Raw genomic sequence first — 243793 nt, 5'->3', positions numbered from 1 at the left:
AACTATCCGCATCAATGCCGCACAGAATCTGCGTTGCAGATTCTGCTGCGGATCTGCACAAAATGTGCAGTAAATTGATGCGGACTAGCTGCTGCGGACTGCGGGAAAAGTGCTTCCCTTCTCCCTATCAGTGCAGGATAGAGAGAAGGGACAGCACTTTCCCTAGTGAAAGTAAACGAATTTCATACTTACCGGCCGTTGTCTTGGTGACGCGTCCCTCTTTCGGCATCCAGCCCGACCTCCCTGGATGACGCGGCAGTCCATGTGACCGCTGCAGCCTGTTATTGGCCTGTGATTGGCTGCAGCCGTCACTTAGACTGAAACGTCATCCTGGGAAGTCGGACTGGAGACAGAAGCAGGGAGTTCTCGGTAAGTATGAACTTCTATTTTTTTACAGATAGCTGTATATTGGGATCGGTAGTCACTGTCCAGGGTGCAGAAACAGTTACTGCCGCTCGCTTAACTCTTTCAGCACCCTGGACAGTGACTATTTACAGACGTCTCCTAGCAACGCTCCCGTCATTACGGGAGCCCCATTGACTTCCTCAGTCTGGCTGTAGACCTAGAAATACATAGGTCCAGCCAGAATGAAGAAATGTCATGGCAAAAAAGCAAGACGCATCCGCAGCACACATAACATGTGCATGACAGCTGCGGACTTCATTGCGGAACTTAGAATCTCCATTGAAGTCAATGGAGAAATTCCGCCATGAGTCCGCCACTGCTCCGCAACAGACAGAGCATGCTGCGGACACCAAATTCCGCTCCGCAGCCTATGCTCCGCAGCGGAATGTTACGCATCGTCTAAACGAACACTTCTAAATAGAAGTGGAAGTCAATGCAGAAACGGCTCCGCTGCGGATTAACGCTGCGGAGTGTCCGCAGCGGAATTTAAGTGAAATTCCGCCACGTGTGAACCCAGCCTAAACCTTTTTGGCCTGCAACCAAGTTGGCTGCCACCAAAATATACTTCAAACATGCTGACAATAAATTTTCTCAGCAGTAAATTATCATAGGGAAGCTAATGAGTCAAGTTTATACAAACCCTTTTCTAAAAGAAGCCACCATCTAGGAGACTTCCCGTATGATGTTCTTATGCCCCAATAGGGCATACAGATGTCCTTATATGGCATATGAACAGTTAATTAATCTAGGTATTCAGTTTAATACCCTTTTGATTGTATTCTGTTAACCCATTCACTTTGTCATCAGGGAGAATATGCACATTTGCACCACTTTCATAGTTAAAGACAATGTAGGGATCTGTCCAATACAGTATCATGTGTTAATAGAATGTCTTCTTGGTAAAAGTCAAGGAAGTTCGAGGCTTTATTTAAATATCTTGGAGAACATCCACTGGCCCCCTTTTCATTCCGCAAACCATACATTTTAAATACGCACATGATGGCACAGACCTAACCACAGTCATCTGGACGTCCTGGCTTTGGATTAACAAGACTGCGCAGCTCTACTACTATGTTGCAAAATGTTTCATTTACACAAATCTAATCATCATTTGGATCTTTAACAAGCCTTGGGAGATTTGCAATCAATTTCTTCAACAGAATGACTCCTAAAAGTTAGTGGCAAGTAGACAATTTTTAATTTCGAAACTTAGGACAAACCACAACTAGACACATTTTCTGTATCTAATTCACTCACTCTACTTTAAATGCTATGTACACTTTTGACGTTGTTTTTTTTAACTAAAATTGTGCATCAGTGTGATTGGTGCAACTTCCTAAATACATTTTATTAAAAACTCTTTTTTACTTATTGAGATACAACTGCTTTGTATTCTGTATGCAGAGCAGCTGTATCGTTCGCTAAGACCTGAATCGGGTTCAGCGTCACGCAGGATCGACCTGTTATCGATCACATCTACGTTATGAACTTAGATGTGATCGGTAACAGCTCAATCCTGCATGTCAGAGACACGCAGGACCCGCTGACACTACCAGTCAGTCCCCCAGTCCGGACGGGTACAGGATTTAGCGCAAGATACAGATGTTCTGTATACAGGATACAAAGCAGCTGTATCTCAAAAAGTGAAATTTTTTTTTTAGGAAAATGTATTGGAATGGAAGTTACACAAGTCACACTGATGCACAATTTTATTTAACAAAAACATGTCAACGGTGAACATAGCCTTTAATTTGTATGTGTGCTCTGTTTATCAGAATGACAGGTCATTCCAGTCTCGATGATCAGGCACGTGACATAATAAATCATCAGTTTGTTTCAATGGCTAAACAGTTGGGTTGGGAGCAAAAAATCTGTACTGTAACATGTGGTTATATCTACATCAATGGATTTAATATAGAAGAAGTGAAGGTTACTACTCTGAATATATGGCTTTTTTTTCTTCATATTGCAACAGCTCCAGTATAGTTTGCTCATAATTCCTGAAATATTTGCTCTGTGGCGACAATAACAAATAGACAGTGTGCAAAGCAATAAAAGGCGGTGAGGGAATACAGAACTACACGACTCGGAGAGCGCTCTGTAATCTTTGCGGAGTCTCTGGGTGATTCCGTACGTCTGTTTTAGATGGTAAGTAATCCTACTTACTGCCATGGGTTCACAGAAGAGAATCACATGAAATTGTGAGTGCATATTCTCAAAAGGTTCTAATACTGAACTACATCTATAACTTTGCCAGCAAAGTACACAGATTGCAAAGAAGGACTTAGCAGGGGCTTAAGGGAGATTACTAAAACAAAAGAAGAAGAAGAAGAAGAAGAGATGGAGAATTGGATACATTTCGCTCTATATATATTTCTATCTATTTATATTTCAGCCTTTCTATCCAATTGGAAACATTTGCATATCATGTCATGTGTTATATCATTACTTGGGGTAAATGTTAGTTCTAGGCTTTTTCAGCTACTGCATAACCCAGATCAGATACATGCAGCTTCTAGACATATAGTAACAGCGCCACCTGCTGAAAATTATTGACAACTGCAGGTCAAGAGAAACTAATATTGCACAGGGTGGGCCATTTATATGGATACACCTAAATAAAATGGAATGGTTGGTGATATTAACTTCCTGTTTGTGGCACGTTAGTATATGGGAGGGGGGAAACTTTTCAAGCTGGGTATTGACCATGGCGGCCATTTTGAAGTCGGCCATTTTGTATCCAACTTTAGTTTTTTCAATGGGAAGAGGGTCATGTGACACATCAAACTTATCGAGAATTTCACAAGAAAAACAATGGTGTGCTTGGTTTTAACGTTACTTTATTCTTTCATGAGTTATTTACAAGCTTCTCTTTGTTTACAGCCATTGACATGTCGCAGAGGTTAACACGTGAGGAGCGGATAGAAATTGTTTTGATGTCTGGTGAACGCAGTACCCGGGTCATTGCAGCAGATTTCAATGCAAGACACCCTACGAGACCACTCATCTCCCATGCTACAGTTTGCAAACTGCTTGCCAAGTTTCGTGAAACTGGTTCAGTGTTGGATTTTTCCAAATGTGGATGCATGAAAACTGTCACTAATGAAGAAACATCAGTGGCTGTCCTAGCTTCATTCAGCAAGAGCCCACAGTGTAGCACTCGCCGCATTTCACTGGAGAGTGGCATCAGTCGAACATCCCTTCGGCGGATATTAGCTATTCACAAATGGCACCCTTACAAACTCCAGCTGCTGCAGCATCTCAACGAGGATGACCCAGATCGGCGCACTGAATTTGCAGAATAGGCAAAACAAAAATTGGAACAGGACCCTCAGTTTACACAGAACATTTTGTTCAGTGATGAGGCAAACTTTTATGTGAATGGTGAAGTTAACAAACAAAGCCACCGCTATTGGTCTGACACTAACCAACATTGGATAGATCCCTCCAAGACTGTTGGAACACAAAAATTGATGGTATGGTGTGGTATATGGGGTACAAAGATAGTGGGGCCATTCTTCATCAATGGAAACCTCAAGGCCACGGGATATCTGAAATTGCTACATGATGATGTGTTTCCCTCTTTATGCACTGAAGCTGGCACGTTCCCTGAGTTTTTCCAGCAAGATGGTGAACAGTTTCCTGGAAAGTGGATTGGTCGTCGTGGGCCAGTTGAATGGCCCCCTAGGTCTCCCGATCTGACCCCCTTAGACGTTTATCTTTGGGGTCATCTGAAGGCAATTGTCTATGCTGTGAAGATACGAGATGTGCAGCAACTGAAACTACGGATACTGGAAGCCTGTGCTAGCATTTCTCCTGCGGTGTTGCTATCAGTGTGTGAAGAGTGAGAGAAGAGGGTTGCATTGACAATCCAACACAATGGGCAGCACTTTGAACACATTTTATAAGCTGTCAGAAACTTGTAAATAACTCATGAAAGAATAAAGTAACGTTAAAACCAAGCACACCATTGTTTTTCTTGTGAAATTCTCGATAAGTTTGATGTGTCACATGACCCTCTTCCCATTGAAAAAACTAAAGTTGGATACAAAATGTCCGACTTCAAAATGGCCGCCATGGTCAACACCCAGCTTGAAAAGTTTCCCCCCTCCCATATACTAATGTGCCACAAACAGGAAGTTAATATCACCAACCATTCCCATTTTATTTAGGTGTATCCATATAAATGGCCCACCCTGTAGATTCATTGTGCAGCTTCTATGTTCCAGTTAGCAATTTTTCCAAGAAAAAGAGAGAACATCCTTAATGTTTTCAGTAAAGTAAAAGGTAACACACTCATCCATTCATACTTAAAATTGCACAAAACAATTTATGTTTTCGTGAAGTCAAAATTTCCAGTATTACGCTTAACAAAGCATCAAACATTAGTTTTCTTTAAATAAACTATAAATAGTGTGGATTTATCTTGGTGTCCTGGCAGTCCAGCATTCTTTTGCTTATGTAGGTCTTTCTTGAGCTGGTGTAAACTCTCTCTGGCTTTTTTACAGGCCATGCAGCTCCCTTAACAAGCTATCCTATGGTAGAAGTAAAGGTAGCCCAAGTCTTTAGGTTGTCGTTCAGATGCTGAAACTTTATTGTCATTATAAATCACCCATCTGTAAAACAAAGTCAGAAAATCATTTATTTAATGCATTGGCCAATATATTTAGTGAATACTTATACAAATGAGCATATGCATTTCTGGATGTACATCTGATCTCTTCCATTGGACACCAAAGTAGCGTGTCGGAGCAGCTCGTCCCGGAGATGCCAAATGCTTTGCTTTTTCCCCGAAATGCATAAAAACTATACTACCAAAAGGTAGAAATTTGACTAATTTGATTTTTAAGCTGTTGAGTACAAAATGTTACTTGGAAATCTTTGTAACCAGCAGCTATACATTACTCAGTGAGGTTATCTAACTCTAGTATCAGATGTGAACAGGAATAGCACGACTTAAAGTGTTACTTCTATCTCAGACATTTATGGCAGATCACCAGAACGGTTTGATAGATGCAGGTCCCAGCTCTGGGACTCGCCCCTATAATCGAGAACAAAGTCCCTTAACCCTCGTCCCACCTGGTGGAGAGATGGCCATGCATGCGTGCGATCTCGCCATTATGTTATATCCATTCTCGATATAGGTGCAGGTCCCATCTATCAGACATTTATGACATATCCTGGGAATAATAGCATAGAATGCAGAGTTTATTCCACTTTTATACGCTCATATTTACCTTCCTTCCTTTTTTATATGACATACATAATGCCCAGACATTGTCGATGTTCCTATATGACTGATAAAGGCAAACAGTTCATATCCTAGGGGAAAAAACAAAACATTTGTCACATTAAGCCCGTCCCCACCAAAATAATTCAGTTTGGTTTTACTCCCAGGAGCGGAGTGTATACAGTGAGTGGAGAGGGGTAACTAGGAAACACTTTAAAGAGTCTCTGTCACCACATTATAAGTGGCCTATCTCCTATATAAGGAGATCTGCGCTGTAATGTAGGTGACAGTAATGCTTTTTATTTAGAAAAACTATCTATTTTAAACCACTTTATGAGCGATTTTTAGCTTTATGCTAATGAGTTTCTTAATGCCCAAGTGGGCGTGTTTTACTTTAGACCAAGTGGGCGTTGTACAGAAGAGTGTATGATGCTGACCAATCAGCGTCATACACTTCTCTCCATTCATTTACACAGCACATAGCGATATAGTTATACCGCTGTGTGCAGCCACATACACAAACACTAAGATTACTGCAGTGTCCTGACAATGAATATACATTACCTCCAGCCAGGACATGATGTGTATTCAGAATCCTGACACATCTGTAGCGTCTCTGTGAGATTCCAGCAAGGCAAGCGTAATCTCGCGAGATTACGATGTGACCTGTCATCTCAAACGAGATTACGTTTGCCTTGCTGGAATCTCACAGAAAAGATTCAGAAGTGTCAGGATTCTTAATACACATCACGTCCAGGCTGGTAGTGATGTATATTCATTATCAAGACACTGCAGTAATGTTAGTGTTTGTGTATGTGGCTGCAGTGTAAATGAATGGAGAGAAGTGCATGACGCTGATTGGTCACTGATTGGTCAGCGTCATATACTCCTCTGTACAACACCCACTTGGTCATATAGTAAAAACACGCCCACTTGGGCATTAAGAAACTCATAAAGCTAAAAATCGCTCATAAAGTGGTTTAAAATAGATAGTTTTTCTAAATAAAAAGCATTACTGTCACCTACATTATAGCGCCAATCTCCTTATATAGGAGACAGGGCACTTCTAATGTGCTGACAGAGCCTCTTTAAGATAGAATTGTCGGATTTCCTGGGATGTTGAAGCAATAAGATAAATATCTCTGACTGGCAGGAAAGTCCATGATAAACTATTAGGTGTTTTCCTATTTTGTTGCATTACAACCTTGAAATAAAATGGATTTTTGGGGGTTTGTACCATTTGATTTACACAACATGTCTACAACTTTGAAGGTGCAAAATATTTTTGACTGTGACACAAACATTAATTAAGACAAAAAATAGAGAACTTTAATGTGCATTGGTATTCACCACTGAAAGTCAATACTTTGCGGAGCACCTTTTGCTGCAATTACAAATGGAGGTCTCTTGGGCTAAGTCTCTATTAGTGAAGCACATCTAGACACTGGGATTTTATTTCTCATTCTTCTAGGAAAACTGCTCCAACTCCTTCACGTTAGATGGGTTACATTGTTGTACATCAGTCTTCAAGTCCTGCCACAGATTCTCATTTGGTTGTGGTCTGGGCTTTGACTAGGCCATTCCACACGATTTTACAGGTTTCCCCTTAGACCCCTCCAGTGTGGCTTTAGCAGTATTTTTAGGGCCATTGTCCTGCTGGAAAGTAAACCTCCATCCCAGTCTCAAATCTCTGGCTGTTCCTCAAGAATTGCCCTGTATTCACTGCTACTCATCTTTCCTTCAATCCGGACCAGTTTTCCAGTCCCTCCGATGAAAAGCATCCCCACAATATGATGCTGCCACCACCATGCTTCACTGTGGGAATGGTGACAGGTGTATTTATACTGACATCATGTGACAGATCATGTGACACTTTCATTAAACACAGGGGGACCTTATTCAACTAACTATGTGACTTCTGAAGTTAATTGGTTTGACTAGACCTTATATAGAGGTTCCATGGCAAAGTGGGTGAATACATACAGTATGTGCTCACAACTTTTCCATTTTTAGTTATTTTTTTTGTTATTATATTTGTTAAACAAGGTATTTCTTTTTCATTCCACTGTAACAATTTGGACTATTTTGGCAGGTCCATTACATAAAATCTAATTTTAAATTCCATGGTGCAATGCAACAAAACAAACACCACCAAAAGGGGTTAAATACTTCTACTACGCACTGTTTATATTTTCCTATTATATATATATATACACACATACACACACACACACACATATACACACACATATACATACACACTCACACACACATATATATATATATATATATATATATATATATATATATATATATATATATATACACACACATACATGTATTAGGCAGGAGGAGGGAGTCTGCATTCACAATGTTTTTATCCAGTTTACCGAACTTCATCTATAACTAAACTTTTATTTTTAGGTAAACTTCATATTAATGACTAGAATAGTAAGAATTTAACAGAAACAATTGGTGCTTTCCTTCTTACTTCCATTCCCGTCTTTAACTCGAGGTCCTTCTTCTTCATGGTCGGTTAAGATTCCATTTGTTTGCGGATTGTTTTCGCCATCCGCAGATTGTGAAGTATTCGCAGCTTCATCTTCACATTCAGGGTGAGAGAAAATCCAGTCCAGGGCTCGCTCTAGATTGTTATTCTAGGATGGAGTGGACAAGAGGAAGTCAGAGAGAACAATGTGACTCTCCGTATCTTCAACATAAAATGTAAACTAATATAAACACTTCAAAATGACATTGGAGATTAAGGCCTCATGCACGCGACCGTAAAAACACCCGTTATTGCGGGTCGTAATTTACGACCCACAATAACGGGCCCATAGACTTCTGTTAGCCACGGGTACCTTCCCGTCTTCTCACGGGAAGGTGCCCGTGCCGTTAAAAAAATAGAACATGTTCTATTTTTTCATTTTACGGGCTGTGCTGCTATACTTTATAATGGGAGCACGGCTCGCAAAAGCGGCCGGCTGCCCGTGGCCGGCCGTGCCCGCCCGTGCTCGTAATTACGAGCACGGTTGTGTGCATGAGGCCTAAAGCTGTTGGTGTCAGCGTCACACACAGGTGACCAGGCATAAATCTTCAAAGTAAATAAAAACCATAGAAATATTACATCAATATACTTAACGGATCTGCACAAGATTTTTTTTTTTTTTTACTATGGGTAGAAAGTTGTAGAACTTCATTTATACAGTGATTAAACCCTTACTGACATTTGACATAACGGTAAATAATAGTCGTTGGGGGGGGAAATTATGAAGCGGGTTCACGGGCTGAGCTCGCTCCATACCCAGCAAGTGTCAGCTGTATGTTTAAAAAAATAAATAAAATGTTTTTTAAATAGTTAAAGTTTTTAGTGATGTTTAATATAATGGGAAAATGTTTTTTTTTGTTTTTTTTTTAAACTTTTTAAAGTAATGTAAAATTAAATAAATTTAAATAATCATATTTGGTATGGCCACGTTCCTTAAAGTCAGAACTATTACAAAATAACATTTATCAACTAGGGTGGATGTAAAAAAAAATAATACAAAAATACAATAATATGCCACAATTGCAGTTTTTTTTCTCCTCCTAGTTCCTCCCAAAAAATGGAATAAAAAGTCATCAATAAGTAGTATGTAGCTCGAAAATTGTACCATAAAAAACTACAGCTTGCCCCGCAAAAACGAGCCCTCACATTGCTCCTTCTACAGAAAAATAAAAATGTTATGCCGCTAAGAATATGACTACACAAAACTATTTTTTTTTAACAAATAGGTTCTGCTTTGTAATTGTTGTGAATTTAAAAAAAAACTATTCTGCAGGTCTATATGATTTCTGCGATTTATAAAGTTATCATATCATTTTTACCACAAGGTGAATGCCAGAAAAACTAAACCCATTACATAGTACAACAAATGGTGCTGTTGAAAACTAAAACAAAAGTAGAGAGTTACCACAGCACTGAACCGCTAGAGTGGTGCACGCCTCTTCAGAACCCGGTCCAAGGTCCTCAATATAGGGCAAAAAATGGACAAGGAGGCAGCACTTCCAATAAAACGTAGAAAACCTTTAATCACCCATGCAACGTTTCAATCCCCCAGGACCTTTCTCGAGCATAGTAAAACACATCCAAAATCCAAGTATTTAAGGACTCAGAGTCAATTGGCAATAAGTCAGTGATCAAATAAAAAACAATAAATATATGTATAAGTAATAACAAATAAATTGTAAAATACAGACAAGTATAAGGGTGAAAATTGTGTGTGTACATACAGTTTAATCAGGGACTGGTACAGACAATAAGCAGTCCAAGTGTAAACAATGAATAAATAGTTAATAGATCACCCAGGAGTATATATTAAAAAACAAGAATACCTACTGTCATTTGTGGAGGGCGGAAGGACATACTCCTAATGCGTTTACGGCGTCCCTGCATACCAGCTGCGTGTGTCCCACATGTGTGCGAGAAAGCATGTCTCATTAGTGAGTATGTGCCGAAAGCCCGCGAGATTACACTATGTAATTCTCGCGCATGCGCGGTTGTACCATAACTCATGCGGCGGCCATCTTGAAAGATGGCAAAGGGGTCATATAAGTCTTGGCAAACTACTAGTCCATGATTGGCTATAAAGCCACATCAAGGAAAGGGACTACAAAATCAGTTTAATGCCCTAAGAGCAGAGGAGGGGGGAATCTGGAGGGGACAAAGGGGACTAAAATAGGTCCCATATGTTAACTGCAATACATCCGAAAGTGCAGCATATAAACCAGTGTAAAAAACATCCGGATGCTAGCACAAATGAATATGTAAAAATTCTATTGTAGATCCTATCATAGTGTATGTAAACATTTGTACAAACCCCCAAAACTGTTATACATGGCAAATAACGGTATGAGTCCCTGCATATCCAATAGTAATATACCACTTCAAAGAGAGAATAGACATGAAAAGCTATGAACCAAGCAAGGAAAATATATTCAGCTTGGATAGATGTATGTAGGCACCCGAAACCCAAGGAGATAGTCCAATCCGCAAAATGTATCTGCAAATGACCATAAAGAATAACAATAAAAGATAAAGATTATGTATGTTACAAATATATATCATCTCATTATGCAAATATATGCCAAAAAATGTGTTCAAATTTTACATACAAAGAAAGATGACGTATGTAGATCAAAGAAGGTACCATTAACTGAACGAACAGCAGTATATAGAGTGATATCAACATCTCATGGCCGCACCAACCTTAAAATCAATGTTTAGACCCTGTGGAGATAGGGAGTTTAATTTAAAAATCCACTCAAGCTCCCTACGTTTAAGTCGCAAGATTCGGTCTCCACCCCTCCGATGTATAGGTATGTGGTCAACGATCCAAAATTTTAGATCACCGACCACATGCCCTGCTGAAACAAAGTGTGATGACACCGGTAAATCAAGTCTTTTAGTTCTAATGGTAGATTTATGTTTGTTTAAACGGACTCGACACGCTTGAGTTGTTTCTCCAACATAAATTAATTTGCAGGGACACTGAAGTACATATATGACGTGGGACGATGCACACGTATGATGCTGGAGACTCTACTGCTGATGTCAGAATATGTAGAGACAAAAGCCAATCTACCTGAAGGCACTCGTTAGTGAGGTGTCAGTAACTGTTCTCTAGTAACCATCTCCACCCTATCCCACTGTTTCTGTAGGAGGGCTTGAGGATATCTACAACAAGAGCCTTCAGGTAGATTGGCATTTGTCTCTACATATTCTGACATCAGCAGTAGGGTCTCCAGCATCATACGCCATGAGTGGGGCATTCTTGCGAATCTTTCCGATACAGTTCCTGAATTTGGCCGGCCCCCGATGATGGCCTTTAGACGTCAGAAAAATCTGAGGGACCAACTGGTACATGCTGACATGGCACCTCTTTGTACTAATCGCCAGTTAACCCTGGCTCTTAAAAAATTGGGATGTTTCCCTTGTCTGAATTGCACTAATTGCAACAATATGGTCAAGGGTAGCACATTTTGTCACCCGACTAGTGGAAAGGTCTTTCACCTTAAACATTTTTTGACCTGTGCATCGTCCCACGTCATATATGTACTTCAGTGTCCCTGTAAATTAATTTATGTTGGAGAAACAACTCAAGCGTGTCGAGTCCGTTTAAACAAACATAAATCTACCATTAGAACTAAAAGACTTGATTTACCGGTGTCATCACACTTTGTTTCAGCAGGGCATGTGGTCGGTTATCTAAAATTTTGGATCGTTGACCACATACCTATACATCGGAGGGGTGGAGACCGAATCTTGCGACTTAAACGTAGGGAGCTTAAGTGGATTTTTAAATTAAACTCCCTATCTCCACAGGGTCTAAACATTGATTTTAAGGTTGGTGCGGCCATGAGATGTTCATATCACTCTATATACTGCTGTTCGTTCAGTTAATGGTACCTTCTTTGATCTACATACGTCATCTTTCTTTGTATGTAAAATTTGAACACATTTTTTGGCATATATTTGCATAATGAGATGATATATATTTGTAACACACATAATCTTTATCTTTTATTGTTATTCTTTATGGTCATTTGCAGATACATTTTGCGGATTGGACTATCTCCTTGGGTTTCGGGTGCCTACATACATCTATCCAAGCTGAATATATTTTCCTTGCTTGGTTCATAGCTTTTCATGTCTATTCTCTCTTTGAAGTGGTATATTACTATTGGATATGCAGGGACTCATACCGTTATTTGCCATGTATAACAGTTTTGGGGGTTTGTACAAATGTTTACATACACTATGATAGGATCTACAATAGAATTTTTACATATTCATTTGTGCTAGCATCCGGATGTTTTTTACACTGGTTTATATGCTGCACTTTCGGATATATTGCAGTTAACATATGGGACTTATTTTAGTCCCCTTTGTCCCCGCTAGATTCCCCCCTCCTCTGCTCTTAGGGCATTAAACTGATTTTGTAGTCCCTTTCCTTGATGTGGCTTTATAGCCAATCATGGACTAGTAGTTTGTCAAGACTTATATGATCCCTTTGCCATCTTTCAAGATGGCCGCCGCGTGAGTTATGGTACAACCGCGCATGCGCGAGAATTACATAGCGTAATCTCGCGGGATTTCGGCACATACTCACTAATGAGACATGCTTTCTTACACACATGTGGGACACACGCAGCTGGTATGCAGGGACGCCGTAAACGCATTAGGAGTATGTCCTTCCGCCCGCCACAAATGACAGTAGGTAATCTTGTTTTTTAATATATACACCTGGGTGATCTATTAACTATTTATTCATTGTTTACACTTGGCCTGCTTATTGTCTGTACCAGTCCCTGATTAAACTGTATGTACACACGCAATTTTTACCCTCATACTTGTCTGTATTTTACAATTGATTTATTTGTTATTACTTATAAATATATTTATTGTTTTTTATTTGATCACTGACTTATTGCCAATTGACTCTGTGAGTCCTTAAATACTTGGATTTTGGATGTGTTTTACTATGCTTGAGAAAGGTCCTGAGGGATTGAAACGTTGCATGGGTGATTAAAGGTTTTCTACGTTTCATTGGAAGTGCTGCCTCCTTGTCCATTTTTTGAAAACTAAAACAAGTCCTCATACAGCTATGTCAATGGAAAAATACAAAAAGTTGTAACTTTTGGAAAACAAGGAGGAAAAGTAACTATAATGAAAAACACAAAAAATGGCTGCGGTATCAAAAGGGGTTAAGCTTTATTAACATAAAACTAGAAAACACCTCCAGTGAATATTATTAATGGCGTTTTGTTTACACGGGAGCAATGCCAGGGTGCCTTACTTCTATATAACCAGCGTGGTCTGTATAAGTGGTCGCGACGCACATGTAGCGGATTTATCGCAGATTTGTGGTTGGAAAATCCGCAGTGGAAGACTGTTGCAGGCAAGTGGATCCTCATGCTGCTTAACATTTTACACACGGAGTCAGAGCATGCTGCGGAATTTCAAAACTTCATCTTGCTCATTCTGTTTTGAATGTTCACTGTGGATTTCACCCTTTTCAATGTAGAAGGGGCAAAATCCACCGCAAAATCCCCATGTGCTACGTGCAGATTTTGCTGCAAAAGCACTGCAGAAATTATGTGTAAACGCTGCAAAAAATCAAACTGATGTGGAAAGGCTACGGAAAAAATTCTACTATATTCTCTGGAATGTATAGAAAAAAATTAAACTCCTTTTCAGTTACATTGAGATATTTTTCAAGAAATAGTTTGAATTTGAAGTTATCTAAAAAGGAGCCGAGTCTCTAATATATATTCATGAGGAGACATTGTGAATAATAAACAGGGCTGAAATTCAAAAGGAATTGGTGCAAACAAAATAAAAGTTTATGACAAATGCTCTGTAAAAATCTGCTTTAGATGCCAACTCACGTACTGTCCGCAAAATACTAAGGTGTTGTTCCCGGACCCTGATGTCCCACAAGGCGACAGCAGATATATGAGCACTAATGATACGATGATGGGAGTTGAGAACCGTGACATGGGAACTACAACTCACATAGTACTCAACGTATCTTTTATAAAGACAATTCCATATAAATCGCTGCTTACTTTTCATTGTAAGGAAATGAATCTTCACGCGTTTCACATTCTGTTGCACTATAACTTACGGTTGCCCTCAATGCCTGAAAAGCTTGATTTCTCTGGAAACCCATGGATGTAATCAGAGCTACAATCTCTTCTGGTGGTTGGTTGATCTGTGCAGCGAGTCCATAGGAAGGTTGGGCAGATGCAGCAGCGCATCCAGGGATGTTTAATGGTTCTGCAAAATCTAATGAGGAACAAAGAATGCACTTCAGATGATCTACTGATGTCATAAAACGTTTTTATTTCCCCCCCCCCAAGATTGAACCTGTGTCCCAATCTTGACTTAAAGGAATTGTCTCATCAAGACAACCCCTGTCTTTATGGCCTATTATCATTTGTAATGGCAGGAATGAACATCACCTTCCCACTCTTTCTATATATCAATTCTTTAATCTTAGGGTTTTCGGAAATTCTCAGATAACACTTTAAGTAGAACAGTTTTATCCCCATTTGTTCCATATCAGCCTGTGTTGATATTACTGACCAGGATCTTCCATGTGGGCAATTATCCAGTTGAAAGCTAATTCTGCACCCATGCTGCCAGTGTAGTACACAGCCTTCCGACAAGCCTCGAGTGGAAAACCCATCTCTGCCAGCTGCATGACTGAAGACTCGTCTATGTCGGGAGCTGAAATAACATGCAGGAGAAGCGAGTCAGCATTCCGGTGACTGGAGCCATTGCTTAAGTGGCAACACAGAATGGGGGTACAGTCAATGCCACATAAATAAAGACTCCAGTTGGCAGGGGAAAAAATGGTTGTTACCTACAGAATAATATACTTTAACAAGAACTATTTTTATTACATTGTAGAAGAATGATCGAGGCACTCACCGAAGCTGGCAAAACAGTTTCTTTATTACAAAAAGATCTCGGTCAGGATGTGGAATTGCCTACGGCCGTTTCACGTGTGTACACGCTTTCTCAAGGCCTTGAGAAAGCGTGTACGCACGTGAAACGGCCGTAGGCAATTTCACATCCTGACCGAGATTTTTTTGTAATAAGGAAACTGTTTTGCCAGCTTCGGTGAGTGCCTCGATCATTCTTCTACAATATATTTAGCTGGTTGCGCTACACTTTCGATGAGCAACTCCGTGGCAATTTACCTGCATTTATCCAAATAGAATGAGAGCCATTCTTCTACACTGCCATTCCGATTGTGCGGTTTTGGCAGTGCCAGCCCTTTTCCTTCTTCGAATTTCACTATTTTTATTACATTGTTGTGGCTTTTATCACATTTTAAAATGATGTATTGCTTATACTCAACATTATCCTGAATCGGTCTTTTATTGTTAAATTCCTTTAATCCAGCACATAGTAAGATAATAGACTTTAAAGGAAACCTACAGTAAAGAAATATGTAAAATGCTCTTAAGTGTGCAATAAACATTTCTTCTGTGTTACAAACCCAAAGCTGGAGGATGCTGTACTGATGACATTTCTGGATCTGAATTTTATCAGGTACAGTATTATCAGAGAGGCCTTGGACCCCTCCAATAATACTGTAAAACACCATCAAAGATTTACATAGCCTATAAGCATGTATTATACGCTATTCCCCAGGTTGGCAGAGGTTTAATAGTGATCTACCAATGAGGGAGGATCCATCGAGATGGCGCCACTGAGTGGCATCTCGCTCTGTTGCGGATGCTGCTGTGTGTCACTAAATACTACATTTTGCGACAATCCAACCTTACTACATTACTACCTTAGAGTCGTAGTTTGAATTACTAGCTTCTGGGGTTCTATTGGGCTGTCAGGCAAGAATTCCTACTGTACCTCAGTGTAGAAGTACCTTCCCCCTTTAATACTGATCCAAACGTGTGACTATGTAGGTAATATACTCAGAACAAAGAGCTGCTTGACATAGGAGAGAAGGGCATAGGTCTTTCATACTTGCATGCAAGCTTGTTGGTCAAGTGACCAGAGAAATTTGATCATAACCTCCAAATGTTGTAACGTCCTGCCCACAATTATAGCAAAAGATAAATACACCACTACAGGCCTTTTAAAAGAGGTTGTCCCCATTTTACAATCCCTTTTTGTTTAATTGTAGCCTTGAAAGGAGTCTAATCACATGTTTTCCTGCGTTCAGCGATCACCTGTAATCTGCTGGGGAAGTAGGCTGCAAGTGCTTGATTACTCTGCAGCGCCATCACTGGGGAAATAAAGCATTACATAGTGTCCATTGAAATAAATGGGCTGTCCATGTAATGCACAAACCTGCCAGGACCGAGAGAGAGAGAGAGAGAGAGAGAGAGAGAGAGAGAGAGACTCTTTGTAGCTGCTCTCTGCTCTGGCTATTTGATGGAGGTTCTGTATGAGAGACCTTCCTCTATTGAGGCACCATGCACATTGCCGTACCTGTTTGTATGGTCCGTGATTACGGTACGGACGCGCCACGGAGTATCATCTGCAAGCCGTCTGCAATCACGGACCATGCACATAGAAAATGTGCATTGATCCCTATATCCTATTTTTTTTCAGTCCAGACTCTGGGCAATGCATGGACTGTGGAAACCATGGTCATGTGCATTGGCCCATAGGAAATCATGTATTTTATACGATCCGCAATTGTGGTTCCGCAATTTCGGATAGCATACAGCCGCAAAACTGCAGTCGTGTGCATGACGCCTTACTCAGAATTCCCTAATAGTGTATTTGAAAATATTTTATTTAAAACATATAACCACCGTAATAACAAAAATAAGTATTAGAAACCTGAGGTGCATAAAGTATATTGAAGCTCTTGTATTCAAATCTTCTTCACTATAAAGAATTGGTTTCTCCCAAGTCACATGATTATTTTATGAAACTGAATGTATTGTTACATATAGGATTATTTATTTCTCCAGTGGTCTAGTGTGGATGGTGAGGAACATAGCTAATAGCTACAAGCTACCTTTTGTATAAGTTTCTTTTTCAGTTATTAGTGAATTCTAAAAATTATAATGTTACGAGGCAATTCCAGAAGTATTTTTTTATTATATTATATTGCATAATGTATAATACACACACACATATATATATATATATATATATATATATATATATACATACACGCACACTGCAGTGCTTGTTAATTAGATACAAAGATAAGGTTCAATACATACCGTCCATGAAATGGTTCCTGAAGTGATCTGAAAGTGAATATAGGAGTGAAAACATATTTTCTGCTGACACAATGAAGACAAAACTAAAGATTGGAATTTTAAGCTAGCTATACTTGTCAGATAAAAAAAAAAAAAACCTCTTGTTTTTGCATAGAAGACAATTTCTTCAGAATAAAAATTGTAACATGCAAAAACCATGTATGCAAGTTTTATGGGTTTCAGTCTAAGTGGGTCTACAACTTCCGGTCTCTTATTTCCAGTTGTTTATATAGTGCTAACATATTCCGCAACACTGTCCAGAGATTGGCATTACTCACACCCATCCCTGTACCCCTGTCTTGGAGCCATTGATAGGAATTTTTTTTTAAATTCATCCCTAATGTTCTAAACAATTTGCTGATTACGAGCCCTACAAGTATCAAAAATCTAAGAAATGATAAAATTACAAAAACAGGTGCTTCTGAATTCAAGACACACACTGGACTAGGGATAAGAATTTTAAAAGGGGTTATCTGTTAACAAATGGTTACAGTAATGTAATATATATCGCTAGACCAACTGGATGATTTAGTCACATGTATCTAACAAGTAGCCACCGTGGAATTTTTAAATAAACTTTTCGATTTTAGGCAGGTTCTTGTCTATAGGACAACCTTCCTAATTCACTTAGAGTAGAACTAAAGACTATGTACACCTTTTAAATAATTTGGGTTTCCGTTGTTTTTTTAACAAAAATGTGCATCAGTGTGTTTAGTGCAACCTTCTAAATGCTTTTTAATAAAAGTAGTTTTTACTTTTTGAATACAGCTGCTTTGTATTCTGTATACAGAGCAGCTGTATCTAGCACTGAGATCTGTATTCGTTAGGTCAGCGGCACTGACGTGTTCAGTGTCAGCGGGTCCTGCACGTCTCGGACACACAGGATCAAGTTGTTACCGATCACATCTAAATTCATAACTTAGATGTGATCGATAACAGGTGGATCCTGCGTGTCAGAGACACACAGGACCCGCTGACACTGAACCAGTCAGTCCCGCTGATCTGACGGATTCAGGTCTCAGTGCTAGATGCAGCTGCTCTGTATACAGAATACAAAGCAGCTGTATCTCAAAAAGTAAAAATTATTTTTAATAAAAAGTATTTAGAAAGTTGCACCAAACACACTGATTGAAATCAGTTTTTTTTTAAATAAAAATGTCTAAGGTGTACATAGCCTTTAAGATATGTAGGACCAACCTAAACATGTATTTGTGATAAATTCACATAAGAATCCGGACTTCGGATGAGTCTGAAAATGCTACTAACAGATCTCTGTGGATAAAATGCTTCGGACACAGGTAAGCCAAGTATATTTGCAGTATTGTTATATTGTCTTATATACAAGGGGAGAGTCGTCAGATAGAATTTTTGGCAGTTCAGATGTTTATTGGCAGTTCATGCACCATAAATAAAATGTGGACTAATATTACAAGATGCTAGCGCATTTCCTCATACCTTTGGGGTCATCTGGAATAACGATAGGGGGAGAAATGTTTGGGAGCTCTTCTTCTCTTGGCTGCAGACCTTTTGCTCGGAGATGATTAACATCCAGGATATCAGGCATATCCACGGCTACATCTGAAAAAAAATAATAATAATGAAAAAAAATCACATTCATTTCTAAATATATTTTTTTACTTTGCAAAGGAGCATACAACGAGTAACTTATACAACACATATCATCAGTAAATCACATTACCTACCAAATTTTTTGGGCACCCAGTCAAGTCCAAATGTAAACTTCTTTATCTGGATTACCAGGTATTCTGGGAATGAAGCAAAACGAGATGTCCTGGAAAACATATACACATGTATGAAGGGAGTAAATATATTTGCTATGTACTAGCATATATATATACACACACACAAACACAAACTTTCTACTTTCACGTTTACACCCATTAACTACGCATGAGTATACATACTCACTACATACACACATAGCAAACTCACTTCACACATCCACACACACAAATACTGTAAACATACACATTTACTAAATACATACGTACATGCACTCACTACATAGAAATACATACATAGCGCATTATAGCAGAACGTTTCCTGGTTTATAATCTCTGGACCAACACTACTATTCTACTCCAGATACTAGAATTGGTGTTGCCCATATATACCCCTTTAGCCAAATAATAATTTAACCCCTATCTATTAGATGGTTAGAGAAAATGCTTCATGTAAAAATTGTATAGTTACCATACCCAAATTATTATTTTCCCTAATTAGAGTGTCGTGTATACTTTTTGTCTATCTCTCATTACATAGAGACAGGTCAGATGTTGTAATTGATGGGGTTCATGTGCTCAGACCACCACTTATTGCTAGCATAAAGGGGGACAAATGTTCTAGTCTACGGGGTTCTCTAGGCCTAGAATCCACATAGGACGTCTGGTCTATAAAAAGGTCAGAAGTTGTTCAAATGATAACTGTTGCTCTAAAGCAGGTGTCTCAAACTCGGCCGGGTAAGTGGGCCACATATAGAAAAGATGGGAAGTTGACGGGCCGCTTTACTTTCAAATTTGATACAATACAAATATTATTAATCAATTACTTATTTGAGCTACTATATTACTATAATAATACCGCTAGGTTTAAAATGTGAGATATTTCTCCACGTGCTTATGTCAACAATCCAGTTTTCCAATTTAAGTGTCGCTAAATGCAGTCCGGCGGCTCAGTTAGAAGTTTGGCAGAAACACATGTCAAGATTGGGCAGCCCCTTTTTAGATAGTGCCACAGTGCCCTCTGTAGATGCTGCCACAGTGCCCTCTGTAGATGCTGCCACAGTGCCCTCTGCAGATGCTGCCACAGTGCCCTCCGCAGAGGCTGCCGCAGTGCCCTCCGCAGAGGCTGCCGCAGTGCCCTCCGCAGATGCTGCCCCAGTGCCCTCCGCAGATAATGCCATACACCCCACCAAGTAGATGGCTCCATTGGGGCTCCCTCTAGGAATGGAATTCCCAGCCGGAGCGTTGCCGACGCTTTGGCTTGGTATTCCTCTACTGTTGGAGCCCCTGATGTCACTGTCCATACACAGTGACGTCAGGGGATCCTCCTGGACGGGAATGTGATATCAGGGGCAACCTCAGAGCTGGTGTCCCGGAGCAGAGAACTAGTAACGTTTCTGTGCCGGAACTCTGGGGAAGCCATTGACATCAGTGTCCATATATGTACAGTGATGTCAGGGGCTTGCCCAGAGCTGGAGTCCCGGAGCAGAGTCGCTTCTAGCACTCTGCCTGGGATTCCAGCTCTGCTCCTGACATCACTGTCCATATATGGACATGGATGTCAGGGGCAACCCCATAGCTGGAGTTCCGGGCAGAGCACTAGTAAGCTCTTCCTGGGACTCCAGCTGTGCTCCTGACATCATTGGGACTCCTGCTCTGGGGAAGCCCCTGACATCACTGTCGATGTATGGACAGCGATGTCAGAGGATTCCCCAGAGTCCCAGAGCAGAGCCTATACTAGCGCTTTGCCCGGGACTCCAGCTCTGGGGAAGCCCCAGACATCGCTGTCCATATGTGGACAGCGATGTCAGGGAATTCCAGAGTCCCGGAGCAGAGTCTGTACTAGCGGCTCTGTGTCCCGCGGGCCGCAGAAGACAGCCCCAGGGGCCACATATGGGACGAACATACCATATATATGTTACCTGTGCAGCTGCACAGTGGCCCTGCAGGCAAAGGGGCCCACCTCTACCTTAAAATAATAATAGTAGTTCCTACTGTGTATTAGATCAAATATAAGGGGCTACCTATGCGTTTCACAATTACTGATGCATTTGTACAGTGGTGAGGGATTTTGGAGAGTCATGAGTGATGTGGTTTATGCATAGCACCCAGCAGTCACCAAATTAGCAGTTGGAAATAAAATATCCCACATACAGTTCTTGCACAAGGGCCACTATTGTTGGTGGTGTCTGCCCCTGGATAAGCTACCGTGATATCAGTGTCTGTCAGGTAAATTGCTATGAAACCACAACTGTGTTTCTGTGACGTAAGCTCCTATGAAATCACAAGTGATTTTCAGTCAGGTAAGCTAATGTGACATCACAAGTGGGTTTTAGTCACAACAGTGTTACTATGAGGTGAGCTGATGTGACATGACAAGTGGGTATCAGTCAGATAATCTGCTGTGAAATCACAATTGTTTTAGTCAGGTAAGTGCCTGTTCACATCAGCGTTTGCCTTCTGTTTGGGCTTTCCTTTCATCTGTTCCATCAGGAGAAAGTATAGTTTCTGTTTGCAATACCATTATTTTTTTGGTTTCAGTTTGAGTCTGTTCCACTAGGTTTCAGTTTTTTTCACAGAAACAATAGCCTATTCTGATGCGCTATTGTTTCCGTGAAAAAAAATCAATGGTATCGCAAACGGAAACTATGCTTTTGGTTTGTCTTTCCGTTCATCTGACTGAACGGATAAACGGAAAGCCCAAACAAAAGGCAAACGCTGATGTGAACAGGCCCTAAGCTGCAGTGACATCACAAGGGGCTTTCAGACAGGTAACATGCTGTGACATCATAGCACGTTTTGGTTAGGTAAGCAAGTGTGATATAAGAGTGTTTCAGTCAGGTAAGTTAGCTGTTACATCACAACTCTCTAAGCTGCAGTGACATCATTGGTTGGTTTTAGCAAGGAAAGCGGTTGTGATATCACAACTGTGTTTCTGTCATATAATCTATGGTGACATCACAAGAGGCCCTCTGCTTTTTGTTTCTGCTCCTGTATCATTAGCCATGTGTGACAGAACCAATGCAATGAAAAAATAGATTTCTGCACTCTTTACGCCATTTGCTTTTACACTTAAATTACAGTAGCTTTGAGAGATTACTACAGGATCTCTGACTCCTACCACTCTTGTCCTATATCTTCCAGTCAGAAAGATAGACATTTTTTAAATGAATCTGGAAATTTCTAACCATATCAGCTGTTTATAGGTGTGAAAATAACCCTTTCTTGAACTGAAGGCATCAGTCAGCCCCAAAGATATTACTGTACAGCTACTTTGAGCAGACAGCATCATGGCCAGGGTCTCAGCTGCTTCCTTTTATCCCTGGCAGATACAGTAGGTCTCTTTACCTCTACTTTCGGTCTATTTATGTGTTTTTGAACAAGAGACCACCCCTTCTACAGTTACATACAGCAACCCATCTGGAAGCGGACAGAAACAACAGATGGTCAGACCAGGCCTGGTAAACTGTCACCAAGACTCGAGAATTGACAGATTACCAAACACTTTCATTGGATTGAAACAGAGGAGAATGAAGAGATTCTCCAGGAAGACATATATAAAAATTTGTATGCAACCATACTAAAACTTGTACATTTCTGTTTTCTAGCACCAAGTCCAGTACGTGTCTGAAAGTAGAAGTAAAAGCACCAGACCAGTAGAATGGATTGGGCAATTTAAGTCCTGAATTATTATTGAATACTCCACTTTAACTGTCAAAATCTACATTCAAGTTTGTAATAATCCAGCACCACACTAGTCCCGGGATGCCAGATTATCGTAGCATTACGGTTATTCGAACATAAACTATGCGGTCATGTGATACTCCATATTTTACTCGGATCTGGTGATATTCCAGATTGGACTATAGGGTATAAGGGTAAGGGTTTATACACATGGCTGTATTATGACTTTTGTACAGAGCCGTAACAGAGCTGCAATAGAGGTTGATAGGGCCACTACTGTACTTTTGTATGCCTCCAATGTCATTCGGGGGCACACCATGGTTAATCGGACTCTGTATACATTGTTCCTAGGAAGGCATATCACTGTGCACTGCCGTACAGAGCACAGGGCTCTGCAATGTGCATGAGCCCTAAAAAAAATGGACACCCTGGTGTATATTTATTATTTTTAATATGGCTAATGGATTTGACATTTGGCTTCTTATTTGTGGTTTTAACAACCACTTTGAGAACTAAATAAATTTTTATGTATGTACATGTTTAAAGTATAAAACAGTATATACAAAAATGACACATTGTGGAAGATTTCTCAAAAGTAACGTAAAGGAAGAAAGGAACAATTGCCCATAGCGACCAATCAGGTTACTGCTTCCTTTTTTTTTTTCCAAAGATCCTCTCAGAAATGAGAAATGGAATCTGACTAGTTGCTACGGACAAGCACTCGATTTTCCCATACACTCCCCCAGTATACTTTAAAATTACAATTGAAAAACATTGACCCACTTTACTGAATTGTATCAATAAATACACATTTGTAAATTTAGTCTCAACTAATGATCAGTTTTGATACTCCGAATAATAACAACTTTACTTGTATTTTATTCCAAAAAATCCAATGTACCAGCTTCAAGTGCCATTGAATTGCTATGTGACTTAAAGCAGACAACATTCCTTCACAGCAACCAGGATAATGGAACATTTGGCAGATGACTGGTACTTATGTGGCTTTACAGAGAAGTGGTGGCAGCTTAGATAAGACCTGAATCCTTTATAATTAACCCAGGGACAACAGATAGGTAATTCAGTGACAATCCAGAGAGAAAAGAACAAATTCCCCAGTGATGGCTTCAGATGTCACTCAACCATGAAGACAGCAAATACCCTGAAATATTCCTCCTAGCTCAATGGAAGGTCATGATAATATATAAAAAGAACAGCTGAAATCAATGCAGAGAGCTCCAGATGTACCGCTGCAAATCCCACGCTGAAAAAAAGTGATAGATATGCTGGATGTTTTGTATACACCTTACACAATTTGTACAATTCCAATTCTCATACTTTATATGCCATTGAATTTTAAATAGCTTTTCTTTTTTTCTATTATGGTATAGACTTCTGTAAAGAGTTATAAATGGCACAAAATATGCTTTCCTTAAAGCTGTCATCTCATCACAGGCAACCCCTTTTATCTCGGAGCCGCCGTGGTGATCAGCTAATCACCGCCGGTCCTGGCAAACAGCTGATTTTGCTGGGGGATGATCCAGCTGGGAACGTGTTTACCCTGTAATACATGGACAGTTTGAGTCCACCAGAGTGAGGGCCGTTGCTTATCATCCGCTCCAGCTCATGTTAGGGGGGCTTGAGCGGATAAACCCCCTCTTTCACATCTATATGCCCCAATAGGGATGGTACGACATTTTTAATAATCAGCCTAGTTCTTTGCATTACAAATCTAGGACTCTTCAGTGGGCTGTAGACAACCCCTTAATGCAGGATCTAGATAAGAAAGGGGGGCTAGGGACATATGAGCCCAAAAGAGTCTAAAACACACCCAAAACAAAAAGTATACCAAAACTTTTATCAAAACGGGCTAAAAATATAGATAAAAATGCCCAAAAATTTAGATGAATAACAGTCATGTGCTGGTGTAAGAATTTAAGTGAACTTATAATAGGCATGTGGAATTTGTTCCACCTTGCATAGATAGGTCTTCTAAAAGTACGCATACATATGGCATATGTTTAAAAATATAAATGTATATGTTCTAAACATTTGTGAACATAAGGCACATGTCTGATCAAACCAAAAATGTGCTCTTCCACTTCTTTTTGTGTAAATTTTAGAAAAATGTATGAATAATAAGTAGATCAAACATATGCCATACGTATGTTTGCATCCGTCGCTTCTTATTATTATGAAAACAATGGCCTATATGCCTACGCTATCCCCAACACTGAAAGTGTGTGACATATACCACATAAACGTATGCTGAAAGCAAGGAGAAACTTTTAGGATATATTTAGCCCATAAAGGGTAACTAAACGTTCAACAAACTTCTAACATGTCGTGTAGCGGTGTACGGGCCCATACACTTTCTATTGAGCCCGTACTCCGAAACATTGATTTCCGCAAAAAGCGGAACAGAAATTAAGCGTCTGAGCGCTCACACGAGCACTTCTGCAGCTTCGTTTTAGCGATTAGTGGAAGTCCACCAATCAAAACTTCTGACATGTCACTATGAACGTTTAGTTACTCTTTAATCATGTGATACCCTAGCACTAGGTTTCCCTATTTTTTTTTATTTTTTAAATGACAGCTATTCCTTTTCGGTCAAAGGAGTCTAGAAAAAAAAATTCTGCCTTTTGGCTAATAGGAGCAGTCAGAGAATATCATATTGCTGACTAGTGATACTTAAAAACTATACTTCACAATAGAAGAATACTTACTTAATACCTGCAGACTTGGCTTGAAGAGCACTGCTCCAGAAGTCGTCCACATTCTCAGGCTCCGAGAAGGCCTGAAGACAGGCACTAAATGGGATCCTAGCGCGCACTATTTCTGGGGGTGGTCTTTTTGCCCTTTCTGCCTCTCTTCTCTTTAGGTCATATGCAATCAATTCATCTGGAATATAAATCCATATACATATATTACCATTAGGTATATGACTGGTAAAGATGTGGGGTAAAAATCAGTAGTGACCCACAAATACAACATAGGACAGAATATAAAAATGGTCTCAAAACTAAAACAAAACCTTGAAACATGCACAATAGCATTTATTGTTTCAACCTGAACTGATCACCAACATATTGAAGAGGTAAACCTTCTTTTAAAATGAATACATAGAGACTATAAAAAACAAGACACCACATGATTAATATGTATTAGAGGCTTTGTACACCTTTGAAATAGTTTTTTGTTGTTTTGTTTTTTTTTACAAAATTGTCAGTGTGATTGGTGCAACTTTCTAAGTACTTTTTATTAAAAATAATTTTTACTTTTTGAGATACAGCTGCTTTGTATCTTGTATACAGAGCAGCTGTATCTAGCGCTGAAACCTGTATCTGTCAGGTCAGCTGTTAGGGTATGTTCGCACGGCAGCGTCCATTACGGCTGAAATTACGGAGCGGTTTTCAGGAGAAAACAGCTCCTGAATTTCAGACGTAATGGCATGTTGCAGGCATTTTTCGCAGCGTCCATTACGGATGTAATTGGAGCTGTTTTTCTATGAAGCCAATGGAAAACGGCTCCAATTACGTCCCAAGATATGACAGGCACTTCTTTGACGCAGGCGTATTTTTTACGTGCCGTCTTTTGACAGCGGCACATAAAAAAAATGACCATCGGCACAGAACATCGTAAAGCCCATTCAAATGAATGGGCAGATGTTTGCCGGCGCATTGGAGCCGTATTTTCGGACGTAATTCGAGGTTAAAACGCCCGAATTACGTCCGTAAATAGGGTGTGTGAACCCAGCCTTATCGATCACATCTAAGTTCATAACTTAGATGTGATCAATAACAGGTGGAGCTGACGGATTTAGAAAGTGACCCCCAACACACTAATTGAAATACTTTTTTTTTATTATTCTAAAAATCTCTAAGGTGTACATAGCTTTTAAAGAGGCTCTGTCACCAGATTTTGCAACCCCTATCTGCTATTGCAGCAGATAGGCGCTGCAATGTAGATTACAGTGACGTTTTTATTTTTAAAAAACGAGCATTTTTGGCCAAGTTATGACCATTTTCGTATTTATGCAAATGAGGCTTGCAAAAGTACAACTGGGCGTGTTGAAAAGTAAAAGTACAACTGGGCGTGTATTATGTGTGTACATCGGGGCGTGTTTACTACTTTTACTAGCTGGGCGTTCTGATGAGAAGTATCATCCACTTCTCTTCAGAACGCCCAGCTTCTGGCAGTGCAGATCTGTGACGTCACTCACAGGTCCTGCATCGTGTCGGCACCAGAGGCTTCAGTTGATTCTGCAGCAGCATCAGCATTTGCAGGTAAGTAGCTACATCGACTTACCTGCAAACGTCGATGCTGCTGCAGAATCATCTGTAGCCTCTGGTGCCGGTGTCCTCGCTCGTCTGACACGATGCAGGACCTGTGAGTGACGTCACAGCGTGATCTCTGGAGAACACGGCTGTGTCTGCACTGCCAGAAGCTGGGCGTTGTGAAGAGAAGTGAATGATACTTCTATACACAACGCCCAGCTAGTAAAAGTAGTAAACACGCCCCGATGTACGCACATAATACACGCCCAGTTGTACTTTTACTTTTAAACACGCCCAGTTGTACTTTTGCAAGCCTCATTTGCATAAATACGAAAATGGTCATAACTTGGCCAAAAATGCTCGTTTTTTAAAAATAAAAATGTTACTGTAATCTACATTGCAGCGCCTATCTGCAGCAAAAGCAGATAGGGGTTGCAAAATCTGGTGACAGAGCCTCTTTAAGTATCCATTAAATGTTCATGAGGTACTAGCTCCTAATGAATTCATAATGTACAAAGATATAAATATTTATCTGTGTTCACCTAGTATGGGTGGCATGTAGAATAAATGACATTCATATTCCTGAAAAATTCTGTATTAAAGAGAACTTTTCACCTCGCCATACATGTGCAGCTGAGTGTAGCATGTAATGGGGAGGGCTGCACAAACCCTGGGGCACTTTAAAAAAAAATTCTACCTCAGTTATTTAGATATCGGTGCTGTTATATTTGGCGCCTGATATTTAAATAACCCCCTGAACGCTCAATGGGGCGTGTACTGGCAAGGGGGCGTGTTACTATGGCTTTGACACTGTCCAATTAGAAATGGACAGCGTTACAGCAAGAGCGAGGAGAGAGAGTGTGTGTGCGCTCACTCGCACTCTGCAGCTTTCAAGATTAGTCTTCTGCCGAACTGGCAAGGGGGCGTGTCACTGCTACAGACAGTGTCAGAGCTGTGGAGTGGAGAGCGCGCTTTCATCTCTTCAGCTCTTGCGAGAGATCAGTCTTGTATTGTCTGCCGAACTGGCAAGGGGGCGTGTCTCTGCTACAGACAGTGCAAGCGCTCATAAGCTCTTATGTCTTAAGACTGATCTTGAAAGCTGAAGAGTGAGAGAGCGTGCGCGCACGCACTTTCTCTCCTCGCTCTTGCTATAACACTGTCCATATCTGATTGGACAGTGTCACAGCCATAGTAACACGCCCTCTTGCCAGTACACGCCCCGTTGACAGTTCAGGGGGTTATTTAAATATCGGATGCCAAATATAACGGCACCGATATCTAAATAACGGAGGAAGGTAGAAAATGTTTTAAAGTGCCCCAGGGTTTCTGCAGCCCTCCACATTACATGCTGTACTCAGTTGCACATGTATGGGAAGGTGAAAGGTTCTCTTTAAGTCAAACATTATCTATTACTTGTGCAAAGAGACCACTTTAATATTTTAAAGAAAAACCGTCAGCTTGTCTAACATGTCTGTTTTAGCATTTCCTTTAAAAAACAACGCTAGAGCATTTTTTCTTATAACTTTGCATTGTGCCGCTCTTCTGTTATTCCTCCTGGAAATGCATGAATAAATTGACAAATGACTTACCAATCACCTTGTCAAAGGGGCGTGTTTCTACATATTCTAATATGGTCAGCACTGATTGGACAAAGTGAGACTATGCGAAGACTAAGAGTGAGAATGTGTAGGGACTAGAGGAATGGTAATACCAGTTTGTCAATTTATTTATAAATTTCCGAGAGGAATAATAGAGGAATGGCACAATGAAGAGTTCTAAAGAAAGACACGCCTGAATTGTTATTTTAGTCCTCAATAACATGATTCTTATAATGTTACCTTTATTTGTAGCAGCTTCCATAGCCACAGGCAACTGCATGATATAATCAACTCTCTCGGTGTATCGAACTTTCCTTGACTGGCAACATTGTGTCCGCTCCTCCACCAGAAACCGGAAGACATCACTGGGATTTTCTGAACCTATACTATTTCTCTACAAATCAAAAGAGAATTTCTTCACAATACTACTCAAAACGAGGGAAGCAGCAATGAGAAATAAGGTAATTAAACAAAAGGTCAGCAATGTGAAATGTCATCTTCAATGTAATTTTATTGCTGGTGATGTTTCTCTTTTAGACCTTTAAAGAGACTTTAATTTCAGAAAACCCCCTTAAACTACAATAATCAGTCAATAGCTTAAAAGACGCAGATTCTGAATTTGCAGTGGCGTAGCTAGAGGGGAGGCAGGCAGGACACGTGCCCCGGGCGCAACTAGGTGGTAGGGAAGGGGGGGCACCGCAGAGCAGCTGATCGCTGCTGATAGGCGCCCTGTATGTCAGACGCCTGCAGCAGCGATCAGCATTAGGAAGAGCCAGGAAATCACGCAGCGGCATTCTGACTGGGGTCTGTGACGGCCAGGGAGTGGACCAGTCCAGTCACCTGACCTCACGTAGGTGACATGAGGTCAAATGACTCAGGTAAGGTGACTGGACTGGTCCACACCCGTGCTGCACCCTCCCAGCATGTTGAGGATGCCACTGGGCTCTGCCTCTACTCTGTGCTCTGCTGTCACACACACGGAGTAAATAACAGCCGAGAAGCAGAGGAGGAAGCTCCACCCACAGCCCGTCCTGCAAGAAACCTGTGATCCTGTCAGCAAGGATACATGGTGAGTGTCTATGCGTATATGTGTGTGTAGTGGGTATACAGTATTTGTCTCTGTGAATATACAGTGTGTGTGTGTGTGTGTGTGTGTGTGTGTGTGTGTGTGTGTGTGTGTTTGTATGTATGTGTATATGTTACAGTGTGTGTGTGTGTGTGTGTGTGTATGTGTGTGTGTGTCTCTTACATCTACTACATTATCTGTACTCAGAGACTTATCACTGTTATCTGTGGTGTTACATAGGACTGCAGGTAACATCTACTACATTATCTGTACTCCGTTATTACTGTGTGTTATCTGTGGTGTTACATGGGGCTGCACGTGAACTCTACAACATTATCTGTACTGGGTATATATGTGCCTGTGTGGGTATATATGGGTCTGTTTGTGAATGTGCCTTTTATGTACTTGTATATGTTCCTGTCTGTGTATTTATCTGCCTGTGTGTGTGTATATGTGTCTGTACGTCTATATATTTACCTGTATGTATATATTCCAGAATGTGTGTATGTATATTTGCCTGTATGTCTAAATATCTGTCTTTATGTATGTACAGTACATAAGTTCCAGTATGTGCGTATCTATAAATGTGGTTAATTTTTGATTTGTGTAGGGGGAGCAATAGAGAGTCCCGCACAGGGCGCCATCCAACCTAAGGCCAGCCCTGGCTGTCACCGACCCTAGTCAGAAGGAACTCCACCGCTGCCTGCGCCGAATGACCTCTTCGGCTCCTCCGGTAAGTCACGCCAGGCAGAGGGGAGAGTCGTAGCGGTAGGCTACCGCTCTGTTTACAGTGTGGCGCTAAGTACAGGGGGAGGGGGAAGTGTGGCGCTATTTAAAAGGGGGGGAATGTGGCGCTATTTACAAGGGGGGAGTGTGGCGCTATTTACAAAGGGGCAGCGGGCTGTGTGTGGCACTATCTACAAGGGGGGGCAGTGTGGCGCTATCTACAAGGGGGGAAGCGGGCTGGGTATAGCACTGTCTACAAGGGGGGCTGTGTGGCGCTATTTACAAGGGGGGCTGTCTGTGGTGCTATCTACAAGGGGGGATGTGTGTGGCACTATCTACAAGAGACGGGCTGTGTGTGGCACTATCTATAAGGAGGGATGTGTGTGGCGCTATTTACAAGGGGGGCTGTGTGTGGCGCGATCTACAAGAGAGGGGCTGTGTGTGGCACTATCTACAAGAGAGGGGCTGTGTGTGGCACTATCTACAAGGAGGGATGTGTGTGGCGCTATTTACAAGGGGGGCTGTGTGTTACGCAATCTACAAGGAGGGATGTGTGTGGCACTATCTACAAGAGAGGGGCTGCGTGTGGCACAATCTACAAGAGAGGGGCTGTGTTTGGCGCTATCTACAAGGGGGGCTGTGTGTGGCGCTATCTACAAGGGGGGTTGTGTGGTGCTATCTACGAGGGGGGGTTGTGTGGCGCTATCTACAAGGGGGGTTGTGTGTGGCACTATCTACAAGGGGGGTTGTGTGGCGCTATCTACAAGGGGGGGTTGTGGCGCTTTCTACAACAGGGGGACTGTGGGGCGTTACCTACGAGGGGGGGGTTGTGTGGCGCTATCTACAAGGTGCGCTGTGTGTGGCGCTATCTGCAAGGGGGGTTGTGTGGCGCTATCTACAAGGGGGGTTGTGTGGCGCTATCTACAAGGGGGGTTGTGTGGCGCTATCTACGAGGGGGGGTTGTGTGGCGCTATCTACAAGGGGGGTTGTGTGGCGCTATCTACAAGGGGGGTTGTGTGGCGCTATCTACAAGGGGGGTTGTGTGGCGCTATCTACAAGGGGGGTTGTGTGGCGCTATCTACAAGGGGGGCTGTGTGTGGCACTATCTACAAGGGGGGTTGTGTGGCGCTATCTACAAGGGGGGTTGTGTGGCGCTATCTACGAGGGGGGGTTGTGTGGCGCTATCTACAAGGGGGGTTGTGTGGCGCTATCTACAAGGGGGGTTGTGTGGCGCTATCTACAAGGGGGGTTGTGTGGCGCTATCTACAAGAGGAGTTATGTGGCGCTATCTACAAGGGGGGTTGTGTGGTGCCATCTACAACAGGGGGGCTGTTGGCCGTTAACTACGAGGGGGGGTTGTGTGGCGGTATTTACAGGGGGCTGTGTGTGGCCTCATTAATTTATTTTCTTTTAATTTATTTTTATATGTTAACTACGTTATATAACTATATCGCTTGTAAAATGTAGAAATGTTTTTATGCTCAAGTTACATTAAAAGAATTGTGAAAAAAATATTACACCTCATTGATTGGTAGAGAAAGCAAACATGGCGAGGGGAAAGGAGATGTCGGGAAATAAGTTGGGGGGGCGCCAATCTGAATCTTTGCTCCGGGTGCAGGAGAACCTAGCTACGCCTCTGCGAATCTGTAATTTTCATCTTTCTACTCACTTGCATTCCCTCACTGCTTGAAAACGGGCCGTGCGCTACTTGTTGATGCATTGAGAGGACTCCTTAGCTCGGCGGTATAATGGAGAGGACTCCTAGGACTCGTCATCAGCATGCAGCGCACGGCTTGTTTGCGGGCTTTCAGCGGCGAATGCAAATAAGTAGAAGGATAAAGCTTACAGATACGGAATCAGCGACTTTGCAGCTATTTACGGATTATTGTAGTTTAGGGGGGTTTCTGAGATGACAGAGTGCCTTTAAGGTTGTCATTATGCTGCTTGTTGTTTATGGTTTAAATATACTACAAGCTAAACGGTATCAGAGGTCTCAAATCTGGCTTTGGCTTTTACTCTATAGCCTAAATAGATTTTATATTTCCTTCTCAACTGAAACCACCAAGACAGGCATGACGACATGGTGATGGGTATCAATATTCTACCGAAGAATACATCGCCTGCCCTACTATAATTTACAGAGATGGACAAATCTTCTAATCTCCATGTTAATAACTAGAAAATATGCTATAACCAGAGTGTATGAATGATAGTTATTTAACAGGGGATCCTACCTACAAATCGGCAACTTCGCAATATTACTTTACATACCTCTGCTAGATTAATAAGGTGCAAGAAAAACTCTTGTGCGTCTTGTTGTCTGTTTGAGGAGAATTCGGTATGTCCTCTGCTTACGAAGGCTTTGAACATTCGAGTTGTAATCCCTTTGGGTTGAAGCTTACAAAAGGCAGAGACAGATTATGTATACTCAAACAGTCTTCAAAATGGCAGAAGGCATTGACAAGCAATGGGAATAAAACCAAATAACAACAAGTAAATTAAATAATTATACAGTAATGATTTTCCACAAGATAAAATACATTGTAGATAAATTGGAGATGTTTGATCAGATCAGTATATTTTAATAATTGTAGTACAGAAAGACAGTACTATTGCATTGAATTTATTATGCATTAAGGAGAGGGCATGCAAGGTGAAAACCACTATGTGCCATTGTAATGAGGGAACGGTCCGAGCAACACCCCAATACATCTGCATGGCTGTCTAACAGAAGGTCCTGCTGCCATTCCTCAACACTGGAGCATTAGGCAAGTACATGTTTTCGTTTTTGTTTTTTTATAGTATGATGTGTGAAAGGGTGGGGAACAATATCATTTTCTTGCCAGAGGTTTCCTTGAATGCATTGGTATGGTAGATTAAGGTAAGTGCTTGTGTAGGATATTCTGATATGTAATGAACAGTCTAAATATTCATATCACGTAAAGTTACATAAAAGTTATCTAACATTGAATATCACTGCACATCTACAAATGATCGAATGTTAAGAAACTGAAAATAATTTGCTTTATTGATGAGCAGATCCTGTACTCGGCTTCATTCACATGGACTTCAAACCTAAGAATTTGTCTGAGAACCTACATCCTAAAATATGGTTGTTTTTTTCCATCTAAATCCTACTACTATATAATACCATACATAAAAAAAATTACAATTTCAAGAGCAGCATGGCATGAGTTGTACAGACATGCATCCAGCAGGGGGCAACTGGGAGATGAATATAAACAAGAAATTTGAAGAAACTCGCAGAATTTTGAATGCAGGTCCTCAAGATAAATACAAATATTTTATACTTTTTTTTGTACTAAACAATGAACATAAATCTAATATGGCCACCATTACATATTGCATAATAAGTCACTAATATTTTCTAGATGTCTGAACTGCAAATCTGTTTAGTTCTAGATCAATTTAAATACCCCTATGGAAGATGGGAGATTGGTTGCCACACGGTGTTCCCAGAAACAGCTATTACTCAAAAACAGCTGAACAGAATAATAAAAGACTTCACACAAGACGACACCTCAGGGTGCACATTCATTGTGTCCGCACTAGTAGCTTATGTACAGGACTGCAAATTTTAAAGGCACAAAAAAAATAAAAAGATTGGCACCTTACAAGGGGGAGACGGTTACAAAAATATTTGAGGCACAGAGAGATTATGGCATGTTTATAAACGATAGACAGACAGACAGACAGACAGACATATAGATATATAGATAGATAGAACAAGCTTCTGTCAGCTCTCTACAAATGTCTACAACTTCTTATACTACCCCGCTGAACACTTTGTTATCAATACTCCAACATTAACAGCAGTCTGTATGATGAAAAAGGAGGAAATGCAGAGTGCGGAGTAAGATGGCCTCGCTGAGAATGACATTAGTACAATACCAATGACACAATCTACTTCAGCACCACAGGAGCAACATTGTCCAATATTATCTCCCAATGAGGATTGAAGAATACCCAATGCACAGAAGAGTTAACATTCGTAATAAATGGTCTGGAGATATTGAGCATTAATGAAATCAGATAGAGAAAGGGCTATTTTTGTTTATCTTTTCATTGCCAAGTGGAATTCTTACCCACCCCCATTCCGTGAAAGATCATTCCTGAAGACTCTCTGGACTGACAGCCTCAGCTATAGGCATATCAGCTCTCTTACACTAGAAGAGGCTCATTCCTCTGGCTAGGAACAAGTTTGCCACACAACCCCGTACAGCTTCATCAGCAGGCTGACAAACAGCCATTCTTTATATCACTGGAATTCTTCCTTGGGACAGTTGTCAAGCTGGTCACTTGAATATTTATTTCACCCATTATGTTGAGGCTCACTTAAATATCCATAGTGCAGGGGGTATATTCTTAAATGGTAATTGCACATGAATAGTTATTGTTCAAATCTTCATATTGTATGGGATTGTCACTCAAAAGGTCTTTACGCTGTTACGTGGTATATGAAAATGATCAAGTAATATCACACAAACATCAATAAACATGGGCTTTCAGTCAAATAACCGGTATACGTCTGTCATTCATGATGAAGAGAATCACTCGTGTCCATAACACACCTACCATACAATGATTTTTATTGAAAGTTGTGTTAATGCAATAATTTATCACATGTAAATTGATCAATACGTTTCTTGACAAAAAGGTTACACAATTGCCCATCATTTGGGATTATAGTCTATTGTACCCCATGGACAGGGGCAGCCATCACCCTTAGGCTAAAATGGTCTCAGTTTATCTTAATACGTCTTGTATCCTCATGCCCGCTTTTATAATGTATCTGTTACCATTAGAGACTATGGGTGACAGATGCCACTGTTAGTCATTCGTTTAACACATGCATCAGCCATTGGCTATAATGGCATCCGTTTAACGGATACGATGTGAAAAGCTATGAAAAACCCCTTGACGTTTTTGTGATGGATGCCATACAGTAGCATCCATCAACCATAGGATACCATGTTAAAACTTATTTACGTTTAACTTCTGCATTTTTTTTACTCTACTCCGCAAAATAGAATAGTGTAGTCTACTACACTATTCCATACCTTTTTTCTTTGCGGTACACAGACATATACTAGCTAGGCAGATGTCGTAGGGACACTATTTGGGCTTCCATCTGACAATGGAGCCCTATGGGCACATTCAGCATGTACATTGGGAGCTTTCCTATCGTACACACAAAACAAACAAAGTGAATGGGACTGTGGTGCAATACCTTGACCGGCCGCTACGAATATAACGGCACGTGCAATTACAAACAGGGCGTAGAACCATGTAAACAATGAAGAGGCTGCAGCGCATGTATGAGCGCCGCAGCCCCTTCAATCAGGTGATCTGCGGGGGTGCTGACAGTCGGACCCTCTGATCTAATATTGATGGCTTATTCTGAAAATAGGCCATCAATTTTAATAACCTGGATAACCCCTTTAGAAGATTACTTAATATATACTGTATTTAACATTTACTCTCAGAGGCCTTTCTAAAAATAACAAAAGTCATTTTACACAATGCACAAATAATCTGAGTGTTACTTTCACCTGTCCAGAAATCCCATTCATACCAGTTTTCTACCTTTAGCAAATGTCAAAATAAATACCTTGTGCTCTTCTTTCATCACCTGTTCTATCAGCTCACATTTCACTGGTGGCTTGGAGTACTGTCCAGCGAGTAGACCATGACCGAGTTTAGCCCTACCAATGAAAAAGAAGGAAGATATCTTATGTTTAACAATATACTGCAAAGATAATACAAAGTAATAGCTTGGGATGAGGTTCATAAATATTAGGAAACTGTGGCTTGTATTATGCGGAACCACTAAGGGTATGTTCACACGTAGTCAACCAAAACGTCTGAAAATCCAGAGCTGTTTTCAAGGGAAAACAGACCCTGCTTTTCAGACGTTTTTTACCAACTCGCATTTTTACCAACTCATTTTTTTACCAACTCGTTTTTGGAGCTGTTTTCATTGGAGTCTATGAGAAAACAGCTCCAAAAACGTCTGAAAGAAGTGTCCTGCACTTCTTTTGACGAGGCTGTATTTTTACGAGTCGTCGTTTCACAGCTGTCAAACGACGACGCGTAAATAACAGGTCGTCTGCACAGTACGTCGGCAAACCCATTCAAATGAATGGCCAGATGTTTGCCGACGTATTGCAGCCCTATTTTCAGACGTAAAACGAGGCATAATACGCCTCGTATACGTCTGAAATTTGGCCGTGTGAACATACCCTAAATGTCATCCAATACCTCTAGTAATACAGCTCTGCACACCAACATTACAGAATACCAAAAGACTAAGCAGCTAAAGCAAACAAATGCGCTTTTCTTTCCACTTGTCATCAAATGAATTCAGACTGAGATTCCAATTCAAATGGAATATTAAAAGGCTAAATGCTTACTAAACTTTAGAGTATTAGAGTTTGAAAGTACATTTATCCAATTGTAACCCAAAGTATGAAGTATATAAAAAAATACATGTCTTACAGGAGTCAAAAATAGATGCAACTCATCTTGTGACCAAGGGTGTGGCTTTGATGCACTGGTTTTTTTTTATATTTGGGGGGAAAAAATCCACAATAAAAAAAAAAAAAACATGATAAAACCGCTACATGTAGATTGTGAATGTAGGTTGTTCTATTACAACAACCAGGTTGTTGGGTGATACTGTACTGGTTTGGTTCCAATGTATATAAAGTGAAAAATTTAAGTGCAAATAGTCCTAATGTTTTATAACTACAGCTCTTATGGAGACCTATGTGTATCCATGGTAACAGACCACAAACAAACTCTGTAGTCTGATCTTACAGCCATATTGTCATTCATCTGCAGATTTAGACTACACAGGTTTGCTTCATTTTGCAATTTTAGATACATTGGAACAATGAACAAAATGTATTGTGAAGGGGGAGGCAAAGCAGTTCTATACTTTTTACATATATATATATATCTATTTGTAATCGGAAAGCTGCCATCAGTGTAAACAATGTTATTTTCTCCTCTAGTTTATACTATAAGTATAACATATTATGTATGTGATGTTTAATAAGTGTGACATTATTTTACTTACAAAAATATAAATAAAAGAAACTAAACTACAAAATAAATAAACACATGACCCTATATATATATATCTACTGTAAGCACAATTAACATAACCATTGTTTACACGGATGGCTGTTTCGGAGACTTGGAAAACAAAGCACAAAAAAAAGACATAAGGAAAAAAGGTTCATGTGACTAAATCTCTTGACTAAACAAAGTCACTGATAAAACTTTAGAACCTTTTTAAGAGTTTATAGTTAGAACAGGGTGAGCGAGAACATGATGAACCTATCCGACTACTACGGCACCTCATATTACAGCTTTCCTAGATTGTTATACGTTAAAAAAATTAGAATGACATAGTCAAATATACGTTGAAGTCGGGTTTTTTTTATACTTCTCCTTTACTAGCAAAACAGAAAAGTATAGTAACCCATAGCAACCAACCAAAAAACAGCATTCAATGTAGTAGACGCCAACAAAATGAAAAGTTGGCACACGACTTATTTTGCTGGTGAGCGGTCATTTGTTTTGTGCTTTTCAAGTCTATTTACTAATTTCAGAAACATAAGAATTTGTTAAATGAAGTAACTAAATGCTTTTTTCCCCTATATACTACAGTACTGTGAAAAAGGCAGAGGCCACCTGTTCTTCTTTTTCACCAGTTGTTCATTCTTTAGTGTAAGGAAAAAAATTCAGAAACATTTCAAGGGTAACTAAACTTTCATAAAACTTTTGACATGTCATAGTGACATGACAGAAGTTTTGATCGGTGGGGGTTTGAGCACTGAGACCCCCCGCAATCGCTAAAAAGAAGCAACAGAAGCGCTCAGGTGAGCGCTGAGCTGCTTAGTTATTGATCGGCTTTTGTCAGGAAGCCGAGCAGTTGGCATACGGACTCATAGACTTTCTATTGAGTCTGTACACCATTACATCGGCTTTCCGAGAAAAGCCGATCAGATATCAAGCGGCTCTGCGCTCACTCGAACACGTCTGTCTCTTCATTTTAGCGATTGGTGGGGGGTCTCCGTGCTCAAACCCCACCGAATAAAACTTCTGATATGTCGAATGACATGTCAGAAGTTTTCTGAAAGTTTAGTTACCCTTTAATACAGAATTACACTGAAGCCTCAACAACTAAGTAGAATATGCATTATTTCAGTACTTAATGTTTCCACTTTGAGTTTTTTTAAAAATCTCCAGGGACATTTTTCAAAGTTCAGTCTTTGAAGTTGGGTGCATTTTCTGCTTCTCACAATCCCAGTAATCCCAAACACTTTCAATGATGCTGGGGGCTGATCACCAACTCCAGATGTTGTTATACATCCCCAAGATTGCACTGATCCACCACCATGCTTGACTGATGATGGCTGCAGACATGTAGAGTCTTACATTGCTTTGGTTGCATACATCCTGCTTTCTGTTACTTCCAAAGGACTCAAATGTAGACTCATCAGTCCATAAAACCCTATTCCAGATCTCAGATTTCTGTGTTCTAGTGTAACTTTTCTTCATTTTTGTCCATTCCTTTTTCTTAACAACAGCTTCTTGATATTTAGAGATCATGGGCCTTGAGTTGTCTTCTCATAGTGAAAGGAAGGACAGAAATGAATGATTTTTCAGACCTGAAGCAAGAGTGGTGCTTTATTTTCTATTTTCGCTCAAAGATGACCATTTTAGTTACTGTTTATCTAATGGCGACAGTTTTGTGGTCTACCAGGTCTTGCATGGTTGTTAGTAGTCCTATGATCTATATATCCAATGTTTTCAGATACAGTTCTATACTATTCCACTACAGTATGTGTTGGAGGACAATGAGTAACTAATACATAAAGAGACTCAGTCACCACATTATAAGTGCCCTATCTCCTACATAAGGAGATGGGCGCTGTAATGTAGGTGACAGTAATGCTTTTTATTTAAAAAAACGATCTTTTTTCACAACGTTAGGAGCGATTTTGGTTTATGCTAATGAGCTTTCTTAATGCCCAAGTGGGTGTACTTTTACTTTCGACCAAGTGGGCGTTGTACAGAGGAGTGCATGACGCTGACCAATCGGCATCATGCACTCCTCTCCATTCATTTACACTGCACTAGCGATATAGTTATATCGCTATGTGCAGCCACATACACAAACCCTAACATTACTACAGTGTCCTGATAATGAATACACATGACGATCCAGCCTGGACGTGATGTGTATTCAGAATCCTGACACTTCTAACTCTTTTTTTGTGAGATTCTGGCAAGTGAAACCAAATCGCGCGAGATTACGGAGCTAAACGAGATTTGGTTTCACTTGCCGGCATCTCACAAAAAAAGAGTCAGAAGTGTCAGGATTCTGAGTACACATGACGTCCAGGCTGGATTTCATGTGTATTCATTATCAGGACACTGTAGTAATGTTAGGGCTTGTGTATGAGGCTGCACATAGCGATAGATCTATATCGCTAGTGCAGTGTAAATGAATGGAGAGGAGTGCATGATGCCGATTGGTCAGCGTCATACACTCCTCTGTACAACGCCCACTTGGTCGAAAGTAAAAATACGCCCACTTGGGCATTAAGAAAGCTCATTAGCATAAACTAAAATCGCTCCTAACGTTGTGAAAAAAGATCGTTTTTTTTAATAAAAAGCATTACTGTCACCTACATTACAGCGCCCATCTCCTTATGTAGGAGACAGGGCACTTATAATGTGGTGACAGAGTCTCTTTAAGGCCTGTTTTGACTGAAAATGAAATGATAGAGTAGTCTCAGTCCTTAGACCTGTACACAGTGAAAATTATAATCTGGCAACTTGCCATTGACGATACAACACCCCTTATTTGCAGAAATGATTGATACCAATAAGGTTTTATTAGGCAATCCATGCTGCAGAATGCACTTACATCTGTGTGCTGAAGTCTTGTGTTGGGTCCAGAGGAGCATAGTCAAATATTCGCGTCAGGTTTCCTACATAACTAGAAAAGTAAAACAATGCAACAGTAAGTAAAATCAAACCAAATTCCAGAAATGTATATCTACCTCAATAACATGTAAACTAGAAGGGTATGTGCACACGATAAGTGGCTTTTACGTCTGAAATTACAGACTGTTTTCAGGAGAAAACAGCTGCGTCGTTTCAGACGTAAATGCTCCTCCTCGCATTTTGCGAGGCGTCATTGACGCAAGTAATCTTGAGCTGTTCTTCATTGAATTCAATGAAAAACGGCTCAAATTACGTTTCAAAGAAGTGTCCTGCACTTCTTTGACGAGGCAGTCAAATGACAACGCGTAAATGACAGGTCGTCGGCACAGAATGAATGGGCAGATGTTTGCCGACGTAGTGGCAATGAATAGGGGACACATGCTTCTATTCCAGATCTACAATATTATTATAAATGTGCCCAATGTGTTTCTGGTGGTTTGTGATAATTCTAGATATTTACATGATACAAATGTATCATCAAATTGTATAGATGTAACGGTATGTTATATGTGGTTTTATATAGGGCTGCATGAAATCCTGCTGCATTATCTGAAATCTAGCAATTCATAAACAATGAAGTCTTACCGTATTTTCCGGACTATAAGGCGCACATAAAATGTTGAGAATTTCTCAGAAATAGAAAGTGCGCCTTATAATCCGGTGCGCCTTATATATGAACCCGACAGTAAAGAGAGGGGTTCATACAGGATCCTTTACCTCTATCGTGGGCGGCAGGGGTCGGCGGCGGCATACCACAGCACACACCATGCTCCTCCCCCCCGTGCGCCTATGAATTTATTCTTCACTTGGGTTTTTACAGTATCCATAAATGGATTGAGCATTACGGCCACCGTAATCAGGAGCCACACTGAGTGATACTTACAGCTCTGTAGGATCCTTGCAATATATCTTTGCTTTAGCGTTAACTATACCCACTACCCCAAAAAATGCCTCCTGTTAAGAGACATGCTTATGATGCAGGTTTCAAGCTTAAAGCTATAAGTTATGCAGTAGAGCATGGAAATAGGGCAGCTGCAAGAGAATTCAACATTAATGAATCCATGGTGCGTAAGTGGAGAAAACAAGAAGATGACCTCCGCCAAGTAAAGAAGACCAAACTGAGTTTCCGAGGAAACAAAGCAAGGTGGCCACAGTTGGAGGACAAAATAGAACAGTGGGTTATGGAACAGAGAAACGCATGTAGAAGCGTCTCCACTGTCTCTATTAGACTCAAAGCCACTGCTTTAGCACGTGACATGGAGATCAAGGACTTTCGAGGAGGTCCTTCATGGTGCTTTCGTTTCATGCAAAGGCGTCATCTCTCCATTCGCACCAGAACTACTGTGTGCCAGCAATTACCAAAGGATTATGAAGAGAAGCTGGCCATTTTCCGCACCTACTGCATAACCAAGATAAATGAAAAGAATATCCAGCCAGAACACATTATTAACATGGATGAGGTTCCCCTCACTTTCGATATCCCCGTAAACCGTACTGTTGAGAAAACAGGGACCAGTACGATATCTATACGTACCACAGGAAATGAGAAGTCATCTTTCACTGTAGTTCTCGCTTGTCAGGCTAATGGCCAGAAACTACCACCCATGGTAATTTTCAAGAGGAAGACTTTGCCTAAAGAAAATTTTCCTGCTGGTGTCATCATTAAGGCTAACCCAAAGGGCTGGATGGATGAGGAGAAGATGAGTGAGTGGCTGAGGGAGGTCTACGTCAAGAGACCGGGTGGCTTTTTTCACAAATCCCCATCCCTATTGGTCTGTGACTCGATGCGCGCCCACTTGACCGATACTGTCAAAGCCCAAGTGAAGAAAACTAATTCGGAGCTTGCTGTCATCCCTGGTGGATTAACCAAAGAGCTCCAGCCGCTAGATATCAGCATCAACAGGTCATTTAAAGTTAAATTGCGAGCTGCATGGGAGCATTGGATGACAGAAGGTGACCACACATTCACCAAAACAGGGAGGCAACGCCGTGCGAGTTATGCCACTATGTGCCAGTGGATCGTGGATGCCTGGAAGAATGTATCAGTCTCCAGTGTCATCCGAGCTTTCAGGAAGGCTGGAATCACCACTGAAGAGCCTAGCAGCAGCAACGAAACCGACTCGGATAATGAAGAGGAGGACCCCATGCTTGATGCCGAAATCGCCCAACTGTTCAACTCCGACACTGAAGATGACGGATTTGATGGATTTCTGGTGGAGGAATGAACTGAAAAAGTACGGTAAGGGTATGTGCACACACACTAATTACGTCCGTAATTGACGGACGTATTTCGGCCGCAAGTCCCGGACCGAACACAGTGCAAGGAGCCGGGCTCCTAGCATCATACTTATGTACGACGCTAGGAGTCCCTGCCTTGCTGCAGGACAACTGTCCCGTAGTATAATCATGTTTACAGTACGGGACAGTTGTCCTGCAGCGAGGCAGGGACTCCTAGCGTCGTACATAAGTATGATGCTAGGAGCCCGGCTCCTTGCACTGTTCGGTCCGGGACTTGCGGCCGAAATACGTCCGTCAATTACGGACGTAATTAGTGTTTGTGCACATACCCTTAACGTTTTGATTTGCAATTACAGCTGAACCAGTTGCAAGTTATTGTTAAAAAGTGTAATAAATTTTGACTTGCAGTCTGAGCAATGGTTTATTTAACGGTAATGTGCTGCGCCTTATAATCCAGTGCGCCTTATATATGAAACATGATTGCTTACAAGGCGCTCATAGAAAGTGCGCCTTATAATCCGGTGCGCCTTATAGTCCGGAAAATACGGTAGGCTACATGCACACGTTGCGTGTTTTGCTGAGGAAAAGAAGAACCAAAACCGAAGAAATATGCAGGAAATTTGCAAGTAAAAACCGCACCTAATTGTGCATTTTTTGATGCGTTTTTTTACATTTTGATGCGTTTTTCTATGTGTTTTCATGCTGCAGGTTTTGGTGAGATTTTCCTTAGCACTAGGCAGATACAATTCACAAGCGGAAACGCAAGATAAATTGATATGCTAGGGATTTTAAAATCCGCACCGCAGGTGAATGTACGTGCGGAAAAATACCGCAGAGTGTACATGGGATTTCATGGAATCTCATGGACTATGCTGGTACTTTATTACGCTGCGGTTTTGTCGCACGCAAATACGCGAGGCAAAACCGCATGTAATATGCATCGTGTGCATTGACCCTTAGGGTCAATGCGTTGCGTATTACATGCGTATTTGCCATGCGGATTTTCATGCGGCAAATCTGCAGCGTAATACAGTACCTGCAAAGTAAATGAGATTTCAAGAAATCTCATCTACACAGTGCAGATTTTTTTCTACACGTAAATTGACCTGTGGTGCGTATTTTAAAATCCCTAGCATATCAATTTATGCTGCGTTTCCGCTTGCGAATTCTGAGTAGTTTGAAAGAAAAGCGCACCAAAATACGCAGTGTAAAAACGCACCTATTTCCGCATCAAAATGTAAAAAACGCACCTAAAACACATAAAAATGCACCATTAGGTGCGGTTTTAGCTGCGGATTTACATGCATATACCTGCGATTTGGATGTGGATTTTCCGCATCAAAACACACAACGTGTGCATTCAGCCTTAAAGAGCTAAACAACAAATACAGCTAAATAACAAAGAGCTAAATAACAAATGTGTATTTTATGTTGTGTCATCCAAAAAGGAAATTAACTTTGTAGCTTAAATCCTTATAACGGCTTCATAGTGGTACAGCTATGTAAGGGTACGTTCACACGCAGTAACAAATTACGTCTGAAATTACAGAGCTGTTTTCAGGTGAAAACAGCTCCTGAATTTCAGACGTTTTTGCAAGTACTCGCGTTCTTCGCGGCATCTTTTACGGACGTTATTGGAGCGGTTTTTCAATGCAGTCAATGAAAAACGGCTCCAAAAACGTCCCAAGAAGTGACATGCACTTCTTTGACGTGGGCGTATTTTTACGAGCCGTCTTTTCACAGCAACGTGTAAAACTACAGCTCGTCTGAACAGAACATCGTAAAACCCATTGCAGCAATAGGCAGATGTTTGCAGATGTAAAGGAGCCGTATTTTCAGGCGTAATTAGAGGCGTAAAACGCCCGAATTACGTCTGAAAATAGGCTGTGTGAACATACCCTTACCCTTTGGCCTCATGCACATGGCCGTAGCTGTGTGCAGTCTGTGGTTACGGCACAGACGAGCCACGAAGTGTAATCCGCAGGCCGTCCGCAATCACCGACCATGCACACGCGAAATGTGCATGGATATGAACCCGGACCGCAATTGCGGACCGTATAATGACATGTCCTATTTTTTTGCGGTCCGTGCTCCGGGCAATGCTCGAAACGCGGAAACCATGGTTGTGTGCATTGGCCCATAGGTTAGAATGTGTTTTATACTATCCGCAATTGTACGGCCGCAAATGCACGGTCGTGTGCATGAGGCCTTATCTAAGGCGTATAAGTTAGTCACATACTGAGGTCAACAGTTTATTGAACAGTGAATTACAAATCATGAGATCAGAAACTTTCTCTGATCTTCATTACAGGCATTGATAAAAGTACTTTGAGAAATCCCTTTCAATCTTACGTATATTTAAAGAGTATTTAATCATTTTAATGCAAATGTCCAGTTGTAGGCTTAAACATTATGGGTGAAACGTATTAAGACTGGCGTTTCATACGTCAGTTTTAATCTAAAGATCGCTGGAGTAAGATGCACCTAATTTATTAAGAGACGCATGCCTTTTATTAAACGATGGCATCTCTGGCCATCCGTGCGACAGAAAAGGAAATCTACACCAGCTCGCAGTGGATTTCCACTATAATTTACGCCAGTTTATGTCCTAAATTATAGTACATTTATCAGCCCGTGGAAAGCAACGCCCCTTTCACTAAGCTTTGCCTACTTTTTGGTAAAGTGACAAGTGTGGCGCAAATGCCGCATCTTTGAGAAAATTGTGATTTTTGTGCCTTTTCAAGCACATATATGAAAAGGACCCTGGGTAGTTGGCGGGCACAATATAATAACTAACAACTAATTGCCAACAGGCAAGAAAGCCCCATTTCTCAACTACCATATAACTGAATTGATATAAAATGTAATTCTTTATTAGGCTATATTAAACAAAAAGACAGACCACACATATAAGATTAAAATGGTCAATGCATGACGCTAGCTAAAGATCGTAGGAGATTGCTACAATGTGCAGAGGTATAGAACACCTATTGATCGGACCAGTACGAGGGCTGCAGTGTACAGCAGTCAATTCATGGATTAATCCAACAATGTGCCTAGCAGCCAAGCATGAAATTAAAATGAGAAAAGCCCCCCTGACATGTTTCGCTACTGCTGTAGTATCCTCAGAGGTTATCGGGGCTAATGTGCCTTTTCTACGCCAGAAAACTTGCATAAAATGATTAATAAAACACTCTATATGTAATTCACTACCTGCTATTCATTTACTTCAGTGTTAGTAGCTTGGCTGCTTTTTAATTCTGCTCCATTAGGGCACAGCTATGATCAGCAACTTGCCTGTAGGGAACTGGAGATATTTTGAAATCTACCTCCTGTCCCATCCCAAACTCCGGTTGCTGCCCTGTCCCTCCTCACTGCAGCTCTGCCTGTTCAGATTGTCTTCTGTGTATAAGCAGAAGCCCATAATAAGCTCCCAAAGTGAGTGCAAGGAATACTGAGCAGTCTCCAGGCAGTGCATGTCAATTAATAGAACACAGACAGACAACTTAAGGGGGCCAATGAAAGCAAGTAAATTAAAAAATATTTTTTGGGGAATGAAGCATTATAACTTTTTATTTGCTTGTCTACAGTAATGGAAAGACAACTTCTATGTCAAAGTATTTGACATAATGCAGTCAGAATTAGTGGCAACTGTATCTCATATTCAGTGCCAAGTCTAATCTTATAAAATGATGATGCTAGTTCCAATGATTCCACTACGTATTTATGTCTGTCTCTTGGCATATGTTACCAAAGTCATCTTTCAGGCATTAATTCCTTTAATTTCAGTGACCTTACCACTTATAAGATAAATAGTGGAGGAAAGGTGAACAGTGAGCAGTCTCAGCTTGAAGAGGAGCCGTCACCTCCCTGTTTTAGTAAAAAGCTGTATTCCCTATGAAATAACAATTCTGGAGCATCTATTCTTAGAACTCTGCGTTGTCCTGTTCCTCTGTTATTTTTCCTAGAAATTGAGGAGTGAGTTGACAACTGGGTGTTATCAGTTGGGGGTGTGAACCTACACAGTCTGACACTGTCCAATCAGCACTCACAGTCTGACTGTAAAGGGACACGCCCCTTTGACAAGGGGAATGGTAACACCCAGTTGTCAACTTATTCATACATTTCTAAGAGGAATAATATTTCATGGAGAAAACAAGTGTGTACTAAAGATGTATATTTCGTGGTGTTATATATCCCCCACCTGGATAATGGTTAATTCACTTCTCCGTAGTAATAGAATAATGAAAAAAATAGATCCGGAGTACTAAAATATAACTTTTACTAGTATGAATAAAATAGGTATAAACAGATATATAAACAATAGGAGGAACCCATTTGCCAATACTGCATGCATATACTTAATTGTTTCCCATCGTTTCAAATTGTTGTCAACAATATTTTTGTATTGACAGCAGATAAAGATCAGTCCGCCTTTATAAGGTTTCCCAATTTAGAATGGTTCTTTTGGTCACATATGGAGGAAAGGAATGTTGGGACAGATGTCCTCCTACCCCGTTTCTGTCGGTAAATAGTCCTCCACATCAAAGTGTCCAGAAATAATGTTACGTCCTCTCCTGGATGGTGAAAGAGCGACAGGTGGGTCTCCCTACGCGTTTCTTGCTGACCAGGCAATTCCTCAGGGGAGATAGGTCAGTGAAGCATAGATGTCCGAGATTGGAACTTGCTGCTTGAAATGTGGCTGTCGATTCATATGGAGAGGAATGCTCTATAATTCAGAGCATGTTGAATCAATGGAGCAGTAAATTTCAGTTTCTGCTCAGCTGTCGTTGCACGAGGGAAAAACTCATTAGTTTGAGCAGGTTTGCAGTGGCAAAAGGGAGTCCATTAGTTAAAACACCCTTGCAGTGGCAAGTGATGTAACCTTCCTGGTAGGAGGCAAACACAGAACGCCTATCCCTGGCGTTCTGTGTTTCCCTCGTGCAACGACAGCTGAGCAGAAACTGAAATTTACTGCTCCATTGATTCAACATGCTCTGAATTATAGAGCATTCCTCTCCATATGAATCGACAGCCACATTTCAAGCAGCAAGTTCCAATCTCGGACATCTATGCTTCACTGACCTATCTCCCCTGAGGAATTGCCTGGTCAGCAAGAAACGCGTAGGGAGACCCACCTGTCGCTCTTTCACCATCCAGGAGAGGACGTAACATTATTTCTGGACACTTTGATGTGGAGGACTATTTACCGACAGAAACGGGGTAGGAGGACATCTGTCCCAACATTCCTTTCCTCCATATGTGACCAAAAGAACCATTCTAAATTGGGAAACCTTATAAAGGCGGACTGATCTTTATCTGCTGTCAATACAAAAATATTGTTGACAACAATTTGAAACGATGGGAAACAATTAAGTATATGCATGCAGTATTGGCAAATGGGTTCCTCCTATTGTTTATATATCTGTTTATACCTATTTTATTCATACTAGTAAAAGTTATATTTTAGTACTCCGGATCTATTTTTTTCAGTGTACTAAAGATGGACATGTCAAGAGAGGTGGCAGGTCCACTTTAAAAAGGTGTTGTCCATTTAGGAAAACGCCTTCTTACATTGTACTATCATTTATGCTGTTGCTGTTACCATGTGGGGACTTAGCGTGTAAATGCTTGTTTTCACTATGGTGACAACCAAATATTGCATGACGAGATTCGACGTCTATGGATGGGAAAAGAAGAGACCCCTCTAGTAACTCACCATGCCACCAAAGGGCATATAAGCAGTGGTTGTCTAAAGTACACAACGCTATAAAACCTAGTAGAATCATGACAGCATTTTACCATTGTATTTGATTGTACTAATATTGTGTCGAGTAAAGAAGTTCATAATGAACAAATAGACATAATGGACTGTGGAATGAAACATATAGAGACTTGTAGTTAAATAGCCCACATGTAGGTAATATAAAACAAACAGAAAATAAATATAATTGTTCCAATCATGGCACTAAAAGGCTGAAGTATAAACAATAATGCCCACCTGTCCCGACGGACAAATTATCCATGTGTCCATGGCCAACTTTACTGTAGTACTGCTTTCGAGTTCAGTTTCCCCAAACTATAGTATAAGGGTTTTAAAGGGTTCATCCAGTGTTGCTAGAGTTATCATCTCCTGCAAGAAGGTTAAATCGAACGGCGTAAGAAACTGCCGGCAGACCGGGTAGTACTGTTGCCGAAGCAACCGTATGATGCCTAAAGCATCTTCGTGATTGGAGTTGTGCAGTTACAGTTGCCTTGCCAACAATAACACGTGATCTGTCGACTGGGTCTCCCGCCATCAAATTTAAACTTCTTGCAAGAAACTAGAATGCCAGAAACACTGGAAGTACCCTTTAAGTATAAAACCAATGATATGATTCATAATTAGCCATTGTGACAATGTCATGTGTTGGGGGTAAGGTTCAATGGAGGAATTCTTTATTAATAACTCAGTTGTATAGTACATGTATCTGTAGACAAGTAATAAGAGATACATACGCTCTTTGGAATTCTGGTATGCTGAAGATGACCTGCATCACTGTGCTGAGGTAGGAGCTGTTCCCCTGGTTCCTAATACCAGTGTAGCCAGAGCCAAACATTGGTTTCAACTTTAGCCCAGTTTCTTGGATGACTTCCCATTCACTAACCCTTGGTTTAACATCATTATCCATTACACCATTCTCGGTCTAAAAAGAAGGTAAAGAGAAAGACCTGGTCATATCAAAAACATATAATACCTACACGCAATGTTGCAATAATAAAAATATTGTAACAGAAAGTACTTACATTGATATACACAAGTATGTACAGAACTGAAATAATCTCAGTGGACAATTACTGCCGTGGAAATGGTCTGAAATCTGTGGCAAAGTCCACCTGTCACTTGCAGATTTTTCAGCAAATTTGGCCACTGACTTCATCCAACTTATTGCAAATCCATAAGAAATCAGCAATATTTAGGCCATTATGTGGACTCGTAAAAACACACAATGCCCCAAAATTCATGCCGATTTTTTTCAACAGCAAGTAAATGAGGGTTTTTTATATCTCGTATACTTGCATTGTACTGTACTTCATTGCAGACTTTCAGTTCAGATTCCACCTTTGAAAGTGTCATTCAAGATCAGAGGGGAGAGGTTGGGGAGAAATTACAGAGGCAAACTGGACACTTCATATTCAGCATGTGAAAATTAAAATTCCTCCTAAAAATTCTCAGGGTGAGGATTTCAGCCAAAATGCGTCCATAGGTATGCCTAAACTTGTCTCACCTACACCTATCTAGTAGTGTTAGCGGTGTGGGGAAGTCAAAAGCCCTGACCGACTAATCAGTTAAAAAAGGTTACTTAAAAGTAGTCAAGTAAGGTTCAGAACCAAATTGGAAGATTGGGGTATTTTGATTGGCAATATTACTTTATTGCATGCTGCAAAACTAGTGTACATTTCAATGCTATACACTATAAATGGTTTTCGTTTAAGGCTGGGTTCACATGAGCATGTTACGTCCGTAAAGGACGGAACGTATTTCGGCCGCAAGTCCCGGACCGAACGCACTGCAGGGAGCCGGGCTCCTAGCATCATAGTTAAGTACGGCGCTAGGAGTCCCTGCCTCGCTGCCGGACAACTGTCCCGTACTGAAAACATGATTACAGTACGGGACAGTTGTCCCGCAGCGAGGCAGGGACTCCTAGCGTCGTACATAACTATGATGCTAGGAGCCCAGCTCCCTGCAGTGCGTTCGGTCCGGGACTTCCGGCCTAAATACGTTCCGTCCTTTACGGACGTAACATGGTCGTGTGAATCCAGCCTAATAGTAACTGGAAAAAGAGAAACATCAGACAGATAACTGATGAACAAGTCAAGTTTTTTCAAACATGTCTGCATTAGGCCCTGTTCACACATAGTTTTTTTGCAGGCAGAAAAAATCTGCCTCAGAATTCCTTCAGGAATTTTGAGGCAGATTTTGACCTGCCTGTGCTTTTTTGCCGCGGTTTTCACTTTGTTATTAGCTGCGTGTTACGCTCACAGCCATTGAAGCTAATGCAAGGACCGCTGGCAAAAACCGCAGCGAAAAAAGCTTGGAAAAGAGCGCCGCAGGTTTTTTCCGCCTTCTATTGATTTCAATGGGGGGGGTCAGAGACGGAACCACAGCAAGAAAGGAAATGCCGCTTTTTTAAAGCCCCCCCCATTGAAATCAACGGGGGGTAATTTCGGACGTTTTTTGGCGCCGATTCCTACACGGTTTCCACGTCAACATCAGTGCCACAAAAACTCAGTGTGAACAGGGCCTTATAAGCACATAGGAAGAACTGGAAAAAACAATACAGAGTGACTCAAAAGTCGCAGGAAAAATGGTCACTGTCTAACAGAAAAACGGTCATTGATTAGTTGCTATGGGAAGCAGAGTTCAGCTCTGGGAATAAAAACATAATGAAAGCTGCACCGTGACTGGCTGCTATGGGCAACAAGGACAGTTTTGAGGCTCACTATTATGTATGGAGGCTTTTGAGTTGCTTTAACTACCCAGTATTGGTATGGGTATTAGGCAATTTGAAAAATAAAATAAAAAACTAAAACCGGAAAAGAACATTGCAAAACATGTAATTTTACTGCTCTTTATAGCTCTTCATGCATCTTAATACAAACCCCTTGCATTTGTAGCATATCGATCCCAAAATGTGCAAGATGTTTGGCGAGGTGTGGATCTAAAACTGCTTCTTCCTCATCAAAGGAATACACATCTGTCAAGTGAAAAAAAGAGGAGTATAATTTACAACTTGTCTGTAATTCAGGCTCTGTTTACATCTGCGTTAGCCCTTCCGTTTTTAATTGTTACATCAAATTTAACTGAAACTGATGCAAAAACGGATGCCATGCTGAAACATAATGGAAGTTACACTTTCAGGTTTTTTGACGGATCTGTTAAATGGATCCGTCAAAAAACTGAGACTTTACCTTCCGTTTGTTTAAAATTTGGCAAATGTTATAGTTAGTTTTTTATTGAATTCACTTTTTCTGTATTTTTTTCCTTTTTTGGATGTAAAAAGTGATGCGCATGCACAGTAGTAAAAAACTGATCCGTTAAACGGAATAAATGACGTATACAAACGAAATGTCTTCCGTTTGTATCAATCATCTATTAACTTCAATATATATTTTTTTTAAAACGGAAAGCTCCTATCCATCGTTTTGGACGGGAAAAATAATGCAGCAAACCACACTATTGTTTCCTGCAGAAAGACGGAAACTTGACGGAACGGAGCCGAACTAAAAACAATGGAGGCTAAAAAAAAACACCCCATTGACAGGGTTTTTTTGATGGGAAAAAATAAGTACTTTGACGGGAAAACATTTTTTGGTCCGTCGTTTTTCTGATCGTATGACGGAACAGAATTAACGTAAAACACAGTGCAGATATGAACAGAGCCCAACACACTGCTGGAAAACCAAAAGACTTAAAGGGGTTTTCCCATCAAAGACATTTATTAAATATCCACAGGATACGTCATAAATGTCAGCTAGATGCGGGTCTCACCTCTGGGACCTGTAGAACGTGGCCCCCTAAACCCCGTTCTACTGCTCAGTGTTGTGGCTGAAGCGTGTAATTTCCGACCATGAATTACGGAAACAGCGTAGCTCGCTGAGCTACGCTGTTTCCATAACTCCCATAGTAGTGAATGGCAGTTACAGAAGCAGCGTAGTATGCTGAGCTACGCTGCTTCCGTAACTACCATCTACCATTCCGTTTTATGGGACTTACAGAAACAGCGTAGTTCAGTGAGCTACGCTGTTTCCGTAATTCATGGTCTGGAATCACACGCGTCAGCCAAAGCACAGAGAGGTAGAACGAGGTTTAGGGGGCCCCGTTCTAGAGATAGGTGCGGGTCCCAGAGGTAGGACCCCCACCTAGCTGACATTTATGACATATCCTGTGGATATGTGATAAAAATCTCTGATGGGAAAACCCCTTTAAGTAATTCAGATACCGACCATGTGTACAACGGCTTCTTTAAATGGGCAACCATATAATACATGGCCTTGTTGAGACCTCCAGAGGGGGTGCTACTCTTTGCAGCAGCTCTCTGCTCTGACTCATAGAGGGGAGCACGCGCGGGAGACCCCCTTCAATAACATCTGGTTGAAATCTCATGTCTTTGGCCAGTATCACCTTTGATCAGCCAAAGGGGCTTTTTTTCTTTTTTTAAACTATTTTCATAGGTAACAGCAGAATTGTATTAGAGCTACCACACAAACATTTGCTTACATTATTTTAGGTTTATTCTATTTATACATTGCCACTTACCTGCTCCATCTGGTGTAATAGTTCCAAGTTTCACAGCCAAAGGATAGCCCAACTGCTTGTGGTGCTCCAAGGCATGTCCGTTGCCACCACTACCTGAGCAGAACCATCTGCCACACATTACTGAACCATCTGTCAGGTTTAGCCACAGGTTTTCTCGAAGTTCACATTTAGCACACTTCCAGCCACTGCAGATCAATCCCAAAACATTTGAGTAATAAAGAAGATATGAATCTGAAGGTGTTTTACACTACACTTTTCTTTCCATTTGGATGACAAATGCACCAAATATTTTTAACCATCTTTGAATAAAATAAATCACGCAGATCACGGTCCTCCCCCCATTACTATACACTAAGTATATTAAAAAGAATCTGGACACAACACACATTCTTTCCATTGTTTTCAATCATTATCTGTAGACTTTACCTTGGTGGAATCCTTACACCATTGTCTATCTGCACAAGGTTATTTGCAAACTTTGAAACTTGTAGTTCTTCCTCCCATGACTCTTGATCAAATTTTCTATATGGAGACTTGGAATTGAGAACAGCATCACATGCTATTGTTACCTGCACCAAAAGACAAAATAACAAATGTCCAGTCAATATCCTCATAGTTCAGCAACATGGCTCCACTTTATCTTCCTTTTACTTATTTGCATATTAAGGATTATTATAATATACACATTACCTCTACATATAGAGAAAATGTAAAAAAAATAAATAAGAAGCATTGCATAGTCCACTAGCGCACAAAGAACGAGCTTCTCACCCATACTTTTTATGTTCAGCCATATCATTTGCACCATCTCAATTTACACAACCTGTAGTAGCGTAGACATGGCAGGACAAAATCAATCAAAAATTGTATTTAAAATTTTGCTCCCACTAGATTTCATCAGTTTTTTTAGGATAATTGCGATCTTAAAATCAGCAACCAATTAGATTGTAGATACTAATTAGTATTTTAATAGTGGTCAGGTTAAGCAAATCCGGTCATCAGTAAGTGAAGTAAGCGCATACACGGAAACCTCTTTGTGAAGAGCACCAAGAATTGAATTGAAAAATAATCTTGTGGAGGAGTGGTACTTTTAAAGAAGAGGCCAATATACAAAAGACGTGAGCAAATTTCAAATCTGTTACAGGAAATCTGGTCTTGATAAAAGCGTTAGTCTTCCTGTATTTACAATATCCTTACTGTAAAACTTCTAGACACAGGGGCATCGCTAGCAACAGGCATTCGTAGACTGCGCTATTCCATCGTGAAGAATCCCACAAAAAGAACGTATACCACCATTTATGGACAGTGATGTCAGGGACTTTAAACAACAGAGTCTACGGCCAGAGCATTGGAAGCGATCTGGCCGTGGACTCCATATATGGACAGTGACGTCATGGGCTTCTCCAGTCCCAGAGTCCCTGGCCAGAGTGCTTCGAAAGCTCTGGCCGGAGTCTCAGTAGTTGTCTGGGCTGCTTTTATATTTTGGGCCTGGAGCTCTCAGTTCCAATGAATGGAATCTTTTAAAGAGAACCTGTCAGATTTTGTGGTGCTAGTATTTATTATTTCTATGGACAGATTATTACATAGGGATGTGTCACTAATCAATGCCCGCCGGGCGCTGTTCGTATCTGTGGTTTAATGGATCTGGCACAGTGTTATGGCTTCCATTACACATAGGACCCACAGCGCCGATGTGAACAGAGTCTAAGACATGCTCAATGATATGCGTCATGTGACTGGCTGCAGCCAATGGTTGTGGGGCTGTCATGAGAGAGAGAGAGGATCAAAATTTTGAGTTGTTACACATCAGATATACACACACAAAAAATAAATTAGGGGTATTGATCCATATCTGTGTGTTTTCTTCGAGAACCCTGTCTATCTTCACCTGTAGTGTATTATATAGTCATGTATGTACACAGGCCACACATACAGAGACACCGCAGCCAGTACAAGCATGATGTTGTTAATAAACTTCCAGAAATATATAAAAACATGGACTTTTTCAGTACTTCATAAACGATACTATAAAATGCACATCACTACTGACCAAAGCTGGGAGCTCCTCTATGTTAGGTAATTCAATTTCAAAGTGATCTGGAAATATAACAAGTTTTGCTTCATCTTCCAACTCATAATCATCACTGTTGAAATCTGCATCTATTTCAAGATCTGAAAAAAGAACGTAACAAACAAAAAAACAGAAACATTTAATTGAATACAGATAATTAAGATCAGATGATATTTGTAGATACAACCAGAATTAATAACTGTAATTGTTGATGTTTAACACCTGCAGTTATTTCATGCACTGATCAAAAATGAAATAAAATATTAATGTAAAAGCGAATAATGACATATGTCTCTTTACATTACAGCATATTATGGATGGACAAACAAAATGATCTAGAGGGCAACAGAAGATCAACAATACACAATATAAGAGAGTCTAGGCATTCCTTTACGCTGGCAAGACCGAGTGACTTTGGATTGCCAGCACCCCACTACCAGGAAAGTCTCTCACAGTGGCTATGGTGTCAAATTTTCCATGGCTCTTCACTAAACTTTGTTTTTGTTGTATACTATTCCCTGATGTTAGATAAACGTGGAATGTCTTAACTTTCCATTACAACAATAGCTGGAGTAATAACCAATAGTATGCAAGCAGTACAAGTAACATGCCAGTTATGTCTATTACCAAGTCACAATTACATACTAGCAGTGACCTGTGTAGCCACTTCAAATCTTTATCTAGTATTCACAAAATCCACAATGTTCTCCTGCCAAATATAGGTTATATTGTCATAGCTTGAGCTCTCATACAGATGCCACTAGATAGTAAAATAATCTGGTTCATGCTCCTGACATACAGTAATCTAATCTATCGGTCATGTCCGTGGCTGCGGGCCGTCAGGTTCACTCTCCTCCTGACGGTCGCAGCCATGGGTCTGCAAGCCCTGGCCCCAGTCCCCTCCTCAGGAGACGCCAGCGCTCACTTCCACTCACCTCAGCCGGATCTCGTAGGGTGCCCGCACACGCTCGTGCCCACTCTTAAAGGGGCAGCGAGCGCAACGGACTTTAATGTGTAATCAGCCCATGAGTGCCCTGGCCTATAAGAAGGGCCCAGCCCCTTGCTTTGATGCCTGAGCGTTGTTTGTTGTATCCTAGTTTGTCTAAGCAAATGGTCTCCTAGTGTATTCCAGTTCTCAGTGTTCCATGTTCCTGTATCCTGTGCTATCCTGGTCAAGTGCTGTGCCTGTCCTGCTACTCCACGCCTGACGTCTACCTGCTGCCTAGTCCCAGCTGAGCCTGCCTTGCTACTGTCCGAGCTGCCACAGGTACCCTATACGAAACTATAGACTGTAACCTCGCCCTGTTGGCCAGCTGCCATACTGCCAAGGCGGTATGGCCCAGTGGGTCCACGAACCCTACGTGACAGTACGCTCAGGCCATGGATCCCGCTGGTCGATCCAAGACCAAGATGACATCACAAGAGATGCGGACGGATATGCTGGATCTCCGGTCTCGACAGGACCAACTCCTCCAGGCCTTGAACATTCTCGCACGTCGGCAGGAGGCACAAGCTGCTGTTCCTCCTACTACATCTCCTGGCAGTACTGATCCTCATTTTTCTTTGCCACTTCCTGACCGCTATGATGGAAACGCAGGTACCTGTCATGGATTTTTGAACCAGTGCCAGATCCACTTCAGCCTGTATTCAAGGGCATGTTCGTCTGATGGCACAAGGGTCATGTTCATCATCTCTCTTCTTACTGGCAAGACCCTTACAAGGGCGAACCCTATCTGGGAGAAACAAGGACCAGAGACCAGTGACTTCCAGGGGTTCCTCCGGACAATTCGCACAGTGTTTGAGGAGCCTGGACGAGTCTCTTCTGCGGAGACTTCCTTGCTGAACCTACGCCAAGGAGACATCTCCGTGGGCGAGTACGCCATCCACTTCCGCACCCTGGCGGAAGAACTGTTGTGGAACAATGAGGCCCAGGTGGCTAAAATCTGGCATGGACTGTCTCCTAAAATTAAGGACGAACTTGCCGCTCGAGACCTACCGTCTACCCTGGATGACCTAATCCTTCTGGCTGCCCGGATTGACAGAAGGCTCCGAGAACGGCTCCAATAGATTCGTCGGTAGGGAGGTCTTCCTAGTCCGGTCCCTACCTTGCAGCAACCCCTGCTGTCCTCAGATGCTGATCCTCCTAAGCAGTCTGTGAGGATGTACCAATGTAAGCTATCTACCCAGGAGTGGCAACGCAGACGCACTTCAGGACTCTGTCTTTATTGCGGCCCCAGAGGCCATCTTGTGCATCTGTGTCCCCAAAAGCCCCAAAGCCTAGGGTTGGTAGGAAAGACAACCTCGGGAAAAGAAGGACTCTCGTCTAAATTATCCATACCCATGACCATAGTGTCTGGTGAGAAAACGCATCAGGTCTCTGCGTATCTGGACTCTGGATCCCTGCTAATTTCATTTGTAGAGACCTGGTGGACCTTCTTCAATTACCCACTACCCCTTTGGAGAGACCGTTGATGGTTGCATCAGTATATGGACTACCTCTGTCAGACCCAGTTATAGCTGTGACCAAGCCGCTGAGGCTCCAAGTAGGGGCTCTCCACTCCGAGCTTCTATCGTTCTATGTCCTATCCAAGGCCGTTAACCCCGTGCTGCTGGGCCTGCCTTGGCTCCAACTACATGCCCCAGTCCTGGACTGGAACTCTGGAGAGGTTCTCCAGTGGGGCCCAGAGTGTCACAGCCGATGCCTGGTGCAGATTCGTTTGGCTCAGCCTCCTCTGCCTCGGTCATTGGCAGGATTGCCTGGTCATTATGCTGCATTTTTGGAAGTCCTCAGCAAGAAAGAGGTGGAGACTATGGCCCCACACTGGGCGTATGACTGCATTTAACACCCGTGATGGACACTATGAATATCTATTAATGCCCTTCGGCCTGTGTAATGCTCCCGCTGTCTTCCAGGAGTTCGTTAATGACATTTTCCGTGACCTCCTCTATGTTTGTGTTGTGATCTATCTTGATGACATCTTGATTTTTTTCTCCAAATCCTATGACTCATCAGAGACATGTCCGTCAAGTTTTGCTGCGGTTAAGGGAGAATTGTCTGTACGCCAAGTTGGAAAAGTGCGTGTTTGAAAAGGATGTTCTACCCTTCCTGGGCTACATTGTCTCGAATCAAGGTCTCAAGATGGATCCTGAAAAGGTAAAGTCTGTCCTGGAATAGCCACGCCCTCAAGGCTTGAGGGCCATACAGCGCTTTCTGGGATTTGCCAATTTTTACAGACAGTTTATTCCAATCTTCTCCACACGGACATCTCCTATCTCTGACCTCACTAAGAAGGGCATGAACACCAAGGTGTGGACTCCTGAGGCAGAGTCTGCATTCAATAGCCTGAAGAGTGCCTTCACGTGAGCCTCTATCACCATCATCCAGATGTTTGTCTACAGTTCTCGTTGGAGGTGGACGCATCCTCTGTCGGTGCTGGTGCACTCCTGTTCGAGAGGTTCCAAGGGCAAGTCAAGGGTATGTAGATATTTCTCTAAGCTCTTCTCTTTCACAGAACGCAACTACTCGATTGGGGATCGGGAGTTACAGGCCATCAAATTGGCCCTGGAGGAGTGGAGACATCTACTAGAGGGCACAGCTCATCCCATCCTGATTTTTACGGACCACAAGAACCTCACATATCTTCAGACGGACCAACGGCTGAATCCTCGTCAGGTAGTTGCTGTTTTTTTTACCAGGTTCCAGTTTGAGCTCCATTATCGCCCAGCCGACAAGAATGTGAGGGCTGATGCCTTGTCCAGGTCTTTCGAGACAGAAGACACCATGGAAATTCCACAGAATATTATTGATCCGCCTTGCATTGTCTCTGTCAATCCCCTGCAAGTTGGGGACATTCCTCCAGGGAGGACTTTGTCTGCCTGGCTGACCGAGGGAGAATCCTCCGCTGGGGACACTCCTTTAGACTGGCAGGTCACACGGGAACCCATAAGACCCGGCATCTGATTGACCATCATTTCTGGTGGCCCACGCTGCCCAAGGACATTATGGACTTTGTTTCTTCCTGCTCAGTGTGTGCAGCTAACAAGGTCACTCACTCCAGACCTGCTGGCCTGCTCCAGCCATTGCCTGTGCCCGATGCTCCCTGGCAGCATATAGCTATGGACTTTATCAATGACCTGCCTCTCTCTGCTGGATGCAGTATTGTCTGAGTGGTGGTGGATCGATTTTTGAAGATGGCCCACTTCGTTCCTCTGAACGGTCTTCCTTCTGCTCCTCAACTAGCCAAGCTGTTCATCCAACACATCTTCCGCCTGCACGGCTTGCCGCAGCATATTGTGTCTGATCGGGGGGTTCAGTTCACCTCAAAGTTTTGGAGAGCCCTCTGCGGACTCCTAGGTGTAAAGTTGGACTTTTCCTCGGCCTACCATCCTCAGTCCAATGGTCAGGTCGAGAGGATCAATCAGATCTTGGAAAACTACTTACGCCACTTCATCTCCAAGCAGCATGATGACTGGGTGCAGTTGCTCCCGTGGGCTGAATTCTCTTACAATAATCACACCAGCGAGTCCACACAGAAGACACCGTTCTTTATTATCTATGGCCAACACCCACGAATTCCTCTCCCGGTGCCTGATATGTCCGAGGTACCAGCTGCTGACACGGCTTTCAGGGACTTTCTGCAGATCTGGCAGTAGACTCAATCCTCCATCCTGCTGGCGGTCGACCATATGAAACGGAAGGCGGACACAAGGAGAAGAGTACCTCCTCAGTTTCTTCCTGGCACGAAGGTGTGGTTGTCCTCCAGGAATATTCGACTTAGGGTGCCGTCGTCCAAATTTGCTCCCAGGTTCATCTGACCCTTCGAGATCCTGCAGCAGATCAACCCTGTCGCCTACAAGATTTGGCTGCCTCCTACCCTCAGGATCCCCAACTCCTTCCATGTCTCTCTCCTGAAACCAGTGGTTCTGAACCGCTTTATCAAGACTCCTAGCCCTGTGGTTGCCTCCAGCGGCCCTTCAGACACCTTCAAGGTTAAGGAGATCTTGGACACCAAGATAGTGAGAGGAAACACTTTTTATTTGTGGATTGGAGGGGGTTTGGTCCTGAAGAGAGGTCCTGGGAGCCGGAGGAGAACCTCAATGCTCCTACCCTTCTGAAGAAGTTTCTCTCTCGCTCTGGCCCCAAGAAGAGGGGGTGTAAAAGTGGGGATACTGTCATGTCCGTGGCTGCGGGCCGTCAGGTTCACTCTCCTTCTGACGGCTGCAGCTATGGGTCTGTGAGCGCTGGCCCCAGTCCCCTCCTCAGGAGACGCCAGCGCTCACTTCCACTCACCTTGGCCGGGTCCCGTAAGGTGCGCGCACACGCTCGTACTCGCTCTTAAAGGGGCATCGAGCGCAACGGACTTTAATGTGTAATCAGCCCATGAGTGCCCTGGACTATAAGAAGGGCCCAGCCCCTTGCTTCGATGCCTGAGCGTCGTTTGTCGTATCCTAGTTTGTCTAAGCAAATGGTCTCCTAGTGTTTTCCAGTTCCCAGTGTACCCTGTTCCTGTATCCCGTGCTATCCTGGTCAAGTGCCGTGCTGAGCTGTAGTCGTGCTGTGCAGTATTGCACACCTGTCCTGCTACTCCAGGCCTGACGTCTACCTGCTGCCTAGTCCCAGCCGAGCCTGCCTTGCTACTGTCCGAGCTGCCACAGGTACCCTATACGAACTATAGACTGTGACCTGCAGCCTGTTGGCCAGCTGCCATACCGCCAAGGCAGTACGGCCCAGTGGGTCCACAAACCCTACGTGACACTATCTATCGTTGATGAATAACTCTAACCATGGATTACTCTAACATGTATTATGAGGTTAGAGTGGTTATTTGGAATTGAACCACTATATCATAAAACCCAAATATTACCACTCAACAAACCACATTTAATTAGCTACTCCCAGATAATAGTACTCTCAAGTATTTATCAGCAACAGTAAGGCCTTCTTCATATACCTCTGACAGAAGACTGCAATCTTTTCCACTGTATGGCTTACAGTGGGTTACGTCGCCCGAACAGCCCCGTCCCAGAGCCTGGGGACTTCCAGAATCCCGTGGGCAGAGTGCTTCCTGATGCTTCCTCTGCCCAAAGATATCTGCTCTGGGGTAGCACCTGACATCACTGTTCATATAAATCAACAGTGAAGTCAGGAGCTTCCACAGGGCTGGAGTCGCCAGGCAGAGCGCTTCCTGAGGATGCCGGTGCTGCCTGGGCCCTGTGCAAGCAGCTTCAGCGACATAACTGTCCATATATGTAGACTTATGTCGCTGGAGCTTCTCGATTTATACATTTAATGTATAATTGTGAAAGATGCCTAACAGTGGCATCCGTCACCCATATGCTCCACGCGGCATAGGTTTTTTGCGGGATCCCTCAGGATTATTTAGCGTAGTCTACTACACTATTCCATCCTATACAAAAATTATATATATATATATATATATATATATATATATATATATATACACACACTGATGTAAACCAGCTTGACGGAGGCCAAAAGGACATTGGCCACCGTCGGGCTAATGGAGCCCTATGAACAAGTTTTGAGCTTTCCCGACGTACACATTAAACGCAGTTCAGAACGGCAATGTGAAGAAGGCCTCATTCACATTAATTTTGAAAATTACGATTTCCCAGTAAAATAATATGTGGGCAAATAATCAGAATGACTCAATAACCTCTTCAGTTCATGATGGCTATGTGTAGTTTATTAAACGTAGACTGATTTGTAAATGTATGATCATAATTAATCCCTTAAAGAGACTATCTGCCGTATTTGACTTGTAAAAGCTCATACATAATGTATCCTATCTTTATAAGCGGTCTCTTCCTATATGACATACACTTTATACCTGTTGTTACTGTGTTAAACACAAATAATTACTATTTGAACAATAATCTGTTGAGTGTTTTGAGTGCTACAGATACACGTGGTAATCTTGGGCATTTCCATCAAGAGTTTACACATACCATACATGAGTCCATAACGGAACCATGTATAGCAAGCCATCAAGAACATCAGATGATTAAAAGTGATCAATAATAGAGGGAAAAAAATCTCGAGGGGTAATGTGATTCTCCCCTTTTCTTACTGAAGAGGAAGGGATTAAACCCCATTAGTAGTCAAGGAACTGGAAGATTTCTCAACAGCTGTAGCTGTCAGTGAGACTTCGCAGTATGTATGAATGGCTTTTATTTGATTTCCTCAATCGCATACAAAACAAAGCTACTAGAAGCGAGGGAAGATATCTAAAAACAGATATTATCCTGAGGTATCAGTTTCTAGTCAAGCCCTCTCATACGCTATTATAAATCTTTCCTACAATCAGTCAAAAGTTATTGTGGACGTCAGAAGTTTCAAAGAATTCTAGACCTCATCTGGACAAATGCTAAGCACTCGAGCAGGGGGCGGCTGCTGGTGACAGAGTAAAACAGGTGCCTTGACTTCTAGGTAACAGGAATCTCTGGAAAAAAAACAACACATAAAAGAGGTGGAAGAACGGAGGGGTGCCTGACTGTACATGTTGGCTTCAGAATTAGATCGGCTAACAACTGGCCCTCAGTGCGGCTATAAATAGTCCTTAGAGTGAGCATGTCTAAAAGTGACCCAAGAAAAGAAAGGTTCCCGTTGTTCCTTTACTTATATATGTTCTACTCAAATATGAGAGGAGGCTAGACTTTGTACATGACTACTATTTCTTTTTTTGCACACTTTGAGCATTTTTAACAATTTATAGTAAAGTTTTTTATTATGAATTACTATTATTGTTGTCATTTCTAAAACGCTACAGATAAACTCCAGCCATCCCGTAAGTTTACACTTATACTGGTTTTGATAGGGGTAGTTTTCCTTAGTTTTGTCAATTAGAGATTCTATAAAAACTGATTTCATAAAAACTTATACTGGAAATTTTTTATATTACAGGAAGTTGTTCATCTGAGATACTGAACAGAACTTTCACCTAAAATTAGCGATTGCCAACACCAGAATACTTCTATTTGTGGGAAATAGGTATCTGAAATATTACTAAAAGTCTCTCCTTGTAATAGTCTAATATTTCGAGAAGTCTCAATTAGTCATCTTTCAAAAACATTCAGTCTGAATACGTTCTCTAGTCTGTTTTCATAGACTTGTGTCATGATTTTAGCCGTAGCACAAATATAAACCAGTGGATTAGATATCCAGTGTATTAAATAGACATATAAAAATAACATGGTAACAAAAGTCACATCTAGAGGATTAAAGTACACAAAAAAAATTAGAACGTAAAATTGGTAAGCATAGAGATAGTTTATGCAGATGTAAAATTTAATAATTGAGGAGGAGTCCTGAATACCACAAATGGTACCATATAAGAGAACAAAATATTCTTTCAAGTCTATTATTAATTCTTCTATTACTCTACCATATATAAAGAAAACAGCAATGTTTGTGGTTGACTAGGTAGCCGAAGGCAATTTTCCCTAGGTTAAGTACTTGCCTATGACGTGCATCTTATAAAAAATCTGCGGCAGAAATTAGAGGCGGACACTCAGATTTCTGCCACGGATGTGCCACTGGTTCCGCATGTGGATTAGCCCGATTGTCATTTAATTAAACTAATTCACGCGGAATTCACAAAAATAATGAACATGTCACTTTTTTTCCGCTGCTTGTGAATGGGGTATAAAATACCCTATTAATTTAGAAGTGAAATATGAGCCTAAATCCACATCAAATCCTTAACCCCTTAAGGACGCAGCCTAGTTTGGGCCTTAAGGCTCAGAGCCCATTTTTCAAATCTGACATATTTCACTTTATGTGGTAATAACGTCGGAATGCTTAAACCTATCCAAGCGATTCTGAGATTGTTTTCTCGTGACACTTTGGGCTTCATGTTCGTGGTAAAATTTGGTCGATATATTCAGTCTTTATTTGTGAAAAATTGCAAAATTTAGAGAAAATTTACAAAAAATAGCATTTTTCAGAATTTAAATGCATCTGCTTGAAAAACAGACGGTTATACCACCCAAAATAGCTACTAGTTCACATTTCCCATATGTCTACTTTAGATTGGCATCGTTTTTTGAACATTATTTTATTTTTCTTGGACGTTACAAGGCTTAGAACATAAACAGCAATTTCTCATATTCTTAAGAAAATTTCAAAAGCCTTTTTTTGAAGGTGCCAGTTCAGTTCTGAAGTGGATTTGAGGGGCCTATGTATTAGAAACCCCCATAAAACACCCCATTTTAAAAACTAGACCCCTCAAAGTATTCAAAACAGCATATAGAAAGTTTTTTAACCCTTCAGGCATTTCACAGGAATTAAAGCAATGTGGAAATGAAATTTGCAAATTTCATTTTTTCTGCTGAATTTCAATTTTATTCAATTTTTTTTTAGTAACAGAGAAGGTTTTACCAGAGAAACACTACTAAATATGTATTGTCCAGATTCTGCAGTTTTTAGAAATGTCCCACATGTGGCTCTAGTGCGCTCGTGGACTAAAACACAAGCCCTAGAAGCAAAGAAGCACCTAGTGCATTTTGAGGCCTCTTTTTTATTAGAATATATTTTAGGCAGCATGCCAGGTTTGAAGAGGCGTTGAGGTATCAAAACAATGGAAACCCACCAGAAGTGACCCCATTTTGGAAATTACACCCCTCAAGGAATTCATTTATGGTTTTTGTTATCATTTTGACCGCACAGTTTTTTCACAGCACCTATTTGAATTGGGCTGTGAAATGAAAAAAATGATATTTTTTCCAATAAAATGTCATTTTTGATCAAATTTTCTTATTTTCACAGGGAACAACATACCCCATTTTGTTGCCCAATTTGTCCTTAGTGCGGCAATACCCCATTTGTGGTGATAAACTGCCGTTTGGGCCCATGGGAGGCCTCAGAAGAAAAGGACCACCATTTGGCCTACTGGAGCTTTTCTGGTGCTAAGTCATGTATGCAGAAGCCCCTGAGGTACCAGTACAGTTGAAACCCCCGAGAAGTGACCCCATTTTAAAAACTACACCCCTTAAGACATTCATCTAGAGGTGTAGTGAGCATTTTGACCCCACAGGTACTGTGTAAAAGATAATGCGCAGCTGATGGTGCAGTGTGAGATTTGCAATTTTATATATGTATATGCCATTTCAGTGTCCAATATATTGTGCCCAGCATGCGCCACCGGAGATATACACCCCTTAAATTGTAATGTGGGTTCTCCTGGGTACGACAATACCCTACATGTGGCTGTTATCAGCTGCCTGGGCATACGGCAGGGCTCAGAAGGGAAAGATGAGGGGGGTAAGCTGTGCGGAGTGCATCAGGGTAAATTAAAAATCAAGGGATGTATGATACATTTTAAAACAATCTTTTATACAGAGCCCTGGTTTTTCGGGACACGTGTCACATTGGTATATTGTGTTCTTCCTTATCCCCCTCTTATAGCAGACTCTGCACCTCTTTTGACTCTTTCCCTTTCCACCGGTTTGGGGAACTTCTCCTGGAAAGTGTTGCCCTGGTACGATGCGTGTGGCCTCGCTTCCAGAAGTACTGGGTGCCCCCCCTTCCTGGTCCCTAAAGATTAGATCTTGAAATTCCAGGAAAGTTCCCCTCTGGCCTGCACATCGACGTAGCACTAACACATTGTACAAAGCCATCTGTATGATGTGCCCGGCCAGCTTCTTATACCACACCGCATGGCGCTGTAGGGCTTCAGGACTTGATTTGACAAGTCCATCCCTCCCATGTACCTATTGTAGTCCAGGATGCAGTCTGGTTTGGGGGTGGCCTTTCCTTCATATATCCTAAACCTGTAGGTATACCCTGATGCACTCTCGCACAGCTTATACATCTTCACGCCATACCTTGCCCTCTTACCTGGCAGGTACTGGCGGAATTGAACCCTCCCTTTAAAATGTACCAGGGACTCATCAATAGAAAAACACTTCTCGGGGGTGTATGCTTGGGAAAACCGGGCACTGGAACGGTCTAATAGGGGTCTCCGTTTATACAAACGGTCAAAACTGGGGTCATCTCGGGGTGGGCACGGCTCATTATCAGTATAATGTAAGAAGCGATGTATTGCCTCATTTATTTATTTTTTTAGGTTCCAGTTCATTTCTGAAGTTGCTTTGAGGGGCCCATATATTAGAAACCCCTATCAAACACCCCATTTTAGAAACTAGACCCCTCAAAGTATTCACAACAGCATTTAGAAAGTTTATGAACCCTTTAGGTGTTTCACAGAAATTTAGAGCAAAGTAGAGGTGAAATTTACTCTTTTTATACCATTTTTTTTATAACACAAAAGGATTTATCAGAGAAACGCAACTCAATACTTATTGCCCAGATTCTGCAGTTTAGAGAAATATCCCACATGTTGCCCTCGGGCGGTAATGGACTGAAGCGCCGGCCTCCGAAGCAAAGGAGCACCTAGCGGATTTTGAGCCCTCTTTTTTATTAGGCACCATGTCCGGTTTGAAGAGGTCTTGTGGTGCCAAAACATTGGAAACCCCCCAAAAGTGACCCCAATTTGGAAACTAGACCCCTTGAGGAATCCATTGTAGTTTTCTTGGGGTGCATGCGGCTTTTTGATCAGTTTTTATTCCATTTTTAGGTGGCGTGGTGACTAATAAACAGCAATTCTACTATTGTTTTTGTATACTTTTTTTTTTACAGCGTTCACCGTGCGCTATAAATGATATATTAACTTTATTCTGCGGGGCGATACGATTACGGCGATACCAGATGTTTATAGTTTTTTTTTATGTCTTATGGCGTTTGCACAATAAAATACGTTTTGTAAACAATCATTCACTTTTTGTGTTACCTTATTCTAAGAGCCAGAACGTTTTTATTTTTCAATCAATAAAGCCGTGCAAGGACTTATTTTTTGCGTAACGAACTGTATTTTCCATCAGGACCATTTTTAGGTACATGCGACTTTTTGATCTCTTTTTATTCCATTTTTTGGGAGGTGAAGTGACCAAACAATTGTGATTCTGGGACGGTTTATTAATATTTTTTTTTACAGCGTTCACCGTGCGGGATAAATAACAAAATAATTTTGTAGTTCAGGCCGTTACGGACGCGGCGATACCAATTATGTATAGTTTATTTGTTTGTTTATATATTTTTATTAATAATAAATGACTGATAAGGGAAAAAGTGGGACTTTTACTTTTATTACTTTTAAAACTTTTATTTTCTTATTTTTACACATCTTTTTTTAACTTTTTTTTTACTTTATTACTTTGTCCCACTAGGGGACATGAGGGCAGGAGGCCCTGATCGCTATTCTAATACACTGCACTACATGCGTAGTGCAGTGTATTAGAACTGTCAGCTACTCACTGACAGCAAGCATAGTGGGTCCTGACGTTGTCAGGACCCACTAGGCTTCCGTCTATGGCATAGCCGGACGCCATTGTTTGGTGTCCGGTTGCCATAGTCACCATCGCCGGCCGCTGTCGCGTAGCAGGCCGGCGATGGCAGCTTAACCCCTAAAAAGCCGCGATCTCTATAGAACGCGGCTTTTAAGGGGTTAATCAGCGGGGACACAGCGATCGGTCCCCGCTGTAGGAGCTGTGACAGCTGCTGAACAAGACAGCAGCGTCACAGCTCCTGTATGTGTCGGGAGGACGGCCGAAACGGCCGTTACTCCTGAGACGTACTATTACGGCATGGAGCGCGAACGATACAGCTGCCATGACGTAATAGTACGTCAAGGAGCGGGAAGGGGTTAAAGTGTGAGCTGTGAGTGTAGCTTTATAACTAAGAAATTATAGACCTGTAATGTTTCACAACATATATTTCAGAAACAGAACAAAAAAAGCACACACAACAAAGCTTGTTTACAAGGTGTTTTTAGTTAGTAGAACAGACATAAAAAAGACATGGGCATATTAGCAGCTACTAAAATGAACTCTAAGGCCTCATTCACACGAGCGTATCCGATTGACGCACGTGAAAAACGCGCATGAATCGGGTCCGTGTGTGTTGCGTTATGCATCAGTGTGCTTTGCGAGGGCCATGAATTATTCACTCACTCGCAAAGCACATCTTTTTTTTTTATTATTTTCAACTGAATTGATGGGCAAATCACCCACCGCACATGCATGTACATCCATGTGTGGTGCGTGGTTTTCACGCACTCATTTACTTCAATGGGCGCGTAGGACACGCAGTGAGTTTCACGCAGCGGACTCTCGCTGCATGAAAAATCTTGCATGTGTGAATGGCCCCATTGAAATCAATGGGTCCGTGTGCTGTGCATTGATTCAACGCACAGCACATGGATGTGATTCACGCTCGTGTGAATGGGGCCTAACAAACAGTGGCAGGAGGCTGTTGTCAATGCAAACAAGAGGATGGGATACAATAAAAAAAATTAACTTTTTTATAACTCATTAGGCAGATGTTACATGGAATATTGTGCAATGTACCAGAAAGACATAGAAGTGCTAGGTAAAAATAACAATGTTTAACAAGGCCCATGGAATAATCAGTCACGGGGCCAGCAGAGGGTGGTGTGAACCCACTTTGTCACCGAGGGATTTGACATAGGGCCAAACCAGGAAGCGGTCTAAGGGAACCCCTGGTAATCACCCTTTAAGCCCTATACAAGGATCTGGACTTCGCCACAGGGGAACCCCAGGTCGCTACCCCCAGAGTAGTCTCCCATGGTGATGGTCAATGTCAATGGCGGATCATCATAGGGCGTTTTGGGCGGCCGCCTGGGGCCCGAGGCTCCCATGGCCATCCCAAGTACAATGTAGTTTTGTCGCATTTTTTTGCCGCGAATCAGTCTGTATTTAGGGGGTCGGGTCTGGGGTCTGTATTAGTTTATCGGGTCTGTATGTCTATGTGATGGGCTCCTAGTGTGTTACCTGTTCCAGTCCCAGTCCCTGTACCTGTTCCTGTTCCTGTTCCTAGCAATCCATACTTTCCTGGTCTAGGACTGAGCTGTGCCAAAGTTGTGCCGTGCTGCATCCACGTCTGACCTGCTTCACCTCGCCTGACGTCCGCCTGCTACCTAGTCCCAGCCAAGCCTGCCCTGCTGCTGTCTGAGCTGCCACAGGTACCTATAGAACTAGACTCTCACCTGCTCCCTGTTGGCCAGCTGCCTTACCGCCAAGGTGGTACGGCCCAGTGGATCCACAGACCCTTCATGACAGTAAAGCATACCAAAAACAATTATTTAACTTCGCATTGAATGTGCCCTATTTTATAATATACATTATGTCAACATTTTATTGTGGCCCCTTCAAGTAGTGGAACCCCAAAATCAGGACCTTGGACCAAAACAGTTGTGCACTCCTTGTCTAGGAGAATGAGGGTTAAACTATGAAACTCATAGTCATAGGATGTTGTGATAGTTCATTTATAAAATTATGTTAAAAGTGTTTTTGTTGCCTTTGTTGGAAGATAATACAAAATGTTTAGTCTAGTTATCTTTTCCCCTTACATGACAGTTAATTACAGTCCTACAGGTTTATTTCAGCCTTCTTCTGGATCAACAATGTATAAAAATGGGTAGACCGTAATGTTGAAGAAATACTTCTACCTAAAAATATCTAATTTTGTAATTAAGTACAGAAAATAAATAAATGATAACAATTACTAATAGTCAATCACCGAATATAACACTTAATCACCTCATTCAGATCCTGGTTAGTGTCAGTACTGCGATGTTTAAAGGGAAGGTGTCATGATTTTTTTTTTATTATTATTATATTGCTTTTAATAAAATATAAACAAAAATTTTATTTATTAGTGTTGTCACGTTCTAATTTTTACTGTGTTCAAACTTTTACTTCTCTATGGGGGCTGCCATTTTTTTTTTCATCTCTGTATGTGTCGATTAACAACACATACAGAGATGGGATACGGCACATACAACCTCATAGAGAATGCGTACGCCGTCTGTGTGGGAACGGCGCATGCGCCGCTGCCACACAGACCAAAATGAAGCTCGTTCGCAGAGCGAAATACGGCGCCATTTTCATGTGGACCGGAAGCCGGTGCCGCACAGTAAGATGACGACTTCCGGCCGCGGCTTCTGGCCATATGTTCAGGCTCAAGGAATAGGAGTGTAGACCAGCGGAGGTGGCGGTAGGTAATTTGTGTATTATGATGATGTGATGTGTGTATTATGTTCGTGTATGTTGGTGTGATATTATCTGCTGAGCCCTGTATCTAATCCTCCTACACTGTGCAGTCACTCAGAAAATGGCGGCACACAGTGTAAGAGGTTTGAAGATTCAAACCCTTCTTTCTCCTGGCACTAGCCAGAATAAGGGAGGGGGGATTGTGTGAGGACACTAGAGGAGAGTGTGTCCACCCCAAATTTGCAGCATAAATCAATGAGGTTGCTTTACCACAGTGACCATGCTGCAATTTTGGGAACGGCTCCCTCTAGTGGCCAGCACATGGAAATGTTATAAATTAGAATCTAATTTATAATATTTCCTGACTTGCGAAAAAATTAAAAAAATTATAACAATGTGTAATCACTTAAATAATAATGGTTTAACTGAAAAAAAAAATTCTAGCGACACATTCCCTTTAAAGTAAATGTCAATTTCAATAGCAATTCCATTTACCTAAAAATATCTTGCCATTTAAACGTCTTCGAAGGGCTCCACCAGATGCTCCAGTTGCTTTCTAGAAATGAATAGAAGTACATAGTCAGAATAGCATCCACTGAGTGCCAGTCATTTAGATTAGTAAACATTATGATTGCTGGTAATCACAAACACTGATCACAAGTCAGAATACCAAAAAACAAGTCATAGTCTTGTAAGACTCCATTACAGTAGTGGTTAAAACCAGGAAGAATTCAGTCAGATGTACGTAAGAGATGGAAGGATTTAAGAACCTGGGGAAGATCTGACACACACGCACGCACGCACGCACTTCTCAATGAATTAGAATATCATCAAAAAGTTAATTTATTTCAGTCATTCAATTCAAAAAGTGTAACTTTAGACATTTTTTGCGCCGGACTCGACAAGGGGGAATGGTGCAGTGGTATAGCGGCGTGGTCTAGCAAAAACGAGCGCACTGTGTGCCTAAAATTGCGGTTAAATTTAAAAAACTGTTGTAAACTATGCCAACCAAGAGGTAGTATAAGATAAAGTTCCTAACCGGATGCGCTGTATGATAAATTTGACGCATCTTCTGACTTCCTTTTTTAAGTTTACACGGACTAAAACTTAAACAGTATTAATAAATCTGACCCAATGTGTGGCATATGTAAAACACATGCCACAATGCTTCTCGGGTAAAATACGTATTGCACAAGGAGAGCCTATAGCTTCATATTGCATACCAGAAGTGCAATACATGGACGTAATCTGAGCTCTGTATTATGTTATGCTCTCTATATCCTATATGATGTCCTTTAACAGGTTCCTGACCGCTGGCTGTATTTTTACGGCCAGCGGTCAGGGTCTCTGAAGTCCGCCGTATAGACTAATTACGGCGGCACTTCAGAGACTGTGCACGCGCTATCGCGTGCACACAGCTCTATGCCCTGGCTGTTGCTAACAGCCATGGGCACTGGGCAGAATGTCAGGGGCCAATCTTTTGGCCCCTGAACATGTGATCGCGGTGACAACCAATCACATGCATTTGTACGTATAAAACAGTGTGCACGCGATAGCGTGCACACAGCCCTGTGCCCACGCGGTTACCAACAGCTCCAAAAAAATACAGTTACACTTTAAAACATTATCTGTATAGATAGATTTCTATCTATCTATACAATCTATCTATCCATCTATCTTTTTTTTTCTATCTACCTTTCTTTCTTTTATTCTATTAGAATAGGCAGGTAGGGAGTATATAATTATAGCAATAGCGGTTTATTTTTTTTGTTAGCGGTAGTGTAGATATATATACCAGTTAGTTTGTGTGTTTTATAAAAAAAAAAAAAAATGGCGAGGAAGTTGTTTAGCGCCGAGGAGGCATACGCCATGCTGTGGTCTGAGTCGGAGACCGCATCAGAGATGGCGTCAGAGATGGAACCTGTTTTGGGCAGTGACACTTCAGGTTCATCTTCAGGGGACGTTGTCCCTGATGCAGTTGAAACTGCAGAACATGAAAGCGCAGGGCCAAGTAGCGCTGTAGCACGGGACAGCCTGGTCCCTCCAGTCCAGGCTCTTGTATGGGCACCTGCTCCATCTTTTGGGCCTAGAATCCACAGATTTACTGCCACTCCTGGCATAACCGTGGACAATACAAATTTTGTCCAAATGGATTACTTCCATTTATTTATAACAGACGACATCCTAAATCTGATTGTCCACGAAACAAATTTATATGCCACTCAATATATAAAGGCAGAAACCTTCATCCATTCATGCCAGAGATTGGACGCCCACCAATTTGCAGGAATTAAAAAAAATTTTGGGCCTCACTCTAAATATGGGTATTGTCAAAAAGCCCTCCATTAGGTCTTACTGGTCAACAAGACCCGCCCAAGCCACCCCAGTATATTCTGCAGTACTGCCCAGGTCTCGTTATGAGACAATAATGAGGTTCCTCCACTTCAACGACAACGCACAGGCCCCCCCAAGTACCGATGCAAACCGGGATCGGTTGTTCAAAATTAGACCACTGATAAATTCCCTGAATAATTTATTTCTGCAACTCTACACCCCTGAGCAGAATGAAGTGTGGACGAATCCCTCCTCAACTTCCATGGAAGACTTAGCTTTCGCCAATATCTACCTTCCAAAAGGGCAAGATATGGCGTTAAGCTTTATAAACTGTGCGAAAGCGGGTCAGGATATACCACCGCCTTCAGGATATATGAAGGGCGGGACCGCTCAATAAATGTTCCTGGATGCCCCCCTGATCTTTCCACCAGCAGCAAAATTGTGTGGGAGATAATGCAGCCTCTGCTTCACAAGGGGTACCACCTGTACTGCGACAATTTTTATTCTAGTGTGCCCCTGTTTAGGCATTTGGATGCTGCAAGGACTGGGGCATGTGGTACCATGCGCAAAAATCGAATTGGTTTTCCACAGCAATTAGTGAGGAAGCGCATGGTAAAAGGGGACTCCTGTGCTTATACATCTGAAGAATTGCTGGCGGTCAAGTTCAGGGATCGCAAAGACGTGTGTGTGCTAAGCACGATTCATACCGCAGGAACAGTGGCAGTGAGGGAAAGGGGGGCAACATCGGACAAGCACAAACCAGTGAGCGTGTCCGAATATAACAAGTACATGGGGGGGGGGTGGATTTAAGCGACCAGGTTTTACAGCCCTATTTAGTAAAGCGAAAAACAAAAACCTGGTACAAAAAAGTGGCTATTTATTTGTTACAGGTGGCAATCCACAACTCATTCGTGCTTTACAAAAAAAACAGAGGCAGAGACACATACCTGGATTTCCAGGAGAAAATTATTGAAGGCCTCATATTTGATGTTCAGGACACCCGAGAATGCCCCCAGTCTGAGGATGTCACGCGACTGACTGAAAGACACTTCATCAGTCGGATTCCCCCAGCACCAACAAGAAGCAACCCCCAGAAAAAGTGCCGCGTCTGCAGAAAAGACGGGCACCGCAAAGATTCCCGATATTTCTGTCCCTCATGTCCCTCGCAACCAGGCCTGTGTATTGACCCATGTTTTAAAAAATACCACACTGTTCTGCATTATTAGATTTTAGTTAATTCGTTGAAAATATATTTGCCCTACATTACTTTTTTATTTTTCCCCTGATTTTACTCCAAGGGTGAGGGAGGGAATGGGTGGGGGGTGGATGTCATGTTTGCTTATTTTCTAAAGTTCATATGCTGGAGAGCTCCATTTGCATAAACCTGCAATTTCTTATTTTAGAAAACCCCAAAAAATAAATTCCCATTATACCCCTAGATGAATATTTTGGGATTTCTGCTTCAAGAGCAGATATTTTGGAAGTGTTATAGAAACTCTGTTGAGTTTTGTAAAACCAGCTTTGAAAAAAAGCGATTTGTGAAATAAGCTTCTTCTATCGTCCGCCCTCCTACATCTCTATGTGATAATAAGGCCCACATATTTGGTATCCCCATGCACGGGAGAAGTGGAAGAATGTGAAAGGAGATGAATTTTGTCCGTGGTCTATACCGTGTGTGAAAAATACTATCATAAACTGACGCATTTGCTAAAAAAAAGCTGCTTTTATTTTGTTCCATCTTATTCAAGAAACTTTCAGAAGAAAACTGGACTTGCTAAAAATATGATAAACCCCTTGAAGGAAACCTTGTGGGGTCTACTTGTGTGAATGAAGTCATTTATGGGGTGTTTCTAATGTTTCAGCAGCATTACGCCCCCAAGAAAACAGTATGCGGCTATAAAATCAAATGCAGAATTCCTGGACCAAAAAGGCCAAAAAGCCTCCTTTTATGCCAAGCCATGGCACATGCCCGCACAGTGAATAAGGCACATATATTTGGTATCCCCATGCACGGGAGAAGTGGAAGAATGTGAAAGGAGATTAATTTTGTCCGTGGTCCATACTGTGTGTGAAAAATGCTATCATAAACTGACGCAATTGCTAAATTCTTGCATTTTTTTCCAATTTTGCCCACTTTAGAGAAAAAAATAAAAATGTTATATACTGACAAATGCCACTAAAACAAAGCCCTATCTGTCCTTTGAATTTTACACTCTTTTTAAAGATGAACTTTATTCACCTGCAGAGTTATAGTCATCTAAAGAAGTGCATAGCAAAATTGTGAAATTTGCTCTGGTCATTTAGCTGTAAAACAGCCTAGTCCTTAACCGGTTAAAACTAATCGTTATTGCTGAAACGCCACTTTTCAGTCTGCATCTGTTAGGCTGTGTTCACATTGCGTTTTGCCTCTAAGTTTGGCATAAGTGCAATGGAAATCTCCCAACGTATCTATTAAACGTAAAGCCCTAATGTAGGTCCCTGTATGCCATACAGAGGCATATATTATCCGTAGAAAACAGACTTCACTTCTCTATACATTAAAAAAAATATATAAAAAATATATATATAAAAAATAACACAAACAAATATGTATATGTCTGCCCAGCAGATGCTAAAAGGACACTACTTTGGTATTCGTTGGATCTATAGGGCTCTATGGATACATTTAGTATATACCCCAGGAAAGCACGAAGCCAGAGGCTATATTCCCACTCCTGTGAAAAAAAAGGCTGTTAAAAACAGATCAAACTGTCCGCTTTGCAGCGGACGTTTTGCATCCGTGCGTCTCCAAATTTTCATCCATTTCTCAGTCGTCTGACCGTTTTTAAAGGCCGTATGCCAGCCGGTTGCCATCCATTTTTCACTACCCTTAAAAAAAACAGTCATTTCATTTGTCTGGGGTTTTTTTCCCCCAACACTGCTGAAAACACTGCAGTGCCCATGTAGTTAGTGCCACACACAGTGCCCCTGTAGATAGTGCTAATGTCGATAGTGCCACACAAAATGTCCATATAGATAGTGCCCAAAAAAAATAACAGATCATTGAGTGCTATGGGGGCCATTGGGCTGTGAAGACGGCCGAAAATCGAACATGATCTAATTTTTGACGGCCAGTATTCACGTGCAGTTAAAAAAACTGCCGTTTAAATACACCCATAGTACTACACTGTTCTGAAAACGGCCGTGTTCACATGGCCGTTTTTCAGTGTTGTGTGAATATAGCCTTAGGAAGCTGCTAACGTTTTAGTTGCTGAAAAGACAGCTCAGACATTAAACTGTTCCATTGAACTAGATTTTATTCTTATACCACCTGCCACACAAAATCATCAAGGTGTGCATTAGGCATAAGGCTTATTGCATACAATAGTATTACGGCCCCGACTTGTATGGTGCCATAATAAAGGCTCCCACAAAGCCCAATAGGGAGGGACATGGCTTTACCTTCCTATGCTTCTGGAGGCTTACAGAGGTTTTTCTGTCAGATCCCTTACAAATCCAAAAACAGAACAGAAAAAAACGAACTTATAAAATCGAAATACATATGTATGGAGGTATTCTCCCCTAAAGAGCCATATAGCCTATATGAAACACCGTACAGGCTCTACATATTAAATGAACTCAATAGGGAGATTCTGTGTGCAAATTTACATCGATTTAGCAGCATAAATTTACAAAATCTGTGCCTAAATTTTCTGCAGTGTGTGGATGCCATTTCTTCAAATCTCAAATTCGGATGGAAGATCTGCAGCGTATACGCTAAGTGTGAGCATTCCTCCTAATAATTCATCTGGCAGGGCTTAAATAGGAGGATAAACACGGCAGACCTGTGGGCCTTCATTAGTCCATTGTCATATAAGGCAGCGTTCACACATGGCGTTTTTGTTGCAGATTCTTGGGGCTGATTCAGCATAAAGAAAAAAAACTACTACAAAGTGCAATCCAATACATGTGAATAGAGTTTACAAATGGGGTTAATGTTTTTTTTTTGCTTCAGAAAAAACCCTGTGAGGATTTAGGGGCGTGCTGTGGATCTGTCGTAGATTTTGTTTTGGATTTTCAGCAGAAGATTCAACAAATTTATTAAGAGTATTGTGCACGTTGTCCTGCTCCATCAGAGTAGCAAATCAACTAAAATAACGGAAGGACCGCTTCCATTGTATGATGAACTTATCGGCTCTCAACGGAACTGTAGACTTTAATGGGTTCCGACGGTTTTCCGTCAGGGTGTCCATGATTTTACCAGAAATAATAGAGCAGCATACTTGCGTTCAGAGAGCCATAACTTTTTTATTTTCCGTCAACATGCAGGCTTGTCTTTTGTGGAGTGAGTTATATTTTTCAATGGCCCCATTTTGAGGAACATATAGTTTATTGATTACCTTTTTTTTTGGGAGGGAGTGGAAAAACAAAACAAAAGAAACAGCAATGCCACCATTATTTTTTGCATTTTAAAATTACGCCATTCACAGTGCAGTGCATATAACGTGTTACCTTCATTCTTTGGGTCAATACAATTATGGAGATACAAATATGTATAGGTTTTTTTAGGTTTTACTACTTTAGCACAACAAAAACTCTTTTAAAAGGAAATAATTTGTTTTTGCATCATCTCATTCCAAGAGCCGTAAGTTTTTTATTTTTCCGTCGATGTAGACATATATGGGCTTGTTTTTGAAGGACGAGATTAAGTTTTCATTGGTACTATTTTGGGGTACATGGGACTTGTTGATTAACTTTTATTAAAATTTTTGGGGATAGGAAAAAAAAAAAAAAAAAAAGATATTCCATCGTGGTTTTTTGCATTTTATTTTTACGCCGTTCACCATGTGCGTGTTACCTCTATTGTTCGGGTCGTTATGTTCGTGGCGATAGCAAATAATTATTATTTTTTTTTACACATTTTATAAAACATTTTTTTTTGTTATGCCGTCAAGTTTTTAAATATTTTTTTTTACATAAAATTATTTTATTAGTTCCACTAGGGGACTTCACTATGCGATCTTATGATTGCTTATATAATGCTTTGGTATACTTAGTATAGCAAAGCATTATTACCGGTCAGTGTAAAACTAGCAATCTATTAAGGCATGCCTTAACGGACATAAAGCAAAGGCAGGCCTGAGGGCATTTATTAGGCCGCCAGCTGCCATGGCAACCCGTGATCGCATTTGCAGGCCACCGATGAGCGACAGAGGGAGCTCCCTCCCTCTGTAAACTACTTAGATGCCACGTCTGCCACGGACGGCGGCATCTAAGGTGTTAAACAGCTGCATTCAGCATTAACTCTGATCAACAGCTGTTAGATCAAGAGCCTGGCTGTCAGACAGCAGTGCATCCGCTCCTCCCGGCACAAGCGGGTATTGGCAGTGTATTGTAATTTTTACAGAATACTGTTAAGCCCGGTCTCTGATGATCGCTGGTTCAAATTTCCTAGGGGGACTAATAAAAAAAAAATTGTAAAAAAGTAAAATGAAGTTTTTAGTAGTGAAAAAAAATAAAAAATGAATAAATATATACACACTACCGTTCAAAAGTTAAGGGTCACTTAGAAATGTCCTTATTTTTTAAAGAAAAGCAGTTTTTTTCAGTGAAGATAACATTAAATTAATCAGAAATACACTCTATACATTGTTAATGTGCTAAATGCCTATTCTAGCTGCAAACGTCTGGTTTTTAATGCAATATCTACATAGGTGTAGAGAGACCCATTTCCAGCAACCATCACTCCAGTGTTCTAATGGTACATTGTGTTTGCTAACTGTGTTAGAAGGCTAATGGTTGATTAGAAAACACTTGAAAACCCTTGTGCACTTATGTTAGCACCGCTATAAACAGTTTTGCTGTATAGAGGAGCTATAAAACGGACCTTCCTTTGAGCTAGTTGAGAATCTGGAGCATTACATTTGTGGGTTCGATTAAACTCTCAAAATGGCTAGAAAAAGAGAGCTTTCATGTGAAACTCGACAGTCTATTCTTGTTCTTAGAAATGAAGGCTATTCCATGCGAGAAATTGGCAAGAAACTGAAGATTTCCTACAACGGTGTGCACTACTCCCTTCAGAGGACAGCACAAACAGGCTCTAACCAGAGTAGAAAGAGAAGTGGGAGGCCCCGCTGCACAACTGAGCAACAAGACAAGTACAATAGAGTCTCTAGTTTGAGAAATAGACGCCTCACAGGTCCTCAACTGGCAGCTTCATTAAATAGTACCCGCAAAACGCCAGTGTCAACGTCTACAGTGAAGAGGCGACTCCGGGATGCTGGCCTTCAGGGCAGAGTGGCAAAGAAAAAGCCATATCTGAGACTGGCTAATAAAAGGAAAAGATTAATATGTGCAAAAGCAAAAGCACACAGACATTGGACAGAGGAAGATTGGAAAAAAGTGTTATGGACAGACGAATCGAAGTTTGACGTGTTTGGATCACACAGAAGAACATTTGTGAGACGCAGAACAACTGAAAAGATGCTGGAAGAGTGCCTGACGCCATCTGTCAAGCATGGTGGAGGTAATGTGATGGTCTGGGGTTGCTTTGGTGCTGGTAAAGTGGGAGATTTGTACAAGGTAAGGCCTCATTTACACGAGCGTGTGCGTTTTGCGCACGCAAAAAAACGCAGCGTTTGGCGTGCGCAATAGGCACTTGACAGCTCCGTGTGTCATCCGTGTATGATGTGCGGCTGCGTGATTTTCGTGCAGCCGCCATCATAGAGATGAGGCTAGTCGACGTCAGTCACTGTCCAGGGTGCTGAAAGAGTTAACTGATCGGCAGTAACTCTTTCAGCACCCTCGACAGTGAATTCCGATCACCATATCGAGTAACCTGTTTAAAAAAAAAGAGGTTCGTACTTACCGAGAACTTCCTGGCCATTGCCTTGGTGATGCGTCCTTGGTGACGCGCCTCTCTTGACATCTGGCCCCACCTCCCTGGATGACGCGGCAGTCCATGTGACCGCTGCAGCCTGTGATTGGCTTGTGATTGGTTGCAGCTGTCACTTGGACTGAATTGTCATCCCGGGAGGTCAGACTGGAGGAGGAAGCAGGGAGTTATCGGTAAGTCAGAACTTTTTTTTTTTACACGTTCACGTATATTGGGATCGGAAATCACTGTCTAGGGTGCTGAAACAGTTTAACTCTTTCAGCACCCTGGACAGTGACTGTCTACTGCCGGGTTCGGTCAAAACGAGTTCGGCCGAACCCGGTGAAGTTCGGTTCGGTCATCTCTAAGACACTCCGTTCGGATGTTTGTAAACAGAAAAGCACGTGGTGCTTTTCTGTTTACATTCAGTTTGACAGCTCTTGCGCGAATCACGCAGTTCGCACGGAAGTGCTTCCGTGCGACCTTCGTGGTTTTCACGCACCCATTGACTTCAATGGGTGCGTGATGCGCGAAAAACACAGATTTTTAGAACATGTCGTGAGTTTTTTTCAGCGCACTCACGCTGAGCAAAACTCACGGACTGTCTGCATGCCCCCATAGACTTGTATAGGTCCGTGCGACCCGCGTGAAAAGCACGCGAGTCGCACGGACGTATATCACGTTCGTGTAAATGAGGCCTAAAAGGGATTTTGAATAAGGAAGGCTATCACTCCATTTTGCAATGCCATGCCATACCCTGTGGACAGCGCTTGATTGGAGCCAATTTCATCCTACAACAGGACAATGACCCAAACAGCTCCAAATTATGCAAGAACTATTTAGGGAGGAAGCAGGCAGCTGGTATTCTATCTGTAATGGGGTGGCCAGCGCAGTCACCAGATCTCAACCCCATAGAGCTGTTGTGGGAGCAGCTTGACCGTATGGTACGCAAGAAGTGCCCATCAAGCCAATCCAACTTGTGGGAGGGCCTTCTGGAAGCATGGGGTGAAATTTCTCCCGATTACCTCAGCAAATTAACAGCTAGAATGCCAAAGGTCTGCAATGCTGTAATTGCTGCAAATGGAGCATTCTTTGACGAAAGCAAAGTTTGAAGGAGAAAATTATTATTTCAAATAAAAATCATTATTTCTAACCTTGTCAATGTCTTGACTATATTTTCTAGTCATTTTGCAACTCATTTGATAAATATGAGTGTGAGTTTTCATGGAAAACACAAAATTGTCTGGGTGACCCCAAACTTTTGAACGGTAGGGTGTGTGTATATATATATATATATATATATATATATATATATATATATATATATATATATAAAACACCTTTTCTCATTTTTCATCTTATGTAATGTAAAAAATAAACAATATTGGTATCACCGCGTCCATAAAAGTCTGAACTACTACAATATAACATTATTTAACCCAAACTGGTGAACACCGTAAAAACAATTAAAAAAAATGTAAACTGCCAGAATCAGAGTTTTTTGGTCACCTCCACGATAAAAAAAAAATAGAATAAGAAGTGATCAAAAAGTCGTATGCATCAAAAAATGGTACCAATAAAAACTACAGCTCGTCTTGCAAAAAAAAAAAGCTATGACTTTCAGAGTGGCGATACAAAAAAATATCTTTTTTAACAAATATTTTTTTCTTTGTAAAAGTAATAAAAAATATATTTAAAAAAATCGTATTGACCAGCAGAATAAAGTTAAGTGAAAGCCATAAAAAGAAAACCCCAAAAACCATGGAGAATTTTTTTGCAGTTTCTCAGTACATAAAGTGGTACTTTAACCCCTTCCCGACATCCGCTGTATATATACGGTGAACGTCGGGTGGGGGAGTATGGAGCGGGCTCACGGGCTGAGCCCGCTCCATAGAACGAGCGTGTCGGCTGTGTGACACAGCCTACACTTCCGGGTAGCGACCGTGGCATTTAAATGACAAAAATCATCAGGGGGCAACCCTGCAACGTTCCAACAGCCCCCCAGCCCCGCGATCAGGGGGTGCCGTTGGTTGGTATTGCAGCCTGGGGGCGTCCGGCATGGCTTCATAGGAGAGTGTCAGTATCACGATATACTGATATACAATAGTATTGTAGTAGATCATGCAAGCTATCCAGTGATCGCTGGTTCAAGTCCCATAGGGGGACAAGTGAAAAAAAGTAAAATAAATAAAGTTTTTTTTAATAAATGAATTTTTTTTTAAATTTAAATAGTAAAAAAAAAAAAACTTTACCCATTTTCCCTCAAGCACAATATATATATATATATATATATATATATATATATATATATATAAAAAATTAACATAACTGGTATTGACGCATCCTTAAAAGTCTGGACTATTACAAAATATCAATATTTAGTCCCCATGGTGAACGCCAAATTAAAACCGTCAGAATTGCTGTTTTGTGGTCCGAAAATGGCACTAATAGAAAACTACAGCTCACCCTGCAAAAAAGCCCTCATACCGCTCAATCGACGGAAAAAAAATAAAAAGTTATGGCTCTCAGAATATGGAGACAAAAGTCTAATTTTTTTTTACAATCAGATTTTTATTTGTAAAAGTAGTAAAACATAAAAATAACTATATAAACTTCGTATCACTGTAATCATATTGACCCAAAGAATAAAGTTAACATGCTGTTTTTACCACACAGTGAATTCTGTAAAAACAAAACCACCTAAAAGATTAAGGAATTGCTGTTTTTTTTCCTATTCCACCCCACAATTTTTTTTCCCAGTTTCCCACTGCATTATATGGTACAATAAATGGTGCAGTGAAAATCCACAACTCGTCCTGCAAAAAACAAGCCCTCACATGGCAATATTGATGGAAAAATAAAAAAGTTACGGCTTTTGGAAGTTGGGGAGGAAAAAACTAAAGTGAAAATCTGAAAAATGGATGCGGCGGGAAGGGGTTAAATGGTGCCAATAAAAACTGCAATTCCTTCCGCAGAAAATAAGCCTTTACACTGCTCCATTGATGTAAAAATAAAAAAGTTTTTGCTTTTGGAAGGTGTGGAGTGAAAAACAAATGAAAAAATTAAAAATGGCTTGGAGACATTAAGGGTTAAAGGAAACCTGTCTCGTTGAAAATGTAATCCACTCTGTAGGCAGCAAGTTATAGACCCAGAGTAGGTGAGCAGGTTGATGTATGTTTTTGTAGCAAAAGATTCAGTATAACTTGTAATTTATTAATTTAAACTTCTGTCCATTCTGGGCTTAGGAGTCCATTAGGCGGTCCTAAACAGGGATATACATCCTTTCCTGTATGAGTGTGAATACAAAGATAGCGGGCAATCAGTAATTAGGACCACCCACTGGACTCCTAAGCCTGGAATGAAGCCCATTAAATGAATAAATAACAAGTTATACTGAATGTTGCTGCCCACAGATTGGACTGCGGGTGACAGGTTACGTTTAATGATTCAGAATATCAATAATCAGACTGCAGACTACATTTTTGCAGGGCATAGACTGTCATCTAGGAAAAGTTATTGGATTTAGTGGTTAGTCCTTCTAAACACCTTCAGAAAATGGGAATACAAATCAATTATTAGGCCTGATTTACACGAGCGTAGTTCACGTCCGCGATATGCAAGTGAAAATCACGCGCATCGCACGGACCTATGTAACTCAATGGGGCCATTCAGACAGTGCGTGATTTTCACGCAGCGTGTGTCCACTGCGTAAAACTCACAACATGTCCTATACTTGAGCGTGTGTTGCGCATCACAACCCATTGAATTCAATGGGTACGTGAAAATCACACTCAGCACGCAGATGCACTTCCGTGTGCTGCGCGTGATTCGCGCAACAGTAGATCAAGAAATGAAGGCAAAAATAAAACCACCTCCTTCATTTCTTTTTCTAAACCTCAAAACTACGTGTCTAAGCGGTGGCATATGCGTGAAAATCACGCAGCCACGCAGCAAACACTTAAGACACACGGAACTGCAACGCGCAAAAAACGCAGCGTTTTTTTGCGAGCGCAAAACGCACACGTTTGTGTGAATTTCGCCTTATGTGTATGATCACTATCTCAGGCACGGTCTTGCCTAGGGCAGAGCCTCCTATCAGAAGTCTTTTGTTTATACAGAAAGTAAATTATCATAATAGCACAGCATACACAAGCTCATAATGTACCAGAAATACTTAAAAGCAATAATAGACCAATCTCAACACTTTTACTATTTCTCGTAATCCCTTGGGTTTTGAATCTATGTGGTTTTGCTGTGCATTCAAGTTCAGAGAAAGAGTAAGGGTATGTTCACACACAGTGGTTTCAGACGTGAGGATATGTTCACACGCACTGTTTTCAGATGTAAATCGGGCGTTGCACGCCTCGAATTACGCCTGAAAAAACGCCCCTAATACGCCTACAAACATCTGCCCATTGCTTTCAATGGGAATTACGATGTTCTGTTCCCACGAGCCTTTATTTTACGCGTCGGTGTCAAAATACGGCGCGTAAAATGACGGCTCGTCAAAAGAAGTGCAGGACACTTCTTGGGACGTTTTTGGATGCGTTTTTCATTGACTCCATTGAAAAACAGCTCCAAAAACGGCCGAGTTGTTAAAAAAAACGGCCGAAAACAGCTCCGTATTTTCAGATGTTTTTGGTCACTGCGTGTGAACATACCCTAAAGGTATGTGCACACGATGAGAGGATTTTACGGCTGAAATGACACTGTTTTCAGGAGAAAACAGCTGCCTCGTTTCAGCCGTAATTTCTCCTCCTCGTATTATGCGAGGTGTCTGTGACGCCCGTAATCTTGAGCTGCTCTTCATTGAGTTCAATGAAGAACGGCTCAAATTACGTTGCAAAGAAGTGCCCTGCACTTCTTTGCCGAGGCAGTCGATTTACGTGTCGTCGTTTGACAGCTGTCAAACGACGAAGCGTAAATTACAGGTTGTCTGCACAGTACGTCGGCAAACCCATTCAAATGAATGGGCAGATGTTTGCCGACGTATTGTAGCCCTATTTTCAGACGTAAAACGAGGCATAATACGCCTCGTTTACGTCTGAAAATAGGTCGTGTGAACCCAGTCTAAGGAGTAACAGAAGACATTTAGGAACTGTCAAAGTTTAGATCCAAATAAGTGGATACAATTCTGAGAGTACTGGCAGGACCGTAGTGGGAGGGATGGCAACGGTTTATTCTACCGAACAGTAGCAGCAAGAGAAAACACCTGGCGCTAGACTAGAATTGGAGACACTTTACACAGTGATCCACAATCCTAGTATCACATCTGCCACCTTTTTGGATCATTCTAAAAAATTAAGAAGCCATAGAATGGAGTTCACGGAATAAACATTGATCAAAGTGATTTGTAATAAAAGTATACATCCAGCCAAAAAAAGAAATTAACTATGCCATGGAATTTTTGTGTAGTAGTTGTGCGTTCTTTCTGCTACAAGTTTAACCAATTGTGCTCCAGACATTTCCTGCCTTCAGTTTATAACATAGGAAATATTTTTTTGTTACCCATTTGACTTCTCAGGGAACAGCCTTAGGTAAGGCCACACAAAGCGGCCTTGACACGGCCAACAACCGCACCGTCACCTTGTTCAGTGCGGTTTTCAAATACGTTGTTTAATGGCCGCACATTGTCGGTTAAAATGGCCCTTTGGGTATGTTCACACGGCCAAATTTCAGACGTATACGAGGCGTATTTTGCCTCGTTTTACGTCTGAAAATAGGGCTACAATACGTCGGCAAACATCTGCCCATTCATTTGCCGACGTACTGTGCAGACGACCTGTTATTTACGCGTCGTCGTTTGACAGCTGTCAAACGACGACGCGTAAAAATACAGCCTCGTCAAAAGAAGTGCAGGGCACTTCTTTGGACGTTTTTGGAGCTGTTTTCTCATAGACTCCAATGAAAACAGCTCCAAAAACGGACGTAAAAAACGCCGCGAAAACGGCGTGAAAACGCCGCGAAAAATGCGAGTTGGTAAAAAATCGTCTGAAAAGCAGGGTCTGTTTTCCCTTGAAAACAGCTCTGGATTTTCAGACGTTTTTGTTGACTACGTGTGAACATACCCTTAATCTGCAAAATCGTTCGGCCATTAATTAATACACCCTTTGTGGCCGCACGATTTTGCAGGTAAAGGGCTGATTTACCCACAATAACGTGCGGCCATTAATGAGGTGTTTGACAGCCGCGCCAAACATGGTAATTGCACAATGTACTGTGCCAACGGTCATTTTTTTTACGCTCCGCTGTCAAAAGACGGCGCGTAAAAAAGACGCCCTCGTCAAAGAAGTGCCTGTCACTTCTTGGGACGTAATTGGAGCCGTTTTCCATTGACTGCATAGAAAAACAGCTCCAATTACGTCCGTAATGGACGCTGCGAAAAACGCCTGCACTTGCCATTACGTCTGAAATTCAGGAGCTATTTTCTCCTGAAAACAGCTCCGGAATTTCAGGCGTATCGGACGTGTACGTGTGACTGTACCCTTACCCTAAAAGTCTTTCATTGAGACAGCCCTCTCACTGGGTCAATTACTGACTGAATCTATGCCAGTGTCACAGAAATCCATGCACCCGCTGCAAACCCATTTAGATAAATTAATAGATTTTCAACACCTTGACAAAAGAGGACAAGTTAAGGACTATATACTGGTGATATTTTCATTTCAGGAGGAGGTTTTCTGTAACTTTGAAATAAACTATGTACCGCACATAAAGACAAATTGGAATATCACCTCATTTTGACAATTTATAATATAGTGCATTTTGAAAATGTAGTCGCCTATTTCTTTTGCATGTTACTATGTTTAGCCAAACAGGGCCACCTTTGTGTTGTGATATCCTGTTTTATAGCCCATGGAGATAAGGTTAGGCAGGATTAGGAGTTGTTTTTATAATATGAAACTGGGACAGGTGTTTCTACTACAGGCCAAGAATCTGCCTTCAAGTGGAAAGTTCATGAGAGGCGACCATTGGTCCTCAGCAGTTCTTATGTTTCCGGTGTTTCGGTAGCACTATGTAAACAGACAAAAGACTTACTATGTTATTGCCTTTATCTCTATACTGCAGTTTACAGCACCACTGACATTACTGAACACTGTTTATACTGGCTAACAAAACACTTCCTTAGGCCTTATTCACACGACAGGGTCCGAGTGTCGGCCGATAAAATAGGCCGTTTTGAGCAGTTTTTCCCGGCCGGTTTGCATCCGTTCCGATTCCGTTCTGGGCCGTGTTGCCGTTTTTAACGGCCGATTTTGACCCGTTTTGCATCCGTTTTTTTCCCTGTCCGTTTTAAAAATCGGATGAATTTGATTAGCAAATTTTTGCCACACACTTCCCTCTGTAGATGCCACACACTGCCCCCTGTAGGTAGTGCCACACAGCCCCCCTGTAGGTAGTGCCACACAGCCCCCCTGTAGGTAGTGCCACACAGCCCCCCTGTAGGTAGTGCCACACAGCCCCCCTGTAGGTAGTGCCATACAGCCCCCCTGTAGGTAGTGCCACACAGCCCCCCTGTAGGTAGTGGCACACAGCCCCCTGTAGGTAGTGGCACACAGCACCCCCCCCCCCCCCATAGATGACACCCTCCCACCTGTCTGTAGATAGCACCACCATTCCAGGAGAAGTCCCTGACTTCAATGTCCTTCCGAAGTGCCTAACGTGCCACATCGCCGGGGATTCCGCTTCAGAAGTCTCTGACTTCACTGTGTCCATATATGGACACAGTGACGTCAGGGACTTCTGCTGGAGCGGAATCCCCAATCCCTGGGCACAGCCTTTCCGAAGCTGTGGCCGGTGAATGGGGATTCCGCTCCTACAGGGAGCAAAAAAAATACCCTCCTCTACGTCCTCACATGCACTTCGCACTGTGAGGAGGAGAAGGAGAGCGCGAGCGACGGAAGACACACGGCCGTCACTTGGAGCACATTCAAGTGATGGCCGTGTTTTACCCGGCCCCATAGACTTCTATGGGAGCCAGGCGGCCGGGAGAACGGACGAAAATAGGGCATGTCCCATTTTTTGACGGCCAGGTTTCCCGGGCCGTCAAAAAATCGGTCGTGTGAATAGCCCCATTAGGGGTCTATTGTTCCTACTGCAGCCGTGTGACGGACGTTTTTTGACTTGACGTCACACGGCCGGGAAATCCTTTTGTGTGCATAAAGGCTAAGGCCGCTTTCAGCCAAGCGTAAAGGCTAGTTTACACTGGCAGATTTGGGCCCATAATGAGCGCCAATAATAAGTTAACCATGGCGAATGTAAACTCCGTATGGACAAATGATCGTAAATATGATTGTTTGGTCGCTGTGAAGTTCACATATTGTCAGCAGCACATCTCCGGTTTACAGAGGGAGATATAATGCTGAGGGCTTATTCAGACGAACGGGATATACGTCCGTCGCACGGACATATATTAGTCTATGGGGCCGTGCAGACAGTTGCGTGATTTTTACGCAGCGTGAGTCCGCTGTGAAAAAGTCACGACATGTCCGTTCTTTGTGCGTATTTCGCTCATCAAGCACCCATTGAAGTCAATGGGTGCGTGAAAATTACGCGCACCACACGGAAGCACTTCCGTGGGACGAGCGTGATTCGATCAACAGCTGTCAAACTATGAATGAAAACAAAAAAGCACCACGTGCTTTTCGGTTTACAGACATCCAAACGGAGTGTCATAATGATGGCGCAATGATAATAATCACGCAGCCGCGTATCATACGGGGCTGACACACGGAGCTGTTAAGTGCCTTTTGCGCATGCAAAACGCTGCGTTTTTTGCGTGCGCAAAATGCACACGCTCGTGTAAATCCGCCCTAACAACGATTTTTAAGACTACATAAAAAATGCGAACAACCGTTGAACGCTCGTTCACACATTCGTTGGCCCGTGTAAATGTATTTTGCTTCAGTATTGTAAGCCAAAACAAGGAGTGGGACCAAACCACTGAAGAGGTTCTAATTTCCATTACACTTTTCCTGTGTAGGTTCCACTTCGAGTTTGGGTTTACAAATACTGAAGCAAAATACTGTTTAAAATACTGCCGAGTGAATGAGGCCTAACACGGACAATTTAACTTTTTTTGTGCTCTGTGGGCTAAATGGAGCTAAAATATGTTCAGACCATTCCCGGAAACACGTTCAACAAGAAGCAGGTGACAGTTAACTGTGGTGATTGATTACTTTGCAGAAGTGCTAGGGGTTGCAGTTGATAACACAACATTAGAACTTCCATACCTAAGGCCTGCTTAGTCTCCATTAACCCCTTCACGGTATCCGCCGTATATATACTTTGGGTGTGGGAGGGGGGGTAAAGAGCAGATTCACCCGCTCCAAAGGTATATTACAGCCGACACTTCACTGCAATGAGCGGGATCCCGCTTGTATAACCGTCCAACACGAATGTGGGGTGCAAATGGTTGTTATTGCAGCCTGGGGGCTAAATGAAGGCGCCCAGGTCTGCCATCTCTATGCTCCTACTAACCCCTTCCCGACATCCACCGTATATATACGGCGCACATCGGGTTGGGGAGTAAGGAGCAGGCTCACAGACTGAGCCCGCTCCATAGAACGAGCGTGTACAGCCAATCCTGCAATGTAATGAGCTGGATCCCGCTGAAACGTGATCCCGCTTGTTTAACCCGTTAAATGCTGTGGTCAATAGCGACCGCGGCATTTAAATGGCTAGAAACCCTGCAACAGCCCCCCTGTGACACGATCATTGGGTGCCGTTGGTTGGCATGACGGTCTGGGGGCCCCCAGGTCTGCCATCTGTGTACTCCCATGAAGCCCCTCTCATAGGAGAGTGTCAGTATCACGATATACTGCAATACATTAGTAGTATACATGAGCATTGCAGTATATCATGAAAGTGATCAAATGATCGCTGGTTCAGGTCCCCTAGGGGAACAAGTAAAAAACTGTAAAATAAAAAAATATATATATATATATATACATACACACACACACACACATATATATACACACACACACACACACACACACACACACACACACTACCGTTCAAAACCCGAAAGTACCAATAGAATCTACAGCTCGCCCTGTAAAACATAAGCCCTCATACCTCTCAATCGACTTAAAAATAAAAAAGTTATGTCTCTCAGCACGTACATCGGGAGCTTGTACACGCTAAAAGTAAACAAAAAACGTGATGTGAAGAGGACCTAATACGTATAAGCCTGCATGTTATTTCATTTTAATGAAACATTCCTCAACTCACATCGGGGGGAAAAGAGGATGCAGCTGTACCACATTTTGTAATTTCTATATTGTGTATAAAATTTGTGAAAGAGCCAAAGGCCACGTTCACACAACGGAAAATTTATGCGGATTCTGACACAATTCCGCTTGTAAAAAGTCTCCCATTGCTTTCAATTTTCAGCAGCCGGGATTGCGAACCCAAAAGCAGTGTTGGGTAGTCACACACAGATAATCCCCATTGAATGGAGCTAATCTGAATGCAAAAACTTGTCTGTTTGTACTGCAAAACGCGGCAGAAATCCGAGGGTCAGACTCAGATTTCTGCCGCAAAATCTCAGCCAAATCCAGTTTGGATTTTTCTCAGGAAAAATCTGTCATGTGAACATAGCCAAAGGGATTAAAATATATGTTTCTACCTATTCCCTGGCGTGTGCGGTTGCCAGTGACAGCAGGCAGATTCTTGGGCACTGCATGATTATTTGTTCAACAGCAATTATAAGGAATCGGGAAACAGACAATCCGGGGTGCTTATGCCAGTTTATGTTCGCTATGTAGCTTCATTCAACACAGAAAAAGAGGCGGCATATAAACCCTCTTAGCACATTTGATTGGCTTAGACAGCACACTAATTTGCATAATATACATTTGTTAAAGAAATAGAACTCGTTAATGTGCATATGACGTCTCACTTGTACATGCAAACATTAACTACTATTTATTAGGGCTTCTTATGAGTGCCCCCACGTTAATGGGCCTGATAGTGACAAGTGCATCTTAATGGCCTCGGTAGTAAGGCACGGTGCCAGTGACTAAAGTGTTAACACTTCAAAACACTGTGGGTGACTACATAATAAAGGAGGTATGCATTGGTAATAAAATCCTGTAGTAACATATGCAAATGTGATGATGTCATAAATATGTATGATTATGACAAAGAACAAACAAAACAAGACTCCATAAAAGAAGGGCATACTGCCATGATCAGTGCCGTATTTGATGCGACTGGAGAGCTTAAGCAGGACTACCTAACAAAGGGCGTGCGTACCTTGATATCATTTGAAGATTCTAGCAGGAAATCACTCCATCATCACAGTGAAGCCATTCTCTTTACAGGGGTTGTCTGCCATGAAGAAGGGTTTTCCAGCAAGGGATCCTCCTCTTTTAGTCAGAGCGGAGAGAGCCCCTACAAAGAGCTGATCTCCCTCTAGAGGACGACACCTCTATGTATGTGGCATGAAGAGGCTACATTTGCCCTAACCTTGTTTAACCCCTTAACGACCACCCACCGTCTTTTGACGGCAGGTGGTGCAGGTGCTTTTTCTACAGTGACGTCTTTTGGCGTCGCTATAGAAGAGGCTAAGCGCTTCTGTGAGCTGATGAGCGCTCATCCTCTAAGCAGGAGCAGTAACTTACATCTCCTGATCTTAGAGAAGCCTCCTGAACACAGTTGCATCCGAAAACATTCCGACCGAGGCTGTTTAACCCTTTGATCGCTTCGAACCATGACATGATCAAAAGGGTACTCCCCTCTTGGATCGCATCACTGGAAACCCGGTGACGTGATCAAAGACCAGGGAATCCCTCTACAGTCAGCCCTGGGGACCTAGGAAGGACCCCATGGCAGTCTGTTCCATTTGCCTGCTGTTAGAGCATACTATGTGCCGCCCTAACAGCAGCCTGTGTCATAGTGACACAGAAGATCATGTATTAGCATACAAGAGTATGCCAATACATTAGAAGTAAAAAATAAAGTTTTAAGTAAAGTTATCCCTTAGGCCCCATTGCACACGAACGTGTTTTTGCGTCCGCAATTCACCCGCAAATCTGCGGGTGTATTGCGATCCCATTCATTTCTATGGGCCCATGAACACGACCATGGTTTCCACGGTCCGTGCATTGCCTGGGAGCCTGGACCACAAAAAGATAGGACATGTCTTATTACGGCCGTAATTTGCGGTCCAGGCTCATAGAAATTAATGCAATTAATTTGCGGTTTGCAGGCGGCCCGCAAGTGGCACTCCGTGGCTATCCGAGCCGCAAATTATAGGCCAGGCACACCACTACGTTTGTGTGAATGCGCCCTTAACGGGATTTAAATAATACATTTTTAAAAAATGTCACATAAAAAATCCTTATTTTGCATAAAATATATTTTATTGCCCATACATTACATAAAAACAAACAAACTACACATATTAGGTATCTAGACGACCGTAATAACCTAAGTAATTAAACAGGTTAATTAGCGTGAATAGGATAAAAAAAAAAACTATGCAGAGAAATCGCTTTATCCTATATTCACAGTGAATTTTTTCTAAAAAGCGCGCAAAATAGTGAATAAAACAATTTCTCCCACATAAAACAAGGCCTCATTCAGCCACGCCGATGGGAAAAAAAAACAAAAAAAAAAAGTCATGGCTGATGAAAGACAGAAGCAAAAACTGAAAAATTTAGCTGGTTATTAAGGCCTTTTCAAGCCCTGTCATTAAGGGGTTAATACGATAACAGTTTTTTACCTATTTATTTAACAGTATAGCCTGTAAAACTATTATAACTACTAATAATAAATAAATATACACTACCGTTCAAAAGTTTGGGGTCACCCAGACAATTGTGTTTTCCATGAAAACTCACACTTATATTTATCAAATGAGTTGCAAAATGATTAGAAAATATAGTCAAGACATTGACAAGGTTAGAAATAATGATTTTTATTTGAAATAATTTTCTCCTTCAAACTTTGCTTTCGTCAAAGAATGCTCCATTTGCAGCAATTACAGCATTGCAGACCTTTGGCATTCTAGCTGTTAATTTGCTGAGGTAATCGGGAGAAATGTCACCCCATGCTTCCAGAAGCCCCTCCCACAAGTTGGATTGGCTTGATGGGCACTTCTTGCGTACCATACGGTCAAGCTGCTCCCACAACAGCTCTATGGGGTTGAGATCTGGTGACTGCGCTGGCCACCCCATTACAGATAGAATACCAGCTGTCTGCTTCTTCCCTAAATAGTTCTTGCATAATTTGGAGGTGTGCTTTGGGTCATTGTCCTGTTGTAGGATGAAATTGGCTCCAATCATGCACTGTACACAGGGTATGGCATGGCGTTGCAAAATGGAGTGATAGCCTTCATTATTCAAAAAAATTTTTACCCATTCAAAAAACCTGTTCAACTTAGGGCTTGTCCACACACAACGGAAATACTGCAGAAAATGCCTGCAGCAATTCCATTAAAAAATTCCACTGCGGCAAAAACGCACCATTTCCTGCGTTTTTTACGGCAGAAAAAGGTGAGTATTTTGCTGCGTTTTTCACAATGCAAGGAGATGGTGACATCTCCTCTGAAAAACGCAGCAATTCTGTCCACATTCCGCAGAAGGAATTTACATGTTGCGGTCCGTAAAATATGCACCGCAGGTCAATTTCTGCTCTGAATTTTTACGCATCGTGTGGATGAGATTTGTTAAATCTCATCCGCTATGCTGCTACTGTATTCTGCTGCGTTTTTTCCATCCAAAATTCCTGGCGGAAAAAAACGCAGCAATTCCGCATCCTGTGGACAAGCCCTTAGGGTAAGTTCACAAGCGGCAGATTTGTTGCAGAATTTTCTAAAAATCCACTCGATACAACTGAATGGGGTTGTGTTTGCAGCATGTGCATGGATTTCATCAAGCTCCATTCAGATGATTGGCCTAGTTGCAGAAATGTCTGCAACAAATCTGGCGCGTGTGAATATACCGCAGTCTTTCAACAACCTATTGACAGCCACTCCCAGTTGAATCAGAGTAATACAATTAAAACCCTAATATTTTCCATAAAATATTATTTAGAAACCTTACCTGTCTTACATGGCGTTTTAGATGCATGTACACACTCTGTCCTGTCTTCCTGTAATGCCGCTCAACATGTTCCCTTCCAAATCCGAGGAATGTGCTCATGCACACATAAAGACCTCCTTCAGATAACTAAAAGAAAAAGAAAAAAAAGAAAAAATTCAATGTGATTCTCTAAATATGATGAACAACAGCAGTTCTCTGGGAGAAAATATTGTGAGAAATATCTGTTTGAGTGTAACACTTTTTTTTGTGCTTTAAAGAAAAAAAAAAAAGCTGCTGCATCAGGAGAAATTATTTAGGGTGTATTTACAACAGTAGTTGTTTGCATTTTATGTGTTATTTTCATAAAAGAAAACTATTTTTCACACTATTACAAATAACGTATACAAAAATACACGCTAACTATGATCTGGGATTTCTGCATTAAAAGAGTATGGATATTTTTAAACACCATTTATTTCCAAGAACAAAATTGTGTGCTAATTCATTTTAAACTATATCGAACAAGGGTTGGGGCTCCATTTTTGTTTCCAAATCCTCAGATTCCCTTCAAATTGCAATAGTGTCAAATGACAAATAATCTGTTGCCTGTAGCCACAACTAGGGCGTGGGGGCTTACGAAGTTACTGCATATTAAATTTCTTATTGAATTTAATGCAAAGCAATATAAGTGTGCAATGAGCTCCCCCTAGTGGTGGCAGTGGACAGCTAGAATTTTATCATCTCATTTATTTAAGGATTGTTGGAAAGCCCAGTAACAAGGGATGATCGAAACGATTCTACACTAATTGAATTTAGTTACATTTCCCGAAAGTTTCAAATTTGGCAAATTCCGAAACTTTTGGGGTTCGTGATACACAAATCACGGCAAAATGGTGACCATCGGCAGACCAATTCTAGATTAGAAAAAGGATAAAATGACCTTGAGTGGGCAGCTTTTCCAAACTGCACTGAGGTTATCCCTCCCACTACCCATATATGTTTGTGTCACTTTGACATTACTAACGCTGGTTTGGTGTTAAGAGCTTAAAGAGGCTCTGTCACCAGATTTTGCAGCCCCTATCTGCTATTGCAGCAGATCGGCGCTGCAATGTAGATTACAGTAACGTTTTTATTTTTAAAAAACAAGCATTTTTGGCCAAGTTATGACCATTTTCGTATTTATGCAAATGAGGCTTGCAAAAGTACAACTGGGCGTGTTGAAAAGTAAAAGTACAACTGGGCGTGTATTATGTGCGTACATCGGGGCGTGTTTACTACTATTACTAGCTGGGCGTTGTGTATAGAAGTGTCATCCACTTCTCTTCACAACGCCCAGCTTCTGGCAGTGCAGATCTGTGACGTCACTCACAGGTCCTGCATCGTGTCGGCACCAGAGGCTACACTTGATTCTGCAGCAGCATCAGCATTTGCAGGTAAGTAGCTACATCGACTTACCTGCAAACACCGATGCTGCTGCAGAATCATCTGAAGCCTCTGGTGCCGACACGATGCAGGACCTGTGAGTGACGTCACAGTGCTGCACTGCCAGAAGCTGGGCGTTGTGAAGAGAAGTGGATGACACTTCTATACACAACGCCCAGCTAGTAAAAGTAGTAAACACGCCCCGATGTAACACACATAATACACGCCCAGTTGTACTTTTACTTTTCAACACGCCCAGTTGTACTTTTGCAAGCCTCATTTGCATAAATACGAAAATGGTCATAACTTGGCCAAAAATGCTCGTTTTTAAAAAATAAAAACGTTACTGTAATCTACATTGCAGCGCCGATCTGCTGCAATAGCAGATAGGGGTTGCAAAATCTGGTGACAGAGCCTCTTTAAAATGGGTTGGATACAGTCCTAGAAGACATCAGAAAGCCAGATAGGAATTATCAGGGCAATCAGCACCTTTCGATTTGCAGCGAATACATTTTTAACTGAATCAGACCCGAAACTAATTTAGGTAAAGGTAGCGATCGCTGTAGCTGTGGCTTTGACTATATTTGCACTCTTAGGGTGGTGGTGAAAACATCTCAAAAGTCAGGGCATATTTGTCCCAGTGCTTCCTATCTCCTACGATGAAGAGGGACGGCATATGCAACACCACCTGTCCGCTGCAAACTGGGGGGCAATGGACATTAAATATAATGTAAAGCCATTGGATGGAGTCAAGAACTGCATTTTAAGCCCTCTGGGTTGACCACCACTGGTTTACAACAATGGATTAGTACACTATAGCATCAAGATGATTATGTGTTCCAGAATTGAGCATATTTACCCAAGTAGCTTCTCCCTCAAAACCTCATACATTATACTGACACATGTCATTTTTAGCTATTATCCAATATATAGCAGGGGTTAGCAAAATGTGGCAACGATGCCACAGCCGGCACGTGGGGCATGGTTTGCTGGCACATTTCTCTCTGCTGGTGTCCAGCACCGTTTTATGCTTGGTGGCGCTGAACGCAGGGAAAGAGAGCGGCACTGCATTATGCGCTTGGCGGCGCTGATCATCAGGTGAGAGAGAGAAGCGCTTCATTGTGTTTGTTGCTGTTAAACACTTGGCAAGGACACAATGCAGCACTGCTCTCTCTCCTTGTGTTCAGCGTCCCCAAGCACATAATGAAGTGCTGATCTCTCTTGGTGGTCAGTGCCGCGAGGACCGAGTTCGGTAACTGCACTGTATAAGAAAAAGTTAGCAAAATTTGGCCGCTCTCTCCTATGTGCAGCCCCTACAAACTAGCCATGATCTCTCCTATGTGCACCCCCCCACCCCCAAGTTGGGGTTTAGTAGCAACGGTCTCCTATGTTCACTTAGCTTCCCCCCCCCCCCCCCTGCCAAGCTGGTGTCCAGTAGTCGCTCTGTCTCCTGTGTGCAGCACCCCCGAGCTGGTATTCAGTAGCTGCGGTCTTTCCTGTGTGCATTTCCCCCTAGCTGGGTGTTCAGTAGCAGTGGTGTCTCCTATGTGCACCCTTACCAAGCTGGTGTTCAGGCGCCTCGTATGCACCACAGACAGATCATGTTTGCAAAGAAAGTCAGGGACAAGGCAGAGGCGTAGGTAGGTTCTCCAGCACCCAGGGCAAATATTCAGTCTGGCGCCATAGAACCTCTTTCCGAACATTTCCTTCCCCCTTGCCATGTTTGATTTCTCTATATATCGAGAGGTCTTTTTTTTATTTATTTTTTCACTTTATTTTTTTTAACGTAACTCGAGCATAAGACCATTTGTACATTTTACCAGCCATATAGTTATATAAGGGAGTTAACATAACAATAAATTAAAATAAATAAAGAGGTGAGTGCCTGACTAACAAAGATTGTACTGTATAACTGAGGCTAATGAGACTATATGGTGACATAATGAACAGCCTCCTCTTGTAGATAGTGCCACACTCTCCCCCCCCCCCCCCCCCCCAGGAGATAGTGCCACACTTTCCCCCTTGTAGATAACAACATGACACGGTTCCCCTTGTAGGTTCTGCCAGCCCCCTTGTAGATAGTGCCACACACGCACACCACCTGTAGATAGTGCCACACACCCCCCCCCCTCCCTGTACATAGCGCCATTTGAGTTTCCTAGAGGAGCCCGACGTCACAATCCATATATAGATAGTGACGTCAGGGGCTTCTCACTGAGCGGAATCCCGGGGAAAAGCGCCGGAAATGCTTTGGCCGGGGATTCCTCCATACCTCCCAACTTTCAAGTAGTACAAAGAGGGACAACCGAAGCGGCACGCATAGCAACATAGTTTATGCCCTCTAGCTGCCACCACACAGTATAATGCCCCCATAAAGTATAATGACCCATAGCTGCCACCATACAGTACAAAGCCCACACAGATGCCCCCATACAGTATATTGCCCCAACAGATTCTCCCATGCATTAGAATGCCCACAAAGATTGTCCCATGCAGTATAATGCCAACACAGATACCCCCATACAGTATAATGCCCACACAGATGCCCTAATGCAGTATAATGCCCAATCAAATTCTCCCCATACAGCAGAATGCCCCTATAGCTGCTCCCATACAGCATAATGCCCCTATAGCTGCTCCCATACAGCATAATGCCCCTATAGCTGCTCCCATACAGCATTATGCCCCTATAGCTGCTCCCATACAGCAATATGCCCCTATAGCTGCCCCATACAGCATAATGCCCCTATAGCTGCCCAATACAGTATAATGCCCCATACAGTATAATGCCCCTATAGTATAATGCCCCATAGCTGCCGCCATACAGTAGAATGCCCCCACAGCTGCCCCATACAGTAGAATGCCCCACACAGTAGAATGCCCCCTCAGATGCCCCTAGTGCCAGTGCCTACATAGATAGTGCCAAGGGTCATGTTGAAATGTAAAATTAATTAACTGATTAATTGGTTAATGTCACATATGCGGTAGAAGTTTGTATTATATGACTTTAATGTTTGCATGGCACAGCAAGTTCTTAATCATTGATTTTTTTTTTTTTTTTTTTTAATCGGCACTCCAAACAAAAAAAGGTTGCCTGCCCCTACATATAGGTTACATTTTAACCTAGTAGAATCCCGTATTTTATTGCTACAAAAGACATCAGAAAGATACAACCTGTGTCACACTCTTAAAGCCACAATTCCAAACTGAAATCACCCGCAAAAAAAAAAAATGTATATCTATGGCACCAGAAATTACAGCAGAACCAGATTTTCATACCATCGCAGGTCATCAGTTTGTGGACAGAGTGTGAAATATCATTGCTCAACTGAAATTTAACCTCCTTCTGTCTCTTCTGTGGGCATTGCTCTTACCCTGCATGGTAGGTCAAATGGTCAGTAGGTCTATGATTCACTTACCTATCCAATACCGTAGTTGAGAAAGTCCTTTTTTGTCATATCTTGGTGGTAAAAGTGAGGGGTGATCTAAATGCATTCTATTGTCACCAGATAGATATTCAGAAAATCTTGTTTATGGCTTTGATTTCTTAGAGATCTTGTTATATTTACTTGTGTGACTCATTAACTGTGTTCCACATCCTTATAATTATCCTCTACCCATACAAGTATGCAAAACAGTGAAACAGACATAGTAGAACATGTAGCTGATGCACGAAATAGTTGGGTGACTAAGCCTAGGTTCACACTTTGTGGCTTTCTTGATCTGTTTATTTTCTAAGAATATTTTTTTTTTTTTAACCCCTTCCCTCTTTAGCCACTTTTGACCTTCCTGACAGAGCCTCATTTTTCAAATCTGACATGTGTCACTTTATGTGGTAATAACTCCGGAATGCTTTCACCTATCCAAGCGATTCTGAGATTGTTTTCTCGTGACACATTGGACTTTATGTTACTGGCAAAATTTGCTCGATATGTTCAGTATTTAATTGTGAAAAACACCAAAATTTAGCGAAAAATTGCAAAAATTAGCATTTTTCTCAATTTAAATGTATCTGCTTGTAAGACAGGCAGTTATAATACACAAAATTGTTGCTAATTAACATCCCCCATATGTCTACTTTAGATTGGCATCGTTTTTTGAACATCCTTTTATTTTTCTATGACCTCACAAGGCTTAGAACTTTAGCAGCAATTTCTCACATTTTCAAGAAAATTTCAAAAGGCTATTTTTACAGGGGCCAGTTCAGTTGTGAAGTGGTTTTGAGGGCCTTATATATTAGAAACCCCAAAAAAGTCACCCCATTTTAAAAACTTCACCCCTCAAAGTATTCAAAACAGCATTTAGAAAATGTCTTAACCCTTTAAACATTTCACAGGAATTAAAGCAAAGTAGAGGTGAAATTTACAAATTTCATATTTTTCTGCAGAAATACATTTTTAATACAATTTTTTTTATAACACAGAAGGTTTTACCAGAGAAATGCAACTCAATATTTGTTGCCCAGTTTTTGCAGTTTTAGGAAATATCCCACATGTGGCCGTAGCGTGCTACTGGACTGAAACACCGGCCTCAGAAGCAAAGGAGCACCTAGTGGATTTTGGGGCCTTATTTTTGTTAGAATATATTTTAGGCACCATGTCAGGTTTGAAGGGCTCTTGCGGTGCCAAAACAGTCAAAATCCCCCAAAAGTGACCCCATCTGGGAAACTAGACACCTCAAGGAAATTATCTAGGGGTGTAGTGAGCATTTTCACCGCACAGGTTTTTTACAGAAATTATTGGAAGTAGGCCGTGAAAATTAAAATCAACATTTCTTCAAAGAAAATGTAGGTTTAGCGATTTTTTTTCTCATTTCCACAAGGACTAAAGGAGAAAAAGCACCGCAAAATTTGTAAAGCAATTTCTCCCGAGTAAAACAATACCTCACATGTGGTAATAAACGGTTGTTTGGAGACACGGCGTGGCTGAGAAGGGAAAGAGCGCCATTTGGCTTTTGGAGTTCACATTTAGCAGGAATGATTTGCGGAGGCCATGTCACATTTACAAAGCCCCTGAGGGGACAAAACAGTGAAAACCCCAAACAAGTGACCCCATTTTGGAAACTAGACACCTCAAGGAAATTATCTAGGGGTATAGTGAGCATTTTGACCCCACAGGTTTTTTGCAGAAATTTTTGCAAGTAGGCTGTGAAAATGAAAATCTACATTTTTTCAAATAAAATGTAGGTTTAGCTAATTTTTTTTCATTTCCACAAGGACTAAAGGAGAAAAATCACCATAAAATTTGTAAAGAAATTTCTCCCGAGTAAAACAGTACCCCACATGTGGTAATAAACGGCTGTTTGGACACACGGCGAGGCTGAGAAGGGAAAGAGCGCCATTTGGCTTTTGGAACTCAAATTTAGCAGGAATGGTTTGCGGAGGCCATGTTACATTTACAAAGCCCCTGAGGGGACAAAACAGTGGAAACCCCCCACAAGTGACCCCATTTTGGAAACAACACCCATTGAGGAAATTATCTAGGGGTATAGTGAGCGATTTGACACCACAGTTTTTTTGCAGAAATTATTGGAAGTAGGCCCTGAAAATAATAATCTACATTTTTTCAAAGAAAATGTAGGTTTAGCTAATTTTTTCTCATTTCCAGAAGGACTAAAGGAGAAAAAGCACCACAAAATTTGTAAAGCAATTTCTCCCGAGTAAAACAATACCCCACATGTGGTAATAAACGGCTGTTTGGACACACGGCAGGGCTTAGAAGGGAAAGAGCACTATTTGACTTTTTGAGATCACATTTAGCAGGAATGATTTGCGGAGGCCAGGTCACATTTGCAAAGCCCCTGAGGGGACAAAACAATGAAAACGCCCAAAAAGGGACTCCATTTAGGAAACTACACCTCTTGAAGAATGCATCTAGGGGTGTAGTGAGCATTTTGACCCCACAGATGTTTCATAGAATTTATTAGAATTAGGCAGTGAAAATAAAAACAGTCCTTTTTCTTCAATAAGACGTAGCTTTAGCGCAAATTTTTTCATTTTCTCAACAAATAAAGGAAAAAAAGAACCCAACATTTGTAAAGCTATTTCTCCCGAGTACGGCAATACCCCATATGTGGTCATAAACTGCTGTTTGGGCAAACGGCAGGGCTCAGAAGGGAAGGACCGCCATTTGGAGTGCAGATGTTGCTGGATTGGTTTCTGGGCACCTGTGGGCCCAAAACAGTGGAAACCCCCCAGAAGTGACCCCATTTTGTAAACTACACCCCTCAATGCATTTACCAAGGGGTGTAGTAAGCATTTTAACCCTGCAGGTGTTTTGTAGAAATTAGTGTGCGCTCAATGTTGCAGAGTGAAAATGGGATTTTTTTCCATAGATATGCCAATATGTGGTGCCCGGCTTGTGCCACCATAACAAGACAGCTCTCTAATTATTATGCGGTGTTTCCCGGTTTTAGAAACACCCTACATGTGGCCCTAATCTTTTGTCTGGACATATGACAGGGCTCAGAAGTGAAGAGTACCATGCGGAGTGGAGGCCTAATTTGGCGATTTACAAAGTATTGGTTCACAACTGCAGAGGCTCAGATGTGAAATAATAAAAAGAAACCCCTGATAAGTGACCCCATTATGGAACTGCACCCCTCAAGGCATTTATTAAGGGGTGTAGTGAGCATTTTCACCCCACAGGTCTTTTCCATAAATGAATGCGCTGCGGATGGTGCAAATTAAAAATTTATATTTTTCCCTAGATATGCCATTCAGTGGCAAATATGTCATGCCCAGCTTATGACGCTGGAGACACACACCACAAAAATTGTTAAAAGGGTTCTCACGGGTATGACGGTGCCATATATGTTGAAGGAAACTGCTGTTTGGGCACGCTGTAGGGTTCAGGGCCGAGGGAGCACCATTTGGCTTTTGGAGAGCGGATTTTGCTTGGTACTATATTTGTTTGAGTATTGCTGGTGTTTTATAATGTGGGGGTACATGTAAGCGGGGCGGAGTATATAAGGGGCATAGTCAGGTGGTATAAAAAAATAAAAATAATCCATAGATGTGTGTTACGCTGTGAAGCAATCCTTTCTGCACAGGCCGGTGTCGCACTGATAAATGGTGTCATTTCTTATCCCCCTTTTGGTCCACACTCCGCGCCTTTGTAGTTTGGGGAATTTTGCTGGGAAAGTATTATCCTGGTATAATACGGGCACCGTCGCTTCCATCGGATATGATTGGGCCCTCCCTTCCTGGTTCCCTAATTTTAGGTCCTTGATAAATCGCCTCTTGAAACAGAAGAAATGTTCTCCTCGGGCACAACTGCATATTTTTTTATTTCCTGACTTATTGGAGCCATAACTAATTTTATTTTTCATAGACGTAGCGGTATGAGGGCTGGTTTGTTGCGGGACGAGCTGTAGTTATTATTGGTACCATTTTGGGGTACATGTGACTTTTTGATCACCTTTTATCCTATTTTTTGGGATGCCAGGTAAACCAAAAAACGCAATTCTGGCACAGCTTTTTTTGGTTTTTTTTTATACAGAGTTCACCACGCATTATAAACTACATGTTACCTTTATTCTGCGGGTCAGTACGATTCCGGCGATACCTCATTTATAGAACTTTTTTATGTTTTACAACTTTTTGCACAATAAAATTACTTTTGTAAAAAGAATGTATTTTTTCTGTCGCCAAGTTGTGAGAACCATAACGTTTTAATTTTTTTGTCGACGGAGTTGTATGAGGGCTTGTTTTTTGCGGGACGAGCTATAGTTTTTATAGGTACCATTTTTGGATACGTGCGACTTTTTGATCACTTTTTATTGTAATATTTGTAGGGCAAAGTGACTAAAAAACAGAAACTCTGGTAACGTTTTTTACGGGTTTTTTTTACGCTGTTCACCGCGTGCAATAAATAATATAATATTTTGATACCTCCGGTCGTTACGGTCGTGGCGATACCAAATACATATGGTTTATTATTATTTTTCAATAATAAAGGACTTGATAAGTGTAAGGGTATGTTCACACGGCGGGGGTCCGTAACGGCTGAAATTACGGGGATGTTTCAGCCTGAAAACATCCCCGTAATTTCAGCCGTACCGGCATGTGCAGGCGCATGAACGCCGCGTCAATTACGGCCGTAATTAGCGCTGCTATTCATTGGAGTCAATGAATAGCGGCTCCAATTACGGCCAAAGAAGTGACAGGTCACTTCTTCTACGCGGGCGTCTATTTACGCGCCGTCATTTGACAGCGGCGCGTAAATATACGCCTCGTGTGAACAGACAAACGTCTGCCCATTGCTTTCAATGGGCAGATGTTTGTCAGCGCTATTGAGGCGCTATTTTCAGACGTAATTCGGGGCAAAAACGCCCGAATTACGTCCGTAAATAGGCCGTGTGAACATACCCTAAAAGGGGGATTGTGTGTTATTTGATTACTTGAAACTTTTATTGTTTTCAAACTTTTATTTTTTGCACTTTTTTTTACACTTTTTTATACTTTTTTTACACTTTTTCTCAAGTCCCACTAGGGGACTTGAAGGTCCAACGGTCAGATTTTTTTTTTTCTAATACATTGCACTACCTATGTAGTGCAATGTATTAGATCTGTCAGTCATTCACTGACAGCAAGCCGTTTAGGCTTCGCCTCCCGGCAGGGCCTAAATCGGCTTCCGTAATGGCAGAGCAGGAGACCATTGTGTCTCCTGTTGCCATAACAGCAGTCGCCAGTCCCGATTGCCTGTCAGGGCTGGCGATCTGCTTGTAACCGCTACGATGCAGCAATCGCTTTCGATTGCTGCATCGAAGGGGTTAATGGCAGGGATCGGAGCTAGCTCCGGTTCCTGCCGTTACAGGTGGATGTCAGCTGTACAGTACAGCTGACTTCCACCGCTGATGACGCCGGATCAGCTCCTGACCCGGCGCCATCTTGCCGGCAGCTACGGAAGCCGATCAGGCTCCGCCGCCGGGCGGATCTTGACCGGCTTCGGTGCTAGGCAGACCGGGAGGCCAGTATTAGGCCTCCGGTTGCCATTGCAGCCACCGGAACCCCGGAAATTTCATTACTGGGGTTCCGATGAGCTGCAAACACCTTAAGTGCAGCGATCGCGTTTGAGCGCTGCACTTAAGGGGTTAATGGCGGGGATCGAAGCTAATTTCGGTCCCCGCCGTTACAGTCGGATGTCAGCTGTAAGATACAGCTGAGATCCGGTGATGATGGGACCGGCTCAGCTTCTGAGCCGGTGCCAAACGTTTGACGTACATGTACGGCAAGATGCGGGAAGTCAGTACTTTCCATGACGTACATGTACGTCAAATGTCGGGAAGGGGTTAATGGGTTACCATTGGAGCCAGACATTATATCAAATGGTTCAATTTCCATTCACTCGTGTTTTTCATACACATGTACTGAAGTCCTTGACTTTAATAAACATGTAAAAGTCCTAGGTGTTTTACATGCAGTTTTCAAAGATAAATAGTTCTTAGCCAAAAAACTGACCCTCTTATATTCTTACAAAACACACATGTACAAGCGGCTTAGTTGTGTCGTTTTTTTTGGTAGTGCGGAGGGGTATTGATATGATAGTGGAACAGTTACCATCCGCAGCATTATTTAATCTGAGTGAATCCAGCCAAACACAAATGTTTTAAAAAAACCAAAAATGTCTAAATTTGCTATACAGCTATGAGGAAATTGGTGTTTTCTACTTTTTAATCTGAGATAACGAGTTCATCAATATGGTAGGAATTAAGCTGATCATGACAGAATGGGATGAAGCTGTCCAGAGACCGACCTATGTATATTAGAGGGGGATATGCACCTTTTTGAAAGAGTTAAAAAAGATCGGACATCAAACTGCGACTGGCACATAAACCAAATGTGTTTCAATTATGCTAAATATATTTTATTATCTCCAAGCCCTCCCCCAAATAATTGACAAGATTCAATAGACATATGTCCAGATATTCGTATGGAAAGGGTTTATATTAGAAAGTTGTACCTCATAAATGAACCCCTGTTTTTTTAGCAATTTATGAGATACCGAACATCTGTATCTTTTATTACTGAACTTTTTGGGTGATAATCTGTCGTGTCTCCTATCTTTCACTGCAATTATTCCAGATATGTCTTCTGTCCCTCCAGCAACAGTGACATTTGGTCATGCTCCGTTCCTCTGAATTGCTAATGCAGGTCCCAGAATTCTCCTGGCTGACATCCAGTGCACTCATCCCCTCACACTGGGCAGCCTAGTTCCACCACCTTTCTTGTCCCTCATGGCACTACCCTCTTATGATTGCCTATGCCAGTATTTCTTAATGTTTGTAAGCCACGTAACCCTAGTCACAAAAATTTCAATGAAAAAAAGTACCCATGAGGCTAGAGTCAGTCTCAATTGTGAAAAAATTGCTGACAGAAAATTATACGGTGGCTCAGTTAGCACTATTGCCATGCAGTATTGCAGTCCTGGCTTTAAATCCGACCAAGGCCAACATCTGCATGGAGTTTGTATTATTGCGAGTAAATTCGGAAAAAGAGTGTCTATCCAGCACTTGTTGGATTGTTTTAACTCCGTTTGTTTTAAAGAGGCTCTGTCACCACATTATAAGTGCCCTATCTTCTACATAATGTGATCGGCGCTGTAATGTAGATCAGTGATTTTTATTTAGAAAAACTATCATTTTTGACGGCGTTATGAACGATTTTAGCTTTATGCTAATGAGTTTCTTAATGCCCAACTGAGCGCGTTTTACTTTTTGACCAAGTGGGCGTTGTGGAGAGAGGTGTATGAGGCTGACCAATCAGTGACCAATCAGCACCATACACTTCTCTCCATTCATTTACACAGCACATAGTGATCTTACTAGATCACTATGTGCAGCCACATACACACACACACACACACACTATCGTTACTGAAGTGTCCTGGCAGTGAATATACATTTCCTCCAGCCAGGACGTGATGTCTATTCAGAATCCTGACACTTCGGTAACGTTTCTGTGAGATTTACAGCAAGGCAAGCGTAATCTCGTTTTAAATGACAGTTAACAGTGTAATATCGTGAGATTACGCTTGCCTTGCTGTAAATCTCACACAAATGTTACCGAAGTGTCAGGATTCTGAATAGACATCACGTCCTGGCTGGTAGTGATCTCTATTCACTGTCAGGACACTTTAGTAACGTTAATCTGTGTATATGTGGCTGCACATAGTGATCTAGTAAGAACACTATGTGCTGTGGAAATGAATGGGGAGAAGTGTATGACGCTGATTGGTCAAAAAGTAAAACACTCCCAGTTGGGCATTAAGAAACTCATTAGAATAAAGCTAAAATAGGTCATAACTCAGTCAAAAATGATCGTTTTTCTAAATAAAAAAAACACTGTTATCTACATTACAGCGCCGATCTCATTATGTAGGAGATGGGGCATTTATAATGTGGTGACAAAGCCTCTTTAAACAGGATTCAATAAACTGACATTTTATTGGAACGAGTGCTGGATACAAAATTTTTCCGTATTCACTACCTTTTGCATCTGCTGCCGACGCAGAAAATATACGATATCTATGGGCACTAACAGGATTACAGCATGGTACGAAACATTTGGGAATACAGTGAGCGGACCTATGTTTTACTTTTTTGTATACCATTTAGATTGTGAGCCCCACTGGGGACAGCAAGTGAACACAACTTCTGTACAGTGATGCGGAATATGTTGGCGCTATACAAGTAACAGATACATAAATAGTAACTTATACCAGTGCCTAGATTCCTGTTTTTAGTGGGGTTAGGGTCACTATAAGCCAAATCATTAAGAAGCCAGTTTTTTAGGTACCACTAGAACTGAGCCAGTCACAGTGATCCCCATAACAGAGTCAGCAACAGTGCCCACAGAACATTTCCAGCCAGAATAGTTTATAAATTAACCTGCCACAAAGCCCACATTACTGTACTAGCTTTAACTTGCTACTCACTGAGCCTCTATTCATTGTAGCCATAGAGAGACTTACCTCGGTCATCCTCCCGTGCTGCCCTGTCCTGCACCAGTGGAAGGTTACCCGGGGTGTTTACTGACTAGGGTACACATACCAAAGGTTCAGAACATGGGGTCTATAACACATCTTGAAGTGAATGACTATTTCCAATGTTGCAACTCCAACATTGTACACTGAGATTTGTAAACATTCTATATATATCCTCTTTATACATCCAATTTAATGGAGTTTACTTGGGGCCTAGCTATAGGGGAGGCCCGGGCCCTGGAGCCTGAGGAGGCCAAAAGGTGCCAAAAATGGCACTAGGTAGGTGTGAGAAAATATAATGGTGGTTTCTCTTGGCTCAAATACCCACAAAATCTCTCTCAGATGCCCCAGAGGAAGCCGGAAGGGCGAAACCCAGGGTCGGGCGAGAGTGTTTGGCGTGCCGCCTAGAAATTTTAAAGATTTTTACTTACCTTGATGCTTTTATTTCTTGTTACTTCTGTGAGTATGGATTAAACTTGGCGTGGAGCAATCTTTTTGCAGAGGGTGTTGCACTATGTGTCTTCCTTTTTCCATCTATTAGAGACATAAGATCCTTTTCCTACCAGGAGTTCTTTGAATGTGGAGAGAGACGATAAGGAGCTTGGTGGAACTACAAGGATAAGAATTACCATCCACACCCTCATTGGATTGCGGACTGTCCACTGCATTTTTCTGGGAGAGAGTGTCTATACTGAATGATATTGGACTGTTACCAGTGCCGTCTGAGCGGTAAACTTCACTGTACTTTAGGTGTGAGAAAATGTTAGAGATTTTTCATTGGGGCTTCTGGAGGGTTAGGGGACTGCATGGGCGTTCTTGGCTGTGTCTAGATCTCCCATTTTCTATAATGGAGCGTGGCCATGTACCTCCCGCTAACTTTCCGCCTGGAATGCAGGTCTGGGCACCCATCATTCTTGGGATTGGCAGGTGATATCAATTAAACATTTGTTGAAGATTTTAATTGATATGATAAAAATATCGGAAAACTCACATTTGACTTTGTGACATAGCAGCATATATAGAGTAATCCTTCCCATTTTAGAATGTACAGACTGATGCCTTATGTTATTAGGACAAGATGTCACAGAACATTCTAGAGCACACCGCCCTGTATAAAAGTACAAATAAAATTTATTAGCGCACCTGCTGACAGGTTTTCTGCCAATCACATGACAAATAAGCAGCCATATTGATCACATGATTGGCTGAAATGATGCCTTGGTCTCCTGCTAGTATTACTTGCACTGATAGAAGGAAAGATTTCTCCAGTACAGCAATTTATATTAAGAGCTAACACGCCGCTAGGTTTATTACATAGGGTTAGAAATGAAGTGACATGTCCACTTTAAGTTACTAAATTTAGTACTGAATTGTGCCTAGTTATATTGCTTGACTGGTGGGCATGAACCAGATATATTTTCCATGTGTTGTGTTGCAGCTGTTTTGATAATGTAGTTAGGTGGCACGTCCTAAGTGCGCCAATATTCTAAAGGTAACCTGGGACTACCCTTGAACTGGGTTCTGCAGTTGTACATTTCATGAATAAAATGAGATCAAGTCACCCGCCAAAGGCCATGGTCACAAAATATATCTACAGCAAGACCAAGAAAAACATAAGTTTATAGTCTAAAGTAAAGTAGGAGAATGCCTACATACACAGCGTTTTGTTTTTTGACGTTTTTGTACCATTATAGGGGTCAGTGGTGTTTTTTCAAAACGCAGCATGCTATAGGGTATTTTTTCTAGCATCTTTCTCCAGAGTCTTCTCTATAGAAAACAGATCAAAGAACACATGTATAAAATGACACAAAATAAAAAAACTCCAACACAAATGCATGTAAAAAAAAACAACAAGAAATTAATAATACTTAAAAACGGTGGGGGGGGGGGACATTGCGTAAAGGAGGACCCAAAAAAGCCAGAGATAGATCTCATAGCTCTGGGTAGTGAACTATTTTATTAATAAAATACTGCACAAGAAAACCTCTCGTTCCCAATATTGCCCTGTGTAAACAGGGGGATGTGTTGCCAACAAGATGTAAATGTATGGGGACGTGAGAGCGTATTGACGATCGTTCATTCTGATGTTTGCGCCGTTTAAAAATTAGCACAGATGGACATGCCGTATTGTCGAACGGAGCTAGTTTAACTGGGAAGAACATCTGCCAGTGTAAAAGGGCCTTTACTTATGTTAAGGACTTGTCCACACGTAACAGTATTGCTGCAGAAAATTTCCGTTGAAAATAGCAGAAATTCCGCTGCGGAATAACCGCACCATATGCTGCAGAAAACGGTGCCGATTCAGTCCACTTTCCGCAGCAGGAATTGACAAGCTGTGGTACGAAAAATACGCACCGCAGGTCAATTTCTGGTCTGAATTTTTAATCAGCGTGTGGATGAGATTTGTTAAATCTCATCCACTGTGCTGCTACTGTATTCTGCTGCGCATTTTCCGTCCGCAATTCCGGATGGAAAATACATAACATCCCCACTTTCAGGATGGTAACCCATTGGCAATCTTCCGTAGATGGCACACATTAGGAATCACCTCCTTAAAACAGCTCGTACATCTGGAAGACCACAGGATTCTTTCCGTTTCAGTACTCCATTCTAAATACTTAGATCTCCCCATTGACCATTTTAGATAGTCGAAAACTATATTAAAAAAAAACGTTTTACTGCCACTACCAGATCTGGAATGGAATCCTTACTTGCTCCTAAAATTCTCCAGTCAAAATTTTCTAAAGGGACAAATATCTAAAAATTACCAATTCCTTCACATTCCCCCTGACTACTTGCAAACCCAGACTCCTCTAACTAAATGGCAGAATGATGATCGGACCCTAAGGGTATGTTCACACGGCCTATTTACGGACGTAATTCGGGCGTTTTTGCCCCGAATTACGTCTGAAAATAGCGCCTCAATAGCGCTGACAAACATCTGCCCATTGAAAGCAATGGGCAGACGTTTGTCTGTTCACACGAGGCGTAATTTACGTGCCGCTGTCAAATGACGGCGCGTAAATAGACGCCCGCGTCAAAGAAGTGACCTGTCACTTCTTTGGCCGTAATTGGAGCCGTTATTCATTGACTCCAATGAATAGCAGCGCCAATTACGCCCGTAATGGACGCAGCGTTCAAGCGCCTGCACATGCCGTTACGGCTGAAATTACGGGGATGTTTTCAGGCTGAAACATCCCCGTAATTTCAGCCGTTACGGACGCCCTCGTGTGAACATACCCTAACCCACATTACCATACTAGCGGCTCTAGAACAGACACACACATTTCTTCCCTCGGCTCGCTTCCTAGAAATGCGACTTAATGCCCACAGGTCTTACTTGACCCCGCTTGTGGGTTATAAAATTGGTATCTATGATACCTCGCGTTGCTTTAAATGCCATACGCCGGATGCCAACCTCTACCATTGTTCATGGTCATGCCCTCTCATTTGTACATTTTGGTCCCACACACGCACATTCACTACTACTCACCTCATAACCTTTGACCCTGATGCTGCTTTGTGCGCGGTGTTTGGGTATATGGACCTTGAGACTCACAGATGTCCCCCAGAGCACACAAATTACTACATTACGTGGCAGCAGCAGGGGTGAAAGCCATATTACAAACCTGGCTTGCTGATCAGGCCCTACCCTTCATGTTATTCCTGGACAAATTGTCCTATCTACTAAAAATATACTGGGCAGAAGCTTCTTTCCAAAAGGAATTACAGGTCTAACAATTTTTTGATACATGGCAATCTTTCATTTCATTGCTTCCACAAAACATTCAGTTACAAATAAAGAATTGCTTTGAATAAACTGTCTGGTTCCAAGAACAGGTGCTCCTGGGGAATACACCCATATAAGATATGGTCAGGATCCTGGTGGTTTTTTGGTGTGGGCGAGAACCATGGTACTCTCCATTTCTTTCTCATCCTCTCCTGTCCCTGCCTACATGTGATGGGCTCTGTTATGACGGGGGTGGTGATGTGCGGTGGGTTGGTTCCTGCGGGCATCTCCATCCCCGCTTATGTTCTGTATACTTCACTAGGGAATGGGAGATGGTTTATAATACAAAATGTGAGTGTTTCATCTACATTGTTTCTCTCACAAGCACAATGAGCTAAAAATGAAAGTTATCTTGTTCGCTTTTTTCCTCCCCCTCCCCCCTCTATTTGTATTGTTTGACCGGATTGGTCTACTACTTACATAGTTACATAGTTACATAGTTACATAGTTAGTACGGCTGAAAAAAGACACATGTCCATCAAGTTCAACCAAGGGAAGGGATAAGGGAAGGAAAAATTTCTACACATAGGAGCTAATATTTTTTTGTTCTAGGAAATTATCTAACCCTTTTTTAAAGCCATCTACTGTCCCTGCTGTGACCAGCTCCTGCGGTAGGCTATTCCATAAATTCACAGTTCTCACTGTAAAGAAGCCTTGTCGCCTCTGCAGCTTGAACCTTTTTTTCTCCAGACGGAGGGAGTGCCCCCTTGTTTTTTGAGGGGGTTTTACAAGGAACAGGATTTCACCATATTTTTTGTATGTGCCATTAATATATTTATATAAGTTAATCATGTCCCCCCTTAGTCGTCTTTTTTCAAGGCTAAATAGGTTTAATTCTTTCAATCTTTCCTCATAACTTAAATTCTCCATGCCCCTTATTAGCTTCGTTGCTCTTCTTTGTATTTTTTCCAACTCCAGGGCATCCTTTCTATGAACTGGTGCCCAGAACTGAACTGCATATTCTAGATGAGGCCTCACTAATGCTTTGTAAAGTGGCATTATTACATCCCTGTCCCGCGAGTCCATGCCTCTTTTAATACACGACAATATCCTGCTGGCCTTTGAAGCAGCTGATTGACACTGCATGCTGTTATTGAGTTTATGATTTACAAGTACACCTAGATCCTTCTCAACAAGTGAATCCGCCAGTGTAGCGCCCCCTAGGACATATGATGCATGCAGGTTGTTGGTACCAAGATGCATAACTTTACATTTATCTACATTAAACTTCATTTGCCAAGTGGACGCCCAAACACTTAGTTTGTTTAAATCTGCCTGTAATTCATGAACATCTTCCATAGTCTGAACTATATTACATAGCTTGGTGTCATCTGCAAAAATAGAAATAGTGCTATTAATCCCTTCCTCTATATCATTAATAAATAAGTTGAATAATAGTGGTCCCAGCACTGAACCCTGGGGTACACCACTTATAACCGGTGACCATTCAGAGTAGGAATCATTGACCACAACTCTCTGGATACGGTCCTTGAGCCAATTCTCAATCCAATTACAAACTATATTTTCTAAACCTATAGTCCTTAATTTACCCATTAGGCGTCTATGGGGGACAGTGTCAAATGCCTTTGCAAAGTCCAAAAACACTAAATCCACAGCGGCCCCTCTGTCTAGACTTCTGCTCACCTCTTCATAAAAACAGATTAGGTTAGTTTGACAACTTCTGTCCTTAGTAAAACCGTGCTGGCTGTCACTTATAATGCTATTTATTGTCACATAATCCTGTATATAGTCCCTCAATAGCCCCTCAAACATTTTCCCCACGATGGATGTTAAGCTTACTGGTCTATAATTACCCGGGGAAGACCTAGAGCCCTTTTTGAAAATAGGCACCACATTTGCCCTGCGCCAGTCCCTTGGCACTATACCAGTCACTAGAGATTCTCTGAATATTATGAAAAGGGGGACAGAAATAACTGAACTAAGCTCTTTAAGAATTCTAGGGTGTAACCCATCTGGTCCCGGAGCCTTGTGCACATTTATTTTATTTAATTTAGCTTGGACCATCTCTACATTCATCCAATTCAGTATATCAACTGATATATTAACAGAACTGGCACCGGCTACATCAGCTGCTCTTTCTTCTGTTGTATATACAGAGCTAAAGAACCCATTTAGTAACTCTGCCTTCTCTTGATCCCCTGTGATCAACTCCCCATTACCATTATCTAGGGGTCCTACATGTTCAGACCTTGGCTTTTTTGCATTTATATGCTTGAAGAATTTTTTAGGATTTGTTTTACTATCCTTGGCCACCTGCCTTTCATTTTGTATTTTTGCTAATTTTATTACATTTTTACAGATTTTATTAAGCTCTTTATATTTTACAAAGGCTACAGCTGTACCCTCAGATTTGTATTTTTTAAATGCCCTTTTTTTGTCATGTATTGCCCCTTTCACAGAAGGTGTAAGCCATGTGGGGTTTAATTTGAGTCGTTTATACTTATTACCTGTAGGAATAAATTTTGCACTATAATAACTCAAAGTAGATTTGAAAATCTCCCATTTATCATTTGTTCCATTATTTGACATTAGTTCTTCCCAGTCTATATCCTGAATTGCCGCCCTCATCCTGGGGAAATTGACTTTCTTAAAATTAAATGTTTTTGCCCTCCCAGCCTGCGTTTGTTTTTTACAGTATAGGTAAAATGTAACTATATTATGATCACTGTTACCGAGGTTTTCACGAACATTGACATTCCCAACAAGATCTGCATTATTAGAAATGACCAGATCCAACAGAGCTTCACCTCTAGTCGGGTCTTCCACAAACTGGCCCATAAAATTTTCCTGCAATAGGTTGAGGAAATGTCTCCCCTTTGCAGTTGAAGCCGAACCATGACACCAATTAATATCCCGGAAATTAAAATCTCCCATTATCACTACAGTACCCGCCTGTGCAGCCCGCTCCATCTGTTTATATATCTGACCTTCCATCTCCTCAGTTATATTGGGGGGTCTATAGATTACACCAAAAGTAATTTTTTCAGTGTTTACCTCCCTTTCTAGTTCCACCCACAAGGTTTCAACCTCCTCACAGTCTTGACCCACTATTGTCTCTTTCACACTCGCCTTCATATCACTTCTCACATACAGACATACACCACCACCTTTCCTATTTGTCCTGTCTTTACGAAAAAGTGTAAAACCCTGTAGATTTACAGCCCAGTCATGTGAAGAGTCCAGCCATGTTTCAGCAACACCAACTATATCTATATTTTCTTCCAGTATCAAGGCCTCCAGCTCCCCCATTTTGCTTGCTAGACTTCTGGCATTTGTGAACATACACTTTAACTTGCCTGTCAGTTTTTCACTTTTATTATCAGAAATGTGATTTGACATTAATCGGTCCTTTTTATTTACACTGATGTTTTGTAACGAAAGGATCTCCTTATCTTGTTGTCTAGTCCTCTCCCCACATTCTGTTTCTCCCCCCACCAATATAGTCTGACCCCTCTCTAACCTGGCTACCCCTTTTTTTTCTACATTGACCTCCCTCCTCAGCCCTAGTTTAAATACTCCGCCACCCCAGCTAGAATTCTCTCCCCCAGCACAGAGGACCCCCTTCCATTTAGGTGCAAATCATCTGCAGAATACAGTTTGTACCCCAATGAAAAGTCAGCCCAGTGCTCTAGGAACCCAAATCCTTCTCCTCTACACCAAGACTTCAGCCATGCATTTAACTCCCTAAGCTCCCGCTGTCTTTCCTGTGATGCGCATGGCACAGGCAGTATTCCTGAGAATACAACCTTGGAGGTCCTTCCCTTCAGCTTGTAGCCTAGTTCTTTAAAATTATTCTTAAGGCTCCTCCACCTACCATTTATTCTGTCGTTGGTACCGACATGGACCACGACAGCTGGATCATCACCAGCCCCTCCCAGCAATTTGTCCACCCGTTCCACCACATGCCGAACCCTGGCACCAGGGAGACAGCAAACCATTCGGTTGAGGCGGTCTTGGCGACAAATTATTCTATCCGTCTTCCTGATTATAGAATCCCCTACAACTATCAATTGTCTTGGCTTGCCTGCATTACCATCCCGCCGACTACTAGCTGGGCTGTTCTCCCGGCTGTTAGGGAGATCAGTATCCACTAGGGCTGCCTTTTCTGAGACTGACACCCTCGCATCATCACCCAACCTGGCAATTTTGCTTGGAATGCCAGAAACCGGATCGGCCTTCCTTGTCTTTGACCCCTTTCTACTGCCCCTAACTACATTAACCCAGCTACTTACCTGATCCTGCTTACCTGATCTACTTGATATTGTCTTATTTCGTACTAGACATTTACATGATCTTCGAGTGTATTTACTGTATTATATTGTTCCCCCTCCCTTCTGTTTTCCCGACAAACATAAATATGTTTGGAAATTTTTCAATAAAAAAAAAAAATGAAAATAGATCAGTATCTTTATCAGCAATTACGAATTTCTAATTGCGAATACAATTTACGGTCGTGTGCATGAGGCATTTTCCTTTAGCCACCTATAAGAGGCCATTTTATGGTTTATTAGAACCAATATAAAATCGTAATAATGTACTAGAACAGGAGTCTCAAACACGCGGCCTGCATGCGGCCCCCGTAGGGCCCCAAAAGCTCCCTTGGAAGAGGAGAGTGCAGGCCGAAGAAGGAGCGTGCCGGCGCTCCTTCATGAAGTCATGAAGGAGCACAGTCCCTTTCCCACGCTACTGGATCGTTGGTGGTAGGTGAGCAATGGCCACACAGCCCCCTGTAGACAGTGAAAAACCCCTGTAGATAGCGCCCCACACACCCCACCCTGTTGACAGCGCTACACCCCCTCACTGTAGTTAGCTTCATTGGTGCTCCCTGTGGGAATGAAATCCCCAGCGTTGTCGACGCTCAGGTCGGGGATTCCTCTGCTGGAGGAGCCCGTGAATTCACTGTCATATTGACAGGGACTTCAGGGGCTCCTCTAGCAGAGGAATCCCGGCCCGAACTTCGGCAAAGGTCTGGCCGGAGAATCCGGTCCAGGAGGATCCCCTGACATCACGGTCCATATATGGACAGTGACTTCAGGGGCTCCTCCAGCAGAGGAATCCCTGGCCCAAGCGTCGGCAAAGCTCTGGCTGGGGATTCCACTCCCAGAGGGAGCCCCAATGGAGCTTTTTATTACAGGGGGTGCGTGTGGGGCATATCTACAGACAGCAACATGGCACCAGCTACAGAGGGCAATGTGGCACCAACTACGGAGGGCAATGTGGCACCAGCTAGAAGGCAAAGTGGCACTAGCTACAGAGAGCAACGTGGCACTATCTAAAAAGGGGCTGCCCAATTTTGACATTCTTGGGTCTGCCAAACGCTGCCAACTGAGCAACCAGACTGCATTTAGCGACACAAACTAGAAAACTGGATTGTTAAAATAAGCACATTGAGTAAACTCACAAATTTCTGGAAAGTTTAAACCTAGCGGTATTATTATAGTAATGTAGTATTTGAGCTTCATACTTTGAGGTGGTTAATTGAAAAAAATATATATAAAAAATAAATAAAATACAACACTAAACCCAAAAACAGCACAAAAACGCCACTAACAAACAAGCGGTATATGTAGGCACTCGTATTTTACTATATACTTTAACCCCTTCCTGTCGTAAACAACTTTCAGATTTTAATTTTCGTTTTTTCCTCCCCAACTTCCAAAAGCCATAAAGTCATTATTTTTCCGTCGATATAGTACTATGAGTGCTTGACTTTTGCGGGACGAGTTGTAGTTTTTTTGCGCGCCGTTTTTACGGAATTCACTGTGCAATTAAAACAACATATTAACTTTATTCTGTGGGTCAATACGATTACGCGATACCAAATATATATCGTTTTTTCTATGTTTTACTACTTTTAGTGTAAAAAACCTAAGTGTAAAAAAGAAAATTTATTTTGTTTCACCAAATTCCGAGAGCCATAACTTTTTTATTTTTCCATCGATTAAGCGGTATGAGGGCTTATTTTTTTGCGGGATAAGCTGTAGTTTTTAATAATACCATTTTGGGATACATGCAAGGTTTGATCAGTTTTTATTTCATTTTTTCTGGGAGCTTAGGTGACCAAAAAAAAATAGAGATTCTGGAATTTACTATTTCTTTTTTTATGGCGTACACCGTGCGGGTTAAATAATGATATATTGTAATAGTTCAGACTTTTATGGACGCAGCGATACCAATTATGTTTATTTTTTATTTTTTTTACTATGCTCTAGTGGGAAACTGAACTTTGAATTTTAAATTTTTTTTTTTACACAAAAAAAGAAAAACAACATTTAACTCCTTTTTATTTTTTTTATTAGGGGACTTAAAAAAGCGATCGTTAGATCGCTTGCACGATATACTGCAATACTAATGTATTGCAGTATATCGTGATTCTGACAGGCAACTATTAAGCCCTGCCGGAGGCAGGGCTTAATAGGCGCACAAAGACGGCGGACCTCGGGGCCTTCATTAGGCCCCAAGGCAGCCATCGCCCCCTCGCGATTGCGTTGCGGGTAGCGCATTGAGCTGTTAGAGGGGGTCGCACCCCTCTAACGATTTAAATGCTGCGGTCGCTATTGACCGCAGCATTTAACGAGTTAAACTAGCGGGATCGCGCTCGAGCACGATGCCGCTCGTTACTCTGAAGTGTCGGCTGTAACAAACAGCCGACACCCGCATAATATGGAGCGGGTTCACTCTGAGCCTGTTCCATACTTCCCCTACCCGACTTTGGCGTATGGATACGTCAAATGTCGGGAAGGGGTTAAAGTAACTAAAGGGGCTCTCTCATTACAACGTACAAATATATAATTAGACCGTACCGAGATCTGGTGATCTTTTTACATCTAGGCCTGTAACAAGGACAAGGGGGCATCCTCTACATCTAGAGGAAATAAGGTTTCATTATCACCACACACGGGGATTCTTTACTGTCAGAGCAGTGAGAATATGGGACTCACATTGATGTGGTGGTTGATTCATTGAGCAAGTTCAAGAAGGGCCTTGATGCCTTTTTTGAAAAATATAATATTAAAAGTTGTGAGTATTAGGGTATGTTCACACGTAGTCAACCAAAACGTCTGAAAATCCAGAGCTGTTTTCAAGGGAAAACAGACCCTGCTTTTCAGACGTTTTTTACCAACTCATTTTTTTACCAACTCGTTTTTGGAGCTGTTTTCATTGGAGTCTATGAGAAAACAGCTCCAAAAACGTCTGAAAGAAGTGTCCTGCACTTCTTTTGACGAGGCTGTATTTTTACGAGTCGTCGTTTCACAGCTGTCAAACGACGACGCGTAAATAACAGGTCGTCTGCACAGTACGTCGGCAAACCCATTCAAATGAATGGCCAGATGTTTGCCGACGTATTGCAGCCCTATTTTCAGACGTAAAACGAGGCATAATACGCCTCGTATACGTCTGAAATTTGGCCGTGTGAACATACCCTTAGAATCAGTTGATGGGACGTTGATCCAGGGATTTATTCTGATTGCCATATTTGGGGTCGAGGAGGGATTTTTCCCCTAAGGAGGAAATTGGCATCCACCTAATGGGGGTGTTTGCCTTCCTCTGGATCAACATGGCAGGATTATAGGTTGGACATGATGGACCTGTGTCTTTTTTAAACCTTATCAACTATGTAGCATCTGACCGCAGCATGAAAAAAAACAGTGTGAAAAACACCACCACAAACGCGCGTAAATGCTGTGTGTGAATTCAGCCTTAACCTCACCCAACAGCCTCCTCAAATTGTCGGATTCCACTGGGTGGGTAAACTGCTGCTTGACACTTGAGTCCTGAAGAGTATGGATAAAAATAGCTGGTGCAGCAGCGTGATGAACGCCAGACAGCTGAGTCACTTTTAAAATGGACTTGGTAAGTTTAAAAGGATATGAAAAATACAATCTGTAAGTACAGGCCCAAGTCAGCAAGGGGAACACGTTTGGGAATTTATCTAAGACGGCCTTTCATATGGAAAAACACTACTACATAAAGTTCTGATTTGACACACATAAATAACTATAAGCATATATCACGTAAACGCTAGAGCCGTGTGCTCGGAATCTGTACGACAGCACGCAGCGTCCCTACAGATCTATACCACAGAGCTTTCTTATGGATATTCTGCGGTGCAACAGACACACGAAAATCACATGAAAGTCGCACGGACTTGTGTCTTTCACACTACTACACGTGGACTGCAGCTGTCAAGCTGCTTTAGTCCCAGCCTCAAGTAAGCTCTTTACCTGGCCCCCAAAGAAATGGTAACAAGATAAAATGACTATTCTAAATTCAGACACATTTGGGGTTAATATATAAAAAGTATAAACTTGGAAATTGGTGTCACCCAGTTATCTGCAGTTGTATACATATCTGAATATGTAATACAAATGTTACAATTCTTCTAGTTTCATGTCTGAGAACACTCATGTCTTATGAGGTATAAATCGCAGGTAACGGACATTTTTTTAAGACAATTGGCTTCCCTGACCACGTTTATGCCAAACTACCAAAACAAATAAAACTAGGGACAATTTTTTCCTAATTACATTCAAGTGAATGGAGATTTTTGTTTTTACATACGAAGGCCATTTTCACACAGCGGTATTTTGCATCAGAGAAAAAATATAATGGAAATATATTTGCACCTCTTCCATGTTTTGGACCCACTTCTAGGTTTGCATTACAAATACTGACCAAAATACACAAGTGCGAAAGGAGGTCTTAGGAGTATATCGGATTTATTCCCTACGTGTTCATGCCCCATTGTGATCCACTTCATTAAAGTTACTGCGGCAAATGGCTGGAAAAGCAAACACAGAAGTGGAACCAAAAAATAAAAATATACGGGTACATTCACACGTAGTAATTGAGGTGTAGTTAAAAACTGTTTAAAAAAAAAGCATGTGTTTTTACCGAGGTTCAGTGCAGTTTCGATGCAGTTGCGTTTTTTTAACCGCACGGCTATGTGTGAGTATACCCTAAAGGAAACGTTTATAGGTCTTTCTTTTATAGCCACTCCCGTATTTGGGTTAAAAAAAAAAAACTGCATATGTGATTACAACCTTAGGCCTAATTCAGACAAGTGTACATCTCATCCGTGTGATGGCCGTCAGACGGACGCATGTATTTCAATGGGGCCGTTGTTTTAACAGACCATGTGAAGGGTCCGAATGAAAAATAGCACATGTCCTATTTTCATCAGTTTTCACAGATCCCGCCCTCCATAGACTCAAGTCCCACACAGATGCAACTCGGACGTGAAAAACTGCAGTTTTTCACGTCCGAGTTTGCACTCGTTCGTGTGAATTAGTCCTTAGGAAGATGATCTCAAAATATGTCGTACCTGCTCTATTCATAATTATACTGAATGGGTGAATTTCACATTTGTATTTGTGTCAGGTACCGCTTTGTTTCATAGTAAACGATCATAAATGCTGTGTCCACATCAGCGTTGTCTTTCTGTTCAGGGGTTGCGTCTGGGGAACCCCTCAACGGAGTCAAACGGTAACCTTAGCTTCCGTTTGCATTACCATTGAGATCTGGTGATGCAAACAGAAGCGAAGGTTTCCATTTGCCTTTCCGTTGAGGGGTTCCCCCGAAGGAAACCTTCGATGGAACCTCCCAATGGAAAGCAACGCTGATGTGAACAGGCCCAAACAGGGCAATGTTACATTGTAATTATTTTTTAGAGGCTTCTTCAGACTTGCAAACAGTGTTGGAGTGCCCCACCAAAGTATCGGGGGCCCTAAACACTAACACAATAATGGGCCCCAAAGATTCAGCAGAAGACAGCCCCATTTCGAGCCAATCACGTGCCACTAGGGCCTATTTCTAATTGCATGATACACAAATAATCTATTCGATCTTATTGACGACATGTCCTAAGTGTGAAAAAGTAACAACAAAAGATTACAATGCAAAGAGAAGAGAAAAGTGCACATGTTCTGTATAAATGGGAGATTCCTCAGAATCATTTTGTCTGGTGGGGCCAAGAAACCCAGTCCCACACCGCTTGCAAAACAATGCTGCTTGCTTGGTACAGATCTTGATGCTCCTGTGGGGGTGTCACTACTGCGCAGTCCTGGCGCTAAACGAGGGAATATAAAGTATTTTCTTTTTCTAAGGCAGTGATGTGGTTAAAGGGAATAGAATTACCATCAGGAAAGGCAATGACCATTATGCTTAAAAACTCTCCTAACAAAAAGTGTCAGTGTTGCCCATAGCAACCAATCACATCCCAGGTTTCTTTCTTTCAGGGCAGGGTTGGAAATGAAAGAAGTCATTTGATTGGTTGCTACTGCCAACATTGGCACTTTTTGTTGGTGCAATTTTTATTAAAAGGGGGCAACAATGAATGTAACTATACTAACAAAACAAATGTATTCCAACTAATGAAAAATCATATCATTCCCTGTGTTAACAATCAGACAATAATAATACCAATACAATAATAATGGATATTCCGACTGGAACAATCCCGTATAGATACGGACATCCCAATACGAGGACGCTCTTGAGATCACAGACGATCTCTATGGTCACCTTACAAAACGCACTTTTCCTCTACAGATTTACAGGACGTCTCAGGTCACCATGTCCTGCTGGGGAATCTGGGCTACACTGATCCGGTCCATCCACAGCCACCACACGATACAATTGCAGGTGGTCGCTGGGGATAAAGGAGGATCTGTCAGCAGCTTCACGTGTTGGGATCGCCCAGAGCAAAACAGAAAACATGCGGGAGGGGAGGTCAGCGCACACCGAGCTCACTCACTCACAGGGGAGTCATAGGAGAAGGCGCACTCCGTCTTGTAGACCCTGTCCCCTGACTTGGGCACCCTGATGGTGGGCATGTAAGGCACAAGTAGCTCTCCCAGGTCTGCAGCCATCTTCACATTCCTGCTGCTCCCAAACAATGCTGCGACTCTCGGACCGGGCATGGGAGGGCAGGACAGATGATGCTATTTTAATCCAATAGCAGATCACACCAGCCCCGGGTCCTGCTGCTGCTCCGAGGCACAGGAGGGGAGATGCCAGGGCCGGCTATTTATAGAGGGCTAACTTTTATACTGGGTGACGGTGGACGGACGTTTGTCTCCTGGGGGGAGGGAGGGTACATGGCAGTGACCATTAACCATTTCATGGCCATCACTGGGTTAGGACTTGCCATGCTGGTGGAACTGCAATGTATTGTATGTATGTGTGAAGCTGACAGACATCAATCATAGGTAAAAAGGAGACATTGTTATGATTTTTAGCAGCGCCCAATTATTGAGTGGCCGGGGCAACTTTTTCACCTCATGAAATTCATGATCAGTACGGTCAATATATTTCACAGTAAGTTTTCCTTCACTTTCTGCGGCTGCCAAATCCACTGTGAAAATGTTCCTAGAAATGCTCCCTATTCAGATCCACATTGCGGTGATGTTGCTGTTATAGGGTAAATTCACACGTGCCAGATTTGTTGCAGAAATTTCTGCCACTAAATATATGTTCGATTCATCTGAATTGTTTCTGCAGCATTCACACGGTTTTCTGTAAGCCCCATTCAGATGTAGGGGATAGAAATTTCTGCAACAAAGTGAATATAACCATAAAAATAATTCAGCAGGCGCTAAAATACCTCTGTGCACTCCTGTCGTGTATGAATGAGAATATAGAAATTCACACCCATGATAAATCTGATTGAAACCACACAACCCCCTCTATTGCCATGTGTCAGCCTAGGCCATAGGCCTCATTCACACCCGCATATAAAAACAGCTGCAATGTGGAACCGCAATGGTTCAGACTTGTGTGCAGCATCCATGTGTGAAAAAACGGAAATAGTGGTGCGATCAGTCCATAGAATAATATATATACAAATGTTATATTATCCTCCTTAACGCGAGCTTAGAAGAAAAAGGAATCCCCAAACAGTCACAACTCAAGTACAAAATCTCCAACTCCTAACAGGTTCCTCCCGGACTCCTGCACGAATAACCGGAGGGACAGTAGAGGCTCGGCTCCCATGTGTTCACAGGTGCTGATAGAAATCTAGATCCGTCATCTGTGTCTCGTAGTCCTCTCCCTTGTAGCCTCCAACTGAAAACACACAGCGACAGTTGGGACTGCTTATACTTGTGGTAACGTATGTTTTTTAGATCTGGACATTTTTTTTAGAATAAAATATACACCAAAAAGTTTTTTTTTAACCTACACAAATAATCTAGATTTTTTTCAACACTTTGGGCGATTTTCGATTTGAATCTCGTTTTTTTTTTTTCTGTTTATTTAACAGTAATACCAAGAGATAATTTAATACAATTTTCTTTATATAAATAACTTTTTAACATATATTGCTATAATTATTGTACGTAACTTCACAACTTTTAACCTCTGCAAATACTTTATTTTATCATAAATACAATTGGAAAAATGTCTAATAACTTGTGTTCCCCGGCAGGGAACAGGTTAACAGAATCTATAATCAATGGCAGTATCACACATGATAGGCTTAGATATAGGGCCTATTATCTTGCTGACATTGCAGCTCCAGCCCTGAACCCCAGAAAGGTAAGTCTAATAATTGTTTTGCTTTTTTATGTGTTACAAATTTTTTTTGTGTTTTTTTTACAGGTTCGGTTGTTGGACTACTTCGGATTCGAGGGCTACTGTGATGACGGATTTTTTTTCGCAATAAAATGGATAACGAGGGTTGTGTGTTTTTTTTTTTATTTCAATAAAATGTTTTCTGTGTATTTGTATTTTTTTAAAACTGTATTACTACCACTTTATTAATAGACGCTGGCTGACAGCATCCATTACTAAGGCAGGGCTTAAAGAGGCTCTGTCACCAGATTTTGCAACCCCTATCTGCTATTGCAGCAGATCGGCGCTGCAATGTAGATTACAGTAACGTTTTTATTTTTTAAAAACGAGCATTTTTGGCCAAGTTATGACCATTTTTGTATTTATGCAAATGAGGCTTGCAAAAGTACAACTGGGCGTGTTTAAAGTAAAAGTCCAACTGGGCGTGTATTATGTGCGTACATCGGAGCGTTTTTACTTCTTTTACTAGCTGGGCATTAGGAATGTGAGTGTATGATGCTGACGAATCAGCATCATCCACTTCTGTTCGTTAACACCCAGCTTCTGGCAGTGCAGACACACAGCGTGTTCTCGAGAGATCACGCTGTGACGTCACTCACTTCCTGCCCCAGGTCCTGCATCATGTTGGCACCAGAGGCTACAGTTGATTCTGCAGCAGCATCAGCGTTTGCAGGTAAGTAGCTACATCGACTTACCTGCAAACGCCGATGCTGCTGCAGAATCAACTGTAGCCTCTGGTGCCGATGTGTCCTCGCTCGTCCGACACGATGCAGGACCTGGGGCAGGAAGTGAGTGACGTCACAGCGTGATCTCTCGAGAACACGCTGTGTCTGCACTGCCAGAAGCTGGGCGTTCTGAAGAGAAGTGGATGATACTTCTCGTCAGAACGCCCAGCTAGTAAAAGTAGTAAACACGCCCAGATGTAACACACATAATACACGCCCAGTTGGACTTTTACTTTAAACACGCCCAGTTGGACTTTAGCAAGCCTCATTTGCATAAATACAAAAATGGTCATAACTTGGCCAAAAATGCTCGTTTTTAAAAAATAAAAACGTTACTCTTATCTACATTGCAGCGCCGATCTGCTGCAATAGCAGATAGGGGTTGCAAAATCTGGTGACAGAGCCTCTTTAATGCTAGCTGTTACAGAGGCTATCACTAAAGACCCATTATTAGCCCGGTACCCACCGCCACCCAGGGTACAAGAAGAGCTGCGTACGATCCAGTACACGACATCTGTATCGATAATCCGGCACTGGGGCGGCCGCAGGCTGGTGTTATTAGCCTAGGAAAGGCCAGAAACAGTGACCTCCCACCCTGGTAAAGCTAGCCTGCTGCTATGTTGTATCTGGCTGGTTATGAAAAATGGGGGAACCCCACATAATTTTTTCCAATTCTTTATTATTATTATATTTTTTAAATTGACGTGGGCTCCCCATTTTTATAACCAGCCAGAAACAACACAGCAGCAGCAGCCTAGCATTACCAGGGTGGGAAGGGCCACTGTTTCTGGACTTCCCAACCTAATAATACCAGCCTGCAGACGCCCCAGTACCCGACCATCCCTACAGATGGTCAAGTACTGGATCGTACCCAGCCCTTCTTGGCACTCCTGGTGGTGTTGGGTACCAGGGTAATAATGGGGGTTAGTGTTAGCCTCTGCACCGGATAACACTAAGCCCCGCCTTAGTAATGGACGCTATCAGCCAGCGTCTATTAATAAGGCGGCAGTAATAAAGTTTAAAAAAATACAAATACACCCCACACAACCCTCATTAACCATTTTATTGAAAATAAAAAAATTCATAACAGTAGTCCTCAAATCCGACGTAGTCCAACATCCGAACCTGTAAAAAAACGCGAACAAAAAAACATTAGTAACACATATGGTAGGCTTAGATACAAGGCCCATGTGTGATACTGTGGTTGGCTTAGATACAGTGCCCAGCAGACAGGATCATACAATGTGTGATCCTGTCTGCTGGGCCCTGTATCCAAGTCTACCACATGGTCGGCTTAAAGGGGTTGTCCAGTCCCTAAAAATTGATGGCCTATCCTCCTCAGGATAGGCCATCAATAGCTGATGAGTCAGGGTCTGACAGCAGGTTCCCCCGCCAACCAACTGTTTTGAAGGGGGTGCAGTTCTCATATGAGCTCTGCTTCCCCTTCATTTCGATCACTTGCCCACACTGTGAATCGCCGGGCCCCTAGCAGAAAGTAATAGTATACTTACCCTCCTCTTCGGCTCTGGCCGCAGCGGAGGTCCTGACTCTATCCAGAGTCGGGATGTTGTGCGCGGCGCACAGCGTTGTGACGTCATAATGCGAAGAGATGTCAGGACCTCCGCTGCGCTCCAGAACGAGGGGTGTAAGTACTGTCAGTTACTATAGTAACAGGGGCCCGTGTAGTTTATAACAAAGGCGCCAGTTACTATTGTAACTCTTTATAGACGTGGTGTGGGTGGCCATGGGCCCAAAATAGATATGAGATAAATAGATATATATTAATAGATAGATAGATATGAGATAGAGATAGCTAGCTAGATAGATATACTGTCTGTTATGCTAAACGGTCAGCCCTGAGGTGTGACTTCTCAGCATGACAGACATACGTACACACAGTGAAGGGGTTAATAGCTGCATTACTAGTTGCTACTTACATCTGGTGTGGGGTCAGAGAGCAGCAGTAGTCAGGATTCCTGAGCTCTGTAACAGCGGTGACACTGCGGTTGGTACTGCCGGGGAGGAGCAGACATGCACACAATCTTCTTGCTGTAGCCATTCCTTTCCCTCTGCACAGGTCACGAGGAAGAGGGAAACAGCAAGAAGTGAGCTGATTGGGTGGACAGCACAGTGGGCGGGCCTGGGTCTCGTAAGATGGGTGGATTCCTCTATCAATCATTTTCCACCCTCTTGTTCCCCCTCCACGCAATGACTCTCTGACAGTCGAGTTGCCACCAATGCTTTAAGCTACATTACTGGGTCTCTTTTGTACCCCAGCAGGGACCCAGCAATGTAGAGGAATCATTGCAGCGCTAGTGTGGTGAGGGGGGCCTACGGGCCCCCCTAGCTACAGGGCCCGGTCGCAGTTGCGACCGCTGCGACCCCTACAGCTATGCCACTGAATGAGGCACTGCGTGCACTAACATCCCCCTCTGCCATCACCACCTCAGCCGGTCCCCAACATTGCAGGATTCACAGGACGGTGCTTGGTCCGTGAAAATTCGTCCGTGTGTCAGACGAATTTTGCGGCCCGATCACGGTACATGTGAACGGGACATTTTGCATCAGTGTCTCCAAATTCTCATCCATTTCCAGTCCGTCTTTCATGGGCGTTATAAAAAAAAAAAAAGGATAGATTTCATTTGTCAGGGTAGATAGTGCCCCAGCGCCCACATAAAGTGACATAGTGCCCCAGTGCCCACATATAGTGACATAGTGCCTACATATAGTGACAGTGCCACAGTACCCATATATAGTGACATAGTGACAGTGCCACAGCGCCCACATATAGTGCCCACATGGTGCCACCCTCCCAATATAGTGCCACAGTGCCCATTTAGAGAGTGCCACACCCACTTGCAGATAGCACCCCCACCGCAATGTAGATTGTACCCCACCTTGTAGATCGCGCCGCTGTAGCTGCCACTAGGAGCAGAATCCCCGGCCAGAGGTTGGCGACACTTTGGCTTGGGTTTCAGTTTCTAGTGGGAGCTACAGTGGCGTGATCTATAAATGGTGGGGGGGTTGTGGTGCGATCTACAAGGGAGGTGCTATCTACAGCGGTGCGAACTATAAGGGGGGCTTGTGGTGCAATCTACAAGGTACAAGGGGGGTGGAGCGATCTGCAAGGCGGCGGTATCTACAGGGCGGTGTGGCTATGTACTAGGAGTCTCCGCTTCCTCTGCTGTATCATTTTGTTCAGTACAGAACAGCAGTTCCATGGGGAAGCAGAGACAGACCAGGGCGGACCGGGCAGTAGCGGGGCGGAGCTTCCTCCTAAAGCACGGCGCCACTAAAGAATTTGATTAATCGCTCAGCTCTATGTGTATGGATACCTTAAGGCAGGGGTCTCAAACTCTGCCAGGTAAATGGGCCGCACATAGAAAATATGTAAAGTTGACGGGCCGCCTTACTTTCAAATTTGATACAATACAAAAGTATCGTTAATCAATTAGTTATTTGAACTACTATAATAATACTACATTACTATAATAATACTGCATTACTATAACAATACTACATTATTAGGCTATGTTCGCACAGAGTTTTTTGACGCGGAAACCACGCCGCAAAACTCATCAAAAACGGCCCTAAAATTCCTCCCATTGATTTCAATGGGAGGCGGGGGCAGTTTTCTCCCGCGAGCGGTAAAACCGCCTTCATGCCCTATCTTTGGACGTTTACACCTCTGACCTCCCATTGACATCAATGGGAGGCAGAGAAAGTGTATTTCGCAGCGTTTTATGCCCGCCTCAATGGCCGCGGGCGAAAAATGCAGCGAAAATCGGCGTGCAGGGAGAGGAAAATCAGCCTCAAACTTCCAAACGGAATTTTGAGGCAGAAATTCCGCCTGCAAAAAGCTCTGTGTGAACATAGCCTTATAATTATACTACATTACTATAATAATAATACCACATTACTATAACAATACTACATTACTATAACAATACTACATTACTATAACAATACTGTCACGTTCTGTGGGTATGTGGACCCACTGGGCCGTACTGCCGTAGCGGGATAACTGCTGGCCAAACAGTGTACCAAGTCAATGTCTATAGTCCGAGTAAGGGTACTTATGGTGTTCAGACAGTAGCGATGGTTAGGCTCGGATGGGACCTTGGCAGCAGACACCAGGCGTGGTGTAACACAGCAGACGAGTTTGGTGGCGCAACACGACTCCAACTCTCTAAGGCACAGGAACAAGGTAGCACGGGATACAGGATGCAGGTAGCAGGTACGGGAACACTGGGAACTGGAAAACACTAAGGGACCATTTGCAAAGACTAACACGGGTAAATACAACAACGCTCAGGCAATGAAAGACGGGGCAGGGCCCTTTTTATAGTCCAGAGTGAGTGTGGGCTAATTTACTGATTTACTTAATGTGCGCGTGCTGGCCCTTTAAGGCCGGGCACGAGCGTGCACGCGCACCATACAGCAGAATGAAGCGGAAGTGAGTGCTGGCATCTCCTGAGGAGATGCGGGCCAGCGCTCACAGATCCATGGCTGCGGCCGTCGGGGAGTAAGTAATCCCTACGGGCCATGGCCATAGGCGTTATAAATACTACATTATTATAATACTACATTACTATAACAATACTACACCATGTTCCAAATTATTATGCACATTGGATTTAAGTGTCATAAACATTTAATTATTAGTTTTTCAATTAAACTCATGGATGGTATTGTGTCTTAGGCTGGGTTCACACGACCTATTTTCAGACGTAAACGAGGCGTATTATGCCTCGTTTTACGTCTGAAAATAAGGCTACAATACGTCGGCAAACATCTGCCCATTCATTTGAATGGGTTTGCCGACGTACTGTGCAGACAACCTGTCATTTACGCGTCGTCGTTTGACAGCTGTCAAACGACGACGCGTAAAAATACAGCCTCGTCAAAAGAAGTGCAGGACACTTCTTTCAGACGTAATTTGAGCCGTTCTTCATTGAACTCCATGAAGAGCAGCTCAAAATTTACGGCTGTCAGAGAAGCCTCGCAAAATGCGAGGAGGAGCATTTACGACTGAAACGAGGCAGCTGTTTTCTCCTGAAACCAGTCTGTCTTTTCAGACGTAAATGCCTGCTATCCTGTGCACATACCCTTAGGGTATGTTCACACGCTAGCTGTCATTTACGGCTGAAATGACAGACTGTTTTCAGAAGAAAACTGCTGCCTCGTTTCAGCCGTAAATGCTCCTCCTCGTAATATATGAACAATTGCAGGTAAAAGAAAATTGGATCTTTTTGGAGGCGCTGCTATGTGGTATAAATGATGTGGAACGAAGTCCCGAGATATTTAATAAGTTCAGTTTATTGACAGTGGCTACGCGTTTCGACGATGAACAATCGTCTTCATCAGGCCATGTACATTTCGGAAAAGACACAACTTATATAATCTGTAGGTACAAATTAACATAATTGAAAAAACCGCCAAATCTGACGGGGTCAAGGTGCGATCATGACGTCACTCCCGGTTTTTTTAAAAAGTTAAAAAAATGTGTTCACATCGCCTGACTATAGTTGCATAATGTGTTTCAACATACAAGTTAGATGTTTATTCATAAAATGGGATACAGTTAAAACAAATAAAAGAAATAAGTGAAAAAATAAATAAAACCAAAGTTGGAAGAAATATTTTAGTTTGGACTGAACGAAGCCGGGACGCGGCCTCGTTGCCAGGACAACCAAGCAGAAAATGCAGCAATTGAACGAATTGATGGAACACTGCTTGCTGTGTGTACGGCATTGAACTCATTTGAAGGCTGCCTGGAGGTGTGTGTTAATTAGATAAAAGAGTGCACTTAAATGCCGTATCAGGCATAAGTTTTATTAAATAGCTACGCTGATAAAAAATTATTCTTAGATGAATCCATTAAGCGTGGTTAGCAACTTAGTAACGTCCTGATTATAATTGAAGTATGCGGCATATTTTTAGTTACAGAATTTGGCATCTTTTTTAGAGGATATAATCATATGAAAAACTGAAATGTAAATTAATATGAGTAAGTCCGTAGTAGACGACGCCGGGACGCGGCCTCGTTACCAGGACGACCAAAGGGATACAAAAAGGAAAGGAACAAATGGTAGAACAATGTTTGCCGTGGGTAAGATATTAAAATTTTTATTATTAAAAGGCATATATTGTTTAAATGAGAGAAGGCCATATCAGGCATAGGTATTCATCTAGGGTTGCGCTAAATGACACGTAACATGGTTAGCAACACTGTTCGGTCCAGTATATAATCGGAGTATGCAACTTGTTTGAAACAGCAATGTAGATTAGTATGAGAACCCCATACTTGACACTACTGTATATGGAAAGGATAGAGTGGTAGTTGTATAGTGGGATCCGGGGGTAGAAAAGACAACGTAAGCTGTAAGTATAAAGATACATATATATATAAAAAATATATACATATAAAAAATACATATATATAAAAAATATACACATATAAAATATATATACCCATAAAAAACATGCAGGAATTTTGCTACTTTGAAAAGAAAACATATATATATATACTTATATTTAAGGGCGATGAATAAGGGAAAGTAAATTATGGAGACAAAACATGATGTGGGTTAACTTGGAGATCATTAAGCCTTAAATGTTTCCTTAATTGTTTGGAGTGTAGGTTAGTCCAAAGATGATTCGGAGATATCATTCAAACCTCTTGGATGTAAAGTCTGTAATTTGAAAATCCAAAAATTTTCCCTCTGTTTCAGTTTAATAAATCTGTTGGGGACGTCGTGATGTATCTCTTCAATGGGTGTAACTGTAATTTCGTTGAATTGGCATTTATGTATGTGGGTGAAATGACGAGATACACTATGTTTCAAATAACCTGTGTTCACGTTAGATCTATGTTTGTTTATTCTGGATCTGAGTTGTTGTGTCGTTCTCCCTACATATTGGAGTGGGCATGAACATTCCAATAGATAAATAACATATGAACTACTGCAGCTTAGGGATGATTTGATTGGAAAGGACTCTTTAGTCACTATTGATGTGTATGAGTATTTTTTGTTATTGATGCTATTGCAGCATAGGCATCGTGGATGACCACATTTGTAGGAGCCATTGGGTCTGGAAAGAAATGTTGCTGCTGTTGTTTTAGGTTTTCGGATTCTGCTGGGTGCCAGAATGTTTTTAAGAGTTAGTGAACGTCGAAAGGTGATGCTTGGATGGATTGCATTTCTACACAACCTGGTCCCTTACCTAACAAAGGACTAATTACCAAAATCCCACTGAATGCCTTTAGGGCATCAGACTTGGATTATCACCTTTCCAAGTTTTTTTCTTTACCAGAACCGATGGAAGTCCTGACCATTCCTGACTCCCCCTCCTCTTCACTCAATGATACCATGGAAGATAACATACCTTCCTTACTTCAATTATCAGTGCACAGCACACCCCAGTCCTCCCCTCCGGGCACATTTATCAGCCCTCGTAGGTGTCTTTCCATATCTCCACCTCTCATAGACAACCCCTTCAGCACGGATTTAGCAACATCCTCACTTGACATCACCTATGCAGCGACTTCTTTTTTGGGCCTTCCTTCAGAACTCACCAGACCCCCATTAACTCCCACAGTTACCAGCAACGACATTCTCCTACCATATTTAACGAGCCCCAAAGCTCAAACCATTACCCGGTTTTTTCCGAAAATACAGAAGATCTCCATAAAAAGAAAATTAAACACAGACACAGAGGACGGAGAGGAGGCAGGAAACGCAGTAAACCCATGCCCGAGATTGAACCCAAAGAAAAATCGAATAAAACAGTAAAAATATTTAATTTATCATCTTATACACTAAACATCCATGAGACTAATCTGCTCAACAAAGGATTGTCCTTTTGCCCGACATCCTCAACCAATGATTTTGACTTATTTATGGACCTCAACCGTTTTGTTAGAAAACTCACTCTCATCAGACACTTTGCTTTACAGAAACCTAGTTTATCATCTATTACATTAGAGGATCCACAGACACCTCTCCCAAATGTAAAAGCCATTCCTGTTGAAGTCTTCCCCAAATCCGAATTTTATCCTATCTATCACCAGGGTCCCCTCATCGAAACTTTTTCAACACTAGTGAGTAATGATTTTAGGACGTTAGAGACTCCCCATCTCTATCAAGATAATCTAACCTCGCACGAAAGAAAGGCCATTAAATCCCTGCAAAATAATGAAGACTTAGTCATCCGTCCTGCCGACAAAGGAGGAGGAATAGTGATCCAGAACAGAACCGATTATCTTGAGGAAACGAGTAGGATTTTAAATGACAACACTTTTTATTGTAAACTAGCGTCCAATCCCCTTCCTGCCTATATATATAAATATACGTCCATGATCGAGAAAGCATTCCAGGAGGGCTTACTCACGAAAAAAGAAAAAAGCTTTTTACATGTACCCTTCCCCAACATACCTTTTATTTATCATCTCCCCAAAATCCACAAAACACTCACAGACCCCCCCGGACGCCCTATCATTTCAGGAATCGGCTCATTAACCAGTAACCTCTCTCACTTTGTAGACTTACACCTTCAACCATTTGTACTCACGTTATCATCTTATCTTAAAGACTCTACTCAATTAATCAGTGACCTTTTTAATCTCAAAATTGACGTTTCTACATCCAGTATACACTTTTTAACAGCAGACGTAACCTCCTTGTACAGCAATATCCCACATAATAAAGGCATGCAGGTAACCAAATCATTCCTATCATCAAATGTCCTAATTCCTGATAACCAAATTTCCTTCCTAACCAATTGTATTGATTTTATTCTTCATCATAACACATTCACTTTTAATAACAGTTTTTACAATCAAATCAGAGGTTGTGCGATGGGTACCAGATTCGCACCAGCCTACGCAAATCTGTACATGGGGGCCTTTGAAGAGGAATATATCTTAGGGGAACATTTTTTTTAAAAAAACATTCTTTTATATAGGCGTTACATCGACGATTTGTTCTTCGTGTGGACAGGATCAAAAAACGAAGCTTCAAGTTTTATAAAACTTTTAAACACTAACAGTTATGATATTTCTTTTACCCACATTTTTTCTGACATCTCAATCGATTTCCTGGACCTAACCATTAGCTATGACACCTTGACCAAACACTTTATCACAAAAACCCATTTTAAATCCGTCGATGTAAACAGCTATATCGACTTCAAAAGTGCCCACTACCGCCCGTGGTTAACCAATGTACCCTTCGGTCAATTTAGAAGAGTACGTAAAAATTGTAGTACCAACGAACATTTTAGAACAGAGTGCAATACTTTAGAGGGGAGATTTAGAGAGAAGCATTTCCCTCCACAACTTATTAAAGATGCAAGAAAAAAAGCTTCACTACTATCCCAGGATTCCTGCCTAATCCCTGTACAAAGAAAACCAGTAGCCAATAAATATAACACCAATTTCATCACAACGTTTAACCAAGGTAACAAAACAATAAGGTCAATATTGCACAAGCACTGGCACATCATAAAAAGTGACCCTTACCTGAAAGATGCGATACCAGTCCATCCAAGCATCACCTTTCGACGTTCACTAACTCTTAAAAACATTCTGGCACCCAGCAGAATCCGAAAACCTAAAACAACAGCAGCAACATTTCTTTCCAGACCCAATGGCTCCTACAAATGTGGTCATCCACGATGCCTATGCTGCAATAGCATCAATAACAAAAAATACTCATACACATCAATAGTGACTAAAGAGTCCTTTCCAATCAAATCATCCCTAAGCTGCAGTAGTTCATATGTTATTTATCTATTGGAATGTTCATGCCCACTCCAATATGTAGGGAGAACGACACAACAACTCAGATCCAGAATAAACAAACATAGATCTAACGTGAACACAGGTTATTTGAAACATAGTGTATCTCGTCATTTCACCCACATACATAAATGCCAATTCAACGAAATTACAGTTACACCCATTGAAGAGATACATCACGACGTCCCCAACAGATTTATTAAACTGAAACAGAGGGAAAATTTTTGGATTTTCAAATTACAGACTTTACATCCAAGAGGTTTGAATGATATCTCCGAATCATCTTTGGACTAACCTACACTCCAAACAATTAAGGAAACATTTAAGGCTTAATGATCTCCAAGTTAACCCACATCATGTTTTGTCTCCATAATTTACTTTCCCTTATTCATCGCCCTTAAATATAAGTATATATATATATGTTTTCTTTTCAAAGTAGCAAAATTCCTGCATGTTTTTTATGGGTATATATATTTTATATGTGTATATTTTTTATATATATGTATTTTTTATATGTATATATTTTTTATATATATATGTATCTTTATACTTACAGCTTACGTTGTCTTTTCTACCCCCGGATCCCACTATACAACTACCACTCTATCCTTTCCATATACAGTAGTGTCAAGTATGGGGTTCTCATACTAATCTACATTGCTGTTTCAAACAAGTTGCATACTCCGATTATATACTGGACCGAACAGTGTTGCTAACCATGTTACGTGTCATTTAGCGCAACCCTAGATGAATACCTATGCCTGATATGGCCTTCTCTCATTTAAACAATATATGCCTTTTAATAATAAAAATGTTAATATCTTACCCACGGCAAACATTGTTCTACCATTTGTTCCTTTCCTTTTTGTATCCCTTTGGTCGTCCTGGTAACGAGGCCGCGTCCCGGCGTCGTCTACTACGGACTTACTCATATTAATTTACATTTCAGTTTTTCATATGATTATATCCTCTAAAAAAGATGCCAAATTCTGTAACTAAAAATATGCCGCATACTTCAATTATAATCAGGACGTTACTAAGTTGCTAACCACGCTTAATGGATTCATCTAAGAATAATTTTTTATCAGCGTAGCTATTTAATAAAACTTATGCCTGATACGGCATTTAAGTGCACTCTTTTATCTAATTAACACACACCTCCAGGCAGCCTTCAAATGAGTTCAATGCCGTACACACAGCAAGCAGTGTTCCATCAATTCGTTCAATTGCTGCATTTTCTGCTTGGTTGTCCTGGCAACGAGGCCGCGTCCCGGCTTCGTTCAGTCCAAACTAAAATATTTCTTCCAACTTTGGTTTTATTTATTTTTTCACTTATTTCTTTTATTTGTTTTAACTGTATCCCATTTTATGAATAAACATCTAACTTGTATGTTGAAACACATTATGCAACTATAGTCAGGCGATGTGAACACATTTTTTTTACTTTTTAAAAAAACCGGGAGTGACGTCATGATCGCACCTTGACCCCGTCAGATTTGGCGGTTTTTTCAATTATGTTAATTTGTACCTACAGATTATATAAGTTGTGTCTTTTCCGAAATGTACATGGCCTGATGAAGACGATTGTTCATCGTCGAAACGCGTAGCCACTGTCAATAAACTGAACTTATTAAATATCTCGGGACTTCGTTCCACATCATTTATACCACATAGCAGCGCCTCCAAAAAGATCCAATTTTCTTTTACCTGCAATTGTTTCTACCCAAGCGGTCCCATCTTGGATACCGACCCGGATCTGGCAGCAGCACTGTGGATATTATACGCTTTAATACCTCCGTCTTTCTGGTGAGCATATTTCTTTGCACTGTGTTCTCACCTCGATCTACTGATCTACACAAGGTGGCGCCGTCTTTTTTCTCTTATTTCGTAATATATGAGGCGTCTGTGACGCTCGTATATCTTGAGCTGCTCTTCATTGAGTTCAATAAAGAACAGCTCAAATTACGTTGCAAAGAAGTGCCCTGCACTTCTTTGCCGAGGCAGTGAATTTACGCGTCGTCGTTTGACAGCTGTCAAACGACAACGCGTAAATTACAGGTCGTCTGCACAGTACGTTGGCAAACCCATTCAGATGAATGGGCAGATGTTTGCCGACGTATTGTAGCCCTATTTTCAGGCGTAAAACGAGGCATAATACGCCTCGTTTACGCCTGAAAATAGGTCGTGTGAACCCAGCCTTAGGGCTCTTTTGATCATTGTAATCAATCTCAGACACCTGTGATAATTAGTTTGCCAGGTGTGCCCAATCAAAGGAAAACTACTTAAGAAGGACGTTCCACATTATTAAGCAGGCCACAGGTTTCAAGTAATATGGGAAAGAAAAAGGTTCTCTCTGCTGCCGAAAAGCATGAAATAGTGCAATACCTTGGACAAGGTATGAAAACATTGGATATTTCAAGAAAACATAAGCGTGATCATCGTACTGTGAAAAGATTTGTGGCTGATTCAGAGCATAGACAGGTTCGTTCAGGTAAAGGCATAATGAGGAAGGTTTCTGCCAGACAAATTAATAGGATTAGGAGAGCAGCTGCTAAAATGCCATTGCAAACAGGTATTTGAAGCCGCTGGTGCCACTGGAGTCCCGCGAACCTCAAGGTGCAGGATCCTCCAGAGGTTTGCAAGTGTTCATAAAGCTATTATTCAGCCACCCCTAAACAATGCTCACAAGCAGAATTGGTTGCAGTGGGTTTAGAAATAGATGAAGACTAATTTTCAGACCGTGTTGTTTACTGATGAGTGCCGTGCAACCCTGGATGGTCCAGATAGATGGAGTAGTGGATGGTTGGTGAATGGCCACCATGTCCCAACAAGGCTGCGACGTCAGCAAGGAGGTGGCGGAGTCATGTTTTGGGCTGGAAACATGGGGAGAGAGCTGGTAGGCCCCTTTAGGGTCCCTGACGGTGTGAAAATGACCTCTGCAAAGTATGTAGAGTTTATGACTGACCACTTTCTTCCGTGGTACAAAAAGAGGAACCGTGCCTTCCGTAGCAAAATTATCTTCATGCATGACAATGCACCATCTCATGCTGCAAAGAATACCTCTGTGTCATTGGCTGCTATGGGCATAAAAGGAGAGAAACTCATGGTGTGGCCCCCATGTTCCCCTGACCTCAACCCTATTGAGAACCTTTGGCGCATCCTCAAGCAAAATATCTATGAGGGTGGGAAGCAGTTCACATCAAAACAGAAGCTCTGGGAGGCTATTCTGACATCCTGCAAAGATATTCAAGCAGAAACTGTCCAAATACTCACAAATTCAATGGATGCAAGAATTGTGAAGGTGATATCAAAGAAGGGGTCCTATGTTAACATGTAACTTGGCCTGTTAAGTTTTTTTTGATTGAAAGAGCTTTTGATTTCTGGAAATATGACCTCCTGATGCTGCAAATTCAACAAATTACCATTTTAGTTCTCTTTACAACCTTTAAAATGTTTTGATCTCTGTTGTGCATAATAATTTGAAACAGTGCATTTTGAGTTTTTTACTTCTAAAAAAAAATCTGTTATCATTAGGAGATTTGTTCAATAAAATTTACATTATGCTCCAACGGTTGATGGCTTGAAGATTATACTGACTGTCATTTTCATCGACTATTTATGAAAACCAGTGAAAAATAACATTTGCATAATAATTTGGAACGCGGTGTACATTACTATAACACTACTACATTACTATAATAATACTACATTACAATAACAATACTACATTAGTATAAGGCCTCATTTACACGAACGTAATATACGCGCGTGCGACGCGCGTGCTTTTCACGCGTGTCGTACGCACCTATATTACTCTATGGGGCAGTGCAGACAATGCGTGAATTTCCGCAGCGCGAGTGTGTTGCGTAAAACTCACGACATGTTCTACAATCGTGCGTTTTTCGCGCATCACGCACCCATTGAAGTCAATGGGTGCGTGAAAACCAAGCATGCCGCACGGAAGCACTTCCGTGCGAACTGCATGATTCGCGCAAGAGCTGTCAAAAGCATGAATGTAAACAGAAAAGCACCACGTGCTTTTCTGTTTACAAACATCCAAACGGAGTGTCAAATTAGAGATGAGCGCACCGAACTTCACCGGGTTCGGCCGAACTCGTTTTGACCGAACCCGGCAAAAAAATTTCCGGTACGCGACGTAAGGAGACAGTCACTGTCCACGGTGCTGAAAGAGTTAAACTGGTTCAGCACCCTGGACAGTGACTTCCGATAACAATATACATGAACGTGTAAAAAAAAGAAGAAGTTCTGACTTACCGATAACTCCCGGCTTCTTCCTCCAGTCTGACCTCCCGGGATGACAATTCAGTCCAAGTGACAGCTGCAGCCAATCACAGGCTGCAGCCAATCACAGGCTGCAGCGGTCACATGGACTGCCGCGTCATCCAGGGAGGTGGGGCCAGATGACAAGAGAGGGACGCGTCACCAAGGCAACGGCCGGGAGACCGGACTGGAGGAAGCAGGAAGTTCTTGGTAAGTATGAACGTCTTTTTTTTATTCACAGGTTGGTGTATGTTGTGATCGGAATTCACTGTCGAGGGTGTTGAAAGAGTTACTGCCGATCAGTTAACTCTTTCAGCACCCTGGACAGTGACTGACGTCGACTAGCCTCATCTCTATGATGGCGGCTGCGTGAAAAACACGCAGCCGCGCATCATACACTGATGACACACGGAGCTGTCAAGTGCCTTTTGCGCACGCCAAACGCTGCGTTTTTTTGCCTGCGCAAAACGCACACGCTCGTGTAAATGAGGCCTAATACTACATTACTATAACAATACTACATTACTATAATAATACTACATTACTATAACAATCCTACATTACTATAATAATACTACATTACTAAAACAATCCTACATTACTATAATAATACTACATTACAATAACAATCCTACATTACTATAATAATACTACATTACAATAACAATCCTACATTACTATAATAATACTACATTACTATAACAATACTACATTACTATAATAATTCTGCATTACTATAATACTACATTACTTTAATAATACTACACTACTATAACAATCCTACATTACTATAATAATACTACATTACAATAACAATCCTACATTACTATAATAATACTACATTACTATAACAATACTACATTACTATAATTCTGCATTACTATAATACTACATTACTATAACAATACTACATTACTATAACAATACTACATTACTATAATAATACTACATTACTATAACAATCCTACATTACTATAATAATACTACATTACTATAACAATACTACATTACTATAATAATACTACATTACTATAATAATACTACATTACAATAACAATACTACATTACTGTGAAAGTGATTAAAATAATGTTTAAATGAATTTATTTTGTGCAGCCGCCATCTTACCTCAAGTTTCCATCTTGGTTCTTTTGTAATGAATAAGAAAGTCATTACACCTTTAACCCCTTCCCGCACCTTGACGTTAATGCACGTCAATGTGAGCAGTCACTTCGCGCACCTTGACGTGCAGTAACGTCAGTGCTTTGACAGTTAACTGCCGCTGCGGTGTAGGGTGTTAACTGTGCAGGGTGTCTGCCCTGCATTCCCCGTTGCCGATCAGCGGCCCATCGCTGCTGATTTCAGCAGTTAACCCCTTAATTGCGGCGTTCGATTTTGAACGCCACAATTAAGGTGTTTAGCGCTGATCGGCAGCCCTCATGTGAAATCACGGGGGCTAGCGATGGTACCCATGGCAACCGGACGCCAGACAATGGCTTCCGGGCTGCCATGTACAGAAGCCTATGAGGACCAGCTGTAGGGTAGTTGTCATAGGCTTCCTGTCAGTGTGACTGTGACGTCACACTGACAGTTGGAATACATTACACTACGTGTGTAGTGTAATGTATTCCAGCAGCGATCAGAGCTGCAAGTCTAAGTGTCCCCTAGTGGGACAAGTGAAAAAAGTAAAAAAAAAAGAATACAAATGTTTTAAAAAAAGTGTAAAAATAAAAGTTATAAGTGATATAAACAAGAACTGCTTTTTTCCTATAATAAGTCTTTTATTATAGGAAAAAAAATTAACACGTAAAAAAAAAGTACACATATTTGGTATCACCGCGTTCGTAACGACCCCAACTATAAAACTGTAATATTATTTTTCACGCACGGTGAAAACCGCAAAAAAAATAAATGAAAAACAATGCCAGAATCACTATTTTTTGGTCACCACCCCTCCCAAAATATACAATAAAAAGTGATCAAAAAGTTGCATGCACGCTAAAATAGTACCGATACAAACTACAACCCGTCCCGCAAAAAAACAAGCCCTTACACAGGTTTTTTTGACTGAAAAATAAAAAACTTATGGCTCTCAGAATAGGGTGACACAAAAAATAAATTATTTTATAAATAAGTGATTTTATTGCGCAAACGCTGCAAAACATAAAAAACCTATATACATATAGTATCGCCGTAATTGTACCGACCTGCAAAATAAAATATAATGGTCATTTATAGCCCATAGTGAACGCTGTAAAAAATAAATAAAAATCATTGTCAGAATTGATGGTTTTTGGTCACCTGGCTAGCCGAAAAATGGAATAAAAAGTGATCAAAAAAATGGCATGTACCCCAAAATGGTACCAATAAAATCTACAGATTTTCACGCAAAGAATAAGCCCTCACACGGCTCCGGTGGTGACAAAATAAAAAAAGTTCCGGCTCCCAGATTATGGCGATGCAAAATGTGCAGTGTTACAAAAGCGGATAAGATGAGGCGCCATTTATAACTGCCACAAAGGCCACATATCTGCGGATTATTATTTATTTACCGCATTATTATACCCTCTTATTATGCCCCTGATGTATTCTGCCCAGTCTATATTTGCCCCCACATAAACTGAAATACCAGCAAAACGCCAGAGCTACTACCAAGCAAAATATGCGCTCCAAAAGCCAAATGGCATCCCTCCCTTCTGAGCCCTACAGCGTGCCCAATCAGCCATTTACGTCCACCGATATGGCATCGCCATACCCGGGAGAACCCGGTTAAAATTTGATGAGGTATTTGTGGCACAAACTGGGCACAACATATAGTGCACTAAAATGGCACATCAGTGGAAAATTTTAATTTTCACTCTGCACCATCCGCTGCGCATTAAACCCTTCACGCACCACGACATAGCATGTCGTGGTGTAGGGGGTGATATATGGAGCATCTCACGCGCTGAGCCCGCGCCATACGCTGTGGGTGTCAACTGTGTATTACAGCTGATACCCGGGACTAACGGACAGAAATAGCGAACACGCTGTTACAGGTGCCTGTAAAAATGACAATATACTGCAATACATTAGTATTGCAGTGTATTCTACCAGTGATCTAACGATTGCTGGTTCAAGTCTCCTAGGGGGACTAATAAAATATGTAAAAACAAAAGTAAATTATTATTATTAGTGGAAAAAATTTAATAAATATTTAAAGTCCAAAAAGAAACCCTTTTCACATTTTTTCTCTAAAGTAATGTAAACAAAATAAAAAAAATTACACAAAATTGGTATCGCTGCGTCCGTAAAAGTCCAAGCTATTACAATATACCATTATTTAACTCGCACGGTGAACGCCGTGAAAAATAAAGAATTTTAAACGGCAAAATCACAGTTTTTTGGTCACCTTCGCTCTACCAAAAAATGTAATAAAAAGTGCTCAAAAAGTCTTATGTACCAAAAAATGGTACCAATAAAAACTACAGCTCGTCCCGCAAAAAATAAGCCCTCACACCACTCTATTGAAGGAAAAAAAAAAAGCTGTGGCTCTCGGAAAGCGGGGAGGAAAAAAGAAAAAGCAAAACATGGTTCAGTTCGAAAAGGGTTAATTACTTTCTAATGAAAAAACATTTATGACAACATGTGGGGTACAGCCGTACTCGGGAGAAATTGCTTTAGAAATGTTGGGGTGCATTTTCTCCTTTATCCTTTGTGAAATTGAAAAAATTAAACATTTTAGTGGAAATAATGTTGATATTAATTTTCACGGCCTAATTCTAATAAATTCTGCAAAAGACGTGTGGGGCCTAAATGCTCACTATACCCCTAGATAGATTCCTTAAGTGGTGTAGTTTCTCAAATGGGGTTTCTTTTGGGGGGCTTCCACTGTTTTGGTCCCTTGGGGGCTTTGCAAATTCGACACGACACCCAAAAACTATTCCAGCTAAATTTGAGCTCCAAAAGCCAAATAGCGCTCCTTCCCTTCTAAGCCCCGGTGTGGGTCCAAACAGCAGTTTATTACCACATATGGGGTATTTACGTAATCAGGAGAAATTGCTTTACAAATGCTGGGGTGCTTTTTCTCCTTTATTCCTTGTAAAAATTAAAAATGTCTACGTTCTTACAGAAAAAAAGTAGATTTTTACCTTTACAGACTAATTCCAATGAATTCAGCAAAACAACTGTGGGGTCAAAATGCTAACTTTACCCCTAGAAAAATTCCTTGAGGGGTGTAGTTTCCAAAATGGGGTCACTATTGGGGGGTTTCCACGGTTTTCATCCCTCCAGTGCATTGCAAACGCGACACGGCACTGAAAACAATTCCAGCAAAATCAGAAATCCAAAATCCAAATGGTGCTCCTTCTCTTCTGAGTCCTGCTGTGGGTCCAAACAGCAGTTTATTACCACATATGGGGTATTGCTATAATCTGAAAAAATTGCTTTACAAATGTTGGGGTGTTTTTTCTACTTTATTCCTTGCAAAAATTAAAAATGTCTACGTTTTTTTCACAAAAAAAGCAGATTTTCATCTTCACATACTAATTCAAATAAATTTAGCAAAAAAACTGTGGGTTCAAAATCCTAACTATACACCTAGATCAATTCCTTGAGGGGTGCAGTTTCCAAAACCGTGTCACTTTTGGGGGATTTACACTGTTTTGGCACTACAAGATCTCTTCAAACCTGACATGGTGCCTAAAATATATTCTAAAAAGAGGATGCTCCTTTGCTTCTGAGGCCTGTGTTTCAGTCCATTACCGCACTAGGGCCACATGTGGGATATTTCTAAAAACTGCAGAATCTGGGCAATAAATATTGAGTTGCATTTCTTGGGTAAAACCTTCTGTGGTACAGAAAAAAAGTATTACAAATGAATTTTCGAAAAAAAATAATGACATTTGTAAATTTCACCTCTACTTTGATTTAATTCCTGTGAAACACCTAAAGGGTTAAAACACTTTCTGAATGCTGTTTTGAATACTTTGAGGGGTGCAGTTTTCAAAATGGGGTGATTTATGGGGACTTTCTAATATATAGGGCCCTCAAAGCCACTTCAGAACTGAACTGGTCCCTGAAAAAATAGGCTTTTGACATTTTCTTGAAAATATGAGAAATTGCTGCTAAAGTTCTAAGCCTTGTAACGTCCTAGAAAAATAAAAGAATGTTCCACAAACGATGCAAACATAAAGTAGACTTATGGGAAATATAAACTAGTTAGTATTTTGTGTGGTATTACTATCTGTTTTACAAGTAGATACATTTAAATTTAGAAAAATGCAAATTTTTGCTAATTTTCTCTAAATCTTGGTGTTTTTTACAAATAAATATTGAATTTATCGACCAAATTTTTTCCCTAACATAAAGTACAATATGTCACGAGAAAACAAATCTCAGAATCACTTGGATAGGCAAAAGCATTCCGGAGTTATTACCACATAAAGTGACACGTCAGATTTGAAAAATCGGCTTCGTCCTGAAGGCCAAAACAGGCTCAGTCCTGAAGGGGTTAAGTCGGGTTTTTATGTTTCTAAGTTGAGCTAGCTTTGAACTTGGTTCCCATACGAGGCTTGGAAGGAAGGAACTGGGAGTGAGATGGGAGGAGGGAGACACATTCACATAGGCAATGTGAGTATGTCTCCCCCATCTTAATAGAACAATTTATTGTATGCTTGCCAAGAAATATAAGGCACCTGCAACCCTGATGTGTGACGAATTATAATAATGCATTTGGAATGTATCGTATGTCTGTAATTTGAAATATTGTCACATTGCCTCTGATTGGTTAACCTCAAGCCTACAACCCTTTTGAATGATATTATTGTAATGGAGTTTGGCAATAAAATTTATAGGAGTATTTTGAGCATATCAGCAGCGTCTGTGTGTTAGGGTATGTGCACACACACTAATTACGTCCGTAATTGACGGACGTATTTCGGCCGCAAGTCCCGGACCGAACACAGTGCAGGGAGCCGGGCTCCTAGCATCATACTTATGTACGATGCTAGGAGTCCCTGCCTCGCTGCAGGACCACTGTCACGTACTGAAAACATGATTACAGTACGGGACAGTTGTCCTGCAGCGAGGCAGGGACTCCTAGCGTCGTACATAAGTATGATGCTAGGAGCCCGGCTCCCTGCACTGTGTTCGGTCCGGTACTTGCGGCCGAAATACGTCCGTCAATTACGGACGTAATTAGTGTGTGTGCACATACCCTTATTCCTCCTCTCCGATATATCGATAAAACATGATTGGAAACTGGATAAATCGCTGGAGGGCGGGTATCGGTTGACATACCCATTACAAATTTCAGTCTAATATATTTTGGCCCATGATGGCATCAACAATTACTATAATAATACTACATTACTATTACTATTAGAACTCTGGGTTTAAACTGAACGGAAATTTGCGTGTTTACTCCATGTGCTTATTTTAACAATGCAGTTTAAGTGTCGCTAAATGCAGTCTGGCGGCTCAGTTGGCAGCGTTTGGCATACAAGAATTTCAAAATTGGGCAGCCCCTCTGCAGATAGTGCCCTCTGTAGATAATGCCACAATGCCCTCTATAGATACTGCCACACCCCCACCAGTAGATAATACCACAGTTCCCTCTGTAGATAATGCCACAGTGCCCTCTATAGATAATGCCACCCCCCCCTAGATAATGCCACAGTGCCCTCTGTGGATAATGATACAGTGCCCTCTGTAGATACTGCCACACACCCACCCGTAGATAATGTTACAGTGCCCTCATTAGATAATGGCACAGTGCCCTCTGTGGATAATGCCACAGTGCCCTCTGTGGATAGCGCCACACGCACACCCCCTATAGATAGTGGCACACACATACACACCTCCCGGTGGATAGCTCCATAGGGCCTCCCTCTAGAAGTGGAATCCCCAGCATTGCCGACGCTTAGGCCGGAGATTCCTCTGCTGGACGAGCCCCTGACGTCACTGTTCATAGGCAGTGACGTCAGGGGATCCTCCTGGACCTGAATGTGATGTCAGGGGCAACCCCAAAGCCGGAGTCCCAGAGCAGAGCACTAGTATAGGCTCTGCTCCGGAACTCTGGGGAAGCTCCTGACATCACTGTCCATATATGGACAGTGATGTCAGGGACAAGCCCAGAGCCGGAGTCCCAGGCAGAGCGCTAAAGTGCTGTGCCTGGGACTCCAGCTCTGCTCCTGACATCACCGTTCATATATGAACAGTGATGTCAGGGGCAAGCCCAGAGCCAGAGTCCCAGGCAGAGCGCTACTAGCACTCTGCCTGGGACTCCAGCTCTGATCCTGACATCACTGTTCATATTTGAACAGTGATGTCAGGGGATTCCTCAGAGCACTAGTATAAGCTCTGCCCTGGGACGTCATGAGGGAGCGCTGGTGCACTCCTCCTTCAGCCTTTTCTCCTCTCCCGACGGAGCAACGGTGACCTGCGGGCCGCAGATGACAGCCTCAGGGGCCGCATGCAGCCCGTGGGCTGCGTGTTTGAGACCCCTGCCTCCACACGGCGGATTTTGCATGAGTAGTCATGCCGCAAAATTCGCCGACAGAAAGATTCCTCAATCCCATTTATATCAATGGGAGGTTCGGGCGGAATCCACACGAAGATCGAGCAGGACGCTTCTTTTTCCCGCTATGATGAAATAATCAGCTAGCAGGAAAAAGAAGTGTCCGACTCCCATTGAAATTAATGCAAGGTGGAATTTTACGGCGGATTCTGCCTGCAAAATTCCTCTATGTGAACCCTAAGGGTAGGAACACACTAGGTGTAAACACTGCATAAAACTGCACAGCGTATCCGCCCTGGATGCCGCAGGAAATTCCACCTGAAAAACCGCTCCAAATAATGGTGCAGTTTTTCGGGCGGTATGTCCGCTGCCGAAATCCTACAGGGAAAAACCAAATAAGTTCATACTTTGGGCGTAGTCATGGCGACGCGCCCCTCTCTTAGCGTAGGGGCTGTGCTCAGAATAGAGGATCGAGTCACTAGGACTGTGTTTTTTATTAATTTAAAAAAATATACAGTTTGTTTTTTTCTCACTTGCGATTTTTGCGGGGGAATTGCGTTTCCGCCGCAAAACATAGATCTTTGCTGCGGGTTTTACCTATTGAATTCAATGGGGAAATCCCGCAACAGAAGAGCAGCAATTCCGCAGCATAAATTGACATGCTGCGGAGTAAATGAAACGCAAAAAAATCTGTAGTGTTTATGCCTAGTGTGTTCCTACCGTAAGGCTGTTATTCCGTCGAAAAAGTCGCAACACTTGGCTATTTGTTGCGGGTTTTGCATCCCCTTTGAATTTAATGGAGAAAATCCACAACAGAAAAACGCAGCATAAATTGACATGCTGCAGATTTAAATTCCGCACCGCAGCTCAATTTATTAGCGTTTCCGCAGGGTCGGTATGAGATTTTTTTAAATTTCATACACTTTGCTGCTACTGTAAATGTGGCAGAATTTCCGCACAGAATTCCGTCGAGGAAATTCTGCAGCGTTTACACTATGTGGAAACCCGGCCTAAGAGACGCTGTGTATTTCCGGAACGGAGCCTCTGATCAGGTAAGTACGGCAGAGGTGGGAGGAGCACCACTAATCCAGGTAAAACGTGGGCTACTGGGGACTTTTGGTTAAGATCCTGCACTGAAAATATTACAAATTCCTTTCACACACCTCAGAGAAAATCTGTGCAGATTTTAGAGCATGTGCTGAGGATTTTTAAATCTGCAGCACCTCCTATCCATCATGATTGCATGATTTCCATATGGCGCTTTGCAGCAGTGAGGCCTGTATACACTTGCAGATTGGCTAAAGCTTGTCCATTCCACATCATAGCAGTACTGGTGTGCAATGTACATACCTGACTGATTTGTCTATATGTTTATGAGTAGACACCCATATTCAGGTACTTTGTGTGCACAGGCAGACAGGGGGGGGAGGCTAGGTCAGCTTAGTATATTCCATGACCACTAAATAGACACAGGCGCCCTCTCTCCACAGCGCAATCAGAATAAAACCATACGTACTATTTTAGGACGTTTGAGCACTTTGTTCATTTTTACTTTGTGCAGTGTAGGATAGACATAGAAGCATACACAAGATCCAGCGATAATCAATGTAGAGGGATTTGTACAGAAGGTGTAAAGCTTTGTTGCACCAAAAGCTCCATTCAGAGCCTCCATGGCAAATTACGGCAGATTTGATCTGAGAAAAAGCGTTTCTTGTATAAAGCTGTCTGCACTGGGGGTCCCCTGATCACTCGACGCCCTGATCACTCAATGGCATGATCAGTGGTTTTTCTGAACCCAGAGATTAGAGCAGGAACTTGGATGTCATTAGACGGCCAAGCACCCACTCTAGGATGGCATGGGTCACCCGTGCAGACATTGCGCCGTAGAATTAGGTACCTTAACATTGTCGTAAAAAGGTGTGTTGGTGGTCGAAAAGGGGTTAAAATACTGCTGTCTAAGTCCCCATGCATATGACTGTAAGGGTATGTTCAGATGTAATTCGGTGTGTTTTACGCCCCTAATACGCCTACAAACATCTGCCCATTGCTTTCAATGGGAATTACGATGTTCTGTTCCCATGAGCCCTTATTTTAAGTGTCGCTGCCAAAATACGCCGCGTAAAATGAAGGCTCGTCAAAAGAAGTGCGGGACACCTCTTGGGACGTTTTTGGACGTGAAAATCGTGAGTGGCTTAACCGCTTCCCGACCGCCCACTGTATATTCACGTCGGTGCTTGCTGGGCTCTGTGCAGCGCCGGCGTGAATTCACGTTGGGTGTTAAAAGCGCGATCCGGGTATCTCAGAGTAGCGCTGACACCCGGATCGCTCTGTTAACCCCTGCCTCTGGCCCCGGAGACATGACCGGGACCTAATCGGTCAAGTGATCGCAGGGAAAGTTTGTTGTAGCAACGAACTGGAATGTTTGTTACTACAACAAACTTTCCCGGGAACCGATTGCGGGTGCTGCAGTCGGTTATAAGGCAGAACCGGAGGCCATACAACGGCCCCCGGGTCTGTCATGCAAGGCAGCCTATGAGAACCAGCCGGAGGCCGGTCCTCATAAGCTTCCTGTCAGTGTGACTCTCAGCGTCACACTGACAGTTTATAATACGTTACACTACCTAGGTAGTGTAATGTATTATAGCAGCGATCAGTGCTGCCAGTCTTCAAGTAAAACAAGTAAAAAATAAAGTAATAAAAATGTTTTATAAAAGTGTAAAAACAAGTTATAAAAGTTACAAAACAAAAAATGCTTTTTTTCCTATAATAAGTCTTTTATTATAGAAAAAAAATGAAAATGTTAAAAAAAAGTACACATATTTGGTATGACCGCGTTCACAACGACCCAAACTATAATATTATTTTTCCCGCACGGTGAACAGCGCAAAAAAAAATAATTAAAAAACAATGTCAGAATCACTATTTTTTTGGTCATCAACCCTCCAAAAATATAGAATAAAAAGTGATCAAAAAGTCACATGTACCCTAAAATAGTACCAATAAAAACTACAACCCGTCCCGCAAAAAACAAGCCCTTACACAGCTTTTTTGACTGAAAAATAAAAAAGTTATGGCTCTCAGAATATGGTGACACAAAAAATAAATTTTATCGAAAAGTGATTTTATTGCACAAATGCCACAAAACATAAAAAAAACTATATACATCTGGTATCGCCGTAATCGTATCGACCCGCACAATAAAGTAAAATGTCATTTATAGCGCACGGTGAAAAGTGTAAAAAAAAAAAAAAGACAAAAAACATTGTCAGAATTTGTTTTTTTGTCACTTTGCTTGCCAAAAAAAAATCTAATAAAAAGTGATTCAAAAATCACATGTACCCTAAAATGGTACCAATGAAAAACTACAGATTGTCCCGCAACAAATAAGCCCTCGCACGGCTCTGGTGAAGAAAAAATAAAAAAAAGTTCTGGCTCTCAGAATATAGCGACAGAAATTGTGCAGTGTCCAAAAGCAGATAAGATCGGGCGCCATTTATCAGTGCGACATTGGCCACATATCTGCGGATTATTATTTATTTACCGAATTATTATACCCTCTTATTATGTCCTGATGTACTCTGCCCAATTTACACATACCCCCACATCATAAACTGAAATACCAGCAATACCCCAAACAGAACAGTTACCAAGCAAACTCTGCGCTCCAAAAGCCAAATGGTGCTCCCTCCCTTCTGAGCCCCACAGCGTGCCCAAACACCAGCTTACGTCCACATATATATTTTATATCCGGGAGAACCCGCTCAACATTGTATGCTGTATTTGTCTTCAGTGGCACAAACTGGGCACAACATATTGTGCATTAAAATGGCATATCAGTGGAAAATTTTAATTTTCACTTTGCACCATCCGCTGCGCATTAACACCTTCGCACACCACGACTTAATAGCATATCGTGCTGCAGGGGGTTATATATGGAGCGGGCTCATGCGCTGCGCCCGCTCCATATTCTGCAGGTGCCAGCTGTGTATTACAGGTGACACCCGGGACTAATGGACAGGAACAGCGATCGCGCTGTTACAGGAGCCTGTAAAAATGATATTATACTGCAATACATTAGTACTGCAGTGTATTGTACCAGCGACCTAATAATCGCTCGTTCCAGTCCCCTAAAGGGACTTTTGGGAGGTTTCCACTGTTTTGGTACCTCAGGGGCTTTGCAAATGCGACATGACACCCGAAAACCATTCCAGCTAAATTTGAGCTCCAAAAGCCAAATATTGTTCCTTCCCTTCTGAGTCCTGCCGTGGGTCCAAACAGCCGTTTATTACCACATATGGCGTATTGCTGTAATCAGGACAAATTGCTTTACAAATATTGGGGTAATTTTTCTTCTTTATTCATTGTAAAAATTAAACATTTCTATGTTTTTTCAGAAAAAAGTAGATTTTCATTTTCACGGCCTAATTCCACTAAATTCAGCAAAAAAACTGTGGGGTCAAAATGCTAACTATACCCCTAGAAAAATTCCTTGAGGGGTGTAGTCTACAAAATGGGGTCACTTTTGGGGGGTTTCCACTGTTTTGCTCCCTCCAGGGTGTTGCAAACGCGACATGGCACTGAAAACCAATCCAGCACAATCTGCGCTTCAAAATCCAAATGGCGCTCCTTCCCTTCTGAGCTCTGCCGTGGGTCCAAACAACAGTTTAGTACCATATATGGGGTATTGCTGTAATCGGGAGAAGTAGCTTTACAAGTTTTGGGGTGCTTTTTATTCTTTATTCCTTGCAAATATTATTTTTTTTATATTTTTTCAGAAAAAAAAGTAGATTTTCACTTTCACAGGCAAACTCCAATAAATATAGCAGAAGACATGTGGGGTCAAGATGCTAACTATACCCCTAGATAAATTCCTTGAGGGGTGCAGTTTCCAAAACCGTGTCACTTTTGGGGGATTTCCACTGTTTTGGCACTACAAGATCTCTTCAAACCCGACATGGTGCCTAAAATATATTCTAAAAAAAGGAGGCCACAAAATTCACTAGGTGCTCCTTTGCTTCTGAGGCCGGTGTTTCAGTCCATTTTTCAGACTAGGGCCACATGTGGGATATTTCTAAAAACTGCAGAATCTGGGCAATAAATATTGTGTTGCGTTTTTCTGGTAAAACTTTCTGTATTACAAATGAATTGCAGCAAAAAAAAAAAAATTTGTCAATTTCACCTCTACTTTGCTTTAATTCCTGTGAAACGCCTAAAGGGTTAATAAACTTTCTGAATGCCGTTTTGAATACTTTGAGGGGTGCAGTTTTTAATATGGGGTGATTTATGGGGTCTATCTAGTACATAAGGCCCTCAAAGCCGCTTTAGAACTGAACTGGCCCCTTTAAAAATCGCCTTTTGAAATTTTCTTGAAAATGTGAGAAATTGCTGCTAAAGTTCTAAGCCTTGTAACATCCTAGAAAAATAAAATAATGTCCAAAAAACGATGCAAATATAAAGTAGACATATGTGAAATGTGAAATAATAACTATTTTGTGTGGTATTACTATCTGTTTTACAAGCAGATACATTTAAAATTAGAAAAATCATAATTTTTGCAAATTTTCTCAATTTTGTTGTTTTTCACAAATAAGCAATGAATTTATTGACCAAATTTTTCCACTAATATAAAGTACAATATGTCACGAGAAAACAATCTCAATCGCTTGGATAGGCAAAAGCATTCCAGAGTTAGGGGAGATTCACACGAACGTTGCGTTTTTGCGCGCGCAAACAACGCAGCGTTTTGCGAGCGTGTCAGCAGCGTGGGCAATGCGTTTTTGAACGATGTATGCGTGTAATACGCGCGTAAGACATGCGTTTTTCCCGCGCGTGGAAAAAACGCACTCAGCTGTTCTGTTTACGCCAGGCTTCAAAAGGGCCATTAATGCAATACCCCTGCTTCATGTGTGCACCTGTGTTAATTCATTTGTGTGCTTTGGATGCAACCCACTGTTTCTACCAGTATTTTAGTGAAGTTTGTCTGCCAGACTGCATTGATGCCACCTAGCTCTCTGGCCCGTGTGCTATTAGCATGGATGATATCCCGGAGGTTTGGGCAACGAGGTAGCCCTCTACGGCCACACCGGCGGAGATCAGGTAGGATGTGGGTTCACCCAATAGTGGCCCAACGCACCTCTAAAGGGCATTTTCATATCCTCTTTGCTGACCTCCGTCGTCACCCTGAGAAATTTCGGGCCTTTTGCCGCCTGTCTGTGCATGCCTTTGATATGCTGCTGGAGCTGGTTCGGCCTGGAATAACCTATCAGAACACAAACATGCGACGCTGTATTTCCCCCGAGGAGCGTCTCCTTCTGACGTTACGGTATGTGCAGTTTTGTGAGCCAGGTTACACCTTATTTTATGTCCTTAATGTCCTAAACTAACATGTTTTCTTTGTGCTTTGCTTGTATGAATTTCTGTAGTTTTTTGGCGACCGGCATTAGCTACCATGCCCTTCATTTTGAATTCCTAATTGGAGTCTCCACTATTTGCGGCATTGTCCCAGCAACCTGTGTGGTCCTGTGGCAGAGATTGAAGAGCAGCGTGATCCCTCAGCCTACGGCCCAACACTGGCTTCGCATAGCGCAGCAGTTTGAACGCGACACACAATTTCCTAACTGTATTGGTGCACTCGATGGGAAGCACATCCGTGTGCAGAAACCGCCCCACTCTGGCTCTCGCTACTTCAATTACAAGCAGTATTTTTCAATAGTTTTGCTTGCCTTGTCGGACTGTAATTTCTGCTTTACCATCGTGGACATCGGGTCCTATGGCAGCTCGGCGGATGCACGCATTTTTCGCTCATCTAGAATGGCACGGCGTCTAATGTCCAACCAACTTGATGTCCCCGAGCCTAGCATCCTCCCTGGCACCAGCGGGCCACCCCTTCCTTATGTTATGGTTGCAGATGAAGGTTTTGCCCTCAGCAAACACGTAATGCGGCCATTTGCGCGGAGGGGCATGGATAACCGTAGGCGCATTTTCAATCAGCGACTATGCAGAGCACGGAAAGTCGTGGAATGTGCCTTTGGCATCATGACCAGCAAGTGGAGGGTCCTGATGACATCAATGCAATTGTCGCCGTCAAATGTCACATGCGTGATCAAAGCCTGTGTTGTGCTGCACAACTTTACCCGCATCAATGATGCCGCTCATGATGTGGAATATATGGGAACATCTGCACCCACCACCAGCCTGAGCCAGGCTGCTCGGCCTGGCCGGCCACCGACATGTGGGCAGCGAGTGCGCCACCAATTTGCCGAGTATTTTGCCAGGCAGGCTTGAGAAGTAACCTGCCAGAACGCTGCCATTTGAGTTGTGGTGAAGTTAATCTTATTTGAGAGAACGTCTGTTTATCCCTCAAGGCCTTTTTTGGTGGGGGGGGGGTGTGGGGGAGGGTTAGGGACTCGCAAAACTTGAGGCCCCTTGACGTGGGTTGCGAGCTTAAAGCTCGGTAGGCGCTTGGAATACCCTTTTTAGACGGCAGGAATGCATGGACATCACATCCTCTTGTGGAAACTATGTATTTCCTGGCCTATATGTATGTGAGCGTTTCGGGGGGAGTAAAGTTAGTTCTGGCCAAACACTAACTATACTAATTACAGCTGAGTTCCTGGTATTCCAAACCCCTTCCGAACAACGAAGACCTCAAAGATGTGGTGGAGAAATCTAATACCGTCACAACCTCTAAGGCAACAGCACCTCCTAGCGGTAGAGGCAGTAGAAAAGGTGTGCAAGGTAACAAAAGGATTGTCCACACAGAACTTCAAAATATCGAACTTTAGTAGCAGTCATGTTTGTGGCACATACTCGCCATATCAGCCAAATAAATACAGAGGCGGGAAAACATACCCGAACAAAAAAGTGCACCAACATGATGCATATACAACAAATTCCTAGCATGTCATCGATTTCTAACATGTGTCGGTAGAAAAAAAGAGCCCCTAAAGATTCTGATAGGCATGGGTCGGCGAGCTGTAACCCGACCGTTCCGCACCACTCTGCTGTCCCCGGCCCTGAGGAGCCTGTTCCTGCACAGCATATTGGGGTTGATACTGCGGGTGGTAACCCTGAGGCTGCATGTGAGCCTGTAAACTTGGCCCAGGTATGGAGTATTGAGGAAAGTGATGGACTGGCCCAGGCATTGGGGCAGGGGAGAGGTATCTTGGGGCAGGAGGGTATTGCGCCATCTGCGAGAAGACGGGGGCAGGTTGGGAGGGCCTTGGCACATGGGCACGCGCTGAGGGCATATATACACTACGCCAGTGCTCCAGAGAAGTAAAGCACCGGCCTGGACTTAGCGGGGGTGTCGCACAGTCGATTAGCGACAGCATATTTATTTGCAGCCGCACCAACCTATCCTCTGGTACCCGCCGCATCAAAGGTGCCATGCTCCGGCAAAAAAAATCATGCTGGTCCTCATCGGCTGCACGGCGCAGGTACTCAAGAACACGGGCGTCCACCTGTGCAGCTGCGGGTGGGTTACCAGGACGTCTGCGGCGGGGTGCTGCTTGTCTAGGTGCCACTTGGTCCGGTTGTCCTGCTTCAGGCGCTGAGGCGACTGGACCAGGATCCTCTCTAGTGGCCTCCGGGGTGAGGGCGACCAGGGGAGCAGCGGATTGGGACGCCTGGCTACACTGGGGCCGTGCCTCCTCTTCTGAAGCATCCAGAGTGTCGCTAGTTCTATAATATAGGGGACACGTCAGTTGAGGAAACAAATGTCATGTGCAAACACAAAGGCGTTTTGGGGTATGTAACATGTTTGGAGGGTGACGTGGCCACAAAGGGACAACAACGAGTACTTACGGTCGCATGTCCATTATTTCCCGCAGGAACAACAGCTGGTCGTAGTACATGTAGCGCCGTTTTTGGGGACCACCATCTCCGCTACGGGCGCCGGATCCATGTTCTCGACGGAACTGGTCCCTCGAGCTGCGCCACCGTCTCTTTACATCGTCCACTGTATGATGAATAAGAACACATCATTGATTAAACTCAGCAGATGTGAGTGCGCACACAGACAGTGCATGTATAAACTGGTGTTATTAAACACACGTCTACACAAGAACAAGCCTAAGTTGATGATACTATATATAAAGATGGCACTGAACCGAAACGTTGGCAATGACAGGCAATTATTCAGCAGGGACGCAATATCCAATATGGATGTCATTATACACATCAATGGCGACACACAGATATCCACTCACCAATTTGTAGCCGGTCACGGGTGCGGCTGTCGGCCCACTCCTGCTCAAATAGCGCCTCTGCTATCTGCTCCCATGCTGCCTCCTTCAATGTGCGGTCATGGTACGACTCCGCATGGGTGTTCCAGACCTCCGGCCGCTCCTGAACTAACCTAATGAGCTTCCCAACATCCATCTGCCGAGGCATGCCTGCAAGGTGCTTGTGGTGCTTTTGCAAACGGTGTGGCCTCTTTTGCAAAACCTGCTGTCTAACCAACTTCCTGCTTTTCTGCTGGTTTCAACTAGTTAGTTCAAACTCATTTGCATTGAGACAACGTGTCCTGCGTGAAAAACGCGCGTTCGCAGCTGCTGCCAGCGTATGACATGCGTGATTTTCACGCACCCATTGACTTCAATGGGTGCGTGATGCGTGAAATACGCAGAGTTTTTGAACCTGTCGCGTATAGTACGCAGCGAACAAACGCTGCGCAAGAATCACGCACTGTTTGAACTGCCTCATTGACTTCTATAGTGCTGTGCGTGATGCGCAGAAAATACGCGGCCTGCACGCGCGCAAATCGCGCTCGTCTGAATCCCCCCTTATTACCACATAAAGTGACACGTCAGATTTGAAAAAATGGGGCTGGTACTGAAGGCCAAAATTAGCTTGGTCTTGAAAGGGTTAAAAAACATCTGAAAATAAGGAGCTGTTTTCCCTTGAAAACAGCTCCGTATTTTCAGACGTTTTTAGTCTAGTGTGTGAACATACCCTCATTGTGATCTTCAATTACAGATCTGTAATTGCGGATCAGAATACTGATCCATTCATTTCTATGGCCCACAGACACCTTCCTATATGTTTACAGGAAGGTGTCGGAGCCGTAGAAATGATCCGCAAAAAATAGGACATGTCCTGTTTTTTGAATTTATGGACCGTGCTCCTATACATTCTATTGGAAGCACGGCCCACAAATGCAGGTGACTGTCCAGGGGGCCTAAACGCAGTATTGGGCATGTTTACAATTGGGGGATTAACGGCAGATTTTCTGCAACAGATTTCATTTCAGAAAACCCGTAGCGTATTACACTAGCAGCAGAGTGGATGAGATTTGAACAAATCTTATCCACACGCTGTAAAAAAAAAAAGCTGAGAAAGCGCTCATAAATTGACCTGTGGTGCGGTTTTTAAATCCACAACATGTCAATTTCTGCTGCGGAATCACTGCACTTTTTTTGCAGGATTACCCCAACTGAATTCAATAGGGAGGTAAAACCCCCAACAAATAGCAAATCTTGCGATTTTTGCGGCAGAAAAGCTGCAATTCCACTGCAAAAATCGCAAATCAGAAAAAAAAAAACGATAAAAAACTTCAATACTTAGCCCTCCCCACCACGGGTGTCGCCATTGCGTCCCCGTTATCCATGCAGCCCGGCCTCCTGTGATGATGTTGCTGCAGCAGCCCTTGTGAGCGCTGCAGCAGTCACATGGGATGAAATGTCATCCCAAGAGACTGGACTACACAGAGAACAGGGGGACACGTCACAATGACAAGGCCATGGGGTAAGTTTTGCCTTTTTTTTTTTTATTTATTTTAAACCCAAAAAAAGTTTGGTTTTCTTTATGATTTGCAATTTTTGTGGCTGAATAAAAGTATATATATATATGAAAGCAATATTTGCTATTTATTGCAGGTTTTAACCGCCCCCCCCCCCATTGAATTCAATAGGAAAACCCCCCAAAAAATGTGCAGCGATTCTGCATCATAAATTGACATGCTTTGGATTAAAAAAAGAACGCACTGCAACTCAATTTACTAACGTTTTTACCATAGCGTGGATGACATTTGTTCACGCTGCTACTGTAATACGCTGTATATTTAATGTAATTAAATCTGTTGCGCAAAATACACAGCTCATTTGATTAGTGTGAACATACCCTTGTTGTATTGGGCAGTTTATAAATCTATCAGGTGTGAATATATACTAAAGCACCCATTACATTGACGGCTTATTCAGACGAACGGGATATACGTCCGTGCAACACGCGTGATTTTCACGCGCGTTGCACGGACCTATATTGGATTGGTCTACGGGGCCGTGCAGACAGTTGCGTGATTTTTACGCAGCGTGAGTCACGACATGTCGATTCGCGCAACAGCAGTGAAAAGGATGAATGAAAACAGAAAAGCACCACGTGCTTTTCTGTTTACAAACGTCCAAATGGAGTGTCATAATGATGGCGGCTGCGTGAAAACCACGCAGCCGCGCATCATACAGGGCTGACACACGGAGCTGTTAAGTGCCTTTTGCGCACGCAAAACGCACACGCTCGTGTGAATCCGGCCTGAGGGTATGTTCACACGCTTAGGCCTGATTCACATGAGCGTTTTTCATGTCCGAGGTGCATCCATGCTCTGCGCTGCGGGACGAGATGTCTCGCATCCCGCATAGATTAGTCTATGGAGGGATGCGTGAAGCGGGAAAAAAATAGGACATGTCCTTGAAACAACGGCAGTGCGAACAGCCATATTTAATTACAAAGACACGCTCGTGTAAATAAGGCCTTAACAAAAAACAGCTGAAAATACGGAGCTATTTTCAAGGGAAAACCGCCTCTGATTTTCAGCCGTTTTTTAAGCAACTTGCGTTTTTTGCGGCCGTTTTTCTATTGAGTTAATGAAAACATGGCTCCAAAAATGGCTCAAGAAGTGACATGCACCTCTTTTTATGCGGCAGTTTTTAAAAACGGCTGCGTAAAAAACACCCCATGGGAACAGAACGCCATTTTTCCCATTGAAATCAATGGGCAGATGTTTGGAGGCCCCCGCCGTGTGAATATACACTTATGCTCAATTTCGAGTCTGCAGTGGCAACTACAGTCTGCCTCAAATTAATCTGGCCACAGACAAAGATACAAAAAGAGATTTCTCTTAGGGTATGTTCACACGGCTTAGCAAAATACGTCTGAAAATACGGAGCTGTTTTCAGGCGAAAACAGCTCCTGATTTTCAGAAGTTTTTGTAGCAACTCACGTTTTTCGCGACGTATTTTACGGACGTTATTGGAGCTGTTTTTCAATGGAGTCAATGAAAAACGGCTCCAAAAACATCCCAAGAAGTGACATGCACTTCTTTTTCGCGGGCGACTTTTTACGCGCCCTATTTTGACAGCGACACGTAAAATAACACCTCGTGGGAACAGAACACAGTAAAACGCCCGAATTACATCTGAAAACAGTGTGTGTGAACATACCCTTACTATGATTGTGAAACATTTTTCATTTGTATTGCCCCTCATGTATTTTTCTTGGACCATAGTCAACTATGATTGAAGAGTTTATTGCTAACAAGCATGTATAATGTGTCCTGACCAATTCACTACATTTGCATAGTTGCTTTAGCAATAAGTCCCAGATATACCGCTGTCTTCTTGGTAAGGCCCCATGCAGAGAACCGTAGATTTAGTCCGTAATTACGGACCTATTCATTTCTAAGGCCGACGGACACCTTGGCGTATTTTTACGGGAAGGTGTCCGTGCCGTAGAATGGCTCCGCAAAAGATAGGCCATGTACTATTTTCTGCTTTTTACGGACCGTGCTCCCATACTTTATATGGGAGCACAGCCCCCAAATGCGAGTGGCCGTCCGTGCCCGTAATCACTGACCGTGATTACGGCACGGTCGTGTGCAAGGGGCCTGCCAGGACTCCACAGCTAAACCTCATTCAGACAGCAATAGTTTGGTCAGTATTTGAACAATTCATTTGTAAACTGCCTGAAGAAGGAGCCTCTGTGCTCTGAAAGCCGCATATAGAACTTTTATGGTTAGCCAATAAAGGTATCATACCTATTATACTTTTGTCTTTTTTGACACAAAAGTATTTAACATTTCATATTGTCTCTGGCTAACACGGTACTACACTATTTTTTACTGTACTTCGAACAAATCTCATCCACACACCAGAGAAAAAAAATCTGCGGAGGAACAGTTCATAAAGTGACTTGCGGCGCGATGCTGTGGAATCGCTTCTCTTCTGTTGTGGATTTTCCCCATTGAATTCAATGAGGAGGTGAAATCCGCAACAATGAGCCATGTGTTGTGACTTTTGCACTGCAAAAATCGCAAATGAGAAAAAAAAACACAACTTTTTTTTAATTCAAAATAAAAAAAGCTTATAATTACCCCAGGCTATTTTAATAATGATGAGTTCCTCTATTCTGAGTGAAGACGGCCTCCTGGGTTGATGTTTTACCACCCGTGCTGCAGCTGTCACATGGGATAAGTATAAACTTTTTTTTTTTTTTTTCTTCCTGCAGTATTTCCACAGCAGACATTCCGTCCAAAAAACTGCACCACAATTTGGTGCCCTTTTTTGGGCAGAATTCCCTGCGGCTTTCAGGACTAACACGCTGTGTACTTTATGCAGCATATCCACCCTGTGTATTCATACCCTTGATGTACTCGGACGTGAATTTGCTATGGGCACGTTTTTTTATTTTAGATATTTAAAACATTTATTGCTTCACCTAAAATATGAATACATATAACAGACTATGGTTAGTGTTTAATTTAGTAAAGCGCAGCATTCTTCAGTTTTCACACGACTAGGGGACTTATTTGTATCTCATTCAACTTAACCCCTTCCCGACATCCGCCGTATATATATGGCACTGTCGGGCAGGGCTTCCCGCAAAGCGCAGTACATTTACATCGCGGTGATAATGCGGGCTCAGGAGCTGAGCCCGCACCATCACTGCCAGGTGGCAGCTGTATGTTACAGCTGGCACCCTGATGTAATGGCCAGGACCGGAGCTAGCATCTGATCCAGCCGATTAAGCCCTCAGATGCTGCGTTTAATAGAGTTCGCAGCACGTGAGGAGTTTTGAGCCACTGGTACCCCAGCAACGTGATCGCTGGGATAACGGTGGCTGCAATGGCAATCGGAGGCCAAATACTTACCTCACGGTCTGCCAGCAACGGAAGCCTTCTATGCCCCACTCGCCGACGGAGCCTAAAAGGTTTCCGGTACAATCAGCAAGATGGCGCCGGCTCAGCTTCCAGCTCCGAACCTGAGCTGGCGTCATCAGCAGTGGGTTTCCGCTGTATGTTATAGCGGACAGCCCGCTGTAACGGCAGGAACCGGAGCCAGCTCCGATTCCTGACATTAACCCCTTAGATACAGCGATCCAAAGCGATTGCTGCATCTTAGTGGTTTGTAGCAAATCGGCAGCCTGCCATGCGATGGCAAGGCTGTCAACTGCTACTATGGCAACAGGAGGCCTAATAATGGCCTCTGCCTGCCATTATGGTAGCCGGTTGGGCCCTGAACGGAGACGGAGCCTGATCGGCTTGCTGTCTGTGAACAACTGACAGTTCTAATACATTGCACTACATAGGTAGTGCAATATATTAGAACATCAATCAAACAGTTGGGCTTTCAAGTCCCCTATTGGGACTAAAGAAAAGTGTAAAATAAAGGTGTAAAAATAAAAGTTTAAAGTAATAACATAAAATACTATCGCCCTTTTTCCCTTATCAAGTCATTTATTATTGAAAGAAATAAATAAAACCATACATATTTGGCATCACCGCGTCTAACGATCTGAACTATAAAAATATTATGTTGTTATTTGTCCCGCGCAGTGAGTGCCGTAAAAAAAAAAACTAAAAAATAGTGCCAGAATTGCTTTTTTTTTGGTCACTTTGTCTTCCAAAAATTGAAATAAAAAGTGATCAAATAAAAATGGTACCTATAAAAACTATAGCTCGTCTCACAAAAAACAAGCCCTCATAGAGCTCAGTCGACAAAAAAAAAAAAAAATTATGGCTCTTACAACATGGCAACAGAAAAAATACATTCTTTTTACAAAAGTAATTTTATTGTGCAAAGAGTTGCAAAACATAAAAGTTCTAGAAATTTGGTATCGCCGGAATCGTACTGACCCGCAGAATAAAGTTAACATGTAATTTATGACGCGTGGTGAACGCTGTATAAAAAAAAACTTTGCCAGAATTTCTGTTTTTTGATCACCTTGCCTCCCAAAAAAAAGGATAACAAATTGATCAAAAAGTACGTCAGCTCGTCCCGCAAAAAAACAGCCCTCATACCACTACGTCTATGAAAAAATAAAATTAGTTAAGGCAGGAAAGAAAAATATGGATTATTGCTGGCCCGAGGGGAACATTTCTTCTGTTTCAGGTGGCGATTTTTCCAAGGCCTTAAAATTAGGGAACCAGGAAGGGGAGGGCCCAAACATATCTGCTGGAAGCGAGGGTGCCTGTATTATACCAGGACAACACTTCCCAACAAAATTCCCCAAACTGCAAAGTTGTGGAGTGTGGACCAAAAGGGGGATAAGAAAGGACCTTTATCAGAGCGACACCGGCCTATGCATAAAGGATTGCTTCACAGTGTAACAAATATTTATGGATTATTTTGTTTTCCCCATTATTATACCACCTGACTATGCCCCTGATGTGCTTTGCCCACCTCACATATGCCCCCACATTATAAACTGAAATACCAGTAAAACTCCACAAACAAAATTACTATCAACCAAAATCCATGCTCCAAAAGCTAAATGGCGCTCCTTCCCTTCTGAGCCCTACAGTGTGCCCAAACAGCAGTTTACTTCCACATATATTGCATCGCTATACCTGGGAGAACCCTTTTAACAATTTTTGGGGTGTGTCTCTCCAGTGGCATTAGCTGGGCACAAAATATTTCCCACTAAAATGTCACATCTAGGGAAAAATTTTAATTTTTACTTTGCACCATCCGCAGCGCAATTATTTATGGAAAAGACCTGTGGGTTGAAAATGCTCACTACACCCCTTAATAAATGCCTTGAGAGGTGTAGTTTCCAAAATGGGGTTACTTCTCAGCGGTTTCTTTTATTATTTCACATCAGAGCCTCTACAATTGTGAACCAATACTGTGTAAGTTGCCAAATTAGGCCTCAATTTCGCATGGTACTCTCTCACTCCTGAGCCCTGTCGATAGTCCAGGCAAAAGATTAGGGCCACATGTAGGGTGCTTCTAAAACCGGGAAACACAGCATAATAATTAGAGCGCTGTCTTGTTATGGTGGCAGAAGCTGGGCACCACATATTGGCATATCTATGGAAAACACTCATTTCACACTCATTTCTGCAAAACACCTGCGGGGTTAAAATGCTCGCTGCACCCCCTAGGTGAATACCTTGAGTGGTGTAGTTTCCAAAATGGGGTCACTTGTGTGGGGTTTCCACTGTTTTGGTCCCACAGGGGCTTTGCAAATGCAACACAGCGACCAGAAACCAATCTAGCAAAATCTGTACTCCAAAAGCCAAATGGCACTCCTTCCCTTCTGAGCCCTACTGTGTGCTCAAACAGCAGTTTATGGCCACATATCGGGTATTGCCGTACTAGGAGAAATTGCTTTACAAACGTTGCGGTTCTTTTTTCTTTCCTTTTATTTATTGAGAAAATGAAAAAATTTGAGCTAAAGCTAAGTCTTATTGAAGACATTTTTTTTATTTTATTTTCACTGCCCAATCCTAATAAAAATCTATGAAACATCTGTGGGGTCAAAATGCTCACTACAACCCTAGGTAAAAACCTTGAGGGATGTAGTTTCCAAAATGGGGACACTTGTGGGGGGGGGGGGGTTTCCACTGTTTTAGTCCCACAGGGGCTTTGCAAATGCGACATAGCAACCAGAAACGAATCCAGCAAAATCTGTACTAAAAACGCTGAATGGCGCTCCTTTTCTTCTGATCCTTCCCTACTATGTGCTCAAACAGCAGTTTATGACCACATATGGGGTATTTCCATACTCAGGAGAAATTGCTTTACCAAAGTTGTGGTTCTGTTTTTCCTTTATTTATTGGGAAAATGAAAAATTGTGAGCTAAAGCTACATCTTATTGAAGAAACAGGATTTTTTTGTATTTTCACTGTCCAATCCTAATAAAATTTATGAAACATCTGTGGGGTCAAAATACTCACTATACCCCTAGGTGAATTCTTCAAGGGGTGTAGTTTCATGAATGGACTCACTTTTGGGCAGGTTTCCACTGTACTGGTACCTTAGGGGCTTTGCAAAAGCGACATGGTTCCAAGAAATCAATCTAGCAAAATCTGTACTCCAAGAGACAAATGGCGCTTCTTCTCTTCTGATCCTTGCCGTGTGCCAAAAAAGCAGTTTATGACCACACATGGGGTATTGCCGTATTCCAGAGAAGTTTCTTTACAAATGTTGGGGTTCATTTTTTTTCCTTTATTTGATGAGAAAATGAAAAATTGAGCTAAAGCTACGTTTTATTGAAGAAAAAGGAATGCCCAATTTTAATAAAATCTATAAAACCCCTGTGGGGTCAAAATGCTCACTACACCCATAGATGAATTCCTCAAGGGGTGTAGTTTCCAAAATGGGGTCACTTGAGGGGGGTTTCCCATTTTGTCCCCTTAGGGGCTTTGCAACTACGACATGGCCTCCGCAAACCATTCCTGCAAAAAGTGAGCTCCAAAAGCCACTCTTTCCCTTCTAAGCCCTGCGTCCAAACAGCCGTTTATGACCACATATGGGGTATTGTTTTAATCGGCAGAAATTGCTTTACAAATGTGGCGGTGCTTTTTCTCCTTTAGTCCTTGTGGAAATTAGAAACAATTAGCTAAACCTACATTTTCTTTGAAAGAATCTAGATTTTAATTTTCACAGCCTACTTCCAATAATTTCTGCAATAAACCTGTGGGGTCAAAATGCTCACTATACCTCTAGATAATTTCCTTGAGGGGTCGTTTCCCAAATGGGGTCACTTATTCTGGATTTCCACTGTTTTGGCTCCGCAAGAGCCATTCAAACCTGACATGGTGCCTAAAATATTTTCTAATAAAAAGGAAGCCCCAAAATCCACTAGGCGCTCCTTTGCGTCTGAGGCCGGTGTTTCAGTCCTTTAGCACAGTAGGGCCACATGTGGGATATTTCTAAAAACTGCAGACTCTGGGCAATAAATATTGAGTTGCATTTGTCTGGTAAAATCTTCTGTTAAAAAAAAAAAAAAAAGTTGATTCAAAATGAATTTCTGCAAAAAAAAGAATACATTTGTACATTTCACCTCTACTTTGCTTTAATTCCGGGGAAAGGTCAGAAGGGTTAAGAAACTTTCTAAATGCTGTTTTGAATACTTTGACGGGTGAAGTTTTTAAAATGGGGTGACTTATTTGGGGTTTCTAATATATAAGGACCTCAAAGCTGCTTCACAACTGAACTGGCCCCCTTTAAAAATAGCCTTTTGAAATTTTCTTGAAAATGTGAGAAATTGCTGCTAAAGTTCTAAGCCTTGTAACATCCCAGAAAAATAAAACGATATTCAAAAAACGATGCCAATCTAAAGTAGACATATGGGGGATGTTAATTAGCAACAATTTTGTGTGGTATTACCATCTGTCTTACAAGCAGATACATTTAAATTTAGAAAAGTGTTTTTCACAATTAAATACTGAATGTATCGAGCAAATTTTGCCAGTAACAAAGTCCAATGTGTCACGAGAAAACAATCTCAGAATCGCTTGGATAGGTGAAAGCATTGCGACGTTATTGCCACATAAAGTGACATGTCAGATTTGAAAAATGAGGCTCCGTCAGTAAGGTCAGAAGTGGCCAAAGCAGGAAGGGGTTAATATTTGAAATCTGTATACAGATTATCCCTCTAGTGGTGGCAAAAGGCAACACATTGCGTGTAGGGAAAACCGCTCCTGTTTTTTTAATTAACTAGTGGTTTTGGCTGCGTTTTTGGAGCCGTTTTTCTATAGAGTCAATGAAAAACAGCTCAAGCAGTGACCTGCACTTCTTTTCCGCAGGCGTTTTTTCAATGCAGCCATTTTTTTTTAAAAATGGCCACGTAAAAAAACACCCCGTCGGTACAGAACGCAGTTTTTCCCATTGAAATCAATGGGCAGATGATTGGAGGCGTTCTGCTACCGATTTTTCGACCGTTTGCAGCCCGGAAAACGGCCGAAAATAATCCGTGTGAACATACCCTTACTACTATGAGATTTTTGACGGAAGAACGTGGATTACTATTGCCCTGTGCTTTTAGTTGTGTACGGTTGATTCTCTGGCACTTTTTACATGCTGTGAACTTTTTCCATAAAATACATTTTGAATTTCTTGGTGATGTCCTGTATTACAGACTTCTTTTTACCCGATATACTGTATGGCTGCAGTATTGGTAATTATTATTGCATTACAAAAAATATAACACAACACTGGTACAAATTTTATTTGAAAGTCACCAGAATAAGATAACATGTGAAATTAAGATTTACAACAATTCTAAGCAGTCAGAAACACTATTCATCAGGGACTGACTTAGTTGAATTATCAATGAGGTTCTTATCCAGAGTCTCATACTGATACCATGGCCCATCTCCATTCTGTCTCATAGAGCGGCGTGCTGCATTCTCATAGAGCCTGCAAGTAAAATCAAAATTTTGGTATGTATAAAAAAAAAAGAACCTGAAATATTTCAGTGGACGGAACAATAAAACTATTTTAAATGGCGTGTGCATGCGAGAAATCAAAGGGAGCATTAGGATGCATTTACAGGTTACATGGAGACGGCCAGAATACCGTACATCTGTGTGCGGGAGCTGTATATTATGGGTGCAGTCACACGTAGCATATTCGCCATACTATTTCCACATCTAAAAATACGCTGCAGAAAAATACGGCAAGTGTAACCGCACCCGTACAGTCACAAATGGGATCAGATCCGATCACGATTGCCATGATTAGAATATAAGGGATGGAGCTTTTCTTATCAAATTAAATCCCAGAATCGTAATTTCATAGAAGCACAAGAAGTTACGCTTCCTGTTCTATGTAGGGAGGAATGACACAGACAGGGTCTCGTACAGCCTTCCAGAAACCCCAGGGGTGTGATAGGACACATCACATTCAGGCTAGGATCGCACGTGCAGTTTTTTGAGCAACACAGGAGGTAACACAAAAGAAATTAGATGCATAAGACTTTTCTTTATACTCTTCCTTTTCAGATTTACTGCCGGCTAAAAACACGAATTCAAAAACTATATTCACATGTAGCGGTTGAGGTGCGGTTAAAAGCAGCTGAAAGAAACACATGCATTACCTGATGTGGTTGCGTTTTTAACTGCATAGAAAAAAACCCACACAAAACACAGTAAATATGCACCTGAACCACTAAATGTGAGTGTACCCTTGTAAGAGAGGCACTTCCCTACTAAAAAAGGTAAGAAGAAAAGCGGTGGCTCACATAATGACCGCTGCGCCTGATCAGGCCATTTGTTGCTTCCGTGACTCGAATCTTTACCTGCATGTGGATCATGGAGATTATTGGTCTGTTGAGTTTTCATGCTTTTGCGAATATGTATTATTGTAAACATACGCATAAGTGACATGTATGAACTCTGAACATCTTGAACTTTTATTTAGGGTCTCTAAGGAAGCCCAAATAGAAAAGTCCTGGGTGTGATTTTCACAATCCTATCCCCATTGTCAAATATACGGATATAAAATAGAAAGGGCAGGTATCTTCAGATTTGTCTGGAGTTGCTGTTTAAGAATTAGCGGGATGCTTCAATGATAATAATAGAATTTTTTGATAACCGTGTGGGCTTTCGTTGTGTATCATACCGGAGCAAACGTTTCTCGTTTTCCACATGAATTAGACACATTTCCTGTTCATAGCATTGCTGATAATCTTTGAACACTCGTTTAGCAAAAAAACGAGTAATCGGATGCTGAAAAATAAAAAATAGATTAAAAAAAATCCAAGATATAAATGTTATAGTCACAATCATAACCTGCGCTATAAAATGGTGAATACTGTAAAAAAAGAAACACCCAATACACAATGCTAGAACTGCTGTATACGTTCATTCTCCCTCCCAAAATTAGCGCTAAAAGTCAATCAATAAGTGGTATATACCCCAAAAATGCTCCCACAAAACACAAGCCCCCACAAAATGTTATCAACGGATATAAGAATACGAGCGCCGACGAGACCGCTTGTTGATCTGCGCTTGTTTGCTAATGCACAAGAACATATGATCGGTAACTATTGCTACTACGATCGCTCGTCCCTAAACATTTTCATCACGTCGGCACAGGGAGATGAGCGGCAGACTAGCGACCATTTTATTGGCCGCATAAACAACATTAGCCAATGAACGAGCCTATATATTAGAACCCCCCATAAATCACCCAATTTTAAGGAACTGCCCCCCTCATCGTCCTTGAAACAGCATTTAGGAAGTTTGTTAACCCTTTAAGTGTTTTACAGGAGTTATAGCAAAGTGGAGGTGAAATTTAGCAATGTATTATTATTTTTTTATTAATATTGGGCCGTAAAAATGTAAATTTAAATTTTTCCAAAGATATGTCATTTCAATGCCAAATATGTTGTGGCCAGCTTGTGCCACTGAGGACACAACCCCCAAAAATAGTTAAGGGGGTTCTCCCAAGTATGATAATGCCCCATATGTGGTCATAAACTGATGATTGGCCACACTGCCAGGCTCAGAAGAACTGCATTTGGCTTCTAGAGTGTGAATTTTACTTCGTATCAAATTTGTCAGGGGTTTTTCTGGTAATTCAAATAATAAGGGGCATATGCTATTTTTATAGTCCAGAACAGATGCGGAAATACCAATTAGGTATAGTTTTTTTTAACACAAATTCCAAATAATGTCTAACTTAATTATGGAAAAAGGGACATTTTTGTATTATTACTTGAAGCTTATTCACTTTTCCTTGTCCCACTAGAGCACTTGAAGGCCTGAACTTCTGTTTGCTGCTATAATACACTGTACTGCTTTTGTACTGCAGTGCATTATAACGGTCAGCTTTGCACTGGCAGGGCCTATAAGGCTTCCGTACACGGCAGGCCAGGAGACCTACGTTAGACTTCCTGGTTGCCATAGCGGTGCTATCGCGTAGGGGGGGGGCGTGTTATGGGGTACAGAGGAAGTCCGGCATCTAAAAGGGTTTAAGTGGCTGGGATTGGAGCTACTGCTGTGAATAGTGCGGGCTCAACTCCTAAGCCCACTTCACGTGAAGAGCTACCCACCCATGACGTAATTGTATGTCATAGGGCGGGAAGGGGTTACAGATATCATTTTTATTCTGAAATCTCCTATAAGTAGTGTCTGCTAAGTAACATTTTTGCTGTACATAATCCAGAGCGTACCTGGTAGTATTCCCAGTGGTCAGGGACATAATCCTCTGGAATTTCAACCAATTCTGCCGGCCCTGATTTAAAGAAAAAAAAAGCAGTTATGTTAGATGTTATATATATTTAACCTAAGGGCTTGTCCAGGCGTAACAGAATTGCTGCGTATTTTCCAACCAGAATTTCGGACAGAAAATGCGCAGCGGAATACAGCAGCAGCATAGTGGGTGAGATTTAACAAATCTCATTCACGTTTTTTTTAAATTAAAAAAAAATACATTACTAAATTTCACCTTCACTTTGCTCTAAATCCTGTAGGACACCTAAAGGTAACATTTCCGTCCCGAAATTCAATTGCGGTTTTTCTCGTACCGCAGCAATTCCTGCTGCAAAAAGTGGACTCAATTGCGGTGTTTTTCAGAGGAGATATCACCATCTCACTGCATTAAAAGAAACGCAGAAAAATCTGCACCATGTTCTACAGTAAAAAACGCAGGAAATGGCGCAGCTTTTCCGCAGCGGAATGTCTGATAGTTTCAACGGAAATGCTGCAGAAATTTTCTGCAGCAATTCCGTTACGTGAGGACAAGCCCTAAAAGGCTGACCCACCAACATATGCTGCACAGACCCAGTCGCATGACAATTGCTCATTCAGAGATGATCTCCAGCAAAGTTAACAGGAGAAGCTCCCATACAGCACCCAGATACCCCATACACAGATCAGGGGGTGCTATTGGCAGGAAACTGTAAGGGCCAGTTCATACGTTGCGTAAATACTGCGGATTTTCCGCAACGGAGTCAGTTGCGGAAAATCCGCAGAAAATACAGTAGCAGCAAAGTCGATGAGATAAAACAAATCTCATCCACATGCTACATAAATACTGAGCGGAAAAAACGCTCAGAAATTGACCTGTGGTGCGGAAGTTCATTCCGCAGCATGTCAATTGTTTTTACGTAAATGCGGCTTATATGTTGCTGGATTTCCCCATTGAATTCAATGGAGATGTATATCCCGCATCAAATAGCAGTTGTTCCGCATCAAATCTTACCTAGGAGTCTGTGTTTCATCCTCCTGGGATGACGCTTCATCTAATGTGACCCCCCACTGCAGCCAATCACAGGCTGCAGTGGTCTCCTGGGATAAGACGTAATCCCAGGAGGCCGGCCGGCTTTAGTGCTACAGTTTTTCACAGCGGACATTCCGGGCGGAAAACTGCACCACAGTTTGGTGCGCATTTTCGCCTGGACCTCCCTGTGGCAGACAGGGCGGATGCGCTGCGTGCTATTACGCAGTGTATCCACCATGTGTGAACTCAGCCTAAAATGAAAGTGGTTCTCTGCCTATATTATTAATACAAATATGTATAATATAGTTGTGACAGCGTAAGTAATTTGAGAAGTTCCATGTCTGCTTGCCATTTTCTGCTTTCAGTTTAGTGTCAATCCAGCGCTGTGTTGAAGGTCCAAGTAATGTAAGCAAAGGTCACTAGAGATCCACCAAATGACAACTCCATATAGAATGATGTAGCTGTTTTAACCTGGATCAGCCACATGCGGACATGCTTTTTCCTTCAAAACATAAAATGTGACCCCCCCCCCCCCCCCGAAAAAAAAAAAAAGGACCAAATAAGTGTCTGTACTTACCTATGAAAATATTGATGAGCGCAATCGCTATACCTGCCGGTATTGCAGTCAGTAGCACGTAAAATTTCTGAGAACAAAAGAAAAGTTAGCTGTTATTACTTTTCTACTTTCTGTGAGTTTGTATCTTTTACATTTACAGAACATGCAGGTGAATATTAATGTGCTCCCATATCATACGTACAATGGAGACTGCCTTTATTTAATGCCGTAATAAAAATACGCAAAAAACAACGGCAAAATTGCCATTTTTTTCGGTTTAAAGTCAGTTTAAATTACATGTGAACTTCATTGTTTGGGTAATTACGGTCACGGCGATACCATATATGTGTAGTTTTATTTATTGTTTTACACTACATTGTTTTTTTTTTACTGTAATCTTTATTAATAATTTTTATTTCACATTTATTACCTATTTTTTTTGTCCCACTAGGGGATCGCTGCTATAATGCTTTGGTATACCTCCGGCACATCCTAATAGGCATATACCCAGGGCATACCTGAGGGCCTATATCAGGCCACGGCTCCCCATCGGAGGCCCGCGATTGCATTTGCTGGCCGCTGATGGGTGAGAGAGGGAGTTCACTCCCTCTGAAAATTATTTAAATGCAGTCTCTATTGACTATTGACTGCAGAATTTAACGTGTTAAACGGCTACCGTTGGAGCAGGAGCCTGGCTGTAATTAGACAGCCGAGCACCCGCTCCAGCCTGCAAGGGACACCCGTGCAGGACTTAGACCTGGCTGCCGTGAAAAGGCGACAGCCTAGCCTAAGGCCCTTTAGTGACCACCGTGAAAAGGCATATTGGTAGTCACTAAGGGGTTAAATAAGAGCAGAGCTGCAGCTCGGCCGCTATTCCACGACCGGAGTCATCTGCTTCCAGCATGGACGTCCGGTTCCCGAAGGCAGCTGATCGGTGCGGGGTCCAGGTGTCGGAACCCCACAGATCATGTACTGATGACCTATCCGGTGCATAGGTAGTGGACAACCCCTTTCTTGCCACATTGTATTTAAAGATTGCTACATCTGTGTATATAATGTACAAAGATCTCTGTATACTGAGATATGAATTAGTATATAGATCTAGCCGAAAATGGGAGCAGACATACCAATAACTTGAGAAATCTTTTGTCATAGTATGTAGATGGTGCGACTATAAACAACCTCTTTCCATGGCTCCCAAATCGCACAGGCACTACAGGAAAAGAAAAGATTTACTTTACTTTGTCACAATAACAATGTAGAAGGGTCAGTTTACATTGTTTTTTGGAAGCGATTTTGACGCGGAAACCGCGTCAGAATCAGCTCCAAAAGCAGCCGAAATCGCCCCCTATAGATTTCGATTGGAGGCAGAGGCGTTTTTTTTCCCCAGGAAGCTTTTGGCAGCTCACATGGAAAAAAAAAAGGACATGTTGCAACTTCTGCCTCTGACCTCCCACTGAAATCAATGGGAGGCAGAAAAAAACTAAAAAAAATAAAAAACACAGCGGCACTCGTTTATGAACAGTCCCAAATGGCTGTGGGCAAAAAACACATTGAAAACCCACGGTAAAAAAGCGCAGGCAGTTCAAAATCTGCCTCAAAATTTCTGAAGGAATTCTGAAGCTGATTTTTTCTGCATGCAAAAATCTTGCCGATGATATTGCCCCAAAGCCAAAATATTTCTCCATGTTTTCTTTCCCCAGTTCAAAAAAGTGCTTAGAAGGGTATGGTCTACTTTGGACAATCCCTTTTCTGAGATTTGTGGGATTCTGGGAATCGGACAAAACCCTGCTAAAGGCGATGGACACATTCGCACTGAAATTTATTTCTAGTTCATTTGCTTCCTAAATGCAGAATGAAGCAACTTTATATATAGTCTTTATTGAAAATGTTCCACAATGTTGCTGCTCAAGTGTCCGTGTAACTCCTGTACACAGCTGGTGTTCTGCAAATTCTGACAAACTCCATAGCACACTCTGCTCTTGTTGGGGGCCGACTCATCTGCTCTCCGTTCTCAGGGAGGGGGAGACAGGGCCACATACAAAGGGGAATTTATTATCTTTTCTACTCCGGTTTTATGGTGTAGACAGGTTGCAGGCAGCACAAAAGTCAAAGTTTGCAGGAAAAAAAAAAACTTTAGTGCCATTTTCGCCTATTATGCTTCTTCTCTTATAAAGTGGGCGCAGCGTATGGCTCACGCACATACAGAGCCGGTGTGAGATGTATATTACAGCTTACACCTCACGCTAAAACTCAGATCCCAAACGTTTAACCATTTAGATGCTGCCGTCAATAGCGATGTGGCATCTAAGTCAGACAAAAGGGGGAGCCTCCATCTGTCATCTTATAAGCCCTCCGCTACGTAATTGTGAGGTCCCTATGGGTTGTCATGGCAGCTGTGGGCCTAACGAAGGCCCCAGGTCTGCCATCTTGGTCCTCATATTAAGCTCCGAGAGGCAGCTCATCAGAGGCAAGGCTTAATAGGAGAGCACAATACCCTGCAATAGATAAGTATTAAAGTGTATTATGCAAACGATCCAACGATCGCATGTTCAAGTCCCCTAGTGGATAAAAAGTCATCAAAAAGTCGGATGTACCCCAATAAAAACAGTCCTCACACAGCTCCATCGACGGAAAAATATAAAGGTTGAGTCTCAGAATACGACGATTTACTTTTAACCAATTGTTTATTTTGTAAAAGTAGTAAAACGTATAAATTTATAACTATATAAAATTTGTATCGCCGTAACAACATTGACCCACAGAATAAAACTGCCTGCAGTGGAAAGAAGTTAAAGGATCTGCTGCTAACGTCTTGGTGCCAGATACCTCCGGACACCTTCAGAGGTCTTGTGGAGTCCATGACTGGTCGGGTCAGCGCTGTTTTGGAGCATGAGGAGGACCTATAGAATATGAGGCAGGTGGTTTTAATGTCCTGGCTGATCGGTGTATGAACACCTGTATTCGATATATAGAAACTGCTTCTTGGAAGCTCATCTCATGCCCGTGTATACTGCACTATAGTGGCAGAAACTACCTGTCCCGGTGTCCTTTACCCATGTGACGTGCAGGACATGGAGCTGCAAACAACTTGTCTGTATCCCTGCCCGTCTGTCTCTTGAACACATCATGAGGGTTTCCAGTGGATGAAATGCCACAATATCAGAAATCACCAATACTGGCACACTGTGGTAATCCAATAGCATCCATATTGGTAAACCGCTGAAATGGCCTTGGTTGCAAGTCACTGCACATTTTTCTTTGACGCCACTTGTGTGGTGTGACTTTTGTGTACATTTAAAGGTGATGTCCAATAGTCAAGGCTGGTAACCTGCTGCACATTAAAAAAAAAAAAAAAGAAGAATCGTACTCATAGGTTGTCATTGAAGCTCTGTGCCCTGTCAGCCACTGGTGCAAACCCACAGAGGTGTGTAAACTACGGGGCAGCGACGTGTCGTCCAGCGCTAGTAAATTATGCAGTCACGTGACTACGCTACAATGGACGACACATCACAGCAGCCGTATAGCTTATATGGCCGCTGGGGCAGATGGAGAATTGATTTTATTTTTAAGTTTCTTCTTTTTTTTTTATATGCAGCTGGTCACCAAGCTAAATTTAATAAGTCCACACTCAAAAAAATCCTTTAAGTAACTTTTTCCCTCAATCAAGGTCAAGGCCACTGCTGTCACATACGGCCATTGACTGCTAATGAAGATGACAGCATCACAGAAATCGCAGCTTTCTTATTCCTATGGAACTTCAGGAGATATAAATGCTTGTCCCGCAGACAGATCAGCTCAATGTCAGTCTGCTGCCAAGGTCACTCCGGACATGGTTTCAGTCCACCTTATGGCATCTTACCCGCAGCGGCTGGCGGCACACTTCTCAGCAGGGCGCCTCTCACGAGCACACCGCGCTTTACCGGCTGCAGACGACTGACAAGAGAAGCCGCCGCCGAACGGAGGAGGCTCATGCCCGCCATGTTTACTGAGGGCAGGCGCGGGGGGTTGTGGGCAGCGCTTTCATGACGCATTAGTCCCTGCGACAGATTTAGTACACGGTGCCCTCTCCTCATTGGGGAAATAAAAGAATACATTTTTATAACTTTTCAGCTGGCCTGCGCTTATTTTGACGTGAAGAGTCAGTTTATTCATATAAAATAATGTAACAATATATTCACATCGGTTATTATCAATGTGTTATTTATTATCCACGTACATAGTACAGCTAGAGCCTTTGCTTCGCGGCATTTCTGTGCACTTTTCACAGCACTATTGCAATACCTTGCTGAGCGCAATTTTTATACTGTGTGTACACGTGACGGTGACTTCCTACACAGAGCATTGTGGGAAATGTGTGCTTGACAAGATGGCGGCGCCCGCTGTCAGAGGGTTACTGACGGGATGCAGGACTTTGTCTCAGGTGTCGGTGCGTGTTTCTGTCAGGACCGTGGGACGCTTTTCCAGGTAGGAGAGGACAATGTCCATCCATTCATTCATTCGTCCTGTGTATGTGTGTAAGGACAGTGTAACCTTCACCCTCCTCATCAGCGCTCATCCCTGGTATCCTCAGCTGGCTAGTCCCATCCAAGTCAATGGGTGAGATGTATCAAAACTGGTGCAAGGGTAAAGTGGAGTAGTTTCCTTGTCAACCAATCAGATTCCACCTCTCATTTTTCAGAGGCTCTTTGGAAAATGAAAGCAACAGCCTGATTGGCTGCCATGGGTTACTGGTGCAAAGGTAAAGTGGAGGCACCAGTTTTGTGTTGTCTCCTCCATATGTGATGTGATCTTCTCTGATCTAATTACTCGTGTAAATGCGGGTACAGTGATAAACCTCAGCAGAGCAGCCTCATAATATGAAGAGAAGTTTGACGATCCAACTTGTGATCTGTGGGGATAGTCAATGAAAGAAATAGACATCCATAATAATTGCGATTTGCTTTTTTGTGTGAATAAAGAGCGAAGTTCGGCTTCGTATCATCCTGTGGGAAGCAGCGTATAAATGTAGCATACATATACTGAAACTACAACTCCCATCTTACACTGACTGCTGCAGGAAGACCGGTGTCTAACCAGGCCCAATAACCCTGTTTATTCATGTATGTTTCAGTATCTTCAATAGTTTGGCTAAAAGAACCAGTGACAACACTTCTTGGCACCAGTGCTCCTCTTTCCACTCGTCGGCAGCTCGGAGAGGACTTGAAGAGTTCTTTGATGACCCTAAAAATTGGGGAGAAAGTACTGTGAAGTCTGGTCAGTTGATTTAGTTTACTTTTTTATTTTTTAAAAGGCTATTATTTTAACTTTTTTAAATACTGCTGCTGTGTATCCTATATACAACGCAGCTGAATCCTGTATCCGTCAGCTACGCGGGACTGACGGGTTCAGTGTCAGCGCGAGACACGCGGGATCTACCTGTTATCCGTCACATCTAACATATAACTCAGATGTAATCGATAACAGGTGGATCCTTTGTCAGGGAATGCAGGACCCGCTGTCGCTGAACCCGTCAGTCTTGCGGACCTGACGGATTCAGGTCTTAGCGAATGATACAGCTGCTCTGTATACAGGATACAGAGCAGCTGTATCTCAAAAAGTAACAATACTTTTTTTATAAAAACTAATTTGAAAGTTTCACCAAACACACTGATGCTTTTATTTAAAAGAAAATCACCTTTGAAGGTGTACATAGCCTTTAAGACTTTTTCTGCTAAAAGAAATGATTTTTTTTTTATACATTTCAAAATCATGCATCAAAAATGCAATATCTCCTGTTACTGGGATACTGAGGAGGGTTGTATCCCTGTATAACTAGGCGGATTTTTCTTTGCGGAGTCTAGGAAAGCTGCGTGACATCCCCTGTGGAATCTAATTGTGTCGATTTTGGTTATCGCCCAGTTTTCCCAGAAAGCCACAGTCCCGAGTTGCGGGATTCGTGCGCACAGACTACAATGCTGTAATATCTTTGTCACAGACACACACATATTGGGAGCAAATTAGCACAATAGTCATAAAATCATTTATGGGAGAACGAAAAGGTTGCAAATGTATCAAATTGGCCCATATGGAATGATAAACTTGCCACAGTTTCTCCTTCCGTAGGCCACCTCATGCCTGGTAAACTATAACACTAATATTTTTTGGCACGTCATTAATAAATTTGGTGCATTTTATAGGGAGGTGCAAAAAGGGTCTTAAACACAAAGGTGGAAACTTATTAAGACTGGCATTTCATACACTAGTCCAAATATAAGGAGCGCTGCAGTAAAATGTGCCTGTGTTAAGAGGTGCACGCCTACTAATAAATTAGGCGCTTCTCTGGCTGTCCGTATACCACCTAGGAGCTGGCATCGTTTTCAGCTCCAATTTCACACCCGTTTCTTATATTAAATGTGTCGGGTTGCGGGTGCCCCCAGCCCTTCTGCTAAGCTCTACCCACTTTGTAAAATAGTGGAGCGAGCTGCGAAAGTTACGCAAAAGTCAAAATATTTCCCTCCATGACAGCACCACCAAGAGGGATTCCCCGCCTCCTAAGGGAAAGGAAACAACAGGAAGCCGTTTAAATTCCCCCTAGTCCTTACCCTCTCCAGTTGTTTCCTGTCTTGGGACACGGGAAGCAGGATCCGTGCGAGCTGTGTGGGATTAGTATCTTCATCATGCACCCCAGTCTATTCTCTCTCTGGACGAACGAGCGGTGTCTCTGTCAGGGAACATCGGGGCAGGGATCTGTTTTTTTCGAGCGGCAGATGCCTCCTCTCCAGCTCCTTGGCGTAAGTCTTGCAGTGCGTGCAGCACGCGGCTTCCGGATCTATTCATGAGTTAACGGGGGTCGGTGCTAACTTGGCAGCACATTAGACTCGGGGATTTCCCTTGGGCAACGAAACCCCTTACTGCACATGGAACCGGCGTCTCTAGCATCCGGAGGTGGTTAGCGCGTAGGTGCGCGTCCAGTCGCGTAGCTATAGGGGTCGCAGCGGTCGCAATTGCCACACCACATCAATGAAAAGTTACTAAAGTAACTGGGCCTATGTAATAAACTACACGGGCCCCTGTTACTATAGTAACTGACAGTACTTACCCTCCTCTTCCGGGAGCGCATCAGAGGTTCTGACATCACAGCGCTGTGCGCAGCGCATAACGTCACGATGCTATGCGCTGCGCACAGCATCCAGACACCCGGGACCCCCGCTAATCAGCTGTTTTGAAGGGGTTGCAGCCGCTCGTACGAGCGCTACTTCCCCTTCATTCCGGTCACTTTCTCACACTGAATCGCCGACACGCACGTGTCAGCGATTCACAGTGTGAGGGAAATGAAGGGGAAGCAGCACTTGTACAAGTTCTGCACGCCCTACAAGACAGCTGATTTGCGGGGGTCCCAGGTGTCTGACCACAACCCCTCAGCTATTGATGGCCTATACTGAAGATAGGCCATCAATGTTTAGGGACTGGACAGCCTTTAAAGCCTACCGTGTGTTAGGCTTAGATACAGGGCCCCAGCTTATACTGCATAAGAATACTGTCTGCTGGACCCTGTATCTAAGCCTACATTAGGCTTAGATACAGGGTCCAACAAACCGTATCATACATGCACATGGGCCCTGTTAACATCACTGCTGCCCTTCCATTGAGGGGTTCCGTCTGGTTAACCCCTCAACGTAAAGGCAAACGGAAGCTTTAGCTTCCGTTTGCATCACTATTGATCTCAATGGTGATGGAAATTTTGCTAATGGTTTCCATTTGTCACCGTTGTGAACGGGTTCCGCTGTTTTGGCGGAATCAATAGCGCAGTCGACAATGCAATACAACGGAACCCTGTTACAACGGTGACAAATGGAAATCTTTAGCAACGTTTCCGTCACCATTGAGATCAATGGTGAGGGAAACTGAAGCGGAGGTTTCAGTTTGCCTTTCTGTTGAGGGGTTAACCCAACGGAACCCATCAACGGAAGGGCAGCGGTGATGTGCACAGGCCCTTACTAATGTTTTTTTTTTTTGGTTTTTTTTACGGGTTCGGTTGTTGGACTATGTCGGATTCGAGGACTACTTCGATGACGGCTTTTTTATTCTCAATAAAATGGTTAATGAGGGTTTTATGGGGGTGTTTTATTTCAATAAATCTATTTTTTTCTATGTTTTTGTATTTTTTTTTAACTTTATCGCTGCCAACTTACTAATGGCCGCTGACCGATTGACAGTGTCCATTACTAAGGCGGGGCTTTGTGTTAGCCGGTGAAAAGGCTAACACTAACCCCCATTATTACCCCGGTACCCACTGCCACCAGGGGAGCCGGGTACGATCCAGTACCCGACCATCTGTAGTGATGGTCGGGCACTGGGGTGACCGCAGGCTGGTATTATTAGGCTGGAAAAGGCCAAAAACAGTGGCCCTTCCCACCCTGGTAATGTTAGCCTACTGCTGCTGTGTTGTATCTGGCTGGTTATGAAAAATGGGGGGACGCCACGTCATTTTTTTTTTTTTATAAATAATTGGACAGCACGATGTGGGGTTCCCCCATTTTTATAACCAGCCAGGTACAACACAGCAGCAGCAGGCTAGCATTACCAGGGTGGGAAGGGTCACAGTTTTTGGCCTTTCCCAGCCTAATAATACCAGACTGCGGCCGCCCCAGTGCCCCTCTGTCACTACAGATGGTCGGGTACTAGATCATACCCGACTCTTCCTGCTGGGTAATAATGGGGATTAGTGTTAACCTCTTCATGTCTAACATTAAGTCCCCCCTTAGTAATGGGTGTTGTGAATCAGCCAGCGAAAATTACTAGGGCGGTAGTTATAAAGTTTAAAGACATAGATAAAATATTTTATTTAAATAAAAATTCCACACAACCCTCGTTATCCATTTTATCGAGAATAAAAAAAAAAATGCAGTTATCGACGTAGTCCTCGAATCTGAAGTAGTCCAACAACCGAACTTGTAAAAAAAACAAACACACAAAAATAATTAGTATCACGTCAAAAAGGAAAATTATTATTCTTACCTTTCCTGGGTCCAGCGCTGGAGCTGCAATGTCAGCGAGCTCGGCCCTATATCTAATCCAATCATGTGTGATACTGTCTGCTGGGCCCTATATCTAATCCTATCATGTGTGATACTGTCTGCTGAGCCACTGTATCTAATCCTATAATGTGTGATACTGTCTGCTGGGCCCTATATCTAATCCTATAATGTGTGCTACTGTCTGCTAAGCCAATGTATCTAATCTTATCCATAGCTTTAGGGTCGTAGTGCTATAGATATGCTGTCTCAGATAGATCTATCTATCTATCTATCTTCATACACACACACACACACACTATTTTTTTTTTGGGGGGGGGGGGGACATATGTATTGGGTCTATTTCCTCTGACATTTTAAGTCCTTAGTGACGCCCCTGGCTGCTAGTGCTGCATTGTTGGATCACTTAGGAGAACTAGCGATGCAGCTGAAAGCTGCGGGCCATCGGCACTGAGAAGTTTGGGGGGCCCAAGAAGAACCTTTGCATTGGGGCCCATGAGCCTTTAGCTACGCCCCTGTGTGCGTCATAGTCAGCCTCTTAAGGGTACAGGGTGTACATTTTCAAAATTGTTTTGGTGCCAAAATCTCTTTTAAAAAAACAGTAATGCTGGTTTGTCATGGGTAGTAGTTGTGAGTTGTTTCAGGGATGCTACTTGCTGAATCCATAATAAGTTCAGCTGAGATGTCCCGTGTAGTCTGCTGACCCATCCAGATCCCCTGGCCTGGTAAGAACGTGGTTATATTTTTATATAACCCCCTCCCATTGAAAAGCCTCAATATTTGACTGTAAAAATTTTATATTTATATTTCTTCTGTCATGTTGGGACAAGAGGCAAGAATCTCTAAACCAAAAGAAGAAAATCCCATCAAGAGGTGTTCCTTCATCACAGAACCATTGTAGCGCCCATGGCCGCGGGCCGTCAGGTTCACTCACCTCCCGAGGCCCGCAGCCATGGATCTGTGAGCGCTGGCCTCCGTCTCCCTCCTAGGAGATGCCAGCGCTCGCTTCCGCTCCGTCCGGGTCCCGTAGGGTGCGCGCGCACGCTCGCGCCCGCTCTTAAAGGGCCAGCGCGCACACATGGAATCAATTATCATTAACCCACGTGATTCCCTGCTCTATAAGAATGCCCCAGCCCTTCTGATCCTTGCCTGAGCATTGTTAGTTTTTCCCTGTCTGTCTCACAAATGGTCCCTTAGTGTCTCCCGTTCCTGCTGTTACCCGTGCCCTGTTACCGTTCCTGTATTCCCCATTGTTCCTGTGTCTGCCACGTCAAGTGCCATCTGCCACGTCAAGTAACATCGGCTCATCGGATACTGCCCGCCACGTCTGGCGCCACTTTCGGCACCTGTCTCCATCCGTGCTGAGGCCACAGTCACCGCCCGGACTATTACAGGTACCTAAACATTACTGTCTGCTATCTACCTTCACATAGACTGTGACCTGGTCAGCTGCCTCCCCGCTACGGCGGAGCGGCCTAGTGGGTCCACAAACCCAGTTGCCCGTGACAGTACGCTCAGGCCATGGAACCCGCTGGCCAGCCCAAGACCCCAGTACAGAAAATTCAGACGGAGATGCATGACCTACGCACTCGTCAGGATCAACTCCTTGAGGCGGTGAATTCTATTCTGGTACGCCTGGATCTACTCGCTGTTCCACCCCCGGATCTTCCTCCAGAAGCTGTTGCCGTGCCACTGCCTGTTGCTCCCCCTGTTTGTTCCGGATCCTCAGTTCCTCTGCCTCTTCCTCCTCGCTATGACGGTGATCCCAGAGCATGCCGAGGATTTCTTAATCAATGCACGGTGCATTTTAGGCTACGGCCTCATCTCTTCCCCTCCGAGGAGGGTAAAGTAGCGTTCATTATCTCCCTCCTCGCTGGCAAGGCCCTCGCATGGGCAAACCCAATCTTGGAGCAACAAGGTGCTGTATCCGCGGACCTAGCCTTGTTCCTGCAGTCCTTTCGTGCCGTGTTCGAGGAGCCGGGTCGAACATCCTCTGCCGCAGCCACTTTGTTGACCCTCAAGCAAGAAGGCTCCACAGTAGGGGAGTATGCGATCTCCTTCTGTACCCTAGCAGCCGAGCTGGCATGGAACAATGAGGCACTGGTGGCGACCTTCTGGCAGGGACTGTCCTCTCACATCAAGGACGAACTGGCAGCCCTCGACCTTCCTTCTACCTTGGATGCCCTCATCCTGTTAGCCACCCGGGTTGATGTGAGAATCCGGGAGCGCTCTCAAGAGGTTCGTCAGGAGAGCCGGGTCCACAGACCAGCACCCCCTGCCCAGAGACCACAATTGTTCGCTCCTAGTGCGCTACCTGAGGAACCCATGCAGGTAGACAGAGTCCGGTTATCTGAACAGGAGAAGCAGCGCAGACGCTCCTCTGGACTTTGCATGTATTGCGGCCTCAAGGGTCATTTTGTGCGTCAATGCCCACAGAAACCGGGAAACTCCAGTACCTAGGGTTGGTTGGAGAGGCAACTCTAGGTGGAACGTCTCCAAACGTTAAAACCTCTTCCAAATTATCGATACCTGTGGCCATCGTCACCGGACAGGCATCACATCCTTCCTCCGCCTATCTTGACTCTGGAGCGGCTGCAAATTTTATCCACCAAGATCTAGTGGATCGGTTTCAACTACCCACAGTCCGTCTGGAGAGACCCCTGGCAGTTGCCTCTGTGAATGGTCTACCGCTGCCTGATCCAATCATGCTCATCACTGAGCCGGTGACATTACGGGTCGGAGCTCTTCACTCAGAACAGATCTCCTTCCTGGTACTACCCAAGGCTATCAATCCTATCCTACTGGGTCTGCCATGGCTCCGTCTACACGCCCCGACACTCGACTGGAGTTCTGGAGAAGTTCTTCAATGGGGTTCCAGGTGCCATAGCCATTGCCTGTCACAAGTCCGTCCTGTTGTGCCTCCTCTGCCTCAGTCACTCTCCGACCTACCTTCTCAGTATGCCAGTTTTGCGGATGTCTTCTGCAAACGAGAGGCTGAGACGTTGCCTCCTCATCGGAGTTATGACTGTCCCATTGAACTGGTGCCCAATGCTTCTCTTCCCCGTGGACGAGTATATCCTCTCTCCTTGCCAGAGACGTTATCAATGTCAGCCTATATCAAGGAGAAATTGGAGAGGGGTTTTATTCGAAAATCTTCCTCCCCGGCCGGGGCAGGATTCTTCTTCGTTAAAAAGAAAGATGGATCTCTCCGACCCTGCATTGACTACCGTGGTCTCAATCAGATCACGTTCAAGAACAAATACCCGTTGCCACTCATTTCCGAGCTGTTTGATCGCATACGAGGAGCCAAAATTTTTTCCAAGCTAGACCTGCGAGGGGCCTATAATCTAATCCGGATTCGCCGGGGTGACGAATGGAAGACAGCATTTAACACCCGCGATGGGCACTACGAATACCGAGTGATGCCCTTCGGACTGTGTAACGCTCCCGCAGTATTTCAGGAGTTCGTTAATGGCATCTTCCGAGATCTCCTCTATACGTGTGTTGTAGTTTATCTCGATGATATTCTAATCTTCTCCCCAGATCTGATGACCCATCGGAGGCACGTTCGTCAAGTTCTTCTGCGACTAAGAGAGAATCACTTGTATGCCAAGTTAGAGAAATGCACATTTGAAAAGAGGTCTCTGCCCTTCCTGGGCTATGTCCTCTCGGATCAAGGCCTTAAGATGGACCCTGAGAAGCTAAAGTCTGTCCTGGAATGGCCACGTCCTCAAGGCCTAAGGGCCATACAGAGGTTCCTGGGTTTCGCCAATTTCTACCGGCAGTTTATTCCGAACTTTTCTTCTCTGACGGCCCCCATCTCTACCCTTACCAAGAAGGGTGTGGACTCCGGAGGCAGAGTCCACATTCATTAGCCTCAAGAAAGCCTTCACTTCAGCTTCGATCCTCCATCACCCTGACATATCTCGGCAGTTCTCACTGGAGGTGGACGCTTCCTCTGTTGGTGCAGGCGCACTTCTGTTCCAGAGGAGCTCCAAAGGAAAGGCAGTAGTGTGTGGCTACTACTCAAGACTGTTTTCCTCTGCTGAGCGCAATTATTCCATTGGAGATCGGGAGCTACTGGCTATCAAATTGGCCCTAGAGGAGTGGAGACATCTTCTGGAGGGCGCTGCTCACCCCATCCTGATCTTCACCGACCACAAGAATCTCACTTACCTTCAGTCCGCTCAGAGACTGAATCCTCGTCAAGCCAGGTGATCACTGTTCTTCACCCGTTTCCAATTTCTGCTCCACTACCGTCCCGCGGACAAGAACGTGAGGGCCGATGCCCTGTCCAGATCATTCGAAACGAAGACACGGTGGAGTCCCTTCAGACGATCATAGACCCATCCTGCGTTGTCACCGCCAATCCTCTGCAGCTTAGATATATTCCTCCAGGGAGAACTTTTGTTCGGTTGGCTGACAGAAAAAGAATTCTCCGCTGGGGACACAGTTCTAAACTGGCTGGGCACGCTGGTGTCCGTAAAACCCAAGACCTGGTCGCTCGTCACTTCTGGTGGCCCACGCTACCTAAAGATGTTCTGGACTTTGTCTCTGCTTGCACGGTGTGTGCCTCTAACAAGGTGGCTCACAGCAAGCCTGCCGGCCTGCTTCAACCCCTGCCTGTACCCAGTGCCCCCTGGCAGCACATCGCTATGGACTTCGTCACGGACCTTCCTCTCTCAGCAGGATGCAACACTATCTGGGTGGTGGTGGACCGGTTCTCTAAGATGGCACATTTTATCCCGCTAACCGGCCTACCCTCTGCTCCTCGACTAGCAAGCTTCTTCATTCAGCACATCTTCCGCTTGCATGGCTTGCCTCTTCACATTGTGTCCAACCGGGCGGTTCAGTTTACCTCCAAGTTCTGGAGAGCCCTCTGTAAACTCCTGGATGTGAGTTTGGACTTTTCCTCTGCCTATCACCCACAGTCCAATGGACAAGTTGAGAAGATCAACCAGATCATGGAAAATTACCTCCGCCACTTCATTTCTTCACAGCACGATAACTGGGTACAGCTTCTTCCATGGGCGGAGTTTTCATATAACAACCACACAAGTGAGTCCACCACCTCCACTCCGTTTCACATCGTGTACAGTCAACATCCCAGAGTTCCTCTTTCAGTGTCGACTTCTTCTCAGGTACCCGCTGCTGACTGCATATGGGGACTGCCTGCAAATCTGGCAACAGACCCGGTCCTCTATTTTGCAGGCGGTCGAACGCATGAAGCGTAAGGCAGATACCAAAAGAAGAGAGCCGCCTCAGTATCTTCCTGGGACTAAAGTCTGTCTGTCCTCTCGGAACATTCGCTTGAGGGTGCCTTCATACAAGTTTGCTCCCAGGTTCCTTGGTCCCTTCGAGATCCTGCAACAAATTAACCCTGTTTCCTATAAGCTGCGGCTGCCCCCTACCCTCAGAATCCCTAACTCCTTCCATGTGTCCCTCCTGAAACCAGTGGTCCTGAACCGCTACAGCAAGACCTCTAGTTCCACAGTTGCTTCCAGCGGCCCTTCTGATGTATTCGAGGTAAAGGAGATCCTGGACCGCAAGAGGGTAGGAGGAAGGACTTTCTATCTGGTGGACTAGAGAGGGTTTGGTCCTGAGGAGAGGTCCTGGGAGCCAGAAGAGAACCTCAGTGCTCCTGCTCTTATTAAAAAGTTCCTCTCTCACTCTGGCCCCAAGAAGAGGGGGCGTAAGGGGGGATACTGTAGCGCCCATGGCCGCGGGCCGTCGGGTTCACTCACCTCCCGACGCCCGCAGCCATGGATCTGTGAGCGCTGGCCTCCGTCTCCCTCCTAGGAGATGCCAGCGCTCGCTTCCGCTCCGTCCGGCCGGGTCCCGTAGGGTTCGCGCGCACGCCCGCGCCCGCTCTTAAAGGGCCAGCGCGCGCACATGGAATCAATTATCATTAACCCACGTGATTCCCTGCTCTATAAGAATGCCCCAGCCCTTCTGATCCTTGCCTGAGCGTTGTTAGTCTTTCCCTGTCTGTCTCGCAAATGGTCCCTTAGTGTCTCCCGTTCCTACTGTTACCCGTGCCCTGTTACCGTTCCTGTATTCCGCATTGTTCCTGTGTCTGCCACGTCAAGTGCCATCTGCCACGTCCAGTACCATCGGATACTGCCCGCCACGTCTGGCGCCACTTTCCGCACCTGTCTCCATCCGTGCTGAGGCCACAGTCACCGCCCGGACTATTACAGGTACCTAAACATTACTGTCTGCTATCTACCTTCACATAGACTGTGACCTGGTCAGCTGCCTCCCCGCTACGGCGGAGCGGCCTAGTGGGTCCACCAACCCAGTTGCCCGTGACAACTATCCAGTGGTTATAACCACAGTACCAGTCAATCCGGATGGGGAGCCCATTCAGGTAAAAACATGGTTCAGGGGACCTGGAATCCCTCTATGTCAAGAGCTTCGTCAAACCAAAAAGAACTAACTGCAGTTTGGGAAGCTCTAAAAGCCTTAGAAGATCTATTAAAAGACAAAAATGTCAGGATATTTTCAGACAACGTCTCTACGGTAGCATACCTGAACAAACCATGAGGAACAAGAAGCCGTCCCCTTTGTCGGGTATCAGAACAAATCTTCATCTGCGCCAAAGAGAATATCTTATCTCCAACAGCCATACATCTAGAGAAACAGGATAGCAGACTACCTGAGCAGGCAGACCTTATTCCTAGGAGAGTAGGGTAAAAATCTGTAGATTTTCAAAGACCTCACCAAAAGTTGGGGACGGCCGGAAATAGATTTATTCGCAAACAGGAAGAACAAGAAAGTAATGATGTTCTTCTCCCTGTCTTACAAGAACAAGCCAACAGGAGTAGATGCTCTATCTCAGACCTAGGTTGGCAAACTCCTATATGCCTTACCTCAGTTTCCTCTCATCCCCAAGGTACTGAAGAAGGTGTTGGCGGAAAGAGCAAAAATTATGCTTATAGCCCCATATTGGCCCAAGAGGTCTTGGTTCCCGTTGTTACTGTGGATGTCTCAAAAAGCCCCATGGCATCTACCTCTGATTTGCTGTTCCAGGGTCCAGTCCTACACCCAGAAGCGAATCAACTTCATCTTACTGCTTGGATATTGAATGGAGTATGTTGATGGATAAGGGTCTTTCCAAAAAGGTAGTAGATATGTTATTGAAGAGCAGGAAAAAAAAGTCACATCCAAGATTTACCACAGAGTATGGGGAACCTTCCTCTCCTTCCTGATCCGAAACTCTTCAGCAGAGTCTGTATTCCTATACAAGATAACCACTATCCTGGATTTCCTTCAATCCGGTCTTGATTTAGGCTAAAGAACCAGCAGCTGGAAGGTCCGTTTTGCCGCTCTCAGTGCCTTCCTGGATCAGGGACTAGCTGACCGTCCGTGGATTAAGAGAGTTTTTTTTTTTTAGAGCAACTTCTAATATAGCGGCTCCCATTGTCCCTTCGGGTCTAAATTTAGTAATAACGGCATTGCCAAACATCCTTTCGAACCAATTCAGGATGCTTCATTAAAATTCCTGACCTTGAAGACGGTTTTCCTTCTAGCAATAACATCTGCCCGCAGAGTTGGAGAAATACAATCCTTCTCATCTAGTCCACCCTATCTTAACATTCTAGAAGATCGTTATTTTATAAGACCCTTACCATCCTTCCAAAGGTAGTTTCCAGATTCCACTGTCAACAAGTGATATCCCTTCCTTCTTTCTGTTCCTCCCCTAAAAATAACATGGAAGCGAAATTTCATACGTTGGATGTAAGCAGATGTATCCTCACCTATGTGGAAAGAATAAAATCGGTCAGATGTCAGGAGCAATTCATCCAGTTCCATGGCAAAGACATAAATCTTGCTCGCCTTGTGACCTCTATCTCAAGATGGGTCAATGAAGCGATCTCCCATTCCTATAAAGTCATGGAAAAGACTCCACCTTTGTTACTTAACACCTTCCTGACATCCGCCGTATATATACGGCGCACGCCGGGTGGGGGAATATGGTGCGGGCTCACGGGCTGAGACCGCTCCATAGAGCGAGTGTTTCCTGTCCCTTTTGGAGGCGGCTAATCACTCCTAGTGGTGCTGTCGTGGAGGTTAAAGGAAAATCAAATCACCGCTAAGTAATAATCATTTTTCCTGCAAATTGCGAGTTTTGTGCTTTTTGTGACTTGACTACTCCAGAGCAATGATGGAAGGTGGCCTGGTCTGGTGAATCCTGTTTTGTTTTCGTGTTCATCGCTCAACTGGGGTAGAGAAGGCATCCTGGTGCCATATGGGAATGGGGCAGTGTGAGGCTCTTGACAATGTTCTGCTGGGATACCTTTTGGTCGTTGCATTTATGTGGCTGTTACTGACATGTACCAACTAACTAAACATTGTTGCAGACCAAGTATAACTCTTCATGGAAACTGTATTCCCTAATGGCAGTGGTCTCTCTCAGGAGGATAATGCACCCTGCTGCTATGCAAAAATTGTTCAGGAATAGTTTGAGAAACCTAATAAAGCATTCAAGGTGTTGACTTTGCTCTCAAATTCCTCAGATCTCAATCTGACCGAGCCTCTGTGAGATGTGCTGGAAAAACAAGTCTGATCCATGGAGGCCCACCTCGCAACTTACAGGACTTAGATGGACACTAACATTTTAAACTATTTATGCTAATATAATAGTATACCTAGATTAATTTTGTAATTTGCTTACTGTTAAAATTCAGTTGTTTTATCCATACAAATTCTTTGACGTTACTGCCACTAGGTGTCTCCCTTCCTGTAATCTGCTGTCCACCTCTGGTTATCAAGCAAAGTTCACACTGAGTCTTTTCAGCCATTTTTCGGGCCATAATTGTCCCGTTAAACAGCTGAAAAATCGGAAGCAGAATGCCTCCAAACATCTGCCCATTGATTTCAATGGGAAAAACGGCGTTCTGTTCTGACGGGGCGTTTTTAAAACAGCCGCGAAAAAGAAGTGCATGTCACTGCTTCAGCCGTTTTTGGAGCCGTTTTTCATAGACTCTATAGAAAAACAGCCATTAAAAATGCAGCTAAAAACGCGGCTTTGATTAAAAAAACGTCTGAAAAACAGGAGCTGTTTTCCCTTGAAAACCGCTCCGTACTTTCAGACGCTTCTTATTTTGTGTGTGCACATACCCTAATTCTAGTGGAGAGGAGACAAACTACAGACAGTAGGGGTGTGTCACTTCACTGCATGCCAATAGAAGTATATGGAGAGGGGGGAAACAGGGAAAGCGACACAGACAGGCTGCCCATATTAGTCTACAGAGAGGTGAGGGGGTAACGGAAGCAGAGACGAGACACAGGCTGCTCGTAAGATTTATATCTCACCCCAGTGCTGGATTCTCGGCCACACGTTATATTACTGCTGTATAATCTTTCATGCTGCTGCAGCTTTTATGTATATGTAATAGAGATAGGAGAGCAGGATCATCCTCTTCCTCTTTTATGTGTGCTATGTATGGCAGACATAATAACAGTTAGGCTCTGCCCACTATCTCAGAGAAAACTGAGAATTCGAGAAGTCTGCAGAAGGTAAAACGACTAAAAAATGCAGGCTACAAGTCATATAATGGCCAGAAATAGTGTTATTCCTCATGTACACACATGACTGCTTATTCTGAAAAGTCACCTGGAAAGTTAGGTACACTTTAAAGGATCTGCTGCTAACATCTTGGTGCTAGATACTACAGGACACCTTCAGAGGTCTTGTAGTCCCTCCCTCAATTGGTCAGAGCTGTTTTGTCGTCACATGGGGGATCTACACAATGTAAGGCGGTAGTTTTAATGTTCTGGCTGATTGGTGTGTCAGAGCAGTGGTCTCCCACCTTGGCAGCACAAGATTCGAGGTTTATACAGACAACCCATTTGACAAACTTTTGTTTTTGTGTTTGCAGGTGATGCATGGACAATTAACCAACTAAGATGCAAAAGCAGTGAAGATTTACACAAACTTTGGTTAGTAACTCCAAATCCACTAATGGTAGCAAAATTAAATTAAAAAACAAAAACTTATATAGGAAATTGTTGACATTAAATATTTTTATTTTTTCTGGACAATATACGTTAATAGTAAATTGTTTTAAAGCGCAATGTAGGATTGGGCGGTGTACCGCTATGTTAGTAATAACACAATGTTAGAATGACACTATTACGATACATACTAGCTTCTCAACGTTTGTAAACTTTCTTCTTGAACTGATGTGGTCAGGAAAAGGCAACACCTGGGCAAGATGCTGTGTGATTCTACCCCCAACCAGCCTGCTTACTTTGTGTATTGTTCCCTCCATGCCCGTGGGAAATTTCTTCAAAATGAATTCCCCCCCCCCCTCCCCAATTCTACAAATGATGGAAATAACGATGGTAAGAATTTCGGGTTAGCAAATATTGTTTTATTTAACCTTTACTACATTTTGGTGGATAAGCCAAGAACTGTTCATATAGGTGGTCAATGATAGAACTGTATTTTAAGACTTCCGTATTGCAGGTTGGGATATAGGTTTGCTGGTATAGGTTGTTTTAAAGAGAACCTCCCCATACATGTGCAGCATGTAATGGGGAAGAGCCCTGGGGCACCTTTTTTCTACCTCCCTCCGTTATTTAGATAATCGGTGGCGTTCTATTTGGCGTCCGATACTTAAAGAGGCTCTGTCACCAGATTTTGCAACCCCTATCTGCTATTGCAGCAGATCGGCGCTGCAATGTAGATTACAGTAACGTTTTTATTTTTAAAAAACTAGCATTTTTGGCCAAGTTATGACCATTTTTGTATTTATGCAAATGAGGCTTGCAAAAGTCCAAGTGGGCATGTTTAAAGTAAAAGTCCAACTGGGCGTGTATTATGTGCGTACATCGGGGCGTTTTTACTTCTTTTACTAGCTGGGCGTTCTGATAAGTATCATCCACTTCTCTTCAGAACACCCAGCTTCTGGCAGATCACGCTGTGACGTCACTTCCCCAGGTCCTGCATCGTGTCGGACGAGCGAGGATACATCGGCACCAGAGGCTACAGATGATTCTGCAGCAGCATCGGCGTTTGCAGGTAAGTCGATGTAGCTACTTACCTGCAAACGCTGATGCTGCTGCAGAATCATCTGTAGCCTCTGGTGCCGATGTGGCCGACACGATGCAGGACCTGTGAGTGACGACACAGCGTGATCTCTCGAGAACACGGCTGTGTCTGCACTGCCAGAAGCTGGGCGTTCTGAAGAGAAGTGGATGATACTTCTCGTCAGAACGCCCAGCTAGTAAAAGAAGTAAAAACGCCCCGATGTACGCACATAATACACGCCCAGTTGTACTTTTACTTTTCAACACGCCCAGTTGTACTTTTGCAAGCCTCATTTGCATAAATACAAAAATGGCCATAACTTGGCCAAAAATGCTCGTTTTTTAAAATTAAAAACGTTACTGTTATCTACATTGCAGCGCCGATCTGCTGCAATAGCAGATAGGGGTTGCAAAATCTGGTGACAGAGCCTCTTTAAATAACCCCCTGAATAGTCAACGGGGCGTGTACTGTCAAGGGGGCGTGTTATTATGGCTGTGACACTGTCCAATCAGATATGGACAGTGCCACAGCATGAGAGAGTGCGCTTGCAGTCTTTTCACCTGAACAGGCAAGGGGGCGTGTCAGTGCTACGGACAGAGCTATGGAGAGGAGAGTGCGCATGCGCACTCTTCTCTCTTCAGCTCTTGCGAGAGATCAGTCTTGTATTGTCTGCCGAACTGGCAAGGGGGTGTGTCTCTGCTACGGACAGTGTAATTGCTCCCTAGCTCTTACACTGTCCGTAGCAGTGACACGCCTCCTTGCCAGTTCGTCAGGCAAAGTACAAGACTGATCACTCACGAGCTGAATAGATGAGTGCGCATGCGCACTCTCCTCTCCATAGCTCTGTCCGTAGCACTGACACGCCCCTTTGCCTGTTCGGGTGAAAAGACTGCAATCGAACACTCTCTCATGCTGTGGCACTGTCCATATCTGATTGGACAGTGTCACAGCCATAGTAACACGCCCCGTTGACTCTTCAGGGGGTTATTTAAATATCGGGCGGCAAATATAACGGCACCGATTATCTTAATAACGGTTGGAGGTAGAAAAAAAATGTAAAGTGCCCCAGGGTTTGTGCAGCCCTCCCCATTACATGCTGCACATGTATGGGGAGGTGAAAGGTTCTCTTTAAATACTTAGTATGTATTGCGTTTGAGCATTTAAGAGGTCTTCTATTTGCTTTCATTGCAGCATACAGTACAGTAACATCTTTCTTTTCTCTCAGGTATGTTTTATTAAAAGAAAAGAACATGCTGAACACTTTAGAACAAGAGTCCAAGCGACAAAGAACAGCCATGCCAAGTCCTGAGCGGCTCTACAAGGTATGGTCAAGGAAGCGATAGGGTTCATTCACCTTTGGGTTTTACGGATCCATATTTATTCTGGGTTGTTGTTTTTTTGGCATTGAAAAAACTTTGCCAATATATGTCAATTATTTTATTTGAATTTCCATTTTTTTTATGCAGCATGTTCCAATGGATCTGTCACATATTTTTTTTTATATAGGGCTATGGTGGCTATGGCTATAAATTGATCACATCTTGTCAATGTTGAAAAGTGTCCTATATCTTACATGTTTTTCACGGGTCATATGTAAGCTTGGTTTACTATGTCGTTTTAGGATATTAGCCTTTCACATTGAGTGTTAGTGTAGGGAACATTCAGTCTAAGCTTTGGGTCTCCGCTTTACTAATAAAAAAATTTGTGTCCTGTTTATTGCAGGTAACAAAGTCTATGGAGAATCTACACCAGGTGGTTACAGAAAGGGAAGATGCTCTTCGACTCTTACAAACTGGTCAGGAAAATGCAAGACCAGGAGAATGGAGAAAAGACTGCTTCGGAGAAACAACATGGTACAACATTTTATTCATTTTACATTTCACATTTAAGCTGGGGGAGCAATAGCCTGAGCCTTTAAAAATACATGGTGTGTTTCGATCTAAGGGTCCACCAACCCAGTATTGCCACATGCACAGACCCTACAGGGTAGCACAAGGGTACACAAAAGTCCTACAGGTCCACAATATGGCCCCATATTCACCCAGTGTGCTGCTATATGGTGTCTGTGAGGCACAATATGCTGCTCTTAAAGCATTGCTTGAGTAGTACTGTGTGCTTTGGAACATGCTATGATTTTTTATTCCTGGCTGATTTTGTATGAATCTGTGAGAATAAACCTTCACATAAATTTGGATAACACAAAGGTACAGTGTGAGCCCATGGCAATCTATGGGTGCCATATTGTGGATCCGTACAACACAGACGTGATACCAGTGTTCACGAGGCCTATCTCCAAGCAGAGCACCTCATAGGTTACCACCATATAATAAAAATATGGAACGGGTCTAAGAGTGGGGGTTTGCTCCCCTTGTGTCATTGCATATTAGACACCACAACTAAACAGACATAGAAGTGTAGATAGATCAGGAGCTGCTGGTGCCTCAGTGGTTTCCTCTACTACAACTTCGCAAGTTTGGGGTATGGAAACAGTAATAACATTCTCCTGTAAAATAGTTTTGATATGCCTTTAAATTTGTTGTTCACTAAATGATCACAAGGTGCCCAGGCCCTGAGGTAGCACAACAGGCTCAAACCATGTCGCTTCCTCCACCATGCATCACAGTTGGGATAAGGCTTTGGTGTTAGTTTGCGTTGTTTGTTTTTTTTTTTCCTTCAAACATAGCGTTGTGCATTTATGCAACATTTTTCTAGAAGCATTGTGGAACATCCAGGTGGTCTCAAGCAAACTTGAGATGGGCTGCAATGGTTTTTGTTGTTTTTTACAGCAGCGACGTTGATTGTGGTGTCCTTCCATGAACACCATTCTTGTTCAGTGTTTTTCTAACAGCGGATACATGAACAGAGGTTTTTGCTGTTTGCAGCATCTTCAGTAGGTATTTTGCTGTCACCCAAGCGTACTTTCTAACCACTTTCAGGATTGCCCGTTGTGCTGTTAAAGTGATCGTAACAGGACGCTTATTCCATCAGTAGAGAATTTGCCTAACCATAGATTGATCTACACCGTCCTTTGGCAATTCTCCTATAGCCTTTACCAACTTCATGCGTCTCTATAACACCTCTTTTGGGCTCTTCTGAAAGTTTTTTGCTTTGTGGCATCATTTACACTAATCAGTCTTTCTTGAGAAGAACAGATTTGTCAGTAACCAGGCTTTGTGTGCCTTTATTTAATGAACAAGGCACCTGTAAAACCCACACTTCCAATCTCCTCTCCTTTGAAACCCCTTTTGCCAGTTAGCTTTTGGAGAAGTCATTAACACAGAGGTTTACTTACTTTTCCCTGCACTGTAGATGTTTACACAATGTGCTCAATAAAATACATGAATAGTACAACTGTTTGTGTGTTCTTAGTGCAGTTAGATTGTATTTGTCTGTAATTGTGACTTTGATAACAATCAGACCACATTTTGTTAGTGATCAATGCAGAAATCCAGATAAATCCAAAGGGTTCACTTATTTTTTTTCTTGCATCTGTAGTCTCGATGGGATTCCTAACAAATGTACCTTGGTTATGTATGTAAAACAGATCCACGCTTGCAGTGTTCCTGGTTTTCAATGCGATTTTAATATTTTAACAGGTATAAGTGTAAAGAATGGCCTATACCTTGGTATATGAACAGACGTTACAAGACAAAGAAGTTTTTCGCCTTGCCATATGTTGATCATTATGCTAGGTAAGATCAATAGAATGTCTATTCAAACTTTGAAAGTATTTGTTTAATGTGTATCATTTTTGTTCTAGATTTTACATGACTTTGGTCTGCAAGTCAAGAATTTACATACAACTTCCACCTTTTTTCCTTTCAGGTTAAAGTTAGAGAAGGAGATGCGTGCAGAGACCAGACGGAAGAATGCTGCAAGAGACCGGCAACACAAATTAGAGAAAAAGTTCCCACACATAGCGAAAAAAATCTTGACCTAAAATAAATTGTCAGTTATGAAATAAACAGTCCTGCATTTCTATTTAAGCATAATTGTGTTCTGTTTATATACGGTGCAAGGTTGGCACCTGTCTATGTAACAATAGACCGTACATATGAAAATAGTAAATTCCATGAATGTGCATACTTGAAATGCATTCCTTTTAAAGATTGTTCATAGGCAATAAGAACTGGTAAGTGCGAGTCCAAAAGTTTGTATGTACAGGCACAGTTGCTGGAAACATCAAGTCTTCAGACACACAGAAGGCTTATTTTCAAAGGTCTACAAGTATACAAAGGTCGGATAAAAAAAACTGGCAACATTCGACCCATCTTTCTGAGTCCCTATTAGGGGTAAAACATGGCCCTCCACAGCAACTCTATTCTGAACTTGGAGTGTTTTGATTTTAGCATGTTGTGTGGGCCCAGCAGTTTCTGCAAAAGACCTGTTTGGCACTTCAGTACTTGGGTACCATGTGTATACCTGAAATATACTGCATAGATAAACTCAGGACTGCTGTATGTGTATATTTGCGGACTTCACAGTAATCCATTGTATATGTTTGCTCTGAAGTATAATAAAGGTGTGTGTTCTCGTTTGTTTCACAAATGACATAAATTGCTCGGCGCTGCCCAGCCCCCATTCCCAGAAGATAGTTGGCGGTGTATGCTTAGGTACTCTCCATTATAGTCTAATGGGGTCGTGGAAACAGCCAACCACACTCATTGTTTGATTCCTTTTATCCCACAGACTCAACTCTCCTCTGGGAACGGGTGATTGGACCACCCCCATTTTTGTGATGATGGGTGTGGTGTGTTCCAGCAGTTGAATCGCTGGTCAGATATTTATGGCATATCCGGTTATTAAATTAAATTTGTGGGGAAACCTCTTTAAATCCAGCAACTCTTCATGGTGTGTATCAACTCTGCGGTGTAGATAAACCAAGTACTGCTTCATGTATGTGCATGTATATGTGTGTGCACGCCAGGTCTCCGAAGCGTGCAGCATAAAGTACTAAATCCCTGTGCCCTGACTGTATTGAAAAAGTGATCGCGAAAATATCTCCTTCACATGTAAAAATAAATAATATATATATATATATATAATACTATGAAGACATTCAAACAGTCTGAGGTGCGTAATACTCTTTATAAATTCTGTTAGAAACCAGGTACTTTTTCCTTTGCCTGGATGTTGGATAAGTTCAGTTCGAATGAGGAATTCGAAAGGGGAGAAATGGATTCTGATTCTTCCACTTCTTCAGATCCAGACTCTAAGTGTGGCAAACACCCATTCCGCCATATCCAAAGTGTACATTGCCCTTTGAGGATATGGGGTTCCCCAAAGAACCTATGGATAAAAAAAAGCAGATGTATTTTTATGTAAATCCAAGGAAGCTGTTAAAGCAGCCTTTAAAGGGGTTGTCCCAGAATTAATGGGGAAAAAAAGGAAATCTGACATAATACAACGCAGGACAATCTCTTTCTAACTAAGCTAGAACCAGACCTATATCTTACAGAGATCTCCCCATTCATTGCTCTGCTAAATTTTATCAGGATGAGCGCTCAGGGGGGCGTGTCCTTTCTGCTGCAGCTCCTCCCCCTCCCTGTCACAGCTTGTCTAGGGGGATCATTCCGTTTCACTGATTCTGTCTCCTGTCTAGGAGAAGCTTTACCTATGGCCCCCTATTACATTTATTTTTAGTGGGAGAGCCCAGCACTATATAACTGAAGAAGAGGGAGAGTCTGCAGCTTACGCAGTTCCTGCGCGTGCACCACTGTAAATTTGGCTAGGTGGGTAGGGTGAGCTTCAGGCCCTTTCTACCAAATGTCTGCATATCAAGATCCCAGATGACCAAATTTAAGCCATACTCTGCTGCTGCTTTTTTTTTTTTTTTTTTTATAGGTACCCTAAACTTTTCATTCAGTACCGTGGAAATAATAGGTCACAAAGAAATGTTTAATTTTTACAATGAATAAAGGAGAAAAATTACCCCAAAATTTGTAAAGCAATTTGTCCTGATTACAGCAATACGCAATATGTGGTAATAAACTGCTGTTTGGACCCACGGCAGGTCTCAGGAGGGAAGGAACAATATTTGGCTTTTGGAGCTCAAATTTAGCTGGAATGGTTTTCGGGTGTCATGTCGCATATGCAAAGCCCCTGAGGTACCAAAACAGTGGAAACCTCCCAAAAGTCCCTTTTGGGGACTGGAACGAGCGATCATTAGGTTGCTGGTACAATACACTGCAATACTAATGTATTGCAGTATAATGTCATTTTACAGGCTCCTGTAACAGCGCGATCACTGTTCCTGTCCGTTAGTCCCGGGTGTCAGCTGTAATACACAGCGGACACCTGCAGAATATGGAGCGGGCACAGCGCATGAGCCCGCTCCATAAATAACCCCTTGCACCACGACATGCTATTAAGTCGTGGTGCGCCAAGGCGTTAATGCGCAGCGGATGGTGCAAAGTGAAAATTAAAATTTTCCACTGATGTGCCATTTTAATGCACAATATATTGTGCCCAGTTTGTGCCACTGAAGACAAATACCTCATACAATGTTGAGCGGGTTCTCCCGGATATAAAATGTCATATATGTGGACGTAAGCTGGTTTTTGGGCACGCTGTGGGGCTCAGAAGGGAGGGAACACCATTTGGCTTTTGGAGCGCAGATTTTGCTTGGTAACTGTTCTGTTTAGGGTTTTGCTGGTATTTCAGTTTATGATGTGGGGGCATATGTAATCTGTGCGGAGTACATCAGGGCATAATAAGAGGGTAAAATAATGGGGTACATAAATAATAATTCGCAGATATGTGGCCGGTGTCGCACTGATAAATGGCGCCCGATCTTATCCGCTTTTGGAACACTCAGCACATTTTGCGTCGCCATATTCTGAGAGCCAGAACTTTTTTATTTTTTCTCCAACGGAGCCGTGTGAGGGCTTATTTGTTGCGGGACAATCTGTACTTTTCATTGATACCATTTTAGGGTACATGTGATTTTTTTGGAAGCAAAGTGACAAAGAAACATAAATTCTGACAATGTTTTTTGTATTTTTTTTTTTTTACAGTATTCACCGTGCGGTATAAATGACATTTTACTTTATTCTGCGGGTCGATATGATTACGGCGATACCATATGTATATAGGTTTTTTATGTTTTGTGGCGATTGCGCAATAAAATCACTTTGATAAAATAATTTTCTGTGTCCCCATATTCTGAGAGCCATAACGTTTTTATTTTTCAGTCAAAAAAGCGGTGTAAGGGCTTGTTTTTTGCGGGACTGGTTGTAGTTTTTATTGGTACTATTTTGGGGTACATGCGACTTTTTATTCTATATTTTGGGAGGGTTGATGACCAAAAAAAAGTGATTCTGACATTGTTTTTTAATTATTTTTTTTGCGGTGTTCACCGTGCGGGAAAAATAATATTATCGTTTTATAGTTTGGGTCGTTACGAACGCGGTGATACCAAATATGTGTACTTTTTTTAACATTTTAATTTTTTCCCTATAATAAAAGACTTATTATAGGAAAAAAAGCATTCTTTTGTTTTTGGAACTTTTATAACTTGTTTTTACACTTTTATAAAACTTTTTTATTACTTTATTTTTGACTTCTTACTTGAAGCCTGGCAGCTCTGATCGCTGCTATAATACATTACACTACCTAGGTAGTGTAACGTATTATAAACTGTCAGTGTGACGCTGAGAGTCACACTGACAGGAAGCTTATGAGAACCAGCATCCGGCTGGTTCTCATAGGCTGCTGTGCATGGCAGACCCGGGGGCTGTTATATGGCCCCCGGTTCTGCCTTATAACCGACTGCAGCACCCGCAATCGGTCCCCGGGAAAGTTTGTTGTAGCAACAAACTTTCCAGTTTGTTATAGCAACAAACTTTCCAGTTCGTTGCTACAACACACTTTCCCTGCGATCACATGACCGGGACCTGAACTAATCAGGTCCCGATCATATCTCCGGGACCAGAGGCAGGTGATAACAGTGCGATCCGGGTGTCAGCGCTACTCTGAGACACCCGGATCTCGCTTTTAACACCCACCGTGAATTCACGTCGGCACTGCACAGAGCCCAGCAAGTGCCGACGTGAATATACAGTGGGCGGTCGGGAAGCGGTTAAAACCGCTTTCTAGGTCTCCTATCTAGCGTTAAAGAGGCTCTGTCACCACATTATAAGTGCTCTATCTCCTACATAAGGAGATGGGTGCTATAATGTAGGTGACAGCAGTGCTTTTTATTTAAAAAAAACTATCTATTTTTACCACTTTATTAGCGATTTTAGATTTATTCTAATGAGTTGCTTAATGCCCAAGTGGGCATATTTTTACTTTAGACCAAGTGGGCATTGTACAGGGGAGTGTATGACGCTGACCAATCAGCCTCATGCCCTCCTCTCCATTCATTTACTCAGCGCATAGGGATCCAGAGCAACGAAGTGCAGAGATTGTGAATAGACATCCTGTGGAATGTCTGTTCACTGTCTAAACACTTCAGTATTGTTAATGTGTTAGTATAAGACAGCACATAAGGATCTAGCAGTATCCCTATGCGCTGAGTAAATGAATGGAGAGGAGTGCATGAGGCTGATTGGTCAGCATCATACACTCCCCTGTACAACGTCTACTTGGTCTAAAGTAAAAACACGCCCACTTGGGCATTAAGCAACTCATTAGCATAAATCTAAAATCGCTAATAAAGTGGTAAAAATCGTTTTTTTAAATAAAAAGCACTGCTGTCACCTACATTATAGCGCCCATCTCCGTATTTAGGAGATACGGCACTTATAATGTGGTGACAGAGCCTCTTTAAAACTGCTGACAGACTTCCTTTTAAGGGCTCACTCTATCAGAACTGTGGCCACTTTCTATTTTTCTGGGTTGAGAGTAGGGGGGGGGGGGGCTCCTCTTGAGTAGATCTGCAAGGCTGCAGGTTAGTCCCCTTCTACCTTTTTAATACACTATAGATTGGATGTCACTACTTTGGCTGACCTATCCTACGAGCATAAGGTTCTGCAGGCTATTTGTTTTTCCTACATTGGATTACTGTGCAGGACATTGTGTAAAGACTACAATCCAACATGGCAAGCTCTCTGTAGACATGGGGCCAGCAAAGAATGCTGGGAGCTCTAAATTCTGAGGCCTACAGAATTGTGAATGCAGCTCTGGGCTATAATACAGACAATAGTCAGGACCATTAAAATGTTTAAAAGTTAACCTACACATTCAATTACACATTATCATTTTATATTCTGTATACAACAGCTAAATTGTGGTATAAATGAGAATAGATCTATTGAGTTCTCTAAAGCAAGATAAGGGCATTTCTTCTACACATGTTTTCCTTCGTCATATTCCTCTTTTGATATCAAGTTCTGCTGAAAAGTACCCAATAAGAACACACAGAAAAGCAAATGGAGAATAAACATTGTTACATCTGTAACTCTTCACACCGTTTGATTTGTTTAAATGTTTAGTGACTGTATTGGCCAAACGCTATATGAAATTAGCCTTAAAAATCTTCAAGCAAATAAAAGAAGCGCTAATGCTGTGTTCACAGCAGCGTTCGGTTTCCGTTGAAGGGTTCCGTTAGACCTTTCCGTCGGAGGAACTCAACAAAGAAAAGGCAAACTGAAACCATAGCTTCCGTTTTCATTACCATTGATTTTACTGGTAATGCTTTTGTTGCTAATGGTTTCCATTTATTTCCGTTCCACAAGGTTTGAGGGTTTTTTATGGAAACAATAATAGACTGCACTATTGTTTTCGCCCAAAAAACGGAAACCAACTGCAACAGAAGCATTACCATTGAAATCAATGGTAATGCAAATGGAAGCTAAGGTTTCCGGTTGCCTTTCCATTGATGGGTTCCTCCAAGGGAAAGGTCTAGTGCAGGGGTCCCAAGCACGCGGCCCTGGAGTCTGTCATCTGCGGCCCGGGGGACACACAGCTGCTAGTATCGGCTCTGCTCCGGGACTCTGTGGAATTCCCTGACATCGCTGTCCATATATGGACAGTATTGTCAGGGTCTTCCATAGAGCAAATTCCCGGGCACAGCGCAAGTATCGGCTCTGCTCCGGAACTCTGTGGAATTCCCTGACATCGCTGTCCGTATATGGACAGTATTGTTAGGGTCTTCCCCAGAGCGGAGTCCCGGGCAGAGCGCTAGCACAGGCTCTGCTTTGGAACTCTGTGGAATTCCCTGACATCACTGTCCATATATGGACAGTGTTGTCAGGGTCTTCCCCAGAGCGCAGTCCCGGGCAGAGCACTAGTATAGGCTCTGCTCCGGGACTCTGTGAAATTCCCTGACATCGCTGTCCACATATTGACAGCGATGTCTAGGGCTTCCTCAGAGCTGGACAGTGATGTCAGGAGCACAGCTGGAATCCCAGGCAGAGTGCTAGAAGCGGCTCTGCTCCGGCACTGCAGAATTATCTACAGAGGGCACTGGCATTATCTATGGGTGGGTCTATGGCAGTATCTACAGAGGACACTGGCATTATCTAGGGGTGTGTGGCATTATCTACAGGGGGCAATGTAGCATTATCTACTGAAAGCACTGGCAGCATCTACCGAGGGCACTGTGGCAGCATCTACCGAGGGCACTGTGGCAGCATCTACCGAGGGCACGGTGTGGCAGCATGTAACGAGGGCTCTGTGGCAGCATCTACAGAGGGCTCTATGGCAGCATCTACAGAAGCCTAACTCTGGTGTGAACACACCATTATAATTGTTTAAATGAGCAATAGGGAAGCAGGTGGGTCTCTAAACTATCTGAGTTTGGGAGAGGTTACGGTATTATTGAAGTAAGGCCTAATTCACACGAGCATGGCGCATCTCGGACGTGAAAAACTGCAGTTTTCCACGTCCGAGGTGCATCCGTACTCAGCGCTGCGGGACGCGATGTCTCGCATCCCCCATAGATGAGAGTCTATGGAGTGATGCGTGAAAAGATAGGACATGTCCTATTTTCCCACGGACCCTTCACGCGGTCCCTTGAAACAACGGCTGTGTGAACGGCCACATTCAATTACATAGGTCCGTGGGACGGCCGCTGTTTCAACGGCCATCCCACGGACGTTTAACACGCTCGTGTGAATTAGGCCTAAAGGTGTGGATGGGCACATATGACCTATCAACTTACGATATATTATATATATATATATATATATATATATATATATATATACATACACACTACCGTTCAAAAGTTTGGGGTCACCCAGACAATTTTGTGTTTTCCATGAACACTCACACTTATATTTATCAAATGAGTTGCAAAATGACTAGAAAATATAGTGAAGACATTGACAAGGTTAGAAATAATGATTTTTATTTGCAATAATAATTTTCTCCTTCAAACTTTGCTTTCGTCAAAGAATGCTCCATTTGCAGCAATTACAGCATTGCAGACCTTTGGCATTCTAGCTGTTAATTTGCTGAGGTAATCGGGAGAAATTTCACCCCATGCTTCCAGAAGCCCCTCCCACAAGTTGGATTGGCTTGATGGGCACTTCTTGCGTACCATACGGTCAAGCTGCTCCCACAACAGCTCTATGGGGTTGAGATCCTGTGACTGCGCTGGCCACTCCATTACAGATAGAATACCAGCTGCCTGCTTCTTCCCTAAATAGTTCTTGCATAATTTGTAGGTGGGCTATGGGTCATTGTCCTGTTGTAGGATGAAATTGGCTCCAATCAAGCGCTGTCCACAGGGTATGGCATGGCGTTGCAAAATGGAGTGATAGCCTTCCTTATTCAAAATCCCTTTTACCTTGTACAAATCTCCCACTTTACCAGCACCAAAGCAACCCCAGACCATCACATTACCTCCACCATGCTTGACAGATGGCGTCAGGCACTCTTCCAGCATCTTTTCAGTTGTTCTGCGTCTCACAAATGTTCTTCTGTGTGATCCAAACACCTCAAACTTCGATTCGTCTGTCCATAACACTTTTTTCCAATCTTCCTCTGTCCAATGTCTGTGTGCTTCTGCCCATATTAATCTTTTCCTTTTATTAGCCAGTCTCAGATATGGCCTTTTCTTTGCCACTCTGCCCTGAAGGCCAGCATCCCGGAGTCGCCTCTTCACTGTAGACGTTGACACTGGCGTTTTGCAGGTACTATTTAATGAAGCTGCCAGTTGGGGACCTGTGAGGCGTCTATTTCTCAAACTAGAGACTCTAATGTACTTGTCTTGTTGCTCAGTTGTGCAGCGGGGCCTCCCACTTCTCTTTCTATTCTGGTTAGAGCCTGTGTGTGCTGTCCTCTGAAGGGAGTAGTACACACCGTTGTAGGAAATCTTCAGTTTCTTGGCAATTTCTCGCATGGAATAGCCTTAATTTCTAAGAACAAGAATAGACTGTCGAGTTTCACATGAAAGCTCTCTTTTTCTAGCCATTTTGAGAGTTTAATCGAACCCACAAATGTAATGCTCCAGATTCTCAACTAGCTCAAAGGAAGGTCAGTTTTATAGCTCCTCTAAACAGCAAAACTGTTTACAGCGGTGCTAACATAATTGCTCAAGGGCTTTCAAGTGTTTTTTAATCATCCATTAGCCTTCTAACACAGTTAGCAAACACAATGTACCATTAGAACACTGGAGTGATGGTTGCTGGAAATGGGCCTCTATACACCTATGTAGATATTGCATTAAAAACCAAACGTTTGCAGCTAGAATAGTCATTTAGCACATTAACATTGTATAGAGTGTATTTCTGATTAATGTTATCTTCATTGAAAAAAACTGCTTTACTTGCAAAAATAAGGACATTTCTAAGTGACCCTAAACTTTTGAACGGTAGTGTAGATATATATATATATATATATATATATATATATATATATATATATATATATATATATATTGCATTAAAGAAACAAAAAGATATGTTTTAGTTAAAAATTTATTTAACTGTGTCCAATTGGATACATATTCTACACAGGACATGTAAAGAAATACCAATAGTAGAATGGTTCATACATTGTGTTATGCCTAGGGGAACGCCTGAGGATTCAGGGCAGCAAAGAGAGAATCCATGTGTCATGCATTGTTTCCTCAGCCCTGCACTGGGTATATTTGGCCTAGAGTGTTACCTCAAGACAGAGTTGTAATAAATCGCACAATACCTTTAAAACGTTTTAGCTCTACACTCACCAGTTAAGCAAGGATGGAGCCACCAAGCCATGAACTAAGCCTCCTCCTTTCTACTTCAAGGTCATTTGTGATCATCTTCAGTTTTATGATCTACAATAAAAATACTGTTGTGTTCATCATCGTGTGGCTATGAAATTCTGTTAAGTACTTGAATCGAGACCAACCAATAGAATGTGATGTAAAAATCTGAATAAAATGTATATCCGACCAGTGAAATAGAGGCAAGCAGTCCACATAGCCATTACTATCTTCATTGTCCACACATATCTCTTGCACCACTATTCTTCTTCTCTACTTTATGGAAGAAAGTAAGACCTGGTCTACTGGTGCTTATTAGGTTATGTTCACATGTGGCAGATCTGTTGCAGAAATGTCTGCCATTGTTCCATACTTTTGAATGAGTTTGTAAAAATCAATGCACATGCTGCAGAGACAATCCAATTCAGATGTATAGACAGTTCTGCAATAAATTTTCCTTGTGTGAACATACCCTTAATTTTACCTGTCATCAGGTCTATGCTGTCCTATCTGAGGGCAGCATAAAGTACTGGAAGACCCTGATTCCAGCGCTGGATGACTTTGCAAAATTCAGGCGTAGCGTAAGTACTACAGATTTCCCGCAGCGGATTTCATCGTGGAAAATCTACAGCATAACACAGTAGTAGCAAAGTGGATTAGCGTCCATGGTCGGGCCCCAGCGATGCACAGCAGCAGGATACTTTCAGTTCACCCCCGCCCGCGCAATTATAGTTTTTGATGTTGCAGGGACTTATTTTTCGAATGGAGCCAAGTACCGGCATCTAGCTACGAATAATGGTGATATACTTCATACGAAATGGGGCTTTGTACGGTAATGGGGGTCCTGAACAAAAGTCTCGGCCAAAGGTGGTTTCTATAGCAGTGGGAACCACTGCTATAGAAGAAAGTTTGTCGGAGCTGAATATACAGCTCTGACATATCCAACTAACCAGACCCTTGAACCTACATAAAAACGTTGAGTCTATTGCCAGGAAACAAACATAGAATCTAACCACCGTATTCTAGCAAGGCATCAGACATAACTATTACAATACACATGATATATTTCAGACATTCAACCTATTCCCTATATTTGCTTGAGAAAGGCTCTGTTGGGCTGAAACATCACACGTATGGGTGAATAAAGTTCCCTTATATTTTGGGTGTGCTGTATGTGAATGTGTCTTTGTACTTGTATATATATATATATATATATATATATATATGTATATATATGACACTTTTATGTAGTTGTATATGTTGCTGTCTGTGTATTTATGTCTGTGTATTTGTGTATGTGTGTATTCATATATTTACCTTTATTTATGTATATATTCCAGAATGTGTGTGTATATAGTTGCCTGTTTGCCTAAACATGTTCCTCTATGTATGTGCAGTATATAAGTTCCAGTATGTGCGTTTCTATATATGTGGTTAGTTTTTGGTTTGTGGAGGGCAGCAATAGAGTCCCGCACAGGGCGCCATCCAACTTAAGTCCGTTCCTGGGTCCACATTCATCTCTTATAATAACCCCGTACACGGCATAGTAATGAAATCTACAGCCAAGAGGAGACTTCACGATGCCTGGAAATAGAAAACACTGAACGAATTTCGATTATAGATAATAGTTAGCAAATTATATATCATAGAGAAAAAATGTTGTTATGTATTTAGCTGTATAATATAAGTTAATTGCAGGCCAGCAGATCGTCTGTTCAGTTTTTCGGCATATGTGAGAGACAAAATTGTAGAGAAGAGAACAATTAAGTAGGACAGAAAAAGATATTCACCTGTGGACCACGGGTTAAGTTCTTTCTGTCTGACCGTATAATTTCTTCCCACCAGGGATGTGGCTATAGGGGGTGCAGGGGTAGCACCTGGGCACTGCCACATTTGGAAGCATACACTAGTATTATAAATGCATATGGTAGGTGGGGAGCCCTCTTACTAATTTTGCATTGGGGTCCAGGAGCCTCTGTGTCCAAAGATGAGAACTGCCAAAAGTGTCGCACAACTATTCATAACACCATGCTCCATAGATTTATTATGGACCAATGTTTTAATGTTCTTTCTGAGCAGCCACTGGGCATAAATGCTGGTAGATATTGAATGGTATTGCTTGTCATGCAGCAAAAAATGTGACTAGAAGTTTTAGGCTGGCCAAGCATATTGCTGCCTACTTCTTTATAGCTCCAGAGCCCTCACCTGACATCTAAAATTGGGGTAAATGATGAAGGCCAGATTTTATCTGTCTGATTTTATTGTTTCCTCCAGGTAAGTGGCACCAGAGGTGTCTGACAGTCGCTCTTCTCCTCCACCACTACAGCCTTAAACGTTTGATCAGAGCAGTCTGACCACTGGGACCCCCAACAATCCTGAGAACGGGAGTAACTAGTCACTCCCAGCAGAAAGGTCACTCTATTGTAGTAAGGGCCGGCCTTAGGATAGATGGCGCCCTGTGCGAAATTATCTTTCGACGCCCCACCGATCATAAAAAAATGCCCCATAAAAAAGTATAATGCCCCCACAGTATAATGCCCTATATAGTGCCCCACACAGTATAATAATAATAATATTTCATAATATAACCCCTTCAAAGACACAGTATTTTGTCCTCTAATTGTGCCCACACAGTATCATGCGCCCTAAGTGCCACACACAGTATATTGCCCGCTGTAGAACGCCATACACAGTATAATGTCCGCTTAGTGGCCCCCACACAGTATAATTCCCCCCTCCCCTGGCTGCCACACATAGCCCCGCCTTGTAGGTAGTGCCTCCTGTAGATTGTGCTATACAGCCTCCCTGTAGACAGTGCCACACATCCCCCCACCTCCCCCTTGTAGATCGTGCCATACAGCCCCCACCTCCCCGTTGTAGACAGTGCCCCCAAACAAAAAAAAATTTGCTCACCTAGGCCCCGTCCCCACGACGAACTGAGCTGCTCCATGACGGGATCCCTGCGTAGGCCGGTGTGCTCCAGTAGCCTAGTGCAGAGTTTCCCAACCTTTTCGGACTGGAGGCACCATTTGAAAATAAAATTTCCTCAGGGAACCCCTACCAAAAATTGTTTTGAGAAAGGCAGAAAACGGCTAAAAACAAGCACTACACCTATAGGTTATGTTCACACAGCGTTTTTTGTAAAGCAAAAAAAATCTGCCTCAAAATTTCTTAAAAAATTTTGAAGCAGATTTTGAATTGACAGTGTCATTTGACCCTTTTTTTTTTTTGCGTTTTTTTTTTTAGCTATTGAAGCTAATGCAAAAGACGCAGGCAAGGAAGCACTCCAAACGGCCCCGTCAGTTATTTTCTGCCTCATATTAATTTCAATTGGAGCTCAGAGGTGGAAACCACTTGAAGAACATCAGCCCCCCACTCACAGTAAAATAAGCATCAGCCCACCACTCACAGTAAAATGACTACCAGCCCCCACTCACAGTAAAATGACCTCAGCCCGCCACTTACCGTAAAATGTCCATCAGTCCCCCACTCACAGATTCCCCTTGTAGGAGGTATCACAAAGCCCCCTGTAGGTAATGCCACACAGCCCCTTGTAGCTAGTGCCACACAGCCCCCTTGTAGGTAGTGCCACACAGCCCCCTTGTAGGTAGTGCCACACAGCCCCCTGTAGATAGTGCCACACAGTCCCCTGTAGATAGTGGCACACAGCCCCCTGTAGGTAATGCCACACACCCCACTTGTAGGTAGTGCCACACAGCCCCCTGTAGATAGTGCCACACAGCCCTCTTGTAGGTAGTGCTACACAGCACCCTGTAGGTAGTGCCACTCCACACAGCCCCCTGTAGGTAGTGCTACACAGTCCCCTTGTAGGTAGTGCAACACAGCCCCCTGGTGGGTAGTGCCACACAGTCCCCTTGTAGGTAGTGCCACACAGCGTCCTTGTAGGTAGTGGCACACAGCGCTCTTGTAGATAGCACCCCCCCCCCCTTCCTGTAGATAGCGCCACTGTAGCTCCCTGAAGGAGCGGAATCCTCCTGTGGCCGGGGATTCCGCTCCTGGAGTGCTCCACTTGATGTCCCTGTCCACATATGGACAGTGACATCAGCGGCAAAACTCCTGAAACGGAATCCCCATCCACAGCGTTGCTGACTGGGGATTCCACTCCAGGAGAAGCCCCTGTCGTCTGTGTCCATTTATGGACAGTGATGTCACTGGCTTCTCCTGGAGTAGAATACCCGGTCACAGTGTCGGCAACGCTGTGGACTGGGATTCCGCTTCAGGAGTTGCCCTTGATCTCACTGTCCATATATGGACAGAGACATCAAGCGCTCTGTCCAGGATACCGCCCTGTTCTGCTATAGTAGTGTAGCAGCCACAGCGGCTGCTAGCGGCGGCGCCGGCCATTGGGGGCCCATCCCGACGGCGCTAAATGAAGCGCCCGGGTGGAAAGGCGGCTGCTGAGCCGCCGGGCCCAGGCGCTTCTGAAACAAGCAGGGCAAGGTAGCCAGCACAGTGGCCCCTTCCACCTGCTGGAGTGATGCGCCCTGTGCAATGGCACAGGTCACACACGCCTAAGGCTGGCCCTGATTGTAGTCACTCTATTGTAGTCACTCTATTGTAGTGGATGTCTATCATCAAAAACGCCTTCAGCAGAGCCAAATGTGCATGTTATTGGAGGAATCACATACCTTAGTTTTGACTGAATGTTTATGGCCACCTTTAGATTGAAGTGAAATATTGTTAGAATAATAAACATTAAGAGGGTGTATATCCTGTCAAAAGCAATGTTCTCTGAATGTCTTGCAGCTTTTACTTTGGGTCCAACTCTGAAAAAAAATAAATCTGATGAATCCTATATTCGGGTGTTCTTGCTTTGTACACTCAAATACCAGAACTATAAAATACTCATCGTTTGCCCGGAGTTAAGTATTATTTTTACACAAAGTGCTTATCTTATCTTGGTGTATTACACATCCATTAAGTAACGGAGTAGCTGTAGTATACGTGAAACCACTATCCAGTATCAGAGCAGTGGGTCGGCCATTATCAAATCTAATTGCAAGAGCTAAAGAGTCAATTTACTGACAGATCATAATAGGACTGATTGTATATACATGGGAATTAAACCACATACAGCAGACATTTTGTAATATTGATAAAAACCTATGAGGCTGAGAGGTAATGAGAAGCTGAAGGAGCAGCTTTATGTAACACTTTATACATATGAGAAATCTCTTTCACATGTTGGCTATTAAAATTAAAACTATCTTTACCCACAGGCTTATGTCAGCCTCAAACCATACTATAAACACTATAAAATCTTAACCTATAAAATACCAGCATAAAGGGGCTGTACGAAATGTTTCTGCTTTTCATTTTCTTTTTACCAGAAACAGCGTTAGGGTATGTTCACACGCTTACTAAAAAAACGTCTGAAAATACGGATCTGTTTTCAAGGGAAACCAGGTCCTGATTTTCAGCCATATTTTTAGCAACTCGCCTTTTTGGCGGAGTTATTTCTGGCCGTATTTGGAGCTGTTTTTCTATAGAGTCAATGAAAAAGGCTCCAAAAACGGCTCAAGAAGTGACATGCACTTTTTCACGGGCGATTTTTTTACGCAGCTGTTTTTAAAAACGACCGTGTAAAAGAACGGCCTGTCGGAACAGAATGACGTTTTTCCGATTTAAATCAATGGGCAGATGTTTGGAGGCGTTCTGCTTCCGAAAACGGCTGAAAAATCGGCCTGAAAATAAGCCGTGTGAACATACCCTTACTCTTGTCCATGGGTTATATCTGTTATTGCATCTTAGACCAATATAACACAGCTCTGCTGCAATACCAGGCACGGACAATGGACAATGGACAATAGTGGTTCTGTTTCTGGTAAAAAAAAAAAAAAAGAGATCCTTTTTTTTTAAAAATCTCATACAGCCCGTTTTAGCTCCTGCTATTAAATAGTCTAGAAAAGCTTAAAGAGGACCTGCCAGTAAATAATTGTATTCTCCATGAAATAAACATTTTGCAGCATCTTTTCTTAGAATTCCATGTTGTGCCGTTTCTCTTCTATTCCTCCTGGAAATATATTAATAAATTGACGATTGGCTCTTACCAGATGGGTGACTGACAATGTCCAATCAGTGCTGACAGAGTGAGACTGTGCAGGGACACACCCCTTTGACGATGAGAATGGTAACACCAATTGTCAATTCATGCATTTCTAGGAGGAATGGCACATCCCAGAGTTCTAAGAAAAGTTGTGCAAAAATTAGAACGTACTTACTAAAATAGACATGTCAAGAGAGGTGACAGCCCTTCTTTAACCCCATTAGGACACATCCAATTTTCATTAATGCCATTTTTTGGGGGGTTTTGTTTTTACGGCGTCCATCTGGCGGTAAAAACGACAGTTCACTTTATGATGACAGCAATACCAAAATTATTTGTTTTTGTATGTGTTACCACTTTAAAAAAAAACAAAAAATTACATTTTGAGAGACATACGTTTTTATTTTTCCATCGATTGAGCGATGTGAGTGCTTATTTTTTGCGCCGCGAGCTGTAGTTTTTATTGGTACCATTTTGGGATACATGCACATGTGAAGAGGGAGGTTTTTTTTAACTTTTCAATTTTATTTTTTTGGGAATATTAAAAAAACTTTATTTAACCGTCTTTGACTTTTTTTTATTAGTCCCCCTAGGGGACTTGAACCAGTGATTGTTGGATTGCTTACATGATATATTACAATACTAATGTATTGCATTATATCGTGTTTCTTACAGTCTCCTATGAAGCCCTGCTGGAGGCAGGACTTCATAGGAGTACAAAGATGGCAGACCTGGGGACCTTTATTAGGATCCTAGGCTGCCATGACGACCATCGGCACAGATGACACATTGGAGGGGGCCACCCCTTAGTCTAACGTTTTAGATACCTCGGTCGCAATTTACTGTGGCATCTAAGGGGTTAAACAGGCGGAATCAAAGAGATCTTTGATTCCACCACCTTGCAGTGAGGTGTCAGCGGTATTTCACAGTCATCAGCCGCTAAGTTTGGAGCGAACTCAGCCCGTGGGCCCGCTCAATACTTCCCCATAACGGCTGTCATGGGCTTAAACACGCTCTAGATTTCCTAGACAAATGATTTTAACCCTTAAAGTCAGTTTAGATTTTAATCTAAACTACTATAAACTACTTAAAGGGGTTGTATGGGATTATAAAACATGACTGCTTTCTGCCAGAAACCTGGAAGGGTGTCCATGGGTTGTGTCTGGTATTGCAATTCAGCTCCTCTGAAGTGAATGTAGTTGAGATACAATACCAGATACAACCCGTGAACAGGTGTGGATCTGCTGTGTTTTTCTAATGCAGTACAACACCTTTAAGCAAAGAAAAATATTAGTAACTCTTTTGCCCTTTAAGAAGGGGAAAACCCAAGTAAACAAGTCTACATTTATTTTTTATTCCTGGAAGCAATCAAGAAAATAAAAAAAATCATGAGCAATTTTGTAATTACAGTTCATTCCGGCACACGTTAATAGAGGAAGACATATAAATTATTCAAGACTCGATACTTAAAAAGGATACGTGCTAAGATCTGCAGAGTAGTAGAGAAAGAATGATGGAATATTGTAGTGCTCAAACATCAGTTCTGTCAGTCTCTCTCTATTCTCTCGTCTTCCCCTCGTCAGGAAAAAATGAAAATGTTTGACACAAAAAGTAAAACATGTATGCAGGATCTAAGAACCTTAAGTGACAGCACAATATTATCCTGCCACCTACAGAAGTCAACACCAGGGGCTGTACTTGCAAATTTTAGCCAGGGGGGCAAGCATCAGAACTAGCCCACAAGTAGCGGCCCATCCTAATCCTGCTCACCTACGCCTGCCATATGAGGGCTGCAGAGGTAACTGGGCTTTATATCCAGCCGCCCTTAAAAGACACATGAACAATCCCAGATACATTGGTTTCTGATCCTGTGACAATAAATCCCACACTTACTATATGTTACATGCATGCTAGAGATCCCCCTTATTATAAATTATATGCAGGCTAGAGACACCCCTCCCTATATATTGTATACAGACTAGAGACCTCCCCTTACTATACATTACATGCAGGATATAAACCCACTCCCCCTTACTATATATTTTATGCAGACTAGAAACCCCACCCCCCTTAGCATACATTAAGTGCATATATATATATATATATATATATATATATACGTACACACACACACACACACACACACACACACCTCAATATTGAAATTGCTACACCAAGAAGGTAAAGTTTTGCAATTGCGGAAATCACAGTGTCATTAGACATGAGTATGATATGCAAATGATAAAAAAAATGTAAACAAACATCTTGATTTAGTCAGTATTGAGTATGAGCTCCACACATAGCGTAGAAATACACACACTTACACGCCTTGGCATGCGATCAATGAGGGTATTAATGGTTGGAATATTATGCCACGCTGAATGCACTTGGGCACGCAAATCATCAAGATTGGCTGCTGGCAGCTCCATTAGTAATTGCCAACCAATGACATCCCAGATGTGCTCGATGGGAGACACTGCAGGCCATAGTCGCACGTTTAGGTCACGCGGGCGCTCACAGTAGCACACGCAACATGCGGCCTGACGTTGGCCTGTTGATAAACGGCTCCTAAAACACTTGGAAGAAATGGCCATACCACTAGTTCCATGACCAAATCAGTGTAACGCTGAGCTGTTAGTGTACTTGAAATGAAGACTAGAGGGGTCTGGCTACCGTATACACACACCATAATCCCGAGAGTAGGACTGGAGAGATGTTCCCTTGTGAAGGCCTCTTCATGGCATTGCCCACGTGGTCTCCAGACCAATCTCCGGCTATCGTTGTGTCAGAGACAAAAGTGGGACTCCATTCCAGCCTCCATTGCCGTCTTGCTGTGCACCATGATAGCTTTTGAGAGTGGGGGAGTGTGGTCAATGTAACACCTGTAGCTGGACATCTGGCTTGTAGCCCAATGTTGTTCAAATGCCTTCTGATGGTTTGGGTCGACACTGGTAGCCGCCCTAGGCTTGGGATGTGTTGTCCAATTTCACTTGCAGTACAGAATTGATCACTACGTGCCATTCTCTCAATCAGAAGAGCCATCATTGCAGAGCTTCGCCTCCGTGCACCTCTTGCGGTCACTCCAGTTCGATGTTGTTCTCCCAACCTCTGGGAAACGCAACATTGAACGGTGCTGACATCTCGGCCTAGGCGCGTCATTAGTGGCTAAAAAACTTTGCTCTCAATCAGATTTTTATGCCCCTCCCACATTCCACAGATTGGAGCTAGGTGCTTCAAAATTTGATAATTTACAGATCTTAGCAAAACCTGCTACTGCTTCGATTTTCATAAATGTACGGCTTTGCCTTCTTGGTGTTGCAATTTTAATGTGAAGGAGTGTGTGTATATATATATATATATATATATATATATATATATATATAAATATATATATATAAAAATAAAAGACAGCAGCACTCTGTAGCAAATCCCACTACAGTGACGGGTGCACAGCAGATAATCCTGATCCAAGGATTGTATAATATATCAAGAAGAAATTCTGCAGCACACCAATTTAAGCAAAAAATAAAGTGCTTTATTCAATCGAATGCAGAGATTCGACGTTTCTGTCCAGCCTTATGACCTTTCTCAAGCATAGTGATACCATTAACATAGGTGATATTTAAGGCATGTGTCTCATTAACATAATGAGTAATCAATAAAACATTGTGCATGTTAAATATAACCGGAATCCTATATTACAAATATATCATCCAGCGTAAGAAGTGTAAATGCATATAAGTGACATAATTGTGATAATAAAAAACATAAAACAAAAATACAATACATCTATAATCAATTGATTAGAGTATGATGAAAAATGTAGCACTGTGTGTAGAAGCTGGGACTTCAGGGCCACTCACCAATAGATGACGAACAATGCAGCTGTCCGATAATGAACTTGTTATGTATTAACTGACAGCTCGGTGTTCACAGGAACTATAGCCGGAAGTTTATCGTTGCTGAGCAACGAAAAATCAATCGCTGCGCATTCGCACTGATGCAAACAATTTCGCCGGACACAAGAAAATTACATATTGATATAAGCAATCGTAGTTCTAAGAGTTAGATTCTGTTGAGAAAACGAAGGAACAACGACCCTATTATAATAACCATATCAATCTGTTTTGTACATGGGAAAAGGGGGACTTATTTAAGACAAGACGCTGTAGTCACCATAGTCACAAGGACAGATAGCATAGTTTTTTATTTGTTGTGTTACAGTACCACACGTAGACCCAGGGTTCCTGACTAACTTAATGTGAATCATAGTAACATGGATCGGGGTCTGGGTGTTGACTTGTTACACTTTCGTGTACCAGTCTCATACCTCAGAACACCACACTAACGTGTATCGGGACTTTTAAGAGGCAGGGGCCAGCCTGTCAAGCAGCTCAACTTAAGGGCGGATTTACACGAACGTGTAATACGTCCGTGCAACGCGTGTGTTTTTCACGCGCGTCGCACGGACCTATGCTAGTCTATGGGGCAGTGCAGACTGTCAGTGATTTTTGCGCAGCGTGAGTCCGCTGCGTAAATCTCACGACAGGTCCTATATTTCTGCATTTTTCGCGCATCACGCACCCATTGAAGTGAAAATCACGCGCACCACACGGATGCACTTCCGTGGGACGTGCGTGAGTCGCACAACCGCAGTCAAAAGTATGTTTGCAAACAGAAAAGCAAACATACAAACAGAGTGTCATAATGATGGCGGCTGCGCGAAAATCACGCAGCCGCACATCCTATGTGATGACACATGGAGCTGTTAAGTGCCTTTTGTGCACGCAAAACACCACGTTTTTTGCGTGCGCAAAATGCACACGGTCGTGTAAATCCGCCCTAAGAATGTAGTCCAGGGGGTGAGTAAACAGCAGTTATGTCCTCTATTATCCACAGCATATACAGATTAAATAATTGTTTATTAAACCTAATTAAATTTTCAACTAGTCAGACTCTAGATCTACAATGGCTTCACTGTATCCAAAGTTCAGTAAATACAATTTATATGGAATCGTCGATAAGTGGTGTCACGTTCACAGGGTATGACTGTCACGGTCACAGGATATGTGGACCCACTAGGCCGCTCCGCCGTAGAGGAGAGGCAGCTGACCAGGTCACAGTCTATATGAAAGTCAATAGTAGATAGTAACGCTTGGGTACCTGAACCAAACCCTCTCCAGTCCACCAAATAGAAAGTCCTTCCTCCTACCCTTTTGCAATCCAGGATCTCCCTCACCTCGAATACATCAGAAGAACCGCTGGGAGCAACTGTGGAACTAGAAGTCTTGCTGTAGCGGTTCAGGACCACGGGTTTCAGGAGGGACACATGAAAGGAGTTGGAGATTCTGAGGGTAGGAGGCAACCGCAGCTTATAGGAGACAGGGTTTATCTGTTGCAGAATCTCGAAAGGACCAAGGAACCTGGGAGCAAACTTGTATGAAGGTACCTTCAAACGAATGTTCCGAGAGGACAGCCAGACTTTAGTACCCGGAAGATACTGAGGCGGCCCTCTTCTCTTTGTATCGGCCTTTATCTTCATGTGATCGACTGCCAGAAAAATAAAGGACCGGGTCTGTTGCCAGATTTGCAAAAAGTCCCCATATGCAGAGTCAGCAGCGGGTAGCTGAGAAGAAGTCGACACTGGAAGAGGGACTCTAGGATGTTGACTGTACACAATGTGAAATGGAGTGGAAGTGGTGGACTCACTTGTGTGGTTGTTGTATGAGAATTTGGCCCATGGAAGAAGCTGTACCCAGTTATTGTGCTGTGAAGAGATGAAGTGGCGGAGATAACTCTCCATGATCTGGTTCATCCTCTGAACTTGCCCATTGGACTGGGGGTGATAGGCTGAGAAAAAGTCCAATCTCACATCCAGGAGTTTACAGAGGGCTCTCCAGAACTTTGAGGGAAACTGAACCCCCCGGTCGGACACAATGTGAAGAGGCAAGCCATGCAAGCAAAAGATGTGTTGAATGAAGAGACTCGCCAGTCGGGGAGCAGAAGGTAGGCCGGTCAGCAGGATAAAGTGCCATCTTAGAGAACCGGTCCACCACAACCCAGACAGTGTTGCATCCTGCTGAGAGGGGAAGGTCTGTGACAAAGTCCATTGCAATGTGCTGCCAGGGGGCATTGGGTACAAGCAGAGGTTAAAGCAGGCCGGCCGGCTTGGAGTGAGTAACTTTGTTAGAAGCACACACCGTGCAAGAAGAGACAAAGTCCAGAACATCTTTAGGTAGCGTGGGCCACCAGAAGTGACGAGCAATCAGGTCTCGGGTCTTATGGACACCAGCGTGCCAAGCTAGTTTAGTACTGTGTCCCCAGCGGAGAATTCTTCTCCTGTCTGCCAACCAAACAAAAGTCCTCCCCGGAGGGATGTCTAATCGGCAGAGGATTAGCAGTAACAATGCATGACGGGTCTATGATAGTCTGAAGGGACTCCACCGTGTCTTCCTTCTCAAACGATCTGGACAGGGCATCGGCCCTCACATTCTTGTCAGCGGGACAATAGTGGAGCAGAAATTGGAAACGGTTGAAGAACAGCGACCACCTGGCTTGACGAGGATTTAGTCGTTGAGCGGACTGAAGGTAGGTAAGGTTTTTGTGGTCGGTGTAGATCAAGATGGGGTGAGCTGTGCCCTCTAGAAGATGTCTCCACTCCTGCAGAGCCAATTTGATGGCCAGTAGCTCCCGATCTCCAATAGAGTAATTGCGCTCAGCAGAAGAAAAAAGTCTTGAGTAGTAGCCATATACTACTGCCTTTCCTTTGGAGCTCCTCTGGAACAGAAGTGCACCTGCACCAACAGAGGAAGCGTCCACCTCCAATGAGAACTGCTCCAATGAGAACTGCCAAGATACGTCAGGATGATGGAGGATCGAAGCTGAAGTGAAGGCTTTCTTGAGGCTAATGAATTCGGACCCCTGCCTCTGGAGTCCATACCTTGGCATTCACACCCTTCTTGGTAAGGGTAGAGATGGGAGCCGTCAGAGATGAAAAGTTTGGAATAAACTGCCGGTAGAAATTGGCGAATCCCAGGAACTGTTGTATGGCCCTTAGGCCTAGAGGACGTGGCCACTCCAGGACAGACTTTAGTTTTTCAGGATGAATCTTAAGACCTTGATCCGAAATAATGTAGCCCAGGAAGGGCAAAGACTTATTTTCAAAGACGCACTTCTCCAACTTGGCATATAAGCGATTCCCTTTTAGTCGCAGAAAAACTTGATGGACATGCCTCCGATGGGTCATCACATCTGGGGAGAAAATCAAAATATCATCGAGATAAACTATAACACACATATAGAGGAGATCTCGGAAAATATCATTGACGAATTCCTGAAATACTGCGGGAGCGTTACACAGTCCGAAGGGCATCACCAGGTATTCGTAGTGCTCATCGCGGGTGTTAAATGCTGTCTTCCATTCGTCACCCTGGCGAATCCAGATTAGGTTATAAGCCCCCCGCAGATGTAGCTTAGAAATTTTTTCGGATCCTCGTATGCAATCAAACAGCTCGGATATAAGTGACAACGGGTATTTGTTCTTGACCGTGATCTGGTTGAGACCACGGTAGTCAATGCAGGGTCGAAGAGGTGCATCTCTCTTCTTAACGAAGAAGAAGCTGGCCCCAGCCGGGGAGGAAGATTTTCGTATAAAACCCCTCTCCAAATTGTCCTTGATATAGGCTGACATAGTTAAAGTCTCTGGCAAGGAGAGAGGATATACCCATCCACGGGGAAGAGAAGCATTAGGAACCAGTTCAATAGGACAGTCATAATTCTGATGTGGAGGCAACGTCTCAGCTTCTCGTTTGCAGAAGACATCCACATACTGAGAGGGTAGACCGGAGAGTGATTGAGGCAGAGGGGGCATAACAGGATGGACTTGTGACAGGCAATGGCTATGGCATCTGGAACCCCATTGAAGAACTTCTCCGGAACTCCAGTCAAGAAACGGGGCGTGTGTAGGCGGAGCCATGGCAGACCCAGCAGGATAGGATTGATAGCCTTAGGTAGTACCAGGAAGGTGATCTGCTCTGAGTGAAGAGCTCCGACCCGTAGTGTCAACGGCTCCGTGATGAGCATAATCGGATCGGGCAGTGGTAGACCATTCACAGAGGCAACAGCCAGGGGTCTCTCCAGACGGACTGTGGGTAGACGTAAACGATCCACTAGATCCTGCTGGATGAAATTAGCAGCCGCTCCAGAGTCAAGATAGGCGGAGGAAGGATGTGACGTCTCTCCGGAGACGATGGCCACAAGAATCGATAATTTGGGAGAGGTTTTAACGTTTGGAGACATTCCACCTAGAGTTGCCTCTCCAACCAGCCCTAGGTACTGGAGTTTCCCGGTTTCTGTGGGCATTGGCGCACAAAATGACCCTTAAGACCACAATACATACATAGTCCAGAGGAGCTTCTGCGCTGCTTCTCCTGTTCAGATAACCGGACTCTGTCTACCTGCATGGATTCTTCAGGTAGCGCACTAGGGGAAGGTAATAGTGGTCTCTGGACCGAGGGTGCTGGTCTGTCGACCCGGCTCTCCTGTCAAACCTCTTGAGTGCGCTTCCGGATTCTCATATCAACCCGGGGTGGCTAACAGGATGAGGGCATCCAAGGTAGTGTCAGGGATCATTAGCCTGTATATTGCTTGCAAAAACATTATTACCTTGTATAAACTAAATATCAGTATATTTCACAAAGAACTTGAATGTATGCAACAAGATGGAGGCTGCATAAGGAACACACCTATGGAAGACACCGCCCCTGGAATGCAAGAAGAGTTTACAGATGAACTCACAACTGAATAGAGCCAATGGGGCTTAAGCACGTCCCACCTTCCTACAGAGAAGATTTTTTTGTAACTCTTTGTTCAATAAAGTTCAGTTGTACTTCCTAATTCACTGAGGGAGGATCTTTACCAAAAACTCTGTCTGGTATATTTCTTCCATGCATGCCCTCAGTTTCCAATTTACAGAGGTGCTTATTCGGTGTGGGATAACAGGGAGAAGGAACTCTGACAGTTGGCGCCCAGCGTGGGGCTACACTCGAGGGGATCTCGGAATCCGGACAACCGACGATCACAGGGTGAAGCAGATGACCTGGGACTGTCCACTGAAGGAGCCTGATCACCTCCACAATAACACGGTAAGTCTGTTGATTTTATGAATCTTCGTCTTATCTGTGTTAGTGGACGGTCTTGTGGGAATCTGTAGACCCCTAGTCGGTTGGCTGGATTACCTCAGACGACAGGAGAGACATCCCCGCTGTGTGGTCACGAACCCGTAAGAAATTAGTTGCGCCCGACTAACCATCCTCTGGGTAATTAGGGACTAGATAGAAAATATAACCTATCTTATACAGGGACACGTGTGCACGGGGGTGTGTAGAATACTGATAAGACGTGTGATAAGTCGTAGGTAATATGTTGGCCAGACCCACTAGAGGGTTGCAGACCAAAAGTTGTTATATGTTGGCCAGACCCCGGTGAACCGGTCACTAGAGGGTTGCAGACCAAAAGTTGTTATATGTTGGCCAGACCCCGGTGAACCAGTCACTAGAGGGTTGCAGACCAAAAGTTGTTATATGTTGGCCAGACCACGGTCAAACCGGTCACTAGAGGGTTGCAGACCAAAAGTTGTTATATGTTGGCCAGACCCCGGTGAACCGGTCACTAGAGGGTTGCAGACAAAAGTTGTTATATCGATTACGTGAAGGATATAGAAGGTTACAATGGATGGTTTACGGTCCATATTCAAATCATCAGGATTACCCGTACCCAGACGATCCTATTCGTATGATTTGGTGAAGGGAAGGGAAGCAGTATGTGAGTAAAATGAAGAAATTGATGGAAGTGTGTGGGATGCATAGGGGAGGGCAGCTACAAGCCAGAGACTGGGCAAAAGGTATTCAAGAGAACAAAGGGAAGTTGGAAGATAGTAAGTTGATGGTAAGTGCCTTAGAATGGCAGCGGACGGCCATAGCTGTCAGCAAAGAGGGATTTGCAGAAGAGGAAGTTAGGAATAAGAAAGGCATTGTATTATGTTATATGTATTATAAACCACAGGACCTGCCACCGCCCTATAATGGCGACGGTCCCTCATGTTGGGGGTGTCCTCATTGTGGTCAGCAAAACCCCCTCACAGCTGAGCAATGTGTTTCCTGTGGGAGAGGCCGCCCCCCACCCCCTGATGTGGTCACGCCTGGCCCAACCAAATCAGTATGAAATGATAGCCTTGTTAATTTTGTCATTTCCCTCAGTAAAGAGTTGACAGTAACACATGCTGCAGTGTTTTCTTCTATTCCAGACTCAGATTCCGTCCCAGGGGTGCACAAGCTACAACTAGGAGACTGTGTACTGGTGAAAAGACACGTCAGAGGGGCCTTAAGTGATTTGAATATGTTTAAAAGGTAACATTTTGCATGGACTCCATCTTGTATGGTAAGCGTCCATTTTGGATCATTGGAATCCATCTTTTGGCCTGAAGGAACCATCTTGAGATTAATAAGTAAAGAGTAGTATGTCAGCAGATGTTCTGAAGCAGTTCTATGTTGTGTTCTTGAATTGAATGTTTTATTACTCTTGTAAGGAGCAGATCAAATAGCCTTGGTGGAATGGACAGACAATGACATTGTTTACTATGGGAGAGGGGATTCAGCCCTGGAGAAGCGCTCTGTTTAAATGATTTAATCTTATCTACAGTCCATTCTCTAGTGAGATAAGAAGTAGAGACTAATTAACTTGTAGGAACCTTGGTGAGTGAAGAATCATAATGCATTGAAATATTCTCATTGGCTGAATCAGAGTCATTGTCATATTGTAGATGATTGGCTGAAATCAAAGCCTACACCTTTCCTGTCATTATACTTATACAGTATACTTGTTTGGATCCATAAATGGCAGAGAAGGATTTTGAGCATACAAGCATGGTCTCATGTGTCATCTTTTCTCTCAGATGTATATATATATATATCTCAATCACCTATGATTTGGAAGCTGGATAAATCACTGGAGGGTGGGTATCGGTTTACATACCCATTACAAATTTCAGTCTAATATATTTTGGCCCATGATTGCGTTAACAGTTTATGGTGCCGAAAACGCGGGAGATTGCTCATCTGATACGCGGTCGCTGGAGGCCTGACGGCATTTGAATCAGTGGATATCAAAAACTGGCCGGTATGTAAGTAGCTTATTCTTACAAACATGGTTCACTTATTCATTGCCGAGGCCTGAATTAGCGGTCATGACGTCACATTTCCTGACACGCAGTCTTTATCCAGCAGGTATGTTGAAAGCTTTTAGTGTGATGAATGATTGCAGATACGTACGTTATCATGAGTTGTTGTACAGATGTGTGAATCTATGGGAGAATTTTTGCCAGCAGTGAACAATGAAATTGTTAAGATTGTGAGAACAGAAGATGTGAGGAGTGAGTGCGTGACCCCCTCCTGTAGAATGTGATGGCTACTATAGATTGTGACGGGGAGGGGCTGTGTGATGTAACATGTGTGTGATATAACGTGTGCAGTGTGAAGTCTGAAAAGCAGACTGGTATAAGCTTATATATAGAGCATGGACTGATGAGACAAGGGATTACAATATTGCACTGATTTTAGATCTATATTGTATGCTCTTATTTTTAACAGCAGTAATGTCTAAAAAAAAATAATTTCTTAGTATTTTGTGTATGGGGTTAAAATCTGTTTATTTTTTCTGTGTAAAGGAATGTTTCTTATCTTTGCACATGCGCTGTTGTCCGTAACTACACCAAGCAAGAAAAATATTACAGCCGGCTGGATTTCTCTGCAAAAAGATAAAAGTTACGCTGCATATTTATGTGTTATGATGTGATAAGATTTAATGTTGGAATGTTTTGATGTTAATTAAAATAAATAAAAATACAGATATTGTGAGACATGGGGTCTTGAAAATGTATGTACCCCCACTGTTCCCTATTTTTATATATAGTTTATTGGTTTGCAGTAATTAGTATTACCAGATATATTATTTTCTGTTTTATTGAATAACTAATTACAATTGTTTTGTTTTTGTTTTTACACATGAGGCACGTGCTATAGTGCGGCCTAAATGTTATTTTTTAAAATGTGAGATGTTTTACAGGTAAATGGTTGCAAGTCATTTTAAAGATAAAATGTATTTTTGTCATTTTTGTTCCAGGCTGTTGTGTATTACAGAGGGCCAAACTAGTGCCACCCAGATAGAGTGCCCGACTTTATTATGTTGAGATATGTAGTTTTGAACCCTGCTACATTACTTTCGCAGAGTCCAAATAGGAGGGAATGGTGAAGGGACTGATCAGGTAGTTTTGTTTTGTGTTTTATTTTGTTTTGAATTAATGAGTTTGGTTCTAGGTCTACAAAATGTGTATGAGACCCCAATGAGTAATCCAGATTAAATGTGTATGACAGTAACCTACATTTTGAGTTTTTTCTGTATAGATGGTTTCAGATCCTTCCAGAACGGTAAATATGGCACTGGGTATGCTGTGATGTAGTCTCCACCCAAAGATGAGTCTTTACAGTTTGAGATGGGGGAGAAGATAAAACAAAAAAAATTGTCTGAACATTGTTCATTTTATGCCAGATTTCAGTAACATAATTTGTTTGTTTTTGTATTAATCGGGTATTTACAGGACCTGGTGGGGTGGGATTTACAAGTGTCCTGGATCATCAGATGAATGTGGAAAAATAAAACTCCATCCTTTTGAAATGTTCTATCTATATGTGACATGGGTTTCCAATGTAAATTTGTAATGTAGAGATACTTGATCATATACAGTATGTACAAGACAGGATACTAGGCACAAGGTAAATCATCCAGAAACCACTCTCACTTTCTTGTTCATCTCAAGGAGCGGAGCTGAAGGTGCTCGCTGAGGCTTGTAACCTGGCAGAAGGTAAGACGGCCGACATTTACACTGACTCTAGGTACGCTTTTGGCATCGCCCACAATTATGGGCCCGTTGGTAGTAGGAACTTTATTGGATTATCGGGTAAGCCAATTGAAAGAGCAAGAGAAGACAAAACTGACAACAAGGGTATGTGCAGCCAGGTATCGTAAATTGGCTTGTCCCTGGATACAATAATGCCACCACTAGGTTTGTAGCAGCCTGCATGATGTGCGCATGGCATGACATAGGTAAAACAGTTAGGCTGGATTCACACGAGCACATTACGTCCGTAATGGACGGATGTATTTCGGCCGCAAGTCCCAGTCCGAACACGCTGCAGGGAGCCGGGCTCTTAGCATCATAGTTATGTACGACGCTAGGAGTCCCTGCCTCGCTGCCGGACAACTGTCCCGTACTGTAATCATGTTTTCAGTAAGGGACAGTTGTCCGGCAGCGAGGCAGGGACTCCTAGCATCGTAAATAACTATGATGCTAGGAGCCCGGCTCGCTGCATTGTGTTCGGTCCGGGACTTCCGGCCGAAATATGTTCCGTCCATTACGGACGTAACATGGTCGTGTGAATTCAGCCTAAAGGTACCTATGAAAAATGCAGCCCGACCAGATTACCCGTCCCAGAGACTGCAGAACATACAACTACCCGAGGAAGAAGTGTATGACAATGTGCTCGTATGTGTAGACCTGTTCTCAGGGAGGCCTGAAGCCCGGCTAGTACCTTCCCCACTGCAGAAGTTGTGTGTAGTGACGGGAACAGTGCTTATCCCAAGTATTGAGCTGGTGTCTGTACGATGATAAGATAGCAGTTCTCCAGATGTTATCCCAAAGTTAGTTTGTTTAATAACTGTATTCAAGAAGTGCTGTGGGAATATTAAATACTGAGGTTAAGTTTTATGTAAAGTTCTAGACCAGCCTCAGCATTGGACTATTGGAGGCGTCAGATAAAATGTACAGAAGCGGAATATTCCCATTTAAAAACATTTTTATTTAATTATTTTTTTTGTTGTTGTTGTGAAAGGAAAATTTTAGAGCAGAGAATTCTGTGCAGTATATATATATATATATATATATATATATATATATATATATTATATATATACATATATATACACATATATATACATATATATACACATACATATATATACATATACATACATATATACATACACATACATATATATATATACATATATATATATAAGAAAAATGAGTTTGCATGTATCACTTCTAGTTACTGCCCAGTGTGAATGTTTAATGTAAAGATGTTATTTGTTAATGTTTTTCTTCAAATTAATTATCTGATTAAGTTCAATTAATGATTATGTGATGTAAAAGATTGTTCTCCACAGGAAGTCTCCAACTGGGAGCGAAAGGCGTGAAAACCAGATTCTAACAGAATGTGGACGGATAAAGGAAGGTAAACCGGTAGCACGCAAGGCACTCTTGATGGCACTTGCATTGATGGTGTGACCTCACATATGCCCCAAGACTGCAAGGATCGATGTGGTAAGATCTAATTGGTATGCCCCAGGCTTTACAGCTGATGCTAGTAAATTCTGTTAGAGCTGTTTGATTTGCCTACAGAACAGTCCTGGCAGACCGGTGCCAACCTTATCATACCCGCCTCCCACAAAGAGAACAGACCTTGAGGCCTTCCCAGGTAGAACAAACCAAAGTGGGAAAAATTGGTCTGAGACACTTGTCAGATAAAACGTATGGTATCTGTGAATATTTCTGTGAGTAGGAGCTGTTCCAGGTAATCAGCTGTGAATATTTATAAATCCTACTAAAAAGTGTAACACCAAGTGCAAATACAATGTACCCAGTAACTACACATTTTCTAGGTGCCCTGTCCATTGTAACAGAGAAGTTTTTCTTACATAAAGGTGTGTTTGATTTAGTTTAAGGGCCTGTGATTATTATTGTATGTACTTAGAACAACGTTTATAGTGTATGCGGATGATGTTATCACCAGATTAGCATTTATTTTAACAATTTACAAGGGTTGGGTTCCCAGCAAGTGCCAGTAAACAGGAACTACAAGACTTTTAATATGATGAACTCCATCTCTGAGATGCGGCAGGCGCAGCCTGAGCCAATACAACGAGTTTGTCATGAACTGACGGCAGTGTCACAATTCTAAGCAGCCGTGCAGACAAGTAACTTGCCAGAGGAAGAGGACAGATGCGGAGGGTTTGTGGCAGTCACAATAAAATTCCACTAATCCGTCTACGTGGGATCTCACCCCAGGCTCACAGCATGAGGTGCTATGTACAGCCCGGTGACGTATACTAAAAGAGACGGTGTCTGAAAGATGAGAAGCACCAAACCAAGTCCTGATGACATCAGCGAAGTAAAGACCAAAGACCTAAGTGAATCCGTCAGCAGTATCAAGTGTTTCAATAAGTAAGTGACCAGGAGGGTGTAAAAATAAATCCCCCACTGGACACCACCGTACAGTCTGACTCCACAATTGTGTGGGTTACTCTGAGGGTGACAGTCAGTGAAGAGCAGAAGACAGAAGAAGAAGAGGACGATGATGTACAGGACTTGCAATGAATTGATGGGACCCGAAATTTGAGGGTGATAGCATGAGATTGGTGATAGCATTATATTATTGAGGCCCTACTGTTTATATTGGATGAGGTTTATAATTATAATGTATGTAAATATGCCACGTTACTGCAAATTTCAATCTGAGGAGTTTTATGTGGAGGTGTGAGGTGAAGGTCCCTGGTTGTTGTCACTCATATGTAAGAAGTACATGGCAGCAATGAGAGCCCGGAGGTTATGTTACCCGGGTGTCTTTAGGTTTGGGGAAGATGCTGCCCATAACCTGTTAGATCTGCAGGGGTAAAAGTCCCATTTGGACAGTTAGTGACAGTGCAACAATTATGACCAATACAAGTGCCGTGGAGGAGAAGTTTGGATTATTGCCAATATTAGTAGGTTTAACAGTAAAGAATGCGAGGGGCTTAGAAGCCAGGTTCGAGGGTCCATACCAAAGTCCTCCTGATCTCGCCCACTGCATTAAGCTGGAAGGAAGGCCAACATGGATCCACGCCTCGCACTGCAAGAGGGTCTCTTCCAAAGAATGACTATCACCATATACATTCTGTATCCTGAGGAGAATAAGGAAAGTTAGGACCATTCAGAAACCTTGGAAGTCCAGGTACAAAGGGGGGTTACTCATAAGGAGTAGCTCGTCTCAAGCTGGTGAAGAAATCCAAGACGCCTACCCGACTGTTTCGAGTGGTCAGTAATAGGTTGCTAGGCAAGACTCAGGGATAGAGTAATAATATTTTTTAGGGGGGACTGTCAGGGATCATTAGCCTGTATATTGCTTTCAAAAACATTATTACCTTATATAAACTAAATATCAGTATATTTCACAAGGAACATGAATGTATTCAACAAGATGGAGGCTGCATAAGGAACACACCTATGGAAGACACCGCCCCTGGAATGCAAGAGGAGTGTACAGATGAACTAACAACTGAATAGAGCCAATGGTGCTTAAGCACGTCCCACCTTCCTACAGAGAAGATTTTTTGTAACTCTTGGTTCAATAAAGTTCAGTTGTACTTCCTATTTCACTGAGGGAGGATCTTTACCAACAACTCTGTCTGGTATATTTCTTCCATGCATGCCCTCAGTTTCCAATTTGCAGAGGTGGTTATTCGGTGTGGGATAACAGGGAGAAGGAACTCTGACAGTAGAAGGAAGGTCGCGGGCTGCCAGTTCGTCCTTGATGTGAGAGGACAATCCCTGCCAGAAGGTCGCCACCAGTGCCTCATTGTTCCATGCCAGCTCGGCTGCTAGGGTACGGAAGGAGATAGCAGCAGGCAGCGCCAGACATGTTGGGCAGTATCCAGTGTGGCAGAAGACACTGGACGTGGCAGACGACACTGGACGTGGCAGACAACACCGGACATGGCAAACGACAGCAGGTGCAGTAGACACGACTCCAACACTGGTAGGCACAGGAACAAGAACAGTACCAGATACAGGAACAAGTAACAGGGCACGGGTAACAACTGGAACGGGAAACACTAAGGGACCATTTGCAAGACAGACTGGGATAAACTAACAACGCTTAGGCAAGGATCAGAAGGGATGGGGCCTTCTTATAGACCAGGAAATCATGGGCCGTTGATGACGATGATTTCCTGATGTGCGCGCACTGGCCCTTTAAGGCCGGGCACGTGCGTGCGCGCGCACCCTACGGGACACAGCAGAACGGAGCGGAAGTGAGCGCTGGCGTTTCCTAGGAAGGAGATGGGGACCAGCGCATCACGAATCCATGGCTGCGGGGGTCGGGAGGTGAGTAAACCCGACGGCCCGTGGCCATGGACGCTACAAGTGGTAAGTGGTCCTTATGTCCCATTGTGATCTTTAACAAGAAAAAACAAGGAAAAGATAAATGTTAAAATTTCATTAAATATGAAAAAATATCATGATAAATAATAAGTATCACGTTTAGATTATTTTCGGAGGAGCACAACACAAGGACCGAGAAGACACTTCAAAGGCTTTCATTTGTTTGATAGTCTAACTACGTTGAACTCAATATTTAACCCCTTTGGTTTTAGGGAATCTAATAAAAAGATCCACTTGAGTTCACATTTGTGTAAAGCCGTATGTCTGTCCCCACCTCTCCTAGTTAGGGGAATATGGTCTAACAGCATAAATCTAAGGACTTTTTCGGTGTGTCCCATTTCAGAGAAATGATTCGCCACAGGTTGATCACATTTTTTCTTTCTAATGGCATATCTATGGTTGTGTAAACGTGTTTTGAAATCACATGTAGTTTCACCCACGTAAATAAGAGAACAAGGGCACCATAACACATAGATGACCCAATCTGAGTCGCATGTTTGATAATGTTTAATTCTATATTCCTTATGTGTAAGGGGAAGTAAAAAAAATACTGCCCTTGCACATAAGGCGACAATTGATACAGTGTAGGCACGGGAAATTACCTGCTCTTTCATTTAAATAAGGTCTGTTGTCCCATTCTACCTGTGTCTTTTTCCTGAGTTTTAACTAGTCTGTCACGTAGGTTTTGGGAGCGTCTATATGACATGAGGGGAGTGTTATTCAGTTCTTCAATCTGTTTGTAACTGTTGCTTATGATGTTCCAGTGTCTATTAATAATCTTAGACACATCCCCACTTAAGTCATTATAGGTTGATATAAACAGAATACGTTTTAATGATCTAGGAGTACGTATGGGATTCTCACTAAAGGATGTTCCAATCTTATTAATTTGTGTCTGTAACAATTGTCTAGGATAGCCTCTTTCTGAAAAGTTGGACATCATTCTATTTAGGGTTTGATCTAAATTTATATTATCATCCACTATCCGTTTTGCCCTAAGCATCTGGGAATACGGAAGAGAACGGATCATTCTCTTTGGATGACAGCTTTCATGTCTTAGCAGTATGTAATGTTAAATACTTTTGTGTCAAAAAAGACAAAAGTATAGTAGGTATGATACCTTTATTGGCTAACCATAAAAGTTCTATATGCAAGCTTTCAGAGCACAAGGGCCCCTTCTTCAGGCACGTTTAGAAATGAATGACTTAGAAAAAAGCACAACATTTAAGATGTTACACAAAGACAATTAGATCATGAGGTGATACATCATTAACATAAGCCGGGGTGATGACTTAGGAGTTAAGGTATCTGGAGTACACTATTTTTTAATATATCTTAGCAGTGTATTACGATCAGCTTGCTTGGTATAAAGATTAGTTTTGAAAGACCCATGACTGATATATACCATTACATCCAATAAATGAATCCTCTCTGTAGAGAGTGCAATCGTAAATTGGATGTCAGGGTCCATTTGATTCAGAAATGTATGAAAATGTGACAATGATTCTTCAGAATCTGCCCAGATGAGGAGGATGTCATCTATGTATCTACACCACCTCAGTACGTGGCAGAAATGGTGGGATACGTAGAGCGACATCTCCATCATATCTACAAAGATGTTAGCGTATGTTAGAGCCATATTTGACCGCATGGCTGTCCCCCTCTGCTGTAAATATTATTTATTGTTAAAACAAAATTAGTTAGAAGTCAAAATCCATTCTAGAAAATATATGATAAAATAACAGCTAGATGTACTGTAATCTGATGTATCTAATCTGCGTCTGACCGCCTCAATCCCTTTATTATTATTAATAGATTTATACAGTGACACCACGTCAAAAGAAACTAAAATGGATCCCTGAGGCGGTGTCACCTGTTTTAGTTTGTGAATGAAATCTGAAGTATCTCAAATATAGGACCTGGTATTAGTCACAAAGTCCCTCAATGCCCTGTCCACAAAAATAGATCTGTTGTTGAGCAACAAGTCCCTACTCGATATTATTAGGCGGCCCGGAGGATTTTTTTAAACATTTGTGTATTTTGGGCAACAAATACAAAAAGGGAATATTAGGATGATCCACAATAAGGAATTTCCTAAGGTTCTGGTCAATAACATCGCTGTCACAAGCTAGTCCTTCTCAATGAATTAGAATATCATCAAAAGTTAATTTATTTCAGTGATTCAATACAAAAAGTGAAACTCATATATTCTATAGATTCATTACACAGAGTGATCTATTTCCAGCATTTTTTTTCTTTTAATGTTGATGATTATGGCGAACAGTTAATGAAAACCCAAAATTTAGTGTCTCAGAAAATTTGAATATTAAATAAGCCCAATTTCAAAAATGATTTTTAATACCGTTATGTTGGCCTGCTGAAAAGTATGTACAGTATATGCATTTAATACTTGGTCGGGGCTCGTTTTGCGTGAATTACTGCATCAATGCGGCATCGCATGGGGGCGATCAACCTGTGGCACTGCTGAGGTTTTATGGAAGCCCAGGTTGCTTTGATAGCGTTCTTCAGCTCATCTGCATTGTTGGGTCTGGTGTCTCTCATCTTCCTCTTGACAATACCCCATATATTCTCTATGGGGTTTAGGTTACATAGTTACATAGTTACATAGTTAGTACGGCTGAAAAAAGACACATGTCCATCAAGTTCAACCAAGGGAAGGGATAAGGGAAGGAAAAATTTCTACACATAGGAGCTAATATTTTTTTGTTCTAGGAAATTATCTAACCCTTTTTTAAAGCCATCTACTGTCCCTGCTGTGACCAGCTCCTGCGGTAGGCTATTCCATAAATTCACAGTTCTCACTGTAAAGAAGCCTTGTCGCCTCTGCAGCTTGAACCTTTTTTTCTCCAGACGGAGGGAGTGCCCCCTTGTTTTTTGAGGGGGTTTTACAAGGAACAGGATTTCACCATATTTTTTGTATGTGCCATTAATATATTTATATAAGTTAATCATGTCCCCCCTTAGTCGTCTTTTTTCAAGGCTAAATAGGTTTAATTCTTTCAATCTTTCCTCATAACTTAAATTCTCCATGCCCCTTATTAGCTTCGTTGCTCTTCTTTGTATTTTTTCCAACTCCAGGGCATCCTTTCTATGAACTGGAGCCCAGAACTGAACTGCATATTCTAGATGAGGCCTCACTAATGCTTTGTAAAGTGGCATTATTACATCCCTGTCCCGCGAGTCCATGCCTCTTTTAATACACGACAATATGCTGCTGGCCTTTGAAGCAGCTGATTGACACTGCATGCTGTTATTGAGTTTATGATTTACAAGTACACCCAGATCCTTCTCAACAAGTGAATCCGCCAGTGTAGCGCCCCCTAGGACATATGATGCATGCAGGTTGTTGGTACCAAGATGCATAACTTTACATTTATCTACATTAAACTTCATTTGCCAAGTGGACGCCCAAACACTTAGTTTGTTTAAATCTGCCTGTAATTCATGAACATCTTCCATAGTCTGAACTATATTACATAGCTTGGTGTCATCTGCAAAAATAGAAATAGTGCTATTAATCCCTTCCTCTATATCATTAATAAATAAGTTGAATAATAGTGGTCCCAGCACTGAACCCTGGGGTACACCACTTATAACCGGGGACCATTCAGAGAAGGAATCATTGACCACAACCCTCTGGATACGGTCCTTGAGCCAATTCTCAATCCAATTACAAACTATATTTTCTAAACCTATAGTCCTTAATTTACCCATTAGGCGTCTATGGGGGACAGTGTCAAATGCCTTTGCAAAGTCCAAAAACACTAAATCCACAGCGGCCCCTCTGTCTAGACTTCTGCTCACCTCTTCATAAAAACAGATTAGGTTAGTTTGACAACTTCTGTCCTTAGTAAAACCGTGCTGGCTGTCACTTATAATGCTATTTATTGTCACATAATCCTGTATATAGTCCCTCAATAGCCCCTCAAACATTTTCCCCACGATGGATGTTAAGCTTACTGGTCTATAATTACCCGGGGAAGACCTAGAGCCCTTTTTGAAAATAGGCACCACATTTGCCCTGCGCCAGTCCCTTGGCACTATACCAGTCACTAGAGATTCTCTGAATATTATGAAAAGGGGGACAGAAATAACTGAACTAAGCTCTTTAAGAATTCTAGGGTGTAACCCATCTGGTCCCGGAGCCTTGTGCACATTTATTTTATTTAATTTAGCTTGGACCATCTCTACATTCATCCAATTCAGTATATCAACTGATATATTAACAGCACTGGCACCGGCTACATCAGCTGCTCTTTCTTCTGTTGTATATACAGAGCTAAAGAACCCATTTAGTAACTCTGCCTTCTCTTGATCCCCTGTGATCAACTCCCCATTACCATTATCTAGGGGTCCTACATGTTCAGACCTTGGCTTTTTTGCATTTATATGCTTGAAGAATTTTTTAGGATTTGTTTTACTATCCTTGGCCACCTGCCTTTCATTTTGTATTTTTGCTAATTTTATTACATTTTTACAGATTTTATTAAGCTCTTTATATTTTACAAAGGCTACAGCTGTACCCTCAGATTTGTATTTTTTAAATGCCTTTTTTTTGTCATGTATTGCCCCTTTCACAGAAGGTGTAAGCCATGTGGGGTTTAATTTGAGTCGTTTATACTTATTACCTGTAGGAATAAATTTTGCACTATAATAACTCAAAGTAGATTTGAAAATCTCCCATTTATCATTTGTTCCATTATTTGACATTAGTTCTTCCCAGTCTATATCCTGAATTGCAGCCCTCATCCTGGGGAAATTGGCTTTCTTAAAATTAAATGTTTTTGCCCTCCCAGCCTGCGTTTGTTTTTTACAGTATAGGTAAAATGTAACTATATTATGATCACTGTTACCGAGGTTTTCACGAACATTGACATTCCCAACAAGATCTGCATTATTAGAAATGACCAGATCCAACAGAGCTTCACCTCTAGTCGGGTCTTCCACAAACTGGCCCATAAAATTTTCCTGCAACAGGTTGAGGAAATGTCTCCCCTTTGCAGTTGAAGCCGAACCATGACACCAATTAATATCCCGGAAATTAAAATCTCCCATTATCACTACAGTACCCGCCTGTGCAGCCCGCTCCATCTGTTTATATATCTGACCTTCCATCTCCTCAGTTATATTGGGGGGTCTATAGATTACACCAAAAGTAATTTTTTCAGTGTTTACCTCCCTTTCTAGTTCCACCCACAAGGTTTCAACCTCCTCACAGTCTTGACCCACTATTGTCTCTTTCACACTCGCCTTCATATCACTTCTCACATACAGACATACACCACCACCTTTCCTATTTGTCCTGTCTTTACGAAAAAGTGTAAAACCCTGTAGATTTACAGCCCAGTCATGTGAAGAGTCCAGCCATGTTTCAGCAACACCAACTATATCTATATTTTCTTCCAGTATCAAGGCCTCCAGCTCCCCCATTTTGCTTGCTAGACTTCTGGCATTTGTGAACATACACTTTAACTTGCCTGTCAGTTTTTCACTTTTATTATCAGAAATGTGATTTGACATTAATCGGTCCTTTTTATTTACACTGATGTTTTGTAACGAAAGGATCTCCTTATCTTGTTGTCTAGCCCTCTCCCCACATTCTGTTTCTCCCCCCACCAATATAGTCTGACCCCTCTCTAACCTGGCTACCCCTTTTTTTTCTACATTGACCTCCCTCCTCAGCCCTAGTTTAAATACTCCGCCACCCCAGCTAGAATTCTCTCCCCCAGCACAGCGGACCCCCTTCCATTTAGGTGCAAATCATCTGCAGAATACAGTTTGTACCCCAATGAAAAGTCAGCCCAGTGCTCTAGGAACCCAAATCCTTCTCCTCTACACCAAGACTTCAGCCATGCATTTAACTCCCTAAGCTCCCGCTGTCTTTCCTGTGATGCGCATGGCACAGGCAGTATTCCTGAGAATACAACCTTGGAGGTCCTTCCCTTCAGCTTGTAGCCTAGTTCTTTAAAATTATTCTTAAGGCTCCTCCACCTACCATTTATTCTGTCGTTGGTACCGACATGGACCACGACAGCTGGATCATCACCAGCCCCTCCCAGCAATTTGTCCACCCTGGCACCAGGGAGACAGCAAACCATTCGGTTGAGGCGGTCTTGGCGACAAATTATTCTATCCGTCTTCCTGATTATAGAATCCCCTACAACTATCAATTGTCTTGGCTTGCCTGCATTACCATCCCGCCGACTACTAGCTGGGCTGTTCTCCCGGCTGTTAGGGAGATCAGTATCCACTAGGGCTGCCTTTTCTGAGACTGACACCCTCGCATCATCACCCAACCTGGCAATTTTGCTTGGAATGCCAGAAACCGGATCGGCCTTCCTTGTCTTTGACCCCTTTCTACTGCCCCTAACTACATTAACCCAGCTACTTACCTGATCCTGCTCACCCATGTCTTCACCCTCCAGTTCTAACCCACTAACTGCATGCTCTGTGAGCAGCAAGCTCCGCTCAAAATTGTCTATCCTCCTCAGTGTTGCATTCTGCTCCTCCAGATCTCTAATACGAGCTTCCAGGTGAACAACATGCTCACATCTGCCACAGAGATATTCACCCTGGAACTCCGGCTCCAGTCGTGTATACATATGACAAACTGTGCACTGAAGAAAACCTCCAATCTTGCTATCCATTATCCAAGTTACACCAAAACAGCGAACAATTGTCAAAGAAAAAGAAGAGTACTTACTGGGGCTTCAACTCCTCTTTTCAACTCCGGTTTTAGAACTCCACTTAGTTCACAAGCCACTTAAACCACCAAGCTCAGAAAGAGCAAGCTCAAAATGAGGTCTGATGACTAATTTATACCACCTGTGTCCAGTTAACCCCTTCCCCCTCGTCAACTGCTCAGCTGGAACGAATCTGCAAGGGAAAAAAAAAAAAAAAAAATTTACAATTTTTTTTTTAAATTGTGTGAGTTTTTGCTATCTTCTATTTGCTAGCAATCAAAACAGATTCACAAACACAGAAATACAGCAACACAATACAGAAGTACAGCAACACAATCCGGTTTTAGAACTCCACTTAGTTCACAAGCCACTTAAACCACCAAGCTCAGAAAGAGTCAGGCGAGTTTGCTTGGCAATCAAGCACAGTGATACTGTGGTTAATAAACCAGGTATTGGTACTTTTGGCAGTGTGGGCAGGGAAACATGAAGTGCTCTAAAATTTCCTGGTAGACGGCTTCATTGACTCTGGACTTGATATAACACAGTGGACCAACACCAGCAGATGACATGGCTTCCCAAACCATCACTGACTGTGGAAACTTCACACTGGACCACAAGCAACTTGGATTGATGCCTCTCCACTCTTCCTCCAGACTCTGGGACCTTGATTTCCCAATGAAATGCAAAATTTACTTTCATCTGAAAACAGGACTTCGGACCACTGAGCAACAGTGTTGGTCCTCCCTGGATGACGTTCCAGGCCATGTGACCGCTGCAGCCTGTGAATGGCTGCTGCGGTCACATGGCCTGTAATGTCATCCAGGGAGGCCGGACTGCAGAAGAAGCAGGGAACTCTGGGTAAGTATAACTATCTTTATTTTTTTCTTACTTGCGATTTTTGCGGCGGAATCGTGGCATTTTTCCGCAGTGTGGGGACGAGATTTGTTGAAATCTCACCCACACTGCTGCTACTGTAAAACGCTGCAGATTTTCCGAAATTAATCTGTTGCGGAAAATCCGCATTGTTTACGCTGTGTATGTTCGTACCCTACATGTGAGACTTTACTTTTCTTAAAGCACAAAATCTATCACTCAGGAATCAGGGCAGTAGACTATGCGAACAGCCCGAGTCAACACAATATAATTTCAATTACTGAACTGGAACATTGAAACTTGTCAAATAATGTGTATGCCCCACCCACTTCTGCAAGACATCTAGTACTTTTTAAAGGAGTTTACCTATAATCGATATTTATGATCTATCCACAGGATAGGTGATAAATATCTGATAGGTGGGGGTCTGAACGCTGGGGCCCCCCCACTGTTTCCGAGAACGGGCTTACCTGGCAGTTCCTGGGTGGCCCATATGAATGGAACAGTACTGCGCATAATTGGTCACCGCTCAATTCATTTTCTATGAGCCTGCCGGACGCTATCCCCACTAGCCCCATAGAAAGTGAATCGAGTAGTGACCGAGGTTTCACAGTACTGCTCTATTCATATTGAAAATCTCTTTAACCCCTTAATGCATTATCACGTAACTGTACGTGACAGGTTTTAAGGGCTTGTATGGAGCGGGGTCACGGGCGGAGCACGCTCCACATTAAGCAGGTGTCGGCTGTATGTTAAAGCTGACACCTCACTGCAATTAGCGAATTCAAAGATAACATTGATTCTGCCCATTTAACCCCTTAGAAGCCGCGGTCAATAGCGATCGTGGCATCTAAGCGGTTAGAAAAAGGGGGCGTCCCCCTCCAACAGCCCATTGGCCCCCCCAGAGTGAGATCGCGGGGTGTTAATGGTTGTCATGGCAGCCTGGAGGCGAAATAAAGGTCCCTGGGTCTGCCATCTTTGTGCTCCTATTAAGCCCTGCCAGAGGAGCCTGTCAAAATCACAATATACTGCAATATATTATATTAAAACTTAAATAAAAGTTTTAAAAAAAAAAACATTTTGCTTATTTCCCCTAAAGTAATGTTAAAAAAAAAGTTTACATAATTGGTATCACCGCATCCGTAAAAGTCTGAACTATTAGAATATAAACAAAAAAACACCCAAATGTTTTTTGCTTACCTTAGCACCCCAAGAAAATTAAAATAAAAAGTAATCAAAATTCTACCAATATACACTACAGCTCGTTTCGCAAAAAATAAGCCATCATACCGCTAAATAGACTGAAAAATAAAAAGTTATGGATCTCAGAAAGTGGCGACACAAAATTTTTGTGTAAGTGGTAAAACATGAAGGAAACTATATAAATTTGGTATCTCCGTAATAGTTTCAAACCCGTAGAATAAATTTAACATGTCGTTCGTACTGCACGATGTACATCGTAAATATGAAACCCAAAAAACAAGGGTGGATTCGCAGTTCAGTTTTTTAAACTTTAACTGTATTTTACTTTATTAGTCCCTTTAGGGGACTTGAACCAGCGTTCATTGGATCGCTTGAATGATATACCGCAATACTACTGTATTGCAGTATATCGCTATACTGACAGATAGGCGTACAAAGATGGCAGACCTTGGGGCCTTCATTAGGCCCCCAGGCTGCCATAATCACCATCGCGCCCCCCACCCCCCGATCGCATCGCGAGGGTGTCCAATGGCACGTCAGAGGCTTAAAGGGGTTGTCCACGTTCTGACAACTGATCACCTATCCACCGGATAGGTCATCAGTATATCATCGGTGCGGGTCCGACACCCGTACCCCGCACCAATAAGCCGCTCTGGTGGCCTGAGGGCACCGGATGTTGTGGCACATAATGCTATGTACGGAGCCCGGAAGCAGTTGGCTCCATACATAGCATAGCGGCCGTGCTGCAGAACTGCAGGTCTGCTCCTATTCACTTAAATAGGAGCAGAGCCGCAGTACTGCATCTCTGCCGCTATTCCGTGGCCGGAGCTAACTGCTTCCGGCTTGTACGTCTGGTGCACGGAGGCCCCGAACCAGCTGATCGTGCGGAGCCCGGGTGTCGGACACCCACAGATCATGTACTGATGACCTATCCATGTCGGCGATTCACAGTGTGAGCCAGTAAGGAAAATGAAGGGGTAGCAGCTGTCGTACCAGCGCTGCGGCCCCTTCAAAACAAGTGATTGGCGGGTCCCGGGAGACCGACCCCGACCCATCAGCTATTGATTGCCTATCATGAGGATAGGCCATCAATGTTTAGGGACTGGACAATCCCTTTAAGCCTACCATGTTGCAGGCTTAGAGGGCCCATGAGACAGGATCACAGATTGTGTGATCCTGTCTGCTGGGCCCTGTATCTAAGCATCTTACATAAGCACATGGTAGGCTTAGATACATTGCCCATGTGTGATCCTGTCTGATGGACCCTGTATATAAGCCTACCACATGTACTGTATAAGATTACTGTCTGCTGGAACCTGTATCTAAGCCTGCCTTGACAGACAGTATCACACATGGGCCCTGTACCTAAGCCTACCTACCACATGTGTTACTAATCGTTTTTGTTGTGTGTGTTTTTTTACAGGTTCGGTAGTTGGACTACGTCGGATTCGAGGACTACTTCGATGACGGCGTTTTTATTATCAATAAAATGGTTAATGGGGGTCGTCTGGGTGTTTTTTATTTCAATAAAATATTTTTTCTATGTCTTTGTTTGTTTTTTTTAAACATTATTACTACCGCCTTAGTAATGGCCGCCGGCTGATAGCGTCCATTACTAAGGCGAGGCTACTAAGCTAACCCCCATTATTACCCCGGTACCCACCGCCACCAAGGGTGTCGGGAAAAGCCGGGTACGATCCAGTGCCTGACCATCTGTAGCGATGGTCGGGCAATGGGGCGGCCGCAGGCTGATATTATTAGGCTGGGAAAGGGCAAAAACTGTGGCCCTTCGCCCCTGATAATGTTAACCTGCTGCTGCTTTCTTGTATCTGGCTGGTTATGAAAAATAGGGGAGACCCCACCAGATACAACAGCAGCCGTCTAGCATTACCAGGGGGGGAGGGTCACTGTATTTGGCCTTTCCCAGGCTGATATTAGCAGCCTGTGTGTGACCCAGTACCCGACCATCACTACAGATGGTCGGGTACTGGTTCGTACCCGGCTCTTCCCAGTACCACTGGTGGCGGTGGGTACCAGGGTAATGGGGGTTAGTGTTATCCACTGTGCCTGCTAACATTAAGCCTCGCCTTAGTAATGGATGTCAATCAGCCAGCAGCTATTAGTAAGGCAGTAATAATAAAGTTTAAAAAAATACTAGGCATAGAATTTTTTTTTTATTGAAATAAAAAAACAAAAACAACCCTCATTAACCATTTTATTGAGAATAAAAAAAATGCCGTCATTGAAGTAGTCCTCGAATCCGACGGAGTCCAACAACCGAACCTGTAAAATAACACACAAAAATAATTAGTAACACAAATAAGCAAAACAATTCTTATACTTACCTTTTCTGGCTCCAGCGCTGGAACCGCAATGTCAGCGAGCTGGTCCCTATATCTAATCCTATCATGGGTGATACGGTCTGATGAGCTACTGTATCTAATCCTATAATGTGTGATACTGTCTGTTGAGCTACTGTATCTAATCCTATCGTGTGTGTGATACTGTGCTGAGCCACTGTATCTAATCCTATCCATAGTTTATAGGATCGTAGTGCTATAGATATGCTGTCTCCTATACACAGATACGCACGCACATATATTCAGGGGCACAGTGTATAGTACTATTATACTCAGGGGCACAGTGTATAGAACTATTATATTCAGGGGCGCAGTGTATAGAACTATTATATTTAGGGGCGCAGTGTATAATACGATTATATTCAGGAGAACAGTGTATAGTACTAATATATTCATTGTATGATACTATTATATTTAGAAGCATAGAGTGTGGCATCCTGAGAATTTTATCTTCGTTTACAGGTGCGGAAATGTTGGAAAAGTGGGGAGCTGAAGACATCTGAGCTGTGAACTGCATAAATGGGCTGTGCCCGAGAGGAGTCATCAGAGGTCTGGACCGGATGGAGAAGAAAAGAGAAAAAGAACGAAAAAGAATCTGACACATCACCTGTGAGTCACTCAATATAAATGTTTATTCTCCCTGTGACTGATCAGTACTGTAGTCACTGTATGATCTGCAGCGAGATGACGGATGGTAGCATTCTTTTTTTGTTAAACAGCAACTCCCAGTATATCCTAACCATTGTTCAGGCTATACTGGGAGTTGTCATTTTATGTTGTACAAATTTATACAGCAGGGGTTAAACTTAATTTGCAAATGATCTCTGTACTGAACTGTATTTGTTCTGGTGCTGTATATATGTACTGAGCTTGGTCCTGGGGCTGTATATATGTGCTGAGCTTGGTTCTGGGTCTGTATATATTTACCTTCTGTTAAGGTAAAAGTATATGTTAACCCCTTAATGACCGGGTCTGTTTGGGCCTTAATGACCAAGCCAGATTTATCAGAGAATAACTCTGCGAAAGTTTTGAATATCCAAGTAATTCTGACATTGTTTTTCCTTCACATGTTGTACTTTATTTTAGTGGTAAAAGTAGACTGATACGATTTGCGGAAATTAATAAAAAAATAGAAAAAAAATGAAGAAATTTTGTAAAAATTATCATTTTTCCCTATTTTTAACGGCAATATGTCACATATGTACATACATACTGTACAATTTTTTTAATTAAATATATATTTCCATCTCTTTACTCTATTTTGGCAGCACTTTTGAGCAATTTAGAAGACTTACAAGTTTAGTAATAATTTTATACATTTTGAAGTACATTTGGTTTTCCTGCACCAAGCCAGGTTTTCAGAGGCTCATAGGTGTCAGAATGGTGGAAACCCCCACAAGTGACCCCATTTTGCAAACTACACCCCTTAAGGTATTTATTAAGGGGTGTTGTAAGTATTTTGACCCCACAGTTTTTTTGTAAGAATTTATGCAAAGCAGGCGTAAAAAAAATATAATCTCACTTTTTTCATAAAAGTATCACTTTGAAGACCGATTTCTTTGTAAAGCGACCATGAGAATGAAGAAACACACCCCAAAATCTATCACCCTGTTTCTCTTGTTTTCAAAAATGCCCACATTGTGACCCTAATGCATTGCCTGGACACACAGCAGGGCCTGAAAGGAAGGGAGCACCCGAAGGCTTTCATGATTCCTATTTTGCTTGAAAATGTTTTAGGCCCCAATGTACATTTGGAGAGGTTTTGAGCTGCCAGAACGATTGAAACTCCCCATAAATGACCCCATTTAGAAAACTAGACCCCTTAAGGTATTTTGACACCACAGTTTTTTGCTAAATTTAATACATAGCAGGTGAAAAAAAATTAAACTTCACTTTTTTCATAAAAGTATCACTTTGAAGACCGATTTCTTTGTAAAGCGACCATGAAAATGAAGAAACACACCCAAAAATCTATCACCCGGTTTCTCTTGTTTTCAAAAATACTCTCATTGTTGCCCCAATCTGCTTATTAGACGTGTGGCTGGGCCAAAAAGAGAGGGAGCACGCCTTGGCTTTCAGGGCACAATTTAATAAATTCTCGGCCCCATATCATGCATTTAGAGGCATTGAGCAGCCTGAACAAAAAAAAAAACCACGCAGAAATTACCCCATTTTAAAAATTAAACCCCTAAAGGTATTCATCTAGTGGTGTAGTGAGCATGCGGACCAAAAATTTTTTAAAGGAGGAAATAATGGGTATTATTTCAGACACTATGGGTATATAATGTTTTCTTCAAATTCTTATTACGTTTCCACATGAAATAGAGGAGACGTGGTAGAAGGTTATTTTGTTAGAAATATGCCACATGAATAAATTTTGTGCGGCATACAGAAGAGAAGTGAAGCCGTGTATTCATAATGTATACATGTTGCTATAGACGTATTTGCCTGTACTTATGACTATGTCTTGCTGAAGAAGCAGTTGGTGCCATTATGATGTCATTGTGGACAGAATTTTGTCCTAATATAAAATCAGTCAGAGAGGAAAAAATAAACTGTACTGGAGTGACGGGCAATATCATCAAACAAATGGAGGAAAATGTATCCAAATATGTTGAAAACTCGAGTCTGTTCACTAGATAGAAGAACACCTGCAGGGCTGCCATGACAAGGTTTTTTTTTTCAGTGACTGGTTGTACAACGTCTCTTTAGCTCTATCAATCCCTATATGAGGGACGAACGTGCCAAGTGACGCGGTACACCCTAACAGGCCCCTGCCCGGCAAGGTAGGAACCGCTATGTGCACAAAACAACCAATCACCTACAGAATATATAGAGGGACAATGTCCAAAACCATCTATAGGAACAGTAAAGGATCACTAATCCCCAAAATGATGTCAGTATTTCCAGAAGAACCGTAACAAAGCCCATGGTATATTGATAAGGAACAGCTCGATTATTAGAGATCCTCCAAAAAAAAAATATCATGCCCGTATCACAGTACAGAATTAGGAATGTAACAGCCGTATGTGGTAGGACAGTCATAAGAAAAAGGAAATATATCCCCAATTTATTCTTGTAACCATTGCTAAAATGCACGACTTCCACTAATTCAGGGGCGGCTTAGGCCGCAGGTGTTGGATTTAGCTACTAATAAATGCAATGCCCACATTTATTTTTTATTTCAAGAACACTTGTGGGGGTCCATGTTCTGAATAGACAGATGTGGGCTCCTGCACAATAAACAGTATTCATTTGTGAGTGATCAAGTCCTGGATTTAATTGTCCAAGAAATGTATAAAAAACAAAAAAACAAAAAGGGGAAAATTAGTTTTACAGTCTGAAATAAATACTTTACTACCTCCCCATGAGAATCCCTCCCTCCCTTGGAAAGCTCAGAAACGAAAAAAAAATAAAAAAAATATGAATAAATGAAATTGACTCCCTAAAAAGAATCCCCCCACCCCACCCTTTTTGGTGTTCCCTAAATTATAGATAAAATTAATAATTAGAAACGGTGTGGTAGGTCTCAAAACAGGGGTAGTTGCACAGGCCTGGATTTGAAGGGCACATGGGGCAGTAAAACCGGGTATCCCTCCTCCTTTCGTGTTTACTGCACACCCGGCATCTCTTTTGGGGGTATTCCTTATTCTCAGTGGCAGGGACGGGGTGAAGGAAGTGGCACTCAGTGAGCCTTTTGACATTCTCTGACTCAAAGGATTCTCCAGGTGCGGGGGAGTCAAACAGGAGGTGCTCTATAATTTTCTCCTGATACTGGAGGAAACTGAGCGTTCCCTGGGTCTTGTACAGCACATAGCTGTTGTAAGTGGCCATCTGGATAAGGTAGATCGCTACCTTTTTATACCAGGCCCTAGTTTTGCGCTTGACCAGGTACAGTTGTAGGACCTGGACAGATAGATTGACTCCCCCCATGAACTTGTTATAGTCCACCACGCAGACCGGTTTCCTCTTATCAGAGGTAGCGCCCCTCTCTCTCACTGCCACTGTGGTGTCCTCGTGCACGGTGGAGAGCATGTACACGTCCTTTTTGTCACTCCATTTGATAGCGAGCAACTGGTCACTGGTGAATGAGAGTGACGCACCCCTTACTAGTCGCCTGGACACCAGTTGTTGAGGGAAGCAGACTATTTTTTCGTACCGTCCCACAGGCCCCTGTATTCGCAGCATGGAGGGACTTATACAGGGGGACACTGGTGTAGTAATTGTCGGTGTACACATGGTACCCTTTCTGTAGGAATGGCACCATGAGTTCCCAGATAATTTTCCCACTAATGCCAATATCCTCTGGGCATCCTGAGGGATTAAGGTGGCGGTCCCTGCCCTCATATATAAAAAAGGCACAGGTGTAGCCCGTTGTGCTCTCGCACACCTTATAGAGTTTAACTCCGTATCGGGCTCTTTTGGAGGGGATGTATTGGCGAAACGATAGACGGCCCTTGAAGGACATAAGGGACTCGTCTACCGCTATTTTTTGTCCAGGGGTGTACAAATTTAGAAAAGACTCAGATAGGAGGGAGATGAGGGGTCTCAACTTGTTGAGGCGATCATGGCCTGGGTCACTTCTTGGGAGGATTTGGGAGTTGTCCGAGAAGTGCATGAAGCGCATTAGAGTCTCATAGCGCGTTCGGGTCATGACACAGCAAATACAGGGGTGCTATGGATAGCGCTGGTAGCCCAGTAGGAGCGGATAGAAGGTTTTTTTACTATCCCCATATTTAGTGTAATTCCCAAAACATTTTTCATTTCACAGACGGTTGTGGGGATCCATCCTCTGGAATAGTAAGACCTGGGATTTTGGGTGACAAATTGCCTTGCGTATAAATTCGTCTGCTGGACAATTAGTTCCAGGCCTATAAACAAATTAAAAAAATTATAGGGGGTAAAATTTGTGACATCAGAGTTGATGCCTGGAGTCGCTGTAAATGGCGGAATTTGGGGGGAGAAAGAAACTGCAGGATCCCACATTGCGGGAGGGACTGCAGAACTAGGCCCGTCTCCTGACGCTGCATCCACCACCATAGGGCTGGGGGGGTCCAGTGGCAGAAGCAGAACTTGTGTCGCTTTCTGAGCCAAGTTCTGCTTCTGATGCAGTGTCCGTATCACTGCCGGAACCGCTAGAGCATAGCATGGCGTATGCCTGCTCTGCAGAGAACATTCTGCGGCTTCTGCGGTTCATTATTTTCTAACACTAAACTAACAAGTAAATTATTTTTTTTTTTGTATTTAACATTTTTTGGGGATTTTTTTTTTATATATAATATAGACACAACACTAACTGAAAAAAATACGGTAAACCGCAATTACAGCAACTAAAACTAATTCAGCGGAAAAAAAAAAGTAATTACCGGTAATCTGGCGTGATTACGGGTAATCTGGGGTAATTACGGACAATATCGGAACACTGGCGAGTATGTGGTGTATTTTACAGTATAATACAGCACAAGATTTTATAGTATTTCTCGCTCTCCTCTCACAGATCAACTACAGTGAGAGGAGGGAGGGAAAGAGCACAAATCCTGTGCTGTATTGTGAAAATATGGGACTATGGTCACTGCGATAGGTATATCACAGTGACCATCTGATCAGGGACCAATTATCAGGGTCCCTGATCAGTTTCTATGTACAGGCAGAATAGCTGCCTTACTCTGACAGCGCATGCGTGCGCCATTTTTCTTTTTTCCCGGCAGTTAGGGACAGGGGGGGGGGACGGGACGGGGGACACGATCGGTGGCAGCAGGGGGCCTAAGAAGCAGTTTTTTTATCTCCTCTCACCCAACATACATGGTGAGAGGAGATAAAAACCTAATTTGCATCGGCACATTTATTGTAACGGCGGTCGCCGGTATGGGGACTGCAAACAGCGGTCCCCATTCACTGCTACAAGCCCTCAGCTACCTCCGGCAGCTGAGAGCAGGGAGCTAAACCTCCCCCCGGCGGCGCTATTTTATTCCGATGCCGTGACGTAAAAAGTCTATGGCATCGGAATAAAGCCCGTTAGTGACCGACGTAAAAACACGATGGGCCGGTCACTAACGGGTTAAATCTACTTTTACCTTGAGAAGGTAAATATATACAGTAAAAACTAAACCCAAAAAAACATGGAGGAATCTCAGTTTTTTCCCAATTCACCCATTATATGTTACTTTACATGGTGCCAATAAAAACTATAACTCCTCCCGCAAAAAAATAATCCTTCACACACCACTCCATTGATGTAAAAATAAAAAAGTTATAAAGCCCCTGACCACTTCAGTATCTCAAAGTATTATGCTTTTACAGCTAAATTAAAACCGTGCCAGATCTGTGGCCGCCTAAACAGAAATCTGCAAATAAGATTGATTACTTACCGGTAATCGTTTTTTCAAGAACCTATGACAGCACCCCTGGAGAGACGTCCCATCCGCTGGACAGGAAACCTGAGGATATAAAAAGGGACACACCTCTCCACACACACAATCTTAGAAAGAACTCTGGATG

General features: G+C 42.6%; 4 protein-coding genes and 1 long non-coding RNA gene across 6 annotated transcripts; 2 read left to right on the top strand and 3 right to left on the bottom strand.

Moving 5' to 3' along the window:
• Positions 1 to 4626: 4626 nt before the first annotated feature.
• USP13 (ubiquitin specific peptidase 13) lies at positions 4627 to 121720 on the bottom strand. The gene is made up of 21 exons (XM_075861661.1): positions 121468 to 121720; positions 93512 to 93637; positions 70766 to 70826; positions 55160 to 55281; positions 53536 to 53678; positions 53110 to 53294; positions 51453 to 51547; positions 49308 to 49495; positions 40492 to 40563; positions 36157 to 36250; positions 32796 to 32921; positions 28973 to 29126; positions 25584 to 25758; positions 19135 to 19223; positions 18887 to 19009; positions 17393 to 17419; positions 14766 to 14909; positions 14305 to 14465; positions 8127 to 8292; positions 5643 to 5727; positions 4627 to 5021 (listed from the first exon to the last, which is right to left on the bottom strand). The coding sequence occupies exons 1-21, from the start codon at positions 121627 to 121629 to the stop codon at positions 4928 to 4930; spliced, it is 2592 nt and encodes an 863-aa protein (XP_075717776.1). The 5' UTR covers positions 121630 to 121720; the 3' UTR covers positions 4627 to 4927.
• On the top strand, positions 121474 to 172498 carry LOC142759473 (uncharacterized). Its single transcript, XR_012883139.1, has 3 exons — positions 121474 to 121566; positions 122645 to 122814; positions 172353 to 172498. It is a non-coding gene; the product is annotated as an uncharacterized LOC142759473 (long non-coding RNA).
• Positions 153379 to 155242, bottom strand: LOC142760883 (uncharacterized). Its single transcript, XM_075864051.1, has 3 exons — positions 154794 to 155242; positions 154390 to 154543; positions 153379 to 154266 (listed from the first exon to the last, which is right to left on the bottom strand). Exons 1-3 carry the CDS (start codon positions 154975 to 154977, stop codon positions 153528 to 153530), a joined length of 1077 nt encoding a protein of 358 aa, XP_075720166.1. The 5' UTR covers positions 154978 to 155242; the 3' UTR covers positions 153379 to 153527.
• Positions 165010 to 173606, bottom strand: NDUFB5 (NADH:ubiquinone oxidoreductase subunit B5). Of its 2 annotated transcripts, none has more exons than XM_075861659.1 (6): positions 173450 to 173606; positions 170715 to 170800; positions 169609 to 169675; positions 167983 to 168044; positions 166428 to 166534; positions 165010 to 165224 (listed from the first exon to the last, which is right to left on the bottom strand). In XM_075861659.1, exons 1-6 carry the CDS (start codon positions 173568 to 173570, stop codon positions 165104 to 165106), a joined length of 564 nt encoding a protein of 187 aa, XP_075717774.1. In that variant the 5' UTR covers positions 173571 to 173606; the 3' UTR covers positions 165010 to 165103. The 2 variants fall into 2 exon arrangements, with proteins under 2 accessions (XP_075717774.1, XP_075717775.1); XM_075861660.1 differs by lacking the exon at positions 173450 to 173606 and adding an exon at positions 172417 to 172479.
• An 86-nt stretch (positions 173607 to 173692) lies between these two features.
• MRPL47 (mitochondrial ribosomal protein L47) lies at positions 173693 to 193628 on the top strand. The gene is made up of 7 exons (XM_075861658.1): positions 173693 to 174054; positions 174701 to 174843; positions 188489 to 188549; positions 190868 to 190964; positions 191365 to 191495; positions 193239 to 193334; positions 193468 to 193628. The coding sequence occupies exons 1-7, from the start codon at positions 173783 to 173785 to the stop codon at positions 193580 to 193582; spliced, it is 915 nt and encodes a 304-aa protein (XP_075717773.1). The 5' UTR covers positions 173693 to 173782; the 3' UTR covers positions 193583 to 193628.
• Positions 193629 to 243793: the final 50165 nt, after the last annotated feature.

The sequence above is a fragment of the Rhinoderma darwinii genome, chromosome 4 (genome assembly GCF_050947455.1).
Source record: "Rhinoderma darwinii isolate aRhiDar2 chromosome 4, aRhiDar2.hap1, whole genome shotgun sequence".
NCBI lineage: Eukaryota > Metazoa > Chordata > Amphibia > Anura > Rhinodermatidae > Rhinoderma > Rhinoderma darwinii.
Note: the sequence above shows the minus strand (reverse complement) of the source record. Positions and strands in the feature narration are given on the sequence as shown.

Coding starts and splice junctions, on each gene's coding strand:
- USP13 (XM_075861661.1), bottom strand. CDS start 121,629: ATGCCCGGTCCGAGAGTCGCAGCATTGTTTGGGAGCAGCAGGAATGTG. Junction 70,827..93,511: donor TAAAACGCCATGTAAGACAG/GTAAGGTTTCTA, acceptor ATTCATTTCTAG/AAAGCAACTGGAGCATCTGG. Junction 8,293..14,304: donor TTCAGGCATTGAGGGCAACC/GTAAGTTATAGT, acceptor ACTCCATCCTAG/AATAACAATCTAGAGCGAGC.
- LOC142760883 (XM_075864051.1), bottom strand. CDS start 154,977: ATGCCTCGGCAGATGGATGTTGGGAAGCTCATTAGGTTAGTTCAGGAG. Junction 154,544..154,793: donor CCGTGACCGGCTACAAATTG/GTGAGTGGATAT, acceptor TTCATCATACAG/TGGACGATGTAAAGAGACGG. Junction 154,267..154,389: donor GAAATAATGGACATGCGACC/GTAAGTACTCGT, acceptor CCTATATTATAG/AACTAGCGACACTCTGGATG.
- NDUFB5 (XM_075861659.1), bottom strand. CDS start 173,570: ATGGCGGGCATGAGCCTCCTCCGTTCGGCGGCGGCTTCTCTTGTCAGT. Junction 170,801..173,449: donor TGTGCCGCCAGCCGCTGCGG/GTAAGATGCCAT, acceptor CTTTTCCTGTAG/TGCCTGTGCGATTTGGGAGC. Junction 166,535..167,982: donor ACCACTGGGAATACTACCAG/GTACGCTCTGGA, acceptor TTTATTTTTCAG/CATCCGATTACTCGTTTTTT.
- MRPL47 (XM_075861658.1), top strand. CDS start 173,783: ATGTGTTATTTATTATCCACGTACATAGTACAGCTAGAGCCTTTGCTT. Junction 174,055..174,700: donor ACCGTGGGACGCTTTTCCAG/GTAGGAGAGGAC, acceptor TGTATGTTTCAG/TATCTTCAATAGTTTGGCTA. Junction 174,844..188,488: donor AGAAAGTACTGTGAAGTCTG/GTCAGTTGATTT, acceptor TTGTGTTTGCAG/GTGATGCATGGACAATTAAC.